Source organism: Rhamphochromis sp. 'chilingali' (assembly GCF_963969265.1).
Source record: "Rhamphochromis sp. 'chilingali' genome assembly, chromosome: 20".
Taxonomy (NCBI): Eukaryota; Metazoa; Chordata; class Actinopteri; order Cichliformes; family Cichlidae; genus Rhamphochromis; species Rhamphochromis sp. 'chilingali'.
Genome location: NC_137947.1, coordinates 7073209 through 7326910, shown reverse-complemented (window position 1 = coordinate 7326910; position 253702 = coordinate 7073209). Strand labels below are relative to the sequence as shown.

The 253702-nt window shown below is 40.2% G+C and overlaps 7 protein-coding genes and 2 long non-coding RNA genes across 13 annotated transcripts; 6 read left to right on the top strand and 3 right to left on the bottom strand.

Moving 5' to 3' along the window:
- Positions 1 to 16055: 16055 nt before the first annotated feature.
- On the top strand, positions 16056 to 26207 carry opn3 (opsin 3). The gene is made up of 4 exons (XM_080868475.1): positions 16056 to 16497; positions 18987 to 19306; positions 24191 to 24442; positions 24976 to 26207. The coding sequence occupies exons 1-4, from the start codon at positions 16179 to 16181 to the stop codon at positions 25249 to 25251; spliced, it is 1167 nt and encodes a 388-aa protein (XP_080724601.1). The 5' UTR covers positions 16056 to 16178; the 3' UTR covers positions 25252 to 26207.
- A 56-nt stretch (positions 26208 to 26263) lies between these two features.
- kmo (kynurenine 3-monooxygenase) lies at positions 26264 to 104815 on the bottom strand. The gene is made up of 15 exons (XM_080868474.1): positions 104688 to 104815; positions 104368 to 104437; positions 104127 to 104224; positions 103481 to 103570; positions 102665 to 102713; positions 101149 to 101236; positions 36262 to 36427; positions 36091 to 36162; positions 31937 to 32058; positions 31302 to 31449; positions 31171 to 31228; positions 30996 to 31078; positions 28912 to 29013; positions 28755 to 28814; positions 26264 to 27400 (listed from the first exon to the last, which is right to left on the bottom strand). The coding sequence occupies exons 1-15, from the start codon at positions 104748 to 104750 to the stop codon at positions 27254 to 27256; spliced, it is 1416 nt and encodes a 471-aa protein (XP_080724600.1). The 5' UTR covers positions 104751 to 104815; the 3' UTR covers positions 26264 to 27253.
- Positions 50068 to 52761, top strand: LOC308388030. The gene is made up of 3 exons (XR_013970027.1): positions 50068 to 50086; positions 51257 to 51283; positions 52529 to 52761. It is a non-coding gene; the product is annotated as an uncharacterized lncRNA (long non-coding RNA).
- On the top strand, positions 62071 to 63508 carry LOC308388029. The gene is made up of 4 exons (XR_013970026.1): positions 62071 to 62461; positions 62643 to 62779; positions 62866 to 63088; positions 63177 to 63508. It is a non-coding gene; the product is annotated as an uncharacterized lncRNA (long non-coding RNA).
- A 651-nt stretch (positions 104816 to 105466) lies between the features above and the next one.
- Positions 105467 to 131366, top strand: LOC308388023 (insulin-degrading enzyme). Of its 4 annotated transcripts, none has more exons than XM_080868470.1 (25): positions 105467 to 105614; positions 109233 to 109417; positions 109995 to 110202; positions 111024 to 111193; positions 111992 to 112114; positions 113404 to 113516; positions 113704 to 113866; positions 114142 to 114234; positions 114374 to 114465; positions 114692 to 114772; positions 115640 to 115743; positions 116587 to 116689; positions 116784 to 116906; positions 117316 to 117398; positions 118215 to 118359; positions 120209 to 120319; positions 120408 to 120528; positions 121622 to 121713; positions 123819 to 123930; positions 125405 to 125572; positions 125797 to 126069; positions 126422 to 126483; positions 128185 to 128257; positions 128354 to 128421; positions 129307 to 131366. In XM_080868470.1, exons 2-25 carry the CDS (start codon positions 109258 to 109260, stop codon positions 129400 to 129402), a joined length of 2937 nt encoding a protein of 978 aa, XP_080724596.1. In that variant the 5' UTR covers positions 105467 to 105614; positions 109233 to 109257; the 3' UTR covers positions 129403 to 131366. The 4 variants fall into 4 exon arrangements, with proteins under 4 accessions (XP_080724596.1, XP_080724594.1, XP_080724593.1 ...); XM_080868468.1 differs by lacking the exons at positions 105467 to 105614; positions 118215 to 118359 and adding exons at positions 107314 to 107464; positions 118990 to 119134; XM_080868467.1 differs by lacking the exon at positions 105467 to 105614 and adding an exon at positions 107314 to 107464.
- Positions 131367 to 133569: 2203 nt separating this feature from the next.
- LOC308388024 (insulin-degrading enzyme-like) lies at positions 133570 to 155955 on the top strand. Of its 2 annotated transcripts, XM_080868471.1 has the most exons (25): positions 133570 to 133746; positions 134547 to 134731; positions 136622 to 136829; positions 137945 to 138114; positions 138949 to 139071; positions 139598 to 139710; positions 139820 to 139982; positions 140283 to 140375; positions 140533 to 140624; positions 140852 to 140932; positions 141071 to 141174; positions 143301 to 143403; positions 143500 to 143622; positions 144010 to 144092; positions 145284 to 145428; positions 147296 to 147406; positions 147495 to 147615; positions 148447 to 148538; positions 149150 to 149261; positions 150774 to 150941; positions 151378 to 151650; positions 152410 to 152471; positions 153836 to 153908; positions 154005 to 154072; positions 154743 to 155955. In XM_080868471.1, the coding sequence occupies exons 2-25, from the start codon at positions 134572 to 134574 to the stop codon at positions 154836 to 154838; spliced, it is 2937 nt and encodes a 978-aa protein (XP_080724597.1). In that variant the 5' UTR covers positions 133570 to 133746; positions 134547 to 134571; the 3' UTR covers positions 154839 to 155955. The 2 variants fall into 2 exon arrangements, with proteins under 2 accessions (XP_080724597.1, XP_080724598.1); XM_080868472.1 differs by lacking the exons at positions 133570 to 133746; positions 134547 to 134731; positions 136622 to 136829; ... (6 more) ...; positions 140852 to 140932; positions 141071 to 141174 and adding an exon at positions 141417 to 142750.
- On the bottom strand, positions 155707 to 180536 carry marchf5 (membrane-associated ring finger (C3HC4) 5). Its single transcript, XM_080868476.1, has 6 exons — positions 180091 to 180536; positions 168648 to 168850; positions 160816 to 160946; positions 160552 to 160735; positions 159904 to 160070; positions 155707 to 158495 (listed from the first exon to the last, which is right to left on the bottom strand). Exons 1-6 carry the CDS (start codon positions 180132 to 180134, stop codon positions 158379 to 158381), a joined length of 846 nt encoding a protein of 281 aa, XP_080724602.1. The 5' UTR covers positions 180135 to 180536; the 3' UTR covers positions 155707 to 158378.
- A 551-nt stretch (positions 180537 to 181087) lies between these two features.
- Positions 181088 to 222604, top strand: cpeb3 (cytoplasmic polyadenylation element binding protein 3). The gene is given in 13 exon segments (XM_080868473.1): positions 181088 to 181156; positions 181159 to 181200; positions 181202 to 181241; positions 182957 to 183858; positions 190598 to 190751; positions 199556 to 199612; positions 202846 to 202869; positions 204243 to 204410; positions 205947 to 206036; positions 213932 to 214050; positions 215125 to 215239; positions 215751 to 215932; positions 218121 to 222604. Coding segments are annotated over 13 exon segments (2175 nt in total). The 5' UTR covers positions 181088 to 181102; the 3' UTR covers positions 218349 to 222604.
- Positions 222605 to 230942: 8338 nt separating this feature from the next.
- On the bottom strand, positions 230943 to 251355 carry btaf1 (BTAF1 RNA polymerase II, B-TFIID transcription factor-associated). The gene is made up of 38 exons (XM_080868907.1): positions 250947 to 251355; positions 249153 to 249276; positions 246782 to 246896; positions 246106 to 246249; positions 245312 to 245511; positions 244078 to 244211; positions 243766 to 243895; positions 243617 to 243685; positions 243427 to 243516; positions 243223 to 243318; positions 242497 to 242673; positions 242123 to 242263; positions 241883 to 242007; positions 241354 to 241474; positions 241088 to 241192; positions 240729 to 240878; positions 239979 to 240121; positions 239666 to 239840; positions 239311 to 239514; positions 238636 to 239056; positions 238298 to 238482; positions 238043 to 238199; positions 237637 to 237746; positions 237314 to 237515; positions 237031 to 237179; positions 236477 to 236629; positions 235850 to 235971; positions 235237 to 235404; positions 235013 to 235090; positions 234780 to 234909; positions 234538 to 234679; positions 234294 to 234424; positions 234020 to 234142; positions 233390 to 233542; positions 232974 to 233185; positions 232711 to 232870; positions 232268 to 232438; positions 230943 to 232125 (listed from the first exon to the last, which is right to left on the bottom strand). Exons 1-38 carry the CDS (start codon positions 250958 to 250960, stop codon positions 231979 to 231981), a joined length of 5571 nt encoding a protein of 1856 aa, XP_080725033.1. The 5' UTR covers positions 250961 to 251355; the 3' UTR covers positions 230943 to 231978.
- Positions 251356 to 253702: the final 2347 nt, after the last annotated feature.

Sequence of the window (253702 nt, the reverse complement as noted above, 5' to 3'; positions counted from 1 at the left end):
TTTCTGGCTGTTGGAGGTAAATGCAATGTATTTGTCAACGGCAAAAGTTGCCTCAGTGTATCCCCCATTCTGTAATTCATTTGTATTTGAGCTGGTGTACATTTTTCTCTTGTGTCAGTGTTTCTCTGCATCAAGATTAACAAAGAAAATCCTTGAGCGTTCAAAGCTGGTTGTCTTTCAGGAGGTTATTTAACTGCAGCAATCAATCTGCAGTGCCAACATAATCAACCACAGGCACTGCACAGGCAAATATTGAATATACCATTCGCAGTAAAACCAGAACATCAATAGAAGTAATGAGATATTCTGCGGATAGCTCCTTTGTCAATACTTGTTGTATTCCAGTTGACGTGTGACATTTACCTGACTTTTAAATACTGAGTGTGTTTCTATCCACTTCCTGTCTGACTTCCTAGTCCTCCAGAACATGAACATGAAATACAGAGTTACTATATTATCTGCCACCAACTCGCACTAATCCAGGATTTTGCAGTCCCGTTGCTCGGATGGTTCTCACCTAGTCTGTTATGACCTTTTGTCTTAGAACTCCTCACTGTTAGTGTACTGTGTTCTTACTTTGTAGCTTTAAACTTCTAATTCTTGTCTCAGACTGTTTCTTTTAAATCTTTTGCTATTATTACTCAGCACACATTGTTACTTAATATTGTCTATTCATCTGAATGCTTCAGTGCATTTCACTCTGCTTGGTCAAAGCTGGTTTACTGACCCTGCAAACTGCTGAGCAGTAGTGCAGGACCACATTGCAGCAGTGTGATGATTTTTCAGACTGAGAGTTGTTTTCCATGTGCCTGTGGGTTTGTTTTTCCTTTCTCCCATAGTCCAAAAACATGCATGTCAATTGGTGATTCTAAAGTAGGTGTAGGTGTTAGTTTTGTGTGCACTATTAAACCAAATTAATTTCGTAGATGATGTAGCAACTTCTCCCTTCTTGGGTTAATGAATCCATTTGTGATTAACTTGAAGTGTTAGCGCCATTAAAGGTATAATTTCACAGTATATCTCCACTTGCCCATTAATGTTGTAGCATCCAAAGAAAAGTTTCTGAAGGTCTTCTAAATATTATATCATATTATAATAAGCTGTTCTGTGTTTCCTACAGTTCAGTTGCTAAGGAAACTTTTATTTATGAGAGGTTGTGTTGATTGCTGCACTGAGGTAGTACAGAGTGTGCAGAATTGTAACAACAACAAGCTCAAGCAGTATCCGGTTGTTCAGTCTGACATCACTAGCCGTGTCTGGACCTAAACTCCGCTGCAGGTCCATATATCAAATGATCACTATGGCATTACTGAGAGTTGAAAAACTGTCTAAAGTCTTTCATCTTTAATAAAATGATCAGTGTTCTGCTCTACCAGGTGTAACAATTGAGTTTAACATCCAGGCATCCATGAAAACGGAATTTATGACATTTAACGGAGTTAGAAGTTAGCAGGGAGTTAGCTCGCTAGCTTCTATCTAAATACAATATAGCATGTCCTGACTGCGGGGTTTTGGAAACAAATTAAAACGTACAGCTCTGTTATCACTTCCAGCATAAATGAAGACAGAAAACTAAACAGCAGTGACGTTTGTAGGGTTACTGAAGTTTGGTTAGCTGGTATGTAATGATGTGCTACGTGACCGCTAGCAACACAGCTATGATAGCATAATATAAACAAGCTAACTTTTTTTCCACTCGATAAAAGTTAACGTGAGTGTTCTCGGTGGTCAGGAACAAATGTAATCGCATGGCAGGATGCTGTAAAAGGACCAAACTTCAGCCAGGAGAACAACTGAGATAATCCATCCACAATACGAGGTTAGTCATTCATATACTGCTGCATGGGCTGAGCTGTAGTTACATCCTAAGGTTTTAAAAACTGAGCTTAAATAAATGATTAGCGGTAATAAAAGCCGAGGGAGGTCAACAGTGATCACTGACTGTTTTAGGAGCTTTTTGAGATTAAATAGAAGAAAATACATAGGGGAGAGTGAGGTAAGATGAGCCACTTTTTACTCATGTTGCCCTGGATGTGAGAAAAAAATGACACAGAAATAGAATGATAACATATTCCTTTATTTCAGGATGTCTCCTTTCAAATGTAATGATCAGAATCTATGTCTGATGACGCTGCCCAAAATAATGACCTATTAAAAAAAAATGCTCCTTTGGCTCAACTTGCCCCAGATTAGGGGTAAATTGAACCTAGTCAGTGGGTAAACTGAGCCATCTTGGGGCAAACTGACCATGTAGTTTTTAAAATGTAAAACTGATCATATTGTGAAAACAAACCATTTTAACAGTTGTAAACCTGTGAGAACAAACCTGGAAACTGGTGGTTTCTAAACAAACCACCAGTTCAAAACCATTTATTCAAAAGAACTATTCAATATTCCAATGATCAAGGTTGCAGGGGAATATGAACTGTTGCTCCCTCCTTGCAGTTCCTCCAGCCTGTTGAGGTTGAGGTAGCTTCTTCAGCACATCCTTGCGTGGGAAAGATGCCTCATCATTTTCCTTGAACACAAACGTGGGTTTCTTACTGCTAGTGATCCCTCGGATTCTTCTGAGAAATCTGGCACTCACTTCGTTGTCTGCAAACCTGTCAACCAGGCCAATGTAATGGTGGCTCCTGGATTCTGTTACCTATCGATCACTTTAGCCAGATTGTCAAAGAACTCCCCAACTGTAGTCTTATTGAAGGCTGTAGCTCTTCCCAAAGATGTTGCCTCAGGCATACGACAAGAGAGATGGTGGCGTGCCAAAAAATTCTTGAACCATTCTTTACCTAAAAAATGTAATGGTAAAGTAGTAAACTACACAAAATACATTAGTCTGTGCCAACCTACTGAAATGTTGTTGCTTGCACTTCCTACCGGCTAAACCTTTCTCTGTCCAGTTGCTGGGAGTAGGAATGTTGTTTCTGCCTGCCAATTCTAATGCCAGTTCACGGCATTTCTTTGGGGAAATGCCATGGAACTGCTCTGCAAGCTTCTTGATATGCTCTGCTAGCTCCTTCTCCACCTCCTCAGAGAAGACTCTCTTTGCTGAAGCTGTTCCACTATAGCCAACCGATTTGACCTCCTGTGTGTCCCTCTTTTTAATATATCTCCTGAGGGTTGACCTGTCAATTTGTCTTTCTTTAGCCACTGATCTTATGGACTTTCCTCCCTTGACTTCACTCGCTGCCCTTTCAATCTCCTCCAGGGGTGTTGAGCCCCAGCTGGTCTTCCGTCTGTAGGTCCTTGGCATGATATCTTTTCTATAATAGTTAACATATGACAAATACAACAAAAGGGTTCAGTATACTGAACTAAAATACTATTTAATAAGTCAGAGCCTTAAATAAATTTCAGTGCCTTATGGTGGGGTAGGTTGAACCATTGGATCAATTTACCCCATAGCCTTTGGCTCACTTTGCCCCATAGCCACCACTTTGAAAAAAACGGGCTAGCTTAGCAATTTAGGCTAATCTTTAGAAAACTTCTTCAGATGATATTATATTTTAGAAACCCACCAACATGTATAATATATCATTTTAGACACAGATACATTTGTTTTAATATTACAGTCAATTTACCTGATATGCAGAAATTTTACTTTGACAAGCAGAAAACATTTTTTTGTGTAATACAGACTTACCCCTTCTCCAATGTGCTCCTCTTTAATATAGCAGGATGGAAATGATGAGTGCTTCCTGGATTTATGGTCACATAACAAAACATGTACACAGTTACCTAGATACAAGGGGTGGTTCAACTTACCCACTGGCTCATCTTACCTCACTCTCCCCTAACATTAAACATGTTAACGACACAAAAGCCATATTAAACGCAGACTACTTTAGGCCCGGAAGTAGGATTCGTCACGTCATCACTTAACAATCGGATAGATCTACCAGTAGGTAATTATCATAAATGTTTCATGCAGCACAAAAGCACATGTATAAATGTATAAGATGTCATTTGAGAAAGTATGCTAACGTTACTTGTGGCAGTAATGGAATGTGTTTTGAATTACAGTACTTTTGTGTCAACAGAAAATGAAAACAAAAAAGTATATATGAAAATGACATTTTTTCAGGATTTTGGAAAGCAGGGCAGCACGGTAGTTAGCACTGTTTCCTTACAGCAACAAGGTCCTGGGTTTGAATCCAACAACTGGCTTTCTGTGTGGAGATTCCATGTTTTTCCCTGTGTCTGTGCTTGTTCTCTCTAGGTACTCAAACTTCTCCTCACAGTCCAAAGACATGCAGTTGGTGGGGTTAGGTTAATTGGTGACTCTAAATTCCCATAGGTGCGAATGATTGTCTGTCTCTCTGTGTTAACCCTCTGACAGACTGAGGTTGTACCCTACCGCTCATCCCATGGCACCTGGTATTCCGGCTTTCTTGGTGTGAGAAGGCAGACAATGGTAAACAGCAAGTATTACCGTGTGTGCTCGTTTGACATGTTTGTACTGGCTTATCTGGAGTTAGTTTGGTAGGGATTGGATCCTATTATTTAAAATATTGTTTTTTATGTATTTGTAATTCTGTGATTTTAATGCTAACATGTGTCTAGCTAACCTGCAGACTAAAAATCCAATCCACAGCACCATGCTGGTCTTGTCAGTGATACCAGATGTGATTGATCGAAAGTAACCAAGTCTAAATATGACACTTATTTCTTATTTTTTTCTTACATTTTGGAGGCTGATTAAAAGCAAAAATGAAAAGAAGCAGCGTTTTATATCAGTATAAATCAATAACCCAACACCAGGATTTCTTTCCTATGCACTCCTTTGTATAATATGTTAAAAGGTTTCAGTCTTTGAACAGAATGAAAAGTTTAAACAAATCTGACAAGGACACCTTACCCTGTCAGAGTAAGGACACTCTGGATATTATGAAAGAGAATCGTGCCCAAAATCATTTGAATATCTTAACTTTTTTATCCAAACTACAAAAAGCATATAAAAAGCAAATAAAATTAACACAATCATTCCAAAACATGCTTTATGTGTTGAAATGAGTCAAAATAAGTAAATTTGGGGTGGAAAAACACCAAATGGGGCATTCTATCGGAGCACTAGGAGGATGTTTTTGCAGGAAAAAGTGAATCCTGATAAATATGATGAAGATATCTCAGAAAGCATCCACTAGCTCAGATGTTGAGCTAAATTCAGTGATATATAATCACCATGTTTTTGCATTTTATCGCAGACACACCAAAGAATGGTGCACACCTCTTCCTCCTCATAGGCCATTGTTTCCTCTGACAACACATTTAACGTATGCCATTATTAATCATGAGCAACTATTAGCTTTTGATAAATTGCCACTCAACCTAGAACAGGCTCGCGGCCAGTAACAAAAGACCGTTGGTGTTTACTATACGTTCGTTTCACTTCGTGTTGTTTATCTGTGAGTGCACTTAACGTTCATTTGTACAAAGAAAATAAGAGTGTGTCAATCAGAAAGAAGAGTGTGTCCTTGGAGACAAGAGCAGCATATCCTCTGGCTAATGTGGCTTGTCACACAGCCAGCTGCACAGGCCAACGCCAGACGAGGAGGTGAAATGAGGAGCACGGTCACTGATAAAGAGAAGAGAAAGCAGCATGAGGAAGTTTGAAAATGTAGAAGCAATTTTCCAAAAAAGAAAACTGAAACTCAAAGTATCTTTGACATGTCTGATTTAGCACAAAGATTAGAGGCAGCTGATTCTGTATGGATTCAACAAATATTTAGCAATGTGCTGCAATTAGGTGATGGTGTGTGGTTTAGAGATTAACATATAATAATTAAAATATTATTTCTATAATTTCTTGCAACACTAGAACTACAATGTGCTTCACAAATTCACAAGAGAGCAGCTTCAAAGCACCAAACAGACAAAAAAAAACCCCAAAACCGAGCAGCATTATTCATAGAGACCATTTTTTAAAATGCATTACACAAATGCCAGTGTGTACAAGTAGGCTTCAAATGCTTTTCAGACTGAGTCACAAGCTGATCTGATAGTGAAGGAACAGTTAGTGCCACAGTATTGAAAAGATAAAAAGCACAGTCCCTCATTAAATCAGCTTCTATCCTGTTATGTTGAATCAAACCTGATTGGCATACCAGTAACTAAATGAAGTTTAACTATCAATAACCAGGTCAGCTCCAGACCCTTTCACTTGTGCACATGACGTTCAGATCACTTCTGATCGTCTGGTGTAGAATCCACAGTGGCTGTGTACAGAGACAAATTTACAAACATACATAACCTTTTGCCTGATAAACTATAACAGGAGCTGCTGACCCGGAGCGGAATTAAAGCAGCAACTCAAACTGAAGGCTTGTCCCGAAGCAATTAATTAAGCAATTACTTTTTATGATGTTTATTCTGGATTCTTGTTCATTTTTCTGCCTCTTCATCTGCAAACAGAGCCACGTGTAGTAAGTCACCTCGAGCGGGATGTGCCGCGCTGCTGGAAGCACTTACATAAATTATCACATCTAACCTACTGACGGGGGTGCCGTGATTTTCTGGCCTGTGAGACAGAGGGTAATTCAGATATTAATTATGCAAATCAAATGTGTGAAATTGCAGAAAATTGTTTTCAAGTAGCCATCATCTTCTCTGCGAAGCATCCTCCGGATTCCCCTGTGTGGAGTTTAGATGAAATTTTTTTTGGATGAGCACCAATCCTAAAGACGCGTTTATGATAATGACATGCACACGCCTGTGTGAGGCTGTGAACATCAATCCAATTAATGCGACGTGGACGAGCATCCTCAGCATTTCTCACATGACAGCGAAGGACATCAAAGATGACACTGAGGGGTTGCTTGCAGTGCATGTTTCAAAGTGAGGTGGTAAGACATTGTTGGCAAATATGATATTTATATAATGATGACCACTGCAGAGAAGTTAGCCGAGCATGAGCACTTATTCTAATGGCAGATTCAGAAAACAGAGTCCAAGTGGCATGAGATCACCCAGGGATGAGGTGAGGACAGAGGCTGATGGAGACAAGCAGAAAATAGACAGCTGACACTGGCAGGTCCCAGTGGGTGACTTTGTGTTTGAATGTATTTAATGTCCACAAGCTTTGAAGACAGCATCTGCAAAAAAAAAGAAAAAAAAACTAATTACAAAGATAAATCTTTGACACTTCTAGCATGCAGTGAGTCAGGCAGCATCTGCATTTGTGCAGGAGTAGGTTTGTGCTGACGTCAAAGCTTTTGCAGGGAAGTTGAAAGAACCGTTGGGGAGTGACGGGGGCTCAGAAGAGAGATCGGCAGAAGAAACAGACGTGCACAAAAGCGAGTGCTGATGCACCGACATTATAGCTTCAAACTGCATCTGTGAAGAGAGATTTAGGTCAAGAGTGTGTGTGCGGGATCAGAAAAATGAAGCAACATCTATTCCAACACCTTGAAACACAAACATATTTAAATATCACTGAAAATACATAAAATTGAGGTGGAGAAAAGAAGCTGAGGATGTGTACACAAACAAGCAGAAATATTTGTGAAAATAAACCAAGAATCTCTGCAAACAAAATGATAAGAGAGGATTTTTCTTCTTCTACTTAAGCAAACAAACATTTTGGAAATAACTGAGAAAAATAAACTCTTCCATTTCCGCTGACTTTGCCTGAGTCGCTTTTATGCAATTAAAATGAAATGAATACTACATTTCACATTATCTCACCCTGTTGCCTGTGGAAGAGTCCAGCTCCTCTGCTGCTAAATTCCCCACTGTTAGCTCCATCCCATTTAGGCACAGCCAATTCTGCCTCGGTGCCTTTTGAAAACCAGCATACGCTTTTACAGGTTAGAGAGTTGGGAGTAATGTGTTGTGATGGACCAAGTTGAAAAAACAGGAGGAGTCACGGGAATTGTTAGAAAAATAGGGTATTCATTTATTTAACCCAAAAATTATATTTACAAAAGTAATAAATGTTGAACTCATAAAAGAGGTCAAAGAAACAAACCTAGACTCAGTCAAACAACTGTGAACTCAACAAACAAAACTGACCTAAACAGGAAACGACACACAGGGGTATATATACTGCAGATCAGACCACTACGACACAACAGGGTAACTAAACAAAACACAATCATAAACAACAAAAGCGATGCAGAAGAGTCCAGTTTGTTAATAAACTAAACATCAAAGAAGAAACTCAAAACCACTAACCCGAAACTCAAATATTTAATTAAGTACAAAAGCGTTTTTTTAATTTTAATTAAAGAAAATACACATTCTCCCCTTCAGCAGGAAGTGGTGGTGCGGTCCAATTATCCTTCTTTGTATTTAAGGACTTTAAACCCTGGCCACCACCTTTTGTCTGGCAACTCCCAGGGATCATGGCAGGTAAGAAACAGGTAAAAGAAACAAAGTAATCAACTGGTATGCTTACATAAGTAAACTAAATGTGCGTGCTTACAAACAGGACAAATGTACTTAAACCAATCAATAAACTTATTAGAAACTAAAGTGTGTTACTGTGTTCAAATGAAGAAATAAAAATACACAAGAGTTACAGACTTCAGAGTGTGGCCATGGTTTTGGCCATCACTGTGTTAAAATGGGTGCAAACAACATTTTTGCCTCCTGATCTTTCTGATAACTACAGAGATTGTACAGGTAGTCCAGCTTCTCCAGGATGGCACATCATTAAAAGTCATCAACACATCAGCAGGACTGGTATTTGCTCCTTTGTGTAAGGAAGACACTGGTGTTGAATATCTCTTCCCAAACAATCAGAAACAGACTTCATGAGGATGGCCTGAGAATCCGATGTCCTACAGTGGGCCTTGTGCTCACTGCCTGCTGTTTGCCATAGAATACCAGAACTGGCAGGTCCACCGATGGCACCCTTTGCTTTTCACAGCAGGTTCTTTCTGAGCACATGTGACAGTCGTGAAAGGGTCAGGAGAAGTCGTGGAGAACATTATGCTGTGTGTAACATCATTCAGCATGACCTGAGTTGGCGGTGGGTCAGTAATGGTCTGGGGAGGCATATTCATGCAGAGATGAGCAATGGCACCCTGACTGCCATTAGGTATCAGCATAAAATCCTTAATAAAATATATATTTTGGTGGCTATTAATAAAATATATTTTATTAATAGCCAGCCAGCAGGTTTGGAAACATTGTGCAATATAACACAGGTGTGGCAGCTAAAACCCTTTTGGATCTGTGACTCAATGAGGACACAGAGCATCCAAGAACACTCTTACTCCTCCTCTGCGGCTCTGGGACTTGCAGACCACGGAATCAACAAAGGTGTTCTATCTCTCACAATGGCATGTTCTAATTTCCATTTCTGACAGCTCTGATGAAATGCTCATTCACACATGCACACATGTCTATCTTATCCAATTACTGTGAGGACAAGCTATGGTTTACTGTAATGAATTATTCATAGCGCAATAAGGATGCACCACAGAGGTTAGTGTGTCAGTCTAAAGTGTGCTCCTCAGAATCCCTTTAAAAGATTATTTCTCGAATTCAGCTGCCACAATTGCCCGCCGTAATTAACTTGCTGTTTGCAGGGGCAGAATCGAGTCCACCAATCTGTGACTCGCTGCGATTAGAGTTTAATTCTGGCTGCCCTTGTAGCTGCACATGGACTTTGACTTGTGAAACGTTAAAATGAGATTTTAAAGGAGGAATACTCATGACGTGTTATCACCGTGTCGCCATGCACACGTGCACATCCCTGTTCTCCAGTGACGCTAACATTTTTATTTATTTCTGACAGAAGAGATTCTTTGGCAAATTTTCAAAGACGCTTAGCCGTGGCAGTGAAGAGGCACTGAACATAAGCGTGTCAATAATAATGACAGCCGCTATCCACAGAGAATTGTTTACGCAATTAAAAAGCTTATATCCAGCAGTGAGCTTGAAAATGAACAATTATTTTAGCTGTAAGAACGAGGCTGGAAACGTGAAAAAGCACACAGACAGCACACTTTTATAAACTTGAGAATGCGCTGCATCTACAGCAATGTATTAAAGCTGCAGTATGCTCTGTCCTCAACTTCCAAGTTCAAATCCTCTCCTCTGTTAATCCCTCGGAGAGGGCAGGGATGATGGGACACACGGCCTTTAGAGAGAACCTGGTTTTGGCCACATGCTTTATTCTGCTATTTAACAAAATGAGCAGACGCCAGCTGTTGCAGCAGTGGATGTGGGCCGAGTGTAAGTCAGGAGCCACGTCATACATGACAGCTGTTTGTGGCATCAGACAATCTGAATTTGTGACTCGTCAAATTGCCCATCTGGGTCAAAGCAATAGTAAATAAATAATCAGTGGGTTTTAGTCATGTGGTGACTTATTATTAAAAAAATGAACATCATTAGTTGCAAAAGTACTGGGCTGTTTTTCTCCTCAATAATTTCACTAGATATTGTGCTCGGAGCTAAGAGCAGCCGAGGTAAATTGCTTGGCCCCACAAAACAATCTGTGTTAACAGGTCTGTAATCCATAAATTAACCTATCATCCTTTTCATAAATTCATGTCATGGTGAATTATTGTACTAAGCATGTCCACAGTTAGATAAAATGAAATAAGTATAGCTACAAGCAATCCCTATCCACCAAGGATTCAGGCTTCAACTTCTTCCAAATGCTCTGTTTAGGACAGTTTTTCTACTCTTAGCTCTGTATGATGTCATTTAGAACACATATCCTTAATATGATCACCTAAGACACACGCACTACTGTTCACTTATTATGTTTGAGTGTTTTAGCTCCGCTCATAAAGAGAGCGGAGCTAAAATGGTTTGTTTCAGGGAGGAACTGAGGGTCTGCACCAAGACCCAGAATAAGCTACACAAAGCTTAATAAAACTCTGAAGTATGCAAGGGAGAAAACAGGGGATTTAAAATGAGCACGTGTCTTCTTTGAATTATCTTTAAACGAGTTAATATTTGTGTGTAGATGCATATTCATCAGGGTTCCAATGTTTGCTTCCCCCTTTAGTGAAATCACATTTGGGAAGCCCAAGTAGGGGTGCAGCGAGTTCATTAAGCCAAGCTGTTTCACATTAATTTTACATTCAGTTGTTTAATAACGTCAAAGAAACCATACTTAATGGCTTTGAAATTAAAATTCTTTGAGGGAAAAAGTTAAAACATAATGAAAAAAAAGTTCTGTGTGAAACATTTCAGATAAGGACTGTAATTTTGAGTGAAGAATAGATTACTTGAATTGCCTTTCAGAAGGCCAAGAAGAAAAAGAAAAAGTCAGCAAGCAATCAGCTTTATTTCTGCCAAAAGCCGTGTGGTCATGCATGAAAGTAGTTGTAATGATTGAACGAGCTCATAGGGTCTGAATATCACCTCTGGAGCCCCACACAGGTTTCTCTAAAAGACACCGGAGGGTAGCCGGGTTCACCGCTGCAGCCTGACTGGAGAGAGTCAGGAAGCGTGTGTTGATGCTTATAGATGTCTGAGTGATGGTAGAACTGCCAGAGATACAGCTCTGTCATGTTTGAAGTGCTAATGTTTGTGACGGAGAGGTGAAAAAAAGCTACTTTAAAGTTCATTATGGAGCTAATTCCCAGCACAGTGAGAGTAGCTTTACAATAATTGCATCTCCAGGGAGAAAAGCAGTGGGTGATTTTGTACATTCAAGCAGATGTGCATTGCTGAAATATGCTCAGAGATCACCTGTAGAGGGATTCCATTTAATTAAACATATGGCCTCTCGCTAAATTATGAGAGAAGGTCTGATCGGATAGAAAAAGAGGAGAAAAAACATTACAGACTTGTCTAAATTTAAATACTTATGGATAGCAGTAAAAGCAATAAGATTAAACATAAAAAGGATGCCTACACAGAACAAAAACTTAACTAGATATCTATATCTGAATGCTGTTGACCTATTTATTGATAATAGTTTAATTTCAAGTGCTGCTGGTCTGAACAATATATTGATGGACCACTGTTTCCCAGCATAACAGCACAATTGCATCACAGATTATTACAGTTAGTAATAATCACAGGCTTACGACTTACCCTCCCTTACAATATCCTTGGCAAGAAAGGAGAACATATTTTATTACAGAGTCGAGCTGTGGCATAAATCCCTGCTGTATGGAGGGGGAACATAAAGCTCCTTCTATGCCTTGAATGAAAAACCTTTAAGTGGTGAATGAACGGCACGTGAGCAAGTGAGTCAGTGGGTGAACTGCACAATTTAAGCACTTCCAGTCTGTGCGACATCCCCACGTCTTAAAGAGAATTCTGCTATTTTAAATCAACCTGTAGGCGCAGAGAAACGAGGTCAGACACAAACAACGTCGCCATGGGAACCCTGCGCTTCAGCAGCACAATGACATTTCTCTGTGGAAAAAAACGAGGTGGAGGAAGACCACCTCAAAATGTCACAGGACCCACAGATACGCATTTGTTAAAAAAAAAAAAGGAAAATCAGAACAGTTAATGAACTGTCACCATTTGGTTTCGAGTGCACGTGAGACTCTGAGTGTGAGAAGTTTCCTACAGAGTATACATGTACATATATATATACAAAAAACTTGAATCTTACAGTGTTTATTTATCGGATAAAATACCGTTATTATTAAACAGGCCGGGGGTGTCCAAATTCAGAGGCTGCGTCCACCTGAGGACCCGGCCTTTGTGGTCTAAGTGGGCCGGGTCCTCCAAAAGCCGGGTAGACCGGAAATGAGCGATTGTGAAATTGGACGGTCTAGCCTTCAGAATTACGTCACCTGCCGTCTGCTCCTTGCTGTCTAAAATATAACCGGACGCTGGCGTAGATGGTCGAATAAAGTGTGAGAACCCGGAGGAATCCTCCCGAGGGATTAATAAATCTAGTTTACAGTTTTTTCTGATTGCTTAAACCCTAACTCTGATTCCTGTAGCACAATCTCTAAAACTATTCAGACTTATAGCAAAACCACTCACTGAGTTTGCAAAACTAAAAGCACAAAAACTGCTTTGCACTCAGTTTGCAATTTTGTAACACACACTTTGCAAAACTGTAGGCACAATTCACTGCACAACACTCAATTACCAAATTTCCAACACACTCCTAGCAAAAGTATACACATGTATGGCTATCATTAACACTAATTTGCCAACTGTCTGGCACACTTTCACATGTGAAAACTTTTTTAGATAATTAGTTCACTTTGCAATCAGCCTAAGCACTATAATACAGGTAAGCTGTGTGTGCGGAGTACAATGGAGGGAGCAGAAAGAGTGAGAAGTAGAGGAGGCCGAGGAAGAGGACGTGGAGGTGAAGAAGTAGGATGAAGAGGACGACAAGGACAAGGAGGAGCGGAGAGGAAGGGTAGGAAGAGTAAGAAATAGAATTGCTGATAACATCAGAGCTACAATAGTGGACCATGTAATCAACCGTGGAATGACCCTGAGGGTCGGTTAGTACAGTCACTTCGCACAAAGATTTGTAGCACTGCCATATGCCAATGAGAAACACACCAATACCATTGATGTAAAAATACTGAAATTGTTACTTTACAGAATTGCTAGATGACCAGATGCTGGGGGCAGAGGAAGCATGTTCACTGCAGACCAAGTAACCCATATAGTCATTATGGTGATTGCAAATAATCCTATACTTGGAAATAAACACTTGTGTTTGTTTTGATGTGTTTGAATAAACACCAGTACTTGAAGTTTGGATCCCTCTATGCTTATGGATCTATGACAGCAGTATGAGCTCAAACTGACATAGCCTACCTTGTGCACAGAGAAAGCAAAAGCCAGATGTGTTTTGTATTCATACCATCAGTGTGCAGTTGGCGCATTGTGTGCTTAGTAGATGATGGCTTGTGTGTACTGTTTGATACGGAAACACCATTTTTACGAAGGTGTGAAGAGTTAATCTAGCTGTGTTTGCTTTTGCAAGAGAGCTACAATGTTTTGATTATTGGGTGACAGGTTTTCTTATTTGTGTGAAGAGTTTTGCAAAATTAGCCAATAGTTACAAAAAATGTGCTTAAGCATACAGAAAAAACTGTAATCGAATAACTTTAATCTCAGCCAAACCGATTTACTCACCAACAAATAAAACACAACTAAAGCACTGAAAAAGGCCAAACAATAACATGTTTAAGTTATTTGACGTTTACACAGATACATTCTCGCCTGAAAATGTGTTAAAAGTTTATTTTGCGACCCAGAAAGAGTAATAAGAGTAAAACTAAGCAGCTGCAGTAATAGTAGCCATTGTTGGAAACTGGAATTGGCTGGGCCAGTCTGGGATATGGTTTTTCAGTTTTGTTGTCCGGGTGGAAAATCGGGAGAAATTGGGGAGAATGGTCGCCCCCAGAGATTTTTGGGAGGGGCACTGAAATTCGGGATTCCCCGGAAAAATCGGGAGTGTTGGCATGTATGGCCTAGCATAGCCTGTAACATTATTGCGACGGACACATTATATGAGTGAACTTGACTTTAAGTGATTTACAGGTTTCTTTGAAAAATACTTTCTTATATCCAGGTTCTTCCTTTTTGCTGCCATCCTCCTCTTCTCCTCGCAGTGCAGGCTTGCCATGCTACTAGGTTTTCTTTCTATCGGGTTGTTTTTCTTTACTCGAAGAGATCAAATTATTGGTGGGGACAATTCAATAATCGCTGGATATTGGTGGGGACACGTCCCTTCCGTCCATGCCAAATCTACGCCCTTGCTCATCAGTGTTTTGACCTTTTACTCACAATACACCCTTAGTTGACGTAGGCCCAACCACAGGATTGTGAAGTCTGGGTGTGTGTTCCTAACAACCCTCCTCATCCACAGCTCAGAAATTAATGCTGGTAGATGCTGGGCAAAGAGAAAATTTTTAAGCTCTGCATTATACTTATTGTGATATAATTAGCCTATGTGCATCACAAGAAATTTGGGGTTTTAATTGGATTACAGCAGTCCTCAATTAAAAGTCATAAATGAATTTCCATTTTAAAACATGCGGAGGCCTTAAACGGAAATAGAAGTAGGGTAAAATAAATGCATGTAAGTAATGCTGATGTTTGCTAAATTGGTTCGTTTCATCTGCCTGTCAGGACCTGGAGATTGAGAGGATATTTTAATTTCAAAATAAAAGCGGTGGATTGAAAGCACAAGTCAAATTAAAGGGTCAGCTGCATTATCTGTTAACAGTTAACAGAGGATCATTGGTGTCTCTCTCCCCTCCCTCCAGGACATTTACAGCACCCGTCTCACTAAAAAAGCCCTTTGCATAGCGGCTGATCCCACGCACCCAATGCAAAGCTTCTTCAAGCTGCTGCCGTCGGGGAGGAGACTGCGGAGTCTCCAGGCCAGGACCAGCAGGCTGAAGGACAGCTTCATCCATCAGGCTGTCAGGAAGCTTAACTCCCTCCCGATTCTGCCCCCTCTCCCCTCTCTCCTCCACGGTCTCACTGAACTCTGTCACACACACACAAACACACACACTCTCTGACTCACTCACTGGCCTGCACCAGTTACCAGTCACTTTGTGGAGCATTGGACTGCCATTACCTCATAAGACTTTGTGTTACACTATCTCATACCGTACATTACCAAATCTCCATTTGCACTATTTGCCTATTTGCACTACTCTGCCTGGTTTGCACTCAATGTCATTTACCCTTATATTGTATATTGTATAGCTTTCTTGTTATATGTAAAATTGTATTATATTATTTAATTTTTTTACTTTAAAATATTTTACTTGCATTTTTAATCACTCTTATATTTAAATGTTCATTTTCTATTTTATCTAGGGATTGAGAGTAACGAAGTTTCTATTCTCTGTATGTCCTGTACATGTGGCAGAATTGACAATAAAGTTGACTTTGACTTTGAGCTATGAGGTAATTCAAGAAAGAAAGAACGCCTTTATTTCAACATGTATGTCTTTGTTTGACTTTTTATTTTATTTTTTGTTTTTTCGAAGTACAGCCAAACTCCTAATCTCAGTAGACCTAAATATAGACCTAAGAATACAAAAAGCCTTACTTTGAAAGTATAAACGGAAGCCTGACGTTCCTGTTGGGTCTGACTAGTCACTGGTATATTGACCTAGTTTCAGCAAACAGCAGTCTCAGGTTGGCTTTTGAATTAGCGGCGCGCGAGGAGCCGGTGTGGGAGCGCCGACGAGCGCACAGCCTCTCGTGCCCAGAGACGCGCGCAGCACAATGCTGGAAACCAAGTTTCCATCCGCGAAATGAATCTCCCTAACGAAACCAGAGCCGGGAGAAGTACAGAACATTACATTTTCGCACTTGGCACCTACAAACTTCTCGCTTTTACCATTGGGACTATCGGAGTATTCGGCTTTTGCAATAACGTCTTTGTCATAATACTCTACTGTAGGTTCAAAAGACTCCGGACGCCTACCAATTTGCTGCTGGTCAACATAAGTTTGAGTGATTTTCTAGTTTCTGTCATCGGAATAAACTTTACCTTCGCTTCGTGCGTTAAAGGCGGATGGATTTGGAGCCAGTCGACGTGCATCTGGGACGGCTTCAGCAACAGCTTATTTGGTGAGAGGAGAAAAAAATAAAGTAATTTAATCGTTTATGCTAGCATGTGTTAACATTTAATAATAGTTTTTATTAAAATAATTTACAAATATAATTCTTTAACCCTGTTACATTTTTGTGTGTCTCGCACTATATGCAAGGAAATAGCGGCTCAGTGTAAATAGGCAGAAGGCGGAGAGAAGCTCATTAATAACAAAGAATGCACTACGAAGGCATGAAGGACGTTATCAGTAACATAAATCTAAATATAATTGGGGTTTTTTTTTTTTAAAAATTTCAAATTACACATTATCTACGAGTTCTTGTGAAAATTTCCTCTCTTCAATTGTATTAAAATACAGAGTAATATCTAGCTGCTATGCTGAGCTTTATATTGTGTATTTTTTTCTTCCTGTATTTATACTTGCATCATACAGTGAGGAATCTTTTGACACCTCCCTGCGCCTGCCCTTCTATGTTAGCAAAAGTGTCCATTTATTTCCAGCATAAGTCTATTCATCTGGGAAGTGTGAATAAACATTGAGGGTCATTGTCTGGGTCCCACCAGCGTAGGAATTAGAGCTCAGAAGGACTCATGTGTGGTAATGAGCTCATTAGTGATAGCCTCCAAGTCTTCTTCTTTTATTTATTTTTTTCTCCCGCTTCAGCAAATGAAACCCAGCAAACCAGCTGGACTTCTGTCATCCTGCTGTCCTTTAAGTGACATTGTCTTCTTTCCACATATTCCAAAGGGCACACTTGCCCGCCTGTGTCCGGTGTGCAGCACTGCAGCAGTGGTTGTGGCTTGCAATGTACATGTCACAGGAGAATTCAGAACCAAAAGGCATACAAAGATAGTGTTGATATAACAGTTTATATAAGATGAAATCTTTCGTGAATAAAGTGGCATTGAAGAGAGAAGATGCTGCGTTCTGTCTCTTTGGCCCTTAGATAACCTCCCGGGGAAAGGATTCTGTGTGATATTTGATATGTGAAAAACTCAAGGTCATACAGGTTGTCATGGCTTGAGTGGGTGTGAGCACTGCAAATCCAGAGAACCTGCTTACACTGAGCATACTGTTACAATTGAGGTATATAAAGATAACCCCCTTGGCTTGACAGTACGTGTGCCCTCCAATAATCCATGCACAAATAAGATGTCTTCTTTGCACATTACTTTAAGTGTGACTCAGTAACTGACACACAAAGGGCCACAGGAGCTGCAGCAGTAAGCCCTGGCTGTTCTGTCCAAGCACATCCTTCCTTCAGCTGGTTTGCTGTGGCTCAAACTTAGCGCATACTATATAACGTCTCCCTTTGTAATCTGTGCATCCACCTATTGATGCTGTATCTGTCTCATTCGTATGTAACAAAAGAATAATAAACCTATCTGAGCTTACATAACTGGCTATACATGTATATAGGTTAGGGGAGGGTGTATGATGAAGTTTGAATAAAAATATTTTCCCTGGCATATTGACCTAATTTCAGCAAAGTTATCGTAGATGCTATACCAGGGCTTTAAGGCTACGTTCACACTGCAGGTGTTAATGCTCAATTCCGATTTTTTGATCAAATCCGATTTTTGTGTCTGCTTGTTCACACTACAAATAAAATGCGACAGCAAACGCGCTCTAGTGTGAACGCTCAAAGCGGCCGGCATGCGCAAAAGAAGACGTCACACACAACACGCTCTGTACACCCAGAGCAAACCATATTGTTTGACTGATGGGCCTTAATATAAAGACTTCGGACTTTAGAATTAAACTAATCAGATTATACAGTACATAAAATATACGTGAAAGTAAAATGTTCACGTTTCCCCAACGTTGTCTTCCCAACAGTTTCACTAACATCTACACTTATTGGCCAGGAAGCGTTCGCGATGTCTTCTCCAGAACTGATAATTGGCGTCTGTCTTGTGTCAGTGACGTAAAAGACGGATTTAATGCGACATGACCGTTCAAACAGCAGTCGCTTTCTAAAACATCGGATATGTATCGGAATCAGTACCACATACGAAAGTGACCCAGATCGGATTTGAAAATATCGAATTTGTGCCGTTCACACTGTCATACCATGATCGGATATGGGTCGCATAGGGTCCAAAAAATCGGATTTGATGCGCTTTCGCCTGCAGTGTGAACGTAGCCTTTGAGGTGCTCTTAAGATTGCATGCTTATAAGTAAAATGATGCACAGGAGGAACAAAAGAGCGACAGCTATGCACACAAGACACTTCAGTACGTGTGGTAAAAGCAGGCTGTGTAATGCAGATGCGGGTCCTAAAGGTGTGTGTGCGTAGGAGTCAAGAGCCTCTTTCTGTGCATCTTCACAGGGTTTTGCACCAAAATGATTGAATGTGATGTCCAGACACAAGATGTTCAGATTTGTGTTTACACTGAGTGCGATGTACACTCAACCCAGACACGCTGAGTAGCCACTGACCCAAATCCTGCAGTGCGCGGTCTGCATTACTCAGCGTGGTTGTCTCTCTCCCTTTGCTGCCAGGCATCGTTTCCATCATGACTCTGGCGGCCCTGGCTTATGAGCGCTATATCCGGGTGGTCCATGCACAGGTGGTGGACTTCCCCTGGGCATGGCGAGCCATCGCCCACATCTGGCTCTACTCCCTGGCCTGGACAGGTGCTCCCCTGCTCGGGTGGAACCGCTACACTCTAGAGATCCACAGGCTGGGCTGCTCTCTGGACTGGACCTCGAAGGACCCAAACGATGCCTCATTCATCCTCTTATTCCTCTTGGCATGTTTCTTTGTGCCTGTTGGTGTCATGATCTACTGCTATGGGAACATCCTGTATACAGTGCAAAGGGTAAGGAATAAAAAGGATTGTTTGGGGTTTTTTTATTGCTTGCTTCTCTTAGAAACAATAAGATTAATAAACTGAATGAACAACATGGGATTGTAAATGAAGGCTAGCCTATCAAAACATTAACCACGACGGTCAAAACTTATGGTACACATCCCCACAAAAATACATCTCTATTCAAATATTAACCCCCATTTCAGATGCTTATCGATTTATTGATGTAGAGTTTTGTACGTTGTTATTTCTCACTTCCAGAATAGTAGACTTCAGTTGTTTTAAGATTTTGCACAAAACACATTTTTAGTTTTGGGTCATACTCCTGAAACATCTTTTTTGTGCTGTAACTTGAATTTTCACTGCTGTTTTCTTCCCTTGTCTTATAACTGACAGCTCAACTGTGCAAGCATGTACAATAAAAGTGAGACATCAGAGAACAATACAAAAACAAAACTCCAGCTCTTATACCCGACAACAAATTCCAGTGTGTAAACACACTCCAGCTGCTTTGAGTGCTAACACCTCAGTTCATGTAACACTTGAAGTGTCGCTGTCTTTCAGCTTACACATGAATTAGCACTGATGTGTCGCAGGACTTCCACTTCAGCTGACTTTGAGGTCAGTTCATCACATGCAGCGAAAGAACATTTTAGCGTTTTATACCAACTTACAAAGGATATTTCAGTGTCATCACTTGATCTCCAAATTGACGAATCAATTGTTTAAAAGAAGAGAAAAAAGTGGAACTAAAAAGAAAAAGCTAGAGGAACAACAGCTTACCTAAGCAGAAACCGCTTAAGTTAACTGGCAACAGGTAAAAAACATGACTGGGTATAAAAACACCATCTTAGGCTATGTCCACACTAGCCCGGATAGATTTGAAAACTGCATTTTCGTCTGAAAACGCTCCGCGTCCAACTATCGTTTTCAGTCGTTTTCACAGAGTTGTGCGTCCAGATTGAAACGGACGAAAACGCTTATGCTCCAGTACTGCGCATGCATGAAACGCAAGACGATTCGACCTGACTGATTTCTGTCTGCCGCTTATTTACTTTCCGGCTCTTTGAAACGTCGCGGCAAAATGTCGAGGAAAAGCGCCGAGTTTTTTAAATGGACTAACAATGAGGTGGAGTTGTTGCTGCGAGTAACACAAAAGTACAAAGTTGCAAAAGCGAATGAGAATTAAAAAATCTGAAGAAAAGCTATCTGAAGCATGTACAGACTGATATTAATCTTTAATAGGGCTGTCAAAATTGAGAGCAAACAAAACAACTGCTGTATAATGGCCCTCCGCTATCTTTGTTTAATTGGTCACATGACTAAAATGTGTCATCGTTTTCAAAAAGGCTCCGGGTTCGTTGTCCACACTGCAACGTGAAAACGGCGTTTTCAAATGCATCTGCTTTGGAGAGCGTTTTCAAAACACTGTTTTCCTTGACCGAAAACACCGTCCCGGTGTGGACGGAAGGCCAAAACAGAGAGAAAAAGATGCATTTTCATTTGAAAACGTTGAAATGTTCTGTCATGTAAATTGTTACATGGGCTCAGGAACAGTTCCAGAAATCATTATCTGTGAACATTTCACCATGCTATCCTCAAGTGCAGATTAAAGCTCTGTCATGCAAAGAAGAAGCCATATGTGAACATGATCCAGAAATGCTGCTGTTTATTCTGCCCTAAATTTAATTTCAAATAGACTAAGGCAAAATGGAAAATTGTTCCGTGGTCAAGCAACCTTAAAATCTGACATTATTTTTGGAAAACATGGAAACTGTTTTCAAAAAAGCATAAAGAGGGGAGCGTCCCTCAGTGCTTAGTTTAAAAGCCTGCCTCTGGTGTTATGGGGGTACATTAGGGAGTATTGAATTAGGAGCTTGCAGATCTGGAAACACACCACGAATGCTGTATCTACAGGTTTCAGAGCAACACCCAGATTACATCTTTTTCAGAGAAGGCCTTGCTTATTTTAGAAAGACAATGCCAAAACACATACTGCAGATATTACAACAGCATAGCTTTGTAGTAGAAGATACTGAACTGAACTCTGCAGACTTTACACCAATAGAACGAATGATACGCCAAACATATTCAATCAGTATCAGCTTCTATAGCAGCTGATAAATAAAAAAAAGTAATAAAGACAGGGGAAAACCATGTTATGAGTCTTGGCATTGCATTGTTTGTCTACCAGAGAGCACTCTGCGACTTCACTGTTGGAAACATAACCAATATTAGGGAAATCTGTTTATGTACTTACTTTGTAAGTATTGGCTGATATATTGGAATATCACTAAATATTTGTGTAGTTTCAGCTGAGGGGTTGCATTGAGTGAAATCTAATTTAAAAGACATCTGACAATTTAAAATTTTTAGTTTGTTTAAAACAGAACATCAGTCATGTGGCTCCACCTCACAGTCCATCACACTTCACAGGTTATTGTAATGTGTGGAATGGATTGTAGATTGACACTTTGCCATGGTATAAGCTCACTGGGCCTTTAGTCGAATGCTCTAAAAATGGTCGGCATTTACAAACTGATTGGCGAATGGAACAGGAAGTCTTAGTCAAGAAGCCACAACAAACAAGTCGTCACTTCCAGACGCTAAGTAAGCATACTAGTCAATAGCTTCTCAAATTGTTAGTAACTCAGTTACTGTTGCAAAAGTTTTGTTTTGTTTTTTTATCTCTTTGCATGATTATTTTATACCTTTAGCCAGAGATTGAAAATGCAGACTCTGCGACATTCATTTCACACCCTTTTCATTAACGGCTGTTTTATCATTACATTCCTCTGTGCCTTTGGGACCTGTCCTGTATGCTAGAACTCATCCAGAAAACTCACTATTGTGCTTCTTAGAAGCATTGCCTTAAATTCTTGTGGCAAAGGACAAGTGACATGAGTTCAGTTTATTTTAATAATGTCACGAAAAAATACTTTGTCTGTGAAGGAATCTGCAGTCATCATTCAAGAGATGACTGCTGAAGTGACACAGCACATTTTGTAATGAAACATGTAAATGAGAAAGGGACTAACTGATTTCCAAGCCTTCCTGCATCAGTTTCCTTTCTTAAATATGCACAATCATGCAGGAAGTGTGAGCTGCTGCGTTCTTGGAGCACCTCAGAGGCCTGGTTGGATTTGTCACATGTCACAGTATTTTGGGAACATCTTCAAAGAGGAATAACTCAGTACCCTGCAGACTATTTCTGGTTTGATACGAGAGCAGCTGGTCGGCTTTGCTACAGAAAGAAAATCTTATTATAGATATGTGAAGGCCTGGAGAAACAATAGAATTTAAGCTTGCAAAAGGTTGTGGATTAATAAGAAAAAGAGCATAAAGAGCACAAATTGTAAAGTCATAAGTATTGTATTCACGTCTACGTTCAGCTGCTGTGTTCTTTTTTGAGCGAGTCTAGAGAATAGCTATATTGTTTATCATCACATCTCTTTAGCTGAAGGGTAGGTTTGATCTGCAGTGTCGTGAACCCAGCCTGTTACCAAGGCATTATCATGTTTTCACAACTTTTACGATGTTACCAACATCTTAAGATACAACTCTCAAGAGGAGAAGAGAGATAAAACTGGAAATTAATGTAATCTATCTTATTGTAACCAGTAAACTAGCCTGACAGCTGTAGAGCTTTGGTGGGTTTAAATATAAAAAGAAATAAAACAAATAGAGAGAACTCCCAATGAAAATGAAAACTAACTTTCTGTTTTTTAACTATCCTTCCATCCATCCATGTGGCTGCTAAACCAATAAATTTACCACAAGAGACACAGAACCGGGATGTTCACTCCAAATAACAGCCGTCCTGACACAGAGCTTAAATTGATTTAATCTGAGTCGAGAGCTGGACTCGACAGCTGTCCAATCACCATCTTAGTGATGGCAGCCAGGAGAGAGAGTGTGTCATGTCTTAGAATCAGAGGCCAATCATAACATGGGGAGCACACACTGTGCTTGCACAAAAGCTAGTGGTTAAACTATAAAGTCACAAGCTAAAGTTGTACAATGATTAACAGGCAAAGAGCTCAAAATGACTACACATTTATTGATTTCTACTTAAATGCTGCCCAAACAGTAAATTACACTAAATATTTCAGTGCAGGGAAACTGGATTGAATGTGCACAGAATCGCAGTGTTAGAAAGAAAGACATTGCAAAGGTTTGATTCTGAGACGAGAATGAAATCCACATTGTCCACGTGCTCTGTGTCTGTCTAAAGGCAGTTGAAGATACTTCTTGGATAGCAAAATAACATCTTACCAATATTTGTTTCCCGAAGAATGTTAACTCCTGCAGATTAATTTGTTCTGGTATATGTTTTGACGTTGACTATATGGATGTACACAAGCAGTTCCTGCAAAGTTAGCAGGAGGGGAGGTTTGTTGTACAAATCCTACCAGCAAGAGGGTTAGGTTCACAAAGTCTGTTGCCATGGTAACTGACCGTCTCTTTGACTAAGCCTGCTTCCTGGAACAGGCCCCAAGATGAAACACAGGCAAAAGCCCTTAGGATGATAAAAAATAAAGCAAAGGAAAACGGAATAAAAACCACTGAAATGTGACTATGGAAGTAGAAGAGCTGCTGAGGGAACAAGACAGACAGGGGAGAATGGGGAGATCAATAATATAGCACAGGTTGATATATATCCCAGAGTTGAGAAATTACTTTGGTGTAGCAGGTAGAAATTAGGATTAATCCCCCCCCAAATAACATAAAATTGTCTTAGATAAGTAGAATAAACTAATGAGGCTAAGCAAAAAAACAAAATCAAAGACTGTGACATAAATTTACTTTATGACAAAGTGTCACTGTAACTTGTTTGCTTGATAAAGAAATATCCCATCATGTCAGCATCCTGCTCTGTCCTGTTTCTTATAGCTGCGCTCTCTCCAAGACCTCCAAACGGTTCAAATCATCAAGATTTTGCGTTATGAGAAGAAAGTCGCCGTGATGTTTCTCCTGATGATAACCTGCTTCCTGGTTTGTTGGACACCCTACGCTGTCGTCTCCATGATGGAGGCCTTCGGCAGGAAGAGCATGGTCTCGCCCACTCTGGCCATCATCCCATCATTCTTTGCCAAGTCGAGCACGGCGTACAACCCCCTCATTTACGTCTTTATGAGCAGAAAGGTTTGTAATCAAATTATTTTTCTTTTCTTTTTTTTAATGTTTGGGGTGAGGCTACCTCTCCAGCACCAATCTCTTTGTGTTGCTGCTCGAAAATCAGCCCAGGTTAGGCTGCTGTCTAGAATACATGATATATTTCACTTGAGAGTTCTGAATAGCCGCTTGCTGTGTAGTTTGTCATCCCTCCCCCGGAGTAACCACAGCTGACCCATAATTAAATATGGACAAACACAACAAATCAATAGCATCTCAATGTGAGGGGACGGTTTCGTCTCCTCTTGTGTAACTGCAGCTTTAAGTAGCAAATTGCAGGAATATCTTCCCACAAAATGTCACTATTTTAAAAATATTTTTCCATTCCTTAATATGGTGAGCATAAAAATTTATTTTATTTTGTATGTCAGAGTGAAATGGTCTGGACCACTAGTCTTGGTTTGCTGGCTAGAGGCTGATCTCTTGTGTGTTTGACATACTAATGAGTGAAGAAAGGAGGCTGTTGTTAAATACCAGCCTTTGCTTCTGTTTCTCTTCCACAGTTCCGCCGCTGTTTGCTGCAGCTGCTCTGCTCTCGGATCTCTTGGCTGCAGCGCAACCTCAAAGAGCGCCCCCTGGCTCCGACCGAGCGTCCCATCCGACCGATCGTTGTGTCCAGTATGTGCAGCAGCACCAAGGCGCGACCCAAGAAGAGGGTGACCTTCAATTCCTCCTCAATCGTCTTCATCATCACCAGCGATGACTTCCAGCACCTGGATGTGACCTCCAAGGCTGGAAACTCCACGCAGTTTAATGTTATCCAAGTGAGGCCACTGTGAGCCAAAAACACCGGACTTCTCACCCCACCACTCCGTATGCCTTAGGACCTAACATGCAACTCCAAGCCAAAACAATCCTGTCTGACCTCCCTGGCTGTTTCTGTGTCCACACGTGGTAACAGCCTGGTTACAGCTTCATGTATAAACCCAACTGTAAGCCCAAGTTCTCAAATAAACCAGTTTGAGTAGTATGAAAGTTTGACATCCTCATCTAACATCGGCTGTTGTGATATAAGTAACTTAATGTAGTAGTGGTGGTATTTTTCTCACACGCATTTGTCAGATATGCCATACAGTATATGTGACAGCTGTAGGACTTTGTTGAGTATATGAAAGGCAGTTGAGGACCTGAGTTTGGCTTAACATGTGGTAGCATTTTCATTTTTTGGTTGGTACCCAACTGTGTATAATGGAATACAAGCCTTAGATTCTTAGCCATAACCCATAATGCACAAACTGACATTACTGTGTATGGATTCAATAAAGAGACCCTATTTTAAGCTATCTAGCCTGTTTACTTAAGCTCATCTTATTTTAATGTAAATATCAAGTGTGACAAGATCAGTCACTGTGAAATTACACTTGGTAGATTTGTATGTATTAGGACGATGGGAGTAGCCCTACTTGAAGACTAAGAGGAAATGAGACTAAGACCTTAGTGACACACTCCTTTCATTTCCTCCTGAGCTGTCAGCTATGAATAGATTTAATGAATGGTTTTCCTTAGCTGATAAAAACCCTTTTAACTGTGGATGTGAGAACGAGTGAGAGGGATTTTGTCTTTTTAGACAGTTGGAAAACTGGGACTTGGTTGATTTCTTACTGTATTTTCACTATGAAGCATATGTTATAATAAAGACTGGAAACAGAAAAAAAACTTGCCTAGCTGTGTCCATAGGTGACAAAACTGGAAATTTAACATTTATGCTTTTTGCCAGAGAGTGAAAATGATCAATGAGTTTCATGAAGGGTAAATAAAAGTCCTTAAAACCAGTCATCTTCACTTGTTTTATATAGATTATAGCCTGGTGAGCATAGCAGCACATTTGAAGTGGACAAACCAGCCAAACTCCAAGCCCAAAGAGAGGAAATACTACATTGCCGGTTGGTCAGAAGTACATATGTAAAATTGTATCTTTGTTACCAGCAGGCTGTTGTAAAAATTTCTTTAGTTAAATCTACAAAAAAGATAAACAGATAAAATCAAAGATAACACAGTCTGACAGGCAGAAAATACCTATCACATCTCAGAGTGGTGTGAAGTGTCTTTAAAAAAGTGGAGGGCTGGCAGATCTAAACCTATACTGCAGGTGAACAGCGTTTGATAGTCATATCCTTAATAAATAGGAAACTTTCACCTTTCTTGAAGCAGTGTGACACGATCTTGACAGACCACAGAACAAAACATCCAAAGAGTTGTACACAATTCTGTCGTCTATATTTGCATTTATGTTTTAGCATGTTTCAATAAATCACTGCACCTATTTCCCTGCACCTATATAAAGAAATAAGGGTTGGCTCAATATATTTGCACAGTAATGTATGTATAAGTGAAACATTGCAAAAACATAATGCAGCTTTAAAAACAAAAACAAATCCCAGATTTTGCGTGAAGTAAATGTCACTGGGCCCAGTGGAGACAAAGAAAAATAGCTGACATCATTCTTGTGTAAAAACAGTAAAAACTTCTACACACACCTAAAACTGACCCTGTGTTCTTGAATTAAACTTGCTTAATAATTAAAACAGCAGTGTTCTGCTCACCGCTGCTGATCATTATCGGTTTAACACTAATGAAACGATGTAAGTCGTTCTGATCAATCACTAAGTCCTTGAAGTGAGGGCAGCCATTATTGGAGTAATTTGCCATTGCTGGAGTTATAGCTGTGAATTAGATAATTTAGTCAAAATCTAATTAATATTTGGGCGCCTCTAAATTCTTTTCTAGTGTTTAACTCTAAGTCTGTACACCTGTCTGTCAGATCAGTCATGATGCCTGTGCTCAGAGCGTCCTGAGAGCCACAAGCCTGTCCCACATTTTCTCAGCAGAGACGATGAGCTTGTTGATATCTGGAGGATTTTTAATGAGCAGGTAGGAACCACCAAGAACAGCCCCCACAGCACTGAGCAGCAGGCCACGGTTTATCACCTGTGAAGAAATGAATAGATAATTAGTTTGAATTCAGTTATTTGCTTCACAAATCACACAAAGGTTGGTAAATTGCTTCCAGTTTCATGAACATCAGTATCCCAAACATAGCTGCAAAGAAAACACCCAGGCTTTGTTTCCCTGGAGATCCATGGCAGTATGTGACAGGGGTGTGGTCTCTGGCTCTGCTGCAGTGGAGGGATGGTGCAGCGGGCTTGAGGGGCAGTGCCAGCGAGGCTGAGGGTGGAAGGGATTTAATTAATGAACGCTCCTCTTTTTATAGTGACGCTGAGGACCAGAGATGAGGTGCAGAGATGTGCGGAGACTGGAGTTATTGAGGTGCCAACCAGCAAACTCTGTGGCTGAGCTGCCCGGAGGAAAGCATCTAGCTTTTGAAACACTGTACAAATAAAACTGTTGCAATATATGCAAAATGCTCAGATTTCAGCCATTCTCACCTGGCCTGTTAGACAAACTGATAACATGACATTACATCTAAACATGGCACCATTGTATATGTACATACATAACTTAATGTCAACATGATCCCTGTTAGGTAGAGACATAACAATGGTTCCTTGAGTTATGTTATAACTGAATGATTTGTAGGTCATTTATTGTCATAGGGTTAATAAACAACATGTGTTTGTTTCAAAAATTTAAAGTAAATTAAATAATTTGACACCTTTTTAAAATCTTTTTTCTATGTAATTACAATATAATAAAACTTTATTGATCCTGAAGGTTGACCGCGAAGGAAATTGGGTAATTGTTGTAGTTCAGTTGCTTACCTAAAGTGAAGTAATCCCTTCACCCAATCAATGACCTTGCTGTTACTGACACTTTTATAATACATCCTTACACTTCACTGCCACCCTGTCTCTGACCCATATTTTTACCTGTCATTCCATATTCAGTATCACGCCATATTATCGTGTTAACTGTAATGCTTCAGAGATAATATTTCTTTTCTTTCTCCCATGAAGGTCATTTCACCCTTTGCCCAAACAGCCCTACGGGTTGAATCAATTTACAGGGGAGGCTGTGAAAATCCCGGCTGTCCAACTGTCTATTAGAGCAGAAGCCGCCAGCACAGGCAAATCAGACAGTTCAACACAGAGCCAAGGACTAACAGCCTTATCTACAGCCCAGCGAGAGAAACCACAAACGCGTACGGCCGTGATGTGTGTTAAATGGAGAACTGTTTACTCAAGAGTCGCAGCCACCTTTAGTGCTGCTTCTGATAACACTGTCACTTTGCTAATTACAGTGCTTAGCTGTTCAAAGGTACGAAAAGTCCCATCAAAATTAAATTGCATTCATGTGTAGTGCACATTTTTTCCAAGTATTTTACTTTGTTTTGCCAGTGCCACCGCTTGACTGCTTCGTGGTATCTGGTCCTAGTGAAAGTGACCTAGAGACAAGAAAACAGAAAGAATAGCAGATTTAGTTTTCAGACAAAATGATGTGGAAACAGTTACTATTCATTAGTGATACTGTATCCAACTTACCATTGTGTAAAGTGGAATTATTGTCTTTGGCATGAAGAAGTAGAGGATGTTGTCAACATATTTTCTGAAAAGGAACCATTTGGAGTTGACGTGTGCTCGCATCTATGAAACAATACAACAAATGTGTTTGTCAGCCATTTGTCCATTTTATGATATCATTAGGTAGATCTTTCAGCCATATGAGAAACTTTAGACTTCCTTCTTCCTGCCTTTCGATATAATTGCAGCAGTGGAAGATCAAGAGTATTGTTAAGCCAACACATAGTCCTGCTATTTTTTAATTGCTTTATCCATTACTTTTGAGAGAGAGACTTTAAATGCACAGAAGGTTAGAGAACTGTTCTGCTTCAGAAGTGATGAAGAGGATTTTCATCACTTATGCCCATCAACACCTTTTTGTTTTTCAGTTTTAAGGTCAGTGGAAATACATTTTATTGAGCAGTTGGTTCTCAAAATGTACTTCAAAATGGCTTTAGGATGGACGTTTCAAAAGTTTAATGGGTCACCCGGTCACCCTCAGATGAGAGGAAATTGGTTAGGATGTTTAGGAACAACCCAAGAACCACCAAGGATCAAGCCTGCCATGAACTGGAAACTGTTGGAACAGCAGTGTCACTGTCCACCCTTCAAGTGAGTTTTACATCACTGTGGTCTGAGACGTTGCTGACCAAGAAATAAGCCCCTGCCCCAACTCTGATACATTCAAGCTCACCTGCAATTCACAGGTTCCCAAATGGACAAGCAAAATGCCTTCTGGAGAAAATTTCTATGGTCAGATGAGACAATGATCAATGATCAAGTGGTATGTTTGAAGGTATAAAGGCGAGGCGTGCAAACCTAACAACACTGTAACAACTCTCATGCATAGTGGTGGTAGTAGGGCTGTTTTGCTGCCAGTGCTACTGGTACATTGCACAAAATGGATGGAGTAATGAAGAACAAGGGTTACTGACAAATTCTTCAACTTCACCTCAAGCAGCTCAACACCTGAAACTTGGACACAAGTGGATATTACAACGGGAGAATGTTTGGAAAAAGCAAACATCAAAACAGGATTTGGAACAGATAAAGCAGGCTTACATTAAGCCTTTTCTTCACAAAAACTGAAACTTCAACCCACTATGCTTAGAAGCTGTGCCGTGGCAAGAAACCAACCAATTTACGTGACATTTCACCAAATATTAGTGGGATCATATGTCACGGTACTGGGCCTGTGACCCAGTGTTTTGGGTTTTTGGATTAAGTTATATTCTTTGATTTGTTGTTTTTCACATTTTTGGTTCTCTTTATCGTTTTCTCCTTGTGCTATATTTTTAGTTTTCTGTCACTGTGCCTTCCATATTCCACGGTTAGTTACTCTTGTCTCTGTGTTTCTGGTTCCCTAGTTAGTCATGCCTCCATGTCACAGTGTCAAGTCACTTTCTTTGTGTAGGTCTCTTGTTTCCTGTTTTACTTTGACAGTCTCAGTGTTTTCAGTTTTGCTTCCTCCCAGTCTCATTTTGTCAGATTAGCCCCAGCTGTGTTTCCCTCCTGTTTCCTTCGTTACACCCTTGTGTATTTAAGTCCTGGGTTCTCCTCTCCCGGTTGTCGTGTCATTCCCATTTGCTGTGTATGTTTCTCCGTGCTCATCATTTCCCTGGTTTTCTTCAGAGTCTGCTCCTAGTTTCTTAGTTTTCTAGCTTTTCTGTTCTTGTTCCTAGTTTCCAGTTTTAGGTTTTGTTTCTTGTATTCTGTATGTTAGTTTTCTTCAGCACAATAAAGCTGCCTCCCTTAATTCATCCCTTTGTGTTTTGCGAGTCCTGCGTTTGGGTCCAATCCTGCCTGCCACACAGCGTGACATGGCAGTATAAGTATATATTTGACCATTTGTGGATTAGAGAAAATCAAAATAAAATAAAAAATCTAACTTGTGCACCCAATACTTTTTTTAAAATTCATTAAATATGTATGCTGTACAATCATCCCACTATGTAAAAAACAAAAACAAAAAACAGCTCAACAAATTCATACACTGTAAATCATACAGTGTATAAAATTTTGACCACAACTTCCTGCTTTCATATTAAAAAAAATATGTGGATTACTTCAATGTAGTTGTACATGGCCAAGTCAGCAATTGCGTGGTCGTCTGGAACCCGAACTCTGGTATACTCAGGCAGAACAGCACCTAGCGGGATACACAAAGGGCCGTATGGAAATTATTCTGTATGCTCAGCTTTTCTCTCTTCGTTAATCTTTGGTCATTTAAAAAGTGCTTACTGAAATCCTCATTGAATTGATCCATTATCTCGTCAAAGACAATGCAGTCCTCAAAGCCCTATAAAACATGAATAGATGAATTAGTCTCTGTCTAATTCTGCCTTTTCCTCCCCTCATTTAGTGCTACTTACAGCATTCATTCCTTGTCCATAGAAAGGCACTACTGCATGGGCTGCATCACCCATAAGGACGCACGCGTCACCAATGTGATATGGGTTGCATTTGACAGACACCATGGCCTGCGCAGGCAATCGGAAATAATCTCTCTGGAGAGTATCCCTGCAACACAAAAATTGAAATTCAAGAATTACAAACTCATTTTGCACAATTTAATCTGACAGTTGCAACAGACTGTTTTGTGTTTGCCAAAAGAGCATTTATCACAAGACACAAACACAGCTATGCTCTGTTTGTCTAACTAAGCAGCTAAACTGAGAAATTAAAGCAGGCACTTAGCCGTTTATGCCAAAGCACTCTGAATGAGTAACTGAATGAAAGCTTCAAGCGTTTCTGTGCCTCACACAGCCCCCCACCTCTGTCACCCGCAACATATGGTTCACCTCAAATTAGAACCTCACCTCACAAAATCCATATAACTGTAAGTCTGCAATTTCACACTTCACAGAACAGAGCTGTGGATGTGGCTGGAGCTGATGGGATGACGGGAAATAAAAGGCCTTTTGAAGACACTTTGGCAGGTCGGATGAAGAGATAAAGGCAGACGGGGGATTCAGGGAAATGGGTGGGGAGGGAGAAAGTCACTTACGCTCCTATTAGTGGTATGGTGTCAGGGAAGTATTTCTGGAAAAACTCGATGACTTCATCTCCTGTGGTGATCTTCTCAAAATCTTCAAAGGGCATGAAAAGGGTACAGGTGAATGTCTTGTCCTAAATCAGAAAGTAAACAGAGTACACAGAGACGTTAGCTCCCAAATCCATCGTGACACTCTTGACCACAGGATGCTTCACATGATTAACCTTTTACTGCCTGTTGTTCCAGCAGAGATACATGAGAACTGAACTGTTAGCATCACGCCAAGTTATACATCCAAATGAAAGATTAGACTGTTGTGTGGTCTCACTCATTTTGGCACATTGAATCTTGTTTTTTTCCCCCAAACTATGCTAACTGCATACTAACAGGCCAAAATAAGTACACCTTTATTACAACATCAGTAAATGTAGGAGATTACCATAAAAACAAAGTACCCAAAGCACTTATTTTGCAGAATGGTCAGTTTCAGAATAATATCTAATTATCTTCTGTATTTATTATTTATGCTAATGCTGCTGTTAATGTGAGTTTAACTGCAGGTTTTACACTGCCAGCTATGTATTGCACTTTTTAATAATATGGCTTTAATCATCTAAATCTGGAAAATAGACCAGCTAAATAAACATAGATAATTATAGTATATTGATAGCAATAATAATGATTAACATTCAATTATCAAAAGATATTAAAGTTTTAAGCATTAGCATAATTTGTCTCCTTATGTAACAGTACAGTTAAGGACGAATGTTATTAGTTTTAGTTTTACTGATATTTGGTCATAAAGCATTAGTTAACATGCTTGTGTTTTAATCTGTGTTGTCCTCTGGAACATAGGAAGAGACGTTTCTATAAAGAAATACCATTAATCCATAAGGATTGTTCTTTCTTTTTTCATTCCCAGTACTCTTTCGTAGATTGCCACTGAATAGTAGTTTCAGGGATATTCTACTTAAAGTGATTGGCCAATGAACCTACAAACTCCCCAACAAGGATAAATTCTGCTACCATTTGGTGTCACCAGTTTGGTGGTGACGATTAAGTCATGCAACTGTGATATAGTTTTCTAATGTTAGCATTTTACTAATGATAATTTCATTTAGGCTTCAATAAAAGTTGAGCTATTTTTGAAGACTTTTCTGAACCAAAAGGTAAAAGTGTTGTTGCTGTTGACCCCTCTGTGACCCTGATAAGGATAAGCGGAAGAGGATGAATGGATGGACGGAATGCCAACTTCCCTGGCATGTACAAAAAAGAAAGAAAATCTTAAGTTAATGCAGGAACTGTGTAATGGGGAAAGGTAACAGCCATTGTGATTTACATGTGATGTACATGTACATATTAGTGGGTCTCGATAAAGTTCCTGTTCCTTTTTGGAAGCAAGTTCAAGTAAAAGTAAGATCAAGAAAAACTGAAGGCCACTGTGTTCATTCCTCCTTCATCATTATCGTTCTGGTTGAAGTAAACAAAATCACTCACACCCTGCATACCACACAGTACACAAATGACAATATAATCAACACAGTTTGATTATTAAAAGCCTTAAAAACATTCACCTTAAATCCATCACAAATGTTTAATGAAATTTTTTTTTTTTTTTTTTTTGCCTGTCCCGTTTGGCTCTTTTGCCATCAGAATTATTGTCTAAAGGCAAAGAAAGATGCCCAACGGATTTACTTTACCAAATTGACCATCCCAGCCTTGCCATAATGGTCCATTTGATTCACCTTTTATTGTTTATTTTATTTTCACTTGCTGAATACGGGACAGACTTGACTGGAGGAAAGAAGGGGAGAAAGAAAGAGGGAAAGAGAAACAGCTGAGAAGAGGGACGGGGGAGAAGGGCAAAAGACAAAAACCAACAGAATGGGCAGAAAAAAAGAAAAAAGAAAAAGAAAATGCATATATCGATCACCTGGATCACCTGTTGAGAAAGAAAAAAGAAAACAAGCAGAAGAGAACAAGAGTAATAGAATAAACAACATCACAATGATATATGGGAATATGACAGTAAATACTAAATATTAAACATTATTGTGCAGCACATAAGATCAACAGAACACAGTGTGCTTTGAGGTAGGAGCCAAAAAGGGTGTAGTTTGTGGGTGTGATCACCCGTGTGTACACCTGTGAGCATGGACGCGCTTGTTTTTTGTTTTTTAAAAGGTTCCTTCATGTAATGATCTGCTAGAGGGTGTGGGGGGGCCACAGCCCCGTCCTCCAGGGCATGAAGCAGGTATGGAGGAGATCAAAACTCCAGACATCCAGAGGCCCCCAGAACACAAGAGACCAAGGAAGACCAACAGAGGGGCAGCCGCGCCACTGTCCCAGTAAGAGCTGAGGAGAGTCCCAGATGAGGGCTCACTCAGCAGCCGCGGAGCAGAAGTCAGGGGGAGTTGCAGTGACGCGCCCGTGAGCTCCGCCGGCAGCCAGCTGTGCCTGAGTGACCGAGCCCCAGGCCGAGAGGCCGGGGGCACCCCACCTCCGAAGTGGCCCGAGCGAGCCCCAGGCTCCAGGCCCCGATAAGCGGCCGCCAAGGAGTGAGCCGGTGTGTACCTGGACGCCCACCCCCAGACACAAAGAACCACCAACGCACCGACACCTGAGGGAGTCCGCCACTGGCAGGGGAAGTGGTGGTGGGGGGAGATAGACCTCCAAACCTTGGAGGGCCTGAGATGTCCCCAGAGAGGTGGCGTCTGATACCCAACCTGACATATAGACACAGACATACAGGCACACACAGATACAAACATCCATTCCCACCCTCATGCTCTCATATGCACTTACTCCACACTCAACCAACGTGGAGACAGACATAAAGAGACGCTGTACACACGATCACACTCCCCAAGCATACTCTACGAACCGGGTCTAGGTACCCTTGCTCCTGGAGGGGGGAACTGCACCCAGACCCAGGTGGTGTTACCCTTTTCCCTGCAGTGGGGAGAGGCAGACCGCCCCGACTCCGCAGCTGCAGGGAGGCCCCACACTCCAGACCGCAGTCGGACAGCCAACTCCTCCTCCTAGCCCCCCCGCTCCAGCAGGTCGCAGAGAACGGGGGTGAGAGAAGACTCCAAACCTCCCTCCGCCCGCTCATTGTAGTGTTGATGCATGTGTGTTCTAAGGTGCATTTAAAACCCAGGAGGGCATGGAGCTACCTGCCAGAGAGCAGCAGGTAAACGCATAGCCCCTCCTAAAAATTAATTAGGCAGATGACATTAAAACGTCAGGCAGTTAAACGGGTACCTCACACACTAAACACTTGAATAAAGTGAATCACATCGCTTTCTAGATTGCAAGTGTCAGCAACTTTGTCTAAATGCTTCAGTGGGTTTCCACAGATGCACGAGAGATGTACCCTGCCGCTCGCCCTAAGACAGCTGGGATAAGCTCCAGCAACCCCCCACCCCCCACGACCCTGAAAAAGGATAAACAGAAGAGAATGGAAGGATGAATTTATATGTTTGAGAAATCTTCCCTGCTGATCATAGTTTAGAATTTTCCATCCTCAATGTAAACGGAATGCCAGACACCACTGGATGGAAGTTCACTGAGGTTGTGTATGTGCCATTATCTGTCCTTCTGAGCAGGTGTCATCTATCAACATCACAAAGTCCTCCCCGTGGACATTTTAGCACTGTTACCATGGTATCCACAGCAAGGAAGACAATTTTTTTCACAGCCGTGTGAAATGTGTTTCTGGGAAATGGGGAGTGAGTGACAGTGTGAAGGCACTCAAAAGTCAGTTGCCTTAACCTAGTCTCCTTTAGGCGAGGAAAAGAGTTGTGCTGATTCAGCCACGCAGACAAATCATTATGGGATTAACCAGATAAAGGAACGACAGAGAGTTGTTGAGTCAGAGAAAAAGATGCAGAGGCACAGGTGGGAAGGAGTGCAACACTGCTGTGTGAAAAGTAGGGTGAACCTCAGGGTGCCAAGATACTTCTGATGAGTAAGCCTCACTTCATAGTTATGAAGTGAGCCTAATTAACTCCATGAGGACATCCCAGAGGTCAGTCAAGCTCTGAAAGGTGCTAGTGTTTGTTTCCTTTAGCTTGCCACATAATATGCAGTAGTAACTTTACAAATAAACAAATCTTGAATTGCTTAATTTCACTGATATAGTTTAGAAATCAGTTCACACTTACCAAGTTGGGCAGGGCGATCATCATAAATGTGTTTCGTGGCCAGATGTGTAGATAATTAGGCTTCATAGCAAACTGGGGATAATGAAGACAGCCAGCAGAAATTAAATGAGCAGAAAGATAACTACCACTGCAGATGAATTTTGCTGAGCCAAATACTAGAAGCGTGCTGACCTCTCCATTAATGGGTAGCATGGTGAGCTCCATGTAGCCATGAGGGATGTAGGTCTGGCTATAGTCGAAGCGGCTACGCCGAAGGAACTGCTTACGTACGGCAGAGAAAGCCCCATCACACCCCACAATCAAGTCTGCCTTGACCTGCTCCTTGGACCCGTCCAACCTGAGAAACACATTAGCAACATGACAAGTTAACTTCATTAAAAACTAAGTAACATGGAGGTTATTTTTAAGAATTAACTGCTTTAATGATTAAGCCACAGAGTTCCTAATTACACAAAAAATACCCATAAGAATTGAATCGTGTAATGAGCAAAGGCTTACTGGAAGCAGTGTCCTATCGCGTACAGAGCTGTCACTGCTTGGCTTTATAGAAAGCCTCTCTTTTCTGATACTTGAGAAAATAAGGTAACTGCTCAGCCTCGAGGCTATTAGCTTAAGGTCTGAATGAGACACAAATGAACTACTGACTCAAAGCCCGAGTTGACTTAAACTGTATCTTCTTGAATGTTCCATTAGATACAGCAGATTTCTATTAAATTTACAATGTCAGAATGTCACTATTATTAGAATCAAAAGCCACATGATGATCATTTAGTGGTCATTAAAACTTTTACTTAGCTACCCATTAACCTTAATCTAGTTAAAGTTTAGCAAGTTCAACTTAATGATAACACTTTATAATATATATAGCCTGGTTTGATTTGAATAGATTCCTTTGTCTGTAACTACATCTTAGAAAATCTTTCTGGCAGAAAGTTCTGAAGACAACATTTCAGTTTTTGTCCATCTATTCAGAAAAAAACAGTTAGCTTATTACTTTATTATTAACAACACACAAATATTTCATTTCATGTTAGATGCGTTTTCTCAAGAATTAAAGTGCTTGACCAATCAAAGCTGAGGTGGAGTACATAAAACCTCAAAACCCAAAAAATCTCGATAATACAAGATGTCACGGTTCTGGGTCCGTTGGACCCAGTATTTTGAGTTTATTATGTTTTGGTTTATTTTTGCATTATGGATTGTTTTCTGATGTTCTGGTGCTCTGTTTATTATTATCATTATGGATCTGTTTCTGTTATTCTTGGTGAGGGATCAGTTCTTAGGTTTTGGGTTCTCATGTGTATTGCAGTTTCTGTTCAGTGTCTAGTCTGTCTCTCAGCGTCATGTCTGCATCTGGTTTAGTACTTCCTGTCTTGTTGTGAAAGTCTTTGTCTTTTGTTAGTGTGTGCAGCTTAGCTCCCCCGTCTCGTTAGCCCTGATCTCCCCCAGCTGTGTCTCCCTTCTGTGGCCCATTTCCTCATTACTACCCTGTGTATATTAGCCCTGTGTTTTCCCATGCTCGGTGTCGCGTCGTACCCTCAGAATTATGCCTGTGTGTTCAGTTCTCGGTGTCATTGTTCTGTTCACGTTTTCGTTTGTCGCCAGCAATAAAGCTAAGGTTCTCAGTCTCAATTCAATTCCAGAGTCTCGCATTTGGATCCTCCTCTCCATCCGCCTGCAGACAGAGCCCTGACACAAATTTCTTTTAGATATTAACAACGCAATTTTTTTGGAAATTCATTCTTGACCATGAATGTCAACACAATATTCAGAGTGTGTGTGTGTGTGTGTGTGTGTGTATCCCTCTACTGCATAGCGTTGCCCTGAGGCAACAAACCACCTTTTCATGCCTCACACTGGCCCTTCAAAAAAAAAACACCTTTTTTTTTTTTTTTTTTTAAATAATGCTACCAGGCACATCTCTTTCCAATAAAATGATGAGTTGAAGGTGGTGTGACTTTCATTTGGGGGGGAGGACTACGGTCAGAGGTGTGGACTCGAGTCACATGACTTGGACTCGAGTCAGACTCGAGTCATTAATTTTATGACTTTAGACTTGACTTGAAAAAATGTTCTAAGACTTGTGACTTGACTTGGACTTTTACACCAATGACTTGGGACTTGAATTGGACTTGAACCGGTTTACTTGAAAAGACTTGATATTTTACCCCAAATATAAAATTTAACATGCATATTATATAGAGATTGAAAATGTGACGTCATTCACGGGTAGAACCGCAAAGGATTCTGGGAACTCGTGGCAAGCGGTGCTAGCGCACGCAGGCTTTCAATTGAAATCAGTTATACAGCGATAAAAAGAAACACAAAAATGTCAAGAAGCTGTTGTATTATTAACTGCAATAGCCGGTCGCATGACAGCCACGGGAAGCCGACGGGTAAAGAGATCGGTTGTTATCGGATTACGTCGTTGAAGAGAAATTGTTCAAGCCATGTTTCCGAAGTAACAAAGACGCGACGGATGGCCTGGATCGCAGCCATTCAAAGATCAAATATAACGTCCCAGAACACTCCAGCTCACAGGTTAGTCTGCTCCAAGCATTTACACGAAGGTCAGTATTTTTTAATAGTTAATACGTCATTTTCATAACATAACTGGTGATATAGGTTACAAGCAAGTCTGGCGCTGAACAGAAATTGTCGCGCTATGCTCCTGTGTTTATTGTGCATAAATAGTGAATTGTCCTGACACAATATTGCGTTTCGCTTCTGTTATTATGGTACATTGACAAAAACATATACTTTTATTCACAGGATAAAACAGTTGTTTTGTATCACTAATTGCCCAGTACGATTACAGCATACAATATTATTGTCACTGCTACATTTCTGTGATGGGTACCAGAAATTATTTCCACTACTAATTAATTACCGTTGAGCTCAAAGGTCCTATTAATAAACGGTTAAGGAATGTGTATTTATGACGACAATTTGTGAGACTGGTAAACTTATGATACGTACGATGGTCTTTACTTTCTACACGGTGCATTTCAAGGTCCTGCACCCATCCGTCGGTAAACTGTACCTGGGCTTGTTGCAGTGACCTGAAGTTACTAAACTTCATGAGTGTATGCACTCACTCCAAGAACCGTATGATTATAAATATGCATATAAATATGCTAAGATGAGATAGCTGACTTCATCTAACTAGCAAATGTTGTCCAGGCTACGTTGGTGATACAGTTTTTTTTAATGTGTATGATATTTTTGTCATGCGATTTTAAAGCTGGTCCTACAACCGCATCCAAGAATAACATGCAGCTTATCTCAGAACTGTCGGTGAAAATTATTCTTGGAGCTAGGTTTAATTGAGCTGCATTTTAAAGAGGTGCAATTTCACAATTTGTGTATATTTTCTAAGTTCACTATTTTGTCATGTGTTGAGAAAAACACAGATTTTAAAATTACATGGTCTAATATTTACATTTAGCATAACTGCAACATTATTTTTTCTTTTTTTTTTTTAAAGACTCGAAAGGACTTGAAATTCAAAGTTTCAGACTTGTGACTTGACTCGGACTTTTACACCAGTGACTTGAGACTCGACTCTGACTTGCCTGACATTACTTGAGACTTGACTTGAGACTTGAGGATAAAGACTTGAGACTTACTTGAGACTTGCAAAACAATGACTTGGTCCCACCTCTGACTACGGTGGCCCTGAAGTGCAAATCACACCAACAAATTGCTAAACACAACAACAAAATTGAGAAGCACAAAAACAAAATTGAGAAGCACAAAAACAAAACTGAGAATCACAAAATCAAATTAAGAAGCACAAAAACAAAAGAAGAATCACAAAAACAAATTGAGAAGCACAATTACATTAAGAAAACCGGAAAGGGTAGGTACCAGTCGGCAACAGGAGACATCACTGATTGGACGTCCGCGCTGTTCATCTTTGGAACCGGAAGTTACTCTGCCTGTAGCGCATTTTTTCAAACATGAACATTAGCGGTGACCCAAACATAGCTGTTGCTATTCGAGAATATTTTGATTCAGGACATACATATGAGGTGATACTGGATATGCTCAAGTGTAATCGTGACATTTCAATTAGTATGCGTACACTGAAAACGCATTTAAAAGAATCTGGACTGTACAGACGAGGCAACTATTCTCCACTTCCTGAGGTGAGGCGTGCCATTTTGGCCGAGCTTCGAGGACCAGGACAATTGTTTGGATATCGGACCATGTGGCAAGTTCTCAAACAAAAACACAAGCTGCGTGTCAAGCGTGATGTAGTTATGAGGCTGTTGAGACAACTAAATCCTCAAGGAATCGCTTTGAGAACTCGAAGGAGGTTCACAAGACGCATGTATCACTCCATGGGGCCCAATTACATATGGCATGTAGATGGCTATGATAAACTGAAACCCTTTGGCTTGGCCCTGTCAGGATGTATAGATGGCTTTTCAAGAAGACTTGTTGAGTATTGCAGCACCGACAGCGATCAACTCGAAGGAAAATGACGACGGAGGCAAAAATGTCCTTAATATTTTGGGAACTTTATTCCTCATCAACATGCGGCAAAACTTTTCTCATGGGTGCCATTTTCGTTGTGGTATACTTTTTTTTTCTTAGGGGCGTGATGACGCAGCATCCGTGCTCTTACAATGAAACAGTGCCTCCTTGTGGTGGCAACTAAAATACTGTCTCTGTTAAACCACAGTAACCATAATGCAGTTAAACACTGTACAACATGAGTACACACAATGAATATCTTAACAAGACTGATGTGGCTTGTGTGTGGAGCAACAAACAACAACCCGGCTGTTATAGCTCACAATTATATAAACTGTGTAAAGAGTCTTGGTGTGATACCAATGAGATTACGAACATACTTCGGGACTGAGAATGGGACTATGGCAGCAATACAGTGTACCCTCCGTCACGCGCACACGGACTATTATGCTGGATCGTCAAGCCACAGTTACGGATCATCTACTGGGAATCAGCGCATAGAGTCATGGTGGTCTTACTTCAGAAGAGGAAGGTGGGTACATTTGTGTCTGGTAGGTGTAAGCTACAGTGAAAGCTGATCAGATCGTTTTTGTTTTTTTTTACATGCATTTAAGAAAATAGAGTAGCGTCCTGCTGGACGTGTTGAAAAGTTGGATGAGATAGACATTAACAGCCATCACTTTATTGCAGGAACTCAAAATGGTCACTGTCAGCTGTTGTGCCGAAATGAGCATGCTTGCCTAGATTTAACGACGCCAATACAAATTGAAAAACTCAGACCAAACTCTCCACTCCTCACAATCAACACACAGAACAGAGTGAAAAGAACACAGCATTTTTAACAAGAACATTACTGCAGGGTCGCTTCAATATTTATGGAAAACTAATATGCATTACTTTGTTTGACATCCATTTGTGGCATGTTTTAAATGGGACCAAAATGTAACAAACCCTATAAAATGACCAAGAACAAAGCTAAATTGATTCTTAAATATTAATTATATACCCAGGTCTCAGTTTTGGATGGACTTGTTTGGAGACCTAAGAGACTCTGGAAACTTAAATGGAAGCCACGAACACCAATGCTTGCTGAGATTCTGCTTCAGAGGGGTTCTACAGAAAGGCCTGGATGAATGCATAGACCTCTGGAACAAACACAGGATCCGGCCAAGCAGACTTGCATCGTGTCCAGGGGGGATTCCAAACGAACTCTCTCTTGCCTGAATTAACCTTGAAAATGAATTAACCTTTTGCATCAAACTAAATGCAAGGTGTTGTTATTGCTTAAGTTGGTTAATATATATTCATAATTTTACACATAAGTATGATAGAGCAGTTTATAACATGTCACTGCATGCGTTGATTTATATAGTTCCATATTGTCAGCAAAAATCCTTCACTGTTCTATTTTCATTTTGCAGATATGGTTCAAGAGACTGTGGATTTGCTGTTGAGGAGAGGGAACTGGATGTGTTTCCCGAGGAGGGGCTACTGGTTGGATTGTGTGGTGATCCAAACATTTAGGAATATTTACAACAGGCTGTACAACAAAACACACTGCAGCAGCCACAAGACTGGGAATCAGCCACAGAACTGTATTTGGCCCTGAAGGACATAGCTGGGTTTTAGATACCAACTGAACTTCAGTTTGTAATGACATTTGTCAGAGTTACTCTGACGAAGACACACACTGTGTCGAAACGTTAGTTTCTTTCCTTTTTTTTGCACCTAATAAAACCTTTGGACTTACTTGAGTGCTCCAGCCCTTCTGTTTTTCCTTCATTTTTTAATGTTAGTAGTGTTTCCTTTCCCTCTTGCTAAATTGAATATAATATTGTTCATAATATACAGCAACTGGCATGGATTTAAATATTAACATTTAACCAAAAGGAAACATTAAAAATTTTCTTTAATAAAACCATTTACAAATAGTGTCCAGCATTTCTGTCACTTTTCCAACATACACAATATTCAGTGATTCAAAAATCAGTGATGTCTCCTGTTGCCGACTGGTACCTACCCTTTCCGGTTTTCTTAATGTAATTGTGCTTCTCAATTTGTTTTTGTGATTCTTCTTTTGTTTTTGTGCTTCTTGATTTGATTTTGTGATTCTCAATTTTGTTTTTGTGCTTCTCAATTTTGTTTTTGTGATTCTCAATTTTGTTTTTGTGATTTTTAATTTGTATTTGTGCTTCTCAATTTGTTTTTGTGATTCTTCTTTTGTTTTTGTGCTTCTTGATTTGATTTTGTGATTCTCAATTTTGTTTTTGTGCTTCTCAATTTTGTTTTTGTGATTCTCAATTTTGTTTTTGTGATTTTTAATTTGTATTTGTGCTTCTCAATTTTGTTTTTGTGATTCTCAATTTTGTTTTTGTGCTTCTCAATTATGTTTTTCCATCCATCCATCCATCCATCCATTCGCTTCCGCTTATCCTTTTCAGGGTCGCGGGGGGCGCTGGAGCCTATCCCAGCTGTCATAGGGCGAGAGGCGGGGTACACCCTGGACAGGTCGCCAGTCTGTCGCAGGGCCAACACACAGGGACAGACAACCATTCACTCGCACATTCACACAATGGCAATTTGGATTTTCCAATTAACCTATCCCCTCAAGCTGCATGTCTTTGGACAATTTTGTTTTTGTGCTTCTTAATTAGTGTGAATGCTTGAAAAGCATTCACAGTATTGTTCTTCTAATCTTTATTATTATTGTGTGGATGCTTTAAGCATCCACACTATTGAGTTCCTGTTTCTCTTTATTCTTTATTATTGTGTGGATGCTTTAAGCATCCACACTATTGAGTTCCTGTTTCTCTTTATTCTTTATACTTTATTGTGTGGATGCTTTAAGCATCCACACTATTGAGTTCCTGTTTCTCTTTATTCTTTATACTTTATTATTCCAGTTGCTTCCGTACACTTTTTGGCACTTAACTACTTCCACAATTTTCAGCCGATTTTCACCGTTCAAATTTTAAACTATTCTGCTATTTCTGCTAATGATCGCTATGATTTTTGCTATTTTTTGCTATTATACTTTTTAAAATATTCCACTTTTTTCCTTTAATTTGTCCCATTGAAATGAATGGGAAACTTCCAAAATTCTGCTAAATTTTGCTTGTTTTTGAAACTTAACTACTTCCTCATACTTTCACCTAGAACAACCATTCAAACTTTAAAATGTTCACAAATTATTGGGCTATTGATGTATGATTCAGCTTTTTCAAATCTTTTACCATTTTACTTTTATGCCTCTTAAAGTTTTCAGTTGCACAATTGTGATTTTTCACAAAATACATGCGTTGTTATGGTTGCTATGCTCTTGGCTTCCAGTGTGTCACTGAAGGTTTTGCAATTTTCACTTCATGTCCGAACAACTTCTTGCTACTTGCTCAATTTTCACTCAACTTCCACAAATTATACATCAAAACGTAGGTATTTTTGCTGGCTTTCAGAAAATGTCACTATCATTGTTGTGGGATTTATAGAATTTTGGCAAATCTCCTCAGACCAACACAAGGTCAGAAAACTCTCCATACAAAGTCAATGGAGAGTTTGTTCAAAATCATCGCTGGATTTCTGTAATGAGAGGCATATTCGAATCGTCATATCTCCTTAACGAAGCAAAGTTAAGACATGAGGCTTGTCCTGGTATATCTTCAGACACTCCTGACGCTCACAATTCAAGAATTGTTTTCTCACCTATTACCATTTGGCCATGAATTATGTTTGTTTGAGGGTAGGAAATTTGTCCCTCGCTCAGATTTCTTCAGATTTCAAACTCTGGAAATGAACCACTTTTTTCTCTCGTCATAACTTTTTGTTGGATTTCCACAGAGACCTGAAAATTTCCATGATTGTTCACCAAAGCCTGCTGTCTCTTACGGTGAAAGAATGATATCGATACTCCAAATAGATTTAGAGTTAGAAAGCGTTGTTTGAGGGCAAGTCAAGGCAGTTTTTGCTTCGCTCTACTCAGTTATGGTGCATTACAAGTCAAATATCTTTAATAATTCATATTTTAATGATAAATTGTTAACACTGGAAGATTCCCCCATCTCTTCTGAACAAAACGGTGTAAGAATGACCGCTCTAGCCCCTACGGTTAGGAAATTATGGTCATTTGTTTGAGGGGAGTCGTCACTATGAGAAATAGGCTGCAATAATCCTGTGTCTCTCTGTGTGCTGCAGGCACCAGTTTTGGCGGGAAAAAGTACACAGCCTCTCTGATTGGTGGATTCAAATTCAGCAGCTCCCAGGCTGACCTAGAAACTTACTTCTCTCTCCCTGTTTGTCTGTGTGTGTGTGTGTGTGTGTGTGTGTGTGTGTGTGTGTCAGAGAGAGAGAGAGAGAGAGAGAGAGAGAGAGAGCCTTTTAATGTGATTATCTCATTCTAAGATTCAAATTCAATATATTTAGACTGGTTGACTGAATTGGATCTTGGTAAACATTTACCAAGATCCTCTTCTTTACCTGCCACTGCTACTCTACACTGTGAGTACAGGCTGGACCCCACAGAGTGTGTGCATGTCTGCAGTGAGGATGAAAGCACAGACGACATGGCAAATAAGATTGAGACAGCAACAGGTGAACAGGCAGCCGACCAGGAGTGGCATCAGTTCCAGAGGCCAAGATTACATCTTCATGTTTAAGAGGTTTGTTATATGAGGGGTGAAACTGTGCAGAGAGAATCCTCAAAGGAACGAGACAGACTGCAGACGTGAGCACAGGGACAGACATGGAGTTTAACGCAGCTGGAGAAAACTGCAAATTGAAAAACTTTAACTATAGGCCTCATGGCCTCGTTGTCCACCCTGACGCTCCCTGGTACCCTCAACAGGGTACCTAATTATGCAACCAGGTACCCTGTTGATTTACCATTAAGATTGCATTAGATGAGAAGAAGAAACTGGAGAGTGCATGTGTTTGGTGTGACCAACATACTGAACATTTAACTTGGCATCTTTAAATCACCCGTACTTTTTTAAGACCACAGAATAGAAATCAAATTATTTTTAAGAGAGAAGTGCATAGTTAACAGTTAAAGGTAACAGCAGCATCAGAGAGAGCGTGGACTGGTATTACTTTCATGTTCACACGCTGATGCACTTCTCTCTTAAAAATAATTAATTATTAAGAATATGTGTAATGGTTCAATAGATTCTGATTTAAATGTCCATAATAATTAAATGATCATTATTGTGCATCCTACAATTCAAGATTTAGAGCTGTGTGTTTGTATGAATTCAGCTTGCTGTACTTATAGAGTAAAATTATACAAATCCACTATTTAACCAAACAAATTATGTTGTTTGGCTAAACAGATTGAGTTTGTTCTATAACATAATTATTCAACAATTGAAAATACAAAACAATATAATTGCACATTTATCCAAAAATGGTGCAATTACTTATTTCATAGGTCTGATATTGTTTGTTAAATCTGGTGACACAAACACAGTCAAAAATTCATTGTTGGTGTAACATGTGGCTCTTTTTAACTTTGACTAATGATGTGCTGGTAAAACAAATAAAAAAATATGTTAATTAAAAAATGTTTTTGTTTAGAAAAAGGACTGAAATTACATGGAAACTGTCACCTTAAAGTGTAATTTTAAATACCATCACAAACAGATGTTTTCCAAACAGTTAACAAAGCTGCAGCACATCCGGTCACTGCATCTAAATCTAAAAGAAGACAAAAACATATCAAATATAATTTACACAATGGAAGACTTTTGATTTAATAAATAAGCTCAAAATAAGGGTTACCTTTAAATATTTGTGGGAAAAATCTGATGCTACCCCAAGAATACAAAGCCACACTGGAAACGATGACAGGCTTGCAGCCCTCTGTCTTCCTGGAGTGAGGTGCCTGATCAGTAGTACAAGAATTATGCTTCTAGTCCACCTAGGTTTTGAGTTACACAACGTTTTGTAACTCCAAAAAACGGCGTTTTTCGCCTCTCGCCGCGATCTAATTCTGACTCCTCATTACCCTGTTTTTCAAAACGGCTCCTCTCTTTCCCAGTGGCGCAGTTGGTAATGACATGGGTCTGCAAGCCAAAGATCGTGGGTTCGATTCCACCTTGGTCAACATGTTTTTTTCCCTACAAATTAATACACTGTCACAGACCAGTAATTCATATTCATCATTTATTACAATTCTGCAAACTTTTATGATTTTACCAGCTTTTCTAATATGGACCTCACATTCTTGTTAAGACTCCATGGCACAAATACTCTTCCCTTTAGGCTCTGTGTATGTGTGTGTGTGTATCAATATTTCTCCCATTTTAAAGTATTACTCCTCCATAATTGTATTTCTGTTAAATCAAAGTACTTTTACTACATCTTAGTACTTCTGCTCAATCATAGTATTTCTGCTAAATCATTGTTATTATGCTATATTGTAGTATTTCTGCTCAATCATACTATTTCTACTATATTATATTTTTCTTTCTAAATATAGCATTTCTGCTATATAATTTGTGCTGTATCATAGTATTTCTGCCAAATTATAATATTTGTGCTAAAACATAGTCTTAATTTAAAATTACAATATTCATAGTTCATCACAGTGTCTCTGGTAAATCACAGTATTTCTGCTATGTTGTACTATTTTTCTAAATCATAGTGTTTCTGTAATGCTTAAGTATTTTTGTCTAAATATATTCTTTCTGTTATCTTATACTATTTCTCCTAAATTCTTGTATTTTTGAGAAGTTATGTTTCTGGTAAGTTACAATATTTCTGCTAAGTTCTGCTATGCTATTGTATTTCTGCCAAGTATTATGTTTCCTCTAAGATATTGCAGTTCTGCTAAGTTATTCCATTTTAGCAAAGTTCCTTTGCTTCTGCAAAGTTTTTACAATTTCTGCAACTTTTCAGCTTTTTCAGCTAGTTTTAGCAGACAGCTTCAGCTTTAAAGCAATTCAGAATTCATGATTACAACCAATATGTAGTAGAATAAAAGAAACAAATGTGCAATGAACATATCAGGAGTCGCTGTTAAAAAGTCTCATAGCAGTGGGGTTAAGGGACCTCCTGAACCTCTTGAGTCCTGCAGTGGAGTGAGATGAACCTCTGCAGCTCCTACTGTGAGGATGCTTAGGCGATCACCAACACCAGCTCCTTGGTGTTGGTGTTCAGCAGAAGACTCTTCTTACTACTGCAGTCAGTTAAATAAATCTATCATAATAAAGTACATTTTAACATAATGACCTTATGTTTATTTATGTCTTTTAACCATTATTTCAAATTCAAAGAATCCTGTTTGAAACATTTATTAAACTTATAGAATTAAATTTCTGCTAGTTGCTTTTTGTTGCAAAAAAATCTAGTATAATAATATTTAAATTTACATATATTTTTCACGTTTTCCATGCCAATTTTGTGTAATTGCGGAGTTTCCCACTACCCGTGAATGCCTCTTTTTTTAACGTCTCTGCCTGACTCCTGAATCTCCGTCCACTCTCAGCTCGATCCCCACCGGTAAGCGCTGCTTCTCTGTCTCTCTTTTCTGAAATGAAATGTCTATAAGCTGTATGAGGGATTTACCCAGTTGTTGTTAGTGACTTATGAAGCCAGTCGAAGTATAAGTCATGTTAAAGTAACACAATGGCTGCTTTTTTAGTGAAACGTTGTAATTTTACTATTTAAAAGGAGTGTTTGGTATGCTAGCACTAAGTGCTAACGCCTAGCCTAGCTGCTATAGGCCCAGTGTGAAATTAATATGGTTCATTTGATTGTTTATTACAGTTATTGTGTTGTATTTGGTTCATTCGGTGTGTTAGTGTTTCTGAGTCTGTTAGGGAAGCTGAAGTTAATTCTCTTCACAAATCAGTCAGTTAAAAACGGCCTCATTCTTTCGGTTGTAAGGTAATGAGCCGTCATTTTAGAACCACTGATTAGCTGCTGAAGCAGCAGGGTCGGCAACTTCAAAGGAGCCATTTTACCGCCATTAGCTGTGTCCCAAAACGTCGGCTGCATCTTTCGGAGGACCCAGCCTTCGCGGTCTACGTGGACCGAGAAGGCTGTGAAACTGGACGGTCTAGCCTTCAGATTTGCGTCACCGCTGTCTCGCGGGAGTTTAATAAACTCGGCCGTCTGCTCCTTGCTATTTAAAATATAACAGGACACTGGCGTAAATTCTCGACCGTTTAACGTTTATTGAGCTATGTGAAAATCCCGGAGGACCCACCGGATGGATTAATAAAGCTTTATTTAATCTAATAATCTAATAACTTTGATCTCAGCCAAACCGATTTACTCCAGAACAAATAAAACACAGAAAAAGGCAAACAATTACATTTTTAAGTTATCAGAGTGACTTGTATATCATGTTTAACCTGAGTAGCGAAAGAGCGGGGGTCTGAACCCCCCTCCCAGCTTGCCATCGAGCTGGTGGGTGACAGACGTCTCTGAAAACGTCGGCACACTTTTGCAAATATGCGATGTCTTGATAAACCAAGCAGATATTTACACCGCTACTTTCTCGCCTAAAAATATGTTAAAAGTTTATTCGGGGAAATGAAGGACTCATTTGTCGGCCGCATTTGAGACAGCCTTCGTCGACTGGCTGTGACATAATCGGCCTTCAAATGCGGCCTCCAGAGGATGCAGCCGACATTTTGGGACACAGCTTCTGACTGAAAGCCGGGAGAAAAAGAGTCACGTGCCTGTACCGGTGTGTTTTTGTGCTGTGGGTTAATTAACAGAAGGGAGAGAGAGAGTGAGGATGAAACACATAATATAAGAATAATAACATCTCTTAACAAGAAGTTTTTTTTAATTAGGTAATTTTAGTTTTTTAGTTAAATTTTAAGAACTGTTTAACAAACACTTGTTTGTGCAGGTTGTTTTTTTTTTTTTTTAAATGAAACCTACACCTGCAGCTCTGTTTAACTTCTCACTTTGTGAAAAACTAACGAAATATAAAAAAGTCCACCTTCAAATAAATAAAATGCAGCAGTGCACCATTAATATTATAAATATGATATGTAGATATTTAAAACAACAGCATATTAAATGATACTGTGTGCAGGTGATAATATTTTTAGGAAGCAGAATTTGAATGCAGACGAACTCAAACGTTGAAGCCTACAAAAATATCATCCAAGCTTTCATTTATGATTGTTCATGCTTTGAAATTGTGATGTCAGAATTTGATAAAGTGTGCAGAGCTAGGTGTAGCAAATCATTGCTTATTAAATCTACTGTGTTATCTAATAGCACCAAACTAATAGAGCTATCACATAACTGAGAAACGTGTGTGGCTTATTACAAATGGATGAAACCACATTTTACCTTAATGAAGACAGTAATCTTTAATAAGGTGTAGAAAAAGGTGAGTTGTTTGTTGCTGTGATAAACAAAGAAGTGTACTGAATCTTTTGGACTACACAGAGTGATGCAGTATTGACTGTGATGCTGATTTGAGTTGTCTCATTCTGTATTTTTGTGCTTTGTCTTTTGTTACACAGAGTGAAAGAGATCTTTGGTTTTGCCTTTGCTGGTAAGTAAACAGTGATTGTAACTGAGGGAGTATGAACCTGGCATTGCGTAGCACATTTGGCAACTTACATACAGTAGTTTGACTTTTTGTGATATGTTTCCATTTACTGATGGGCAAAAACACAAAGTCAGGATTTATTACCTGTAGCAGCAAAGCCCTCACACAGGACCTCTGACTGTCCCTGAAAATGTCCCTGAAGTTTAATAGCCCATTTATGTATGATTTAAATTTCTTATGGCTTATTGAATCCAAACATAGGTAAATGTCAGTTGTTCATTTTCTCCTTATGTTTGTGGATTTAAGTAGCAGACAAAACAATGAAAGTGTTTTAGGGGAGTCAGTATAAGTGGTTGCTCAAACACTTAAGAGCTGCACAGGTATTGATTCATATTGTCTCTCAAATTCTGCTGATGTGTTACATTAAAGTCAGAACACTGTAGAAGTATTTTGTACAGTTAAGCAATAATGAAAAACTAAGAGAACCAGAGGTGTGAGTGGACATTGTTAGGTACATTACAGCCAGTGTGTCTAATTAGTTTATCACTTATTTGGTGAATATAATGTGTTTTAAAATTTAATAGAAAAGTTGCCAAAAAGGTACACTGCAAAATACATAAATATTCCTAGCAACAGGTATAATGAAAGGACTTTTTAGTGTAAAAATTTAAGACATTTAATTTTAATTACAAAACATGGTGCACCTCTGCTATTGTAACATGTCAATATTTAAAACTATTTTAAGATTTACATATTCATATCAGACATGACGAGGTTTTCTGTTGCTTCTGATTTATATAATTATTTTGTATCTAACATTTTTAAAAGTTTTGGCTTTCACACTTTAGTAGTACTGACCTGTTGTAGAAAATGTTGGAGCCACAAAGCTTCTGTGTAGGAAATATTTGGTATATCCTGCACTTGTGCCAACAAATATTGGTGGCTATTCTTTATATTTCTGTAGTAATGAATGCTTTTATTACACTTGCTACAGCCATGTGAGACGCTGCAGTTCATTTATCGCCTCTTTAGACTACAGTAAGCTCATAAAGCCTTAAATAAATTAAGAATTTTACTAGTTAATTTATGTCACAGTAAATTGGATTGTGTGTGAAGAGGCTCAACAGTCTGAATCATCAAACAGTGATCTGATGAATTGTTTCCTTTCTCTAGACTGCTGATCTGATCGTCTCCAGTCTGGTAAGTAAAGGTTTGTCTGAGGTACAGTGCTGGGAAATGTTTCTCATTATAGGACATTCAGTTTAGTGGAGTGAGTCAGCACAGCTCTTGGGAATAATCAGATCGTAGAAAAGTCTGTGTAAACATTTCCAGACTTACAGATCTCTCTTATCATCATAGTACATTTTTAATTAGGCCCTAATATCGGCCATGCTAAGTTTATTGTAGATTTAGTGGAGTGTGTATTAAACATGCCCCATATTTGACTGAAAAATGTAGAAACTGCTGTTTAGGAGTCATCTGTCTCCAAATTTTTCATTTTGCCAAAAGTCATACTGAGTAAATTATTTTTTACTTTTATGTTAACGGCTCCCCAGACATTATGATATACTGTTGAACCAGGTAAGTACACACAGAAACGGGAATTTGAGACCTTTGGGCATTTAGGATCATGTGAGTTGAGTGCTGTGAAGTGTTTAAAGCAGGTGGTCTGAAACTGTCTGCTCTGACTTCATTGTGTGGGTTTAGCTTGACCATATAATGTTTATAGTAAGTTACTGTAGCACCACATCTTGGTTTACAGACTGTGTTTGTTTTTATTGTGTTAATAGAATGCAAAAATGTCCTTAGAAATGTTCCACCACCATATGATAAACATTTTCATTCAGTTGAATCTAATAATGTACTGTACGACTCTTCAGTGTGTAATGATATATGTGTTCTGTATTTTTCGGACTGTAAGGCGCACTAAATTCTAAGGCACATTAAGCCAAACAAAACAGATAAGTGAAACTTTATTCAACTCATTTACAATAACTCTCAAAATTGTTCAGTTGTAAGACATAAAATACAGAACAATACACTCACTTTTCAGGATTTATGGACTGATGAATGTGGATTGATCAGTTTGAAATCTGCTTCATAAGCATGGCTCTCAACAGGTGCCAGGCCCTTATACACACACACCATATTATGTTGAAGCACAGTACGAATTACTCTACGAGGGTGCTGACTATGGTATCCATGCTCCGACAATACATCAAGTGGTGCTGCTTTGTAGCTTACCAAAGTCATACTAAAACATTTGACAGAGTGCCGTGTACCACATAGAATTGGTTTAAAATCAGTAAGCACAACCATACATAAGGTGCACTGTCTATTTTTGAGAAAATTAAAGGCTTTTAAATGTGCCTTATAGTCTGAAAAATACGGTAAAGCCAGGTTTATTGGAAGTGTGTCTAATTCCACTTTCTTTCTGTCTTACAGGTGACCTGCTGCAGAAAACCCTCTCCCTCTATCATTAACAAGCAATTCAGTCTGTCCTATCACTCTCCCTCTCCCTGCTCAATCTTTTTTGACAAGCCATTCTATCTTCTATCCATTCTCCGCCATGTGCTCTATCTAATTTGACAAACTTGAACCTGAGTTGAAACGCAATCCTGTGACTTGAAATCCAGTTTTACCAGAATCTAAGTTTTTGGAATTGAAGTTACCTGAACTTTGTCAGTCTGTATTCAGAATTCTGAGAGATCTCTGCTCTCACTGCTCCATCTTTCCTGTCGTTAAACTCTCTCACATCCAGTCATTTTTCTGGAAATCACAAGTAGAAAGTTAAAATTACAGTAGTAGAATTACAGTACAGTAGAACTCACAGTAGAAACTACTTACACAGCCCTACATTTGTCATTTTAATTTTGCATTACACTTTGGAATAAACATTGATTGGCTTACAGGTGCAATTGCTTTGATAAATTATATAAAATATACACCTCTTAAAGGTTTATTTGTAATAAGACAATCTGGTTATTTTGTAATATATACATTCAGACTGCTCTATTTACATAAATATTAAATTAGATTCAAATACATTTTTCAAGTCTGTTTCATTGACTATAACATTTGACTACAGTAAGTTTATACTAATATTATTTAAGGACAAACCCATTTCTATTACTCAGTGTAAGTATTGAGTTACAATTGTCATTGAGAAGCTGCCCTGAGGACCCAGACTTCCTGTTTCCTGACTGCTGCAGAACATCCAGCTGAAGAATCCTCATCGCCTGTCATCTGATCACCACACCACCACAGCTCCTTATATTTGCTTTAGATTTTAGATATCTCAAAGATTTACACAAAGTCTACTTCAAAGCTAAGAGTTTTATTATAGCCTGTTGATTGTTGAGATTTATTCTGCATATTACTTCACAGAAGTATAGACCTATTCATTAACCAGTCTGGTTAAAAAAAAAGAAGTAATAATATACAGTTGTTGAAAAAGCTACAATAAAACGTTTTTAAGGATCTTTCAATAACTTTTATATTGAGTTTGTATTTAAGCCAGCCTTTTACATCAATTAAACGGTCATAAGAACACTTTACCATTTGTATAGTTGATCCATTTAATAGAAACTTGAGGAGTTTTTCAGTGTTTACAGGTTGAGTTTTGTATACATTTGTGTATAAATACATATAAGGTCCAGTTTGTACTTGCACAAAATGCCAAGGAAAGGTCAAAGGTCACAGTCCCAGAAGCTTAGATGGCAAAAGCAGAAGGAACAGGTAAATCTTTCTCAGACCGGTGAGCAGGTAAAGGTGTCTGTTACAAGTATTCCCAGTCCAGAAGTGCAGCTCAGCGTTCAGACGGCCGCAGTGTCTTATGCAGATGTGGTAAAGAGAGGTGTTTGCTCATCATCTGTGCCAGATGCTAAAGTACAACAGGTAATCCAGACTGAACCCCAGCTAACTGTGCAAACGCAGCATGATGGAGAAGCTCCAGGACTGTCTCATGTACAGGTTACAAACAGTGAAAGTCGTCCACGAGTGAGTAGCATCTGTGCGTCTCGAAGCCAGGCCAATGCTAAGTATGGAAAGTACCGGAATCAGCAATGCATGGCGAACAGTTTGGTTTTCCTGTCATTCTTACACGAGGATGAATTCATTACCAGAGCAGATCTCAACCGTGTGTTGGACAAAGGCCATGCCGTGTATTCAGATGCCAGAAAGAGGTTTGTGAACAGCGTGTTTCTAGCCTGTGATGAACTTCCCACTGTGATCATCAGCCGCAGACACGAGTATCAAGTCGACATGTCTCAGTTTGCTCTTTATGGCACATTTGACGGTACAGATCATCTTCCGAGCCTTGAACAGGGACTACAGTGTTTGGCTTCAGACATTTGCTATGCTTTGCTAGTCATGGGAGGAACAGCCATTGCAGTTTCCAGGCTGACTTCAGGTGAATACGCATATTTTGATCCTCACCCACGTAAGTCTACAGGAATGCCATTGTCGCTAAGTGTAAGTGGTGGAACTGCAGTTATGTTAAAATTCACACGTCTTAACGACATGATTGACAGGATCAAACGTTTGTACCGAATGTTTTGCATCGCACCAACCTGCACTTATGAGCTACAGCCTGTTGAGTTCCACAGTGAAAACGTTGCTGACCAAAGAAATGCTGATGAAAACAGACAAACAGCTACAACTGTTCCAGCACCAGCTTTAAATGAACCTAAATTTGAAACCCCCAAATCCACTGAGAAAACACAGAAAACTGTGGCCGACACTTTAGCTACTGAAGTGATGTCATCCAGAGTGGATTATTCAAATGAGCCAGCTGCTGAGCTGAACAATTCTGATTATTTAGAAATAGAAACCTCTGCATCTTCTGTAAGAGACACTCAGGTAATAAAAGATTCTGTTCCTCTGAATGATTTAAACACTGCCTCCTGTTTAACTATGACAACAGATGAACTCTCACATAAACTGTTGAAGCATAATAAACAGCAAAGGAGAAAGATTAGGAGACGACTGTTGGTCCAAGAAAAACTACCACAGAGAAGGGAAAATCAGAAAAAGAAAGAAAGACAGATGTACGCTTTTGATGAAAGCTTTAAGGCAAAGAAAAAAGATTCTAGCAGAAAGTCTCATGATCCTGATCACAGACAGAAGAAGAGTGTGTACAAAAATAATCTGTGTAAACTCAATGCTACATATAGAGAGAAACAGAGAGAACATTTTAGAAAAATCTATAGAGATAGTGCTAAAATTAGAGAGAGAAAAAGAGAACGTGTCATAAGGATGTATAAAGAAGATTCTTCATTCAGAGAAAAGCAGAAGGAACGTATAACAAGAACATATAGAGAATCTCCCATTTTTCGAGAAAAGCAGAAGGAACGTATGAGAAAAACATATAAAGAATCTTATAGACAATCTCCTATATTCAAAGAACAGCAGAAGGAACGTATAAGAAGAAATTACAGAACTTGTGCTGGATTCAGAGAGAAACATAAAGCTTACATGAGGTCATATGTTTCTAACCTATATAAAGAAAGTGTAGAATTTAGACAGAAAAAAAAATGTTACATCACTAAACGTTATGGAGAAGAGAGACAATTTCAGCAGCAACACAAGGACAATATGAGAGAACGAATGAGAGTAAAATATTGGAACAGTATTTCTTTTAGACAGATGCATAATATCAGATGTGCAATGAAAATAAAAAGAAAATATCGTCAGATGCATCGACCAGCTGACAGTTTACAGTGTCATCCAGAGAACACTTTAATGAATGAGGCCATATCTCGTTTCAGATCCAACATTAAGTCAGCACCATCTTATGTTTGTACTGTTTGTCTAAAAGCTTCTTTTCCTAATCAGGTGAAAATCTGCAAAAGAGAAAATTACTCAAAACACCAAATTGTAGCTCAGCAGTGTCTAACTGGTAAATTTGTTCATGTGTGTGATGAAGCATGTCATGATCACTGCAGCTTTCCTGTTGAGAGAAAAAAGGAGTATATCTGTCACACGTGTCACAGTTCCCTCAAAAGTGGACGCATGCCAAGACTTGCTGCTGTCAACGGTTTAGAACTGCAGGATATTCCAGCTGAACTGTGCGATCTCAACATTCTGGAGAGACATCTGATTGCCAAATGCATACCATTTGCTAAGATTATTCCACTTCCAAAGGGCAGACAGAGACTCATACGTGGTAATGTGGTGTGTGTACCATCTGAAGTCCAACAAACAGTTGACAGTTTACCGAGGATCAGAAGCCAATCACAGATCATGAGGATAAAGCTGAAAAGACGACTGTGCTACAAAGGCCATCAGCTGTTCCAGACTGTCACCTGGTCTAAACTCATTCAAGCCCTGCGTAAACTCAAACAAATTCATCCACAGTACACAGATATTATTATCAGAGATGATGCATTGCTTTGTGATCCAACGTTACCTGATGATGACAGCAGTGATGAAGCCAGCATGGGAAGTGATGATTATGATGAAGCAGATTTAATGGAAATTGACAACTATGAAAAAGATGCCCTTTTGTGCGAAAGTGAGTCTGAAAGTGAACAAGCTATTAATATGCAATCCTGTGATGAACAACCAGAGGAACAAAATCCTGATGAACCAGAAAGTGATTTGAACAATGGAGGTTTTGCTCTAGAAAGTTGTCTGCAGCCTGTTGACATTTCAGAAGAGATTCTCTGTTTCACTGATAACACATATTGTGTGGCTCCTGCAGAAAGAAACAATCCTGTTAGCTTCTTCAGAACTCCTCATTTGGAAGCCATGGCATTTCCTGTGCAGTTTCCTACCGGTCAGAATACACTGGATGAAAAGAGACTTCTTAAACTCACACCAAGTGCTTACTTCAAGTCAAGGCTTTTCAACATTGATGCAAGATTTGCTAAAGACACAAATTACCTGTTTTTCTCACAGTTTGTCACTGAAATACATTTGGCTAATTCCAGCATGACAATACAGCTAAGGAAAGGTAAAACTATGACCAAAGATGGACGCAAAATCACATCGGGAATGTTACAAAGTAAGACAGAAGTAGAGAAGCTGGTAAGAAATAAAGATGCAATCAGATTTATGCAGCCACTCAGAGGAACTCCAGCTTACTGGCAGAAAACTACCAAAGATTTATTCAGTATGATTCGTCAAATAGGAACACCTCAGTTCTTTGTCACTTTCTCTGCTGCTGAGATGAGATGGCCTGAAGTGATTCAAGCAATAAAGAGACAGCAAGGTGAAGAGGTTGATTTTGAAGCCCTGGACTGGTCAGAAAAGTGTGAAATTCTAAGATCAAATCCAGTAACCACCATGCGAATGTTTGATAAACGTGTTGAGGCTTTGTTCAGAGATTTGCTTTTTTCTCCTGCACAGCCCCTTGGTGAGATCATTGATTACTTTTACAGAGTTGAGTTCCAGCACAGAGGTAGTCCGCATATACACATGTTGCTGTGGATTCGAGAAAAGGTAGAAGCAGATGTGGATGATGACCAAACTGTCTGTGACTTTGTGGACAGATACATCTCAGCTCAACTCCCTGATCCAGAAAAACAACCTGAACTGCACAAAAAAGTCTCTGAACTACAAAAGCACAGCAAGAACCACACAAAGACATGCTTTAAGAGTGTGAACTCTGGTTGTAGATTTGGGTTTCCAAAACCACCATCCACAAGAACAATGATTGTGAGACAGGATGAGGATTCAGACACTGAAGCTGCAAAAGCCAAACTCAGACCTTTGTTGAACCTGCTGAAGGAACCTGAAGCTGCTTCCCTCACCATAGAGCAGATTCTGTCACGATGCAACTTGACAATGAATGAGTATGAACAATGCCTCCAGAACATAAACAAGAAAACAGCTCTGATTCTGAAACGTGACCCAAAGGACTGTTGGATCAACAATTACAACCCAGACCTGCTTGAAGCCTGGAACTCTAATTTAGATGTCTCATTCATTTTGAATGCCTATTCATGTGTAGAATACCTCTGTAAATATATAACAAAGAAAGAATCTGGCCTCTCTGAATACCTGAAGACAGTTATTGATAACTCTGGAAACAACATGGTCAATGAATGTGATGAAATGAGAGCTGTGATGCAGGCTTACTCAAAAAAGAGAGAGATCAGCGCACAGGAGTGTGTGACTCGAGTCTGTGGCCTAAAAATGAAAAAATGTTCCCGCAGTGTTGTATTTGTACCAACAGATGATAACCCAGTAAAAATGAGTCGGCCCATGAGCTTCCTGGAAAGCACAACACATGACAGCTGTAATATTTGGATGACAAGTTTGAGTGATAAATACAAATGCAGACCTGAGACCCCAGAATATGAGGAAATGTCGCTGGCTGATTTTGCTGCCCTGTGCCGGTTGGTGAGTGGTCCAAATGAAGGAAAAGATGTGCTTCCTCTTCTAAACCAGCTTGGATTTGTACAAAGGCGAAAGAATGATAAACCAGCTATAATCAGGTATTACCACTGTTCACAGGAAAAAGATCCTGAGCAATATTATCGTCGACTGTTGAGACTTTACCTTCCACACAGATCAGAGCAGGAACTGAAACCACAATGTTTCCAAACCTATCAGTCCTTCTACAACTCGGGTTTTGTGCGACTTCCATGTTCAGACCACAGTGAGTCTGTGAAACGGATTGTGAAAAGAAATAAAGACAAGTATGAGAAGAACTCTGAGGATATTGAGAGTGCACTGGAAGAGTTTGAACAAAATAGGGATGTTGTGATCGATGAATGGTGTAATCTTGCTCCTGAATCTGAAGTTGTGAGGCTGCAATGTGATGAGAATCTTCCTGAGAGACATTCTGATGATGAGAACGAACAGGAGAATGTCCCTGACTACAGTCGTCAGTCTGATGCTGTAACAGAGATCAGAGCCATCAGAGAACAACCTGCAGTAGATCCAGCCGTGGTACGTGTAATGTATCAGAATCTGAACCAGAAGCAGGCCTGCGTGTTCTATACTATAAGAGACTGGTGTATTCAGCGAGTTTGTGGTTTGAACCCAGATCCATTTTTCTTCTATATCAACGGTGGTGCAGGAACTGGAAAGTCACATCTGATTAAATGTATTCACTCTGAAGCATCAAAGATCCTGAGCAGACTGCCTGCTAATGCAGAAGAAGCTGACATATCAAATCCAACTGTTTTACTTACTTCATTTACCGGGACAGCAGCTTTTTCTATCAATGGCTCTACATTACATTCTCTACTGAAACTACCCAGGAGTCTGAAACCACCCATTCAAGGACTTGGTAACCAACTGGATGAAGTCAGATCTGAGCTGATGAATGCAGAAATTATTGTTATTGATGAGATTTCAATGGTTTCAAAACCCCTTTTTGCCTATGTGGATGCAAGACTGAAACAAATCAAAGGCACTCAGAGACCTTTTGGTGGAATGTCAGTTTTAGCTGTTGGAGATTTTTACCAGCTGCCACCAGTGCGACAGTCTAAACCTCTCTGCGTTTACGATCCAGAACAGATTGACCTATGGCAGGAACATTTTCAGATGATCACTCTAACCGAGATCATGCGTCAGAAAGATGATGTGGCCTTTGCAGAGATGCTGAACAGGATTAGAGTGAAAGAAAAGACGGATGAGCTTTCTCAGTGCGACAGAGATTTGTTGTCACAGGCTGTGACTGCACCAGAAGAATGTCCAACTGAGGTCTTACACATTTATGCCACCAACAAGAATGTGGAATCCCACAACACAGATACCCTGAAGAAGCTTCATTCAAACATCATAATCATCACTGCAGACGATTTCCAGAAGGATAAACGTACAGGCAGAATGGAACGAAGAGACAAACCATTTACAGGTGGGAGAAATGATTTACCTGACACTCTGAATGTTGCTGAAGGAGCTCGAGTCATGCTGACCAGAAACTTGGACACACTAAACGGTTTAGTCAACGGTGCTTTTGGTATACTGGTAAAGGTGGTGAGATCTGAAAATGATGGACACATAATCAAACTGGGGCTCAGAATGGACAACCGGCAGCCTATGAGACACAACCGCAGTGCTAATGCAGCATCTGATGATCTGGTTTACATTGAGAGAGCAGAGGAGAGTCTGAAGTTTAAAGGAGCGGTACGCAGACAGTTTCCTGTAAAGCTAGCATTTGCCTGCACAATTCACAAAACTCAGGGTCTTACAACACAGACAGCTGTAGTTTCAATGAAGAACATTTTTGAACCAGGTATGGCTTATGTTGCTCTCAGCAGGGTGACGTCTCTCAGTGGACTCTATTTGCAGGACTTGGATGAGAAAAAGATTTACTCCAATCCCGAGGTAACTGCAGCGCTCCAAACCATGAGACAAGCCAGTGTTGAGGAAATGATGCCTCTTCTTCAGGTCAGAGAAACAGCCAGCAGACTTGACACTCTTACACTGATCCATCACAATACGGAGGGTTTGCCATCTCACATCAGTGACATCAAGAGTCATCATGAAATGTGTTTAGCAGATGTTTTGTGTCTCACAGAGTCTCACCTCCAAGGCTCCTTTGTTGCAGACAGTCTTCATTTGGACGGCTACACCATGTTCAAACGCAACAGACATGTGTCCTACACAAACTTTCCTCACATGGCCAGCAGAAGTGGTGGTGGAGTTGTTGTGTATTTGAGGAATCATTTTCAGGTTCAGGTAAAACAGTATCTGCATAATGTCACTGATCTTGAGTTTTTAGTGTTGAAGGTTCAGGCTCCATTCCCTGCACTCATTGCTGTTGTGTACAGACCCCCTGACTACAGTTTGACACCATTCATGCAAAACCTGGTAAGTCTTTTAGATTCCCTTGAAATAATGGACTGTCACCCAATCATTGTGTGTGGAGATTTTAATGAGAACCAGTTGCAGAGTGGAAGAAAACAGATTCTGGAGCAGTTTCAGTCGAGAGGGTATTCACAGCTGATCACTTCTGCCACTACAGACAAGAACACCCTGCTTGACCTCATTTTTATTTCTCAGCCAGATCAATGTCTCCATTCCGGTGTTCTGAGATCATACTACAGTTACCACAACCCTGTGTTTTGTGTCCTGTCCTCGAGCCAATCATGAAGTCGTCTGGTGAGTTTTGAAACAATTACAGATCATGTTTGTTACAGAGTTTACTGATTGTAGAGTATGAAAAATATTTTTCATTGGAAAAAATTGTCTTCCCTACTCTGTCTGTAAGAAGACCCTTTCTTATTGCAATGTTATTAATCATGTCACCAAATCATGGCTGTACTTCATGCAGAGCCGGGAGATCTGCTTTCTGTTATCATGCACCTCAGATCTGAAATATACTGCATTAAACGGACATAATTTATTTTTTATTCTCATGTTTTAAATGACTAAATCTACTTATACATTTTTTCATGGATGTTAATTGTCATCTCCTTTTTTGATACTTTTTTTACTCTGACGTATGTATCTCAACAAACGAGATCTTCCCCTCCAAGATGCTTTCAAATATGAAATAGTAAATAAATAAATCACAGATAAATGCAGGTATTTATTATGGGTCACATGAATAAATACAGACAATTATATTTTCTTGATTATAGTAAATTTTGTAGAATCAAATGTTTTTTGGATGAATGAGGTTTTGCTTATCATGTTTTACAGGTAAAAAATGTTAAAAGTTTTAAACTATCTTTAGGCTACCAGAGATGTCTATAATTATACATTATGTAGAGAAAAACATTTTTACAGCTTACAGAATTTGTATAAAAACTGATTTAGAAGTACATGGAAAGTTTCTGCATCCATTTTCTGACTTGGCCTTTATCTGGGTGGGTTTGGGTTTGGGTGGATAAAGGCCAAGTCAGAATTCTCTGAGCAGCTGGAAAAAGCTGCTAATAAACAAAGACATCAGAAAGCGGGGGCTTTAGGTGTAGCCCCCGCTTTCTGACGCACTAATTAGATTTAGTAACTGACACCCCATACCAGCATTATATAGACACTTGGGGGCTGAGATGGGTGGGTGGGGAGGGGGGGTGGGTGGTGTTAAAAGCACTTTATGTTTTGTAGATGTATTTTTTTCAGACAGGGCACACACAGTCCTGTTTCCTTTGTGGGAAAACCTTCAAACTTCACCATCCTCAGCTGAAACAACAACATCTTAACACCATCTTCATGAACTGCTGAGCCAAACCTGATCCATCAGTGCTGGACTGCACAGATAACTACATGCCACACAGAGACTGCTGTTTTATGAACTGCCATACCAGTATGTCTTCAATGGAGAAGATGACACACCCATCACCTGACCTCCTGCCTGATCTGGAGACCATCATGATGCTGCCACACTACACACCTCTGAGACCATGAATGATGACTCCTACTGAGGAAACTGTATTTCCTGTCAGAGATGCTCAGTGATCCTCAGAGCAGAGAGAGGTATGATTCTTTATCTTTGATAAAAAATGTCAGTGTTTTTAATTCAATTAATTAATTAAAATCCTGTTTAGTGCATAAATAATTCCACACTCAAATGATTATACTTGTTGACACTTTTTGAGTTTTAATTCACATTATGGATTACAAATCTATGCTTTTTCTACTCTGTCTCTCTGTGCAGGTATTGCTGTCTTCTGAGTTCTTCAGTGTCCCAACTGAGACATTCAAACCTCATTGCAGAGCTCATGTCTTTCCTCACCATCATGTGAGTGTGAGATTGCTCTGGATTCTGGTTATGTGGCCTGCAGCACCTATAAGGTATTTCAACATTGTTCATTGCATAACTTATTTGTAGTTTTTAGGCCTTAACACAAATAAAATGTTCCTTTTTCTGTATTTTTTAGAACAAGCTCGTCCAGTGTGCCTGCATTCCAGCTTCTTAGACTCTACTCAAGTGGACAGAGTATCAGTGTTTGGCCACTCTTACAGACACCGACTTCTGTCAACTCACTGCTACTGATCAGGCACCTGACTCCAGGAAGACAGAGGGCTGCAAGCCTGTCATCGTTTCCAGTGTGGCTTTGTATTCTTGGGGTAGCATCAGATTTTTCCCACAAATATTCAAAGGTAACACTTATTTTAAGCGTAGTTATTAAGTCAAAAGTCTTCCCTTGTGTTAATTTTATTTTTTTTATTTGTTTTTGTTTTCTTTTAGATTTATGTGCAGTGATCGGATGTGGTGGAGCTTTGTTAACTGTGTGGAAAACATCTGTTTGTGATGATATTTACAATGAGGCTTTAAGGTGACAGTTTCCATGTAATTTCAATCCTTTTACTAAGCAAAAACATGTTTGCAATTAACATATTTTTTTCAGTTTTGTCTTTTGGATTTATGGTTAACATTCCTCTGTGACAGCAAATACTAAACTGGTCCAAGTAACCAGCATATCATTGGTCAAAGGCAAAAAGGACCACATGTCACGCTAGCAATGAATTATTGACTGTGTTTGTGTCACCAGATTTAACAAACAATATCAGACATATGAAACTGAACTCTGGATTAATGTGCAGATTTTTTTTGTGTTTTTTTTATTGTTGAATAATTATTTTGTAGAACAAACCCAATCTATTTACCCAAACAATGTAACTTGTTTGGGTAAATAGTGGATTAATATATCTAAGTCTATAAGTATAGCAAGCTGAATTCATACAGACACACAGCTCTAAATCCTGGATTGTAGAATGTACAAAAATGATCATGTGATTATTATGGACATTTAAATAACTATATCTATTGAACCATTACATGTATTCTTTTTAGAAATTACACAATCTCAAAATGTGAAAAAAGAAAGTGTTTAAGAGAAAAAATAATGTGTGTTTGTATGAATCCTGCCTTAGTATGGGGTGTCAGTAACTACATTAGTATAGAGTAGGTCTAACAGTGGTTTTCCACATCTGCTCTAATACAGCGGTCCCCAAACTTTTTTGCGCCATGGACCGGTTTATGCCCGACAATATTTTCATGGACCGGCCTTTAAGGTGTCGCGGATAAATATAACAAAATAAAACTAGTACCGGTACCGAAAAAAAGAAAATTTATTCATAACACACGTCAAAAGATCCAGGAAAACCGAGTAAACGATAAAAACGATAACAAAATAACGCTGAAAACCGATAAAAACCCTGAAAACGATACATTTCACACCTGAGCCTCATCTCTCGCGGCCCGGTACCAAACGACTCACGGACCGGTACCGGTCCGAGGCCCGGGGGTTGGGGACCGCTGCTGTAATATATATAGATAATGGGTCAGACATATAAAGTCATTTTGAAAAGTTCATAAAGGTCACATCCATTTATATGTGTTCCTCTTTATCATTTTATATCTGGTCACACAGCTGACTTGAGTTTTGATCAGAGTAGAACCATAACATTCATGCTAATGGTTCTGCTGTTTACAGTTACTTTATGATGGATTTCAGCCTGGTCACAGCACTATGTGAAAAGATGTTAGAGGTAAAGTTAGGAAAATTAATACCTCATCATAAGTCACTCTCTAACGCAAAGCAGTGATTATTTTTCACTGTAATTTATTGCACAACAATGTTCTTTATTTGATCCTTGTTTCTTTAAATATGCACATCGATTGTTCAGCTGTGTGACTCTCCACACCTCAAATATATCACAATGTGGACTTCATTTTGACAGTATTTTGTAGATTGATGCCATATTTATCATCAAATCAGGAAACTGTAAACTAATTGAAAAAATGAAGCTTATGAAAATTTTAATGTGGCATAGGAACATGTTGTTTATCCTTGCCGAATGGTATTTAGACAAAACTCCAGCAAATCAGAGGATATATTTTTGTCTCTCACTTGCTATATATGTGTATATTTTTGCAGTTAATAGCCTATCATGTGTCTGCGCATCTTAGGGCCATAAACATAAACATGGCAAACAAGGATATGTTCACAATTCCAACAAATGCTTCAATTGTTTGTATAGATGTTAGATTAATTTCATTTGCATTTTCTATTAATATTTTTCTGTTTGTCCCAAATGGTATTTTTATTTCTTTATGCCATTATTGTAATCATTGGAAACAACTGAGTAAATATTTTGTATCATATGTTTCTAAAAATATTTGAATGTTCTACTTTTCTACTACTGGTTTTCTACTTTCTAAACTTTCTGCCACTTTTTGGCATTTCAATAACATTATTTTTGGGTGTTTTTATCTCTGACCGCAGCATCTTGTGCATTTATTACCTAAATGTTGTTTGTGTGGGTTTTGCTTTTGTTTTGTTTTTTTGCCATTTTTAGATTTCACCAGCTGTGCAAACTCCGCAATTTTACCTTGGTTTTGTTCCACATTAGTTTATCTGCCGGCATGTTTTCTTCCTTTTCTAATGTTTTTGGTAATTTTTCACAGTTAAACAAGTAACTTTGAGGTTACTTCAGCATTTTCAGCTGTTATCTGTTGACAGTTTTGCCTAATTATTACATTTCTGCAAATTTCTAGCAGTTCTGATAAGTTGTAATATTTCTGCCAAGTTTTTAATTTTCTACTAAATTATTTCTGCTAGGTTACACTACTTTTGTTTGTTATGTTATGTTATGTTAAGGTATGTTATTTTAAATTATTGCATTTCTGCTAAGTTATTACATTTTTCTTAACTTGATATTGTTCTGCAAAGTTATTAAAATTTCAGCAACTTTTTAAACACTGACTTTGATTTCTTCAGCTTCTTCAACTATTTTCAGCAGACAGCTTCAGCTTTACAGTTTCCTCTAAGTTATTGCAGTTCTGCTAAGTTATTACATTTTCGCAAAGTTCTTTTGCTTCTGCAAAGTTTTTACAATTTCTGCAACGTTTCAGCTTTTTCAGCTATTTCTTGCATACAGCTTCAGCTTTTAAGCATCCACACTGCATTTTCGCAGGAAATGCAAATTTTTCTAGTTCTAGTTGCTTCCGTACACTTTTCGCCGTTTAACTACTTCCACAATTTTTGTGCTATTTTCACCGTTCAAACTTTAAACTATTCAGCTATTTTTGCTAATTCCTGCTACGATTTTTGCTATTTTTAACTATTATACTTTTTAAAATATTAAGCTTTTTTCCTTTAATTTGTCCCATTGAAATGAATGGGAAACTTCTGCAATTCTGCTAAATTTTGCCTGTTTTTGAAACTTAACTACTTCCTCATATTTTCACCTAGAACAACCATTCAAATTTTAAAATGTTCACAAATTATTTGGCTATTCAGGTATGATTCAGCTTTTTCAAATCTTTTACTGTTTTACTTTTATGCCTCTTAAAGTTTTGAGTTGCAAAATTGTGATTTTTCACAAAATACATGTGTTGTTATGGTTGCTATGCTCTTGGCTTCCAGTGTGCCACTGAAGGTTTTGCAATTTTCACTTCATGTCCGAACAACTTCCTGCTACTTGCTCAATTTTCACTCAACTTCCACAAATTATACATCAAAACGTAGGTATTTTTGCTGGCTTTCAGAAAATGTCACCATCATTGTTGTGGGATTTATAGAATTTTTGCAAATCTCCTCAGACTAACACAAGGTCAGAAAACTCTCCATATAAAGTGAATGGAGAGCTTGTTCAAAATCACCGCTGGATTTCTGTAATGAGAGGCATATTCGAATCGTCATATCTCCTTAACGAAGCAAAGTTAAGACATGAGGCTTGTCCCCGAATATCTTCAGACACCCCTGACGCTCACAATTCAAGAATTTCTTTCTCACCTATTACCGTTCTGAAATGAGTTGGACTTGTTTGAGGGTAGGAAATTCGTCCTTCGCTCAGATTTCTTCAGATTTCAAACTGTGGAAATGAACCACTTTTTTCTCTCGTCATAACTTTTTGTTGGATTTCCACAGAGACCTGAAAATTTCCATGATTGTTCACCAAAGCCTGCTGTCTCTTACGGTGAAAGAATGATATCGATACTCCAAATAGATTTCAAGTCACAAAGCGTTGTTTGAGGGCAAGTCAAGGCAGTTTTTGCTTCGCTCTACTCAGTTATGGTGCATTAGAAGTCAAATATCCTTAATAATTCATATTTTAATGATAAATTGTAAACACTGGAAGATTCCCCCATCTCTTCTGAACAAAACGGTGTAAGAATGACCGCTCTAGCCCCTACGGTTTGGAAATTATGGTCATTTGTTTGAGGGGAGTCCTCACTATGAGAAATAGGCTGCAATAATCCTGTGCCTCTCTGTGCTGCGTGTGTAAAAAGAGGCACCTGTTTTGGCGGGAAAAAGTACACAGGCTCTCTGATTGGTGGATTCAAATTCAGCAGCTCCCAGGCTGACCTAGAAACTTACTTCTCTCTCCCTGTGCAATTTTTTGCTGATTTTTTTCATTTAACAAGTATATTTGAGGGACCCTCAGCATGTTCAGCATTTTTTCAGCTGTCCATTTTGCTTTTCCAATTTTTCTGTTTAACTTATTACTATTGTGCTAAATCATACTATTTCTGCTATTTTATAAGATTTGTGCCTAATATAGTATTTCTGCTAAATTACAGTATTTCTGCTTTTTATACTATTTGTGCTAAAACATAGTATTTCTACTAAATGTAGTATTTATGCTTAATCATACCATTTCTGCTTTTTATGGGATTTGTGCCTAATATAGTATTTCTGCTTTTTATAGGATTTTTGCTCAAACATAGTATTTCTACTAAATGTAGTGTTTATGCTTAATCATCCTATTTCTGCTTTTTATAGGATTTGTGCTTAATATAGTATTTCTGCTAAATTATAGTATTTCTGCTTTTTATAGTATTTGTGCTAAAACATAGTATTTCTACTAAATGTAGTATTTATGCTTAATCATAGTATTTCTATATATTTCTGCCAGGTCCCCAGGCAGCCAATCCTCTGTGAGGACTTAGACATTCAAATTTTCAAATCAGGGCCTGCACGGTTTCCCAGCCAATCATATATGTGTCCTGAGGCATTCAAATTTGCATATTGGGGCCTTCATGGCTTCTAAGCCAGCCAATCATATCTGAGGGCTGAGGAATTCAAATCCACAAATCAGGGCCTGCACGGCTTCCCAGGCAGCCAATCATATATGTGGTCTCAGGCATTCAAATTTGCATATTGGGGAATTCGTGGCTTCTAAGTCAACAAGTCATCCATGTCGTATATCTCTAAAAATTCACATTTTAATGATAAATTGTTAACACTGGAAGATTCCCCCATCTCTTCTGAACAAAACGGTGTAAGAATGACCGTTCTAGCCCCTACGGTTAGGAAATTATGGTCATTTGTTTGTGGGGAGTCCTCACTATGAGAAATAGGCTGCAATAATCCTGTGCCTCTCTGTGCTGCGTGTGTAAAAAGATGCACCTGTTTTGGCGGGAAAACGTAAACAGCCACTCTGATTGGTGGATTTAAATTCGGCAGCTCTCTCCCTCTGTGTCTGTCTGTGTGTGTGTGTGTGTGTGTGTGTGTGTGTGTGTGTGCGTGTGTGTGTGTGTGTGTGTGTTTAGTGGGAGAGAGAGGACCCTGCCCTTATTTGGCAGCATGTCATTGTAGGATTTAAATTGAATATAGTTAGACTGGTTGACTGGATTAGAGCCTGTGTTTGTGTGTCCCTCTGTGCATTTCTGTTTCAATATGCCTCCATATTTGTAATTTTGTAAGTTATTACTATTCTGCTAAATCATAGTATTTCTGGTACTTTTCGGTACTTGTGCTAAATACAGTATTTCTGCTAAATCATACTATTTCTGCTTTTCATAAGATTTGTGCCTAATATAGTATTTCTGCTAAATTATAGTATTTGTTCTTTTTATAGGATTTGTGCCTAACATAGTATTTCTGCTAAATTATAGTATTTCTGCTTTTTATACTATTTGTGCCTAATATAGTATTTCTGCTTTTTATACTATTTGTGCCTAATATAGTATTTCTGCTTTTTATAGGATTTGTACCTAATATAGTATTTCTGCTTTTTATACTATTTGTGCCTAATATAGTATTTCTGCTAAATTATAGTATTTCTGCTTTTTATAGTATTTGTGCTAAAACATAGTATTTCTACTAAATGTAGTATTTATGCTTAATCATAGTATTTCTATATATATATCTGCCAGGTCCCCAGGCAGCCAATCCTCTGTGAGGACTGAGACATTCAAATTTTCAAATCAGGGCCTGCACGGCTTCCCAGCCAATCATATAAGTGTCCTGAGGCATTCAAATTTGCATATTGGGGCCATCATGGCTTCTAAGCCAGCCAATCATATCTGAGGGCTGAGGAATTCAAATCCACAAATCAGGGCCTGCATGGCTTCCCAGCCAGCCAATCATATATGTGGCCTCAGCCATTCAAATTTGCATATTGGGGAATTCGTGGCTTCTAAGTCAATAAGTCATCCATGTCATATATCTCTAAAAATTCATATTTGAATGATAAATTGTCAACACTGGAAGATTCCCCAATCACTTCTGAACAAAACGGTGTAAGAATGACCGCTCTAGCCCCTACAGTTAGGAAATTATGGTCATTTGTTTGAGGGGAGTCCTCACTATGAGAAATAGACTGCAATAATCCTGTGCCTCTCTGTGCTGCGTGTGTAAAAAGATGCACCTGTTTTGGCGGGAAAACGTAAACAGCCACTCTGATTGGTGGATTTAAATTCGGCAGCTCTCTCCCTCTGTGTGTGTGTGTGTGTGTGTGTGTGTGTGTGTGTGTGTGTGTGTGTGTGTGTGTGTGTGTGTGTGTGTGTGTGTGTGTGTTTAGTGGGAGAGAGAGTACCCTGCCCTTATTTGGCAGCATGTCATTGTAGGATTTAAATTGAATATAGTTAGACTGGTTGACTGAATTGGATCTTGTGTGTGTGTCTCTCTGTGCATGTGTGTTTCCTCATGTGTACATATTTGTAATTGTGTGGCTGTCATAAATTTTTTTTCAGATTTTTGTCATTTAATAAGTATATTTGAGGGACCCTCAGCATGTTCAGCATTTTTTCAGCTGTCCATTTTGCTTTTCCAATTTTTCTGTTTAACTTATTACTATTGTGCTAAATCATACTATTTCTGCTATTTTATAAGATTTGTGCTTAATATACTATTTCTGCTTTTATAGGATTTGTGCTTAATATAGTATTTCTGCTTTTTATAAGATTTGTGCTTAATATAGTATTTCTGCTAAATGTAGTATTTATGCTTAATCATATTATTTCTGCTTTTCATAGGATTTGTGCTTAATATAGTATTTCTGCTAAATTTAGTATTTCTGATTAATTATAGTTTTTCTACTAAATCATAGTACAGTATTTCTGCTTTTTATGGGATTTGTGCTAAAACAAAGTATTCCTACTAAATGTAGTATTTATGCTTAATCATACCATTTCTGCTTTTTATAGGATTTGTGCTTAATATAGTATTTCTGCTAAATTATAGTATTTCTGCCAAATTATAATATTTGTGCTAAAACATAGTCTTAATTTAAAATTACAATATTCATAGTTCATCACAGTGTCTCTGGTAAATCACAATATTTCTGCTCTGTTGTACTATTTTTCTAAATCATAGTGTTTCTGTAATGTTTAAGTATTTTTGGCTAAATATATTCTTTCTGTTATCTTATACTATTTCTCCTAAATTCTTGTATTTTTGAGAAGTTATCATGTTTCTGGTAAGTTACAATATTTCTGCTAAATTCTGCTATGCTATTGTATCTCTGCCAAGTATTATGTTTCCTCTAAGATATTGCAGTTCTGCTAAGTTATTCCATTTTTGCAAACTTCTTTTGCTTCTGCAAAGTTTTTACAATTTCTGCAACTTTTCAGCTTTTTCAGCTACTTTTTGCATACAGCTTCAGCTTTAAAGCATCCACACTGCATTTTCGCAGGAAATGCAAATTTTTCTAGTTGTGTGGATGCTTTAAGCATCCACACTATTGAGTTCCTGTTTCTCTTTATTCTTTATTATTATTATTATTATTATTCTAGTTGCTTCCGTACACTTTTCGCCGTTAAACTACTTCCACAATTTTCAGCCGATTTTCACCGTTCAAATTTTAAACTATTCTGCTATTTTTGCTCTTTCCTGCTACGATTTTTGCTATTTTTAACTATTATACTTTTTAAAATATTAAGCTTTTTTCCTTTAATTTGTCCCATTGAAATGAATGGGAAACTTCAGCAATTCTGCTAAAATTTGCTTGTTTTTGAAACTTAACTAGTTCCTCATATTTTCACCTAGAACAACCATTCAAATTTTAAAATGTTCACAAATTATTGGGCTATTCAGGTATGATTCAGCTTTTTCAAATCTTCTACTGTTTTACTTTTATGCCTCTTAAAGTTTTGAGTTGCAAAATTGTGATTTTTCACAAAATACATGCGTTGTTATGGTTGCTATGCTCTTGGCTTCCAGTGTGTCACTGAAGGTTTTGCAATTTTCACTTCATGTCCGAACAACTTCTTGCTACTTGCTCAATTTTCACTCAACTTCCACAAATTATACATCAAAACGTAGGTATTTTTGCTGGCTTTCAGAAAATGTCACTATCATTGTTGTGGGATTTATAGAATTTTTGCAAATCTCCTCAGACCAACACAAGGTCTCAAAACTCTCCATATAAAGTCAATGGAGAGCTTGTTCAAAATCATCGCTGGATTTCTGTAATGAGAGGCATATTCGAATCGTCATATCTCCTTAACGAAGCGACTTTAAGACATGAGGCTTGTCCCCGAATATCTTCAGACACCCCTGACGCTCACAATTCAAGAATTTCTTTCTCACCTATTACCGTTCTGAAATGAGTTGGACTTGTTTGAGGGTAGGAAATTCGTCCTTCGCTCAGATTTCTTCAGATTTCAAACTGTGGAAATGAACCACTTTTTTCTCTCGTCATAACTTTTTGTTGGATTTCCACAGAGACCTGAAAATTTCCATGATTGTTCACCAAAGCCTGCTGTCTCTTACGGTGAAAGAATGATATCGATACTCCAAATAGATTTCAAGTCACAAAGCGTTGTTTGAGGGCAAGTCAAGGCAGTTTTTGCTTCGCTCTACTCAGTTATGGTGCATTAGAAGTCAAATATCTTTAATAATTCATATTTTAATGATAAATTGTAAACACTGGAAGATTCCCCCATCTCTTCTGAACAAAACGGTGTAAGAATGACCGCTCTAGCCCCTACGGTTTGGAAATTATGGTCATTTGTTTGAGGGGAGTCCTCACTATGAGAAATAGGCTGCAATAATCCTGTGCCTCTCTGTGCTGCGTGTGTAAAAAGAGGCACATGTTTTGGCGGGAAAAAGTACACAGGCTCTCTGATTGGTGGATTCAAATTCAGCATCTCCCAGGCTGACCTAGAAACTTACTTCTCTCTCCCTGTGCATTTTTTTGCTGATTTTTTCATTTAACAAGTATATTTGAGGGACCCTCAGCATGTTCAGCATTTTTTCAGCTGTCCATTTTGCTTTTCCAATTTTTCTGTTTAACTTATTACTATTGTGCTAAATCATACTGTTTCTGCTATTTTATAAGATTTGTGCTTAATATAGTATTTCTGCTTTTAATAGGATTTGTGCTTAATATAGTATTTCTGCTTTTTATAGAATTTGTGCTTAATATAGTATTTCTGCTTTTTATAGAATTTGTGCTTAATATAGTATTTCTGCTTTTTATAGGATTTGTGCTTAATATAGTATTTCTGCTAAATTATAGTATTTCTGCTTTTTATAGTATTTGTGCTAAAACATAGTATTTCTACTAAATGTAGTATTTATGCTTAATCATAGTATTTCTATATATTTCTGCCAGGTCCCCAGGCAGCCAATCCTCTGTGAGGACTTAGACATTCAAATTTTCAAATCAGGGCCTGCACGGTTTCCCAGCCAATCATATATGTGTCCTGAGGCATTCAAATTTGCATATTGGGGCCTTCATGGCTTCTAAGCCAGCCAATCATATCTGAGGGCTGAGGAATTCAAATCCACAAATCAGGGCCTGCACGGCTTCCCAGGCAGCCAATCATATATGTGGCCTCAGGCATTCAAATTTGCATATTGGGGGAATTCGTGGCTTCTAAGTCAACAAGTCATCCATGTCGTATATCTCTAATAATTCACATTTTAATGATAAATTGTTAACACTGGAAGATTCCCCCATCTCTTCTGAACAAAACGGTGTAAGAATGACCGCTCTAGCCCCTACGGTTAGGAAATTATGGTCATTTGTTTGAGGGGAGTCCTCACTATGAGAAATAGGCTGCAATAATCCTGTGCCTCTCTGTGCTGCGTGTGTAAAAAGATGCACCTGTTTTGGCGGGAAAAAGTACACAGGCTCTCTGATTGGTGGATTCAAATTCAGCAGCTCCCAGGCTGACCTAGAAACTTACTTCTCTCTCCCTGTGCATTTTTTTGCTGATTTTTTCATTTAACAAGTATATTTGACGGACCCTCAGCATGTTCAGCATTTTTTCAGCTGTCCATTTTGCTTTTCCAATTTTTCTGTTTAACTTATTACTATTGTGCTAAATCATACTGTTTCTGCTATTTCATAAGATTTGTGCTTAATATAGTATTTCTGCTAAATTATAGTATTTCTGCTTTTTATAGGATTTGTGCTAAAACATAGTATTTCTACTAAATGTAGTATTTATGCTTAATCTTAGTATTTCTATATATTTCTGCCTGGTCCCCAGGCAGCCAATCCTCTGTGAGGACTTAGACATTCAAATTTTCAAATCAGGTCCTGCACGGTTTCCCAGCCAATCATATATGTGTCCTGAGGCATTCAAATTTGCATATTGGGGACTTCATGGCTTCTAAGCCTGCCAATCATATCTGAGGGCTGAGGAATTCAAATCCACAAATCAGGGCCTGCACAGCTTCCCAGCCAGCCAATCATGTATGTGGGCTCCAGGTATTCAAATTTGCATATTGGGGAATTCGTGGCTTCTAAGTCAACAAGTCATCCGTGTCATATATCTCTAAAAATTCATATTTTAATGATAAATTGTCAACACTTGAAGATTCCCCCATCTCTTCTGAACAAAACGGTGTAAGAATGACCGTTCTAGCTCCTACGGTTAGGAAATTATGGTCATTTGTTTGAGGGGAGTCGTCATTATGAGAAATAGACTGCAATGATCCTGTGTCTCTCTGTGCTGCGTGTGTAAAAAGGATGCACCTGTTTTGGAGGGAAAGAGTGCACAGGCTCTCTGATTGGTGGATTCAAATTCAGCAGCTCCCAGGCTGACCTAGAAACTCACTTTTCTCTCCCTGTGTGTGTGTGTGTGTGTGTGTGTGTGTGTGTGTGTGTGTGTGTGTGTGTGTGTGTGTGTGTGTGTGTGTGTGTGTGTGTGACAGAGAGAGAGAGAGAGAGAGAGAGAGAAAGGCTTTTAATGGGATGATCTCATTCTAAGATTCAAATTCAATATATTTAGACTGGTTGACTGAATTGGATCTTGTGTGTGTGTCTCTCTGTGCATGTGTGTTTTCTTATGTGTACATATTTGTGATTGTGTGGCTGTTATAGATTTTTTTGCTGATTTTTTTCATTTAACAAGTATAGTTGAGGGACCTTCAGCATGTTCATCATTTTTTTCAGCTGTCCATTTTTGCTTTTCCAATTTTTCTGTTTAAGTTATTACTATTGTGCTAAATCATACTATTTCTGCTATTTTATAAGATTTGTGCCAAATACCGTATTTCTGCCAAATATAGTATTTCTGATTAATTATAGTTTTTTCTACCAAATCATAGTACAGTATTTCTGCTTTTTATAGGGTTTGTGCTTAATATAGTATTTCTGCTAAATTATAGTATTTCTGCTTTTTATAGTATTTGTGCTAAATTATAGTATTTCTGCCAAATTATAATATTTGTGCTAAAACATAGTCTTAATTTAAAATTACAATATTCATAGTTCATCACAGTGTCTCTGGTAAATCACAATATTTCTGCTCTGTTGTACTATTTTTCTAAATCATAGTGTTTCTGTAATGTTTAAGTATTTTTGGCTAAATATATTCTTTCTGTTATCTTATACTATTTCTCCTAAATTCTTGTATTTTTGAGAAGTTATCATGTTTCTGGTAAGTTACAATATTTCTGCTAAATTCTGCTATGCTATTGTATTTCTGCCAAGTATTATGTTTCCTCTAAGATATTGCAGTTCTGCTAAGTTATTCCATTTTAGCAAACTTCTTTTGCTTCTGCAAAGTTTTTACAATTTCTGCAACTTTTCAGCTTTTTCAGCTACTTTTTGCATACAGCTTCAGCTTTAAGCATCCACACTGCATTTTCGCAGGAAATGCAAATTTTTCTAGTTATTATTCTAGTTGCTTCCGTACACTTTTCGCCGTTAAACTACTTCCACAATTTTCAGCCGATTTTCACCGTTCAAATTTTAAACTATTCTGCTATTTTTGCTAATTCCTGCTACGATTTTTGCTATTTTTAACTATTATACTTTTTAAAATATTAAACTTTTTTCCTTTAATTTGTCCCATTGAAATGAATGGGAAACTTCTGCAATTCTGCTAAATTTTGCTTGTTTTTGAAACTTAACTACTTCCTCATATTTTCACCTAGAACAACCATTCAAATTTTAAAATGTTCACAAATTATTGGGCTATTCAGGTATGATTCAGCTTTTTCAAATCTTCTACTGTTTTACTTTTATGCCTCTTAAAGTTTTGAGTTGCAAAATTGTGATTTTTCACAAAATACATGCGTTGTTATGGTTGCTATGCTCTTGGCTTCCAGTGTGTCACTGAAGGTTTTGCAGTCTTCTCTTCATGTCGGAACAACTGTTTGCTACTTGCTCAATTTTCACTCAACTTCCACAAATTATACATCAAAACGTAGGTATTTTTGCTGGCTTTCAGGAAATGTCACTATCATTGTTGTGGGATTTATAGAATTTTCGCAAATCTCCTCAGACCAACACAATGTCAGAAAACTCTCCATATAAAGTGAATGGAGAGCTTGTTCAAAATCACCGCTGGATTTCTGTAATGAGAGGCATATTCGAATCGTCATATCTCCTTAACGAAGCAAAGTTAAGACATGAGGCTTGTCCCCGAATATCTTCAGACACCCCTGACGCTCACAATTCAAGAATTTCTTTCTCACCTATTACCGTTCTGAAATGAGTTGGACTTGTTTGAGGGTAGGAAATTCGTCCTTCGCTCAGATTTCTTCAGATTTCAAACTGTGGAAATGAACCACTTTTTTCTCTCGTCATAACTTTTTGTTGGATTTCCACAGAGACCTGAAAATTTCCATGATTGTTCACCAAAGCCTGCTGTCTCTTACGGTGAAAGAATGATATCGATACTCCAAATAGATTTCAAGTCACAAAGCGTTGTTTGAGGGCAAGTCAAGGCAGTTTTTGCTTCGCTCTACTCAGTTATGGTGCATTAGAAGTCAAATATCTTTAATAATTCATATTTTAATGATAAATTGTAAACACTGGAAGATTCCCCCATCTCTTCTGAACAAAACGGTGTAAGAATGACTGCTCTAGCCCCTACGGTTTGGAAATTATGGTCATTTGTTTGAGGGGAGTCCTCACTATGAGAAATAGGCTGCAATAATCCTGTGCCTCTCTGTGCTGCGTGTGTAAAAAGAGGCACATGTTTTGGCGGGAAAAAGTACACAGGCTCTCTGATTGGTGGATTCAAATTCAGCAGCTCCCAGGCTGACCTAGAAACTTACTTCTCTCTCCCTGTGCATTTTTTTGCTGATTTTTTCATTTAACAAGTATATTTGAGGGACCCTCAGCATGTTCAGCATTTTTTCAGCTGTCCATTTTGCTTTTCCAATTTTTCTGTTTAACTTATTACTATTGTGCTAAATCATACTATTTCTGCTATTTTATAAGATTTGTGCCTAATATAGTATTTCTGCTTTTTATAGGATTTTTGCTCAAACATAGTATTTCTACTAAATGTAGTGTTTATGCTTAATCATCCTATTTCTGCTTTTTATAGGATTTGTGCTTAATATAGTATTTCTGCTAAATTATAGTATTTCTGCTTTTTATAGTATTTGTGCTAAAACATAGTATTTCTACTAAATGTAGTATTTATGCTTAATCATAGTATTTCTATATATTTCTGCCAGGTCCCCAGGTAGCCAATCCTCTGTGAGGACTTAGACATTCAAATTTTCAAATCAGGGCCTGCACGGTTTCCCAGCCAATCATATATGTGTCCTGAGGCATTCAAATTTGCATATTGGGGCCTTCATGGCTTCTAAGCCAGCCAATCATATCTGAGGGCTGAGGAATTCAAATCCACAAATCAGGGCCTGCACGGCTTCCCAGGCAGCCAATCATATATGTGGCCTCAGGCATTCAAATTTGCATATTGGGGAATTCGTGGCTTCTAAGTCAACAAGTCATCCATGTCGTATATCTCTAAAAATTCACATTTTAATGATAAATTGTTAACACTGGAAGATTCCCCCATCTCTTCTGAACAAAACGGTTTAAGAATGACCGTTCTAGCCCCTACGGTTAGGAAATTATGGTCATTTGTTTGTGGGGAGTCCTCACTATGAGAAATAGGCTGCAATAATCCTGTGCCTCTCTGTGCTGCGTGTGTAAAAAGATGCACCTGTTTTGGCGGGAAAACGTAAACAGCCACTCTGATTGGTGGATTTAAATTCGGCAGCTCTCTCCGTCTGTGTGTGTGTGTGTGTGTGTGTGTGTGTGTGTGTGTGTGTGTGTGTGTGTGTGTGTGTGTGTGTGTGTGTGTGTGTGTGTGTTTAGTGGGAGAGAGAGGACCCTGCCCTTATTTGGCAGCATGTCATTGTAGGATTTAAATTGAATATAGTTAGACTGGTTGACTGGATTAGAGCCTGTGTTTGTGTGTCCCTCTGTGCATTTCTGTTTCAATATGCCTCCATATTTGTAATTTTGTAAGTTATTACTATTCTGCTAAATCATAGTATTTCTGGTACTTTTCGGTACTTGTGCTAAATACAGTATTTCTGCTAAATCATACTATTTCTGCTTTTCATAAGATTTGTGCCTAATATAGTATTTCTGCTAAATTATAGTATTTGTTCTTTTTATAGGATTTGTGCCTAACATAGTATTTCTGCTAAATTATAGTATTTCTGCTTTTTATACTATTTGTGCCTAATATAGTATTTCTGCTTTTTATAGGATTTGTGCCTAATATAGTATTTCTGCTTTTTATAGGATTTGTGCCTAATATAGTATTTCTGCTTTTTATAGGATTTGTGCTTAATATAGTATTTCTGCTAAATTATAGTATTTCTGCTTTTTATAGTATTTGTGCTAAAACATAGTATTTCTACTAAATGTAGTATTTATGCTTAATCATAGTATTTCTATATATTTCTGCCTGGTCCCCAGGCAGCCAATCCTCTGTGAGGACTTAGACATTCAAATTTTCAAATCAGGTCCTGCACGGTTTCCCAGCCAATCATATATGTGTCCTGAGGCATTCAAATTTGCATATTGGGGCCTTCATGGCTTCTAAGCCAGCCAATCATATCTGAGGGCTGAGGAATTCAAATCCACAAATCAGGGCCTGCACAGCTTCCCAGCCAGCCAATCATGTATGTGGGCTCCAGGTATTCAAATTTGCATATTGGGGAATTCGTGGCTTCTAAGTCAACAAGTCATCCGTGTCATATCTCTAAAAATTCATATTTTAATGATAAATTGTCAACACTTGAAGATTCCCCCATCTCTTCTGAACAAAACGGTGTAAGAATGACCGTTCTAGCTCCTACGGTTAGGAAATTATGGTCATTTGTTTGAGGGGAGTCGTCATTATGAGAAATAGACTGCAATGATCCTGTGTCTCTCTGTGCTGCGTGTGTAAAAAGGATGCACCTGTTTTGGAGGGAAAGAGTGCACAGGCTCTCTGATTGGTGGATTCAAATTCAGCAGCTCCCAGGCTGACCTAGAAACTCACTTTTCTCTCCCTGTGTGTGTGTGTGTGTGTGTGTGTGTGTGTGTGTGTGTGTGTGTGTGTGTGTGTGTGTGTGTGTGTGTGTGTGTGTGTGTGTGTGTGTGACAGAGAGAGAGAGAGAGAGAGAGAGAAAGGCTTTTAATGGGATGATCTCATTCTAAGATTTAAATTCAATATATTTAGACTGGTTGACTGAATTGGATCTTGTGTGTGGGTCTCTCTGTGCATGTGTGTTTCCTCATGTGTACATATTTGCGATTGTGTGGCTGTAATAAATTTTTTTGCAGATTTTTGTCATTTAACAAGTATATTTGAGGGACCCTCAGCATGTTCAGCATTTTTTCAGCTGTCCATTTTGCTTTTCCAATTTTTCTGTTTAACTTATTACTATTGTGCTAAATCATACTATTTCTGCTATTTTATAAGATTTGTGCTTAATATACTATTTCTGCTTTTATAGGATTTGTGCTTAATATAGTATTTCTGCTAAATGTAGTATTTATGCTTAATCATACTATTTCTGCTTTTCATAGTATTTGTGCTTAATATAGTATTTCTGCTAAATTTAGTATTTCTGATTAATTATAGTTTTTCTACTAAATCATAGTACAGTATTTCTGCTTTTTATGGGATTTGTGCTAAAACAAAGTATTTCTACTAAATGTAGTATTTGTGCTTAATCATACCATTTCTGCTTTTTATAGGATTTGTGCTTAATATAGTATTTCTGCTAAATTATAGTATTTCTGCCAAATTATAATATTTGTGCTAAAACATAGTCTCAATTTAAAATTACAATATTCATAGTTCATCACAGTGTCTCTGGTAAATCACAATATTTCTGCTCTGTTGTACTATTTTTCTAAATCATAGTGTTTCTGTAATGTTTAAGTATTTTTGGCTAAATATATTCTTTCTGTTATCTTATACTATTTCTCCTAAATTCTTGTATTTTTGAGAAGTTATCATGTTTCTGGTAAGTTACAATATTTCTGCTAAATTCTGCTATGCTATTGTATTTCTGCCAAGTATTATGTTTCCTCTAAGATATTGCAGTTCTGCTAAGTTATTCCATTTTAGCAAACTTCTTTTGCTTCTGCAAAGTTTTTACAATTTCTGCAACTTTTCAGCTTTTTCAGCTAGTTTTTGCATACAGCTTCAGCTTTAAGCATCCACACTGCATTTTCGCAGGAAATGCAAATTTTTCTAGTTATATTTTATCTATTCCGTACGTTTTTTGTAATCCTACTCCTTCAAAACCGTTCAACTTAGAAAAACCATTCAAACACCGTTAGATTCCTATTCTTTTGGACAACACTGCTTCTATTTTTCTCATTTTTAACATTTATATTTTTAATTTTATTCAACTTTATTCAACAAAAATTTCCCATGTATTTCAATGGGGAGACCCTTCAAATTCTCATTCAATTTACTCATTTTTAAACTCTTACTACTTCCACATACATTGACATAGAGCCACCATTCAAACTTTAAAACGAAGACAAGACATTCAACTATTCAACTTGTATTTATCTTTTCAATATCTATTATACTTTTTCTTCAGTTCCAGTTTAAGTTTCATGATGTTTTTTCACCCGTTTCAGAGTTTATAATGGGTGTGTATGGGACGGAATGTTGGGGCTAGAGTGAGACAGCTCAACTGCTAGAGTGAGAGGAGCAAAAAAATTAATCTTAAAATCTTTTTTAAAACTGCTGCTGTGTCCACAGCGTTTGCTCTACAGGTATGATTTTACCCTCAAAACATAGCCATCGCTGTCCTCTTTCATCCAATGTGTTTACTATTGTACTAGGTGTTATGGTTCTTTCATAAATGTCACCAATGCGCAGCCTCCTCCCTCCAACTCTTCCATAGACTCTAATGTTAAAATGGCTCAGAAGGTTCGTTTGAAAATCAGAAGAGTATGGTGTCTTTCCACTGTCACCACGTCCATATAATAAACTCCACAGGCATGAAAACTGAGAATTCAGTAGACTAGAAGCTGCTGTCGCTCACGGTGAAAGAATTTTGTCAATACGACTTTTACTTTTCATTTGGGAACGATTTGTTTCGGCCTGACTTTTCTGTTCATTTTAAGCAGCAAAAGTGAGGTGCATGTCTGTGTCGTGTGTATGGAGCCATTGTCACTATAGCAACCAGGCTCACACCTGCCTGCTTAACGAGCTCTCTCTCACTCTGCCAAGGTTAAACCTAAAAATGTTAGATTGTAGTAAGATTAACTTTTTCAAAAGTACAATAAGACAGATTTGACAGGGTTTTGCCACAGATTAATAGTTTGTCACTAGTTAGTATATGCCAACTAAGTAGAGCATTGTGATTGGCACAAAGGTTTTTCAGATCTGGGCAGTTGGAGTCAGTTGATGACTTCAAAATCATCCTTTCTGACTGGATAATTAAAGCTCTCAGCATCTATCGGTCTGTAGTTAATTTTCCCACCTTTTAACTAACGTTTAACTAACCTAATCTCATTTAATGTCTCTGTTTATAGTCTGTATAGTTTATCTCCCCACGAATACACTCAAAGTAGTCTTAAAATAAAACCCACAAAACAGTTCAAGATTTAATACTTTTTATTTGCTCATTTAATGCCAGTTGCCCTGTTTTTCTGTATGTCACTCATTCGCTTATACTTGGGCAAAAAGGACCAATTTGTACACTAGTATAGTGTATTTTTTCCCTCTATCTCTCTATGTCTGTCACACACAGAGACCAACACACAGACATGTATATGCTCATTATTGCTGTTCAAACTGATGGTCAAATTTCCAAGCACCACCTGAACGCCTCATCTGTTTTTAACCTATCACTGGACCAACTGTCGTCATTCCGCTTTGCTCTCTGCTGTGGTAAGTACAGTACACTCAGTACTGCAGTGTTTTATTTTTATGATGGAAAAAATACATGTTTGACATTTAAACTCACATATCAAGTCCAACAGAGTTAAAAACAATTCAAAGAAGAAAGAAAGAAAAAAGAATAACCTTCGCTATCATTTATATACGTTTATTACGTTTTGCTGTTAGCAGCAGTGCTAACGCTAGCTTCAATGCTAATGCTAGCAACAATGCTAACGCTAGCTATAGTGCTAACACTAGCCTTAGCAGTTGTTAACTGACAAAAATAATATTCCTGTGATATTTCTTGCCGGTCAGTGAGACAAAAGTAAGAAATTAGCTTTATTATTGCCATTGTGGCTCAGTTTTAACAGTAAGAGTGCTAGCGCTAGCAGCATTGCTAACGCTAGCTGCAATGCTAACGCTAGCTGCAATGCTAACGCTAGCTGCAATGCTAACGCTAGCTGCATTGCTAACACTAACTGAAGTGCTAATGCTAGCCGGAATGCTAGCGCTAGCAGCAATGCTAAGGCTAGTAACAGTCTAACAGTAGCCTTACATAAGTGGCAATACTTCAGTTAATTAGTTTGAATTGTAAAATGACTGCTGTATCAGTTGGTGTGCTATATTACTCTATAATTACCCTGCTGACTAGAAGTTCAGTGTATCATGTCGTGTGGGCTTTGTATTTCTGTTAGTCTGATAACACTGTACAGACAACTAACGTATTATTTCTCGTTTCTTTCAGGAACCTGACTGACACTGTGCTTTGCCTGGTAGGTGTGCACATACTGTAAGAGAAGTAGACCAAAATAAAAAAATAATATGACTAATATAAGCTGTAAAGTGATGGGTTCAAACTTTGTGCTAGACCTTTTAAACACAATTTTATAATAAATACACATAAGTGCAGCTTAACAATTGGGCTAAAATATTTTTTTCGTACATTTTTGTAGTCACACTACATGTGATTAATTAATGATTCACTCAATCATATTTGTATTTAAAAATATTATTGCTGAATTTAATTAAATATTTATTCTTTTAAAAAGTGCCCAATTATGCAACTTTTTGCACATGGCAGCCGACAACAGTTTAGCTTGAATATTTGTTTTGTCCTTTTGCAGTAGTCACATTTAGTTCATACAATTACCATGTGATATAATTTTAATAAAATTATTTTTTTTTCTTGTTTTTTGTTCAGAGTGTGTAGAAGAAGAAGAACAAGGACCAGATCTCCAGTCTTCTCTCTCACATCCCAACCCCCCAACCCCTCTATCCTCTGTCCTGCTCCACCTATTGTCTCTGCCTTCTTTCCATCTGTATTTCACTCTGTGGTTTGTGAGAAATTTTGCCAAACCAACAATCCTTTTGCGGTTTGATTTAAAGCCGTGTCTCTCCTGCTCTGTCTGTTCTCTCTGCTAAATTTTCTCTCTACCTGTTTTTCACTCTTGGCTTGCTGCTGAAAAACGCCAAGCCAACAAAGCAATAAAGAGTGCATATTTTGCCTCAACCTATGAACAAACTGAACAAACAAAGAAAAATCTGCGGTTTGATTTAAAGCCGTGTCTCTCCTGCTCTGTCTGTTCTCACTGCTAAATTTTCTCTCTACCTGTTTTTCACTCTTGGCTTGCTGCTGAAAAACGCCAAGCCATTAAAGCAATAAAGAGTGCATATATTGCCTCTACCTGAGAACAAACTGAACAAACAAAGAAAACTAATTCACGGTTTGATTGTGATTTCCCAGCCGTGTCTCTCCTGCTCTGCCTGTTCTCTCTTCTAAATTTTCTCTCTACCTGTTTTTCACTCTTGGCTTGCTGCTGAAAAATGCCAAGCCAATAAAGAGAGTGCATAATATTCTCTCAACTGAAGAACAAACTGTCAAACGAAAGACAACTGTTTAAGACAAATAAAAACTGAAATATAAAAACAAAGACAACATCTCCTGGTGTGTGCCACTCTTATCTTGTGAACATATTTTCTAAAGACTAAGAAACACTTGCAGGTGTGTGAAAATGCCAAGGAAGCAGAAAAAGTCACAAGCTGCAAAACAACGCTGGAAAAAGTTTCATGAGTTTCACAAAGTACCAACATGTGAACAAGCTGAGTTTGATTTTCCTCAGAGCTCTGCAGAAGACAGTGTGTCTACAAAGACCAATTCTGACAGTGTCAAACAGGCAGGTCAACATGTTCCTGCACATGTACAACAGGTATCTTATGCTGATGCTGTAAAGAGTGGACTGCAGCATGAATTTAATGAACAACATGAGGTGTCATGTAACCCACAGGTGGGTTATGCTGATTTTTTGAAAAGAGGCTGTCACAGTGATGTGGCAGGACCATCTCATGCAGAAAGAGTGAACCTTGAAAACCAGCCCTCTGTTATACATGTCTGTGCATCTCGCAGCCAGGCTCATCCTAAATATGGAGACTCTAGAAACAAGCAGTGCACATGTAACTCACTCACATTTCTTGCTTTCCTTCATGAGAATGAAAACATGACTACAGCTGACCTTAATCTGGTCTTGGATAAAGGTAATGTGATGTACAAAGAGGCCAAGAAAAGATTTCCTAAAAATATTCATTTGGCTACCGATGAGCTGCCAGACAAAGTTGATGCTCGCAGGTCTATGTATCATGTCAACATGACACAGCCTTCCCGGTATGGGACATTTGAAGAACCTCCAGAGGAGGCAGTAGATACCTTTCTCAGCTTAGAAGCAGGACTGAGCTGCCTGTTGTCAGATGTGCAGTATGCCTTACTGATTATGAGTGGATTGTGTATCGCAGTGTTCAGATCCACATCAGGCAAATATGGTTTCTTTGACCCACACTCCAGAACACCCAGTGGTCTTCCTCTACTACTACAGTCACGTAATCGTGGTACAGCTGTGATGCTGAAATTCACACTCCTCAGTGACATGATTAAGAGGCTACAAGATTCTTATGAAATGATGGAGATATCACCCTCTTGTAACTATGAACTGAAGCCTGTGCAGTTCTACAGTATGAGCACAGTCAACCTGAGTGATACTATCACAGACACAGTCTGCAGACCAACAGCTGCCACTGCTGTGGCACCTACTCACTCTGATACAACTGTTGATGAAGCAAACTCCTCTACTCCAAGGAGAAACACAACCACTGATCCGACTGAAAATATCTTTTGTCAAATGTCCATTTGTACGCCACTGGTGAAACAAAAAGAAGTCCACGTGACTCAGTTCACATCATATGAAGATCAGAATGAACCTCCTAATATACCAACTGAAGAACTATGCAGTGAATTAAGTTTCCTTCCATCAAGTGATGCTTTTTCATGTCAATCAAATGCTGCCATAACAAATGTTGCTGCCTGTGACCTTTCTGATATAGTTTTACAAAAACTGAAAAAAGTTAATAAAGAACAAAGGCACAAAATGAAAAGAAGATTAATGGCATCAGAGAAACCCAGAAATCAGAGAAAAGAAAACCAAAAAAGGAAAGAACAACAAAAGTACGCTTCAAATAAAGATTACAAAGAAAAGAAAAAATCTTGCACAAGCGAGACATATAAAAACAATCCTGAAGTTAGACAAAAACAACAACAGTATATGAAAAGACGTTACTGTGAAAATGATGAATTCAGAAAGAAACAAAAACAATATGTTAAAAAACGTTTTTCTGAGAATGCTACAGTTAGAAAGAAACAACAACAATATATTAAAAGACGCTACTGTGAGAACAATGAATTTAGAAAGAAACAACAACAATATATTAAAAGACGCTACTGTGACAATGCTGAATTTAGACAAAAACAAAAAAACTATATAACTAAAAGGTATCAAGAAAACCCTGAATTCAGAGAGAGACAGAGATCTCGAGTGACTCAGCGTTATGCACATGACAATGCATTCAGAGTAAGACACAGACAACTAATGAAACAACTAATGCGAGACAGGTATCAAAGTAATCTTGCATTCAGGATTATGCACAACATGAGATGTGCCATGAAAATAAAAAGGAAATACAGATGGGTGAACAGACAAACCCAAGAGAGTGACAACAGTGTGATCAACGAGGCCATATCTGTGTTCAAATCACAAATCAAAGCTGGACCATCATACCCATGTACTGTCTGTTTCAAGGCTTCATTTCCAAACCAAGTGCGACCCTGCACAAGGTCAAAGTATGTCAAAAACCCACATGTGGTTGCAACATGTTTGACTGGAAGATTTGTTCATGTTTGTGATGAAAACTGCAGAAATGAGCAGTGCAATGTTCCCGATGAGAGAAAGAGAGAGTGGATTTGTCACACCTGCCACGATCATCTTAAAAATGGATCCATGCCAGCACTTGCTGTTGCCAATAAACTGGATCTTGCTGATACTCCACCTGAACTGTCTGATCTCAACATACTGGAGAGACATCTCATAGCCAAGTGCATACCATTTGCCAAGATCATTCCTCTTCCCAAAGGCAGACAAAGAGCAATTAGAGGAAATGTGGTCTGTGTCCCATCCGAGGTACAGGAAACTGTTGAAGCATTGCCTCGATTGAGAATTAATTCTCAGGTCATGAGAATAAAACTGAAGAGACGCTTGTCTTACAAAGGTCATCAGCTGTTTCAGACTGTAAGCTGGTCTAAACTTGTGCAAGCACTGCATAAACTCAAGCAGATTCACCCACAGTATAAGGATGTGAGCATCAGAGATGATGCTGAGCTGTGTGATCCAACACTTCCTGATGATGATGATGATGATGAAAACATGAATGAGGACGATTATGATGAGGCTGATTTAATGGAAATTGACAGCTGTGAGAAAAATGCACTGAGTGAAGCACAAAATAAAAATGAACAGGACATTGACACGTTACCCTGTGATGGTGAACAATCGCATGAACAGATGAGAGATGATTCAGAGCAAGCAGATGGACTGACTAATGGTGGTTTTGCACTCGAGTCCTGTTTGCAGCCCCCTGATGTGGCTGAGGAGATATTATGTTTCAGTGAAGGAATCTACTCTGTTGCTCCTGCAGAGAGAAACAATCCAATAAGTTTTTTCAAAACACCTAAACTGGAGGCCATGGCCTTCCCTGTGCAGTTTCCTACAGGCCAAAACACACTTGATGAAAGAAGGCTGATCAAAGTATCCCCCAGTGGGTATTTCAAATCAAGACTTTTCTGCATTGATGATCGTTTTGCCAAAGACACAAACTATTTGTTCTTTGCACAGTTTGTGACTGAAATACACTTGGCTACATCCAGCATGACAGTACAGTTAAGGAAGGCAAAGCCTCTGACCAGAGATGGTAGAAAAATAACCTCAGGCATGTTACAAGATAAACATGAGGTGGAGAAACTGGTGCGAAATAAAGATGCAGTGAGATTCATGCAGCCTCTGAGAGGAACCCCAGCCTATTGGGAGAAAACAACAAGAGATCTTTTTGCCATGATCAGACAGTTGGGAACTCCCACGTTCTTTTGCACATTTTCAGCTGCTGAAATGCGCTGGCCTGAAGTGATCGAGGCAATAACAAGGCAGCAAGGTGAACAAGTGAATTTTGAAGGACTCGACTGGTCAGCAAAGTGTGACATCCTGAGAAGCAATCCTGTCACAACAATGCGCATGTTTGACAAGAGAGTTGAAGCATTATTCAGAGATTTACTCTTATCTCCCGCAGAGCCACTTGGCAAAGTCATTGACTACTTTTACAGAGTTGAGTTTCAGCACAGAGGAAGCCCACACATACACTGCCTCCTGTGGGTAGAAGGTGCTCCTGTGTTTGAGGAGGATGATGAGCAAACTGTTCTTGATTTTATAAACAAATACATCACAGCTCAGCTGCCTGATCCACATAAACAACCTGAACTGTACAAAAAAGTAACAGAAGTGCAAAAACACAGTAAGAACCACACAAAGACGTGCTTTAGGAGTTTAAGCTCCGGGTGCCGTTTTGGTTTTCCCAAACCACCCTGCAATGAGACAATGATCACAAGACCCAGTGAGGATGATGCACTGGAAGTAGAAACGGCAAAGAACAAGCTCAGACCACTGAACCAGCTGCTAAATGAACCTGAAACTGCTTCCATGAGTTTAGAGCAGCTCTTGGAAAGATGCAAGTTGACACATGCAGAATATGAGAGATACCTGAATAAAATGAACATGAGGAGTACGATCATACTAAAGCGTGATCCAAAAGACTCTTGGATAAACGGCTATAATCCACATCTGCTTGAAGCCTGGAACAGTAATATCGACATAAGCTTTGTTTTAGATGCTTTTGGTGCTGCAAATTATTTAATGAAATATATATCAAAAAAAGAGGGCGGGCTATCTGAGTACCTGAAAACTGTCATTGAGAACTCCCATAAGGACAGTGTAAATGAGTGCGATGAAATGAGAGCCGTCATGCAGGCATATTCAAAGAAGCGAGAGATCAGTGCACAGGAGTGTGTTGCTCGTGCATGTGGTCTTCACATGAAGCAATGCTCACGTGCTGTAATATTCATTCCAACTGATGATAATCCTGTGAAAATGAGTCGTCCCCTGTCAGTTCTGGACAACACAACACCTGAGTCTTCCAATGTTTGGATGACATCTTTGAATGACAAATACAAAGCCAGACCTGAAACACCAGAGTATGAGGAGATGTGCATGGCAGACTTTGCTGCTACTTGCAGGATTGTCTATGGCCAACAGAAAAAAGGTAAAGATGTTTTGCCCCTTCTCAATGAGATGGGGTTTGTGCAAAGGCGCAAAAACAATAAGCCTGCTATCATCAGATTTCACCGCTGCTCACAAGAAAAACATCCAGAGCAATATTACGGAAGACTGCTTAAACTGTACCTTCCTCATCGTTCAGACCACGAACTGAAAACACCATCGTTGCCAACCTATCAGGCTTTCTATGGTGCTGGCTGTGTACAGCTACCAGGTACTGACCATCTTGAGTACGTGCAACACATTGTCAAAAGAAACAGAGAAAAATATGAGAAAAACAGTGAGGAGATCGAGAGCGCTGTTGAGGAATATGAGCAGAACAGAGGTGTGACTGACGAATGGTGTAATCTGGCACCTGAATCAGATCTCGTAAGGTTGCCACTTGTCGAACAAGAAAGAGAGCGAGACAATGAAAATGAACAGGAAGATGTGCCCGACTACAGCCGTCAGGCTGATGCTTCAACAGAAGTCAGAGCCATCAGGGAACCCCCTGCTATTGATCCCACATTGTTACGTCAGATGTTTCAGAATCTGAACAAGAAGCAAGCCTGCATATTTTATGCAGTTAGAGACTGGTGCATTAAAAGAGTCTGTGCTCTAAATCCAGAGCAGTTTTTCTTTTATATTAATGGTGGTGCTGGAACAGGAAAATCACATCTTATCAAATGCATCTACTCAGAAGCATCTAAGATACTGAGCAAAGTGCCCAGATATGCAGACGACGTTGACATATCAAAACCCACTGTCCTGTTAACTGCTTTCACTGGGACTGCAGCTTTTAACATTTCTGGAACAACACTGCATTCTCTTCTCAAGCTGCCTAGAAGCTTAAAACCTCCCATTCAGGGACTTGGCAATCAGCTGGATGAAGTCAGATCAGAACTTTTGAATGCTGAAATAATCGTCATTGACGAAGTGTCTATGGTGTCAAGACATCTGTTTGCATATGTAGATGCAAGACTCAAACAGATCAAAGGGACTCGGAGACCCTTTGGAGGCATGTCAGTCATTGCTGTCGGAGACTTCTATCAGCTACCCCCAGTGCGACAGTCTAAACCTCTCTGTGTGCACGACCCGTCTGAGATCGACCTGTGGCGGGAGCATTTTCAGATGATCACTCTGACTGAGATTATGCGTCAGAAAGATGATGTTGTCTTTGCAGAGATGCTGAACAGAATTCGTGTGAAAGGAAAGTTGGATGAGCTTTGCGAAGCAGATAGAAATTTGTTGTCACAGGCCATAACTGAACCAGCCCTTTGTCCAACTGATGCGTTGCACATTTTTGCAACTAATAAAGAAGTGGATGCACACAACTCTGCAACACTGGCTCTGCTCCACACTCATATCATTGACATCCATGCAGATGATTATAGAAAAGATCCTAGAACTGGCAGAATGGCACTTCAAGACAGACCATTGAAAGGAGGTAAAAACGAGTTACCAGACACACTGAAAGTTGCAGAAGGAGCTCGTGTCATGCTCACCAGAAACATTGACATACAAAATGGTTTGGTTAATGGAGCTTTTGGAATACTACTTAGAGTAGTTCACTCTGAAAACGACCAACACATCATCAAGCTTGGACTTAAAATGGATAATGAGACATCTGGAAAGAATAACCGCACACCAGCAGACGACATGGTGTACATTGAGAGAGCAGAGGAGAATCTGAAGCAGAAAGGAGTGGTACGAAGACAGTTCCCAGTGAAGCTGGCCTTTGCATGTACAATACATAAGGTACAGGGTATGACAACTACATCAGCTGTTGTCTCTCTTAAGAGCATTTTTGAGCCCGGCATGGCCTACGTAGCTGTCAGTAGAGTGACGTCTCTCAGTGGACTGTATCTTCTTGATATGGAGGAGAAAAAAATATTCACCAACCCAGAAATCACTGCAGCGCTTGAGAACATGAGACAAGCCAACCTTGATGACATGATGCCTCTTCTACACGTGAGGCAAACACTGAGCAGGTCAGAGGTTTTCACCATTGTTCATCATAATACAGAGGGACTGCCAGCTCACATTAATGACATCAAAAGTCACCATGAATTGTGTCTAGCAGATGTTTTGTGCCTAACAGAAACACACCTGCGGGGCTCTTTTGTCGCAGAGAGTCTCCACTTGGAAAATTACAATTTGTTCAAACGCAACAGACACCTGTCCTACACAAACTTTCCCCAGATGGCAAACAGAAGTGGTGGTGGAGTTGCTGTTTATGTGAAAAGTGACATTCAAGTGCATGAAAAACAGTACATTCATAATGTAACTGACCTTGAATTTCTGGCTTTAAAGGTTGAAGCACCAGTCAGTGCTCTGATTGCAGTTGTATACAGACCTCCAGACTACACTCTGAGGCCATTCCTGAAAAACCTGGTAAGCCTATTAGACTCATTGGAGATCATGGACTGTCATCCCATCATAGTTTGTGGTGATTTTAATGAGAATGTTTTATCCAGTGCAAACAAACCAATCCTGGAGCTGTTTGAGTCTAGGGGATACGCACAGGTCATCACTGCCCCTACCACAGAGAAGAACACACTGCTTGACCTAATTTTCATTTCTCAGTCAGATCGATGTCTCCATTCTGGAGTCATGAAGACCTACCATAGTTACCATGACCCAGTATACTGTGTATTGTCCTGTGATGATTCATGATCTAGATCTTTGAATACAGTAAGTAATATCTATATTTTTGAATGACTTAAGAAAGTAGAGCGATATTTAAAAGTTGACGCTCTGCATTGCAGTATAATGGTTGAATTGTTTACATAAAATACAATTACATGAATTAAGTAATGATATCAGTAAAAGATGACAATTTTATTTATTACAGAAAATCTAAAGTTCACTAACAGTAACCTATAAATGTCAGAAAAATCAAATATAGCAGTTTAAAATGAATAGTGTAGGCATATCCTCTCTGCAGCCAGGCTTCAACATCCTGCCAGGCTGCCCCAGTCTCACTGTGGCTGGGAGGGAGGGAGGGTGGACCAGAGGATTGCCTACACAACACATAAATGTTCAACAGCTTCTTCATTGTTTCTGAGAGAACAATAATGACTAAAGGTTGCTTTTTAAACAAACAAACAAACAAACAAACCTAATTACAGCAATAATGACAGTTAAGCCACTTTATGTGTGCCTCTATTTTGAAATACTATTTACAAAAATGTTATTATTTTGGTTTGTTATAAACTTTAAACTTTTTCAAAAGTATACGATTATATTTTTGGACAAATCTTTCGATGAAACATACATTTTTATGAGCTTTTATCATGTTTCGGCCAGTGCAATCATCAGGGTGGGTCTGGGTTGATAACTGCACATTTCTGGCCAGAAATGTTTCAGCAGTGTTACATAAGTAGTACATATGTAACACTTGCTTTCTGTTACCAGCTGATACCCTACATTTGTATAGACATTGGATGGTGTGAGGTTGGGGAGTTGAGGGGGGGGGGGGGGGGGGGGGGTTTACGGTGGGAGCTGAGGGGGGGGGGTGTTAGGTTTCCTTTTTTCTTTTTCTTTTTTAAGAGAGACACAGTCCTCCTGTGTCTTCTCCAAGCTTCACATGTAAGATCCAACAGTGTGAAGCACATAGCAGCTAGAAACTGTAATGCCACAGATCAGAGAGGCTTCATCATCACCATCTTCATCGCCGTACGATCAGAGCGTGAGACTTCACATCTGGAGCACAGGAGACATTCTGTGATAAGTCCTCCTTCTAGCTTGTCCCACAAGCAGTCGGTGAGATTTACTCACAACAAAAAGGGTTAATGACATAATTTCCATGAAAACATGTATTTATTCTTTGTAAAGTGTTTAAATTGTGTTTTCACTTGACCTTAGGAGTGTTAGAGTGTATTGTAATGTCTGTACTCAGGTGTTTCCCTCTGTGATCCATCCCCATCAGAGCTGAGACACTCAGGACTGAACAGACTGCACAGTTTCTGTGACCGAGCCTCCAAAACACCTTCTTTGAAACCACTCATGATAGAAGGGCTTCATATTTGCAGCAGCACTACTACAGGTATTCAGTTTATTACAGGATGTGTTTGTTTCTTAGGACCAGCTCTGAGTGCACACTACCTAACATATACACCTTTCTGTTCATTACAAACCCACTACTCTGGATCATATGGCCAGTTGGCAGGAATGTTGCTGCAGGAAAACATCCCTGGAGATCACCATCATTGTCAGACTGACTGTGCCTCCTCTGTGCAGTGTCAAGATCCTCTCTAAATGAGTGTGTAAGTTAACATTTTCATTATTTTATTCCCTTTGACAAGACAAGTATCACTGATATTTACATTTACAACTACATATGTTCCCGTTTTCTGCTCTTCTTTTAAAGTCCTCAGCTATCCTGCTTCTGTGCTGCTTGCCACACATCAAACACTGGCCGGATGACAGGGAGGATCCACTCTGAAGTCACTGGACGTGATGAGGATCATATGGGACTTCATAGTTTCACAGAAACATTGTGCTCTGTGATTACAGGTTTTAAATGGACATAATGACTGCCTCTCTCTGATCAACAGGCTAAAGGATTGTTTTCATTGTTAGTGCTCTGTACAATGTATGCTTATTTAGTATTTCATCACAGAGCAAACCTTTATTTATTTAACATTTTTTTATTTTGTTCTAATGTTGAATTAACTGTGGGGATTTTTTTAAGTGGGCACTCGGGATGTCATATGACCAGAAATGTGGTAACTGGAATTCAACAGTATGGAAGAAAAAATCTGCTGAGAACGAAACACATACAAAAACCCCCAAGAAAATTCAAATTCATTCCATGTAATCCAATCTAAAACATTTTAAACTGCTGAACAGCAACACAAACAGTGTTAAAAAACAGTGTTAACAGAATGATTATGATGATTTTGTACCAAAGTTTCAGGTCACATGGCACACCTAGTGTGTAGTGTGGGGTATCAGCTGGTAAGTATAGGTTTTTTCATATTTGTGTCCTTAGAGTTTAGATAGATAAAGCCTTGTGTATAATAATTAGTCATAACCACAACTCAAAGTCAGGGACTAACTAAATTTGGGACTTTGTGTCTGAGCCCAGGTTAAAACAATGTGTAAAAAAGCATTTAGTGGCATGGCTGAACAATGCTGTATTGATACTTATTTATCCATGTTCACAAAAAGGACTAATGTGTTTATTTGATTATTTGCATGTGTTAAACTGTGTCACCACCTTAGGCTTTCATTTGAGTTTACTCACAAATCTCTATACAGTTCTCTTTTACCACTGTGTGGACTCTGTTTACATTAAAACATAAAAAAGAATGAGTAATAAAAAGATGTGTAGACAGATCAGAAGATTAAGTAGACCGATAGAAACAGCTGTTCAGCCATGTTCTAAGAAACCAACACAATTTAAAGGTTCAGGATTGTGGTTTTAAAAGTTGAATTTTCATGTATTTCATATGTTGCTCATTATTTTTTATTTAGTTATTTAATTTAGTTATTTTTCTTTATTCTACCAGTCCTTTTCAGAAAGAAGCTGTATATGACTTAAGATTTTTATGTTATTTTCTATGACATACAAAACAAATTGATGTATGTAATACTATTAAACATGATATACACATGTGTATATGTCTGAAAAACATCATGCTGTATATTAAAGTTTGTATTTTCTGCAGAATGTTTGTTCATCTTTTAAGTTCATTTCAATTAGAAGAATATGAACTTTTAATATTCATTCAGAGGTTTTCTGACTCTAAATGTTCTTTTCTCATTTCTTAGGGTTTTCTAATTTACATTTAAAACATTTTCAGCTTTTTTCCAACTTCTGCTTCTGTGTAACCTTCAGCTTTTAGCAGTTCAGCACCTTTGTTTTCAGGTTAAATTCGTTTTTTTTTATTTTTTTTATCTCATTCAATATTTGTAACTCAAAATTCAGCAATTAATTCATTTCAGTGCATACATTCAGATTCAAGCATTCACACTGCAGTTTCTTCAGAAAATGCACTTTCTAGTTTGATTTTGTGATTCTCAATTTTGTTTTGTGATTCTCCATTTGTTTTTGTGTTTCTCAATTTTGTTGTTGTGTTTAGCAATTTGTTGGTGTGATTTGCACTTCAGGGCCACCGTAGTGGACCCCTTTCCACAAGCTACACTACATGAGAGACATTTCCATTAGGAGGCAAGATAAAGATCACTCTTTTACATGTTTATAGTAAAATAAATGTATATTAAAAATACTTGTATGTGCATGAATACGTTAAGAAGCATATTAGCAGCAAATTTATTTATGCAGTAAAACTGTTAATTTTCATTTTCATTCATTGCCTCAAGGCAACACTGCGTAGTTAGCCCAGTTTCTTTCAGGCAATATAATGCATTAGCATGTGTGTAGAGATGTGTTTGTGTGCATTTATATGATCATAGTCAATGTTTTTTACTTTACAATCTGCTCATAATTACAGGACATGGATGTAAATACCTTTTATGGAAGGAAACCAAGGGAATGTGCACTTTCTGTCCTCAGAAAGTGAGCTTTCAGGAAGTGACAGTGAAGTAGAGGAGTGGATCCTTGAATGAGGTTTGAAGGACACTTAGGAGCTCAGGGGTCAGTTGGTAAAGTAACTGTGTCTGTGTTAGTGCCCACATAGCAAGCAGGTCTGGCCAGGATCTGGTATCAAGTCGGCACTGCTGGCTGACTTCTGGCATGATAAGACGCATGTCATCCAGATATGGGCCAGGCCTGGCATAGATGGCACTGTCTATGTGATGGCTTGCCATAAATGGCTTGATTGTGGCTTGGTTTATGTGGCCCAGGCCTACAGAAAACAGGTCTGGCCCAGATCTGGCATCAAGCTGGCACTTCTGACTGACTGGTGTTTTGGCAGAGTGTATGTCAACCAGATGTGTGCTAGGTCTGGCAATGACGCCACCGTTTATGCGATGGCATGCCATATCTCAGGTGGTAGAGCAGGTTACAAACTGATCGGAAGGTTAGTGGTTTGATCCCTGGCTCCTCCAGTCTGCATGTCAAGAATGTGAATGTGTATGAATGTAGTTAGGAAGCACTCAGTTAAGCTAAAGTGGGTGAATGTGGCATGTTACACATTAGGCTGACATCTGGGGCCAGAGCTGAAACTGTTCTGGGCCAGCACATGGCCAGCAGTTTGTCTAGAACTGGCCCGTGGCTGCACATCCCCTACAGATGGCCCACATACCGCAATGAATGACGGCCCTTTGGTGTCCCAGATCAGGTTTGCCAGAGTTAATCCAAACATGGGCCAGCACAGGGCCACCAGTGTGTCTGAAACTGGTCTTGTGCTGGCCCATGTGTGGGCCACCTCTGGCAAACCAGGTCTGGGCCACCAAAGGGCCGTCATTCTTTGTGGTATGTGGGCCATGTGTAAGCACATTGTGTGAGCCTGATCCGGGCCATACCAATTTTGCTGTGTGTGCGTGTGTGTGTGTGTGTGTGCGTGTATTACTTATTGTTGTGGGGACACAAATTTGTGTACACACTCACATTGTGAGGTCTCGCCTACTTTATGGGGACAAATTGCAGGTTAAATCGTTCAATTTTAGGCTAGGGTTAGGGTAAGGTTCAGGCAGGGACTTGGGTAAGTCTCCAGGAAATGTATGTAAGTTAATGTAATGTCCCCAAAAGTGATGGAAACACAAGGTGTGCATGTGCGTGTGCGTGGTTAGGGTCAAATGTTGGATGCATTTTGGTGTTTTATTGTTCTGTGAAATGTTTACATTGTTTATTTGTTGTTTATTTATTTGTTCATTCTTGTTGTACTAATACAACTTATTATAGAATAACTTGGCATTTTACTACCGTTATCGCACAGTGTTGCCTTGAAGCAACAAACCAATATCTGTTTGGGGGGGGTCAAATTTTATGATTGATATATTATTAGGAACCCTAAAGCTCCCCCAAAATAGGGAGAAATATTTTTTCCCCAAAAAATTAAAAAGTCATGCAGTAGAGGGATATGGTAGTATTACTTCCATTAGCCAACATCCTAAGTCAAGAAGAGTGAGGAGTCAGGGCTCCACTTTAGTCCTGATGCAGATGGAGTTAAAATGCTAACACTCCTGATAAAAGATCATTAAATCTTTCATTTGGTTGCCATACATACTTTGAATGCAGTTTCCAGTCTACACAGTAATGAGAGTTTAGGTCACAGGAACATCTGAATACAGATAGTTGCTTAAATACCATTACAACAATATTAGCTAAGTGGATTTATTATTGTTAATGACCAGCTATAAAGCCGTGCATACCGTATTTTCAAGACGCACTGTGCTAAAAGGCGCAGTCTCAGTTATGTGTGCCATTACTGTATTTAACACACACATAAGGCGCACTGGATCATAGGGCGCATACAAGTACCGTATGCGTATTTAAAAATAAAGTGGGAGCAAACCTGAGTTTGGTACTCACATTTTTATTACCAGTAATCGTCATCATCAACAACACACAAGCATACAAGTGTGCGTATTTAAAAATAAAGCAGGAGCAAAACAAAGTTTGGTACTCACATTTTTATCATCAATCAAACCCATCGAAGTCCTCATCCTCTGTGTCTGAATTGAACAGCTGCGCTAAATCTCCATCAAACATTCCAGGTTCACTTTCTTCACTGTCAGAGTCACTTTCCGTGCCGTGCGGCTCCTCGGAAATGATGCCGGCTTTTGCGAAAGCTCGAACAACAGTGCCAGCAGACATGTTAGCCCAAGCATCTACAATCCATTGGCAAATTGTGGCGTAACTCGCCGGGCGCTGCCTTCCACTCTTGGTGAAACTGTGGTCTCCATCGATCATCCATCGCTGGATGTGTTTGTCGCCGATGTGTTTGCTGCAGTAGGAGCGGAAGATGGCCAGCTTTTCCTTATAATCCGCTGGAAGTTGCTGCACTACCGTAGTCCTGGTCCGGATGGAAAAATGGCACCGTTTCATAAAAAGTGAAAGTGAAACTGCTTTTAGCCGAATGGTGACCGTCGAAACGCTTCTCCCGCTCGTTCTTTGCTCGATGATCCACCGCTCGAGTCTTTCCTCCAACTCGGGCCACCTCGCCTTATGTCCGCGGAAACTCAGCTACGTTTTCTTGACCTGCCGGAGCTTGTTTTCTAGCTTCCTCCATTTGCGAACCATCGATTCGTTAATCTTAAATTCTCTCGCCGCTGCTCGATTTCCATGTTCCTCCGCGTAGCTGATGGCCTTCAGTTTAAACTGTGCTTCGTAAGCGTGTCTCTTTGCCATTTTCAGGGTTGTTAAAACAACGATGTCCTGCATAACGCACATACCTGTTCTTTTATACAGGTATGTGCGATAAAGTCAACGCACACACTTCACCCTTTAGCGTTCTCGTGGTGTTCTCTACTACGTCCTCATTACAACACACAGGGCGCACTGCGCTATAGGGCGCGCCGTACTTTTTGAAGAAAATCTAAGACTTTTAAATGCGCCTTATGGTTGTGAAAATACGGTAATTACCCAGTGCATAGTAAATCTAACAGCATCTGGTTTTGTAATGATGAGAGTCTGGCTTCAGATTGTTTTTAATTTACATTTGCAGCACTGCATGGATTTAAGGGAGTCACACTCTGTGACTAGAGGTCATCTGCATTTACGCATTTCATGCCGATGGCTTTCTGTTGTACATTTCCCACCTAGTATGGGATGATGCAACTACAGACAGGACCAGCAGATTATTCGTGTGCTTTAAATTATATACACTTGAGAGAGCAAATACATCCTGCTGCAGTTCAGCCACAGCAGAACAGGAGAGACGTGCCCTGGATGCATAAGGTGTGTGAGACTGGGTGGCATTTGAAGCCTACAAAAGACTTCTTTTAATCAAAGTGGGGTTTTTTAAGTGCAGTAACTTCACAGTGACTCATTCAAGCAGATAGGGCAGCATACACATCAAATGTTTGTTGTTGTTGTTGTTAAACACATTATAGATAAGGCTCCTTTCAATTTAGGACCCTCTGATCAGACTGAGCGGAGTTTGTGCTCGTGCATCCTGTGTTAATATTTTACGGCATGGATATGTTGATCATGTCTAAAAAGATTCTGTGTCAGAGGCCAATAGGCAGATATGTGGAAGTGGACCCAAAAGCAGACTGAAGAGACAACTGACTAGCAGTTAACAGTGCTTTATCGAACACAGGGAAACTGCTGCAGGTGAGTTGAGGAAAATGTAGCATGAGTCTCTGACGTGAAATGCAGGTGAAGTGAAATGAGCTCCGTGGAGGGAGGGAGTGTCCCAGCTGAGAAGCGGGATGAGAGAGGTGGTTGATCCAATCCTTTATTTCCAGTAATTCACAAGGACAGGCAGGTGACGTGGATGCTGCCGTAGCGTGTAGACTGAGTGATGGCAGATAGCCAGCAATGATTGTGCAGCCACAGTAGTGGCAGAGGATGTGCAAAGCGAGCTGCAGGTGAGTTGAGTATTGTTCCAGGAACGGCAAAACTAAACATAGGAGTAGCTGACAGACAGGCAATGAGTGGAAGGCTGAGCTGGTCTTAAATTAGCCAGTCTGCTGATTGCCACTGATGGACCACAGGTGTAGAAATGAACCTCCACCCCAATGTGTGGATGCTGGAACCAGCATGGCAAAACAAAACAGCAGAAACTCACTTGGATCATGAAACTGAGGGAGTGGGGGTCAATGGCACAATCACAGGGCCTGTGGGGAGGAGGAGACACAGCTTTATCTTTACTTCCTGTAGGTTATGGTACTCCTTCAGAGCAGAGGATAGCACCGATGGTTGGTTGGCAGGTGGCAATGAGTCAAAGGAACCGGTAGGTAGGGCCGATTGTAAGCAATCTGCCAAACAGAAGAGACTCCAAAAAGCTACTTTATTGCCGGCCCAATCAATGATAAATTTTCTTTTCCAACCATGAATAGCCGAGGATCAAAGAGGTGTCGGGTGAAGCGAATTTGAATAATGAAATGGATTCCCAATGATTTCCGGAGGAGAATAAACAAATGGGCTTGGTTTGGTGTGAATGTGAGCAAAAACTTGGCTGTTTAGTCCAGTGGCCGGTAGGGGGGGATGAGTGGGAGGTCCAACTGCTTGACTAACTCAAGATCGATGAGGTTTTGTTCAGCACCAAAATCTATAAGAGTATGGAGGGAACTGGAGACCTGGTTGAAGCGAAGGGTGACTGGTAGCGGGAGACAGGGTTTGGAAGTAATCGACGAGCCTTCCACCTGTATCCCTGAAATTACGGGGGTGGGTAATTTTTTGGCCGAAGAAGGAATGCAGCAAGAAAATGATCTGGATTCCCATAATAGAAACATTCACGGGCATAAAAGCACCTCTCTCTTTCCTCCTAAGTGAGCCAAGATCGCCCGATCTGCATAGGTTCGGGTGGAGGATAAGGAGGAGAGAGAGAGGTGGATGGTGGAGCTTATGGTGGATGTTTTTTCCAGAGATGGCAAAATGGACACAGGGAAGGATTGGAACATTGTTTTATGAGATTAATGGTCTTGTTCAGCCTCTCTCCCTCAGATGATTATCAATCGAGAGAGAGAAAGAGAGACTAAATCCTCAAACGAACCAGGCTTGTCCCGTGATGCCAGTTGATGATTCATTTGATCGTATAAGGCGTGCAAAGGGCTCCTGTGCAAAAATCGACAACAAATTCGGCCACACTACGCTTAGCTCGACACAGATTTATTAATTTCTTCCCTCAGAGGCTGAATGAGCAAAAGTTTTCTTTAGCTCTTGAAGGCTGGAGGCTGGTGAGCAGCAGGTGTGACCTCAGAACAGAGCCCCTGAACTGCAGAAAGAATCTCCCCCTCCTTGTCATGGGTTTACATCACAGAAACTGGAGGCCCACTCAGGCCAACCGATAATGGCAACTTGTTTGGATATTGTGGTCAGAATTAGATCTGCTGGGTTGATTCTTTTAGGCCATTCTGTACTGTCAGTGGACAGAAGGCCGATACGTCAGAGTGGACCCAAAAACAGACCCTAGAGACAACTGACGAGCAGTTGACAGTGCTTTATTGAACACAGGGAAACAAAACTGGAAACAAGGAAAATGTAATGCGAGTCTCTGACATGTGGACCACTGGCTAAAAGTGAGTTAGGAGCAATGGCTTACTTTTCAGCTGAAGGGAAATTAACTCTTTGAAGGGAGTGTCCTGGCTGCGAAGCGGGATGAGAGAGGTGGTTGATCCAATCCTTATTCCCAGTGATTGACAATGGCAGGCAGGTGACGTGGATGCGGCTGTAGCGTGTAGCCTGAGTGGATGAGTGATGGCAGATAGCCAACGATGATTGTGCAGCCACAGTAGTGGCAGAGGACGTGCAAAGCGAGCTGCAGGTGAGTTGAGTATTGTTTCACGAACGGCAAAACTAAACTTAGGAGTAGCTGACAGGCAGCCAACACACACCAAAACAGCAGACACTCACTCGGATTATGACACCCAGAGGTCTTTCAGTGTTAATTGAGTTGTCACATTTACTTCAAGCAGAACCAGTTACAGAGCAACTAGAAAGTCCCACCACAAGGTTTCAAGTACAGCTTGTTTTTCACCAACTCCAGCCTTAGGCGTTTAACATGTACAGGCCCATAGTCAATAAATCCAGAGTTAAAACAAAGAATCCCAAAGTGCAGACCCTCTCCTTAGGTGACTGTCTGCATGTGGCATGTATAAGATTAGTGACTGTTTACCTGGCAAAGGTCATCAGGCCCGTTTCTGCATTCCAGTCCTGCAGTTTGTGGTCAAAGTTCATCTTTGTGTTTGGATATGTCTCTGCCGCTGTGAGGGGAAAAATGTTACAAAAACTGTTTTTTTAGCACTGATGCAAGCATGACACAACAGCATCAGTTTAATATGACCACTCTATACTTCATTAAAACAATCAGGAAATGTTCAGCCACTGAGGGAATACGGCCTCATGGCAATTAGGACGAATCTCATGAACAACACAGCACAGCTGACAGTGGTTTTATGAAAACCTATGTTTAGGCTGTCACACTTTCCAAAATCTCTTTATCTCGGCGTTCGCTCCAGAAGCCTGGATGGACCCTGATAAGAGTGACGGCTTTGTAATCAGCCTCTCTTTCAGCACGAGCAGGCAATCTAATTAAATGTAGACCCATGCTGTCGCACATTATCTCCAAACGTACACTGAGGCTCTTCATTAAATATTAGGCAAAATCCTTTTTAGCTGAAACACTAACATATCCTCTGACGTCACGTGACGCACTCAGCCGGTTCGAAGGCGTGCATAAAGCTACTGCACAGCGGGCATCTGCGGTGGTCGAGGCTCAGCTCAATAACAATCAAACAAAATTAGGACAACTGCTGAAAGAGAGTATCCTTTAACATGAACGAATCCACTTGTTTATTTCTGCATCACTTTTCATCATCAAAGCTCATTAGCCAGCACAAAGCACTTAATGACAAGACATATAGTTGGGACTCTTGTTAAATGCTGATTAATTCATGTGCTCTACTTTAAGTTTGATCTGAAATTTTTGTGTCTTTTGGGATTTGCAGGTCAGGTGTGGCAAACATGTCATTGTAACATTTATGTCTTATTTCAGTGCCTCATTTTACATCGTAGGTTGCATGCAGCCCACTTTGATCTTAAGTGGGGTGGACCGGTGAAACACGCCTTTCTGTCATTGTAGAAAAGATTAAGTACACATTAAATCCCTGAGATGCATAAATACATGATGAAAAAGTGCTGCTGTAATAACTGAAAAATGTGTCAGTATGACTGGGCTTAAATTCAGAAAGAATGTCCCTTTTTTTCCTCCAGTAATTTATTTTCATTTAATTATTTATCAATTAATCACTTTGACGTTGTGTTAATAGCTACAAGGGAGCAATTGATCATGAGGAACGGCTGTAAAACTTATGAAAATGCTATTAAAAGTCCAAAGTTTGTCCCATCCAAGTCATCCAGTCGACTGGATTGGAGTCTTTTGTGGTGTCGATTCTGGCCCTCGGGCCTTATGTTTGACACCCCTGTATTATTTGAACCCCAACAAGTTAAACTGCCCATATAGGCTGTATGTCGGAAAGAAGGAAAACCTATGCCAAAAAAAAAAACAAAAAACATTTTGACTCATTTCCTTGTAACAAAGACTCAGCGTTTGGCTGATAAAAATTCCATTTTGGTGTGACAGTTGCTTGGTAATGTCATCTCACTTCCAGAGACACTATTTATGTTCTTACCTGTTAGCAGCTCTTTGTTCAAATTGGCTCGGTCTACCGACAGGATGTACTGAAAGGAGAACAATCTGTAATGTAGTGCAATTGTACAGGTACAGCTTATCAACTCTGCTCATTTTCATATGGAAACAGGAAGTCTCTAGGGTTTAGAATGCCTGCCTCTGCTTTCACTATCTTCACTGTATAATTTTGTTTTTTTTCCCCAACCACGAGGTGAAGAATCCTCGCCATACTGTCAGCACTCTAATCGAACAACAGCTTCCAAACACCCTAAAAGTCTGCAGTCTGTAAAGGCAAACAAACTCTATACTGTCGTGTGACAAAAACTCAAGTCTCACTGCACAGCCTGTCACTTGTAGTTGTCATCCTTTGGTGAATTCTTGTGTTACTTCACCAAACAACTACCAGTGTGTGTGTGTGTGTGTGTGTGTGTGTGGGGGGGGGGGGGGGGGGGGGGGGGGGGGTACGCGTTTTAACACAGGGGAGATTTAGCAAGCAAAGTAAATTATTCATCTGCAGGCTGTATCTGTACACATGAGGCAATTCTTACAGTATGTTTAGCAAAAAACAGACTATTATGTAACATTATTTTTCAGCAAACTAATGATAGAAAATGGATGTGCAGTCAGTTAAACAGCCCTCAAAAAGAAACAGTAATGAGCAGCATATCATATAAGTAACATATTTTCTGCTCATTAATCAGTCTTCACAGTGTAATCTGGTTCATTTAGACTTTTTGGTTTTGTGTAAGTGTGAGACATCACAGAATTAGAAAATTCTGTACTATCTGACAGCAGTCATGCACTTGGTAAGGCTTACCTGGCCTTTCCTGCCATAAGGGATTGGGGACTGTTTCCCATTCAGCGAATGGATCATTCTTGCATGCATCGGGATTCCTTTGGCAACAATCTAAGAAAGAAAAAAATTGCAGAACATCTTAAATGTTAAAACTGGACCATTGGGGATAAATAACGGCAGACATTTCTGCACAAAAGTTAAACAAGGGCAATCTATGGACAGCCAGCTTGTGACTCAGTGTCTGCCCTTTATAGTATATGTGAAAATGTGGCGGAGCGGGCCTTATTCTGTCAACCTGAAAAGTCATGCATGTGTAAAAATAAGGGACTGATGCAGAGTTCGCTCATGACGTGATCAGCGCAGCAAATTTGGAGCACCAAAAAAAGGGCCAGTGACCTTAGATGCTATTATAAAGCATCCTGAGTGGACTCAAGCAAAAAAAAAGAAAGAAAAATAGGAGAGTGGGAGATTTCCCGGGGAATGGCTTCATGCTATTTTGTTGCTAGAAATCAAAAGGAGGTTTGCCTCCATGCACTTTGGTCTTTCATTTGGTCCAATAAACAAGTGGGAGGGGTGGGGAGTTGTGGCAGGGGGTCACCAAGCCCCCCTCCTGTAAACTTTGCCTTACCTCTGCTTTACTACTTAAACAGTGAATAAATCGGCATACCTTCTCCTCCAGTCCAACATGTTTCAGTGCTTGCCGGCCTCGATGAGACAAGGCCAGGTTGATGCTTCTCCCCTTCACAATCTTAGCACGTCGGATATCTGACCAGAGACCACATGCACAGGTTTTACACGTTAGTGTAATGTTCTTTAGTGTGTGGGTATATTTGTCAGAGAGTAGTGTGTGATGATAGCAATTACAGAGAAAACCAAAGTTTAAAGGAAAAAAATGCTTTGACTGCTACCTTCCCGACTTTCAAAGAGTTCCACATCAAAGCCTCTTTTTGCAAAGAAGCAGGCATTCAGTGCCCCAACCTAAAGGATAGATTGTAGAAACTTTGTGCAATCCCATTCTGCATGGTCTTGTATACATAATTATCTTATGGTCAAACAAGTAACAATATTAATATGTAAGCTGCATATACCCACTGCTAAACAATCTTTCCCCTTAAATGAAGCCTTTAAAATGCAAATACACTTTCTAAAGTGTGAAAGTCAAAGGCCACACGGCGTGGAAAAAAAAAAAGCACATTAATAATACTTCACTTTGAGTTTCTTGTCTTACCAAACCACCTCCCACCACTGCTACAACTTTTTTCCTGCTCTGTCTGCTTGTTGATTTCTCCATTGTGCTCAGGGTGCTCCAGCTCTCTGACCCACACGGTGTCCAGTCCAAAGGGACTGGCGGGATAGCTGAGTTAAGATTTAAAAGAGGAGGAGCGTTTTACTTTCATAATCAGTTCCCCTTTTGAAAGCAAATACGTGCAACGGATAACAGGATTGTCCAAACAGTGTTGGGCATCTCTGCTGACACAAAGCATCTGATGTCCCTCGGTTAAACTTATGCATGAGTTGCATAAGTTTAACTTTATGACAACTTCTACCTTATTGCACAATATTAATCCTGAAAGTGAAAACATTCACCTTCCTCACGTCCAAAACCCCCTTAGACTAGACTTTGCAGATTTTCCTGAGTTCAGAGAGTTCATTCGTAATAGGAGTGACCACAAATTCACAACAGACATATGTTTTTGGGGAGGACGTTACCTGAATCTTTAACGGAAAAGGTGCCTAGTGTGATTAGAGCTCCCGATCAGAACAGATGATGTCAATTATAGATATATGAGGAAAGAAATCTGCTGCCATCTAGTGGCTACAGGTTCCTATATCGCTTTGGCGAAATTACCACACCAACCAGCAGGGGGCCCCGAGCGCACGGAAATGTCAAAATCAGACCGGCGAGAGAGAGAGATAGATAGATAGATAGATAGATAGATAGATAGATAGATAGATAGATAGATAGATAGATAGATAGATAGATAGATAGAGATATATAGATAGAGATATATATATATATAAGCAAGCTGAAAAGAAAAAACGGAGTAGAAACAGAAGCGTCATATCAGTCGTGGCCAACTTATGGGATAAGTAAGGTGTGGTATGGAAACAACAAGCATTTTGGATTGGTAACCTACTGCTAGCTGTATAGCCGGTTAGTTTCTTTTTCATACATTTAATGCTGCCTGTTTTATATATATATGCATTTGCCTTGTGATGTAAAAACTAATATTTTAGGCCTGTCTTGAATTCTTTGTGACTGCTCTGATCTTCTTTTTAAAATGTGAATTGTCTCCTTGTTTGTTTTCTTGCAAGCAGGTTAGTAAGTCATGATAATGCACAACTGATCAACTATGGGCAATACAGAGTTAATATTGGCAGTGCTGAGATGGGTGGTTGCAATGCCTTGCATGTGGCAGAACATCATTGGTTAGCACTGCTGCTTCACAGTAAGAAGCACATGCATAGGGTCAGGTTCCCTGGTGATTCTAAGTTGGCCATATGTGTGGATGGACATCTGTTTCTCTGTATTTACACTGCAGTAGACTGTAAACCTGTCTAGGGTATTCACTGCCTTTCCCCCTGTGACATGGTATATGTCATATAAAAACATGGCAAATTTTTAAACTGAGTAAAAAAAAAAACTGCAATAACAAGCTTGAAAAGCAAGTCATACTAAAAAGAAATAGCTGGAAGAACACTGTGCAACTAATTAGGTAACCGGCAATAAGTCAGTAACATGACTGGATATGAAATGAGATTCTTAGAGAGGCAGAGTTTATCAGTAAAGACGGGCAAAAGCTCAACCACCGTAAAAACCTGTGTTACCAACTGTGTAACAATTTCATATTAATATTCCTTAATGTAAAATGTGTTGTGCATTCAGACATGCTCTTCTACATACCTTAATGATGTCTTCCTATCAGAAGGTATCAGCAAAGCATTTTCAACCAAAGAACTGCTACTCAGTGGATGTTTTCTCTTTTTGGACCATTCTCTATAAACCCTACAGATTGTTTTGTGGACAAAATCAGTAATTTTAGAAATACTCAGACAGCGTGCCACATTCAAAGTCACTTAATTTCACCTTTCTTTCAAATTCTGATGCTCAGTTTGAAATTTCGCAGGTTGTCTTGATCATGTCTACATGCCTAAATGTACTGAATTGTTTCCATGTTGTTGGCTGATTAGATATATATTTATCTGAACGGGTGGACCTAAAGAAGTGGCCAGTGAGTGTAGAAAGGATAATGCAGAGAGCGACCCAAAGCACAGTACAGAGCAGCAATTTTTGGTTATTTAAATTCATTCTTAACGACTGAGTCATATTTTCTTACACACAACAACCATAATATTATGCACACTTATAGTCATACACAGTTTTCAAATGTAGATAGGCTAATATAGTAATTTCTTTTGAGACTTTAAAATAAAATATTAACTACCGATTGCTTGTATTATACATTTAGAGGAGATGGAGGACCACGGACAAGCCTTGTGATTTTAAAAAAAATTATTATTAATAATAATATTTTTTTAGGAAAACCAAATTATAAAATTTCCTGTTTTTCCATAGCAGCTTTATTCATTTTTCACTCTGACAAAGGGCTGGAAACTTGATCTGTCATGCTTAACGTAAAAGGAAATCTACACGCAGACTGTCTAATCGGTTTCCGAATCAATGACAGTGCTCAATATTCTGAACTACTCTAGCCAGTTTGGCGCTTCGTTGCCATTATAATCTTGAGTATTTGGCTTTACGACGGACGCTGTCGTGGTCTAAGGCGTCAGTGGCAGAATCTATTAAATATTTGACAACCTGCCTCTATGAGGTGCGCTCTGCTCTTCTATCGATTGTTTGTGTCTAGTCAAAGATGGCGCCGTAACAGCCCAGGTTTGTTTTTCATGGGTGCAAAGTATGTTTAAGTGCATTAACCGAACGGCCCAGTTTACGAGATATCTTCAGTCAGCAGGCTACGTTTTCTGTCTTAACCGACCTTTTAGGTGAGCTCTTTTAGGTAAGTGTTGTAACTGAAAAATAGGAGAGTTATTTTTACACCGAGCAGCGAGGTGGCTAAACACCAAACTAATCTTAGCGGCTCGAGCCGGTTTTTTGACCCAGCTAACCTCACTAGCTAAAGCGAAATGTTAGCTGATCCTACATTGTGTATTTGTGTCCTGCGCTTCCGTGATCGCTTACAATACACTTTTTAGCTTTGCGGAACCAAATGTTTGCCAGCGAGTTAGACAAGACATCCCGTTTCTCACATGGTTGCTTGGTAACTTTTCTGAAGCTTTTATCCCTCATTAAATAAGCTAGCGCGACTTTGCTTTCTGCGTAATGGATTAATTTGTGTCCTCTACTGAGTCACTGTAGCACACTGTAATCCCCGTTGTGCTCAGTACCAGAGAGATGTAATGTTTCCACACATCTACGTCGTGGCTGTCTTTTAACTGTCATTGCTGTTTAGCTTACTGTACGTAAGTAGCAATTACACCAAGGCAGTAATAATAGTTGGTTATCTAAACTGTGTTGCTGGTTTCGTTTGATTTTTTTGTTGTTCAAAAACGGTGTTCCCGAAAATCATTAAAGATTTCATGTAATATTTCAGTAAAACTGCAGTAAACGAGCCATGTGTTGCTTAACAGCTCTTACAGTGATGTGTGGAAACTACGTGAGTCACGGCACCTGTTAAAACACAGCTAAATCCTTATGGGTGTTTTTTTTTCCTTCTTATTCATTCAGACAGATAATTTCTATATACACAACTATCTAGAAACGCTTTACTTCTTTATGCTTCCAAGGACCCAGACTTTCTTTCATTTATTTATTTATTTATTTTTATTGGTCTTGAGCAGTAGTTCTCCAGGCTTTCTTACATTTTTCTGACACAAGTTTTTATTTGGACTCTGGCAGCTTTTTGAGTCGGTTTTAGCCATTGTACATGATCATTTTCACAATAATCTTTTTGATGTTGGTTTTTAAATTTTGTTAAGACACTTAACACTAACCAGGTGATTCCCATAGAGCTATTAGCTGAAAATGTATGACATATGTTAACATCTTGTGCAGTGTATCCTGCAATTTGAGGAAATTGGTTAAAAGAAGTTTTAGACCTGTCACTTTTATCTGCAACAGACGAACTGTATCTTAAAGTCATGTCTTTAAGGAATAGAGGAAAAAGACATCCTGTCAATACTTGAAAGATGCATCTGGGACCTTCAGATGATCCATCTGCTCATCGCTGCACTCTCATTAGAAACGTTCTCAGTTGAAGAATGGATGTCACCATGTTTCACTTCTTAAAGAATGCAAAATTACACAAGAACAGGACTTAAAACCAGTGGAAGAACAAAATATTCTTACACAGTGATGAATCCAAATTTGAACATTTCAGTTCAAGTCGTCAGCAGTATATATGGAGGTGGTTGGGAGAGGTCCAACTGTGAGTTTCTACAGTCATCTGTGAAACATGTTGGAGGCTATGTCATGGTTTGGGACTGATGTTGGCAATCATGTAAAAACTGATGAATTATTACTAACCTATTTAACAAACTATGCAGTACTATCTGGAAGGTGTCTGATTGGTTCATTTTTAGCATGACAGTGTGTTTAAGAATAAAGGTGGTCATACCAAATATAGACTTCTAAGCTCACTTGCATTTAGAGGCATCTATTGTCCTAAAATCTCCTTTGGCCATTATGTCACGTTAAATCAAAACATATTACAATTTTAATTGTAAGTGTCCATTTGGTTTTCTTTGCTTGCAGACTGGTGTCATCCTTGTCAGTCAGAATGACCGACCCGGCTGTGAGGAGGGTGGTTAGTGATGTTATTCGCTCACCTGAGGATAAGCGGGAGTACAGGGGCCTGGAGTTTATCAATGGCCTGAAGGCAGTGCTCATCAGTGACCCGACCACAGACAAATCTTCAGCTGCTTTGGATGTCCACATAGGTAAATAGGTTTTAATTTTCTTTGTCCTGGCCAGGTGACCATGATTTTTTTCCGTGTTCTATCACACCATTTGGAAAAGCAGAGCAATTTTCCCACATCATAATATAACTGTGCCTTGCTGACCAATATACTTTCATGCATAGAGTTGCCTCATTAGTTGCCAGACGTCTTTTAAGCTTTGGATGGGTATTTCTGATGTCTATTATCTAGTATTTCTGTTTGCAAACTAGATATGACATTATGTACTTATCGGGTTTCTCTATTATAGCTTTTCACCAGCAAATAACATGTAACTGTTGGGACTCACAGCTTAAAGTTCTCACTGACTAAGCATTAGATAGTTGTTTTGAATGTCTGAGGAAGTTGTGAAATTCCTGTGACATTCTTTTTATATGTTGAATAAAAATGATAAAGAATTTAGTCATGTACATCTCATTGTTTATAAATCTACCTGTTGTGGTGCCGTTACAGATCTGTTTTTCTCACCTGGCAAACATTAAGTCACAACTGTTGCATGGATGAAAGAGAAGCAGCACCATTAACTACATTTCTCTGGGAATTTCTTTTCAATTTGCAGGTTCTCTGTCTGACCCACCAAACATCTCAGGGCTGGCACACTTTTGTGAACACATGCTGTTCCTGGGAACAGAGAAGTACCCCAAGGAGAACGAGTACAGCCAGTTCCTCAGTGAGCACGCAGGCAGCTCCAATGCCTTCACCAGCGGAGAACATACCAACTATTATTTTGATGTTTCCCATGAGCACTTGCAAGGAGCATTAGATAGGTATGTTGGTGTTCATTTGATGGTATTAATTTTGGCAGAAACATCAAAGTGATACATGATACACATTTAAAAGCTCAGTGGTCTTACATTTCTAGTAGATAGATTAAAAAAAAATTATATATATATTTTTGGTGACATTGTCTAATTGTTCCCTTGTGCTGTTCAAGCCACCTGGACTTCAGTGGTAGGAAAGAACTGTGAGGAGTGATCTGAATTATTGATGATGATTCCTTTGTGGAAAATGAAAGGATCGTATAATTCAGTTAGTCAGCCTAATTTTCCTATTCTTATTAAAAATATATACAAACTAGATATCTGAATATTATGGTTTTTCTTTTAAAATTATAGTTACTTAATTAAACCAACATTTCTAGGTTTTAGGAGGTAAACAGTGAAAGATTATTAGTATTTTGGAGTTTGTATGTTAAGAATACAACATCTGTTAAAAGAAGTTCATGGTCCATTTCCTTTGCAATAATGTTGATTTTTTTTTTTTAAGCAGTCTTATGATGTGACAGAACTACAGTGATTACTTTTTACAGTATAATGTTTGCTGTGTACATCTTTAGATGCACACTATGAATTTTAGTGTGCTTAGCATTTCCTCATTTGCATGGCAGTTGCTCTGACTTTGTACTCTTGCAAAGCTTTTGTTCATTTTCCAAACAGTCATAACGTATAATCTGTATTTAATATAAACAAGATTGTACACACCAGAAAATGCTGAAAATCTGAAATCTAGTAGTATTATCACACACCTCTGTTGTTATTCTACATGCTGAAATGTACTCCTTGATAACAGCAACTTCTGACCTTTGTAGGTTTGCCCAGTTCTTTCTGTGCCCATTGTTTGACGAGAGCTGCAAGGACCGCGAGGTGAACGCTGTGGACTCTGAGCATGAGAAAAACCTGATGAATGATGCCTGGAGGCTGTTTCAGTTGGAAAAGGCCACTGGCAACCCAAAACACCCTTTCAGTAAATTTGGAACAGGTAGAAACTGTTCTTGCCAGACTTCACTTTGAAACTATATCATTACATCATTCATTCTGACTGCTTAGTGCATCACATTTCAGTTGTTATAGCAGAATATTTTGACTGGAGAGCAAAACCGCCCTGCACAGAATATTTAAGCAAGAATTCCCTTCATACGGTCGATATGATGTGTTTTAGATTTTGTATTAGACTACTAATCTAGAGCAGAATCCAGTCACATATGTTAATGTTAAGGGGTCAGAGAAATTACTGGAGCAGGCTAATATTTGATTAAATGAGGTTTACATTCATGCAGCCTACTTATTATAAGAGACGGCTGTTTTAGCCCAGAAATACTTCTCAATGGCTTTGGTTTTTTATTTTAAACATGAACTAATTTCAGTTTGTTTTTTGAGAAAGCAGTTTAGGAGTTTTCTGATGGTCATTCCAGATCAGAGTGACGTATACTCAGAGCAGCTCTGAGCTCAAAATAGCCACCTGATGGCAGTCTTGAATTATACCGTCTGTATTCCCATTAAGAACAGGAGAGGATCAGACGTATCTGAAAGCAGTGCACTCAGCAGACTAACATAGCTTCTCCTGTCTGCTGCTTTGATGGTGTCTCTTTTAAAAAACAAAAAAAACCCCACTTAATTTGCCTTAGAAGTGCTTCATGTAGACTGTAGCACTTGTTTTAGGGGGTTGATTTTATAATATAGAAATTGATTATGGAATGTAATTTCACTGAATTTCACTACGGGAGTGTGTTGCCTTTTCTTAATTACATTAAAATGTACATTGCTGATCTTTTTATAGGAAATAAATTGACACTAGAGACCAGACCATCTAAAGAGGGGGTTGATGTCCGTCAGGAGCTTCTGAAATTCCACTCTACATATTACTCTTCTAACCTCATGGGACTGTGTGTGTTAGGAAGAGGTAAGATGACATTGCTCACGCATGTGATGTTTAAATGTTGCAAAATAATCATCTGACCTGAACAATGTGCAAGTCATGCATGAATGTCGCCTGAATTCTAGTATTTCACATTTCATTGTAGAGCAAAACGATGTGTTGTTCTCAAATCAGCTGTGATAATGTGCCTTGGTGTCACTGCCAAAAACGAGAGACTTTCAAGATAACATATCTGTTTCGTTCCATCGAATAACGTGAAAGTGATGAGAGACTTGAGTTACTGGCTTTTAGGGACATTAAACCTGTTGTCGAACATTTTTGACTTAGTGGTACCATGGACAAGTGCTGCTGCCATGCCTTAAAAAAAGAGCTAATTTTGTATAAAGTAAGCTATATTAATGTATTTTCATTTATTAATAGATTTATATAAGTAATCTAAAGTTGCAAAATAACTTGAAATTAAAGCTTTACAATGAATAAATGAATGCTGGACTTTTAGACTCACCATCCTTCCAGTCCATACAGGACACATGATCCTGCATACCACAGTTCACCCACGCATGTAGTTAGTAATTAGAAGTAAAGATGTGTTATAAGTCATGTGGGTGTGGTGTCATACAGATTTATTTTTCTTTTCTTGTCCTCCTGTACTAAGCTGTATTAATCAGTGAGCGTTCTTAATATTTAAAACTTCAAGACTCAGTTTGAAATCAAAGTTGTTAGCTTCACTTTGTGGAGAAATATTTTGTAGCATTAAATCCTACTAAAAAATTGTGTTGGTTTGATAGAGTTTATATTACCTAGGAACACCTTGGGTTAATTATAAATATGACTCAAACACTACTAAAATGTATTACCTATCCAAATTAATACATTTTAGTAAGCTGAACTATTACTTCAAATACTCTTAGACAAAGAGCACGTAGATTTAAAAAAACAAAACAAAATACAAATGTTAAGTGCCAAATGTTCAGCAATGTACTTTTAAATTAAAACTTAACAGTGTCTAATTTCAAACCAGGATACACACAGTTCTTTGTGGCATTTGTTTTCCATTCCATTATAGGCCTTTAAGAATGGCCTATAATCTGCTTTAGTGTTAAAATACAGACTGCAAGCAAGGTTTACTTGAGCCAGTTTGTTTGACAGCTAAAAGTTACAGGCTTGAAATGCTAATAGCTAGCCAATCAACTGTTTTGGGGTTTTGTTTTATTTTTTTAAGGGGGGGAACTTTATTGTAAATTCAGTATCTGTGATTTTTTTTTTTTTTTTTTTTTTTTTTTTTTTTTTTTTTTTTAACCCTTTGTTGGCAGAATCACTGGATGAGTTGACGGCCATGGTGGTTAAATTATTTGGAGAAGTGGAAAACAAAAACGTGCCTGTTCCAGAATTTCCCGAACACCCCTTCCAGGAACAACACCTTAAAGTGAGCTGTTTACTTCTCACTCCTTTACATTTTTACTGCATTGCAAAATGTCTGTAAACATTTTTTCCCCTAACATGTTACTTTGGGATTCATAAATTCTTCTGTTTACTACAGTCATTGAAGTGTCAGATGAAAGAGCCCTTAGTAACACATTTCTGGTTGGTGTTCTTCTTTTTTCCTGTTACAGCAATTCTACAAAGTGGTTCCCATCAAAGACATTAGAAATCTTTATGTGACTTTCCCCATCCCAGACCTACAGAAGTACTACAAATCTAACCCAGGACATTATCTGGGACATCTGATTGGTCACGAAGGACCTGGAAGTTTGTTATCTGAGCTGAAATCTAAAGGTAGCAGACTGCAAGCTGGTGTCAAATATTATTAGAGCAAGTGATACACTTAGTAAAACCATATCCTAAAATATATGATTGGCTCCGAGGTTACTTATGTGTTAAAATGTATAAAAACATAAAATGTAACACCAGGAGACCTGTGTTCGTCTTATTTAGTGATTGGAATAGAAGTCAGTTTTCTTTTAGGACAGAAACATTCACAGTAACAGTTTCTTTTATCATAAAAATGAAAGAAACACCTTACTAAATTTTCACAATAATTACTTTCTAAGGCTGGGTGAACACACTTGTTGGAGGTCAGAAAGAGGGAGCCAGAGGATTCATGTTCTTCATCATCAATGTGGACTTGACTGAGGAGGGCCTCTGTAAGTCATGCATCTCACTACTTTACATGAATTGTACCTAGTTTGTGTGTTTTGCATGTGATTATGATCAATCACAGTATGTGTAGGGAAAAGAAATGTAAATATTAAATCTTGGGGCATGATCTGTGTGTCACTGCAGTGCACGTTGAGGACATAATCTTCCACATGTTCCAGTACATCCAGAAACTACGTACTGAAGGGCCTCAAGAGTGGGTGTTTGAGGAGTGCAAGGTGATTTATGTTGTTAGTTCAGTGATACTTTCTAAGAGTCAGTATAAGCGGATTTCCTATTCCTCACTGTAAAAGCTAGTTTTAAAAAAGAAATTAGAATAGCATATGGATTCCATTATGTGCATCACAGTTAATAGATCTGGATCAATAAGCTAAATGAATGTAGTCATTGTATGTTTGGTGATTTCAGCTGTTATACCTTCAACCTTTTTGTCTCTCTCTATAGGATTTAAACAATGTTGCCTTCAGGTTCAAAGACAAGGAGCGTCCCCGTGGCTACACTTCCAAAATTGCAGGTTTACTACATGTAGGTCCTTCTTTTATCTGCAGTCATTGTTTCCAGGCAGCCTTGTCAGAATCAAGCTAGTTTTTATTTGTATCAAAATGCACAGTATGTGATTGTTGCAGCAGGTGGAGTAAGGTAAATGTTTAATTTACTTTTTGGGTTCTGGGGACAGCAGTCTAAGGAGGAAACCCAAGACTTATCTCACATTAGACAGTTTTTCCTGTGAATCCAGGGAGATAAAGAGTCCTTCTCTTGTCAGACAGGAGATCTCCAGTGAGTCTTGGGTAAGGGCATGCGGTCAAATGCATGCAAAATACCCACCCCTGCCGCTGTTTCTCACCTAGTGCAGCTCCAAAGTGGAACAGAGTCCAGCCCTTCCCCAGGAGCTTTGTTCCAGAGCCCAAGCTATGTGTTGAGGCGAGCCCACTATATCCAGTTCATGTACCACAAGCAAGTACATGGAAGCCGGGGATTGTGTTGGGACCTTCACCTTTGAAGGTCCCACTCAACATGGGCCCCTACAGCCCTTTTAGACCCATGTAGGCTTCTTTGGGCAAAGGCCAGCTGGATCCCATGGGCTAAAGCACATGGCTCCAAAGTGGGGCCTTGGTCCTTTATTTTATTTTTAATACAAAGGGTTGTGTTTGCATATTTAAGATGGAATACATGCACATCTCCATACATTTGAGAGCTTGCAGTCATTGTAAGATATTATGTAACAACTTTGTATAGCTACTGTGCTTCCAAAAACACAGCGAGGTTTTAATAGTAAATGAGATTCATCGTCGGTCCTTTTAAGTAGAAGTTTAGAATTTACTTTATGGAGGCCTTTTACACATTTGTGTTTTCAAACGGTGCAATGCCAACAGCTTTCTTTGTGTGTCGTAGTACTACCCTCTCGAAGAAGTTCTAGCAGCAGAGTACCTCTTGGAAGAGTTCAGGCCAGATCTGATCGAGATGGTGCTGGATAAGCTGAGACCAGAACACGTCAGGTCAGTGTGACTTTGCAATGTGTAGTGAGGCTCACTTTACCTTTTCTGTTACCAAGTAATAAACTGCACAAAACTAGAAGTAGATTAAGGCAATAACAACAGTTGTAAAAGAAGACTGAGTTTTGTGTTTATCAAGCAAAAAATAACCTGCTGATTAGATCATTTCTGCAGCAGTGAACTTGTTGGGCAAATTTCTGTTTGCTTCTTTTACTTTAATCTGAGTGTATAACCTCTCAGAGGAAGATGTGGGCACATGGTGAGATAAACTTTAAGCTAAACTTTACAGCTGCAGTCCCACTTGGATAACTGGACTGAAATAAAAGTGGGCCTGGTGTAGCTTTAATTCATTTACTGGGTTGCAGCTGCTGTGCCAAGCAAAGTCCAGACTTGTAACCGGTCCATTTCTTAATGTGTATTAAGGAGACGACAGCATGCAGTCATTGGTTGACCCTGACAGTTTGCATGCCAGTCTCTTCCTTTACTGAAGTGGCCATTTAATTCTGGGCTTTTGCCAAAACTGCTTTAAATTCATGAACGAATGCTTCTTTATTTATCCATCTCATTCCAGCTACAAGAGAACTTACAGAGAAACACCATTTCCTTTTACACTGAGTCCTTGAACTTTGTTTAACTAAAACATACTGATGGGATAAATGTTCAAACTTAGGAAAAACCTGCACTCTGACAGCTCCAGCCAAACGATGTGTCAATGGCTGTGCACCACCTGAAACATGATCGAAATGGAAAAGCACTCACATCTTGTGCAGCTAACAGGCACTAAGTAGCACAGAGGGCTTTTTGTATAGATCTATAATGTGACCTGTTGTCTTCTTACTTTTCCAGAGTTGCAGTGGTATCAAAATCATTTGAAGGACAAACAGACATAACAGAAGAGTGGTACGGCACGCAGTACAAACAGGAGGCCATCTCTGAGGAGACCATCAAGGTGAATGATTGTCCAGTTTTTCTGCTGTGTAATCAGCGTATAACCACTACATCAGTTATATAAGGCTCTGATTGTTTATCTTTTTCTGTTGTAGAAATGGGCAAATGCAGACCTCAACGGCAAATTCAAATTGCCAATGAAAAATGAGTTCATCCCTACCAACTTCGAGATCTACCCTCTTGAGAAAGACTCTCCGTCAGTTCCCACTTTAATCAAGGCAAGTGTTTTCTCTGCACAGCTCCATCAAAGTGTTGTCACTTTTCATTGTCTGACTGCGTTGGACGGTCCCTGCTTACCTGCTTCTTCTTAAGTCTCTTATGCTTTCATATGGAAATGTGGTATTGTGATTTAGACATCAAGCATTAGTTGTTGTTATGTCAGGATCAGAGGAACTAAGCAGCTAATAAAAGCTTACATTTCCCATCTCTGTTGGAACAACTGAATAAAAGTTAGTATGGCTTTTGTTGTTTGTTGCTAAGAGACCTATCAAAGTAACACTGTTAGATTTCTGTGATTAAATGAGCGTCGTCTGCTTGTACAGTTTACCTTCTGCTTGCATTTCAATGCTTTACTTTGTTAAGACTTCCCATGAATATGAAATTAAGTTTGGTTTTCATTTCTTCCAGGACACTGCTATGAGCAAGGTGTGGTTCAAGCAGGATGACAAATTCTTCCTCCCCAAGGCTTGCCTGAACTTTGAGTTCTTCAGGTGAGTAGTAAATATAGAGGATTTGTTCTGCAGCTGGAGTGTGGACACAAATTCTTACCAAGTAAATTGTGACTCTTAAGATTAACTCAATAATAAGAAATCATAAATGTACTGCTGCTACAACAGTGCATAATAAGTTTTAAAGTAATCAGATAACAAAGTGCAAAAATAATTATCAAAATATTCATTTATTAGTGTCATCAGGTTTCCCAATGTGATATGGAGACACACATTTTCTTTGAAGTTGTGTAAGATGTAAAATTGCCAAAGTTACCTACTTTGGTGACCCATTGTGACAAGGGAGCAACTAAAAGTAGCTTTTACGACTGTACCGGAGAGTAAATCTCATATTGGTTACACTTAAAATGCAGATCTTCTGGAAAATAAGTCCAGGTTTGACTGTGGATGGTCACAGGTCAGCATGTTAAAAGCAACAAAGTTAAATAAGTGCCATGTGTAACTCCACATAAATGGACACACCATTCTACTGGTTGTCTTCTTTATTCAAGGTAGGTGGCTGTTCCCTTGTTCAGTGTTGATTTAATTTAGTAGGATTAAATGCTTCTGGAATTAGCTACTGTGTAATATAGGATCGTTTGGATTAACTTGGATCAGCTTCTTGACAAACACTGCCAAACCCTTCTAGGTGGGACTACAATTAGACAGTATTAGTCTGTAAGTAATTCCACTGTTACACTGCTGATAGCTACAGTTAATTATATGTTCATAAATTGTGAAACATGCTACACAGTAGTTGCAGTTTGCATCAGCTCGTGCAGCTTTATTTGTATGCTTTGTGTGACATTTTCTCTACAGCCCGTTTGCGTACGTGGACCCATTGCATTGTAACATGGCATATTTATACCTGGAGCTCCTCAAGGACTCCCTCAACGAGTATGCATATGCAGCCGAGCTAGCTGGCTTGAACTATGACCTCCAAAATACCGTCTATGGGATGTATGTAAGTATTCACAATCCCTCCCATCGCCGACCTCATGCCGCCTTCCCTTTATTATCCTCAAACTGGGCTACAGTGGCTCAGGCAGGCCTGGGTCAATAGCTGACGTTAACCTTCCAATCTGACCGCGTCTGTGGCCAGACTGCAAGTTACAATAACAGGAAACTGTCGTATATTGAACGTTTTTTATTGTTTGACATGCTTGATCATTTGAGACGGTTTTGTAGAGATTTTGAACCTGCGTGTGTTTTACATCACCTTCTAACCTGTACCCGGCTGGCATAGTATCTGTTTTATTTACAACTCCCTCTTTTATAACTGCTCATCAACCTCCTGTTAAAACACCATGCCTACCTGCGAGGGCTTTTATTCTCTCCATATCAAATCATCCTTTAGGTGTGCTGGGGTTAAACACACACCTGTAATTAAGGCATCAGGTTTGAAAGTCAGCCACTATTCTTCCATCAAAAAGTTTTTGTCAGTCAGTGCAGAACAGAAAGCCGGTCATGTGGCTGCATATACATACTCTTCATTATCATTCTTCTCATATGTGTTTTTATTTAGTGTTGGGCAACACTTGATTCCCAACAAACATTTATTTGTTTCATTTCTTTCTTTTTTTCCTTCCATTAGTCGCTACCTTTACGCAGACCCCCTGCACTGCAACATGACCTACTTGTTGCTCAGGTTACTGAAGGATGATTTAAAAGAGTATACATATGCAGCCCGCCTGGCTGGGCTGGTGTATGGTGTAGCCTCAGGGATGAATGCCATCCTCGTAAGTAAGCCGTTTGAAGTCTGGAGGGAAGATGGGGTGCCAGTGAAGGCTGCACTTTGAGGCTTTAACAGAGTGAAAATAACTTGGCGGTTGTGGTTTCTACACTCTTGATTGTGTGAAATCCTGCTTGTTCAATCTGAGAGAGAAGTCTAATATGCATTTTCTTGCAAATAACAAAACTGGGAGTGACATCACTCCTTTGTTCTTAGGTATGTAGAATGCGGCATTAAATTTAAAGATCTGTGCAGGTTTATCTAGGAGGTTTAACATCATTAGGAGTGTATCACTAAATCAGGTGTTTTTCTGTTTCCTTGATTTATGAATGAGCAATTTGCTTGTGTGCGTATGTGTGAGATTTAATGTTGTACATCAAAGTAATGGCCTGAATCAATCTGGTTTGCTGTGGTGTTGTCTGTCCACTGTTCTTTAAAACCTGCTGACTTCTAACAACTCTTCAGCTGTCATAATGACCAACTAACCTGCATTCATTAGCTCCCTTCTCACCTGTGAATTCATGACTGTGGTGTGTCCTTACAGAGGGCTGTATAGCTGTGTGATGGGCTGCAAGTAATTGATCTGAGTCAGCAGTGTTAGTGTGGATGCTGGCCGTTTGTCAAGGTTAACGATGTTTGGAGAGATTACTTTTAACAAGTGTCACTGCAGGGGCTTGGCCACAAGGTGAGGTGAGCTGTGGGATGAAAGTGACAGCGAAGCCCTGGGAGGTTATGCTGAATCCTGAAGGGCCATTAGGTGTGCGTGATGCAGGAAAATTCATTTATGCCCAAGCACGTGCAGTGAACTCAGGCAGAACATTGACATTCTTTTTGTTTTTGAGTCTCTAGAGATTCAGATTATTCTTCACCATGAGGAGTCGGTCTAATCTGGAAAGATTTTCTTCACAATAGTTTGGCCAGCCCACGATTGAATTAAATGGAGAACACATTCATGTATTCATGGTAGCAAATGAATGCAAAACCTTCATAACAACAAATGTTAACTGTTATGCTAATAAGCTTAATGTATCCTTTTGTTTGTGATGATGTGCCGCCTGTCTCCTGTCACTGTGTGCTGCAGCTGTCTGTTAAAGGCTACAGTGACAAACAGCACATCCTGCTGAAGAAGATCATCGAGAAGATGGCCACTTTTGAGATAGACGAGAAGCGCTTTGACATCATCAAGGAAGCTGTAAGTTCAGACTCACTGACTCAGTAATAGTTTAGCTTCCAGTCTCAGTTTTAATGGTGATCTGATTCTGCCTTCTTTCTTTCTGCAGTACATGAGGTCTTTGAATAACTTCAGAGCTGAGCAGCCTCACCAGCATGCCATGTACTACCTCCGTCTTCTAATGACCGAGGTCGCTTGGACCAAAGATGAGCTCAGAGAGGCTCTAGATGGTGAGACTCTTAATGTTTCTCTTCTGTCTCAGCAGGAATGCTTACTGGCTGCTTTTTCATCTGTGAACTAAACAGAGTTAATTAAAACACATAATACAGAGCATTTCTTACATTAAAAAAAACAACTTGTTTTTGGAGTGGTAGAAAACCAAGCATGTGTGGAACGTCCACAGGCATTTTCCACACTCACTGAAAGGTCAGTTCAGGTCCCAGGATGGTGCAGTAGTTGGCGCCACCCCCTCGCAGGGAGGTTCCTGGGAAGAAGGTTCCAACTCCTTTCTGTGTGGAGTTAGCATGTTTTCCCTGTGCTCCCTGACTTCTTCTCACAGTCCAAAGACATGCATTTTTGGTAAAGTGGTGACTCTAAATTGGCCATGAATGTGAAGTACTTGAAGCGTGTGGACTAAACCCAGTAAAGCAATCAAATTGACCTGAATTATTGTAGTCAAGTCTCAGAACAGGTCAAATTTAACCCAGACACTGTAAAGGTTAAATCACATAGCTGCAGTGAAAAATGTAAAACTATCACTGAAGTTTTCAGGTTTCTGCACACAGTAGAGGCCTCTCCTCTCGCCTTGGGTCTTTTCTTTTCAGTTTTTCTCCTTTAAATGCTGTAGCTGTCCTCTAGCAGTTGCTTCCCTAGCTGCAGTCTTTCCCGTGCACAGTGCCAGTCTGGAGCCTGCAGGGCAGCTTGTTATATTTTTAACCACAGAGCTTACACAGAGTATCCTCAGATTCACACGAGACTCAATTAACCTGCTGGGTAGGGACCTGGAGCTCAGTCACCTGGGCTTCCAATTAGCACAGCTCGGTTTTGTTATCAGTCTCTTTAGCCCGCCGTCCTCCTCTGTCTGTGGTCTCTGAGACGCTGTGAGTGTCATGACTTAAATTTAAACTTTTATGCACATCTAACTCAGTCTTTAGGTATTATTTTTACTACTGCAATATGACGTGCTGCTTTGCTGCTTTGTTCATGGCAGGAAGACTGCCCGATGAAATCACCACACTCAACAGTTATTCTTTGAATCAGTCTGTTACCAGCCTTGGAAATTACTCTTTGATTGATTGCTTTTGCCTGTGATCTGTATTGCAGATGTAACTCTCCCACGCCTTAAGGCCTTCATACCTCAGCTGTTGTCACGGTTACATATTGAAGCACTTCTTCATGGCAACATCACCAAGGAGGTTTGTTTGGAGTCACTACTTATTATTACTTATTTATCCATATCTCAGAGGTTTATTGTCTCATCAGATCCTGCACTTCAACCTGCTCGTCGGAGAATAACACTCTTAAAATGGAGGAATGATCCCTTTTGTGATCATCAAATTATAATAATGACCAGCTTCTCTAACAGCAGAAGATGAACTAACTGAGGGGTTTATGTGAGAGAACAAAACTGATTTAGTTATATCAGTGGAAAAATTTATAGATAAACATAAACTACTCACCGAGAGTCAGTACGGATTCAGATCAAGCAGATCAACATCATCGGCACTATTAGATTCAATAGAATACATCACAAATTCCATAGACAAAAAGCAATATGTGGCTGGGTTATTCATAGACTTGACAAAGGCATTTGACACTATAGATCATGATATATTAATAAGAAAACTGGAACATTATGGTGTCAGAGGGGTAGCTTTAGATTGGGTCCGGAGTTATTTAGGTGACAGGAAGCAGTTTGTGAAATTAAATGGTGGTTGCTCCTAATGTATGGACATTGCTTGTGGTGCACCCCAAGGGTCAGTTTTGGGTCCAAAATTCTTCAACTTGTACATTAACGACATCTGTAAAGTGTCCAAAGTATTAAAAATGGTTCTCTTTGCTGACGATACAAACATTTTTTGCTCTGGTGATGATCTGCAGAATTTATTGGAGGATATGACTAATGAAATAAGTAAAGTGAAGTTCTGGCTTGATAAAAACAAATTATCACTAAATTTGAATAAATCTTAACTTATGTTATTTGGAAATAGTAGTTTAAATACAAATGCAAAGATTCAAATAAATGGTGTTGATATTGAAAGAGTCAGTGAAAATAAATTTCTGGGGGTAATAATAGATGAAAAACTTAACTGGAGAGCTCACGTAAGATATATTCATTCCAAAGTATCACGTAGCATTGCAATACTAAGCAAGGCAAAGCAAATATTCGACAGAACATCACTTCATATTCTATACTGATCACTGGTTTCACCATACTTAAGCTATTGTGCAGAGGTCTGGGGCAACAACTATAAAACCACATTACATTCACTTTTTACTCTTTAAAAAAAAGCAATTCGAATCATCCACAATGCAGGTTATAGGGAACATACAAACTCACTATTTTTGCAGTCTGAAATATTGAAAGTTGACGATCTAGTGAAATTCCAAACAGCACAAATTCTATTCAAAGCAAAAAATAAAGAACTGCCAGGTAATATTCAGAGTATGTGTTTTTTTTGAACGAAGGAAGTTATAATTTAAGGGGTTTTTGTAACTTCAAAACAGGGACGTACTACAAGAAAAGGCTTTTGTGTTTCTGTTCATGGAGTGAAACTATGGAACAAACTGAATATGGAATTAAAGCAATGTCCGAACATAAAACGGTTCAAAAAGAGTTATAAAAATATGATCTTCTCGAACTATAAAGAAAAGGAAAATATTGAAATTAAGTGAATGTCTCCATTTAAAAACAAACAAACAAACAAACAAAAAACTCATGATGTGATATTATAGTATATAGTATATCAGAAATCTGTTCACTATTTTTATTACAAGTTATATCAGTAAGGAAGCTGACTAAATATTAACTGATAATTTATGGCAAAGGGGTGGGATTAAATAAGTGTTTACTTCTTCCCACTCCCTTTCAACATGTAAATTAGAACATTTTGTATGTATTTTGTATAGTATTTTTTCTTTTCTTTTCTAAATGTACCTGTATATTGTTCACATGTTGAAATAAATTACCAATCATATCACAATTAATGTTATAAAATATACAATGTTTAATTTTTTATGGAAATTAAAAATGCCTTTGGCAAAATGTCTACACTGTATATCAGTGAAGTCAAGATGCTTACCACGCATATTGAGAATAACTTCTATCACAGTTCACTATACAAGTGCTCTTAAAAAGCACCTGCTGGTTATTTTGAGTAATGTAGTAAATGTTGGTAGGTACAATAAATGTAAAATTCTTGAATCTCTACAAAATGTTTTTCTGAGAGTTCAGCCGGTGTTACTCAAGAGTTTGTGGACTGAAATGTTTGAATTTCATTTCCATCTGTCACTCCTCTAGTCTGCTCTTGGCATGATGCAAATGGTGGAGGACACGCTCATTGAGCATGCTCACACAAAGCCTCTCCTCCCGAGCCAGCTGATTCGCTACAGAGAGGTGCAGGTTCCAGACGGTAGGTCCTCTACTCCTCCAAACCACAAACACAGACGCACACACACATGCACACACATACAGATTAAGCACTGTAAATCTTCATCTGCCAGTCATGACTGTCTCCACGGCGACCACGCAGATGGGTTCTTGTCCAACACTCTCGCCCTCGTCATCAGTGACGCCATCGTGTGTTTGTTGAAAAAAGACCTGATTGAATTCAGCATCCCACATTTACCTCAAAGGAACATAATGGTCACTGAGTGGAAATGGACGTCATTGGCTACAATACATACACACCTTACTGTCAGCAGCTCAGACAATGAACACACACAGGCAAACCTGCACTGCCTTTCAGATCACATTAGGAAAGCTGAATGATGTGGAGGCGAAAAGCAGAGCTATAAATTATACAGAAAATTATCAACGGTTTCCCTGTGACTCAAAGTCTACAATGAGAAACTCACATTTTCACACATCACATCAGTATTTTGAGTATTCAAAGGATGCGTCCGACAGCAATGTTGAGCTATTGCTTGCTTCAGTGTGTGTGGAACTTTTGACATGTTAAGAACAATGTGAGAGGAGCTGTGGCTCGGTGCTCAGGGAGTGTCAGGTCCAGAGTGCTCAGTCAGCATGTGCATAAAGACACCTGCATTACTCAGCCTGCACTCGTCCTGCATTCAGAGCAGACTTGATCACAGTGGATTTAAAAAAACTAGAGTTATTGCTGTTGGCATTCAACGGGCTGTTTCTGTCTTATTGAAGTGTCCCCTGTCCTCTATCTGAACTGTGCTGGTTTTACTGTACAGTACTTATCTATGGCTCAAGCAATGTACTGAAGTTCAGCTGTAAAACTACAATGAAACAGCTCATGTGCTTTTTGTAGGAATTGCTTGTGCAAGTTTCTAATGCAGCACTGAAAGACCTGATTAAGTGTGCAGGGATGGATTGTATTAAGTTGTACAGCACAGCTGGTGAAATTCATTTCTAAGCTTATCAGAGTTCATGAGTCAGTGGATTTTGGGTTAATGAAAAGGATTGTGCTTTAAATGACTTCAGATGGTTTTGCTCACTCACATGCCAAGTTTAGTTCTCAGCGTATCTCAGTGAGGTCCTGTTGAACCTTCACAGACCAAAAAGCAAAGCCAGAAGAATTACAGGTGCTCATATTTTTACATCTAGTCTTTCTCTTTCCTGTTTTTAGTCTTTTTAATATTACATATAACTGCACAAGTACAAAAACAAGGTGAGTACATGGGGTTAAAGTTGAAAAAAATATATATTAAAAAAAAAAACTAATAAAATACATTGATGTGAAGTGTCATTCAGTTTTCCCCATAAAATGAAATGGTTTTATCGCCACATGAATGAAGGCGGTCCAGTTATTTTGCTTTGCGGGGATTATTTTGGTGATGTTTGTTTGTGGTCATCTTTTCATAGCGATTTGTCTTCCATGATTACAGCATAAATGTATGTTCTTATGTTCCTCTCAGGTGGCTGGTATGTTTACCAGCAAAGGAATGAGGTACACAACAATTGTGGCATCGAAATCTACTACCAAACAGACATGCAGACCACCCACGACAACATGCTGCTAGAGCTGTTCTGTCAGATCATCTCTGAGCCCTGCTTCAACACACTGAGAACCAAAGAACAGCTGGGTGAGGTTGCAAAACACACATGATAGGGCATGACACAGAACGTGGGTACCTTTTTCCAGACCATTTCAAGTTTATACAAACAGTGTCAGCTTTATCAAGTTTATTATTTATATTATTCATGCATCTAGTTGGTCCATAGTGGAATGGTTTACAAAAACCTTTCTGGAACAGTGTTTACAGCAGTCTGGAGCTCTTACCTACTTCCTCTCTTAATCCCCCAAAAGGCTACATTGTCTTTAGCGGGCCACGGCGGGCTAATGGAGTGCAAGGGCTGCGTTTCATCATCCAGTCAGAGAAGGCGCCCCACTACCTGGAGAGCCGAGTGGAAGCTTTCCTGTGTACTATGGAGAAAGCTGTGGAGGAGATGAGCGAGGAAGCCTTCCAGAAACACATCCAAGCCCTGGCCATCCGCCGCCTGGACAAACCGAAGAAGCTGTCTGCTGAGTGTGCTAAATACTGGGGAGAGATCATCTCTCAGCAGTACAATTTTGATAGAGGTGAGGCTTCCCAGCAGTCCTCTTCACCTCTCTGATAACTCTTAATTATGTTTAGTTTAGTTTGCAGGCCAAATGGGTTTTTCCTGATCTACCAGCTTGTGTAACACAAAAAGACAGCAATCCGCCCAGTTGTGGCAAATGGCTGCCCCTCCCTGGGCCTGGTTCAGCCAGAGGTTTCTTCCTTTAATCATATATAAAAGGATAATTAAAATAGCCTACCTTATTTAATCATGGATTCACTCTTGAGTCCATCTCTTAAGCATTGCAAACGGGAACTATTGTCTTTTTCTTTTTTTCTATTTTTTTTTTTTAATTTAATTAATTTACTTCTGTTTTTCCTGCTGTTTTGCAGACAACATTGAAGTGGCGTATCTGAAGACGTTGACAAAAGAAAACGTAATGGAGTTTTACAGAGTAAGTAGTATAGCTTTATGTCTCATGATGCCTCTTCCTTGGAAGACTTTTAACAGCATGAGACATGTCCTTGTGTCATGCTGGATTGCTCAGTCTGACACCTGTTTGAGACAAAACTGTTTGTAGCTATTTTTATTTTTTTTATTTATTTTTTTTTTAGGGTAACTGTAGCAACTCCTAATCATAGTTTAGACACTGGCAGGTTCGTTAAGCAGGATCAATTTGTGCACTAGATGAGGTTCAGTTCATTTACTCAGCTGCTACCTGCAGGTCCCTGGTCAGCATACCTGTCAAAGTGGCCACGCCCCTCACTGTAAGCCTGATGAAGTTTCAAAGGATACATTATGAAAAGACTTCACTGAACTTACAGATGTTCTCAACATGCTTTTTAATGCTGTGAAGTTGAGGCTGTTAGTATGGGACTCTGTGGGAGTTTGGCCACTCAAAGAACTACAGTTTTTCATCAGCATCTTTATTTTCAAAGGTCACATATCCTCGCCCCCACGTTTTGCACTGCTGAAAGAATATATGTCAGACAAAACTCAATTAGTATCTACTCAGGTTGACTCGGCTCGACATGTTTTGAGGGTATTCCATCAGGTGGTAGTACCTGGTACTAGGTACTTTTTTTTAGTACCTTTTCAACCGGAGTTCATAGCGATCAGAGGCGATCTGAAAATGTGGCGTCAATAGACTGCATGTCATCGATTGGGCAGTCAGTGGCATCACTCGATGAGTCACGAGAGTGTCTCCTGTACGAAAACCATATTTACCATTTCTGAAACCCGGCATAAGAGAAATGGCTACACAGAAACAACACTGTGGTCCCCATGTCTGACAGAAAGCCACAGACCTAGCAGCAGGTATAACATCGCCTCCAGGTCCACCTCTGTTGTAGCGTTCGTGTCACATACGTGACGTCACGGGATGTTCGATTGCGTTGCTAATAATGACCCCACACACATTAGGTGGTACTCGATTGTAATGGAAAACGAGTCGAGCTGAGTTGCGAGAAGGTACTAATGGGAAAAAAGGACTTTATTCAGCACCACCTACTCTGTTTGTGTGTCCACACATACACAGATCCGCTGCATTCATTCTGCCCTCCTAGCTTTCATCTCATCCAGCCTCCTGCTTCTATTCATAGCTGTGGAGGTGACACTGACACAGGACGCTCACAGCATATCAGCGGCAATAATGACAGCCAGCCGGCTTGTTTCGGGGGGATAAAGAGCCCAAGGACACCTGGCCCCAGAAAGAATTGGCATTATCGGAGCCCTGCAGAAACCATTACAGCCCCCATGCAGAATAAACCTAATGCATTTCTAATGTCATATCAGCAGCAATCGCACAAGCTGCGTCTTTTCTTTTTCTTTTTTTATTATTTAATTTCTGGTTGCCACAGTTGACGCCGTCTGACTGCAGATGAGCCAAATGTTCAGTCTAATATAATCCTCCATCCAGAGTCGGAGATGAAGCCCGACTGTGTCGCTAAATCTCCACAGGGCTGTCACAACTGATCACACACTCAGTGGGGAAACACACACAGCCGTCCTGTCTGTGCTGGGTTTCTTTTCTGTGGTAGCAAAGTTCTTTCCCAAAAGTGATGAGTCATTCCATTAATGGAGGGAATAGTTTCTGGTGATGATGTTCCCTGACAACCTCCATGTATCATCCTCACCTGTCTGTCTGTCTATCCAGGAGCGACTGACGGTCGAAGCCCCAAAGAGACACAAAGTGTCGGTGCACGTGCTGTCCAGGGAGATGGACACCTGTGAGTATCTGTAGACACAAGATGATAACATGGGCTTCATTTAGACACCCACTGAGGTCGCTCACTGACAGTCTGACCTGTCTGTGTGTACATCAGGTCCAGTAGTGGGAGAGTTCCCCGCTCAGAATGATGTCAACCTGGCTCCTGCTCCTTCCCTGCCACAGGTAAGGATCAAACTTTTTTATTTTTATTTGTAAACCTGACAGATTCCCCAGCTGCTGATATTCAGTCAGATTTTAACATTACTATAAATGCGCAGCTTAAATGTGAAACGGTGAACAGTGATCAAACTTTTTATTTTTTCTTGATATGCACTGACGAGGACATTATACTACCACTGTTCTATTGAAATATAAAACAAATGTCCTCATATGTGGATCTCATTTTTCTCAGAAACAAAAATTGGGTTAAAAAAAAAATCTGGTAATTCTTTGTTTCCAAGCAAAGAGAAATTAAAAATGCATGCCATGAAAGAGTTCGGGTCTTAGGAGGTTAAATGTGAAAAGGTGACAATAACCAGGACATCCCAATACATCTCGTTAACCAATAACTGAAGGGTAGAACTGCCACACCATTAACCTGGGTGGATTTGTAGCTTGTCACTGTCTCACACACCGAATTGCTCAAATAGATGTTATTATCTCTTTTTTTTTTTTCTTTTTTTTAATATAAATTAAAATTCTTCACGCTGACATTTTTTTTTTTTTTTGTTAATCATCAGCTTGTGTCAAATGAGGTGGACATACCTTTCAATTGCATCTTCTTCTTGCTATTCTAGCCATGCTCAGTGAAGACATTCAGGCAGCTCCTTTAATGTCCTGGAGGCCTCTTGGCAGCCTCTTTTGATCAGTTTTTCCTTTTCTCCATTTGTTGATGACAGTGTTCATTGTGTTCTGTAGTGTCTAACACTTTGTCAAAGCCTGCTTTTAGGCTCCAAATTATAACATGTCATTTAGAAAGAGAATAGCATTTGTTTGTTTCTGGACTATTTCTGGAGTTTATGGAGGGGGTCGTTTTTCAGCCGCCCTTTGATCTGATCTTTCTTGCAGCCCACAGTGATTCAGGACATGACGGAGTTCAAGAGGAGTCTGCCTCTGTTCCCCCTGGTCAAACCTCACATCAACTTCATGGCAGCCAAACTGTGAGCAAGGCCGGCAGGTCGACACAGCAGGGAGGCACGGAGGGCGGCCCTGCTCTGTTTCACATCTAACCACTTCACCTCCTCCTGCCACTAGGAAGACCTTCATCTGACGGAGCCTGCATGAGTGTGTGTTTGTTTGCGTGGATGCATGTTGAATGCAGGTGTGTGCATGTGTAGCAGGGAGGAGCCACTCAAAGAGGAAACAAAAGAATCACAAAGTTGTTGACGTAGCTGTGATAATTATAGAGGTAACACCAGAATCACCTCATGTAACGTCTCTAATAGGAGACGTAAGCTCACGCTTCACAGCACTGTGTAGGCTGCTGTAGACGAAAAAGAAGTAAAACGACAAAAAAAAGAAAAAAGCTGAGGGCCAGGACCCTTTAATGAGTTCAAGTGTACTGCAGAAGCTTCACAGTAGGAGGCTTTTTATTTGGATTATTCAGAGACATCCTGCTTTGAGGATGGATTGTGGGTTTATTGTGATGAGCTGTTGAGGTTAAAGACAGTAGCTCCATGAAGGTCTTTGCTTTTATTTGTTTGGACTGGTGTGTTTGTAACTCTCTGAGAGGAACCACAGCTCTCCTGGGGGGGAGAAATCCCAGAAGATGCACTCGGGAAAATGAAATCTTTTAAGTCAAATTTCTGAATTTTAACGTGTTTGCCTGTAAACTGCTAAAATATTGGGATCCTATGAGGAGCTGTTTTTAAATTGCTAACCACTAAACCATGCCCGTACATTTCTTCTTTTTTAATGCGTTTCACAGTAGTATGTCACTCAGACATCTCAGGGGTATGTCCATGCTGTTTTGCCTTTTATTATTATTCAATTTTATTAGTAATTAAAATAAAAACATTTAGTCTGTCATCTACATCAGTATGTTATTCAATTTACAGTGTGATCGGTTTCTGAAAACTGAAAAGTAACGGCTGTAGAGACATTTTTGTTTCTCTCCCAAAGCTTTGGGGAGGTCGTCAGGATCCGTTCACTCTGCATGAGAGACTTTCTGCAGCTGCTACCTTTCAGATTAGTTTGTAACCTGGTCTGATTTGAGGCACAATCCTGGAGGATCCATTCTGTCCCCAGCATAATTCTGGGTGAGCATTAGCTCTTAAAGCATAGATGTCAAACAAAGCAGCTCGAACTTTTTCTCTAAAAACAAGAAAACATTTCATATTGATGTCTGAAGGCCAGAGTTTGGTAAAACGCTCCAGTCTGGATCCTTTTACCGAAATATATGCACTTCTCTCACTAAGCAATAAACTCAGTGCTGTGCAGAGGAAACAGCGTGGGCCTAAACCCCAGAGAGGACCGCCTCCAGCCTGATTGCTTTGTTGGCCCTGCTTGGTGCAGTGCTAACGTGACCTGCTCTCTTGGTGCTAACCAGTTTCACAGTGTAAAAACTACTGCTGGTGGAGCCGCAAATCTTAATTTATGTTTTCCCATTCCCCTAACATATCTGCTCTCAGGTAGAGTTCATGAATAGTCCTGCTTTTTCAAAAGTTTTTTAAATATGTCCCGGCATTTTACTGTCTCAATTAGATCCAAACTATTTCGTTTTTTTAATTTCAAACAAGTCCATTATCAACTTCTACTGCTTTAAAAGGCACTATATTACCTTGTGGTGAAAACCCAAAGAACCAGCAGCAGAAGCATGCCTTAGTCTATTATTTACACAGCATGTAGCTCCACAGCGTCTCAGGAGAGCCGGTGATAAAGCAGTTTTCACACAGCGTTCTAGATGAAACCAATGTTACATATCAGGCTTGGGCGGGCCGTGCACTGTTTGACGTGAATTACCTAGTGAGTGGTTTTCATTTAGAAAATCAAATTTTTAATTTCTGGATGTATTTAGCAACTCAGAATGACTGTGATTGGCTGGTGGGGGTCATGGGCAGGTGAAGAGTGCTGAGTTTGGTCTTTTTATGTTTCTTGTGTGTTTCTAATTAATAAACAGCTGAATGGAAGCTCGTCTGTCCCACTTTTCCAGTCTCAACACGTGCACGTCAACATTTGGAAAATACATTTATTTACAGAGCTCATACTGTAGAAGTCTAACGTTAGAAGCATCGTGTGCACAACAGTTCAGCCTCTCGGCAGAGAGGAGATCTGATGGGAAAGGTTTAGTCTGCAGATCTCAGAACACCTGTACAGAAGTTGACATGTGCAGGTTAAATATTCCAGGTGGTTGGTTATACAGTGTGTTAAACAGGCTCTCTCACTCAGATTCTCATCTCAGCAATAACTTGTTAATTCAAAGCCACGTTATTTACACATGAACAAAGGAGTTTGATACATTAGGCTTCACGTCTTATAAACCAAACTGTTTTGGTCGGTTCACTCAAATCAGAGCTCTATATTCATCCGTCCTAATATCTCAACATTTCAATACATTTGCCAGAAATTGTGGCTAAACTTGAGCATTACCTCACAGTATTTAACTGAAACAGGAGCACTGTGATGGATTTTGAAAATTGGAGATGACTTAGGTACCAGGGTTTTATCCTGCTCATCAAAGCCATGTGCAAAACAATTTTGATCATGCTTGTTGACAGTGTAAGTGTATTTGGACCCACCAGGTCCTCTGCAGGTTTGAGTTGACGCCGCTGAACATGAGTTTTCCCTACGATGGTGGTGATGGTGGGGAAGACCAGGGCGCCACACAGGATCCGTGTGGCCCACATATGGTCTTCCAATATCCTCTGCAGGGATCCGAGGAACTGGACAGCCGATCCCTGCAGACACACGAGTATTAGTTTTATTCCTGCATAAACCTGAGGGCGCAGCTGCTGACACAGTTGAGTTTCAGAGGCTGAGGATTGATTTATTTATCTGTTTGTGGCTGTGATGAAGTGAACACCGACCAGCTGCAGTGAGGATTTCTGTGATGGATGAGGAGACGGTGTTTGAGGTGTTAGTAACTCTCCATATTATTTGTTTTTGTCTGAAACTTGTCTGCTATCATCAGGTTATGATAATCAAGTTTCTGACTAAGCTCCTTACATGGATTTATATTATTGTCTGTTTATTATTTATTATTGGCTGTTCTTTAGCAGCAGCAGACATTAGAGCATCATCGTTTCACACTGACAGTTACACCTGAGTACGGTTAGACTCACACAGTGCAGTATACAGCTAATGAACAAAAGTATGAAGATATAAATGTAGATACACATTTTCAGGATCAAATGTAAAGAGTGTGTCCTGAGGAGATGGAAAACAGCTGCACACAAGTCCAACTAGTTGAACTGTGAATTCAACATCACTACATCTAAAAATAGAAACAGAAAGCAGGCCTGATGCATGAAACTGCTTTGTGCACTGTGAATTCAGTTGCCTTTACTCAACTTAAGTAGACACTTATGTGACAGCGGTCCAGTAGATGGAGCCCACCATGATCCCTTTATCAATGCTGAAGTTCACGGATTTTACTCAGAAGACGGAGTTGTGTTTTTGTCCATCAGTGAGTCATTCTGCATGGTTTGCTGAGCTACGATTTGGGGGAAAGGATAGCTATTATTATCGCTATTGTGGTATTTCAGGAACTCGTGCACCGGGATTCCTGGACTGCTGTAGTATCTGATGAACTTGGATATGATGTTAGAGGGACCAGCCAGCTGCAAAGCGATTGCGTGATCACAGATAAGAATGATTCCAAAATCCCGGAACATTAAACATAATTATTATTATTATTATTATTATGTTTAAAAAACAAAGTAACAGTGCTCATTATGTATTAACCTTAACGGGTTACAGAAAATGGGCCACCTGAGTTGTGTTCTCGGCTATTTGTTTGTGCCTGCTGGTGTGCCTTTCTGTATGTGCACAAGCATGCATATAAACACAAACAAAGTTGTGCGCACATGAGCTCACAATCACTGAAAAGAGAGTGGTTGTTTGTTTGTTTGTTTTCCCGTTATTTTTCCGCAACTTTTCATTTTCACCCATACAAAACGCTGAACTCCTCACCCCGGCAGTGTAATCGATGTCAGATTCACTGACAGTGCGCAATATTATGAACTACTACTCTGTAGGATCTGATGCTTCCCGTCTGTTTCACCTTCAACTATACCAGGATGTAAGTGTCAGAATTTACTGAAGACACATTTACAGAAATGTGACATCCTGCCCTAGTGAGGCGCTCGCTCTTCTGCTATCGATTGCTTGCGTCTGTTAAACGATGACGCTACAGACATTAAGGTTTCGTTTTCTATATGCATAAATCCAAACAGTTCAAAACTGTTTTCATACTGTCTCAGGCTTCAAAGTGTGTATAGGTGCATTTACCAAAAGCGCCAGTCAACAAGAGTCAGCAGGCTACCTCTTCTGTTTTAACCGAACTGTTAGGTAAGCCCTATCAGATAATAATTGTTACTTTTATTTAAAAATAAGCGGGTTGGGTTTTTTTTTTTTTTTACACCAAACTAATCCTAGCAGCTCGTGCCGTTAGCCAGCTAACCTCGCTAAAGCGATACTGTTAGCCGTGCCTACCTTATGTGGAGGCTAGAAGCTCACATTAACAATTACACTTTTCAACATTGCGAACCTTTCTGAAGCTTTTGTCTTTAATACGATAAAATAAAGTTTCTTTGTTGAATTAATTAATGTCCCCTAGTCAGTTACTGTAGCTAATCGCTGGCAGGTGTGTTGTTTTTCTTGTTCAGCCGGACAGTTGTCTTCATCTTGGATTTTTTTCATCTTGGATTTTTTTCCCCTCGTCTTGACTGCCTTTACCTGTTTTTGCTGTTTCAATTACTGTACTTAGATTTTTTTTTAAGTAGCATCTACACCCGGGGAGCCATGATAATATAATAACTGCTTTTTAAATTACTTTGTAGGCTGTATAGAAAGACTGTGCTTCAGTTCACGTTTTATAAAGCACTACAGGTGTTAGACCTTGATCATATTATTGCGGTTAGCTGGACGGCAAAGTAAATAATTTCTATTCAATAAACTGAGAGGCACACGGAAGTCCGCGAGGACTACTACTTGAAAAAATAATAGGAAAGAGTCGGCTGATAATGTGCTTCCACAGTGTAGTATGCCAGCATTTCGAGGCATGTTTAGTACTAAAATCCCCTTTGGCCATTATGTCACGTTAAATCAGAATATAATAAACTCCAAGAGTTGGTTTTCTTTGATTGCAGGCTGGTGTCATCCTTGTCACTCAGAATGACCGGCCAGGTTGTGAGGAGGGTAGTTAGTGATGTCATTCGCTCACCTGAGGACAAGCGGGAGTACAGGGGCCTGGAGTTTACCAATGGCCTGAAGGCAATGCTCATCAGTGACCCGACCACAGACAAATCTTCAGCTGCTTTGGATGTCCATATAGGTAATTAGGCATTCATTGCTGTTGTCCTGCCAGGTGATCATGACTTCCTTTTTTTATGTTGCTTTCTACACAAAGAACATCTGGAAAACAAATGGAAAAGGAAGAAATTTTCCCCATCATACTCTAACTGTGCTTTGCCGAACAGGATAATTCCATTCATAGAGATGCTCAGTTGCCAAACTTCCTTTAAGCTTTGGATGGGTATTTTTTGTATTATCTGGTATTTCTGTTTATAATAGCAAGTATATTATTATATGCTCATACTTAAATCTGCAAACTGCACTTCTCAAACAGTGAGTCCCTACCAGTTTGGAAACCTTATTTCATTACAGTGTGTAAATGTAACATAGTTCAGTTCTAGTTTCAGATACTAGTAAACAGCAGGTACAAACAACACCACATGTAATGCAGTAACTTTAATAATAACAGATGAGGAGCATTATGGAAAAGTTACCAGTGAATACCTGTGGTATTTGCCTAAAGTAAAGAAGGTATAAAAAGCACTGTGAAGCAGATTGAATCAGTCATTGGCTACATTTTAAAACTGCCCTCACACTTTGCTAAAGCAAATAAGAAACACATTTTAAGAAGTTTATAATTGAGGCGACTTTTGTTGTGATTTGGCGCTATATAAATAAAATTGAATTGAATTGAATACATCATCATCTCCTCCATTTCACCAAACCTTCAGCCTCACAGCTCTGCCTCAGTCTGCAGGGCCTCTCCTCAGATCTGAGACTGTCTGAATCACTTGTTCTCCTCCAGTTTTCATTCGTTATTTGCTTGAAATAGGACACTACACTCTTCAGTTCAGCCGCTCAGCACAGCCAGAAACCTGTCCAATTCACTCGTCTGGTCTCATAGTCTGCCCCGAGGGCAAAGCTCAACACAGTCAGGCTTTCTTTGGCTTAGCTGGTTTAACTCCAGGTTTAACTTCCCTAAAACTCCAGTTCAAGATAACTGGTTTCTTGACTGATTATCATCTTTCTCTGTTGAGCAGGGCTTTGTGCTTCGGGCTTCAGGTTTTATGACTCTTCTTTTGCACAAAATGATCCGTATGCCTGCAAAAAAGAAATTTGGAACATAACCTGCCACTGACCAGATTATGTTCAGCAGGTTCAGCATAAGTTATTGTGGTGAAAAGAGAGCAAGTTTGGTGAATGCAGAAAACTGCCTGACATAGCTTACTAAGCCATTGATCTCATTTTGCAATAAAACTGTCTGATCATCTCTGATCTGCTGTGGCTCAACATACCATCTCTGAGCCATTCAGCTCTGCAGTACTTATTCTTTTATCAAACCACAGTCTCCTATATATTTATCAGTTGATCACATCTAGCTAGCGCTTGGTCGTGTTATAGCAGTCTTCATATCAAAATGTTTGTAAACAATACATGCTGCGAAGCAACCAGCTATGCTAGAAATGTTTTACATTGATTTCTATGGGATTGAAATGACTCCCTCAGCAGTTCTGTGGTACAAGTCTTGTTTTGTTTATTTTTTTTATTTTTTTTTATTCCTCGTGCTGCAAAATTCACTGTCTAATGAATAAACCAGATTTAGGAAAATTCATCAATATTAGATGGCGGGATGGGATTAGGGGTCAAAAATAACCTCCTTGGCAGTTCTAGTGCATTAGACAGATACTTTGAGTGCGTGAAGAATGTGAATTCGTGTGAAATAGTTTCTGTGTTTAATTGAAAATGATGAACAGCTTACCAGCGTGCATCTCATTGCTTATAAATCCTCCTGTTCTGGTGCCGTTACAGATCTGTTTTTCTCACCTGGCAAACTTTAAAAGTCACAACTGTTGCATTGAACAAATTTCTCTGATCAAAGAGAAGCAGCACCATTAACTACATTTCTCTGGGAATTTCTCTTAATTTGCAGGTTCTCTGTCTGACCCACCAAACATCTCAGGGCTGGCACACTTTTGTGAACACATGCTGTTCCTGGGAACAGAGAAGTACCCCAAGGAGAACGAGTACAGCCAGTTCCTCAGTGAGCACGCAGGCAGCTCCAATGCCTTCACCAGCAGAGAACATACCAACTATTACTTTGATGTTTCCCATGAGCACTTGAAAGGAGCATTAGATAGGTACTTTGATGTTCATTTGATAGTATTAATTTTGGCAGAAACTTCAAAGTGATAGAGAATGCACTATTAAAAGCTCAGGGTTGTTTGTGTTTAGGTTGCCTTTTCACCCCTTAGCTGTAAAAAGCTGATGGGGTATTATGTTGTTGCAATGCCGGACAGGGGGGTGAGTGCCGTGGACATCTACATTTGTGAATGTGATAACTTGAGAACGAGGCGATGTAGGTGTTTTAAATTGATACTGTAGGTATCAATCTCAGATGAATCTACTAAAAATCTCAGAGTAATTTGAATCTGAGTTACCTCAGCCTCAATGTCAAGGTCAAGTTTTCTAAAAAATCTTGTGAATGCGATAACTCAAGAAGAAAGTCACTTAGGATTTTCAAATTGGTACCATAGCTGCATCTACTAAAAATCTCAGATGAGTTTGAATCTCAGTGACAAAATAATTTTTCTGAAAATCATCTGAATGTGATAACTTGAGAATAAGGCAACACAGGATTTGTAAAGTGATACCACAGGTGTGTCTACTTAAAGGCTGAGGGATAGCACTGATAGTTACCTGTGTTTTTCAAATTATGGGAGGTGTCTAAATATCTAGTTATCAGTATAAAGTGTAGCCCTTGGGACTCAAGGTTTGGAAAGGACGTTCTGGTGGTCGGAAATTAACCTACAGTGTAGGCTTACCTAATTAGAAATGAATGATGGTTCTAGCAAGCATCTGTTTCTGTCGCATAGGCTAATTGTTCCCTTCCACCACTGAATCGTGAAGGCCACCTGGGCTTCAGTGGTAGGAAAGAACTGTGAGGAGTGATCTGAATTATTGATGATGATTCCTTTCTGGAAAATGAAAGGATCATATGTGTCGATTAGTTAGCCTTATTCTCTTATCTCTTTTCATAATATCTGTGTGCCTAATTTTTTGTAATCATGGCAGACTGCTTTTTATTTGAATTTCTCCCTCTATGTTTGTAGTGTATAATCTTTATTTAAAATAAACAAGATTATGCATTTTACAATACTGAGCCACCGGCTAGGTCATAACTATTATCACACCCTGTGGTTTTTCTACATGCTGAAATGTACTCCTTGATAACAGCAACTTCTGACCTTTGTAGGTTTGCCCAGTTCTTTCTGTGCCCATTGTTTGACGAGAGCTGCAAGGACCGCGAGGTGAACGCTGTGGACTCTGAGTACGAGAAGAACCTGAAGAATGATACCTGGAGGCTGTTTCAGTTGGAAAAGGCCACTGGCAACCCAAAACACCCTTTCAGTAAATTTGGAACAGGTAGAAACTGTTCTTGCCAGACTTCACTTTGAAACTATATCATTACATCATTCATTCTGACTGCTTAGTGCATCACATTTCAGTTGTTATAGCAGAATATTTTGACTGGAGAGCAAAACCGCCCTGCACAGAATATTTAAGCAAGGATTCCCTTCATAGGGTCGATATGATGTGTTTTAGATTTTGTATTAGACTACTAATCTAGAGCAGAATCCAGTCACATATGTTAATGTTAAGGGGTCAGAGAAATTACTGGAGCAGGCTAATATTTGATTAAATGAGGTTTACATTCATGCAGCCTACTTATTATTAGACAGCTGTTTTAGCCCAGAAAGACTTCTTAATGGCTTTGGTTTTAAAAACATGAACATGCCATTAGTCAAGTTTTTTTGAGAAAAGAGTTTATTCTGTTAAAGTCATCCCAGATTAAAGTGACGTATATTCAGAGCAGCTGTGAGCTCAAAATAGCCACCTGATGGCAGTCTTGAATTATACCGTCTGTATTCCCATTAAGAACAGGAGAGGATCAAACAGACCTGAAAGCAGTGCACTCAGCAGACTAACATAAGCTTCTTCTGACTGCTGCTTTGATGGTGTCTGTGTTAACAAATACAGTGCTACATGTAGACTGTAATCAAGTTTATTTACATACGCTTTAGCTTGTAGTTAATAAGCAATTTTTACTACAACTTTGAAGAATTTAACACAAATATTTGTTTGCTGGCAATTTCATTTAGACTCTTTGAAAAACTATAACAACAGAAAATGATCATTAGTTAACTGTACAATTGGAAAATGTGTGTGCTTAATAAAAGGGATAACTTTTTCTTATAGGTAATAAAATGACACTAGAGACAAGACCATTTAAAGAGGGGATTGATATCCGTCAGGAGCTCCTGAAGTTCCACTCCACGTATTACTCATCCAACCTCATGGGACTGTGTGTGTTAGGAAGAGGTAAGATGTCATTGTTCACATGGGTGATGGTTACACCCAACCTATGCAGCGAGTAACTGGATACTATTAAAGAGGATGTTGTTATGGGTGAGGTCCTGGCTTCTTAATGCCTACCATACTAACCAATGAATTGATAAATGGTAAATGAGTTAAAAATGTTGTTGCCTCCACTCGGTAGAGTAACGGTGATTAGTATTAAAACCTACTAAGAAATGGCATAATGTAATTTACTGCCAGAAACAACTCTTTTAAAAATTCTTAAAACACTTTAAACGAATAGTAAATATGACTCAAAATTGCTTTTGGACAATATAATAAATAAAAATAATACATTTTAAGTTTTAATTTTATTTTAAATAAGATTTTACAGATTCTTAGTAGCATCACAACATGTTTTATATATTTACTAGCTTGCTTACCAGCCAAGGACCAGGGCACTGTGGGTAATTATGATGAGTACTGACATCCTTAAAGCTTTTCTTTGAACAGCACATCCTTACTGCTTTTTTTAACCCTTTGCTGACAGAGTCGTTGGATGAGTTGACGGCCATGGTGGTTAAGTTATTTGGAGAAGTGGAAAACAAGAATGTGCCTATTCCAGAATTCCCTGAACACCCTTTACAAGAAGAACACCTTAAAGTGAGCTGCTTACCTATCACTCCTTTACATTTTTTTGCATTGCAAAATGACTGTCAACGTTTTTTTATCATGTTACTGTGGGAATCACACACGCTTCTGTTTATTACAGAAATTCTACAAAGTGGTTCCTGTCAAAGACATTAGGAAACTTTATGTGACTTTCCCCATCCCAGATCTACAGAAGTACTACAAATCGAAGCCAGGACGTTATCTGGGACATCTGATTGGTCATGAAGGACCTGGAAGTTTGTTTTCTGAGCTAAAATCTAAAGGTAGCAGACTGCAAGCTGGTGACAAATATTATAAGGAGAAAGAGATACACATAGTAAAACCATATCCTAAAATATATAATTGACTCAGTGTTGTTTATTGCCTCAGAGGTTACTTAATTATGTGTTTTGCGACCATAAAATGTAACACAACATTACCCAGCAGAGCGGTGTGCCTCTAATTTAGTGATTGGGATAGAAGTTAATTTTCTTTTAGTACAGAAACATTCACAGTAATGGTTTCTGTCATCATAAAAATAAAAGAAACACATTACTAAATTGTAACGGTAATTACTTTCTAAGGCTGGGTGGACACAATCCTTGGAGGACACAAAGAGGGAGCCAGAGGATTCATGTTCTTCAACATCAAGATGGACTTGACTGAGGAGGGCCTCTGTAAGTCATGCATCCCACTACTTTACATGTATTGTATCTAGTTTGTGTGTTTTGCATGTGATTATGATCATTCCTCACTATGCACAAGTAAAAGAAATAAAGCAACAAGAAATACGTGAATATTAAATCTTGGGGCATGATCTGTGTGTCATTGCAGTGAACATTGAGGACATAATCTTCCACATGTTCCAGTACATCCAGAAACTCCGTTCTGAAGGGCCTCAAGAGTGGGTGTTTAACGAGTACAAGGTGATTTATGTCGTCAGTTCAGTAATACTGTTTCTGGAGGGCAGTATAAACTTGTTTTCTATTCCTCACTGTAAAAACTAGTTTAAAAAGTCATAAAAATTAGAATAGAATATAGATGGATTATTGATTGAGTTCTATTAAGGGTACATAGTTCAAACTGAATGTAACAATTGTATGTTTTGTTACTTCAGCTGTTATACCATCAACCGTTCTGCCTCGCTCTGCAGGATTTAAAAAAAGTTGCTTTCAGGTTTAAAGACAAGGAGCGCCCTCGTGACTACACTTCCAAAATAGCAGGTTTACTACAGGTAGGTCCAACAGCCAATTTATCAGGTGTCCAGTTGAAACTGAAGATTCGATTTATGGAGGTCTTTAGAAAAATTTCAGAATTGAAGATTTGTGTTTTCAAGCAGTACAGTGCTAACAAGTTTCTTTGGGTGTTGCAGCACTACCCTCTTGAAGAAGTTCTATCAGCAGAGTACTTCTTGGAAGACTTCAAGCCAGATCTAATCGAGATGGTGCTGGATAAGCTGAGACCAGAACACGTCAGGTCAGTGTGACTTGGTGATGTGTAGTCAGGCTCACCTTGCTTTTTCTGTTACCAAGTATGAAGTACCTCTCAGAGGAAGATGTGGGCACATAGTGTGATAAACTTTAAGCTAAACTTTACAGCTGCAGTCCCACTTGGATAACTGGACTGAAATAAAAGTGGGCCTGGTGTAGCTTTAATTCATTTACTGGGTTGCAGCTGCTGTGCCAAGCAAAGTCCAGACTTGTAACCGGTCCATTTCTTAATGTGTATTAAGGAGACGACAGCATGCAGTCATTGGTTGACCCTGACAGTTTGCATGCCAGTCTCTTCCTTTACTGAAGTGGCCATTTAATTCTGGGCTTTTGCCAAAACTGCTTTAAATTCATGAACGAATGCTTCTTTATTTATCCATCTCATTCCAGCTGCAAGAGAACTTACAGAGAAACACCATTTCCTTTTACACTGAGTCCTTGAACTTTGTTTAACTAAAACATACTGATGGGATAAATGTTCAAACTTAGGAAAAACCTGCACTCTGACAGCTCCAGCCAAACGATGTGTCAATGGCTGTGCACCACCTGAAACATGATCGAAATGGAAAAGCACTCGCATCTTGTGCAGCTAACAGGCACTAAGTAGCACAGAGGGCTTTTTGTATAGATCTATAATGTGACCTGTTGTCTTCTTACTAGGGCTGGGCCATATTATACCGTTCACGGTAATACCGGTATAATGTTAGGCAACGATAGGAAAATGAAATATCGCGATAGAATGGGAGTAAAACGCGCATGCGCGGTGCCTTTGTTTTCATACGCACATGGCCGATTGTTGAGTGAAACAAATGAACCAGAATTGGTTTGTAAAAATGGTGCAACTTCAGTGATGTGGAACTGGTTTGGCGTTTGTCCGTCAGATACACGACAAAGCACATTTTTTTGCAGAACATGCAAGCGGCCGTCGTTATTGTCGTATTTGTCGGACTAAGATGCTCTTAAATCTGGGAGTAATCTGGGTCCTAAACTCCGTAAACTTTCAGGTCAAACGAACACTGCAGCATCACTGAGAGTTAAAAACTGTCTAAATTCTGTCATCTTTAATAAAACGATCAGCATTGCTGCTTTACCAGGTGTAACTATGAAGTTTAACTTCCAGGCATCCATGAAAACAAAATTTATTACATTTAACGGAGTTAGAAGTTAGCAGGAAGCTAGCGGAAGTTAGCTCGCTAGTTTCGCTAGTTACCCAAGCATGATATAGCATGTTCTGACTGAGAGATTTCTGAATAAATTCAAACGTACAGCTCTGCTATCACTTCCAACATAAATGAAGACGGGAAACTAAACAGCAGTGACGTTTGTGGGGTTACTGAAGTTGGGCTAGCTGCTATATAATGATGTGCTACGTGATCGCTAGCAACACAGCTATGTTAGCATGACATAAACAGTGAAGCTGGAGGACGAACACTAACACTTTTCCACTTATAAAAGTTAACGTGCCTGATAGTTAGAGACAAATGCAATCGCATGGCAGGATGCTGTAAACGGACCAAACTTCAGTCAGGAGAACAACTGAGATAATCCATCCACAATACGAGGTTAGTCATTAATATACTGCAACAACATGGGAATAGAGCAGCTGCCAGAGAATTCAACATTAATGAATCAATGATACAGAAGTGGAGGAAGCAAGAAGAATGAGTTTAATAAAGTTTGATTTATCTGACTGCCTTGTTTCGCTTAATGTGCCTTATAATCCCGTGCACCTTATGGTCCGAAAAATACGTACTGCACACTGCAGTTTAATGTTGCAAAGCACCTCTTTTTAACTTCAGTGGATATTATACATGGTTATGCTCAGGATATGTCAGCCCATTTCTACTGGAAATGCCTTTTGGTTAAACTTTCAGCAAGGAATTTGTATTCGCACTGTTAAATTTTTATATAGCTTTAATGTACATAAAAACCAGCTTCTTGTTTAAGTGAAAATAAAAGGAAGGTTGTCTTTTTGCACTAGTAATGTTGTGGAGTTGTATTTTGTCTTGCATCAATTATATCGTCAGTTATATCGTTATCGCAAATTTTCAAATATATATCGTGATAAATATTTTTGGCCATATCGCCCTGCTCTACTTCTTACTTTTCCAGAGTTATAGTTGTGTCAAAATCATTTGAAGGACAAACAGACATAACAGAAGAGTGGTACGGCACGCAGTACAAACAGGAGGCCATCTCTGAGGAGACCATCAAGGTGAATGATTGTGTCCAGTTTTTCTGCTGTGTAATCAGCGTATAACCACTACATCAGTTATATAAGGCTCTGATTGTTTATCTTTTTCTGTTGTAGAAATGGGCAAATGCAGACCTCAACGGCAAATTCAAATTGCCAATGAAAAATGAGTTCATCCCTACCAACTTCGAGATCTACCCTCTTGAGAAAGACTCTCCGTCAGTTCCCACTTTAATCAAGGCAAGTGTTTTCTCTGCACAGCTCCATCATCAAAGTGTTGTCACTTTTCATTGTCTGACTGCACTGGACGGTCCCTGCTTACCTGCTTCTTCTTAAGTCTCTTATGCTTTCATATGGAAATGTGGTATTGTGATTTAGACATCAAGCATTAGTTGTTGTTGTGTCAGGATCAGAGGAACTAAGCAGCTAATAAAAGCTTACATTTCCCATCTCTGTTGGAACAACTGAATAAAAGTTAGTATGGCTTATCAAAGTAACACTGTTAGATTTCTGTGATTAAATGAGCGTCGTCTGCATGTACAGTTTACCTTCTGCTTGCATTTCAATGCTTACTTTGTTAAGACTTCCCATGAATATGAAATAAAGTTTGGTTTTCATTTCTTCCAGGACACTGCTATGAGCAAGGTGTGGTTCAAGCAGGATGACAAATTCTTCCTCCCCAAGGCTTGCCTGAACTTTGAGTTCTTCAGGTGAGTAGTAAATATAGAGGATTTGTTCTGCAGCTGGAGTGTGGACACAAATTCTTACCAAGTAAATTGTGACTCTTAAGATTAACTCAATAATGAGAAATAGTAAATGTACTGCTGCTACAACAGTGCATAATAAGTTTTAAAGTAATCAGATAACAAAGTGCAAAAATAAATATCGAATTATGCATGAGTGTTATCGGGTTTGTAAGTCAGCAACCCCTGTAGCTGATATGAATCCAATTCAAACCTAAATGGAATAATAACCAGTGCCAGTGCTTGTTACACATGAAGAGATGAAATATGCAAAAAGCCTCTAATAATTGTGCATGTACAGCTGTTCTATTTCCCAGAGAGAGAAAATACTGATAGATAACTTTAGATGTGGAGAAAGGCATAGGAAGTAAAGAAGAAAGCGAGGAAGAAGAGAGATTTCGTTTTGTTTTGTTTTACAGATGTTTAATCTATACATGAAGTGTTGAAGTTATATTTTTTTCGTATTGTGAAATATGTCGCAAAACATACTGGTTACTGGTTTGATGAAAATACTCAACAACTAGGTGCAGGCTACACTGGTCAGTTTGCGGTGCTGTGGTGACGATTACAGTAATGCACTGTGTTGGACTGGTCCAGAGTGGCTGTGGTGTTAATAGTGAATGTTAGTTTACATCAGGGGTAGCAGACATCAAAGTAATTCAAGGTGATAATGCTAATTAGACATTTGAAACCTAGTGGTGGGAAATCTGGCATGATTGCTTGTTTGATATCCGCTTATATTTGGTGCAAGCATTTCTTTTCCCCACACTGCCCCACTACAGCCAATTTTAGGGTTACCCCAAGAGCTGAATCCCACTTTAGCCCTTGGCTATACTCATTTATCTGTTTGGTGTAGAGGCAAAGCCCCCTATCTAAAATTTAGGCAACAGCAAATAGAGTTGTACTGTTGTACTTTTGCCACCTCAGAGGATAGGTTGGATTAGCTTAGATCAGCTTTTAGCCATATTTTCCAACATTTTACAGCCAATCCCTGCTGAAATTAGACAGTATTAGTCTATAAGTAATTCCACTGTTACACTCCTGATAGCTACAATTAATTATATGTTCATAAATTGTGAAACATGCTATACAGTAGTTGCAGTTTGCATCAGCTCATGCAGCTTTATTTGTATGCTTTGTGTGGCATTTTCTCTACAGCCCGTTTGCGTACGTGGACCCATTGCATTGTAACATGGCATATTTATACCTGGAGCTCCTCAAGGACTCCCTCAACGAGTATGCATATGCAGCTGAGCTAGCTGGCTTGAACTATGAACTCCAAAATACCGCCTATGGAATGCATGTAAGTATTCATAACCCCTTCCCGTCTCCGACCTCATGCTCTCTTCCCTTTATTATCCTCAGACGGGGCTACAATGGCTCAGGCAGGCCTGGGTTGATGGGCGACTTTAACCTTCCAATCTGACCGCGTCTGTGGCCAGACTGCAAGTTACAATAACAGGAAACTGCCGTATATTGAACGTCTTTTATTGTTTGACATACTTGATCATTAGAGACTGTTCTGTAGAGATTTTGAACCTGCGTGTGTTTTATATCACTTCAGAAAACCTTTTAACCCAGCGGTCCCCAACCCCTGGGCCACGGACCGGTATCGGTCAGTGAGTCGTTTGGTACCGGGCCGCAAGAGTTGAGGCTCCGCTGTGAAATTTATGGTTTTCTGGGATTTTATTGTTAACTCGGTTTCCCTGGGTCTTTTCCCGTGTTGTAGTTGTGTGTCTTATATTTATGCGTTACCATAGCAACCAGAGAGCATTAAGGGGCAGAGAGGAGGATGTTACTCTAATTGTTGTTGGGGCATTTCAGGAGGACGCTGCTAATAAAGTTACACAATTACACAGTGAATTCTCGTTTATTATTATATTTACAAAAGTACCACAGTTTTTGTCTTGGCCGTATCATTTTATTTTGTTGTATTTATCTGCGATACCTTAAAGGCCGGTCCGTGAAAATATTGTCTGACATTAAACCGATCCGTGGTGCAAAAAAGGTTGGGGGCCGCTGCTGTAAAGCCCCGTACTGGCATATTATCTTCATATTATCATCTAAGGATAAATCTTTGACTTCTTTCTTTTCATTTTTTAACATTTCTATGGCGTGCCAACATCTTTATTTTAAAAAAGTATACTGATAATAAAATGTCAAGTTTTGTGCAGACTTTAATAGTACGCAAAACTCTGCCTATGTAATTCTGTTTAGTGTCTTTTGCTGCCATTATTACGGTTATCTACACGTTTGCCTAACAAGCAAAAGTTCCCTAAATGAAACGGAGGTACCCAGAGGGAGGCCCCTTGTGAATAACAGAGCAGGCAAAAGTAGCCATCTATTTTTATTTCTTATTTTTTGGCACTTTTATTGTAAATGTAATACCAGACAGTGAATGAGAAGGCATCTGTGCCACAGGATATAAGGGATAAGGTCAGTTGATGCAGATACCCTGTTTGTTTGTTTGTTTGTTGTTGTTTTTTCAAGTGATATTTGCTGGTTTGTTGTGGTGTTGTCTCTCCACTGTTCTTTAAAACCTGCTGACTTCTAACAACTCTTCAGCTGTCATAATGACCAACTAACCTGCATTCATTAGCTCCCTTCTCACCTGTGAATTCATGACTGTGGTGTGTCCTTACAGAGGGCTGTATAGCTGTGTGATGGGCTGCAAGTAATTGATCTGAGTCAGCAGTGTTAGTGTGGATGCTGGCCGTTTGTCAAGGTTAACGATGTTTGGAGAGATTACTTTTAACAGGTGTCACTGCAGGGGCTTGGCCACAAGGTGAGGTGAGCTGTGACAGCGAAGCCCTGGGAGGTTATGCTGAATCCTGAAGGGCCATTAGGTGTGCGTGATGCAGGAAAATTCATTTATGCCCAAGCACGTGCAGTGAACTCAGGCAGAACATTGACATTCTTTTTGTTTTTGAGTCTCTAGAGATTCAGATTATTCTTCACCATGAGGAGTCGGTCTAATCTGGAAAGATTTTCTTCACAATAGTTTGGCCAGCCCACGATTGAATTAAATGGAGAACACATTCATGTATTCATGGTAGCAAATGAATGCAAAACCTTCATAACAACAAATGTTAACTGTTATGCTAATAAGCTTAATGTATCCTTTTGTTTGTGATGATGTGCCGCCTGTCTCCTGTCACTGTGTGCTGCAGCTGTCTGTTAAAGGCTACAGTGACAAACAGCACATCCTGCTGAAGAAGATCATCGAGAAGATGGCCACTTTTGAGATAGACGAGAAGCGCTTTGACATCATCAAGGAAGCTGTAAGTTCAGACTCACTGACTCAGTAATAGTTTAGCTTCCAGTCTCAGTTTTAATGGTGATCTGATTCTGCCTTCTTTCTTTCTGCAGTACATGAGGTCTTTGAATAACTTCAGAGCTGAGAGGCCTAACTATCATGCTATGTACTACCTCCATCTTCTAATGACCGAGGTTGTTTGGACCAAAGATGAGCTCAGAGAGGCTCTAGATGGTGAGACTCTTAATGTTTCTCTTCTGTCTCAGCAGGAATGCTTACTGGCTGCTTTTTCATCTGTGGACCAAACAGAGTTAATTAAAACACAGAATAAACACATAGCTAAGCTTTACTTCAGGCCAGAGCTGAGGAAATGAAAAGTGAGGCTTGAATTAATTGCATGAGGTTAACATAATAGCTGCAGTGAAAAATGTAAAACTATCACTGAAGTTTTCAGGTTTCTGCACACAGTAGAGGCCTCTCCTCTCACCTTGGGTCTTTTCTTTTCAGTTTTTCTCCTTTAAATGCTGAAGCTGTCCTCTAGCAGTTGCTTCCCTAGCTGCAGTCTTTCCCGTGCACAGTGCCAGTCTGAAGCCTGCAGGGCAGCTTGTTATATTTTTAACCACAGAGCTTACACAGAGTATCCTCAGATTCACACGAGACTCAATTACCCTGCTGGGTAGGGACCTGGAGCTCAGTCACCTGGGCCTCCAATTAGCACAGCTCGTTTTTGTTATCAGTCTCTTTAGCCCGCCGTCCTCCTCTGTCTGGAATCTCTGAGACGCTGCGAGTCTCCTGCTTCCTGCTGTGTTGGTGCTGCTACAGGCAAATAATCAGTGTTTGTGTGCTGATTTAGCCCATCCACCAGTTGCTTAAACTTTTATGCACATGTAACTGAATCTTTAAGTATGATTTTTACCACCATGAAATGTGATGTGCTGATTTCTTAGTGGCAGGAAGACTGTCCAACTGTCACCACACTCAGCAGTTATTCTTTTAATCAGTCTGTTACCAGCTTTGGAAAATTACTCTTTGATTGATTGCTTTTGCCTGTGATCTGTATTGCAGATGTAACTCTCCCACGCCTTAACATCTTCATACCTCAGCTGTTGTCGCGGTTACATATCAAAGTCCTTCTTCATGGCAACATCACCAAGGAGGTTAGTTGGTGTTTGGAGTCACTACTTTATTATTTTACTACCAGTTTAAAGTTAAAAGTTTCCTAAATCTGTGGCGTCTACGTTTGTAATAATGCAGCTTTCCTTTCATGCCTGCTTTAGTGATGTGTAAGAATTTGTCTCTGTGGGACAAACTACACTTTTTATGCCTTCGCAACATTTATTTGGTCCTCTGTTCATATCTCAGAGGATTTTTGTCTCATATAAGATCCCGTGATCCAGTTGCACTTTTTGTTATACAGCTCCAACATTATCATGTAATGACAGTGTCACAGTCTGCTGGAGGGAGAATTAGACTCATAAAATAGACCAATGATCCCTTCGACTAATGATCATCATCGAACTACAGTACTGACTGGTTCGGGGGTGGTCATGGAAAAATCAATGTTATATACATCTGCCATCACTGGAAATTGGTTGTATAAATGGGTCCAGTTTGGACAGAGCCAGTTGGGTTATTCTAAGTAATGTACATAGAAAATTTTTAAATTCTTAGATCTCTACAAAATGTTTTTCTGAGAGTTCAGCCGGTGTTACTCAAGAGTTTGTGGACTGAAATGTTTGAATTTCATTTCCATCTGTCACTCCTCTAGTCTGCTCTTGGCATGATGCAAATGGTGGAGGACACGCTCATTGAGCATGCTCACACAAAGCCTCTCCTCCCGAGCCAGCTGATTCGCTACAGACAGGTGCAGGTTCCAGACGGTAGGTCCTCTCTACTCCTCCAAACCACACACACGAACACAGACACACACACACACACACACAGGTTAAGCTCTCTAAATCTTCATCTGCCAGTCATGACTGTCTCCACGGCGACCGTGCAGATGGGTTTTTGTCCAACACTCTCGCCCTCGTCATCAGTGGCACCATCATGCGTTTGTTGAGAAAAGACCTGATTGAATTCAGCATCCCACATTTACCTCAAAGGAACATAATGGTCACTGAGTGGAAATGGACGTCATTGGCTACAATACATACACACCTCACTGTCAGCAGCTCAGACAATGAACACACACAGGCAAACCTGCACTGCCTTTCAGATCACATTAGGAAAGCTGAATGATGTGGAGGCGAAAAGCAGAGCTGTGCGAGGCCACCTGGAGAAATCCTGTGTCTCTCTGAGGGACTTTCCAGGCTGGGCTCCAGACTGCCATTAAGACGCAGAGCAAGAGGACATACAGGCTTCAAACAAAGCTTCAAACAGAAAGTTATCATAAATGTGGCCAGTCAGACATCCATCACTGGTAGTGGTACTGTGTAATTTAAATGCAGATAAGCAAAGATAGCACATTGTTTAAAATTCAGACAGCTGTCACTTTTACACTGATGGACTAAGACTAGAAAACAGCTAAATATACACATATTCTGTTTGGAGTTTTCACATTCCCTCTGGGGGGCACTCTTAACCTTGCGCATATGGGTTGCCTGCTCAACTCAGTGAGTTACACTAGCGCTGCTGAGTAGAACTTTTGACAGGGAGTGTCAGGTCCAGAGTGCTCAGTCAGCATGTGCATAAAGACACCTGCATTACTCAGCCTGCACTCGTCCTGCATTCAGAGCAGACTTGATCACAGTGGATTTAAACAAACTAGAGTTATTGCTGTTGGCATTCAACGGGCTGTTTCTGTCTTATTGAAGTGTCCCCTGTCCTCTATCTGAACTGTGCTGGTTTTACTGTACAGTACTTATCTATGGCTCAAGCAATGTACTGAAGTTCAGCTGTAAAACTACAATGAAACAGCTCATGTGCTTTTTGTAGGAATTGCTTGTGCAAGTTTCTAATGCAGCACTGAAAGACCTGATTAAGTGTGCAGGGATGGATTGTATTAAGTTGTACAGCACAGCTGGTGAAATTCATTTCTAAGCTTATCAGAGTTCATGAGTCAGTGGATTTTGGGTTAATGAAAAGGGTTGTGCTTTAAATGACTTCAGATGGTTTTGCTCACTCACATGCCAAGTTTAGTTCTCAGCGTATCTCAGTGAGGTCCTGTTGAACCTTCACAGACCAAAAAGCAAAGCCAGAAGAATTACAGGTGCTCATATTTTTACATCTAGTCTTTCTCTTTCCTGTTTTTAGTCTTTTTAATATTACATATAACTGCACAAGTACAAAAACAAGGTGAGTACATGGGGTTAAAGGCCACATGAAGCAACCCGGCCCTTTTCTTTCTTCCTCTCTCACTGTGGATGTGCTTCTGTTTTTCATGATTGCAGGTGGCTGGTATGTTTACCAGCAAAAGAACGAGGTGCACAATGATTGTGGCATCGATATCTACTACCAAATAGACATGCAGAGTACACACGACAACATGCTGCTGGAGCTGTTCGCTCAGATCATCTCTGAGCCCTGCTATAGTACACTGAGAACCAAAGAACAGCTGGGTGAGGCTGCAAAACACAGACAATAAGGCAATATTGCCATTATATAACATGGGTACCATTTTCCAGAGATGGAGTGTTTATACAGACAGAAAAAATGTGGCAGCTGTATTAAGTTTGCTAAATTAGATGTTTTATTCCCTTTAATATTTATGCATTTTATTGAGAATTACAGTGCAATGAAATTTGCAAAGTGCTGTCAGCTGTGGGAATGTTTATTAACTTTGAGAATGAATGGGTTGCACCTCTTAACCACATCTTAAGTATCACTGTAATGAGAGTTATAAAAAGCAATAAAAAAGTAGACCTATTGTACGTACCTTATTCGTGTTTTTGTGTGCATGCGTATTATTATTAATGATAATATAAATGTAGTTTTTCTGCACTGTGACTCCATTTCCTAAGCTCTTACATACTTTTTCTCTTAATCCCCTAAAAGGCTACAGCGTGCATAGTGGGCCACGTCGGGCTAACGGAGTGCAAGGTCTCTACTTCCTCATCCAGTCGGAGAAGGCGCCCCACTACCTGGAGAGCCGAGTGGAAGCCTTCCTGTGTACTATGGAGAAAGCTGTGGAGGAGATGAGCGAGGAAGCCTTCCAGAAACACATCCAAGCCCTGGCCATCCGCCGCCTGGACAAACCGAAGAAGCTGTCTGCTGAGTGTGCTAAATACTGGGGAGAGATCATCTCTCAGCAGTACAATTTTGATAGAGGTGAGGCTTCCCAGCAGTCCTCTTCACCTCCTGAATAACTCTTAATTATGTTTAGTTTGCAGGCCAAATGGGTTTTTCCTGATTGCTTGCCTAAGTGTTTAAGTACAAGTTCTTATATTTCAGTATATTTCAGACACTCCCCGAGGTGAGTGGGATGTTACTTCGACAAGCACAACCTGAGATCGATTAAAGCCTGAAATAATCTGCAGCCACAGCACACCTCTCCCATCCAGCACTCTGCTGAGTGTAATGGATTGTAATGGGCCTGATTCACTAGTAATCTGCCTAAAGCCCCGAGTGACGGCAACACTGTAGTGCTGCCAAGGGAGTGGTGACACTAGCTGTGTTAGAGGAGACGGGGGTGTCGGGAGAACATGCTAACAGGCTTAATACCAAGAGCTCAGAGAAACATGCAACACAATTTATGAATAAGAGCTTACACAAGGTCTGCTTCATGGAAGCGCAGAAGAGTGGCTGTTAGTTTCATGTTTCCAGTGAAATGTAATCATGAACATTTGGGCCAAAAGTTGCTCATTTGAGTTTCATTATGTTTGATATCAATATGTTGCACAGGCAAAAGACTGAACTCAATTTTAAACATCCAAGTGCTGTAGTAATAACTGACACAAGTAGCTGACTTTCACCGTGATGGGTCACTCTTGAATTTTTGGTTTGGTGCTGCAGTATTTAGGATGCTGGCTGCACTCTTTAAAAAGTTTCTAAATAATTTACTAAATAATTTTTCCTGCTGTTTTGCAGACAACATTGAAGTGGCGTATCTGAAGACTCTGACAAAAGAAAACATAATGGAGTTTTACAGAGTAAGTAGTACAGCTTTATGTCTCATGATGCCTCTTCACTGGAATACGTTTCGTAGACGTTTAACAGCACAAGACAATGGTAACTATGGAAACTCATAATCAAAGACTATATGTAAAAGATAGACTTGAACATTTTGAACTTTAGCAATTTGGCTGCTGACATTTTTTGGGGGGGGGGAGCCATAAGTGACCACTTTCGTAGGAGCCTATGTTATGGCTAATTCTAGCAGGCTTGTTTAGCTGGAAGCATTTGTGCACTGTATGAGTGCATCACGCAGACTTGGATCTCTAAATTGCAACATGCTAATAAAATATTAGACCTCGACTTCTTGGATGGGCCGTACCTCACTGCAGACCAAAAGCTCAAAAGCACAAACACAGATGAGGATCACTTCAGATCAAGGAGCTTCTATCTGCAGTTCCTCGATCAGCATACCTGTCACTCACTGTAAGCCTTGATCAAGAAAGTGTCATGAAAAAATTCACCCTACCCATCCTGTTCTCAACGGGCTTTTTTAACATGGGACTGTATGGGGGATTGAGATGCCTCAAGTGGCAGGAACTTGCAGTGTTTCTAGTAAAACTGGATATACTCGACCCCGCATGTTGCAGCGCTGAAATGATAAATGTCAGACAAATCTGAATTTGTGAGGTTATCTTATCTAACAAGAAAATTATGGTGTAAAATAAGGATAAAAATTGCTCTCAGCACCACCTACTCTGTTTGTGTGTCCACACATACACAGATCCGCTGCATTCATTCTGCCCTCCTAGCTTTCATCTCATCCAGCCTCCTGCTTCTATTCATAGCTGTGGAGGTGACACTGACACAGGACGCTCACAGCATATCAGCGGCAATAATGACAGCCAGCCGGCTTGTTTCGGGGGGATAAAGAGCCCAAGGACACCTGGCCCCAGAAAGAATTGGCATTATCGGAGCCCTGCAGAAACCATTACAGCCCCCATGCAGAATAAACCTAATGCATTTCTAATGTCATATCAGCAGCAATCGCACAAGCTGCGTCTTTTCTTTTTCTTTTTTTATTATTTAATTTCTGGTTGCCACAGTTGACGCCGTCTGACTGCAGATGAGCCAAATGTTCAGTCTAATATAATCCTCCATCCAGAGTCGGAGATGAAGCCCGACTGTGTCGCTAAATCTCCACAGGGCTGTCACAACTGATCACACACTCAGTGGGGAAACACACACAGCCATCCTGTCTGTGCTGGGTTTCTTTTCTGTGGTAGCAAAGCTCTTTCCCAAAAGTGATGAGTCATTCCATTAATGGAGGGAATAGTTTCTGGTGATGATGTTCCCTGACAACCTCCATGTATCATCCTCACCTGTCTGTCTGTCTATCCAGGAGCGACTGACGGTCGAAGCCCCAAAGAGACACAAAGTGTCGGTGCACGTGCTGTCCAGGGAGATGGACACCTGTGAGTATCTGTAGACACAAGATGATAACATGGGCTTCATTTAGACACCCACTGAGGTCGCTCACTGACAGTCTGACCTGTCTGTGTGTACATCAGGTCCAGTAGTGGGAGAGTTCCCCGCTCAGAATGATGTCAACCTGGCTCCTGCTCCTTCCCTGCCACAGGTAAGGATCAAACTTTTTTATTTTTATTTGTAAACCTGACAGATTCCCCAGCTGCTGATATTCAGTCAGATTTTAACATTACTATAAATGCGCAGCTTAAATGTGAAACGGTGAAGGTGAAAACCCAAAGGACCTGAAACGGTGACAATAACCAGGATATCCCAATACGTCTAACCAATAACTGACTGGAATGGCAGGCCTGTTTCTCATACAAACAAAACAACAAATAATGAACCTGTCACTCAACTCAAAAACCTTAAAAATATGTTTGTGAATCAAACCTTTAAAGTGAGTTTATGTGTAATTTCTTCAGTGTCACACACACCATCCTGCTTTTTTGGCTCATGTGCAGTGTGTGTGTGTTACATTTGACTTTCATAATTCTATGCTCTTATAATTTTCTATGATCTGTTCATGTGACCAAAGTAGGCAGCTCCTAATTGGTTCATTTTGTTTTGAAAACGATGTGTTAAAAGCCCCAGTTATGTGAAGGCATACAGAAGAAGCCTGGGTTAAATAAGAACGTTCAACCCACTCTCAGACGTTCATATCCATTACGCTGTGATAGGTTGAGCCAGCTAACTTATACAAAGTCCAGCTATGTTGAACTTGATTTGTAGAGGGGTCTTTACATTTGTCAGCCTCCCTCTGATCTTTTTCTTCTTTGCAGCCCACAGTGATTCAGGACATGACTGAGTTCAAGAGGAGTCTGCCTCTGTTCCCTCTGGTCAAACCTCACATCAACCTCAGGGCAGCCAAACTGTGAGCGAAGCCGGCAGGTCGACACAGCAGGGAGGCACGGAGGGTGGCTCCTGCCATCAGGAAGACCTGCATGAGTGTGTTTGTTTGCGTGGATGCATGTTGACTGCGGGTGTGTGCATGTGTAGCAGGGAGGAGCCACTCAAAGAGGAAACAAAAGAATCACAAAGTTGTTGACGTAGCTGTGATAATTATAGAGGTAACACCAGAATCACCTCATGTAACGTCTCTAATAGGAGACGTAAGCTCACGCTTCACAGCACTGTGTAGGCTGCTGTAGACGAAAAAGAAGTAAAACGACAAAAAAAAAGAAAAAAGCTGAGGGCCAGGACCCTTTAATGAGTTCAAGTGTACTGCAGAAGCTTCACAGTAGGAGGCTTTTTATTTGGATTATTCAGAGACATCCTGCTTTGAGGATGGATTGTGGGTTTATTGTGATGAGCTGTTGAGGTTAAAGACAGTAGCTCCATGAAGGTCTTTGCTTTTATTTGTTTGGACTGGTGTGTTTGTAACTCTCTGAGAGGAACCACAGCTCTCCTGGGGGGGAGAAATCCCAGAAGATGCACTCGGGAAAATGAAATCTTTTAAGTCAAATTTCTGAATTTTAACGTGTTTGCCTGTAAACTGCTAAAATATTGGGATCCTATGAGGAGCTGTTTTTAAATTGCTAACCACTAAACCATGCCCGTACATTTCTTCTTTTTTAATGCGTTTTACAGTAGTATGTCACTCAGACATCTCAGGGGTATGTCCATGCTGTTTTGCCTTTTATTATTATTCAATTTTATTAGTAATTAAAATAAAAACATTTAGTCTGTCATCTACATCAGTATGTTATTCAATTTACAGTGTGATCGGTTTCTGAAAACTGAAAAGTAACGGCTGTAGAGACATTTTTGTTTCTCTCCCAAAGCTTTGGGGAGGTCGTCAGGATCCGTTCACTCTGCATGAGAGACTTTCTGCAGCTGCTACCTTTCAGATTAGTTTGTAACCTGGTCTGATTTGAGGCACAATCCTGGAGGATCCATTCTGTCCCCAGCATAATTCTGGGTGAGCATTAGCTCTTAAAGCATAGATGTCAAACAAAGCAGCTCGAACTTTTTCTCTAAAAACAAGAAAACATTTCATATTGATGTCTGAAGGCGAGAGTTTGGTAAAACGCTCCAGTCTGGATCCTTTTACCGAAATATATGCACTTCTCTCACTAAGCAATAAACTCAGTGCTGTGCAGAGGAAACAGCGTGGGCCTAAACCCCAGAGAGGACCGCCTCCAGCCTGATTGCTTTGTTGGCCCTGCTTGGTGCAGTGCTAACGTGACCTGCTCTCTTGGTGCTAACCAGTTTCACAGTGTAAAAACTACTGCTGGTGGAGCCGCAAATCTTAATTTATGTTTTCCCATTCCCCTAACATATCTGCTCTCAGGTAGAGTTCATGAATAGTCCTGCTTTTTCAAAAGTTTCTTAAATATGTCCCGGCATTTTACTGTCTCAATTAGATCCAAACTATTTCGTTTTTTTAATTTCAAACAAGTCCATTATCAACTTCTACTGCTTTAAAAGGCACTATATTACCTTGTGGTGAAAACCCAAAGAACCAGCAGCAGAAGCATGCCTTAGTCTATTATTTACACAGCATGTAGCTCCACAGCGTCTCAGGAGAGCCGGTGATAAAGCAGTTTTCACACAGCGTTCTAGATGAAACCAATGTTACATATCAGGCTTGGGCGGGCCGTGCACTGTTTGACGTGAATTACCTAGTGAGTGGTTTTCATTTAGAAAATCAAATTTTTAATTTCTGGATGTATTTAGCAACTCAGAATGACTGTGATTGGCTGGTGGGGGTCATGGGCAGGTGAAGAGTGCTGAGTTTGGTCTTTTTATGTTTCTTGTGTGTTTCTAATTAATAAACAGCTGAATGGAAGCTCGTCTGTCCCACTTTTCCAGTCTCAACACGTGCACGTCAACATTTGGAAAATACATTTATTTACAGAGCTCATACTGTAGAAGTCTAACGTTAGAAGCATCGTGTGCACAACAGTTCAGCCTCTTGAGGAGATCTGATGGGAAAGGTTTAGTCTGCAGATCTCAGAACACCTGTACAGAAGTTGACATGTGCAGGTTAAATATTCCAGGTGGTTGGTTATACAGTGTGTTAAACAGGCTCTCTCACTCAGATTCTCATCTCAGCAATAACTTGTTAATTCAAAGCCACGTTATTTACACATGAACAAAGGAGTTTGATACATTAGGCTTCACGTCTTATAAACCAAACTGTTTTGGTCGGTTCACTCAAATCAGAGCTCTATATTCATCCGTCCTAATATCTCAACATTTCAATACATTTGCCAGAAATTGTGGCTAAACTTGAACATCTCCCTATATTTTTTCCACCGTTTCAAACCAATAAAATCCTACTTGAAGACTAAAAATCAAAGTGTCTGTACACCACTTGGGCAGGACAATACGGCTCGGTATTTGAGTGAACTGACCCTTTAATTTCCATTCAGAAGTGCTGGCTGCTGCAGTGAGTCATCTTTAGTTACCAGTGTCCGAGGTCATTCAGAGAGAAGTACCTGAGTCTGACCTGAGCTGGTCCAAGCTCAGGCAACTGAAGTCCCATCATGGCAGGCCGAGGGGGTGGAGGGTATGAACTGCCTCTAAAATCTGGAGGCAACGGCTTTAACTCAAGTGTCCGTCTCCTGTAAGCGCTGCACTGAATGTTGAGTCAGGCACCCCAAGGTTTTCTAATATATGTATTATCCACACATCACGGCACAGTGCTCACCTGCACTGTGACGGGTGACAAGGCTTCAAGACACATCACATGACAGCGTTTTGAAAAGTAGAGATGAGGAATACTGGACGAAGCACGTGAACAAAGTAAACAGCTGTGTATCAGCTTCTGATCTGCGCTCGGCGTGTTCGCCGTTAGATAATCAGCTGCAGTGGCACAATGACGTGGCGAGGCTAGTTTTCTGTTCTGCGTCAGGATTCACATCATTTTACTGTTTGCTCACGAGTACATTCCTTATGCTCAACATTAGTCTTCTTTGAACATAAGCCACTATCATCAGCCAATGGGGTGCTGCGAAATAAACAATATAAAACAATTTGCATTTTTATAAAACGAATTACACATGCCCCACGTTTTAATTGTTTAAAATATAGTAGGTTTACAATAGTTAACGTGATTGCTGAAGCTCATCCACCCTGCAGTCGTACTCAGGAAACAGGTGTGTGTAGGTGTGTGTGTGTGTGTGTGTGTGTGAGACTGTGTGACTGTAACTGCACATCAACTGCTAACATGCTCCAGTCCGCACGTCTCCATCTTCACTTTAAGCCAGCGTCACAAAATGTCAGTGAAGAGTCACACCGGGGCGGTGAGAGGGGCGAGGTGTGGGGAGGAGGAAGAGGTGGTAATGAGGATGACACGATCAAAAGTCTGTTTCACCAGCACTTCCTGCTCACTGAGCTTTCATCCCACCCACCCCCTCAAGCGGAGGCGTGTAGTTCCTCCATCCATCTGTCCTCCCTTCTGACAGCCTCCTTTAGGCCTCTTCCTGCTCGGGGAAGTTGAGGATCTTGCGGTGAGCTTGCCTCAGGTACTGCTGCTGTTTGAAGTACACCTTAAACGCCCCCTTGATGGCCACAAAGGCGATACCTCCCTGTAGGTGGAGGAAAGCAAAATGGTGTTGAAAGTGGACTTAAAGACAGATTCAGCTCAACACATCAAAGCTCTCCCCCCACAGCGGACTCTAGGAGGATTTACTTTAATTTCACACCGACTATCACACACACGACTGCATCTCATAAACAAACATGCAGATGATTCCTGTCTGTTTCCTGCTCAGCTGTGACCAGGAATGCTAGAGCACTTACAGATATTTTGGTTAAAAAGGATCATTCAAGAGTAAAGGTGGAGGTTTCTGGAGAGTGAAGCCTTCCAACCCAAACAGGAAACTGGCTCATTTATGGCAGTCTGTCTGAACAAAGGTGTGTGGATGTCTGAACGGCCAACCTGAATGAATATTACAGTGTATCTAAATAATATTCAAGCCGGGGCTGTTCTTCCAGTATGTGGCTTTGAGCGCAAACAAAAAATGAATCCATTCAATCAGCAAATGTGATGACTCATTAATCGTCACAGGAAGCCTGAAAATCTTCCTTCACTTTGTTTTATATTAGTTGTGATCTTATGGCTGGACTGCTAGGGGCACTTTCACAATTTCTCGAGTACACGGTTAATAACAGACTAAAAAGCAATAAAAATGAATGCTTATAGTGATCGTTTACTCTAAATAAACAGTATTTACTGTTGAAAATTTAAAAGCTAAGACTGAATTTAAACTACAAAAATCTATTTAGAAGAAGAAAAGTGGAAACAATTTTTTGAATCCTGACCTCAATACTAACCATCCAAACCCGCCGAGCTGAGAGCCTTTAGATTAGGCAGGAGTGTCCAAGCTGTCAGTGGTTGTGATTGTGTAAAACTAAACAAACATGGGCTAACTTACTAACTCAAGTGTGTCGGAAAAGTAAACAGAGGCGTCCACACTGGCACTTTGACTAATACAGCATGTGATAAATACTGATGTGAAGTTTCAGTCGTCGCCACTCTGGCTCAACACAAAAGGAACGAAGCACCATCTTGTGGGAATATTCATTAATTGCGCTTTAAAAGTTAATTATTTACAGTGGTGTGTTTTTCTTTTTTGTCTCACAGTGATCGATCACGCCGAGAACAAATAAAGGTTTGACTGATGATGCAGCTCATCTGTTCGCTCTCCTTCCTGCAGGTTTGCTAGGTGAGGACAGAGTGTTCAGCAGTATCAGTGCAGCCCAGATCGCATGAGCCGCTCTGGTTACCTTTCTGTCCTCCCATTTAAGGTTTCTCTTATGTCTAAATGGCTCATACGATGCACAATTAGGCCAAATTAGAGGAGGTCGTTTACTCAATAGTAGGGCTAAAACAAGGGGGTGGATATACTAGTTGTTTGTACTCTGCTCATCGAATCCCCTGCAGAACTATTGCTACCGTCAGGTGAGTCATACGGCGAGTCTGGTTGGACCCACCAGGATGGTCCTCTGCAGGTTCGAGTTGACGCTGCTGAACATGAGCTTCCCCACGATGGTGGCAATGGTGGGGAAGACCAGGGCGCCGCACAGGATCCGTGTGGCTGACACATGGTCTGCCAAGGGGCTGGCCTCTGCGGGGATCCGAGGAACTGGACAGCCGATCCCTGCACACACACAAGTATTAGTTTTATTCCTGCATAAACCTGAGGGCGCAGCTGCTGACACAGTTGAGTTTCAGAGGCTGAGGATTGATTTATTTATCTGTTTTGTGGCTGTGATGAAGTGAACACCGACCAGCTGCAGTGAGGATTTCTGTGATGGATGAGGAGACGGTGTTTGAGGTGTTAGTAACTCTCCATATTATTTGTTTTTGTCTGAAACTTTTCTGCTATCATCAGGTTATGATAATCAAGTTTCTGACTCAGCTCCTTACATGGTTTTATATTATTGTCCTTGAAAAGACATCCTGTCTGTCCAGCAGTGATGGCTGTTCTTTAGCAGCAGCAGACATTAGAGCATCATCGTTTCATACTGACAGTTACACCTGAGTAAGGTTAGACTCACACAGTGCAGCATACACGTAACAAACACAATATAAACACAGATACACATTCTCAGGATCAAACGTAAGGAGTGTGTCCTGACCGGGGAAGATGCTGTTGAGGATCTGCAGTTTGTTAGAGTACTTCCTCCACAGGCGCAGGACGTAGTCTTCCCAGCGGATCATCTTGCCGAGGATCAGCATGACAGGAATGGTGGGCAGCCCGATGAGAAGGAACAGAGGATCAGCCCGCTCCATAACATCCAGGCCCTCCTTATGGCCGACGACCTGGAGGAGGCACAGGAGATGGTCAGAGTGGCAAACAGCTGCACACAAGTATATACTAGATTTATCTAGTATATCTTTACCTGCATGACAGTGACTGCTCCATATGTGACAGCGGTCCAGTAGATGGAGCCCACCATGATGCCAGCTGCAGCAAAGGGGCCAGCCTTGGAGATGAGGCGGTCAGCCAGGTCCAGCACATAAACCACAGGACCTGATGGAGGCATCACCAGACTTAAGTCACAACTAAGAGAAATATATTTACCTATAACACGTAAAACTGTTGGCTAACATAAATATAACTGTTATCCGTAGTTTTAGAGAGCTACTTCAACCATTACTGCGTACTTCTGACTGAGAATCTGAACTTCAGGGATTATTATCCACTGATCTGATAATCCTCCTAATGTAATGATCATTTTGTGCATCAAAGGTCAGGAAAATGTCCCTCATTATTTTCCCTGACAGCTCAAGTTGTCAAAATATCCTCATTTCCAACCAATTAGATGCATCTCTCTCCCCTCTACAGAAACAGGGTTACTGGGTGTGCTATGCTTGGAGGCACATTACGACAGTGCAGTGACATCAAAAGCAAACTTTCTTCCTCAGACTTTTCCTAAGTTTAAAGCAGGCTGTGTAAGGTGCACGCCTTGTTTTGCAGGTTTATTGACACTTAAGGAGGAGCTTCAAGGGCAGGGCCCACTGAGATTAAAAAGAACTGGGATGCCTCTCGACCAGCATGTAATAAGAAATTAATCTGAAGTTCAAACTTGCCTTTGGAGTAGTGACATCCCTGTCTGACACCAGGAGCAGGACCTTAAAAAACATCTCTGCTGCATTCCCGTCTCTTGCATTCTGGGCCCACTCGAGGGAAATCATGAAATATTTACAGGAAGGCAACCTGATTTCCTCACCCAGACAGAGCCATCCACATCCTATTAATAACTAGCCCAGGAGTCAGTGGGAGGGGAGCGGGGAGGCTGCCAGAGGGACTGAGCGCAAGACAGTGCTGGGCCTCTGTGTGCGTGCTGCTTTGGCACTTGGTAAACTGCAAAATTAGATCCACAGAGCACAGCAGTTTGGGCTTCCAGGCTCTGAAAAACCTACACTCTCAAACACCTTACTATAATATCAGTGTTACACATGCACGGTTCTCATTTCCAGCAGACGGTGACTGAAATCCTACTTCAGACAGAGATACCACTGCATCTCTTCTCTAGTTTAGAAATGAAGCAGTCAAGTTGTTTCAGAAACAGTGCTGAGTCACTGCTCATTATGAAAGCAGGACTTTGTTCAAGAACACCTTTCCTCAGGCCATGTCAGCAGCTCACTGATAAATATATTGCACAGCAAGTAAAAAGAGCCTGATTGACCTTATAGCAGAGGTGGGACCAAGTCATTGTTTTGCAAGTCTCAAGTAAGTCTCAAGTCTTTATCCTCAAGTCAAGTCTCAAGTAATGTCAGGCAAGTCAGAGTCGAGTCTCAAGTCACTGGTGTAAAAGTCCGAGTCAAGTCACAAGTCTGAAACTTTGAATTTCAAGTCCTTTCGAGTCTTTAAAAAAAAAAAACAACGAAAAAATAATGTTGCAGTTATGCTAAATATAAATGTTAGACCATGTAATTTTAAAATCTGTGTTTTTCTCAACACATGACAAAATAGTGAACTTAGAAAATATACACAAATTGTGAAATTGCACCTCTTTAAAATGCAGCTCAATTAAACCTAGCTCCAAGAATAATTTTCACCGACAGTTCTGAGATAAGCTGCATGTTATTCTTGGATGCGGTTGTAGGACCAGCTTTAAAATCGCATGACAAAAATATCATACACATTAAAAAAAACTGTATCACCAACGTAGCCTGGACAACATTTGCTAGTTAGATGAAGTCAGCTATCTCATCGTAGCATATTTATATGCATATTTATAATCATACGGCTCTTGGAGTGAGTGCATACACTCATGAAGTTTAGTAACTTCAGGTCACTGCAACAAGCCCAGGTACAGTTTACCGACGGATGGGTGCAGGACCTTGAAATGCACCGTGTAGAAAGTAAAGACCATCGTACGTATCATAAGTTTACCAGTCTCACAAATCGTCGTCATAAATACACAATCGTTAACCGTTTATTAATAGGACCTTTGAGCTCAACGGTAATTAATTAGTAGTGGAAATAATTTCTGGTACCCATCACAGAAATGTAGCAGTGACAATAATATTGTATGCTGTAATCGTACTGGGCAATTAGTGATACAAAAAACCTGTTTTATCCTGTGAATAAAAGTATATGTTTTTGTCAATGTACCATAATAACAGAAGCGAAACACAATATTGTGTCAGGACAATTCACTATTTATGCACAATAAATAAAGGAGCATAGCGCGACAATTTCTGTTCAGCGCCAGACTTGCTTGTAACCTATATCACCAATTATGTTAACTACAACAGCAGACTGACCTTTGTGTAAATGCTTGGAGCAGACTAACCTGTGAGCTGGAGGGTTCTGGGACGTTATAATTGGTCTTTGAATGGCTGCAATCCAGACCATCCGTCGCGTCTTTGTTACTTCGGAAACATGGCTCGAACAATTTCTCTTCAACGACGTAATCCGATAACAACCGATCTCTTTACCCGTCGGCTTCCCGTGGCTGTCATGCGACCGGCTATTGCAGTTAATAATACAACAGCTTCTTGACATTTTTGTGTTTCTTTTTATCGCTGTATAACTGATTTTAATTGAAAGCCTGCGTGCGCTAGTACCGCTTGCCACGAGTTCCCAGAATCCTTTGCGGTTCTACCCGTGAATGACGTCACATTTTCAATCTCTATATAATATGCATGTTAAATTTTATATTTGGGGTAAAATATCAAGTCTTTTCAAGTAAACCGGTTCAAGTCCAATTCAAGTCCCAAGTCATTGGTGTAAAAGTCCAAGTCAAGTCACAAGTCTTAGAACATTTTTTCAAGTCAAGTCTAAAGTCATAAAATTAATGACTCGAGTCTGACTCGAGTCCAAGTCATGTGACTCGAGTCCACACCTCTGCCTTATAGCACAGAAAGCTGCCATCACTTAGAGTTAAGGACAGCTGGGGCGGTGGGTTACAGGCCGTTACTGGGAAAAGGATTACTGCCAGGGCCCAGTCAGGCACAAGGACAGATTTCAAACAAACACCTGAGCAGATACATTTTTGAAGGAAGGGAAAGTGGTGACACATCTCTAACTACAACCTTAACAACATGAGCTTAGAGTAAAAGGACTCGGCTTCCTGAAATAACTCCAGGGGTGCCGTGAGGAGTTTTACAGTTTCTGGACTGGCTTCATTAAATTGTTTGTGCAGCCTGGCCACTATGAGGCTGGTGCCCGTAAGTACCTGCCACACGCGGCATACAATCCATCCACTGTTAGCAGTGCACGTATTTCTACAGCTGAGTGCATTCACTGTGCTGGTCTGTGCTAAATGTCTTTACTGCAGCGCTGCAGTCCACTTGTTGAGGAAAGAGCTCAAAGTGAGCGAGGTGCATTTATCACTTCTAAAGAGTATCTGAGTCTGAGACAGTTTTTAATGCAGCAGCTGTCTCTTATCTGCCAGCAGCCATTTGATGCTTTCAGGCCTCCTGTTACTGCACCCGTGTTTGCCTTTGGGACTGACCTCACAATGCTCGAGAGCATTAATATGCCATATTTTGATGACAGCACTGGGATCTCTTCCGCTTTCTCCGTGCCTAAGCATTACGCCATCCCGGGCAAAGGGGACTAGACTGCCCTTAATGGCTGCTGGTAGCAGATTCCATAATTAAGATTATTAAAAAAGGAGGGAGGGAGAGGAAAGTTAGGAGGGGGCCCCGTGCAACTGCAATACCTCGGTAGTGGGCACGCACATTGGCACGCTGTTCCAGCTCACTTGTTTACTCTCTGGGCTGAGTGTCAGAAAAGGAGCAGCAAGGACACGTCGTCCTCAGGAGTTATATAGCGAGCCAAATTAGCATGATGGGCTAGCTTTGGCTCTGCAGCAGCTGCTGGTGGGAGTGCAGCCAGAACAGCATATAGCTGCCCTGCTCTTTGAAGGCTGAAAAATGACTCTGCCCCCCCCCTCCGGGGCTGTAAGCAAGTGAAAAACAATCAAGACCTGAGTTAAGAGAAAAAAATGATGTGTATCTCAGAATCCACCCACTCATTTGCTCCAAGAGCAGGCAGGGGTCCCCGCGCAGAGAGCAATACTGTGACCAAACCCTATCCAGCCTCTAGAAATGAGCTGGCCTCAGTGACCGGTCAGTGCTCCCCATCTCTACCCGTCCACAGATTTAACTCCATCCGCCCAGACTGAATGCTGTTATTGCTGGGCTGGAAAACTGATAGTATTCATTGGGTTCATTAAAACCAGAGCAAACACCGCAAAAAAGGAGTGCATCTAAGCTTTAACAGTTTTTGTGCATTAGGTGACCAAAGATACTGGGTCTCTGTACTAGACATGGCGTTGTATAATAAAGAGAACGAGGCTAGAATAAAAATTATGTGAGAGGAACACTGCAGCAATGATGCAGCAAAACCAAAAGCGCTGTACTCCTCCGCCTTGCTTTGAAGTGGACTAATGCCCAGCGTATCCTGCAGCCAGCGTCTCAAGTCCTCAGTCAGAACAAAGAAAAATCTCATGGAAATTCAAACCCTGACAAAGCAGTCGTGTCAGTAAAAACCCTGCGTAACAAATCCAAATGCTTTGCAAATTCAGTCTGACCCAAGTCTGACGTCACGCGGTGCCACGAATGCAAATCCGTGAATCGCCACTTAATGTTTGCATGTGCTGCCCTGCTGGAAAGGACAACACGGAGGTACATCCTCTCCTCATCACCTAGAAACGCTGTGATTTCATGAATCCATCAGCAGCTCTGCTCATCTCCTCTGTCGCTGTGGGCCTTTGATGAGCTGCTCTGTTTGCTCTTTCTGTGACCCAATTTCACTCCCACTCCTCTCATCCAGACACATCCAACATCCCCGCACACCACCTCCGTCTGACCCTCACTAAAGGGATTTGGGGGTCGGTGGGTGGGTGGGGGTGAGGTAAACTCAACAAACACTGTGCACATAACCAACCACTACTCTACTATCCATTTCCTATTCAAACACTTTCAGCATTTAAAAAAAAAATGCAAAAGTGAAAAAACAAAACCCCTAAAAACACATTTGCCTGCTGCTATAGTACATTGCAGGAAAAAAAGGTCTTATGACACACACACACACACACACACACACACACACACACACACACACACACACACACACACACACACACACACACAAGCTGTGGTGGACAGTGTGCTAACTGCAGCCTATTAATTCACTTCCAACTCTCAACCAGAAATTGGAATAAGTGGCAAAACAAAGTTTAGGCTACTTCGTCTGCAGAAATCTTCCCAAAACATCCTGAGGCTAAAACTCCACCACACATCCTCACAGTCTGTCATCTAAACTGAAGGGAAACCAAAGAAAGTTACATCAAAGGCAACACCAACCTCAGCAAATGAAGAGTGATGGTGGCACGCTGTTTCTGTGTCATTCTCCGAGGGCAACGTCACCCAGATCAGAAACGAGGAAGCTCTTTCAAAATAAACCGCTGGCCTATCCATCACCATGCTCTAAACCACTTCAGTATTTGAACACATGACTAAAAAACAAACTGTGGAGTGGGCATCAGGAGACTGAGGGTAAACATTTAGCCACAAGTCACTTCTATGACTGACTTTTTTATAAAGAGCTGTCCAAAAATAACAAGCCGCAAAGCCATCATAATAATACGGCAGTGTGAGAAACACTGATGCAGTCAGTCTAAAGTGTAAATTCCACTGGCGCACTGTACAACAGAGGCTCAATTCATAAAGTGCCTCAAAGCCAGAACATGTGAGACACTAACATTAGATAACAAACATACTTATATATACAAAATTTCAATAAACAGCAAATTCAGATCAAACAGATCCATTAGGACAATTCTGATTTCACAAACAGAACGAGCAGGGCCTGTTACAGCCAACAATCCTAAAGATTGTTTAAAGAGAACTGAAACACTATGAGAAGTTGACTTTATAACTTACTGTATGGATATTTTGTTTCACTTTAACTCAGCTGCTACACATGCTGCACATGGACAAGACGTTACCACGTCAGAGCCCCAGTGAAAGCTAAACTATGATATCCATTTCTATCTGTATTCTTTTTATGCTTTGGGGCAGGGGTCTCAAACCTGTGGCAATTTCCTCCTCTGTCTAATGTGGCTCCCCATAAATCTAGTAACAGGAAAATGAACAATTTCCAACTGAACCTCAACAGCAGTGGCCAAGAAGCTGCAAAAAGGATTGAGAATTTAACTGGTTTAACAATGGTTTTGCAAAGATGCCATTCTTGGCCATTCTTTCCCCGTTCACATATTTTACAAAAATAAATATTCCTGAGGGAAGGGGATCAAACTTGTTTGTTATCCACTGATTATTTTGTCACAATTTCTACCAATTTCACAACCAACCTTGGTAGAAATTGCCCCATATTGGCTGCATGCTTTTGTTGTCTGCAGAAATGTTTCAAATTTGTGAATAAATAAAACTTGGTCCATAAAACTTTGCGCTACTGAATGTTTTTGGGGTTTTTTTTTTACTTCCAAGTACTGATTAACTGTGCTTCTAGGAATTGAGTCAATACAAATACAAAAGGGCTGTAGACACATTCACATATACCCAGCAACCACATTCCAATAATGAGCTCGTAGATAGAGGTCAGACAAACACTTGAGGTTGGAGAAGCATGCACAGAAGCTCAGCTTAAAGCACCAAAGTGAGTGACAGCACAGCATTGGTCACTATAAATATACATGAACCTGTTTACCAGTTGGGCCCAACCTGTTGCAGGCTAACACTATGTTTGCTTCTGTCTCAAATTTCAACGTGTCTCTCTCTATGAAATGGCAATGGGCCAGGGGCTGATGGGTAACCAAGTGACAAGTATACAACTTCAAATATGCCCAAGTCTTCACATCCAGCAGCAAAACATCTAACAGATAAAACCAACTTTCCTGTGATGCAACTGCAGTGTGTTCTGTGAGAGTCATTCACTGTCTTAGAAAGTTATGAAGAGATCTGAGAAAGTGAGCTGTGAGCAGCTTGTGTCCAAATAAGCACAGCTCTGCGTGCTGTATCTTCACTGGTTGAGTCATAGCTTTTGAGAACAATCGAAGCCCTCGCCACTCTGACGTGTGGAGCTAATTGAGGCAGCAGCTGCTGGTCAGTCAGCGAGCACGCCCCTGTTCGTTGTCACAATGAAATGAAACATTTACCCAGATCGCCACAGAACTTATGCTGGATCTCGAGTAAATAAACTGAGGCAAGACAAACTCAACAGTTCCCAAAGTTTGGATACAGTTGCAGGCAGTGACTCAAACAGGAGTTTATTTACATGGAAATTTTCTCTGTAATTCTGCTTTGATGTTGACAACTGCCAGAAAGGCTGTATGAGAGCTCAGCAATACACTATATTAAATTTAGATTTGTGAACAAGAAATTTATCTCAGCTTCTCAGCATGGCGTGGGGCTATAAGTTAACGATCCTTATATTTTAACCATGCTGTACATCACACACTACTCTATAGGATCTAAAGCCTTTCAATTTTAAATGATCCTGAATATACCTGATCCTCATTTTGAAAATCTATGCCACAGACATAAATCACACATAGCTTCAAAGACTGGAGTACTGCAATCACTCAAAGTTTTGCAGTAGACCTTGAAAAACATAGCTGAAGGAATAATTATCCTCTTAATTTCCTCAAGCACAGAATCCTCTCAGCCCAACAAGACAACAAAAGCTAGTGACATTTCGAGGCCATCTCATCACGCTTCCACAAGGTTTTATTTTCAGAGAAATGCAACCCACCCAGTTTGGGAAAGACAATGAGGTATTCTGCATTGCACTGTGGGCAGGCTACGCGTGCTGTGCTGTTGCCTCGCTGTTTCTCGTCCACCCAGCGTTGCAGGCAGGTCTGGTGAACCCACTTGGTGGAGCCGCGGCAGCGACACGGGCGAACCCACTCTGCCGTGCGGTCATCTTCGTCCGTGGCAAAGCACACCCAGCAGCTCCTAAAACAAACACACATGCCCAAATTCAGGATGAGACACTGAAACAAACATGGCTGCAAAAAATAAATAAAAATACTAGCAGCCACCAGCTGTACCCCTCAGTCTCCTAGTAGACACACTTATGCCATTAATTTCAAAATCGTACGTCACCTTGTTCTGAAGTTATCGCATACACAAGATTTTCAGAAAACTTACTCTGACCTTGAGGTGAAGGTCACTGAGGTTTGAACTCGTGTGAGATTTTTAGTAGATACACCTATGGTATCAATTTGAATCTCCTACATCACCTCATTCTCTGCGCCCCATCAGCCTTGTACAGCTGAAGGGTAAAAGAAAGACATGGTTGTAAATAGAGCTGCAAATATTGATTATTTTAGTAATCGAGTAATCTTATAATCTAATAATTCAGTGTCCAATCTAACAACCCTCAGGTCAGTGGCTCAGAGTTTAATGGCTAATGGTTTGGGGGGGTTTTGGCTTGTGAAAAAAACGTTGGTGTTTTTATATTTTTAAATATTAATGCAATTTAATGAATATAATGTTTTATAATATTTCATTTTTAATCTGAAAAATGTTACAAAAGTCTTGAAATTAATATAGTCTAGTACACCCTGTGCCCCCCTTTAGACTCACCCCTGTTTGCTGCAGGTATCTCATGTAAAATAGGATGGCTGCTGTCAGCCTTCATTAAGCTGTATCATTTAAACATGCTATCAGACCAAGTTATCAGTTCATCTGCATATTTTAATACAGCTTCTGGAGACTTGGTGCAGATTTTTCTCTGTGTAAAACAAACGGCAGATGATGGAGCAGCTACAAAGTGCTTTGATGAAGGACTCCTGCTAGCTCTTTACCAGTAATCAGAAATCAGCCGATCAATACATAAACCCTATAGGCAAACAAGCTGCAATGCTGACTGAATCAAGCATATCTGACAAGAAGTGTTCAATGGACACACAGCAGCTCAAACAAACAGGCCCTTCACCCTGCCATTAGAATACAAGACAATTTCCAAAGGATTGCATTTCAGATCACATCAGTGTCAGCTCCCTTTTCTAACAAGCATTGGTAAAAGAAGCAACCTATGCTCCACATATACCGATTCTCTACTTCCGTTGATCCTAGCCATAGCTACACATTTCTGACTTTGACGCCAGTATTATTCACAATGCTACTCATACACTGAATCAACAGGTCAGTGTTCATTTTGACAGCTGATTTTATTTGAATTCTTTTTAGTTTTACTCAAACTATAGTATTATTATCCTAAATCTAAAGTGATTCAGTTGACTAAAATATAAAGTGTGAAAGCTTGTTGTGTTTTTACTGGTGAGAGTGAATCCACACAGTTTACAAAGCATCTTATTTTCCTTGACTTCAAATGTGAAATGTGGGTATATCTCCACTCTTCTCTTCCTCCCCAAGCTTGTCTTGTTGTTGTTGTGAGAAAAAAAAAGTAATTGATGAAAACTATGACAACGTAATTCAAGCCAAACCACATTTTATACCGTGACATCTTCCTTCTCTGTTCCCTTACATACAGAGATGGGAGTAAACCTTCTCTTTACCTCTTAGGAAGGTTCTGCCGGTCTTTTACAACCTTACCCTCCTCCACTGCAAAGCAACGCAACATGTGCAAGACAATTTGATATCGAACTTCCCTGACCTTAACAAAGCACATCACCTAGTGTGACATATTGCATTTCCATAATTAATCAGCAACGTGCGACTGGCTGGATGGGTCACCACCAGGGTGTCTCACTGCATATAGCTCAGTTTGAGAATCCGCAGAACCTTACTTCAGCTGCCATCAACTCATGAAAACCTTCACAGGTTAGATCTGAATAATTGATGTAAGTAAATCAACAGCATGTCTAGAGTCTCGACTCCGCCAAGTTCAAGGGAGTTCTACTGGTTCTCCGGTTGCAACAGTATACTGGTTTTCAAGTATTAACATGATATGAAACTTGATGGCTATCATACCATGAACATTTGCCTATGAACAGTATCTTGCTGTGCGCATCTCCTTTCCTCATTGACAACCTGTCAAACAACTTGCGCCACACATGCACATCCGGAGGAGAAATGTCAGCAAGAAACAAGGCTGATGCCACCGATCTGCGCTGTCCGCCTGAAAAGAACCTAAAAGCAGAGTGCAATTACTTTAGATATCCCAAAATAATCAGCTCTCGTGGATTTGTTTATCGGAGAGAGGGGGGGGGTCCTTCCAAATTATTCCTCTGTGTAATACTGTGATACTGTCTGGGGTACATATCATATCATCAAAATATACCGATTATGGTTTTCTAATCATCCATCCATCCACTTCCGCTTATCCTTTTCAGGGTCGCAGGAGGCCTGAGTCTATTCCAGCTGTCTTAGGGCGAGAGGCAGGGTACATCCAGGACAGGTTGCCAGTCTGTCGCAGAGCTAACAGATAGACAAAGACTTCTATTTGGCAGTTTGCAGAAATGAATGAAAACCACTTAAAATGTGGTTTTAAAAACTGGAAAATGTTTAGGTTTTTTTTAAACTAGCCTGTTGCCAGGCGATCCATTGGTTTGGTAGCTGACTGCTGCCTGTGACCCATTTGTGTGTGAGATTTATGATCTCATTTTCATAATTACTCTGAACCTTGAACAGCTGGCATTTCACTGGATGAATGAAAAAATGATTAGTCTACACACACCTCCCATAAATCTCTGGCATACAAAACACTGATTAAGAACGCCCCCTTCCCACCCATAGTTTGTGATGATCTAATTTTGGTATCATTCACATTATGAATTATTTGTGCTCAGAATTCTAGCAGATTACTTTCCAAAGGTCAACCCAACAGTAAGACACCTAACCAAAGCACACTGCAAAAGAAGGTGCCTGTGTCTGACCTGATAAGCTGTAGCTGCAGTTTACTCTTCCATTTCCTGTTTTTAAACCACAGGTATAACAGGAACAGGGAAAACCTGTTTACTCTCACAAGGAAGTAAAAAATGTTTCTTACACCAGGAATTTTAGAAACACCCCCCCCACCTCAGCTCCATTTGTTGAATCCCTTCATGGCACGCAGAAGTACTATTTTTTTTTAAAATGTCAAAGACAGCATGACCAACATTTGAATTATTTGCTCAGGTAGCTACCTCCAATGAATTATTTGTCAATACCCCCCTGGTGTTGAATAAAATATGACAACGCAGGAGAGGACAGTCCAGGTCGAGGTGATCAGATGACATGTCAGTGAGAATGTGTGGTGTGATGGAAACATCACCCCCCATTCAAGATCATATCTACAGTCTTTACTGCGGTTCACCCTATAGCTGACCCCTCCCTATGTATGTGTACTGGCATCACACTACTCAATTTAATTCAAATAGGGTTCTCGCATTGATCTGCAATGCAAAACTGAAAAAAACAAATATAAAAAATGCATCATAGGAATTTATGTGCGACACCACGGGATCTTCAAAGACACTGCAGACTGAAAATGAGGCTGCCGTTTAAAAAAAAAAAAAAAAAAAAAAAAAAAAAAAAAAGCGATGATGAGACGCCGAGTAGAACGGTGGACAGACGTCTCCACAGAAACACGACAGCGGAGAACAAAACCCATCTCTACCTTAGATTCACTGGCTCTTGTTCCTGTAACCCAGCCCCAGAGCATGACAGAACCTATTACAACAGCAGTGAAACACTATCTTCTGTGCGAAACCTTAATCTCTGGCTTGCCGTCGCCTCAGCCCTGTTTAACAGAACAGTCAGCCAGATAAGCCAAAATGACGACTGCATACTGAGAAATCCTGTGCAGTCTGATATATTAAAAAAAACAAAACAAAAAAAAACAAAACAGGCTTGTATATCAGAATGCAACAATTTTCTAAATATGTTAACCCGATATGCAATGAAAAGATCAATTTTAAATGTTGAAACGATGATGTAAAATCTGCAGATTGACATGCTGAATTATTGCTAATAAAGTTGCTGAAGGACTTTCAAGAACATAGAGACTTGATGATGGCGACGTGCCTGAAATCCACTGAAGGAAGGTGACCTCCTGTATCACCAAGTTATTTACATGTTAAACAGGCAAACTCATGTGGGTCTCTGCTGTTTTTACAATAAAGCTTTAATCCACCTAATGCACAGAGACTGCTTTGAAACTTCAAGGGCAGGCAAGCAGCAATGCATATTATCATTTTTATTTCGGCAGTTATTTTGAAAACCCTTCAAGCTCGTGGGATCAAAAGAATGTGCAGCACAGAGGCACTGTGGACACTGTCACGCGTTTCACCTCAGCTGTGGATTTTATTCTGATAATAGAAGAAAGCTCCAAGATGACACAGACATGGCCATGATGTGATTGACACTGAGATATTAAGGCCACTCTTAATATTAGTATTAAGTGTGACTTTCTCATCGTCTCACAAGCCAGGCTCCTGTCCTCAAGAAGAGCATAAGCCACCCCACAAAGGCTCCTTTAACTCAGCAATGATCATGTGGCTGTGGGAAATCACAATGTTGTCTTGTCCAAGCTGGTCAAATAACAGCTCAAAGTGTTAGTATTGCATTAAACTTTGTGTGTCAGTATCAAGTTAACCCTCTGGGGTCAATAGACGAGCCAGTATGTCCAAATCACATACCCAATTTAAAATTCCATAGCAACAAGATGCACGCCAAGTCTCCATTTCAACTTGTGTTGAAAGTGCAGACTTCAAACTACATGCTAGTTTTTAAATTCTGTATGTATAAAATGCTTTTTTCTGAATACTATCGCAACGGTAAATACGGCATTTTGTAAGGACAGCGAGTTCTTGCGAGAAAAACAAAACAAAAACACACATGACGCCTCTTTTCCATTTGTGGAAAAATTTACAATGTCAACCAATCAAAAAAATAATAAGGTGACACGTGACATTTGGTTGTTTAGGAAGAGTGATGGCAGTGAGAGAGCGAGTGAGAGAGTGAGGGATTTGGATAGCGATTTTTAAGACGAGAGAGATTTGTGACGTTTGGTGTGTTTGGAATATTGCTTGTGTGTTTTGTTGTCTTGTGTATTCAGTGTATTGCGGTTGTTTGAGTGTCAAAACAATGAGGGCACTACTTTCCAGCCAAAAAGCCACCAAAGGCAGATCGCAATGTAAACGCTGTTTCCAGGAGAAAAAACACGAGGTGTGTTGTCAGGTCTTCAGGTTTTAGGCCTTTCATGTGCTCTTAAATTTATCTTTTAAATTTATCTTTGCATTCCAAGTTATGAAAACGATATGTTAAACATGTTTGTGGTTGAGTTCTTTGCGATTTTAGACCAACTGTGTTAATGCAGTATACCAAAACGAAAAAAACATAAGGGTAACTTCACACATGTAAGGTTGTGCTGAAAAGAATAATATCAAACAAGGCCGCGTAAATACTTTTAAAGGTGAAATATAAATGTACTATCAAAAGTAGTGAAAAATAGCCAATTAAACCCTGGACGCCAGAGGGTTAAACAAGTCATTAGCTGGAATAATGACTCTAAAAGTCTCCATGGTTTTAGAGTGATGGGTCTTTAATAAACAAGTCTGATAACATAACACAGTGTCCTCCTTTCAATATTGTGCAACTGAATGTAGCAACTTCAGCTTATAAAAATACCAATACCAATCAACACTTCAATGACAGTCTCTGGAAAAACATTTCAATCATTACAGATATTTTATTAGTCTGGGGCTTATTTATATTAATGTCCAGTGTGTAAGAGTCTGACCTGAAACACAGCAGAATCTCAAATTTAAGCAAAGTTCACTTCAATGAAATATCAAACAAAGAAACTATTACAAACTGAGGGCACTACCTAAGAAAAAAATGCATGTGCTTTTAGTATCGCCACAAAGCACTGTGATCTGTGGTGTACGACAAAGCAAAAGGACTTCATGCTTTAAATAGCCTTTGAGTGGCTTAAAGTTAACACACACAAAAAAAAAAAAAGCCAAGTGGTGAATTACTCCACTTTATTAATAAAAACCTTTTGCAGTGACGTGCCACAGATTCAATGTTTAAATGTAATTTTTGATGGTACATAAAAAGCTATGAAGGCTCAAACAGCACTGAGAAAGCATTGCTTTGGGGCAAACAACATATACAGGATATTCTCGTTAGTTTGTGATAGAGCTGGGCGATAGAACGATAACGATATGTATTGCGAAATAAATTTTTCTCGATAGAAAAATTAAACTATTGCGATAGACCTCGCCGCTCTTGTCCTCTTAAAAAAAAAAAAAAAAAAAAAAAAGAACAGCCAATCCAAATTAAGTAGTGCAAAGCCGAACCAATCACAGCCGCAGTGTCACGTCACGTAACTTGTTACGTACAGCACAAGTGCCATGCCGCACATGTGTATTTGTTTTGGGAAGCAGCCAGCTGCCGTGCCGCCCGGGTAATGGAGGAAATGAGTGTGCCGACTAGAGAAAAATCAACCGAGCGTGACCGAAGGTTACCGAAGAGAAAAATCAACCGAGCGTGACCGAAGGTTACCGAAGAGAAAACAGATGATGGTTCCAATGCTGGAGAGATTGTCGAACGGGAGAGCCATAGAAGTTCTGTAGTGTGAAGGTATTTCGGCTATTTCAAGTCTGACAAAAACAGAGTAGCGTTCACTGTAAATTGTGCTGAAAGCAAGTCTGGAAATACAATAAACCGGTGCATGCTCAATCTCTGACTGGAAGCGCTAATTCGTCATTCGGCTTTTGTCAGACTAAAGTAACTGTTAAAACTGTTTGAAAAGCTCAGCTATACAACAAGGAGAGATTGAGAATTTCCTTTTAGTTCTCAGTTTATTTGATATTGACAAAAGTTAGTCAATTCTGTCTGTTCTTCTGTAAAACAAACTAATATTTATTTCTAGAATTAATATTTTGTTTCTAAGTGGAACTGACAATTTAGTACCGGTAGTCTGTTTTGTTTGTTCTATTTTGAAACTTAAACGCTTTAGCGGCTGCCTTTTGTGTAGTTTGCAATATTTGCCTTTATTTATCTGAAAAAGTCTCATGTTCCTTAAGTACATCTACCCTGTTGAACTTATTATGGGAAATAAATATTTAAATCAAAACAAGCTGCTGATTATTTCACATTTTACTTGTGAGCAACGGCACATTTAAATCTTACAAATATAGTTATTTGGCTTATATCGTGATATATATCGTTATCGCCTGAAATGAAAAAAACATATCGTGATATGAAAAAAATCTCATATCGCCCAGCTCTAGTTTGTGATTTAAATAACTCTGCCTGTTATCTAAACCAGCTATCTTAAAATGTGGCATGAGCTTCCACTGGCATTAATGCTGGCTAATACAGCTTATTTATGCAAACTGTGGGTTACCAAGGAAAGACATGCTGACCAGCCACTGATTTGTTTCTTGGAACATGTCATTAATCTACTCCATGCAAACAAAATAACAAAGTCTCTGCAGTTGTTTTCCATTAAAAGGAAAAAAAAATCAAATCATCACTCAACCGTTTGAAAAGGTCGAAAAAGAGCCTGCAGAAGCTGACAATGTTCCATATTAAAACTGCAAAATCATGACTGTAAGGTCAGTTGTTCTTAGCGCACGCACAGCACATATTTATCGACCCATTCACGCAGAGATCAATGGGGTCAGCAAGAAAAGAATAAAACATGTAGGTTCTGTATAAATAAATAAATGTGGATTAAAATGTGCTTCCTACTTCCATTTGTGAAACACTGCATTGCAGAGGCAGCTGGCTGTTTGTGGCAGGTCCAGATAAGAGCCTCTGGAGCCTCATGTTTGTCAGTGATAGAGGCTGGGTACACAACTGTCTAGGAGTAAGCAGACATGACATACATCTTCCTGCCTTTGGCTACTCAAACATTGCACGGGTTATTGCCTCTGCTACGCACCAGCAGCACACAGCTAAAGCACGTTTCACAATGATCATGGGCCCTTCCTTTCTTTCTGCCACTGTACTATGTTCCTGGGAAATGATTTCAAAGTCCAATGTTCAATATTGACTCAATATTGCTGCGTTACTTGTGTGCCAAGTCTTTTACAGACAGCATACGCTATTTTAAAGGAAATGGCACGCATCACCTCACCCCCAACAAACAAAGATTCAGGTCACACATGCCGCATGAGAAGACTTGGAAAGCGTGTCATGTCACTGTGACATAAAGAAGTTAATCATACCCATGAACGCCTGTTGTGTTTTTACATACTGAAGAAAAAAAAACAAAAAAAACACAGGCAGTCTGATTAGTAATAAAAAACATTTAAGATTCACCAACATCCAATTTAAAAACATAACTCCCTCCTTTCTTGAACGATAAGATTTTATCACAACTAACAATATATAGCACTCAAGGATTTGTCTGTGTCCTTTACTTTTGTGTATTGCCAATATAAGCAGAGGTAAGATGATAACTTGCATGACTTGGCCTTTTTCACAGACATTTTGTAACCCTAACAAAACACTCCTACAAATCTCTGACTTGGATTACTTTGTATTTCAAAACATATCACAAAGCAAGTGCTGTTGTTGACCGATCTTTCTGGGCAGATGAGATCCCAACTCTGAAAAGGTGATTTAACTGATGGCCGCGAGACGCCAACTACCCACTCAGGTTTGTTCAGCTGATTAAATTTTTACTAGAATTGTTGAATTGAGTACAGTACGAATAAAGGCCACCAAGTCAGTAAACTAAAATAGAGTTTTCCCTATTGTACATATGCAGGGGTTTTTAACTAAAAACTTGGTGATGTAAGAAATCACTGCAAATGAGAAAGTTTATCTGGCAGCAGGAGCCAAACCTACACGACATCACATCAACCCACGGCCACCAACACAATGCTCCAAACACATGCAAAATTTATACTTCTTTTGTGTCTCATTAAATGTCTCTTAGGCTACGTTCACACTGCAGGTGAAAACGCATCAAATCCGACTTTTTTGACCCTATGCGATCCATATCCGATCATCAGCACAAATCCGATATTTTCAAATCCGACCTGGGTCACTTTTGTATGTGGTACTGAATCCGATACATAGCTGGTGTTTTAGAAAGCGACTGCTGTTTGAATGGTCATGTCGCATGAAATCCGTCTTTTACGTCACTGACACAAGACAGACGCCAATTATCAGCGCCCAAGAAGACATCGTGAACGCTTCCTGGCCATCCAGTGTAGATGTCAGTGAAACTGTTGGGAAGACAATGTTGGAGAAACGTGAACATTTTATTTGTACTGTATAATCTGCAGATTCTGACAGAAATCTGCAACTATCCTTTGAAGCACTACTCCTCTCTAAAACAGCAATAACGATAATTATTAGGCCATATGTAAATACCAAAATAACTTTATAACTTAAAGCAAAATTGGGAAACGTAAAGTCCGAAACAAGTCTTTATATTAAGGGCCATCAGTCAATACTGTTTGCTCTGGGTCTAAACAGAGTGTGACGTCTTCTTTTGCGCATGCGGGCCGCTTTGAGGGTTCACACTAGAGCGTGTTTGCTGTTACATTTTATTTGTAGTGTGAACAAGCAGACAAAAAAAATAAATAAAAAAATCGGATTTGATCAAAAAATCGGAACTGAGCATTAAGACCTGCAGTGTGAAGGTAGTCTTACAGTATATAAACCTGTTAGGCGAGTTAAGCTTTAACCTCATTACTTAAACTACAATATGGTAGGTATTTGCAAAGCAAAAGTATAGCTGCTTTGACAGGGAAATTGTTTAACTTCTGTTTTAAGAATTGCATCATGAATTACACTTTGCCACGTAAAGTTATCTTTTCTCTTAATCCTTTATAAGCAATGACTAAAAGCAATTCGAAATGCTGAAAGTAAGATAAAAAAAACAAAACAAAGTTGAACACAAGCTGATTAATTCTTTCCTGAAAAGGAATTAACTTGTCGTTGCAGGAGTTTGGCAGATCACAAATATTGAAAATGCCTTCAAGGTGAGGATCTGAAGGCAAACTATAGGGAAGCTGTGTCTATACTAGAGAATAAAAGTACCTTTGATAAAGTGTAGACCTCATACAGCTTCAAGTGAACTAAAAGCTTTCTATTCTGTGGCTTTACACTCCATAATGCCACTGAAGTTCGGCCTGTTGATAAACTTCGACTCTGTCATGATGAAAGTGAAAGGAGACCCTTTTTGACCAGAATGCTGCCTGACAGAATCCATGGTTGAACTTCTTCTTTCTGTTGTGAAATATCCCAGCTATGACATGGCGATAAAGCATTGATGAAAATATGTTTAAGCAGACTTGCTTTGCTGCTGGCTACAGAAACAGCTTCTCATCAGTGCCCCCAGGGTGGCTGTGGCTACAATGTAGCTTACCATCACCAGTGTGTGAATGTGTGTGTGAATGGGTGGATGACTGGATATGTAAAGCGCTTTGGGGTCCTTAGGGACTAGTAAAGCGCTATATAAATACAGGCCATTTACCATTTACCATTTATATCTGCTTCCAATTACGTTTGCGTCTGTTGACGCTGATTGTACAACATAAAATGATTCCCCATGATGTAAGTGTTTTGTATTCTTTTCTTTTATATGAGTGTATATAGTATATGAACTTGTGGAATTCTGATCTTGCTCCTCAGTTACATTCACGTGTTCTCCTTTTGTTCTACTTGACCGCAAACATTTTAGAGCACCCTGTATCTGATTTTCGCTTTTGTACAAGTACGTAAAAACAAACTTTGTTCAGACATCTTACTAAAGAAAAGATTCTCCTCGAAATTAATCAACGTTTCAGCTGCCACAGAAATTACATTCAGTGTCTGATGTAACACAGATAAGCAGGTTTGTTCTGAACTATGAACGTGACATTTTCAGGTATTTTACTGGACGCGGGGTCCTGCCTAAGGGTCAATAGTTAATAAGCCAAATATTTGGACATTTCTCCATGGCCTTATGAATTGTATCCAGTTTGAGAACACAAAAGAACTGGCCATAGAAAGTTAGAGTGATTACTTAACACAATATCCACCAATTCATTGGCAGAGCTAGGAGTCCAGGACTTCCTTTGTAAACTAAAAATACCCTGGCCAGGCAAACTTAATGATATCCAGAGCTGAGTTGAAAGTTCGTGTCCTGTTAAAAAAATGATAGTGTCTCACTTAAAGCCTAAATTGGGGGACGGTATTCTGACAATACCATCCCACAATTTTTCTTGACGACTGTTTTGTTTTGAAGTTTAGCTATGTGGCTGCCATTAGCATGCTAGCCCCAAACTTGAACTCACCTGTCCAAATTCTGCTGCATGCCAACTGCGTTCTGTTCCGCCATTGTCGTAGAGGCCAAAAAGGTTCAGATGCTGTCTTCTTGGAGGAAATTAATTGCGTTACAGGTAAAACATTCGAAATTTAGTACTCGTTAATTTGTTGCAGCTAAAGTCGACGTAGAAAACCCCCCACAAAAAAACAAAAAACACCTGCTAGCAAGTTAGCTGTTGAACTAATGCTAACAAGCTACATAGGCCTTCGTCGAGATGCGGCGCAACACCCGCAAACGAACCGGTATTTTTTTTAATCAAAAAGATATTCCTCCTCCGCCGCCGCAGTCTACGTAACACTTATATGCGTTCGATAGGCTATTTCGGGCAAAATTCTTCTTTACATCTGCCACGGCCTCGTTTGGCGTGACCGTTTGACTCCATTGACAAGCTGTCTCTGAGGTAACGCAAAGACACCACGTCGGTGCGCATCTACGTAATCAAAACAAAGCAAGCGCCGCAAAGGCGAGCATGGGAAATGTAGTTTCACAATGTCCCTCTCTCTCTCCTCTCGCTTTCTTTATCTCTTCGCCGAATGCCCAAATAAAAGCTCTGAATCATCTCCAGAGTTGTCAAGAAAGACTATTAGAGGTGTATAGCCATCACTAGTACGCACTGCGAATGTAGTTATTCCCGTACGCACATGCGTGTACGCGAGTGTGAACCACGACAAATGCAATAATGTGACAAATACGGTCCAATAATCTCAGAGAGGAAACCTCATCCATAATGTGATTGCGTGAGAACTGATTATACATATTTAGAAGACAATCTGTGAATGTGAGAACATATTTTTAAAATATAATGTTTTTCTATCCTTTGTGCTCGTTTGTTTTCCTATAATGTGCCTGTTTAAAAAAAGTATACAGTATAAGTTACACTAAATTCAATGGAACTGACAGACAGAAAGACAGACGCCTTTGCTTACCGGCCACTTTATCGTTTGAAACTACAACTCCCAGCAGGCTACTCGCCAGCGTCCATGCGCCGCAGTCAATCAGCTGTTCAAGCAACTGCTGACTACCTCGGCACAAGGGTAGCTCGTTTGTCATATCTAAACCTAGACGAGGCAAACAAGAAATATCTTTATTTACAGAGTCCCCAAAAGGTGAACGATAAAGGTAAATTCAAACTTCATGTTAGGCAAAGAGAAAACCAGGCTGTGTGTGCATGCTGTTTTGTCGTTTTTGTGGAGGGAGGGGGAGCATGTGGATTATACAGAGGGATTTCAAGACAAGACAGCTTGATGAAATGTATATCGGGTGCCTCGATCAGCGCGATAAACAGGCAGCTGAAGGGTCAGGTTTTGCCTTGTGTGTGTGGTAAAGAGCCGGTGAGGTGAGCCACTGTACAGCCTACTGATTGTGCTTCTTTGATGACCTTGGAATCGGGAGATCCTGGAGGAGAAAACACGGATTAACTGGTGGGGTGGGTGAGAGTGTATGTGTAACGAATGCTGTTGCGATTAAATATGAAATTCTTACTTGTGTTGCTGTCATTATAGCACTGAAATGATCTGTTATGTCAGTCTAGAGACTACTATTGAAAGGCCTGTGTGTAGGTTGTATGTTAGCTCTCTGGAGACAGTTTCCGATCAACAGACCAGATGAGTCTGACAATGATTTGACACCAAAGTGTCATATCTCATAGTTGTGCCTTTTGCTCCAGCTGGCAGAATATATACTCAGCTGCTTAATTTCGTTTCCCTGATCAGAGTATCTTGCTGTGTTTGACATTTCTGCTTGCCCTGCCTGCTCATTGTTGAGATTACCAGGCGTGTTTGGCACTTAATGTAATTCTAAATGTAAATTTGCTGACGGGATAATAGTGCAGGTCGTGTATGTTAATTGGGCTTTTCCAAGGCGTTGTCTCCAAATGCAAAGAGGGGATGATTTTGCATGAAAGGTAAAGCCTCTTACTTTAGACAGAGTAGACTTTCAGTTAAATTCCAGCCCTAGTTTAAAAGTTATTGACTGCAAATGCAAGGTACATATTGTACTATGTAAATGCCAACCCGTGGCTGTGTCAATGCGGACCTCGGGCAGAGTCTCTCTTTGCGCTCTATTAAATCCCTTCTAGGAGTCTAAAGCAGAAGCTATTATTTCTTTATGATCGAATTTGCTCAGTAAACTTCGTCGTCTTTATTAAATTATTGTATATCCACTTTGTTTTTTATTCTAGGGACATTTTATTTTTTATGACAACCGATTCAATTGGTTCAGGTGCGTCACCTAATTTCTGATGCGTAAAAAAGACCGTGTGCGTCTTTTTGGATATTATTTAAAAAATAAATTAAAAATAAAAACCCTCTGTGGTCGTGTGTGTGTGTGTGTGTGTGTGTGTGTGTGTGTAGGTCAAGGTAGAAGTGGCTTTAACCTTGCTGAAGGACAGCTGTATTTACTGACGTATGTAAATGAATATAGGGGAGGTCCTTGGGCAAAAACACGCACACAGGCACACACACTGAATCAGTTTCACGTTGCAGCTCCGGAGTTCCTGTGTGGAAGAGAAAAACGAGACGTGGCGAAATCTGGTGAATATCTGCTGCCATACTATGCTCCGTGTATAATTTGCGGGATTTCTGAATCATTCTGGTCTTGGGAAGTGGGGCTTTTTCCTCTTCCTCGTCTTCTTCTCCTTCTTCTCCTTTTCGTCTAAATGGGTGATCACGCATTCGCTTTGCAGCTGGCTGGTCCCTCTAACATCATATCCTTCTCGGAGTTGTCCCAGTTCATCAGATTCTACAGAAGCCCGGCAAGCCCGGTGCATGAGCTCCTGAGTTACAACAATAATAATAATAATAACAACTCCTCGTATCTTTTTCCCCCTGTTGCAGCTCAGCAAACCATGCAGGATGATTTACTGATGGACAAAAACAAAGCCCAGCCTCACCATCAGCAAGATCCGACACAAGCAGACCCTCCTCCCTCCACACCGACCCCGTCATCGGAGCCCGCTTCTTCTTCATCCGAGTCGGAGAGTCCGTCGACCGGGAACAACCAAGCGGCTTCAGCGCTGAGCAGCGGCAGCAAGGACAAAGCGCCGATGGAGTCGCCGATCCTACCCGGCTTGAGCTTCCACCACCAGCCGCAGGAGACCGGCGGCCCCCTTTCCTCCCCTCCGTCATCGTTTGGGAGCACTTGGTCCACTGGAACCACAAATGCCGTGGACGATAGCTTTTTCCAGGGAATACCCTCGGTGAACGGGACGATGCTTTTCCAGAACTTCCCCCACCACGTCAACCCGGTATTCGGGGGTAATTTCTCTCCGCAGATCGGTCTGGCTCCCCAGTCGCAACAGCATCAGCAGCAAGCCCAGCAGCAGCAGCCCCAGCAGAGGAGATCCCCCGTCAGCCCCAACCAAGGGCCGTTCCCACAGAGAAACGCTTATCAGACCATCATGAATAACAGCAAGGGGACCTCGTCGTCGTCTTCTCCTTCGTCGTCCGCTTGGAATAATCACCAAAACGCGGCGTGGAGCACAGCCTCGAACCCCTGGAGCGGGCTGCAGCCAGGCAGGGACCCACGCAGAGCGGTGGGTGTCGGGGTAGGGGTCGGGGTTGGAGTTGGTGTCGGAGTGCCGTCACCCCTGAACCCAATCTCCCCAATGAAAAAGCCCTATAGCAGCAATGTTATAGCACCCCCAAAATTCCCACGACCCGGTCCACTCGGCCCCAAACCCTGGGTGGAGGACGGCGCATTCAGGACTGACAACAGCAACAGCATACTGCCTTTCCAGGTAAACACTTCCCCTGGTGTAAGAGAAGGCCCAGTATAGGCCCAGGCTTTATGTTTCAGTCTGATTGCTCTCCCTGGCACTATAAGTGCCATGTGAGGGTCTATTTATATATATAAATATATGTCTATGTAAATAAGCCACCAGTGCCTGAGATAGAACTACAGAAAAGTTAGATCACCCTGAGCTCAGCAGCACCACGAAGTCCTTACAGGTCTATTTATCAGCGTACGGTGAATGTTTTTTAGTTATTCAAATTACTTCCCCACATGCATCATAAACGTGGTCAAATGTCTGTGGGTTTTGTTGTTGTTGGTTTAAAAAAAACTGACTCCCATATCAATTTCAATGTTTACGTTAAATGCGGACAGTTTCTAAGCAGCGACTTAATGCGGTTTACTTGAAAGTCGGGTTTTGCCGGTAGCTGTCAGCGTTATGTGGCTTGTATGTGCCGGGAGATTGTGTTTGTTTAGGTCAATTCACAGTCAAATACAACAGTGACCTTTAAGTATTAATCACGGATTGTTTATGCAGTCGAAAAGAAACATGCCAAATCAGTGCTAGAAATAGACACGATTCATTGGACTTAATAGTTAATTTTCCTGCGCCAGCTCACGCTCAGTGGGGTTTAAAGGACCCACGATGCATTCAAGTGCTCCTCGTTATCCTCTATATTCTCATATTTACGGCAGCGCTATAGACTTTCAGTGCGGCGGGGTCGTGTCCGCTTGATCACTGAATAAGTGACATGTTGTGTTTAAGTCAGTAAATAATATGTCGTAACTAATGCTGGCAACTGAAGGCTTCATTATGTTTGAGAAAATATGTATCAGTACCGTCTTCGTTATCATGTAAGCTTTCGTCATTATTGCAAACATTTTTCACAGTACTTGAAAGTAACATACAAGGATTTGATTGGCCTGTGATGGAAAAGTAGGCGGTATGAAAATGACTCACAGGTCCAACCCGGAAGATAGCAAGAGTGTTATTCAGGGTCAAAAAATCCGCACGGGCGGGGCGGGTTAAACAAATGAATTAGTTCTTATGTTAAGACAGAAAACTGTCAGTAATTGTTATTTTAAAAAGTCCAAATACAACGTACCACTACTACTTGAGGCTGTAGATTAATACCACCAGCATCAGCCACAGTAACGGTAACAGATAAACGGGTAAAGGTATCAGGGGCATAAACATCCACATAAAGACTGTATATCTGGCTTTAAAGTGAAATGTTCCGCACTGGCATGTTAGCAGTGTTATTTCCCGTCGCTTGGCCCATACTTAAGATTGTATGTGTGAAAACTAGAGAGCAGGGTCTCTTTGAGCCGTCCTTCATTAACTTGTCTGTTGGAAGACGAGACATTGCCAAATACTGCATTACCTTCTCAAATGGGTAATCACGTGTCTGCCTTGTTTGTTCTTTTCCAAGTAAGCCAACTTAAAATGTGATCAGATATTGTCTGTAAGGACCCTACAGCTCCCAGGCCTCTGGTAGAGGACCCGAGCTTGAAGGACCCAAGCTCAATTTGTGTATATATATTACATTGTTTTGGCTTAAGCTGCATCAATATAACTGTAACTGGACTCACTGTACATATTTCCCAGTCATCCAATTTCTATATTACACTTCTACGACTCACATCTTTCATAAAATGTGGGATATTTGGAGATTCTCACAGACCGTACACAAGAGTTAGCTTAACAGGAGGTCTATACATCCTCAATCACGTAACCAATTTGTACTGAAGCTGTTTAAAATAAACAAAAAACACCTACCTGGGTAGGTTTAACATACGATCATGGTTTGGATAGGAGACAGTTTCAGTAATGTTAACCATGTATTATAAAACCTGCAAACTCCTGTATGTAAATACCAGAGCAATTAATACAGTGTGACAACTATGCCGGAGTTTGCACACTTGTATAAATTGTGTGTCTGGTAATGATGCAGATGGTGCACGCTAAGGAGTCGTGAAACATTAATTCATTACACCCTAGTTTTTAAATCCAGGCAAGAATATTAAACACGGGAAAAGACAGATAAACGCCGGAAACTACCGGTACTACAGTCCGGCCTGTGATCAAATAAATGACATGCCTAATTATGAGCAGCAAACATTTATTTGGTCTCTGTTATAGGGTTACAAAAGATTTGAAATTTTACTCAAGTTGCAACTTGGCAATAAGCTCAAAGACACAAAGTCGTGAGTCATGAGTATTTGCACATTATGACCGCTTATTTCAGATAAGTAGCCGCAGATGCATGTGACCTGAGTGGTACATGCAGATGAACAGAGAGGACAGATGAAATGTGACTCGACACGGGGTGAAATTCCAGCCGGCTTGAAATGTATAGGCCTTTCAGGAGATAGTGATTGTGTTTGTCAGTCCGACTCTTTAGGCTTTTTTACTCGGTTCCCTTGACCGAGAGCCTCTGCCTGAGCTTTCTTGACTTGGCTGGATTACAGCTGGACTTATCACCAGGAGACAAGGTCAGGGGGCCACATGTCACGCTGTATGGAGTGGTCTGTTTACTGAAGTGAAACTCAGGCAGACCGCAGAGATGAAGTACAGCAGCCTTGTGCTTTCATGTGGTGCCAGATGAATAATTAGGGTAGTGACTTATATACAGTCAGCTGATTCTAGTTCGTTTTTTGTTATATTATGTATTGTGATATCTGGTCATTATGATCAAGGTTTCTCTTCAGGAAACAAAACAAAAAATGTTTACAACTCACAGCTCCTGTGGCAGTGACTTTTATTGCACCAGTAATGTTGTTTTTAAGCTATTTTAAGAATTTCTTAGTCAGACAGGCTCATTGCTCTTTCGTGTGTTTTGTTCACACTTAGCTGTTTGGCAATAACGTCATAATTGGAGAGGAGTTATCACCAGGATGCAAGGTCAGAATGCCACATGTCGACTGGCCTGTTTACCGAAGTGAAACTCAGGGAAATTGCTGCATGAGCAGCAGGCAGGGTACACACCCTGTGGTAACCACGCGGACAGCTGGTGACAGGTGTGCTTGCTGTCATAGTTTAGCTCTCCCTCGGTATTACTCACATGCTCCCGATGTAGCGCAGGCTGAAGGTTCAGTCACATGTGCGCCTGACACTGGCTGCTGCTCGGAAGGCAGAAGAATGTGTGGAATTCACTTTAATATGTCAGTGTGAACCCTGACACACACATTCACATGATCTTCCAGGGCGATACCCTGGCCTTCTGTGATTGTAATCACATACAGATTCAGAAGGGTGTTAGTAGACAGACGGACAGGTGGACTCTTGTATTCAAATGCATCTAAAAAGGTATAGCTGGCATGGAGTTTTCCTTTTTTTTTTTTTTTTTTCTTTTCCCCATGGCAGCTTGAGCCAGATAAAAGGTTCATGCCATTTGTTAACTGACAACTCCAAGGCCTCCACCCTAGGAACTTTCCTCCGAGATTAAGAACCTTTAAAGCAACTTTGTGCTTCGACCAAAAGGACTAGGGTCTAAATTTCTGGGGGAAATCAAAGTATCTTCTCAAAACTTCATTCTTTTGAGTAATCAAACGTTTTGATAGATCGGTATTTGCTTGATTTTATTTTATTCTGTCTTAAATTCAACAATCAAATCAAAAGAATTGTAGAACAAACCGCACAACAGATTAATTTATGATGGGGTATAGCTGTGCGCACACATGGCATGTAAAAACAAGTGTTCCCTTTTCATATGCCAGACAGACTTGTGAAAGAATGGCTCATCCTAAAAGACTCATCGAATTTTGAGCAGCATGGTGTAACAGGATGCCATGACTGCAACAAGTCAGTTCTTGATATTTCTTCCCTGCTTGACATTCTGTGATCGTCTGTAAGTGGTGTTATTGTAAAGTGGAAGCATTTAGGAACCACAGCAGCTCAGCCACGAAGTGTCTGACCACGTAAAGTTACAGAGTGGGGTCACCGAGTGCTGCGGCGCACAGTGCATTAAAGTCACCAACGCTCTGCTGACTCAATAACTGCAGAGCTCCAAACCACCCCTGTCAATAACATCAGCACAAAAACTGCACTGGGAGCTTCATGGTATTGGTTTCCACAGCCAAGCAGCTCCTACAGGTGTAATGTGTACACTTCACTTTAGTTTTGTCTATTATAGCGCGTGTGTGTGTATACTTGTATACAGTATACTTACAGTGTACCAAGTATATATACACAGTAAAGTTTTGCTGAAAAGGGGAAATATTTGAGTCATTGTTTAACTTTCCAGTAGTGTATTGCATAAACTAGAAAGCTGCTTATCATGATGACATCATGACTCAGCAGATCCACTTGCATAAATGTGATGCTACTCTGCTGCATGTGCTGCAGACATTTAGTTCATGAATTTATTGTGCCTATGTAAAATATGTTGCTCAGTGGAAAGCACATATTGAATTTAATCATTCTTAATTCAGTATTAGGAAGGCTCATTATAATGCTGTTCAAGAGAAACAGGAGCCTGTAATTTAATCATAACGATTATGCTCTCTTGTTACCTTTGGGACTTTTCTCATCGATCGCTTTCTTGCGCTATAGAGAAGACGTTGTGAAGGTCACAATAATGCATAACTTATAAAAAATATATTAATGATAAATCTGCCAGCCCTCTACCTTATGAGCACCCTTCATTTATTACAAACAGATACTCATGTTTGGCTTTTTTCTTATCTTGATCTCCCCGATAAATGCTCTTATGTCTTATGTGTGGATCACAAGGAAAGATGAGCTGCAGCATAGTCAAGCTAGATGAAGTCGACCCTGCATTCCACGCTCTGGGAACTCGCATAAAGAGTTCAAGAATTAGCTCTGTCTGCGATTTATAGTGCATAATATCTCACTGTTGCGAGTTCTCCGACCTGCTACCCATCACCGCGTCCATCCATATGTGTCAGAAAGGAGGGGTGGGAGAGGAAACTAAAAGCTCAGCGTTTTAAGTGTTTACGGTTTGTACCAAGTGGGCAGATTTTTATCTGTGTGGCGCTGTCAGGTCCAGAGTGAGGGGAATAACACTTTTGAATGCTCAGCCGAATGGGCAACAATAGCTGTGGTTTGCAAACAATGTAGGCCCAGCTCAGGCGGCGGACACAGGACACAGCTGCCAAGGCCGCGCCACTCTAGCTCCGGTTGGGCGCTTTCAGGCCTTACCTTTGGCACACATGTTGTTCTCATGAATTCATTCACACCTAACAGGAATACATGCACTTCATCAGCAGGGAGCTGTTTAACCTTGAGGTGTCTGATATAGTACTAATCCGACTGTTTGGGATGTAGTAGAACGACCTGCCTTACAAGATCTGAAAGTTTGAGAGGTTTCGTGAACAGTCAGGCAGAAATGCATACCAAAGGACACACAAACAAAAGTTCTCAGTACCTCATGACAGCTGCAGCATCTAACTTTAACTATTGAGGGAGGTTTCAAAACCAGTTTTCTCAAGTGAAGCTGAGTTCCTGTCTGATTGACTTGACGAGAAGGGACAGCTTTTATAACCTTTACATAATAATCTGGGGTTCAGTTTTAGACTGTTTTAAATCCTTGTATGCTTGATTTATTATTTAGATTTATTGGCTTCATTAGCTTCATAAACAGAGAAACAACTTCACAGTTCTTCAGTATATGGTATCCAAAAAAGTGTCACTCTAGTATGAAAGTGAAAGGTTGAAAGTTGGATCTTATCCCAGCACCAGGTCTGAATCTGTTCACGGATGATCCTGTTTGTTGAATCAAGAGCTGAGTCAAGCGTTGACTGATTTCCTAATTGGTTGTGAAAGTGAAAAAGACTAGAAGATGTGCATGTGTCACCTTGTGCAAACAAGCAATAGACTATTAAAATGAAGGAACATCTCAACAACACAATAGTGACATTTTATTTTTCTACACTGGAAACCATAGGCTGAAAACAGTAAATGTGAAATACTAAAATGCTTTCAGGATAGCCCAGCAACTGACTCATAGATCATTGCTTAGTATCACCTGTTTACTGGCATCTCCAGGGCCTACTTCACCTACTTAAGTTCAAGTCTGGATCCCTTATTTCCATTAGTCCTGTGACTCAGAAGACACGCTGCATTTGAATGGGGAAAGCAAGAATGTTCTTTCTTTTTAACACACAAAAAAGGGAGTTGCCGACAGATGCAAGTCGTTGCTAGCGATGTGCCCTTGAGCAGGGTACCTAACCAGAAATTCAACAGCTAAACATGCCAGTTAAAGTTTGCCACGTTTTGAAGAAGGTAAAGCAGATCACGACTGGAATGCAGGGCTGTTCCCACAATGATGACGAGGCAGAAATAGAAACCTATCGTCCCTCTTCAGAGTGTGTGTGTGTGTGTATATGTGTATATATATATATATATATATATATATATATATATATATATATATATATATATATATATATATATATATATATATATATATATATTTTTTTTTTTTTTTTTTTTTTTTTTTAAATTTTATTTCAAGTTTTATTCTAAATAACTATCTGCAAGATCTAAATCTTCAGTACATTTTTAAAAATTGTCACCTCAAATCATAGTTTTTTGATTTGTCCTTTTTTTTCAGGTTTATAATTTTACTGTCTTATCATTTTCAAATGTGTGTTAAACAGGTAGTACAGTACCGGTTCTGCTCCCATTGTAGCATTACAGGATACTTTCCCATCTTTGTTTTGCGTGCGATCTACTGTGATGACTCTAATGCGAACGCTCTTCCTGTTTTGCTGTGTTGCAGGACCGGAATCGGCCCTTTGATGCTTTTAGCTTGCACTCTTTGGAGAATTCCTTAATGGATATGATAAGGACTGACCATGACAAAGGTAAACCACACCCTGCCGGTGGCCCACCAATGACTATCGCTGATATTATATGGAGGAATCATTTTGCAGGTTAGGAATATTCATACGTCCATGCTTGCAGTTTTTAGGTTGCTTAATTTTTTTTTTTAATTTTAATTTTTGCGCTTGGGCATATGTCATCTCTGGATACATCTGTTTTTCATTTGCTCTATTTGCCGATCTCTTAACCAATCCAGTATGAATCATTACACTCTGTTTAAAATTAAAGTGAATCTGAATCATTATGAACCTTACCTGCAAAACCTCACATATGTTTTGTGTGTCTGTGTCTGTGTGTGCACTCTAAACCAGAGGTGAACCTAGTGGTCCTTTGTACAAATGTTTTGTTGTTTTCTTTTACTTCCTCTTTTTGTCTTTGTTGCCTCCTGTATATGGTGATAACAATCAATGGATAAAGAGATAATGTCACAAGACTCGTATTTTGTTTGGTAAACGTGTTGCGCAATTGAGTGTATTTGTGGTTAATGTTTTATTTGCCTGTAATTTTGGACTTACATGTGTCATAGATGAAATAGAGACATAGCATATCAGATGATTTGAAACACAACACAAAGATGAATTTAGACTAACATGTATTTTTAAAAAAATACAATTGCATTTCTCAAAAGTGTTGTCAGATTGTGAAATCAAGGTTAAAAATTCCTCTTCGTAGAATTCTTGGGCCGTGTGGTGTAGGTCAGGTCTTCTGAGTCAATATTTTTGTAGCACCAGTCACGTGTCAATTGTAAAAACTCCTGTTTCCCAGATGGGGCCCTGTCAGGTTGGGTGTAGGTTTTTTTATACCCTCTCTGTCCTCCTATCTTAACAATGGAAAGGTTGGTGGGAGGGGTACATAATGAGCGGAGAATGTCATTTTCCCATGCATAAAGTCTGTTTTCCTAATCTTGTGCTGAGCGAGCATTGTTGCGCGCTCATCACATCCCCGGCTTAACTTTACTGGAAAGGTGTCGTAATGTCCTGCAGGGCTTCTCTTGGGATTGTTTGTGAAAGCACAACGGACACGTAGGAGATATGAGCAAAGTAGGGCGGGTGGATCATGAAAATGGGTGTGTGTGTGTTCCTGATTCTCTCCTGGCTTGTTTACCCCTCACTTTGTCATGTAGACAGCACGGGGCTGTAGTAAACTGCGGTGCCAACCACAGAGCAGCTCCACCCTGCTAGCGTACCTTCTCACTGTTTGAAAAGGGCCCTGTGCCCCGGCCCTGTCTGCTGAATAATCTGTTGCTGGTGCTTTTTTTTTTTTTTTTTCTGGCTCAGAAGGTATTTTAACTCCAATTATCTGACCCGTGTAATCCTAGATTGAAATCTTCCTGACAATGCTGAATTAGTATTGAAGTAACACTAATACAACCACATTATGTAAAGAAACCTTTTTGCAATATAATGTGTTGATAATTCAGGGCCATTTAGTTGTGTAAATCTTTCAGTTGTGACATTTTCAAAAGTAATTCATTAAGAAATTCTGCGTCTGTGGTCATGTGCAGCATTTGTTGCAAGCAGAAGTGTAAGGTCCAGAGGGAACAGGGTAAGAGGCAGGATTTCCCAAATGGGTTGACGAGCAAAATTCCAGTAATTGAAGAAATGTTGCAAAAATGTAACTTTGGCTCATAAATTTTGAAAGCATCACTTGGTACGCGCTCCAAATATGGGGTCATGTTCAGGTTAGCGTGACAAGTTGACAGATTGCAGTTTTGTTTTTCCTCTGTTTAAAAACCTCATGTTAGCTGATTTTCTGTTTTTGTTCTGTTTTTTGTTTGGTTTTGACTGGTTGGTTGCAAGAAAATGTATCTAGCCCAGAAATATCATTTTTAGTTAACAATGAAGTTGTAACGAAATTTTCTAAATTTTGCTACAACTTTAAGGTTTTGCATATCTTTTCTGGACACCAGCCAACAAAGATGTACTCATGTCAGACATTAGCTAGTTGTTAACTTCCTGGCTCACATGTTAAAATCTGCATGTAATACTTTCTGTTTGGTTAGCTTGCAGAGTTTGGCTAATCTTACCAGTGTTAGCAGCAATAGCCTTGGTTTATTTCGTGTCAGCACAAAATATGTTTACACAGTTGCTTGGTTTTATTCCAATTTATTCTGACAAAGCTAACCTACACAATGTTTGTGCAATGTTTCATTCAGATTGGCCTACCTGTTAAGGAGGAAATGGGGAAATACATTTAACAGACTACTCTTCTGTCACTGACTATTAAGGGCAGCAACATTTAAACATGTAGTAGACTAGTCCCGCAGATCCTTATTGGCAAGTGGGCAAAATGTGGGCTGCCTTCCATGGCTGAAACCATACTGAATATTTTAAATGGCAAACTTGTTTGTTTTCTGCTGAGTGCAATATGTGATCAAGAATAACGTTGAGAAAATACCCCAACTAGACATTACTAGAAATTAAAAGCAGCTTATTCCTTGATTAAGGCTACCTAGAAAATTAGCCATGTAGGTAGAAGATCCTAACCCTGACTGTTCAAATCTGATTGGTTGATCATTTCTGAGTGGAGGAAGAAAATTTCATTTTTATATGTAACTTTCTAAATTTGTGAAAGTTTGTGTGTTTGTGCGCTGTAAACGGTGCAGTTGCTTTTTTTTTTTTTTTTTTTTAAGTTTTATTAGTCTGTGGATTAAGATCATCTTTCACATTTGGGTAGTGCCAGGCTAGCATGAATGGCAATAGGAACAGGAGGTTTTGTTCCAGAGGCACTGAGGCCTGACCTGTCGAACCTGATCAAACTTTCTGACACTCAGAACGAGAGTATCTCTGAAAAACTAGAAAAAAATATCCACGACAACATTGTCATTACTTAAGAATCCACATATCTGATCAGTAAATCTTAACTGAATGTACACTTATTGTTGTTTCACAGGCAAGTTACTGCTGTAGCGACTCCAACATCTTACTTTAGGGAGACTCTTCACCAGCTGAAAGCCACCAGTCAAAACAAATTAACCCAGTAGGCTCAGTTTTGCATTCCCAACCGAGTGGGTACCGCCCACATCAATCCCATCAAAGACATTTCTCACATAGTTCTCATTGTGCCTGGAATAGCTGTTTTTCCTTGAGTGTTTTATGAGTCCCTGCGCCGCCTTCTCTTTCTTAAGAAGAAAAAGTACTCAGTATTGTGATGTGTGAATCAGTGAGGTGACCTCATCCACACACCCTTTAAAGACAGGGGTGGGACCACCTCATTTTGTTTCTTCTGAGCTCTTGTTTTGAGAAGTTTCTGCTTCAAAGACACGCTCCATTACAGTCAATGTTTTAAACTTTCTAAAAGCTCTTTACTCCTGGTTGAGGGGAGCAGGGCCACAGGGACATCTGAACAAACGAACCCTTTTTGCAGACACACACACACACAGGTCAGCTGAGCTCATGTGTGGAGGACTAAAGACTCACACAAACACACACACATGTGCTGGAAAAACACCACCACTCTGACAACAACCACTACCTCTGCTGCCAGTGGTAGCATTTGATGCACACATGCACACACACGTGCATGCACACACGAAGGAAACACACTTTCAAATTCTTGCTGACATGTAAATCAGCTCTGGCATTCCATGCAAAGCACTCTCACCTCATATACTCTTCTGTTGAGCTGTCACTTATTCCTGTCTATGGATCAGACAGCTCAAGAGGTGTGATGGTGTGACTGCAGCCACTCCTTAAAAACACACACAGACACACACTTCTAGATGTTGTCACTAATGAGTTGAGATGCTCGAAAGTCCTTATAACCCTCGTGGAAGCGCTGTGTAGATCCCACCCCACCCACAATGTGTCTCTCCTAATGCACACGCACACACATTGCCTCAGCTGGTCTGAATCACACGATCTTGTATCAGTTACAATTTGCATCAGTTTCAGTGTGTGAGAGCAGCCTTTAGAAGACTGGAAGTAGTTTATTTTCATAACGAGGTACTATTTCAGTTGTGTATTTAAAGGGTTGGTTCAGCATTTGCTAAATGTGCTGGCTTTATTCACCTCTGAGACTTCAATTAGAAGATAGGCTCTGCTATCGAAACAGCTGCTGTAGTTTGCTCTAGTTTAGCATTAGGGTTACAAATCTATCACCTTATGACGGGGGAGAACTGTTCAGAATCCCAAATTTGTGGTGTTTCTATAGTTTTGAAGAGTTTAAAAAAAATACTTATATTTATGAAAACATAAAACCGTGCTTTCTGATTTCTCAAAAACAACCCTCAAAAAAGCCCCTGACCTCTGCCCTGGTACAAAAAACTGAAGAGGGCCATCTCTGAAAGGTCAGTTTCTGAGGTTTGTTGAGTTTTTTTGATTTAATAAATGGTAGCGAACATAACTTAGATGTATCTTTAGGTGCTTGAAGTTAGACTAAACTGCGTTCAAAGGAAAGATCCCTATGGGGGCATGCATTACAAGCAAACACAGACAGTGACTGTGGGGTGGGTGGGGGTAAAAGTATCACATTGTTGGTTTAGCATTATTTCCACAGAGTTTAAGATAAGCTAGCTCTGGGATTATGCTACATTACAGCTACGATTTTTGCCAATAACTATAAGGTCCTGGGTGAATGTGATTTCACTGCTTAAGGTTAACTCTGATGCCCCTAATAGTTTGGTTTTCTTCATCCTCGGAAGGCTAATGCTATCGATACCACAATTAATTTAAAAAAATTGCTTTTGCATTGTTGTAGGCATTTAAAGCATCGTGTCTAAGCCCAGTCTTGCAGTTGCAATAGCTGTAAAGAGCATAGACCATAAGGTTGTTCATGCATACCGATAAAATGATAAGATTAGTCAGTTTTTGTGTTTGTGTTCTTGTTTTGTTTGAACTCTATTGAATAGCCGATACAATGTACGTTCTGGGTCCATTTCGGCACTCTTTGTTGCCATATCCTGAACAGATCCCCCTTATTATACATGTGTAGTGTGGCTTGGAATAGAAGAGACAGGAGATCAATCACTACCCCTGTAGTTAGTCGCTTACATTAGTTATAGGGAGAGGAGGGTGATCCTGGGCTACGTTAGTAAGGTCCAGTCTGTGTCACCATTTTCACCCCTGATGAGTCTGGGCTTTGGAAACGTAAAAACTACCAGCTATATTATCAGGTAATTGTGATTTTGCATAGAGTGGGAGGTGGGGTTACGTGTTGCTACAGTATGTTTGGATGTTCTTAGACTATTTAAATGATCAGCTAATTTGCACATTTGAAATGTTTTCTTGAGCATTTGTCCTAAAGAAAAAACTAGTTTAGACTGCGAGCAGTTTGCCACTGAGGTTTTATAGACAGTTTTGTGTTTTAGTACTGTCTATGTTATGATGGTTGATTGATTATAAACCGGATAGTAAACAATCACTGGAACGATGTTCAGTCAACATCGCTGTGTCAACTTTAACTTCACTGAATCAACGTTGAACCCTTATGCTGGTCCTTCATTATTTTGGCACCATTTCGTTGAAATCTTGACTTAAGACTTAGTCAAGTGGAGAAAGTAATCGAGGGATAGCAAACACTAGTGCTGTTTGACTTTGTGGGCTGTGTAATGGAAAACACAAAGTGGAAACATAATACAAATGAGATGACTAACAATCTAATTGTGCACTTCTTCACTTAACTGAAGAAAAGCAGGAGACCCACCCACCCTTTCTCCTACTTTTCTTGAAAGCCTCTAAAGGTTGAGCCTAAATGTTGGACTTTGTTTCCTATATAAGGGGAAAATTTACTTTGAAGGACCCCAGGAAAGATAAAAGTTTGTTCTTACTTAATATCACACTGGTATGAAACCGTCATGTATGAGAATCTTCCTTTGGTTTGGGTTCGGAGGTAGGGGTTGAACCAAATTAACCCAAGGTTAAAGGACTTTGCTTTGTTGGGCAACTGTTTGTTCTGACCCCTTAAACTTTCAACCCTTCGTAACACACCAGATGATTTCAACTTAAAAGGCACAACCCTGTACTTTAAACAGACAGTGGTGACTCTATAGAGATAAGATGATGTATTTATTGGTTGTGTTAAAGGTTAGATCACACCTTGCTTCCAATAAATTGCACTGTCAGTGTTATGTTTTGTTGTGGTGGAAAATTCATGACTCCAGCAAGCATGACTGAGCTAATCCTGCCTAGGCAACAAAACAAGCCTGGGCTTGTTTAGTTTATTAAAATCATGGTTTGCCCAGATCTCACAAACTATGAAATGGTGTTGAAAGCTTTAATTCCTCAGACAAGTAGAGCATCATAGTTAACTGGATTCTGGAAATCCTCTGTTATTGCTGGAAAGGTATATCATGGTTTTATGGTTATTAATTTTATGAGACATTAATGACAGTGGGGAGCAGTTTTGACTCACTGGGTTTAACCACTAGAAACACGTTCTCACCATTTTCTTTTTGAACATTATGGCGTGATAGTTAAAGGAACTTTGACCCTGTTGCAATCATCTTGTGGATTGTTAGTGTCAGCTTGAGCTGGTGTGAAGGGGAAGAAGTAGGTTATTCTGACAGAGACACAAAATAACTCTGACTAGGTTTTCTAAGAAAAACATCCACTCCTCTCGTCTTTTGAGTCATCTGTTAAGTCAATGCATTTTTTTCCCCTTTTCCCCCAAAGTGTTTTACTCCCTTTTTAGTACTGGTAATTGTATTTTTTTGGCATTAGTCAGCAAGAAGTGTAGATTTGGGGCACCCTCCTGCTAAGTAAATGTCTTGGCAACTGGGGGAAAAACATATCGCTTACACACAGTTAAAAATGTGCTATAAGGTAGACGAACAAGCAAAACATTAGCAAAGCAGTTGACATGTGAGACATGTGGTGATGAGCCACGTGGACTCTAGTGAAAACTTGCAGAACAGGATTCTTGTAGTTTCAGCAATGATAGCTGTTACTTTACTGTTAACCAAAATTTTCTAGGTTTCTCACCGACTTTAAACACGATGGCTCTGCTTAGACAGAGATGCCATATACTAAATTGATGCCAACTTGCTTTTTGATGATCTATCCACAGCCCACTCTTTATCCATTTCTACCTAAGTGGTCGATGTGAGGTAATTTTCCATTTTGCGGATCAGGTCAGGCGAGGGAATTGGAGGTGCTTTTGGAGCCGTGCCTAATGTAGTGGATCTCTCCCGAGCGGCTGGGAGAGACGGATCGAGAATAGCTCTCTGTGAGGAAATGTCACCAGAACAGCAGTGGCAGCAGCAGCAACTCAGGGGCCCCTCTGGCCCTGCCACTCTTCTCCTAGGGGAAACAGATGGCACCTGCCCAGAGTTATTTTAAGGCTTCAGAAGGGTAACTGTACCCCCATGTCACCCAAAATGACTAATCTCGGCAGAAAGGCAAGAGCCCTCAGGACCTGTTGCAACATTTGCCCTCCAATCAGCAACATTTTATTGTTTCTGTATTCTGTGTGTGTGTGTGCGCGCGCTCTAGTCTCCAGTATCTAGTGTGTATTTTTTGATCTTCTTGGCAGTATTACTAGGTTAAAGTGCACGGCCTGCTAGAAAGTAGAACTGGATCCTCTCAAGCACACTTTAGTCAGCGAGACATTTGGGTTTAAACCCTGTAATTTGGTCGAAGAACTAACAAATAGACCACCCACACGTTTACCGATACATGATTCTGTGCAGCTATCCCTTGGGGCTGTTGAACTTTGATGACAGCCTGACTTGACTGTGGGTAGGGAGATAGAGAACGTAGTGGATGATCAGAGAACTTTGTCAAGAGTTGGAAAACAAAAACACCCCCCACTGTAGGGACACATACTAGTTTTTTTTAGTGTTTACCTCTTCATGATCATTGGTTACTGACACTTGAATGTGAATGCACTGGCTTTGTTTGTCTCCAAGCTCCTAATGTCTGCTGGATTCTGACTGGGTTTGAGGAGTTTGGAAATGCACATCTGTGAAGCTATAGGGTGGCCTCCCCCTTATCCTTCCCTCCAGCCTGCCTCTCTGGTTTTCAACCAGGTCTATCTGCGTCTTCCACTCTTCTTCACGAGCCAGGAAAAGTCCCCCCTCGCTGTCCCCAGTATCTGTCTTTTGTGGGCACATTTTGAAGCGTTTAAGAGACTGGCTATGGTGTAAGCAAGTCAAAGTTCACTTAACCTATAGGGACATAGTTGTTCCCTCCAACCCCAGCACTTTGCAAATTGTCGCTGAAGTGACTGAAATAACACTTTGCATAGGTGAACAATAAAGGACCAAAAGGGTATTCTCTTAATATTAATGTGTGAAATGTAAGTTTGTGAATATGTTGCTTTATTTTTCCCTTTTTCTTTAGTTGTTGCTAAAATATAGAGCTGATATTTTTGAGTTTCTGTGGCTGTCACTGTGAATGACATTGGCTGTAAGGTAACATTTTATTATTTAAAATGGGTAGGTTCTTTAGGTAGTGCATTTTGTCGTTTGTTTTTTGTACAAGAAGGACGATAACCAGGAAGTCTTTCATTTAGACACCTTACTTCCAAGAAAGCAAAGATAGATGGTTCTTGTAACATGCGCACACTGTAACCATAGCAGCTTTGATGAATTCTTAGCCTTGTAGCTGGTTTTGTTTGCTCGAGCATGTGTGCATATGAGATATGTGACAACAAAAGGATGTGTGTCTCAACCTCGTTTTCCCGCATCTGTTGTCTGTGTTTGTCTTTTATGCCATTCTACCAAGTTGTGTAAATGTGTCTGCTGTTTGTGTCATGCTCATCCTGGCTGGCATTTTCCCATTGCACACAGTACAGTGGAAGATCAAAATGAATGTCTGTCGACAGGCTGACTTTTTATCAGAAAATTCCACGTTTTCCCTTCTTTGTAAAAAGCGTGCTTTTTTTTTTTTTTTTTTTTTCTTTTTTTCTTTGGCAGGACGTATGGGCCTCAACTTTCATCATCCTGGGGCGGACCACATAATGTCATTGAACAGTAAGTCACATTTTCATTGTAGGGGCTGATCATTATTGCTCAAGATAAATGTCACCATTGCTTTTTTGTCCTCTGTGTTCAAAAATAACCAACAGTGGGAGGCACGCTGTTTGATACCTCCATGTTAAACATATGACCTCGCCACAGGGGCCACTGACAGTATGAGCTGGGTACACCTGCCCACCCTCTACGAAGCCCTGGATTCCCTGACACCATAAACCTAAGACAAACCTTTTAACACTGTAGGAAGTGCTATTTACTAACCACTCAAAACACATCCAAAAATACCCCAAAAGGCTAGATTCAGTGTCCCAACAGATGGCAGATGACCCAACAGTGACGGGAGATGAGACAGTGAGGAAAATCAACTCTTTATCTCATATGCAGCTACTTGAATACCACAGAATTTTTCAGCCGAGGTCTTTCCTTCTAAATGGTCTTTGTTTGATGGGATCTGGGATGAGATTTCCTGGATTATTAAAGATATATTTCTTTATCATTATCATTAGTATCTATTTTTTTTTTCCATTTTTGGGTACAAACCTCAGTAAAAAAAATAAAAATACAGGATCTCTCTCATGACTGGTAATCAGAACAAATCCGAGAAGCCTTGGTTTCCTCTCTGGATATTTTCAGTCAGCCTACAGGGTGCAGAAATGGGCAAAGGCAGAAGGAAATTTCTCAGCTAAGCAGTTTTTACTGTCGCATCTTGACAACGCCGATGCTCCTTCCCCATTTTCTTCTTTTCATCATCTCTATTCTCGGAGAACATGCCTCGGTTTGATGTTAAACTGTTGTGTCATGGGATAACGCTCAGGCGAGCACAGATCTGTCCATAGCTTCCTCGTCTGTCAGCTGACTCCGCAGCCTGTGATCGGTGTAGACAGGGGAAGCTTTGGTTTCAACTTTGAGAGTTTCACTCTGTGTTTCTCCTTCATTTCATCCCATTAGCTTTGAGGCTTCAGGCTGTAAAAACCTGCAAGGGTTCTGCTTTCTGCAGATGGCGTTGGAACTTGAAGTGAAAAACAAAAGATGGGAAAGTGATGACTGTAGGTCCTCCTTCCGGATTTATTGGTGTTGTTCACTTGACAGCTTAGCAGAAGTGTCTCTGAGGCTTTTGAAGCAGAGTAGAGAAGGACGCATCAAACTCATCATGCCCAGAGGAAACAAAGAGTTTCCTGTCAAGCATTTGCTCTCTCTCTCTCAGATACCACACATTTTGAAGTTTGTACGTATTCTTAACCCCTCACTCTTCTCCTTCCTCCTCTCCCTCCTTGGCTGTATTCTCTCTCAGAGAGGCATCTGACGGTTTCCCAGCACAACGTTTTTTTTCATTTTGCCCTGGTTGCTAGGTGACTTTGTTTCTGCCAAGGCCAGACGGTGAGAGGGCAAAGCTGTAGAGACACTGCCCAGGTTTTTTGGATTGGTGAGCCAGATCTTTTCTTAATGAAAACATAGCGAGGAAGAAGAGGCTCAGAGACAATATATACTCCCTGAGAGGAGCCAGAGGGGCAAGTCGCATAATGGGGCTCTCACAATGCAAAGGCCCATATTGGTTTTTGAGGTCTGCTTTGTGACTGATGAGTTTAGAGGGGCAGGAGGGTGTCCTGCTGTTTGTTGGCATTTGCACCGCATTTTGCCTACTTTGTGCTTTGTGGCTTCAGTTTGGATCACAGCGAGATTGAAAGCTAAATTGTTTGTGGGAACTTTTCAGAGATTAAGTCCTGAAATGATATTTTTTTTCTTGCATTCAAAACTTATGAAGCATATGAAGCATGAAAGTTAATTTTTGGCCTCAGATACAGTATTATAAGTCAGTGGCTCTCCTCCCTTAGATCTACTCGGTAGCTTTATTGTCACTGTGTCTCAGCATCTTTATCTTCAGTATGGCCAGTATGTAAACTACAGACTTGTATGGTGAATGAAAATCAAACACAGCAGGTTGTAGACTTAGAAGCAACACTGTTAAGTGGCATTTGTACCAATGCCAAAATTTTTTCACATTTTCAAATGTCTGACAACATATAATAGAAAATGCTACAAATGTCTACAAACTCAACCACAGAACACACGTAAAGACAACGACTGTTTCATTAAAAGTTAGTTAGTTCCACATTTAATAGGTTTGGTTGATGGAGACATTATCACATGACCTCTGATCAGTAAAGAATTTTAAAATGGTTAGAAGTAGGACAGAAGATGCCAATTTTGTTACAGTCTTGGTGTTTTAAAACTCTATGTGACGAACGACGGGTGGCTGTCAAATCAAAGACTGAAAACACTCACAGGCTGACCATTTGTGATTGACATTAGTGAGTGAACATATCCTGAATACCCCTCCCTTCTGACTCTAATAATGAATTTATTCTTAATTCAGTTTGTTAAAGGCTAAACGTGAGCAAATTCTGTTAATATCCTCCATTATCTATATTTTTACAGCTTATCATTTCATGGCAGTAAAATGAGCAGTAAAATGTAAAAAAACAATAACTGAGGTCAGTTTAAAAGCTGGCGCACGTGTCTAGCTGGGGATCTAGCTGATCACAGTGCTGTACTTTGGCCTCTGTATATTTGGATCAATTGAGCTGTGACATCACAGCCTGCTTTCCACTGCTCCCGTCTGCATGCCATCCTTTTCAGAACCCCAACGCTGCCGACCTCGTCCGTACACTCTTCTTATCCTGTGGGAAGTTTCCACTTGGACCTGGTCTGCAAGCCCAGACCTAAGAACACCTTTTAATATTTTACCAAGGCCATGATAATGACTAACCTGCTTTACCTGCTGTTCTGCATGCACTCCACTTTATGGCCTCATTTGTGAATATTCACAGAAGATTAGGACGGACTCGCGCCACTGCGGGTTTATTAAGCCAAGATTACAATCGCCAGCTCTGGGGCGTTGCATTATGCTGTCGGGTATCTCGGTCATTTCCGTAGCCAAACCTCACCTATCGCCTTCCCTGCCTGCCGTGCAGTATCTGTCTGTTGCAAAGGCAGGTGCAGCAGGTTTACTGAAGGCTGGTGCCAGGCTGTAATAATCACTCCCGTCCCATTGCTGAAGCTTAGGTGTGGCCATCTGTGGTTTCACTGTTGCCTTAGAGATGTTCCTAGTTTTTTTTTCCTTCTTCTTTTACAATACCCATGTCTCTATATCTCTTTCCTATCCTTGTTCCTGCCCCAACCCTCTGTCTCTCCTTGTGTTTCTCCCCTTCCCCCACTGTGCTGACAAGCAGCCCGGAGCTATGGCCGAAGAAGAGGTAACGTGTGGCATTTTCTCTGGGGGTTCTGCTTGCCATGTCGGCCGTGTTCTTTCTCCGAGGCTGAGGGGGGTCTTAGTGTGGTGTCACTATCTGCTTTTCACCTGTGCTGTGATGGAATGAAATCATATTAATTTCAACACAGTGTTTTCCATGTTGTGCATTTAATTAGGAAGGGGTGCAGGGGTCCATCAAATCTCTCTGTATGACTCTTATTTTGCTTGATGGTGAGAGGAAAAAAAAAATCTATCCGACAATTTTCTTTTCTCTCTCTATTCTGAGTCAGATTTCCATCTTTAATATTTACGATATGATCTGTAGTGAAATTATTGGTGTTGTATGCAAATGCATTCAAATCTTAAAAGAAAAGTATCAGCAGTTTTTGCTTTGGTATCATTCAAATCAAACAATCTTCCAGCATGTTTGGCTGAAGTGCTTCCAAAATCGATTTTAAGGGTTTCCTTACAGAGTACGCTGACTCAGAAGTAACCCAATCATCGTGATGGCAAAGATGGGTGCTTTCAGCAGGGTTCATTTCTGATTTGATGTGCATTTTAACCAATTCTGTCTTTCTTCTAGAGTAAAAAGGAAAGCTACTGTGTGACATTTGTAAGGTCACTGCAGCACAGGGCTTGGGGATTATAGGTTATAGCATTAGCATGGTGAAGCCAGTGACATGCAGTGAATCATTCCTGAATAAAATTGCTTTGTAATTGTTCCCTAAGTACAGACATGGACGCAAATAAAGGTCTGATAATGCGCTGCGAACGGTTCTCCTGAATGCCACAATTTAAAACAATACTCTAAAGTAATGCACCAGTTCCAGCTCCACCTATTCTCATTATCAGCCGTGCAGTGTGGTGTCTGAACGCTAGCAAACCTGATTGTAATAATGATTAGCATAACATTGTGACAACATGATTTGGAAACTGTTTCCAAAAGTATGTGGACACACAGACATTATAACCATATGGTGATGTTGAAGACCATTAGCATGGTTGTCCATATATGTCTGCCTAAATTCTCCAAAAAGCTACAATTAGCCTTTTAGGTAACACTACAGTAGAATCTGAGACTTTTGCAGAATTTCTGATAGTTCAGATATAAATCTGCATGTTTATATAACGTCTTTATCACATAAGAGTCAGAGTGGACGTAATAAGAGGTGGAAGAAAACTGCCCGGCAGACAGAGCTTATAGTCAGAATTATGGTGGTAATCTCCAATATTAAAATTGCTGCTGCTACTACAAACCACATCTCTCACATCCTCCCTCTGTTTTTTCATATTTAACACTCTCTCTTACGTTTCCATCTTCCTGTGTTTTCCCCCGTCCGTCTTCCTGGTGTCCTTCTTCTCTTCCTCTTCTCCCAGGTCGTTCCTGTCTTTTTCCCTATGAAGATGGCTTTCTTGACGACGGCCATGGTGACCCCTCCTTAACTCCAGGCCTGAACTCGCCAACCCGTGGTCAGAACGGAGAGAGGATGGAGCGCTACTCCAGGAAGGTCTTTGTTGGAGGCCTCCCTCCTGACATAGACGAAGGTAGAGGAAGAATTATTTTTCATTTATACATTTGGAGAAACACAATCCTTTAATGACAGGTTCTTTTTTTTTTCTTTTTTTTCTTTGTGTGTCAGCACCACTCTGTGATATATTAAAACTTCCAAGTTTCACAAACTGCAGACTGTGTTTTTGGCTGTTTGCCACTGAAAGTTAAACTGGCATATGCGAGTCGTACTTGAGGGCAATTTGACACTCCTTGTTGAGGATTATAATTTACACACCGCCAGTTTGAACTTCTACTATTAAAACTTTTACAATTTCTACAATTTGACACTGTCACACTTAACCATTCCCTAATCATAGCACATACCGAGAAATGCTCTTATTGTTTTGGTTTTTTATAAAAACATATAAAGTGCTCAGAAAATATTAAGCGAATGCCAGCAGTTTGTAAAACTAGTTTAGCAAAGAGACTAGAAAGACAATGAATTCAGCAAGGCTAACATTTGTCATTTGTTTTTAGTCTTTGTGCTAAGCTAAGCTAACTAGCTTCCAGTCATATCATCATATTTATTGTACACACACTCTTTCTATCAAGCTCCCTGTGAGAAAATGAATGAATGCATTTCCCGCAATGTATTATTTTATGGACCCGTAGAAAGTACCTGCTAAGTGTATGAATTTTAGCCCCTGTTCAGTAAAAATGCAGAATTAAATTTGCCGTATATTTAGACCCAATAAATCACTTTTTTTTTTTTTTTTTTAGAAAAAAGGAAAAAAAAAAGAAAAGGAATCTTACCAATTTATCAAAGTCGAAGTGAAAATATTGTTTCATGATCAAATGCTAAACATTAGTGAAGCTAGTTTAGCCTCTAGCATTTAACAGGTTTAGCATGAGTCTCACCACTTGGCAGCCATCTTGGTTAAAGGCTTTGGGCTTTTACCAAGAAAAACAGCAGGTGCACTTACCTTTATGTTTACCATAATAAAACCTAGATACCCTTGTCACCATCAGCCTCGGTTGTGCACATGCATCACTGCAACAAAACGACTAGTTATGTTTTGCAGTTCGGCTACAGATTGGCTCTATAGGGAAGAGGTGGGGGACACTGCAATCCTTATCATATTTGAGCTAATCTACTTTTGATTTTGATTTCATTTTTTTAGTCTCTTAGTCCCAAGTTTCTCTTTTAATGATGGTGATTTCTATGTTTTAACATCTATGACCTAACAACAACCTGTCATTAATTTGGGATATTTACTTATATGTATCCATTTTGTGTCTTTTTTTTTTTTTCTTTCGTCTGTGTCCATATAGTGAACAAGCATATGTGCTACTGAGTTGTTGCACAATACTTTGCCCTAACCAGAATGAAAAATGCATGAGTTTCCAGTGCACACTGGATGTGCTCGGCTTCTGTTCCCGTTTAATGCAGTAGCGACTACTGCAGAAGGAATAGCGCAAAAAATAGAAAGCAGCTCTGCATACACTCCTTTACATACATTTTACATGAACAACCATGAGAGAATCTTTCAATTTCATGTTTCCTTCTTGTCTTTTCTTTATTTTCGCAGATGAAATCACCAACAGTTTCCGTCGCTATGGGCACCTGGTGGTAGACTGGCCCCACAAAGCTGAGAGCAAATCCTACTTCCCCCCTAAAGGTAATAGTAGGTTCTCATGCCATAATCTCTATTTTCCCATCAGACATCAAAGTGTAGACCAATAAATATCACCTCAGGTGCATCGCCATTTTGGAGTTTTGCAAAGATTCGTATTACGCAGAATCCACAGATCATGCTGGGCAACCTCAGAGGTGTTTGTTTATGTTAGCAACCACCTTTAGGCATCGCACAGAGAGACACATACAGCGTGTAATGACTCTATAACTGGCCACCAAGAGTTTTAACCCCAGAAGTGTTTGCTCGAGTGAGCACCTGAGGAGTGTGAAAGTTTTTCGCCTTTCTGCACAGGCTCTCGGGTGTCATTTTCTGGCAGCGGATCAGAGTCGCGCCTCCCTCCTCAAAGCCTCTACATCACTCCCTCTGGCCTGGGAGCTACAGTGTGTCATATTAGGGAAGCTATTAAAGACGCTCTGGAAATAACTGACATTCCATAGGCAGATGGTAATACACTGCATCTGGAGGACCTGCAAAAATCTCTGCCAATTTATCCCCCACTCCCATTTTTCAACATCCCCCTCTCTTTTTTAGCTTGGGAGGATTATTTTGAATAGGCTTGGGTCTACTAATATCCAAAACCACGGGGGGAAAAAATGCAGCATCCTTTTAGGGGAATGAATGAGCTTAGGATGCCGCCATGTAAGGGGAGGAGACATGTAGGACTGGGGATCTGTGTAGAATTCATCAGTAAGTAGAGGGAATTCATCTCTTGCTCTAATTTTAAACCACACTCCCAAAACTCAGAGAGAAACCGCTAAAATATTCTGTTTATATCACACTCTCTGTATTAACTGGCAGAGGGAGCTTGGACACATGCCTGGTGACAGAGATTTTAGCACTAATAGCTCCGGGCGTGAGAGTAAGAACACACACTTGTGTATGTGTGTGTGTGTGCATCTCGCTGTGCGACGAATGATTTACAAATGTGGGATTGGCGTCAAGAGGTCATCTGCCTTTTTCCCCGTGTTAAACGTCCTTCCAAGCTTGACCGAATGGAAGATGGCTGTCACTTTCCGCCTTGATTCACATTTAACTGCCGGGAGTATGTGACTACAGTTATGAAAGCGTTTTGGTTCAGGGATGACTCATATTGTGGCCGAGACTGAATTTAGGGGCTGGGTAATACTCTCTTGGTGCAAGGAGAGGGTTGGAGTAAGGACAAACATGAACTAGCTGTGCTCTTTGTTCCTATGCTGTAACGGGTCTATTATTGGCCTCTCTGTTTTTGATTTTAGAGTTTAATTTAATTTTTAGTTTCTTTGGTCACCAGAGAAAAAAAAACAAACGAACTGCATGTATAGAATCAAATCTGATCCAAAATGCTTAAAGAGTTTGAAATTACTTTGACTGCCATGTTATTCTCATGGCACTTTTATGGAGAAGGAATATTGTTGTAGTTACAGTGGATTCAAAGACTCACCGTATTTTTTGGACGATAAGGCGCACCGGATTATAAGGTGCATTAAGGGAAACAAAACTTGCTTCCTCCACTTCCGTACCATTGATTCATTAACGTTGAATTCTCTTGCAGCTGCTCTATTGCCATGTTGTTGCAGTATATTAATGACTAACCTCGTATTGTGGATGGATTATCTCAGTTGTTCTCGTAACTGAAGCTTGGTCCGTTTACAGCATCCTGCCATGCGATTGCATTTGTCCCTAACCATCGGGAACCCTCACGCTAACTTTTATCGCATCGAAAAACGTTAGCATTCATCCTCTAGCTTCACTGTTTATGTTATGTCGCTAGCGATCACGTAGCACATCACTCTATACCAGCTAGCCCAACTTCAGTAACCCTACAAACGTCACTGCTGTTTAATTTTCTGTCTTTATTTATTTTGGGAGTGATAGCAGAGCCGTATGTTTTAATTTTTTCAGAAATCTCTCAGTCAGAACATGCTATATCATGTTTAGGTGGAAACTAGCGAGCTAACTTCCTGCTAACTTCTAACTCCGTTAAATTTAATAAATTCTGTTTTCATGGATGCCTGGATGTTAAACGTAATTATTACACATGGTAAAGCAGCAACGCTGATCATAAAGGATTTTAAGTGCGCCTTACAGTGCAGAAAATACGGTATGTTAAAGAGGCCTTTTTAGTTTGTTCAATTATCACCTTATTCTGGAGATCATTTATACACTGATCTCTAGGATGCTATCCTCAGTACCAGAGGACACATTTACCTACTGGTTACTATAGTGCAGTATCTGGTTCTTTAAAGACAGACATACCTTCCTTAACAGTTACACTTGCATTTATCAGGTGGCCAGACACAAGACCCCAAACCATCGCAAATGGTGCACTGAGTTAGCTGCATGCCTGATGTTCCACATAACAGTTTTAAATAGATAAAAGGTAGATGTTTGTGTTTCTGATGCCCTTAAGCGTGCAAGCTCTTACAGCTTTATATGATACTGGTATTTTGCTTTTATGAACTAAATGGAACATCCCTATTTGATGTTTGTGGGAGGGGGTGTGAACAGTAAGCTCTGGTCAGTGCGGGGCTGCCGCTCACACCCTCTCCTGTCGCCTAAACACTGTCATCACTATTGTTGGCAATGAGCGTCAAATGTTAGGGAGCTATTTCTGTCTGTGACCAGGGAGGAGGAGGAGGAGGAAGGTGGTTGTTGTTTGCATGGCATAGCCTGAGCACTGCAAACATACTGCTCTGCATCCTGTAGTTACCTTGTGCCAGACTTGTTTGAATGTCATCTACATCCCCCTCTTTATCTAAATGCTGAAAGGCTGAAATAATGGCAGCAGAGAAGTGCTGCAGAGGCACGCCAATACTCAGGGCTTGATTTATCTTCTCGCACTCGTGTGGGGATTATATCCAGTGAGTGACTTCCTCAAATTGAGATGATTAGTGACGCTTCACTTCGCCGCTCCTCTGCTCTACCGCCGACTACTCTGCAATTGCTTCAGAGCCTCAGGGGCCTGTATTTGTTTTTAGGAGAGCAGATGTTTGTGTCCCCCTTCATCCATCCAGCCAAGCCCTCCTCCTCCTCCTCTCCCTACTTATTCTTCTCCTCCTCCTCCTGCTGTCAGCGGCCTGTCTCGTTACATTTTGTGTCAGAGTCGCAGCCTTTCCTCTCTCACAGCACATATAGCATACATGGAGGTTTAGTATCTTCTATCCTTTGCATCTCATCCAGGTCTTTGAAGTATGTGCACAAGAGCACTGTTTGTGAGAGTATTAATGATAAGCTCTGGATTTAAATGTCCCCATTAAAGCCAGAGAGGTGCACACTGTGACCACGCTCGCTCAGCTTATCTAGCCATTGCGGATTGGATTTCAGCAAAGTCAACATAACTTTGAATTGATGAGATAATGGGCAGAATAGGATTGCACTGTATGACTTTGATGTAGCAGTGGAAAGATGTTGGCGCACTGCTTAAAGTCCAAGCTCACGCTATCAAATTCAAAGATACGAAAGCAGATCGAGTAGAAACTAGTTCAGAGAGCAGTCATTATGGAGCCGTTCTTTTAAAAATAAGAGAGATGTCGGCATTCGTTTTCTATCGACGGCTGAAAACAACGACTGTTGTGACTTTACTAAAGGTTCCAACTACTTCTCAGCACTTTAGTGTATTCATATTAGCTGTGCAGACATGAAATTGTTATCAGTCTTCCCACCTGATCTCCCAAAAAGGTCAAACTAGCAGCTCACGTCTTTTGTTTTACTCCACAAAATGTCATCCTGTTGCCACTGACGTGACACTTTCTCTCCACATGAGTCAATCAGCTGGCCTCCTTTGCTGGAAAGACTCGGTCCTGCGTGAAGTCATCGGTTTGTCCAAGAGGGGGCCTTTTGTTTGTCTGTTAACTGCGCTCTATAGGAGGAAAGAAATACTGCTGGTGTACATATTCTCACCCCCCACCCACCCCCAGCCCGCTCGCTAGACAGTGCTCGGAGCTCAGCAGCAAAGCCCTATAAATCTCAGGCACGAGCCAATGCAGATCTGTGCTCTCCTCCCGCGGCATAAGCCTCTGCACTGCGCAAGGATGATGGAAAAAGAGAAATCCTCAGCACCATTCAGATGTTTGAGCGTTGGAGGGGGACAGAGTGGCCAGAGGAATCTGCGCAGGCCACTTTAACAAGCAGCCTTGGCTGAAGTATTATTTTGATCGTGACATGTAGAATTATGAGGCTCTTATTCTGGTGAAGCTGTCCAACCACGGAAGTCTAGTTTAGGACTGTATAAAGTTTTTTTTTGTTTGTATTAACGGGATGTTTGCTGAGAGATTTTCCCCTCCGACAGGTGTAATGCTGTGACAGGAGTTCACGTATTGGTTGCAGTGCAAAGTGGGGTGTAGCAAATAGAAATGACTGCATCACTTTTAGGTCTTTTGCATCAACTCTACAACTTCCTAACCGGGCACATTAAAGCAGGAGCTTCCCATTCGCCTCAGCCGCCTCTGCTATTTTAAAACTCCGTTTGTAAGGCAGCCATTCATGCACCCTCTCTCCCTTCTCTTCCTACCTTTTCTCACTTTAAAAAAAAAAAAACCTCTCTCTTGCTCCTCTCCCCCTCCTCCTTCTCCCTCTCCGCCTCTCTCTTCTGTCCTGGGTCATGGAACACGTTGTTCCCTCCTTCAGACTGTATGAGCTGCTGGCTAGCTCTGCCTTTTCATGCCTCCCCCCCTCTTGTGCACGACTGCAGTTGCCTTTTTTTTCTCTCTCTTCCGAGGGGGAATGTCAGCATTAAACCACATGATTTCTCCCAATGACAAACCCTCTTTATGTAAGCCTGCAACCCAGAGACAGGGGGTCTTATGTCGGGTGATGATGAGGCACGTGCAGGAAGATGGTGATGCACAAAAATCCTCTTTATGTCATGTCTGATTGTGCATTTCCTGTGTGTGGTGCGGACGGGGGTTAGCTCTGTAAGGACCAGTTACAAAAAAGACAGAGATTAGTTGGTCGCTTCAAGCAGCTGATTTTAATTAGTTTTGCATTGTGGATATTATTGTTTTGCTCACAGTGGTACAGTTTGTTGTTGGGGAACACATCATAGCCCCGCTGAGCTTATTAGCCTGCAAAACCAACAGCTAAAACCCTTTAATTAGTGAGGTCCCCTGGGGTTATTTGCATAAAGCTTAGATGCATACAGAGACTTAATGTTGTGTACTGCTGCTGTGCTAGCAAAATCTGATATTTATCTAATTGACATACTGTTAATACATATCTCATTTTTAAGAATTTGTCAGAAGACGAAATGAAAAAAAAATCATCTGGGGTGTCTTGGAAAACTCTCCCCCCCACCTACCATCATTTAGTGATGAATTTCAAAGTGAAATGAACCTGGAATTGAACAAATAAATCTTAATGGATTCATCTGATTTACTTTGTAAATCCCTAAATAAGATGCAATGCCAACAAGTTAACTTCAGAGGTCACGTGGATTAGTAGTATAAACCGGAGCCAAATGACTCTTTTATTAAAAGAACATGGAAAGAATATCTCACCCATATCTCAGAGATTTAACGTGGATACGAAAGGTAATACTGATATAGTGGCAAAGTTCCACAGTGGAGATGGGAGTATCGGTCCATAGATCAGCATTAAACTGTCCATTTCATGGAGTGGATCTATATGGAAAGGTTGCCAGTATGTAAAAAACATTTGGAGTTGGAAAGGGTAAGTGGCAGATTTTCCAAAAAAGTTTGCTGATCAGACAAAACTAAGAGCTGATTTAGACTCGTGTGGGGAGGTGCACATCAAATAGCTGTAGATCATAGCGTAGGGTTTCAGGTGGGTCTGACGTTACGTTGTAGCCACTGATTCATAAATCCCCAATAAAGCATAACTTTTCAGTTTCAGTCTGCCAGAAAGGCCAAGAGTGTCTGTTATCAGCAGGACAATGGCCTTAAACACAACTCTAATCCCACATTGGAGTGGTTTAAAGGTAAAGCTCAAACTTTAGTGCAATTGAGAATCTGTGGCATTACTTGAAGATGCTGCTTTACACCAGTACGACTCATCTGACTTGAAAGAGCCGGAGCAGTTTCACCTTGGAGAACCGGCGAAAATCCCAGTTGCCAGATGTTTTAAACTGAAAGAGACGTGCCCGGAGAACCTTGCAAGTCTAACTGCTTCAAAAGGTAGCTCTACAAAGTATGAGGTGAATTCTTAAACACACTCAGGTTTTCACCACGAAAGTGGTAGACATGCTGTATTGCAGATCCTGAGTGTGGCGTTCAGGGAAGGACTACTTTTCTTCCCAGCTACTGACCAGTTTAAGTTCCAACACAGTTTTGTGTTTGGTGGCTTCTGCAAAAATGCTGCTTTTGGGTTCTTTTCAGTATTTTCTGCGCAGTCGCAGTTTTCTCGCTCTTCAGAGTCATCAGATCACAATCCTGAAGCTTCATACACTGCATGGAAATCTGCTGCAGTGTTTTCTGCTGCTGTAGATGCCGATGTCAGGAAGATGCAGTAGTCATCACTGCTAGAGGGAGAGCAGTGCCACATCACTGCGATGGCGAGACGCGTCACATGCATCAGGGCACATGCCTCACGTTCAGTCGCAGTCGGACAAAAACCCTTTCTCCTAAGGACAAACCCGCATCTGCTTACGCACCTGCTTTTTTTTTCAGCTTACCTTTGAGACTGGCGGCAGTTTTCTTTCTTGCATTGCTTTTATCTCCCCTTCCCTAATACATGCACGCAGATGCATCTACACACCACGGGGTCTGCTGAGTCAGACCTTTTTTTTTTTTTTTTGCTCCTCCAGTTTCTGCTTATCTAAACTGTAGCAACTCTACTCAGAAATGTTAAAACATCAAAGTCGCATTGCCACTCGTGCATTTGTCCATGTCAGTGTGTGTCACTGGGTTTTGCATTTGTTAGGGTGATACGATGTCAAAGATAATTGGGTTCTCACTGGAACAAATGGCCTTTAGAGATACGCAATAGGTGAAGTGACTGGAGTCGGAGTGTCCTCCGGTAGAAACCCACTCAAACTCCTCAGACAGCAGCTCGTAATCCTCTGACTCATGGGTGCCACAGGTGTTGCCGGGTCCTTTCTGGCATAAATAGAGCAATAAATAATAGGTTAGTGTTATTCAGAGGTGACTGTGTGGCATCATCTCCTGCCTTTTTTTGGCTGATGTGCTGCACTGGATATTTACCTTTATCAGTTTCAGACATGCATCCTGTATTTATTATCCATCTGTCAAAAAAGTTTTCTTTTTTTGTCTTTTCTCAATATATGGCGCTCATGATGCTCAGCCTATAAATCAGATCTTTGTTGCTCGTTATCCCCGTAGCACCGCGTGATGGATGTACCCTATTGAATTGGGTGCCTGAAGTGGCTTAATAGCTCTGACCTTGGATGAGGTCTCTGCTCTCCGTGCTAAATAATTCAGTAGTACAGAGTGACTGTCTGAATTGCTCATTCTTTCTTTCTGCCTCTCAAAGACATCACCAAACTCTCTCTACCTGACTCTGGAAGATCTGCAGTGCGTTAGGCTGATCAATTTTGCATGGTTCCTTTAGGAGTGAAGCACTCCGTGCCATTTAATCTGAGGCTGTGCAGGCGGCAAGGTGCCTGGAACATCTGAATGTCTCGTATATGAATGCAAGGCTGATGAGTATGGAAGAACAGGCTGCAAGGTCATCTGTGCACTTGGAGCCCTGCTTGTCTGAATCTATGAATAGTTCAAAGGAAAACAGTGTGGGGCTTAGTCATGGGATTGTGACACTGTATTTAAAAAATAAAGTCTGATATCCATGAATTCTTGCCTTGAAGACAGACTTTAAAGTGTCATGGTCACAAGGTTGTGACTATTAAACACAGGAAATGTAGTTTCTGTGGAAACTCTTTTTTTCTCTCTTCCTGTAAAATCCCTGTTTTTGTTTTTCCTTTTTAGGCTATGCCTTCCTGCTTTTCCAGGAAGAATCTTCTGTTCAGGCCCTGATTGATGCCTGCATTGAGGAAGATGGAAAACTCTACCTGTGTGTATCCAGTCCCACAATCAAAGACAAACCAGTAAGTTTAAGACAAAGTTCTTGAAATGGTGCAACATACTTTGACATGGCTACCACATTTCCCTCCATATTTTCTTGGGGTACATGTGTTTTCTTGAATTAATGAGAGTTCACTTATTTAAATTGCCCAGACAGTATGCCCACGGTTCTTAAAAAAAAAAGTTGATTCTGTTTTATTCATATAGTGCCAAATCACAAGAACAAGTGTGTAACGGTGCTTTATATTGTAAGGTAAAGACTCTAAAATATACAAAAAGCCTGAACAATCAAATGATGCCTTAGACCCTGTTAGAAAGCTCTTGGTGACAGTGGCAAGGAAAAACTCCCTTTACAGAATAAAAGACACACTGTCTTTTATTCAAATTCAGAGAGTGAAAAGAATAAATAACTAAGGGAATGTTCAGGGTCACCTGATGCAGCCCTCTTTTTTCTTTTTTTTTCTTTTTTTTTAATATTTATAAAATTTCAGCACAACCTTAAAAGTAGAGAGGGTGTTTGTCTCCTGAATCCAAATTTGGTGCTGGGTCCAGTTGATCACCAAAAAAAATTCAAGTGCCATGCTAGTGGCCTGTGAGGTTAACAGTAGTGCTTTGAGCCAACTGCTAAAATTAGCATGCTGTCTGGCTCTCAGTGCCAATTCCAGCATGTTTATGTGTTTAAGTTTAGCTGGTTAACCTTCTTATTTTAGCACAGACTCTAAGGCTTCTAACATTAAGTTGTGTACATTCTATATGGAAATCATATAAGTTGTGTAACATTAAGATAGAGATATATATCTATCCATCTATACATCTACATCTACATATATATGAGAGAGAGAGATGGAGCTATATGTAGATATAGTTTACTTGTATTGAGATAAACTGTGTGGTGTGTTGTTCAGACAATGTCTGTGGACCATTGATTTGTAGAAGATTGTGGGCTACTATCTTTCTAATTTACTCTGGATTAAACTAATGTATAGTTAACATAATTGATTGATACCACACTGCTATCTAGTTAAAACCAAATGCACAACCAGCTTACCACACAATGACTTCTAAGTGGGAACATTTCATTTTTCTTTTACACAAAGGTCCAGATCCGTCCCTGGAACCTGAGCGACAGTGACTTTGTCATGGATGGCTCCCAGCCTCTGGATCCCCGCAAGACCATCTTTGTTGGGGGGGTGCCACGGCCCCTGCGTGCAGGTAAGTCAGAAATATGAATGAGAGGACATCTTTTTTTTTTCTTTTTTTTCCCCCAGCAAGCTCCCAGAGCCTCTAAATTGCCTTTATAACATTGGCTGGCATGGAGCTCAGAGGCTGGAGGCTATAATGAAAGTTCTTCCTGTGAGAAAACAATCCTCTACTTGGGTTTCCAGGACGGAGGCCAAGTGGTCATCACGTTAAGAATTCATGGTGTAATGGAAGGCTCAGTCTTTCTTTTCTTGGGCTAAACATTGCTGGCTTGTCTGCAATGTGACCCCCTGCTAATTACACCAGCAGTTTGAGTTGAGACTGCTGCTCTGATGCGTAGTGTAGCAGGGCAGATTTTTATGTCGGACACTTCTTTTGCTTTTTCAAGCGTAACTGAAGGCTTTCAATTTGAAGAACAAACTAAACTCAGAACTTGCAAACTCACAGAAACTCCCGAGAGGAGTTTGTGGCACTAATCATCTCTCTCCCCACCCCCACCTCTCTTCCCTTCCTTTCTCCGCAGTGGAGCTGGCTATGATCATGGACAGGCTGTACGGAGGTGTTTGCTATGCTGGCATCGACACGGACCCAGAGCTCAAATACCCAAAGGGAGCCGGCCGTGTGGCCTTCTCCAATCAGCAGAGCTACATCGCTGCCATCAGCGCTCGCTTCGTTCAGCTGCAGCACAATGACATCGACAAAAGGGTGAGTGAGTTTGTGAGCTTCGTGAGCTTCGTTCACAGCGATCCCTCTTCTGAAAGAGAGCAGCGTCTCGACCACAAGTGAGGTTTTCACAGTCATTCCTATGGCGAGCTGTGGAGCTGAACTCTGCTTGAGTCCTCCATGTATCAGAGTTTTCATTATAGCAGGGATTTCAGCCAGCTACCCAACATAGCCTACAATAACGAAAGGCCATGCCTGGATGTGTAATGACTATGGCCTTTGGCTGAGTCCCGACACATAGGGATGGTTTAATTATAGTAGTTCCCTATACATGTATATTCACTGGAGCTGTGCTGCTGGGTGGTTATTTTAGGCACGCCGGCCAATTGCAGCGGGACATATCGTGACCGAGGGAGACTGGTTGTCAGCCAGGAAGCTGAGCCTCTGCAGGGCGGGGCTGTCCAACCCACCTCAGCTATCACCATCTATCTTCAGTCGGGGGTTTATGGTGTCTTTATTATGACTTGGACTGTTTGCCGAAAACACCACTTTACAGCATCAAAAACATTCACACAACAAAATATTTATTTTCATGTCTTTGAACCAGATACCTAGCAAAATTTCTTCCTTTTATGCGGTAAATAGATGTCCATCTTACATTTGTTTTGTTGTTTTAGGCATTAGGCTGCAACAAAAGGATTCAAGTTGAAAGAATTAAGAGTTTTGAAAGGATTTATATTCACTGCAGACCACAGACAGTGGAGCGCATTCTTGAAATTCATGTTCAGTTGTGGTGAGAAACTAGGATGCCAGCTGGTGCCATTTTCTCTTCGTCCTTCTTCTCGCCTTCATTGTCTGTGACTCCCTTAACTGTAAATGGCTCTTGATGATAGCACATGTGAGCTAATTACCTCTGGTCAGCTCTGTGTCCACCGAGATGAAATTGGTGTTTAATGGCCTGGCAGCTTGGCCGTTTCTTTCTGGCTTTCTTGCTTTTGTGTCTTCCGTGAGCTCGTTGCTCTCAGCAGTGGATATTCCACTGTAGCTGCTGCAGAGTTTGGCTAAGCACAGTCTCCCACTGCTGAAGGATTTGATAACCTTTCATTTTGTGGCCACACTATAACAAGGTTAACATCCACCTCTGCCTGCTTGTATGCTGAGGCGTCTCCATGGTGACTGAGCTCTCATTTCTTGTCTCCTGGCTTCATTATATTGGTGGATGGGTGGATACCTGTCCTGTTTTATTTTAGAAATTGTCAAACGGATCACAATGAACGGGGGTTCTGGACTATGACTTAAATGGGCAACACATCTGGAGAAAACCAGCTGTTATTCTAGCACAGTTACTGTGCAAATCACATATATACACAACAACAACAAAAAACTGGAGGAAATGGAAAAAAAACCTGCAGCTCGCATACTTTATTTTTAATGGCCAGTAGAGGGCGCCTTCTTTGGTTGCAAAAAGACCTGATAGTACAGCAGTCCATGCTAAAATGGCCCTTGAATCTTTGCTCTGTTACCTTGGTAAACATTTTCCTGACTTTATGGGCTCAATCACTACTTTTACTGAATCACTGAATAAAACACGACATTAATTAACTGATCCAGCTTTCATTAGTCTCATGTGGTTTCATGAACCAGTGGGAGATGCCATGATGGATACACCCATCTTTTATACTGGGAATCGATGCAGACTGTTTAATAGCAACGGTAGATCTGTACCAATTGTTTGACCCCACACCTGTGGAAAGGATCGTGGATGTAGCCTGGAGTTATTTATTGATTGCTTAAAATCCATCAGTGACTCATAGCAGCCCTATTTTTTGATTATCATGCAATGACACCCAGAGGACATGGTAGTTTCACTGAACCGGGCTTCCGTTTCTCGTTGCTCGTTGACGGGGAGGCAGCTGCAGCTGATCTGTTTTATCAGGTTTCCTTGATTTGTCTGTCATTTCATATCTAAAAATATCTGTTCTCATTCACAGTGAACACGATTGCATTAGCTGGTTTCTTTTTCTTTAAAACATTGTTGAGGCTGACAGATTATGGCAGCAGTCGCCGTGAATACAGTATTACTGAGCCCTTTGTTTCAAAGACTGTTTACTTGAACAGGAAGTGAATTTTTTATGAATCTGAGCGTACGCCACTTCAATCTGTGTTTTTTTGGATATGATAACCTAAAATGCGGTTTTGTTTAGATTTTTTTTTTTTTTTTTTTTGCCAGGTGGAGGTCAAGCCGTACGTCTTGGACGACCAGATGTGCGACGAGTGCCAGGGGGCACGCTGTGGGGGCAAGTTCGCCCCCTTCTTCTGTGCCAACGTCACCTGCCTGCAGTACTACTGCGAGTACTGCTGGGCCAGCATCCACTCACGAGCCGGCCGAGAGTTTCACAAGCCACTGGTGAAGGAAGGGGGCGACCGCCCTCGACACGTGTCCTTCCGCTGGAGCTGAGGGAGTTGGTTGAGTCCAAGAGCCAGCCCTGCCTAACCCCCCGCCCCTCCTCCCCAGTGAACCCACGCCAACCTGCCCCCAAAAAATCCTCCTGCAGCCTGGGACAGCGCTGGAACCCTCCTCCCCAAAGCCCCATCCATCCACCCTGCACCCCACAAACACCTCATGATAAAAAAAAGGCAGAAGTGATACCATCAAACACATGGGACTTTCTTCACAGCACACAGCTCTGAACTCATCGTCTAGTGTTCCCCCCGACGATGAAGCTTTGTGGGGGAATTGAAATGCGAAAATCCATGAGCTTAGAATTTGCACTTTGGCACAAAATCTTACTAAACACACACACAAACACACACGCACACAGGATGGTATGTTAGGCCCCTGGCTACTTTTAGTTCCCTGTTCTGTTGACTAGGTGGTGCGGTACGTCCTGTTGGACCTCCCTCCCCTTTACTAAGACAGAGGTGGGACCATGCAAATATTTAAAATATACATATATAAATATATATAAATATATATATTTTGTTTTGTACCTATCTATACATCTATAGATAATTTAAATTTTACGTAAAAGGAGCATGCACTTATTTTCAAAACCTGTAGTTATATTGCCCCTGATTTAAGAAGAAAAAAGAACTACCAAAGGCAAATGAAATTAATGCATACTGAGGAGCAAAATAGGTGACATAAGATGTAGCAAGATTCAACAGCTATCCAGTAGTGTGGAGTTAAAAAGAGAAAAAATAACACGGCTATATTCGCTCTCCATTTTGACTCTGAAAATATTAATACCTCATATGCGCAATCAGATCAGTTTGCTTTCTAGGTCTTTATTTTTGATAATAACATTATTTTTTAGTGTTATGTAAATGTAATGCTGCAATAGCTTTGCTGCTAAATCCATGGTATAAACAGATACCATAACTTTATTCAGGCTAGGGTGTAAAATAACAGCAGATGTAGAGAGAAGCACCTCGTGGGTTTTTTTACGTTTTCTTTTTTTTTCCTCCTAAATTAAATGAGAGCCGCGGCAGGGGGAGGGGGCGCCCCCAGGCAGAGACGGCTAACTTTTGTGTGTGTGTGTGTGTGCTTGTGTGTGCGTGTGTGGGGACCGGGCGGGGGGGGGGGATGGGGAGGGTCGCCCCCTAACTGCATGTTTATTTCAATCAGGTTGCTGCATGCAATAGACTTTTTCAATATCACGTCTATTCGATTCTGCCCATGTTTGCACAGCACACTACAGACGTAGGTTTGACTCACACCAAACTGGACAGATACAGGGAAAAGCTGGTCAGAGGAACCAGAGGGTTCCTGCACAAACAGGCATCCAGATAATATGATAAAGACAAAACCTTAATAATCACAAATCCCAAAAAAAAAAAATGTAGGATTACCATTAAAACAAAAAAACTGTCTGATAGGTGAAGTACTTTTTTCCCTTTTTTGCAGTGATTGTTGATAGAATTGTGCAATTTTTTATACAGTACGTAGTTAGGTCTGAGTATGCCTAGAACTGTGATTCGCTTTAACTGTCGTCAGTGTCCGACATAGAAGTCCTGTGAAATGTCATAACTAGTGTATGCACACGTATATATGTTCTCTTGTACACACACCTACTTGCACACACGTACACACACACACACACTCTTGCACCAGTACACACAGAAGTCTCTCACATGTGTACTCGGACGGCTGTCGATCTTTTTTTTTTTTTTTTTAAATGCACATTAACTGGGTCCGAGGAGACGCAACCAATGTGAGCTTAGACTGAGAACTGAGTTGAAATTATCCTTTTATTTTTCCACCATTGAGAAAAAGCGCACGTTTACGTCCCAGAGTGCAACCAAAGAGCTCACGTGTTCGACTTTGTTTAACAGAGACCACCTGACACACGGGATGAGGAAACTGGACGGTACGTGGGCGCAGCAGATCGGATGAGGAAAAAAAAAAAAAGAGAGAGGCGTTTAGGGGCGAGGAGTCAAACTTAACACTGAAGCTACTGGACACTTGATAAACTGAGCCCTGCACATGCTCTCGCTAAATGGGAAGGGGTAGGGATGGGTGGGAAGGAGGAGCGTTGCCGGAACATGCAGATGTGCAAACTGGGATTACCACATTTATCCAGATTTTTATTTTCCTGCAAAGCTTGAAGTAATGGACCTGCTTAAAAAAAGAAAAAAAAGGTGGACATATAGATATATATTTTTGTTTTTATCAAAAGGTTATGGTGCAGTTTAAACAGGAATGGGCGGGTAGGTGGATGCAATGCATAGAAACTTTAAGTATTGACTGCTGAAGACGGGGAGGGTATGCTTTTTTTTTTTTTTTTTTTTTTTTTTTTTTTGGGAGGCTGGGCCACATTACACTGGTTTTAGCAGTTTTGTGGACAATCTGAATGGGATCCTGCATCATTGCGAGTTATCGCGTGTTACCCCTTCCCCTTTTCCTTAATTCCGTGAGTTGTGATTGGCGCCCCTGCAGTCCCTCTCCTCTCTTTCCATTTTACTCAGTTAAACTGTGTTTGTGTTTGTTTTTTCACCAAGAAATCGAAACTAAGCAACAATACGTTTTTTCTTCTTAACTGAGGCTAACCATGAGTAATAATAAGCATCCCTATGAAAGTGAATTCTGGGTATTTTTTGTGACATTTCTTTCCCCACCCAGAAAAAAAAAGGTTTTCTATGTTTGTTCCTTCTCTATAATAGCTATTTGTTATGCACTACTCTTTGTATCTGACCAGTTTTCAACAGTCAGCTGTTCTTTTTGTTAAAAGACAAAAAAAAAGAGAGATAAAGTGTGCTTTCTGACTGACAAGATCTTTTGCAATACCTCAATTTTGAAATATATTAGGAGAGAAAAAGATATTTTCTAAGTAAGTTTATTCAGATGAGAAATATATATTAATTTAATTCTTCAAGAGAAATGATTTAACAGATGGTTGATTTTTCTTTTTTAAATCTTATCATGCTTTTTTTAAAGTTTGCTTTTATTTTAAGAATTAATTATTTTATTTTTTTGGAAAAAGACAACAACTGAAGGAGCTAGAGCTTTATACTAATAATATGTAGTTAGTGAGAGTCTACTTTATTACAGTGGCAGCGAGGGTGAGCGCCCCACTGGTCGAAACATCGGAGGGAGGAGAGCTCTTTAAGGAAATCGAATATAAGGTGCTCAAAGAGGAAAACGACACATATTTCCCACCTTTTTGTATATTTATAATCAATCATTTACTATGCTGACCAGAGTTGTGAAAGAGATCTTCTGTTCGTTATTTTTTTAAGAGAAGTTTTTTATGTTTCCTAAACGTTTGTGCTCCCTTTTTTGTTTTTGTAAGAAAAAAAGAGGGAAAAAAGAGCAACCCCGATTCGTTAGCCTGACGAGAAAGACTTGTGAGAGTCACGGCTGGAGGTAGAGTGAAAAGAATGTTATTTTTACCACAAAACAGACACAAGTGTTTTCACCTGTAACTTGATCTGAAGCCCCCAAGGTGCATCAATAGACTGGTGGCCTTCTATTCTAGCAAGACTTGAATTAGTCCCTTTTTTTTAAAGGCTAACAACCTTGATTCTTTGTCGTAATGTGCAATACTGTTTGTACTGTTTGTAGAAAAGAAGAAAACGAGAAAAAAGAGGCATAAATCTTTACTGCAGAATTATTTTCATTGCAAGCATTGTGATTCACTAAAAATCATTTTCTACTGTGTATTTACCTACTCTACCTGCTAGTACCTTCCAGTAGTAATGTAGCCTTTGTACTGAGAAATTTTCATTATTTTTAGAAAGTTTTGCTAAAAAACAAAAGAAGAATTTAAACATATTTGCATATTTTCATTTTTATTTCATGTTTTTTCTTTACAGACTTATTTCTCAACCATTAATAGTTATTTCTGGGGGAGACTTTCATATCTGGTCAATGTCATTAATATTATTTTGTATTTTTACTTGGAATAAATTAATTTTTATTATGCTAATTCTTTAAAAGTTTATTTTTTTTCCCATTTGTTCACTTTTTCATTTTTTTGGAAGCTATGAAAAAACCCCTTTGTAATATTGTTACTAAAGTGTCTCGTTTCTTGAAATGCTAAGCTTTATGTGTTATAACTTGCTGATGTTGCTTACATTAGTGTGAAAATGATCTAAAGATGAAAAAAAAAAAACCCTACTCACAAAGAAACAGATTGGTGGTTGGTGATGTTTAAGTGATTCGCAATGTAAACAGATGAATGGGCAATAAAATAAAAATGGCAGAATGGAGCATACATGTAGTATGTTGTGATGTAATTGTGGAAGATGGGTGACACCACTGACCGTTTACTGCTGTTGCTACTCAGTGCTATGTTCCAGTAATTGCTACTCATTAGCTCACATACTTTATTCTACTCAGCAGATCCTTCTAAAAACACCAGTGACACATGCTGTACGTGGTTCAGTCCCCACAGAGCACACCGGTGTGACTGTATTTAAGTATGAATGTAAACGTAGCTGCACTGTATGATACATATAGAAATTGGAAGGAGCATGTGTGACCTGTACAATATTAATCATTTATAGCAGGCATGGGCCTAATGTGGCTGCTCTATATATATCTGTACTTTCACCCTTTTTCCTGCCTTCAAGGAAAGAACGGTTTGACGTTTGAATATTTTATTTGAGAAAAACTGACTCCTGTCTCTCCTGCTGTATTCATCAATAAACATGGAGGCTGTTAGCTGAACCAAGCATTGAACATAGCTGCAGAAATGAATTTGTAAAACTGCATCTCGTTCGATTTTGTTCTTTACAGATTTGTTAAGGAGATAGTATTGTAGCTTGGTGAGCTTTAGTGGTCTGAGGTGAGAGGTTTTTTGGGGGGCCAGTTTGCTTTAAGCTGTAGTCATTATGTAGGGCGAATCAAAAAGTTGCTTTTTTTCCAGAATACAAAGAGGAAAAAGTAAGAAGTAAGAATTTTGAGATTTAAAAAAAAAAAGATTTTTCAGAATTTTGCATTCTGAGAATTCAGAATTTTTCCGCCAAGGATGTGGATTCATGAAATCTAAAAAAACAAAACAAAAACATAATTCTCAAAATGCAGAATTCTAAGAAAAGTCAGAATTCTCCCCTTTCTTTTTTTTCTTCAAAAATTCTGAATTCTCAGACTTCATATTAAACATTCTCACTAAATTCTCAGGATTCTGAGATTTCAAAGATTCACAATTATGAGAAAACTCTGAACTGTATAAATGTTCTTTATTTCCTTCACTGGCCCTAATCTTCCTCCTTACAGTTACGATAAGTTAACTTTAGCTCAAAAAAAGACTGGAAGCTCAGAAATGGCAACCTTTATGTTGTCCAGAGCTAGCAGAGGCTGCATGTCTAAAGCTCACCAACATCGAGATTACGTTTTATCTCAATAAACGGCAGAAATTAAACATTACAGTGCCACGAGTACTTTCATGAACTGCTTTCTTGGCCTGAGGTATTGAGTTCCTGCAGTTGTGTGCAGGAAGTAGTCCTCCAACACGATAACAGCTCATCACTGTGTCGGTTTAAGCATTGTAGCTTTTTAAGAGTCAAACAGGTATGGTAGCTTTCCTTAATAAGGCTCAATGTCATTGATGTAGAAATTTCTAAAAGTGATAACTCCAAAAATGATGGACTGTTATGTATGACGCCCATTTTTATGAACACAATGATGCTTAAAAGGTTGTTTTAGGTCTGCCTACTGTACAGAAAGTGGATTACAGTCAGAAACACCTAAATTTGTATCAGTATTGAGCAATCAAGCATGATTAACTATCATCAGAATCACATTTCAGTTATGTTTGTGTACAACATAATTAAAACCGTTATTTAGAATCATGTGTAATGATGGGTTGGTCACATGTTTCTTATCTTTCCACATTCCTGCAGCCTACACCCAATGTCCATACTGCATTTAATTATCTTTTCTAAAATGTTTACAAAAGTATAGTCCATACACAAAGTATACACATAAAAGAACACCAACAATCAAATAATGAGCAAGCATGTGGACACAGTGGGGTGGAAAAAGTCCCTCTTAACAGGATAAACCAGACCCAGTGAGGGTCAGCCACATGCCACATCGTTGGGGACACACTGGGGTGAGGGAAAAGAGAAAGTAAGAACAAAACAACCAAAGAAAGTATGGTGAATTTACAGGAAATCAAATGTGATCTTTTTAAAAAAATTAAAAACAAGGACCGCTCAACCTGACCCAAACACTTGAGCAGTGGTGTATATTGTATGTTGTATGTAGTTGTATCCAGTGTTGGTCAAGTTACTTGAAAAAAGTAATCAGTAACTAATTACTGATTACTTCCCTAAAAAAGTAATCCCGTTACTTTACTGATTACTTATTTTCAAAAGTAATTAATTACTTAGTTACTTAGTTACTTTTTAAAAACACGATTTACAACCTGAATAGGTGATAAAGCGATAGATCTTTCAGCCCAATTCTACTTTTTCTGCATAATCCATCATACAAAATGTAATCAAATGGAAAAGTCTCTTTTTAAAACTTGTTTTATAACCTTTTAACGTTACAAGTAACGCGTTACTGCCCATCTCTGGTTGTATCTGATCAGAATTTTGTCACCAGTTTTAAACAAAGTCGCAACATTTTAGCTCTGTCTGCAAACAAAATTGAGTTGAACAGTTCCGAGACTGATAGCAAACTCTCCCTAACTCATTCATTTTCTCATATTAGTGGCTCCTATGTGTTTACCAAATCTACATTATGCATGTTTATTAGTTTGTCACACAGTGGCTCATGGTTGCTTACAGCCTGTATCTGTACTTCACCAAAGAGGCGTCATTCAATCCTGCCAGCTGCCTATCGTAGGAGCATTTTAAGGATGACAGACTCCACCTTTGCTCATATCTATTTAACAGTCTCTTCAGTGTCCTGATACTCCTATATGATCTGCTGTAATCAATAACCATGCACTATCATTAAAAACAGCTCAAACGTTTGAAGTCAGTTAGGAAAATCTTGCTCATAGATCTGTAGATTCAGGCCTTTCTTCTTCTTGAAGACGTGCAGACTGCAACGCTGTCTCCAGGTGGAAAACAGGAGTGATACACCTGCTGTCAGGCCTGCAGCTATCAGGCTTGTGATGTTCTCGTCTGTCTTAAAGTGGACAAAAATTATTTTTTAAACTGGCACAAATAATTTGCGTGGCATCTTATTTGATGCAGAACACCTGATTGTTCTGTAAATAGCTGGAAATGGTTATTTAAAAAAAACAAAAAAAAAACAAAACTTGGCTGCATTTTTACAGTGGGGCAAAAAAGTATTTAGTCAGCCACCGATTGTGCAAGTTCCCCCACCTAAAATGATGACAGAGGTCAGTAATTTGCACCAGAGGTACACTTCAACTGTGAGAGACAGAATGTGAAAGAAAAATCCATGAATCCACATGGTAGGATTTGTAAAGAATTTATTCGTAAATCAGGGTGGAAAATAAGTATTTGGTCAATAACAAAAATACAACTCAATACTTTGTAACATAACCTTTGTTGGCAATAACAGAGGTCAAACGTTTACTATAGGTCTTTACCAGGTTTGCACACACAGTAGCTGGTATTTTGGCCCATTCCTCCATGCAGATCTTCTCGAGAGCAGTGATGTTTTGGGGCTGTCGCCGAGCAACACGGACTTTCAACTCCCGCCACAGATTTTCTATGGGGTTGAGGTCTGGAGACTGGCTAGGCCACTCCAGGACTTTCAAATGCTTCTTACGGAGCCACTCCTTTGTTGCCCGGGCGGTGTGTTTTGGATCATTGTCATGTTGGAAGACCCAGCCTCGTTTCATCTTCAAAGTTCTCACTGATGGAAGGAGGTTTTGGCTCAAAATCTCACGATACATGGCCCCATTCATTCTGTCCTTAACACGGATCAGTCGTCCTGTCCCCTTGGCAGAAAAACAGCCCCATAGCATGATGTTTCCACCCCCATGCTTCACAGTAGGTATGGTGTTCTTGGGATGCAACTCAGTATTCTTCTTCCTCCAAACACGACGAGTTGAGTTTATACCAAAAAGTTCTACTTTGGTTTCATCTGACCACATGACATTCTCCCAATCCTCTGCTGTATCATCCATGTGTTCTCTGGCAAACTTCAGACGGGCCTGGACATGCACTGGCTTCAGCAGCGGAACACGTCTGGCACTGCGGGATTTGATTCCCTGCCGTTGTAGTGTGTTACTGATGGTGACCTTTGTTACTTTGGTCCCAGCTCTCTGCAGGTCATTCACCAGGTCCCCCCGTGTGGTTCTGGGATCTTTGCTCACCATTCTCATGATCATTTTGATCCCACGGGATGAGATCTTGCGTGGAGCCCCAGATCGAGGGAGATTATCAGTGGTCTTGTATGTCTTCCATTTTCTGATGATTGCTCCCACAGTTGGTTTTTTCACACCAAGCTGCTTGCCTATTGTAGATTCACTCTTCCCAGTCTGGTGCAGGTCTACAATACTTTTCCTGGTGTCCTTCGAAAGCTCTTTGGTCTTGGCCATGGCGGAGTTTGGAGTCTGACTGTTTGAGGCTGTGGACAGGTGTCTTTTATACAGATGATGAGTTCAAACAGGTGCCATTCATACAGGTAACGAGTGGGGGACAGAAAAGCTTCTTACAGAAGACGTTACAGGTCTGTGAGAGCCAGAGATTTTCCTTGTTTGAGGTGACCAAATACTTATTTTCCACCCTGATTTACGAATAAATTCTTTACAAATCCTACCATGTGGATTCATGGATTTTTTTTTCACATTCTGTCTCTCACAGTTGAAGTGTACCTCTGGTGCAAATTACTGACCTCTGTCATCATTTTAAGTGGGGGAACTTGCACAATCGGTGGCTGACTAAATACTTTTTTGCCCCACTGTAGATAAATAGCTGCAAATAACTTTCTTGTTTACAAAACTTGTGCATAGGTTTTTAAAATTTACAATTTATAGTTGCATTTCAAGTTAATGATTCATGAAACATGTTTGTGGTTGTTACTTTTTTTTTGTCTGATTTTAGATCATTTGTGTTAATACAATATGACATGTGAGGTTGTGCTACTTTTTTTTTTTTTTTTAAAAAGTAACAAGTAACTATAACTAATTGCTTTTCCAAAGTAACTTGCCCAACACTGTCCATCACATCATGACATTTCCATAAATTGGCAAAAATATTACATTACAAAATGCATAGAAAGAAAATAAAGTGGATTCTTTATTTAATACTTCTTGAGGTCAGCTCAAGTTATATTATGAAAAAGAAAAAAATGGAGAAGAAAAGAAAAGAAAAAAGAAAAATAAAAGGAAAAAAAGAGACGTTATATTGTGAATTATTGGAAGGTTATTCAGATTAACACAATAATAATCTAGAACAATGTGCTTGAGTGTTCACTGTGTTTGTTTGGCTCATAATGAACTTTTAAAAGATGAAAAGTAAGTAAACACCCAACAGCTTTCAGTCATCAATTTGCTTTACAGTCAGTTTATCTTGTGACAGCTTCATGTGATGTTTAACAGGTGATTGAGTGAAGTGTAAATGTGCAAAACTAACCTATAGGCGGCAGCAAATGGCTTGCCTTGTGCCTTCTTGCTGGGATGACTGTCAGTTATCCCATTAAAACAGAATAATCCAGGACAGAGAAACTGACACTTTTTACACTTACTCACGACATTTTTAAACAAATGTTATCTCTAATTTCTGCTTCTTACATTTTCACAACAGACTCATTACTTCAGGTTCAGCAGTACAATTTATAGCAGTTATACAAAGTTGTAGTCACTGTACGTGAGAATCGAGCTAGCGCTAAAGAGGAGGAATCAAGAAGGGTAAGTATCAGATAATTTCACATATCTGTCAGTTCAGAGAAAGAGAGGGAGACAGAGGGAAGGTGGTGCACTAACATAACAAGACAAGAACTATAACCAAACTAAGTACACGAAAATAACATACACAGCAAATGACAGAAATGTAACTAAAAACAAGGCACTGACAAAATCAGACTGGAAGTGCACACTACAGAGATGTGCTGGAAAATATTATACTGAAAGGATGAAACACTGAAGAGCAAGAACATAAATAACTTCATAAACCCAAGGTAAATCATGAACTCACAAAACTCAAAATACTGGGTCAGTGAACCAGGAATCACGACAAGGGTGTGTTAAAGCTAAATGGACTAAAACTGAGCACTCAAAGTGCTTTTTATACAACTTGCCTCATTCACCCAGGCACTTTTTTCTATGTAAGTGCTTTCTATCTATCATTCACACACATTCATAGTCCTACGGATCCATCCATCAAAGAGCAACTTGGAGTTAGTATCTTGCTCAAGGATCTTTGGCATGCAGACTGAAGCAGACGGGGACTGAACCACCAACCGTCTAATTAGCAGGTGGCCTGCTCTACCTTTTGTTCCATCTCTCTGAGTTTTGTGAGTCAAGTGTAGAACACAAACAGTTTCCTGTTGTGGAAAAATAAATTGAGCATCAAAACCAAACTGATTTTCTGAGATATACTGTATTGAAAGAAAGTTATTGAGATTTATTGAAAGGGATCAATCCAGCCAGAGCAGGGTTCATACCAGCAATGACAAACAGGCAAAATAATAACGGCTCCTTTATAGTGTAGGTACAATCTTTGTGTTTATCATTATAAACACAGTTTATAATTAGTTTATTACAGCTAAATAACAACAGTACACTGAGGTTTAATAAGGTGAAACACACATTTTTCTACTATATTTCCACCCTTTTAATTATTTCTAATCACTCTTGTAGTATAAAATTTGTATGCAAAATATATAAGAAACAAGAAATCCTCTTGTTGGAGGAGGGCGCTCTTTCACCCCTCACTCTTTCGTTCCAGCATAGCTGTAGGTTGAAAGGGGAGAGCACATTGTACACCCTTGTTGTCTTCTTCATCGTCAATATGGAATTTTTTTTTTAACCCTTTGGGTTATTACTGTGGTTCTGTAATCCTCTTGCAATGGCTGACAGGGACCCAAGTGGCACAGCCTTCAACTTTGACTCCTGTCTGGATTGTCAGCAGTACCTGAAATGGGCCATTCCACCATTTCTCATTCCAGCTGGTTCTCTGGAGATCTCCGATAAGCACCCAGTCTCCTGGTCTGAAAAGGTGTAACTTTGTTTTAGGTGGAAGGGCTGCTTGAACCATATGAATATGTATATGAATGGCTCACAGGCCCATGTGATGCTAGAATGCCTTTTCAGCTGCTGCTACTGCTTGCAGTTAAAGGAAGGCCTGCTGGTCTTTGTCCTTCCCCACGTTCCTGCAACAAAACATCCACCCTTTTCATCCGCTGTCTGGGTGAATAGGTTTATCAGGATAGGGTGATCCCAAAGTAGGTGCAGTCTGCAGTGTCAGTCAAAGCTTTGTCTTCACAGCATGCTTAGGTGTCCACTGGCAGCAATATGAGCCAAAGCAGAATCAAATAATAGTAACAATAATAATCAAACAATCAGGTCACTATGATTAATGAACCTACTCTGAGCTAATGCTGAGTTTGTTTGGATGTTTTGGGAGGAGAAAGGTTGGAGAAATGTCTGTATTGGTCTGGTTGGCCTTTTTTTTTAAACCAGTTTATACTAATGCTTTTCACAACCCCTCTAAGTTAACTGCCCCCCCTGCCAGTTTCTTTGGCACAAAAAAAAAAAACCCTAATGACAACATTTTATATCTGTTTAATCAAGTGTGCCTACAAATGAAAAAGATCATGATTCTGATGATGCCAACCATTTTATATCTATACATCTACCATCTACATTCCTGTCTACGGATACGCGTTTCATGTCGATCTGGATAGCGTACCGCATTGTCCCTGCTGTTTCATGGGCGCTCCCTGGGTAGACGAACACTGGAGGTCTCATGTTGTGATCTTATCACATGAAGGAATATGCTCCTTTCCCCCACAAAAAACATCCCACTGCTTTTAATGACTTTTAGTTTTAAAGTTTTTATTACCCGACTGGAGCACTGGTTCCACCTCTGTGAGGATTTGATGATTATTGACTTGGACCTCTGTTGTCTTGATTATTTGCAGTATGACTGTGACTCAAAAACATGGAGCTCTAATGCTGCTACTGCTTACTACCGCTTCTGAGTTTGTTGCTGCAACCCCCCCAAACATGAAAAATAAAAATCTGTCAATACTAACTTTCATTACGCTCTTTGGCCCCCGCAGTAACATTTAAAGGTCTGTGCTCTTGGGCCACTTACAAATTACACTGGAAAATGTAAAGGTCAAGCTGTGAGAATGAAAAACACACTGTAACGTTAGCTTAAAAGAAACAAAACATAGCACAATCTCCTTCCTCTGATAAAATTCCCACTTTTCTGAGCACTTTTTGTACAAGATGTCTTTAGAAAGTTACAAATTAGCATCAGACAAATTAAATTTACCCACCGATCCATTTGAACCATGCTTTCCTGTGGAGTGGTAAATTTTGCATTTACCTAGGTTCAAATTAGACCAATGTGGAAATGTGTTACATGTATTCACTTCTAGTTTTTATTTTCCCTGGATGTACAACCACACCATCTACTGGCCATTGATGTCCAAAGAAAAATACATGACTCAAAGGTTTGTAGAATTTATTACAATCCCAAGATCATAAACAAAAAGCAGCAATTAGACAATTATGTACAAGTCTATTCATTTTTTAAAAATACTTATGACAAGTTTCAGGTACCAGCCACAGCTTGGCCTCCTCAGTTCCATCTCTGTAAACTTGCTTTGACGCGCAGTGCTTTCCCGGGTCAGTCTCTTTACAGTACATGTGGAGAAGGTGGACACAGAATATAGTTTCTCAAACAGGGCCTCCTGATGACCACATTTTTTGTGAACCGACTCTTCCAGGGCATGGTCTGAAGAACGGGAGTCGTCTTGACATAGCACAACCCGCTCCTGAGCTCAGCGTTGTGCTATAAAAAGCCAGCACTGTGTGACGGCATCCTGTGGCTTCTTGTTACTCTGTCCCTGTTTCCTTTTCTCATACAAAAACATGTTTGGATCCATCAGGCAGAGAGGTGGGTATAACGGTGTTTTAAGACTTTGTGAGAGGTGGCGGCGGTAGTAGAAGAGGGCGCACATGAGGAAGGTGCATCTAGGTAGTAACATCTGAAGCAGTTAACACTGTTTACTCTGGCAATGTGATATGAGCAGAGGGTAGAAGGCTGTAAAAGTAGCGCCTGCTGCTGTAACTATAAATGATAACTTTACTTATGAAACACTGTGCACTTGAAAGAGTGGAAAACGTTCCGCTACTGTAGACGACGTCTTTCACAGTTGTTACATCATCACATGGTTTTATTCTCTCAGGTTTGCAAAGGACCTGGGTAACTTACCTCATGAGAATAAGTTTGAGTGATGTTGCAGCATACCTATCGACTGTAGAACGACAACGATTCAGGTCTTTGGCTGTGGGTAAGTAATCGCAGTGGGAAATGTACTGAGAGTATTATCCTTCAGGGACTCCTTAACGTTACTCTATTTAAGGTGGCGGTGTTAGGCATGTGGCTGCAGCAATAGGGGTCTCCTCGCGCTCTGACCGGGTCCTGCTCGGCCAGAGGGCGAGACGCCTGATGGATGCTGGGTGGACTTGCACACAGTGCTACTGCAGAGAGTGCATGAAGCTGTCCAGGTTGTACTCTGAATCATACTGCTGCTGGTCCCACAGCTCTCCCAAGCTGTCCAGCACTGACTTCATGGAAGTCTTTCCTGAGGTTGATGACTGCTCGCCCTTCTCACCTTTATCCTCCTGAAACACATTTACAGACAAGGGAGTTCAGCCAAACACAGGGGAAAGATGCGTGCATGTGTTAGTGGAGAACATAAAAATTTGACTGTTATTAGAAATCAGTAACAATAGTACAAACACTAGAGGACAGAGCTGCTCTCACCTTGTCGAGTGTGAAGAGGTTGAGGAGCTGGTCTGTGCCCATGCTCTGCAGGCTGGCGTTCTCTTGGCTTATAACAGTGTTAGCGATGCTCATCTTGAACTTCTGCAGTCCCATGATCTTCTCCTCCAGCGTACCTCGTGTGATCAGCCTGTACACGTTCACCACCCGTTTCTGCAAAAGACAAATGGAACGTACTAAATGCTTTCATGCCAATCTAATTTCAACTGCTTCTCTTTGCATCACTAGCTTTAGACAGCAGCAGCCTCTTGATACAATCCAAGGCTGATCCAATGTGAAACTAAAAGAAAGTCAATTCTTTACGCGGGATTTGATTGTGCAATTTCAGTGTCAGAGGAAGGTTAAGAGTCATCAAAACAACCTGGACTGCCTAAATCTGTCTACACACTGATATTCTGCTGAGCAAGTGTGTTCAACAACAGTACCTGTCCTATCCTATGGGCACGGTCCATGGCCTGCAGGTCCCTCATTGGGTTCCAGTCATGCTCCACAAACACCACGGTATCTGCACCAGTCAGGTTCAAACCCAGACCACCAACATGGGTGGTCAGCAACAGCACATCTATTGATGGGTCATTGTTAAACCTGAGGCACAGAAAGAAGAAATCCTAGTCTTGCATTCATTTAGCAAACTCGCATTGAGCAGACTTCTGTGTTTGACAGCGAGCAACTGTACAGATGAGCTAACCTGGAAACTATAGAGTGACGTTGGCCGGCCTGCACGCTGCCATCCAGCCTCAGGTATGTGACGGTGGGCAGTCTGGGTTTCAGCAGGTCATGTTCAACGATATCCAGCATACTCTTCAGCTGACAGAAGATTAGCACACGATGTTGGGCCACCACTGCCTCAGTGGCCCCCTCTGATCCTCCACCACCACCAAGTCCGCAGTCCAACAGCAGCTGAGAGCAGAAACGTGTTAGACTGAAGGCATGGGGCATCTTTGAAATCAGATACAAGTGAACGGTTGGATAACTGAATACAACAAACATCCTTATAGAATCTCTTCTTCCTACATATCTTTGTGTAAAATCAAAAAGTTATCAGGATCAAACACTTGGTCCACGGAAGATGTGAGAAAGATGACCTGAAGAGTGATATCTCACCTGTTTGAGAGCAGATAGTTTTGGCGCGTGCTGAATGTCTCGCAAGCTTGAGTTCTGTCCTGCCAGCTGCTCAGTGATGCGTTTGTACTCTGGATGCTGAGGGGTCAAGACCAAGCTGGGGTGGTTACACAGCTTCCGCAGGTACTGCAGCGCCTTAAAGAATGAAGACATAAACCCAACTATTAACACGGCGAACCATCAGCAAAGGAAAGACTGTTAAAAACTCACGTAAGGTTTTATAAGATGCAAATAATAAAAAACATTGATACAGATTTTAAGATGTCAGTCATCAGGAGGACAAATGAGGAAACCGTGTGACACTGACAAGCAAGAATTTCCTCACTGACGAGTCAAATCTCCAAATGTCAAATTTTAAGGGTAAAAGGCAAAAGAGAGATTATAAGCCTACAGTTTTCATGAGCAGGCCACTGTTTTGTCTGTCTTATATTCTGCCATGGTGTGGAAAATATGTGGGGGGTATGCAGGCACCATATTCTACTGCATAAATATTTAAGAAACATTTGCTTTTCCATTTACCAGAAAGGAACAATTCAAAGCTACACATTATGGTCAGGACAAACTTTCTTCACATATGAACCGCAAAGACCACATTTATCAAACCACACATACCTGGAAGACATGGCCTGTGGCCTTCAGCTTGGGCTTTTCCTCCTCCTCTGTAGAAGCTACAGAGATGCTGTCATCCACACTGGCCTTGGCTCTAGACTTTGCAAAGTCTTCATACAGCTGAACCTGCAGGCAGTGACGAAGCCAAAATCAATAAAACTGTGCCACTAACAAGTTTTACCAGCATGGATTCCAACCAAGACTTTGCAAACACACATTCCAACTACTGTTCATCATACTAATGTGGAATGTCTCCAAGGTCATTATGGGTCAATACCTGTAGAGGGCTCAGGTTGCAGTAATAGTCCTGAATTATTTTAGGAGGAAGATCCTGGAGGACATCCTCCTTCATCCTCCTCAGAAGGAAGGGTAGTACCTGTCGATGCAGGGCCTCCATTGCCAGGACTCCTACATGGAGAAGGCAACATTAATGGTAGGCCACATTCAGTAAGAGTAACCAGATAGAATGAGAGAAAATCTAATATCTGAAAAAACAAACAAAAACTAGGGGGTTCACATACCTGCCTCCTGCTCCCTCGATGAGCTTTTGGCGTCTCGGCTGGCTAGGATTGGTTTACCGTAGCGTGCAGCAAACTGCCTTTCTGTTCCGAGGAAGCCCGGCATTAGGAAGTCGAACAACGACCAGAGCTCCAAGACATTATTCTGAAGTTAGAGCATTAAACATTATTCCACTCTGAGCTGCAGAAAACATGGAAAGAATGGAAATCTCCATTTCCTTTTCAGATCACAAAGGAAGCCTCACCTGAATGGGCGTTCCTGACAAAATGACTCGGAAGTTGGCAGCCAATTGTTTTATGGCTTTGGACAGTTTGGTTTTCCCATTCTTGATCACATGACCCTCATCGAGGATACAGTAATTAAATTTTATATTTCTAGAAAAGTAAAAAGAAATAAAATCACTTTAAAATGCAGAACAGAAAACACAAAAACAAACAGAAAAACAAACAAACAAAAAACCTTTGGAGTAGCACTCACCTAAAAAAATCTATGTCATTTCGGACAACATCGTAAGAGGCTACAACAAGATTGTGTTTTTTCACTTGGTGTTGCAGCCTGAAAAGAAGTACATGTTTACTTAGCTTCAAATAAATGCATTTATCTCTACCCACACACAAACTGTTCTTCCTCACTTATTCAATTTTACAAAAAAAATGAGAGCATGAATCATTCTCCTGCAGTCAACTCTGACTAATCCTTACCGCATCCGCTCTGTAGGAGGCCCAGTGTAGTGCAGCGGGTTGAGGTACTCTTTGGCGCAGAACTTGCCCACTTCGTCCACCCAGTGGCCAGTCAGCGTGGGAGGACACACCACCAGAGAGGGCAGGGGGCTGCAGTCTGCTGCTTTAGTCTTGGCATATTCCTGTGCCCTGAAGCGCGCGCGCGCGCGCACACACACACACACACACACACACACACACACACACACACACACACACACACACACACACACACAGTCACAATTTCTAACACAGCGCTTCAAACATGAGACTGGATCAGAGTTTTAAAGGTCAAAGATCAAAGGCAGCTTTAAGAATGCACCGAGCCTGGACAGACCACCGCTGGTATTCAAGCTGTCAAACCATATTCTGTCTTTTATAGGGCAATAAGGCATGTGGACGAGTAATACCTATAAAAATTATTCTCGTGGAGGTTACTCGTGTTTTGTCTGCATTTAAACCACATTAAAAATGGGCGTAAAACAACTCACACTTATTAAGCCTCTGACAATGACTGCATAGAGTAGCATAGCACTGTTTAAACAGATAATATATTTGAGCACGTACTCCATCTCTGTAACAGTGCTGTTAGTACCTGAGGTAGTGATCGCCTGCCAGAATGCAGATGGACTGCAGCGTCTTGCCGAGACCCATGTCGTCACATAGGATCCCATGCAGCTTGTATTTGTTCAGGAATGCTAACCAGTTCACTCCATCCTGCAAGATTAAACACACCAACGCTCAAATACCACAACACTGAATATCAATGTTTCACTGGTTAATCATACTAATGATTAGACAAAAGTCATCAAAACAATCTCTTCAATGACACCCATCAGTTTCAGTGCCTATGAGTCAGTTACATTAGTGATGCTGAGGATATGGCAGCGATTTCAGCAACATTTCAAACAGGATGTCTTCACTTCTGTATTACAGAGATAGATTCGTTCTCAGTAGAGCTGCTAGAAGCCAGTTCAAAGAAGAGCCAGCACATTTACTTAACCTCCATTTGACTGCTTTAAAATTTACTGTAAAGTAAACCATTTGTTGTCAGCATCTCTATCTATGTTGCCAGCCTTCCGCATTTAAGGGAACCTCAGTCTTTAATGTGGCAGAAATACGGTCACACTGGAGGTGATGAGACTAAAGCACTAAACTGTTCCAGAAGTTGTTCGTGTGTCAAAATATCCACAGGGTGGGCATCCTTAAACGTGACACAAACCTGCTGGTACTTCCGGAGCTCTGCTTTAATGGGCACCGGGATTTTGTAGTTCTCCAACTTTCTGCCATCTAGCAGCTGCTCCAGGAAGTGACGTTCTCTAGCTTTCTGCCGGATCAGGTCAGCAGACATGGCAGGAGGGTCTGGTATACCCGCCTGGTAGAAAAGAGGAAAATACATTACTCAGAGTCCAAACCAGAGGTGTCAAACATAAGGCTCGGGGGCCAAAATTTGCCCAGCAAAGACTCCAATCCTGTCCACTGTACAGCTGTGGAAAATGTAAAGGTAGGTATAAATTCTGGACTTTCACAAGTTTTACAGCTTTCTTACTGATCAGGATTCATGGCGACAGATTTACTAAAGTACTATTTCTCAGCAGAAATTTTGAGGCAATTGTACTTCTTTTTCTAATATACAGCTACCCCAGGGATCAAGTTTGTACTTAAACTTCTATACCCTGTATGTAGGTCACAGTGTAAAAGGAGTTTGACATCCCTGATGTAAACATTAAATAATTATTAAAACTGCACTTTAGCCTGCTGTCTGGGTGCTCGTACCTCTAGTGGCAGCAGGCGGATGAGTGTAGCAAAGCACTGTGTGGCCATGAAACGAATGCTGTCGCTGGGGTCGCTCATGCGGCCTAGCACTGGTACTACCAGCAGCACGATGTAGGGCACAATGTCCACATCCAGCTGCTCCATGACACCTGCAGGAGTCTTGGTCAAGGACAGTAAAATACAGCACAGGAATACACTAAATAAAGGCACAAATAAATCAGTTCTGGAGTGCTCTTATATCAGAAAGGTAAAAAAACTGAAAGGTAATGTCACTGAAGGATACAGGCTAAAGCCTCGATGGCGCCTTCTTGTTTGGTGCAGTCATCAATAGCAGCTAACCAGGGTAATACACACTCAAGGAAACTGTTCATGGTCTCCAGTGTGGCTATCTTGCTAAGCACACCAACACAGCGTGCTGCCATGTGACGTACTGCTGTGTATGGGTGCTGGAGGCAGGTGAACAAATGGGGCAGGTGTTCCAATAACTGCAGGAAAAGGAAAAAAAAAAAAAAAGTCCAACAATCTCCATAAAATGTCACGGATTCCAAATCCATGATAATCATAAAAAATGATCAAAGTAAATCAGTCAAAATGGATCAAACTTACCAAAGGCTTGAGTTCGGCAGCCATGGCTCCTGCCATGACTTCCAGTACTTGTAGAGAGTTGACCAATTCCTGAGCTGCAGCGTCGCCCCTCTCCAGCTGGGCCTGCCTATCTACAACACATGAAACACAATGATTCAGAGTAACAACTCTGTACATCTTAACGATGTGAAAACACGGAAGGATATAGAGAATCTGTTCGGTGAAAGGAGGCCTTTCATTCCACTGATCACTGAATCGTGAGACTCTATACAGCTTTTCGTTTCTAAGATATCTACAATTAAATCTAAAATAGCACAGTTTATGTTCCTAAGTGACAGTTACAGGTCTATATTGGTGAAAATCAAGGTGACGATATTTTCACCAGTGTCTATCAAAGATCAAAACCTGATCAACATAATCAACATACCAATGCACTGATTTTCTGTTGCCACTGACGTCAGTGGTCCCACCGTATTCTCCCAAAGGTATGGCAGAGACTTTGTGAGGTCTGCACCAAAGTGCCGTGCAATAGTTGTTAGGGCGAACTCTGCACCTCGTCTCTGAATAAGAAATGGCTTCCTGCTCTGAAATGAAAGAAAAAAAGACCAAGAACAGTAAAGACAACATGGCGTTGTTGGTTTTAAGCTCAATGTGTTGAAAATGTACTTTAGTTCTTCTGTACCTCATCATTCTCTGAGCTGATGGTGCTGCCAGGAGGAAGCTCTGTGGTTGGGTTTTTTGGCGCTTTAGGAGCTGGACCCCTCTTACTGGTGATGGCAAACGCAGCTCTTTGGTGGCGATACAGAGTGATGATACCTCGAGATTTATTGACCATGTGATGCATGCCGTCTTTCTCCAAGCCACCCCCTGAAAGCATGACAATTAAGAAAACCATCAGTGTTAACACATGATTTTTATATTCACGAGTCAAACCTTTTAAAACATCACTGAAACCCCAAATTTAAAATCCTGTTTGTAGCTGACAGACTGAAAATAGAGCCAAGCTTCAAAAGGTCTCACCTTTGGCATTTTCCTGTGTCGGAGGTACGGGGCAAGCAGATGAGGGCGTGGTTGCAGAGTCCACACAGGCTGAGGCACAGAGGTTTTTGATGATCTTAGGGTTGGGGCACGGCGAGCGTCCGGCACACTGTTGAAGCAGCTTGGCTATAAAAGAGGCAGCATAACCTTGGATCAGGGTGTTCTCCTCCCTCTTGATGGCCTCCATCAGAGGCCTGACGAGTGGGTTCAGTTTGTCGGGGAGCACCTGCAGGTTAATCACGGCACAGGCTGCGATCATGTGCACACGCAGATGCAGCTGCTGCCATTCTGTGCTGGTCTCCATCACAGTCGCTTGAGCCTGCTGCCGTTTGCTGTCCAGGGCTGGCCACTGTTTGGACTTTACATTAAACCCGGCTGTTGACTCTGCAAAGATGGTGGTTACCTAGGGAACAAGCAGGAGGGGGATAAAGGGTGTGATTGAAAAAGAGTCTGATGTGTTACAGAGTGCAATATCCATTAACCTTCGAAGCCAAGAATTGTTACAGTTTTTGATCAAAAATCATTCATGGTTTTGTTGAGACACCATACCTAGATGACAAACATGCTGCAAAATCCTAATAAAGATCACGGTGCTTCACCAATCTGATAATCGTGTGTCAAAGGTTTATCAGTGCACATGTGTGTGTATTGACTTACCAGCTCACTGGCTTGATCAATGGTGAAAACGTTACAATTGAGGCGGTCCTTGAGGTCTATGTTGGCATCAGCAAGCAGTGCAATCAGCTGCTTGCACTCATTCTGCATGCGTGTGAAGGGGATGGCGATCTCATCATAATACAGCTGCTCAGACAGAATGGCCAGAAGACGAGGCAGCACGGTGGATGACACCGACTGACAATCCTGAAAAGATACGAGAGAAAACCTTTCAGCTTCTGAAAGCCCGATTCTGCTTTGCTGCCAAGTCAATAAATCTTAATCTTATTTAACAAAAAAAAAAAAAAAAAAAAAAAAAAAAAAAAAAAAAAAAAAAATCTCAACAACTGAATTTTACCTTCTGCAGTGCAGCCCAGTCACAAAGCACTAATGCCACTGCGATTCGCTGCAGGGCAGACTTGGAGTTGAGATGGAAGAGCAATAGCTGAGCCAAAGATTCTGCTGGTCTGATCTCCTGGGATGCAGCATTGAGTTGAGGGTCACAAATACACCGACACAAAGCCCCCAGCAATCTGGATTACACAGGTACAAAGAGAGCAGTCAGTGCAAACGCAACCTCGATCATTTAGTCAGCAATTCCAGTTATTTCTTGAGAGTTAAAGATCATTAAGTTAAAGAGTTTTCTTCCCACTATAACTATGAAAACTTACTTGGCAGCCATAAGTCGAGCACGAACTACTACATAGTCCCTCGTAACTGGGTCATCTGTCACCGTCTCTGCACCCGCTATATATTCCTGAACAGTTTCCTTCACCTGACTGCTTGCTTGACGTCCCTTTGTGCCACATTTATCCTGTTTGAACAACATGATATTAGTTAAAGTTTGTTTTATTTCAGAAGATGCCAAATCTACATGTTTGACGTGGTTTTAAGAGTGGAAAGACACCTTCTGTAGACATTTGTCCGCTTCCCTTCTTTTAACACTATTAGTTCATTACATGCAAAGCAAACCTGTCCATCCCAAGTTCTTTTTATTGTTCCTCAGTTCCGCCACACCTTGTTAAACCGGCATTTAAGCCACTTGGTGGGTGGGTGCACGCTTCTGTGTGCCAGTGCATCCCCTGTCTCTTATTTCCTCCTCCAGACGGTTAAGGTTTAAGCTCCACTGGCTCAAAAATGCAGAACATGGCTGTAAGACTCTTATTGTCTGCCAGTCTGTAACCTAGCAACCACAGCAAGGTGCACTGACTTGTGTGATAGGGAATCTGCATTATTTGCATGAACCCATTGATAAAAATAGAAGTGGAAACACTGAATCATTCCAAATTATGTCATGCTGACCTTTTGTTTAAATGTATCATATTAATTCCTGTCACTGTAAAATTGCTCCTTCCTACTTCTAAAACAAAAGATACGCTGAAAATAAAAGTTTTTATGTGTATAAAGATAAAGTATACAACCTTGGAGCGGGCTTTTACTTCCAGCAGCATGTTCAGGTCTATTGGAATGTGGGAAGCTTGCATCATGAGACAGAGCCAGGCACCCATCCATGGACAGCTGGCTGCTACCACATACTGTTGGGGGGCCTGAGACAGCAGCTCCATCCACACCTGCACATAAAAGACGCAGATTAACAATGCAAAAAAATCAAAGTCTCCCATATGTGCTATCCAAGTATAAAAAAAAATAAAAAATTTAACATTTACATTAAAAATCAACAATACAGCATCGTCAATATCGTTCCAGCTGTGTTTTATAACCAAAGTTGGACAGAGTTTGTCATTTAACCCAAAGTAGTTAGGTGAGTCATGTAACAAACCTTTAGGATCAGTTCAAGGATTTCCTCATTGCTCTCTAGTATGCAAGACTGGAAGATATGCCGCAGCATGTCTTGTAGGATGGGATTTATCCACGCTGCACAGCTCTGGAACAGCAAAACCACAAAAACGCCACCTTATTATTAGGGATGCAATTCAGTTTAAAGCTGGATTAAGAGCTAAAAAAACAAAACAAAAGAAATATTTTGCTCATATTTTTGTAAATACATGTAGATGTACTATCCGATTATTATTGTTAGATCTTTACCTGGTCAGCTTTAGACAGTAGTGTGTAAAGCGTTTCCAGTGCTGCTCGTCTTACTGATGATATAGTGTGTCTCAAGAATGGCCATACCCGAGGAACCAGAACAGTTAGTGACTGCTGCATGCTGGGATGAGAAAAAAAAAAAAAAAAAAAGGGTCATAGCTAAATTGTTGGCGCTCGCCTAATTTTGTGCTTGTGGTTCTGTGGGGTGTATTGTCTGTTTGTGCCCTTTTATGGAAAATTAGGTCATTTAAAAAGTGTTTAACACAAAGTACTGTTGTGAGTTGGCTTTCACCCCAAGTTACTAATAATGTCAGTTAATGTCAGGTCACTGACAAAATTCTATGACAGCACTTAATGCTCTTATGAAGACACCCTGCAAAAGCTGTGTATGGTTTGGAGTCAAGGTTTGAAATATGGAATCGCTGGAACCAATTTCTGGTATTGTGAGTCTCCTATTATTCAATAAATCAACAGTATTTTTTGATATATTACTTTATTAGTCTCTTTTTTGCATAAGCTTGAAACTGACCTGCATTGTCGAACCTGTGGATAGGTTAGCAGCGAGGACAGCAAAGTCATAATACTATTGGTGGAAGCAGTCAGATCGTCCAGGTCTAAAAGTGCATCCCATAGTGTGTTCACTATGAAGGGTACCTGAGAGACATTAAGTTTTCAGACTAAATTAATAAGCAACAAGGACAGCAGAAAGTTTAACTACTAACAGAATGCACATTTCACCACAGAAATTGAAACTGGTTTTGTTTCACACCTTATTGGGCAGTAGCTGCACCAAGCCCCTGACCACAGGGATGAGGGCTGCAGCTGCCACGGCCCTGACATCGTCATCCAAGTCCTGTAGGCCGTCTGTGATTGCAGGGAGCACACGGGGAAGTAAAACAGCAATCAAGTCCTTTGACACAAAAGAGAAGATGAAAATCAGCATGTGTGTATACAGCATCAGAAAGCGAGATAACAACGAGAACATATGTGTCCAGTCTGAAAAAAGCTTTTTGTCCAAGTATAACACCTCCTGTTCCCCACAATTCACATTCATGGCCACACGCTACTCGAATCAAATACAATGTCGAATCTTGCTATTCTTATTCAAAACTCATCATATGCACAGTGATAGAGATGGTGTACCTGACGAACAGCCAAGGTATACTTGATTCCCAGCAGGCCTCCATGACGCACCTCCCACTGGTCCTCTTTCAGCAGCTTCAGTAGGACATCTACCGTCCTCGAAACACCAGATTCATTCATGTGGCGAAGGGCCACACCCAGTGTCTGAGCACACGTCTCCCTAACAGGAGCCACTACCTGTCAAAAGGAAGAGAGCAAGATTGTGATAGAAAGAGTTAAATCAAAGCCAAAGACACAGATTGAGCTGAGTGACACACATCTGACAAACATAAGTAAAAAGTTTGGCTTCCTCCTACAGGCTAAACATGGTAACACACTGTCACAATCAGACCTCAATTCCCTGCATCTGTGAAGTCCTAGTTTATCTAGTTTATGCTAAATTAATAATTTACTGAGAATTTACTTTAATTTCTTTGAAAACAGTGATTTTGGAAGGAATTTTATAAAGAAATGTAGCACCCAATCAAAAAAAAAAAATGTTTATTATATACATGTGTCACACTTAAAAAAAAAAACAAAACAAAAAACAAAACAACCCCCCCCCCCAAAAAAAAAACAAAAAAACAAAACAGTAACCTTTAGCATTGTCCCTACACAGCCTGCAAATTCCTGGAATGGAGAGTGCTGAACCTTTCAGTAAGGCGCGTAAGGGAATGTACAAAGGAGTGGAAAAACTCTAGGACAAATATGTTCAAAAAACATTTGTTGATAAACAAACAAACCTACCTCATCAGATACAAAATCGCCAAAGCGGTCCAAAGCAAAGACACACAGCAGCCGGATGACCACGTCTTCTATCCATTCCTGATGCTGCCGTAACATCTGCATCAAAATATCAGTACAGTCTGGGTCATGTCCGATTCTCACTCAGCTGTTTAAAAAAAAAAAGCAAAAAAAAAAAAAAAGCCTGAAGATGTGGTTGAGACCTACCTGTTCTGCAGTGCTTCCCACCACCTTCCCTCCCTCAGCACCATGGGACTTGAGGATTTCTCTAAGACCGGTGCCTGCACCATGACGAACCTGAGAAACAAAAACAACACATGTGGTTATTCTTTGAGCCCACTCTACCCCCTCTCATTCAGCTTACATTATCAAGTGAAAATAAGTATTGTGTTTTTACCTCCCACGAGGGATTGAAGAGGTCATTGCAAAGCTCCTCACAGAAGCTCTCCAGAGGCCACTCGTTTGTCTAAGGAGAAAACAATAACGCATCAGCTATTTGACACTGTCATCTATACCAGCTTCACCGACTTGTTTCTGATTGCTTACCTCCTCGAATAGACTGGAGTTATCCGGAACGTTGTCGACTAGGATCTTATGCTCTGTTGCTGGTTGCTCAGTGACTACGTTGGTGGTTTTTCTTCGTTTCTCCTCAGGTTCACCTTCAAAACTGTCGTTACTAAAGGTTAAAGACAAATGAAAGTCACAGGATATGATAACTCTCGAATCTTAAAAAACTAAGTACGCTGACAAAAAAAAAAAAAAAAAAAAAAAAAAAAAAAAAACCATGTAAAATACAACACATGCACTCTTCCAAACATACAGTTTTGATTAGAATCCAGAATATATAGATAGTCCTACCTCTTTTCATTAGGATCCATGTCTCTGGATCTTTGCTTTGCTACCAACTTGGCCATCCTCTTAGCCTTATTTTTCTGACGACTGCTCATGCCTGGTCGGAACTCTGAGTCGATCAATTCAGCTGCCTGAATGGTCTAAAAAACAAAAGAGTGGTGTTAATTAAGAAATTCCTCCTCTAGTGAATCTCAAAGTGGGGATACTGTTTCAAGAAAACTTTCCAATTATAATAAACAGCAACTCTAAGCTGACAGCTGTTGAGTCTGTTTCCACAGGCCCCGCTAGTTTAGAGACTTATTCCTCATGAAGAACGAAAAACAAGACAGAACATCTTCAACCGGTCTTTAACTCGCTAACGAGGGAGAGCTTTGGTCAGAACCAGGTGGTGGAGCATAATGCTCATCACCTGTCTCTAGCCCAAATCCTTCAAAGAGCAGCTCTCTATTGACAAACTGTTACAATACACATCACAGCACAAGCACCTCCCACTGTAAAACCCCCCCAATGGTGCTAAGACAAGGCACTGTGTATGTGTGTGTGTTCCTGCTCACCAAAAGGATCATAAAAGCAGGAAGTGTACAACACAAGAAACAGATCTTTCAGATACAATGTATCTACAATAAAACCCACGTCAGCCTCACCCAGCACCAAATTGGCTGGACAGGTGGTCAGAGACAAAGGAATGTCTTTGATTCTATAGTTTGAACTAAGACTTTACAAATTTAAGAAACACAATGACAACATTCAACAATTTGACTTAACAACAGCATTCCCTCTGCCTATTCACACACAAACCATTTTAATTTCCTCATCCTGTGCTTGACTTTCTGCAAACAAGTGTTCCAGCAAATGAAGAACCATAGTGACAGTTTCAACAACTGGAAGCTGCCACAAATATTGATGAGGCAGAAATAAAAAAAGATGATGAATCTACCCTATTGCTATGCCGTGCATACTCACAGGAAGCGTGCAGAACTTCACAAAAAGGGCCCACGACATGAAAATCAAACTACATGACCCATTTACAAACAAAACAAAAACAAATCTGGCACAGACAAGTTTTTAATACTGCAGTGCAACAGGTATAGGTATAAACTGCAATAGCATCTTTTAAGCCTAAAAAGTTCTGGCTACACTGAGAGGTATGTTTAAGACTTCCCTTTGACAATTCATTAAACTCAAAGAGACAAAATGTGTGCTAACATATGGTGACTCGAGAGGTCCGAGTGAGACTCACCAAGTGGTTTCCGGAGCTGGATCCAGCTGTGGCTTTGCTTCCGTGTGCTCTGAGGGCATTGGGTTGACAGGTATAGTCCAGGTCCTCGTCGTTGAACAGCTCATCTGTGTTCATCCCAATAGCAGCACCCATATCTAGACCCAACTTCTTCTGAAGAAGCTTTCTCTGGCATGCAAGACGTTCTTTGGGGTCCATCTCACCTGAGAACAAATGACAGGAAGTTGGCTGGAAACTTTAGAAACTTTGGCTCAAAGTGCATGTAGCTGACAAAAAACCCCCCAAACAAACAAAAGATTTACGTTAAACAACAGACAGCATTATGAATGGTCTTGAATGTCACACTGAACTTGTTAAATTTAGTAAACAGTAATATTGGGACCAAGAATGAGAAGTCAAATGAGGCCAAAGGGAAACGACATTACGTGCGTTACGACATACACAGGAACTACAAATTCAAATGACCACCAAAAGATAAGAACGAACAACTTTCTCCTTTCAAACTGTATTCAAATTTGTAACAAAGCAGTCTTAATGGTCAGGTTTGACTGGCATTTGTCCAAACACATTTCAACCTGTTACAATGGTCTTCATTTTAAATCAAAAACTTATTAGATAATGTCTTTCCTCAATGGAAAAAAACAAGCAGGAAAATGCAGATTTAAAATCTTCCACTTTGGTAAACGCCACATACAATCAGACAAGAGGCCGTGCAGGTTCAGACGTGTGCATGGGAGAGGGTGTAAGAGCATAGATGTTATTGCAGCTGAAATAATATTTGAAGAGTCACTACAAACCAGTTTTGTCATCCTGCAGCTCAAATTCGGCCCCAGCAGATCCCAGCAGAGATGCCCCGTGTTTCAGCAGGCGGGAGATGTCAAAGTGGTAGAAACTCAACCGGTCGCAAGATGTTTCTTCTGGAGACAGGTCTTCACAGGACTCTTTACAGAACAAACACAAAGTTTCATAATATTAAATTGTCATTTCAAATGGTGTAGCCAAGTGAAAATGAAAGGGAAGGTGCAATATTCAAATTGTAGGTAAATTAGCACAGAGCATATAACACAGAGAAGGTTATAACTCGCAAAAACAAAAAGACAATGATGCAACATTTCACTATTTTACAAAAAATATTAATTAGTGTGAAACTAAACAGACAAAAAGACATCAATTTGGGGCATGGACACCTACTTTAGGCATCTTTTCCAGTTCACAACAGAGGGCATCATGTGTTAAACCAGTATGTATTCAATTACACCCTTAAGCACCTAATAATTAGTACGCAAGTTTTCACACAAAACAGTCACTTTATGAACTGATATGAAACCTAAGTCAAACCTATGTGGTCTGAATTTTTTCATAAGCATGTTTGACCAAAAGAATAGATCACTTCACAAAAACAAATGATTATTGTGATGCATATACCTCCAACTCATCACTTAAATATTTTAATGAGAAGGCACAAATGCTCACCTTCTTTAGGCTTTGGAGCTGGTTTCCATTCAGGAATATTCTTCACAATGGCCTCTACAGCTTGGCCTGCTGCTATACGGGTGTCCCAATTGGGACTCCTTAGATAGGTCAAGACCTTATAAATGACAGAAAAGAGATTGCATTGACTCTTTGTACAATTGGCTGCAAACAGAAAGTTTTAACAGATACAGCCAAAGAGGTGTACCCAAGATAGCCATATTTTAAGACAGCTGCTGACAAAAACAAAAACATATAGAGTCTGATCTTGTGATGCACAGGAATTACTTGTACATAATCTGACATTGTTATTTGAAAATTTGCCCATGTTTAAATTGAGCATTCATCACTGCAACTTAATATACACCTGATTGTAAACTGTGATAAGAGAAAAGCGCCCCAGTTAAACCCCATACAATCTCACAAAGCTCAAGACTAGGGCTGAACGATATATCGCATTTGCGATAATATCGCGACATGATCAAGTGCAATTTTCTAACCGCAAAGGCTGCGATTATACTGCGATTATAAGGCTGTCCAAATTACTACCATATCCCAGAATTCATAGCGCGGCCCAGCCAAACTCCAGTTTCCAGCAATGGCGGCCGCTACTAAGTTTTAAAATTACTCATACTAATCTTTCTGGGTCACAAAATAAACTTTTAACATATTTTCAGGCGAGAAAGTAGTTGTGTAAACATCAAATATCTGCTCGGTTTATCAAGATATCCCATATTTGCAAAAGTGCTTCGACGTTTTCAGAGGCGTCTGCTACCCACCAGCTCGACAGCTAGCCGGGAGCTCGAGGATTACTGATGCGGCCGAGAACGGCACAACTCCCGGCACATCATTTTCAGATCACCGCGGAGTTTCGCTGCTCGGGTTAAACGTAATATATAAGTCACTTAGACAACCTAAAAATGTTATTGTTGGGCTTTTTTCAGTGTTTTGTTTGTTCGTGAGTAAATCGGTTTGGCTGAGATTAAAGTTATTAGATTAGATAAAATAAAACTTTATTAATCCCCCGGGTGGGTTCCTCCTTGGTTTTCACACAGCTGACTAAACGTCAAACAGAAAACTTATTAAACAGAAGTATGAGACAGTCGAGAATTTACACCAGTGTCTGGTTATATTTTAGATAGCAAGAAGCAGACGGCCGAGTTTATTAAACTCCACCGAGACAGCGGTGACGCTATTCAGAACTAGCCTTCTGATTCAGAAGGCTAGACCGTCCAATTTCACGCCTTTAAACTTTAAAGGCGTGTTTGTGTGTGTGTTTATACAATTGCTATTATGTTTGCACTTTATGTGTAATGTTACTGACTGCAGAGATCAGTAAGATGTGTGTATTTTTTATTTATTAGTTTTATTTATTTAATATTATTTTTTAATTGAATGACTGTCTAGTAGTTCACAGATGTCGAAAAACTGAGTGTGGTAAAGCCACTGATTTTTTTTATGTATATTTCTGCAATCTGCACATTGTACTGACTTTCATTTTAATGTTTACACCAGGGTTCCTTGTCAGCACTTTATGCTCAGATGTTTGTAAGCTAAAAATAAACTATTGTGTATGTTCAAATATACTGTTGTGATTGAAGAAGTTAAATAAAAATGTCAGTCATCAATTCATGCATCACCTCATGTCATCATAACAGAGGTCTGTCTTCCAGGAAAGAACAGTTTAAAATTAATGTAATATAGTATTGGCCATACTATATGATGTATTGCTTGTCTTTGTTTAATAATACAGAAGACAAAGACCTTAAAAAATAATCGCATATCGCATCGCAATCGCAATATTGGGGCAAAAAATCGCAATTAGATTATTTTCCATAATCGTTCAGCCCTACTCAAGACTATAGGATTGTTCTGTATACAATAATGAAGCTCAGCTCATTAATCTGGTTGGAAACACAGATGCCTTAAGACATTATTAATATTCCACACATCTGAGTGTGAGAGCACTTATGGATACTCAGGCTGGTATAGCCAACAGGGTTGTTTAGAAAAAACAAACAAAGACGACATTCTGATACTGCTGGGTTTTCTTTCCCTTTAAGTCCCAACTTGAAGCTGAGAAAAAGTTCACCAGCAACTACACAAAAACAGTTGCAGTCTGCATAACCAACTCTATTTGGACAGCAAACATGCAAAGCAAATATGGCGTCAAGTCACCAGAAGCATTGCACTACTACAGACAACTTAAAAATATTGTTCTTCTTTTGCAAGAAATTCTCAAAATATTTGTCACATATGTACACCTTACAGCTATGAAGGTGTGTACACATGAATATACACAGAAAAATATTTTTTCTGCTCGATAGCCTGTGACAACCCTCACAGCTAATCACAATTATATGAAAATACACACCTTTGATAAGAGGTTATTAAGCTCATGTGGGTGGAGTTTAACCACTTCTCCAAGCTGCTGGGCTGCTGCTTTCCTGGTTACTGGTGTGGTTCCAGTGTCGAGCAGGATAAATAATCGGTCAAGTCTAAAGACAGGTTACAAGAAGCACACAAAAGAAAACAAATCAAGGTTGAAAGTAGTCAGTAGAACATCAGCGTGGACCTTCTTGACAGCCACTGTCCAGTCAGCAAATTACACAATGTTTAACAGTGGCAGCAGAACATTAACCTGTTGGATCACTTAATGTTCAAACATGATGTAATGAAGATTTAAGATACTGAAAGCATTTTTTTCCTAAGAATGAAGCTCTCAATGTTACCCATTAATATAATTGGAGTTAATTTAAAATTAATTAATTAATTAAATCGGCATCATCCTGGAATTTTACGATCAGTCCATCTGTTTTTGATGCTCTACGGTGCAAATAATTAAAGATGTAAACTAATTAAAAGAGTCACTACTTTATTTTCTTGGCTTTGCACCCAAGCAACCTGCCTAATGATTCCAGTCTTTCACCAAGGTCATTAGCAGTCTATTAATAAAGTGAAGTGGATTAGGGATGTGCAGATATCCCTTCAGGTTCTACAAACACTTAATCTGGACAAGAGATGAACGCACACTAATATACACACAACACGTGGACTCGACACAAATTTTAGAAATTCTGTTTACAACAAGAATATTTGGAAGAAATCAAACGTCTCTAAAAATCAGTTTTAAAATTTGGACTTAAAAAAAAAAAAAAAAAAACTATCATCGAAGTGTGACTGTTTAGGTTTCTAATATTAACATAACTGGTTAAATATTAGAGAAGTATACTTCTCTAATATTTAACCATTGTTGGAGTCATTTACTTTCAGAACTTTTCCAATGCAGCATTTGCTTTGGAATGCAATGGGCTTTTCTTTTGTGTTTTTTAAAATCTTTCAGATGTGGGTGTGTGATTTTCATGATTCACTCTGTGTAATGAACTCTGAAGGCAGAGGAGGTAAGAAGGATGCCCCCCCCCCCCCCCCCCTTCTGTGTGCAGTGTTCCTATGTGACCCCTGTTTAGTGTGCTGTTATGAAAACTAAACTAGCCCCTGAAACACACTTAAGTCAAAATTATCCCTGCCATCTCTGTGTTTTGTTACAATGCAAAGGCATGAACTGGAGCACTTAAGAAGTTTCATAAAGGATCTTCTTGATCTATAAGGAAAACCTGCTGGGCTGGAATCAGAAAACTGGACTTACATGCCATCAGCTACACAAGAGCCGTGAAGTCTTCAGTACCAGAGAAACAACATAACAACAATCCCCCAACAAACTATAGGTGGACTACACCTGAGTGTATTTACGGTTGACTTACAGGTGCAACTGTTCCGGACACTGACATTAACTGGTTGTGCATGCAGAGGCGGCTAGCCAGTGGTGGCATCTCTTGTTTGCAAAGCAGCTTTACTGACATAACTCCACAGCAACGTTAATTAACCTGTACTTAACGCCGGCATCAGCAGAGTGTTACAGAGTACTGGGATATATTTTAATGTCGCACCTGAAAGTGAACACGAGCCCAAACTTACGTTAACACTTCGAGGGATATCACAAGAGGCGACCAATTCACACTGTAACATTACACTTGCTAACGTTTGTCAGGCGTCGCCATGCCATTCTCTTCCTAATCAAAAGCTAGCAGGTATTAGCAAGCCCGCTAGCTAATAGCAAAAAAAAAAAACCCTGGGATAGATAAACAGAGCTACTACAGACGTATCTTACCTCGATACAGCCATGGTCAGTTATTGTGGGCACTTCAGCGTCCTACATCCAACAGGCACCCGACAACTTGAAACTTTTCTTGCTACGCTGTTTCCAGTACGACAGATAACAGCAGACAGTCATTAGCTAGCTAGCAGCTACCGCTAGCTAGCCGAGGCCCCAACAGTGTGCTTCTGTCTACCAAAGAGAGAGAGTTCACAACCAATTCATGTCTTCAAAGTTGCCCCGGTCGTCTCTCTGCTGTCTTCTTCCACAAAATATCGCCAAGTACCATTAACATAAAGCCCAGTTCACCCCTCAGAACTCTTCGCAGATAAATATTTTAACCTGATAAGATTTAAAGAGTTATTTTGTTGCACGTTGAGGACGACCCAGAAGACTGTTTTTATATGAGGAGCCATCTTGCATTTATTCCTTCCTCCATAGCAGGCGGAGGCTGATTGGTTACAAGGGTCGGAGAGAGCCAATCAAAACACGCGTTAAAAGAGGAAACGAATCGAAAGGGAAAAAACACCCGAAAAGAATACTTTTTTCTTCAGATGTGTCTATACATTGTTGCACCTTATATTGCTATAGTTATTTTTTATTCTATATGTTAGCAGCTTATATCATATTAACATATTAACAGCAGAATATGTGTCATAGTTATATCATTGATTGAATTTGCATCTAGTATAAAATTATTTAAGATGGATTTTTTTTTTTTTTAAATGTTTCAGTGTATTTCCACAGAAATTGCAGACATTTCTCTCAGTCGTGATGATTCAACGTCTCAACTGAGCTTGAGCTGACCATGGTCCTGAAAGGTTCATCTTCTCAGTTTCTTGCTTTTCTTGTGTCTTCTTCCTTATAGAAGCATGAAGAAACACTAAAGGGGGCTAAAACACAAACACTTTACTTCCAAGGTAGCTGTTCTCATGAATACAAGCAAAAAAGTGGCGACTATCATTTCTCAGTATGTCTTTAAATGACACCTTTCATAGCCTTTAATTCTGTCAAAAGTGTGATTATTCAGTGTTCATGTGTGGTGTAGCCACTTTCATCCCAATATGTGGCCTTTGTTTTTCTTTGCAATGAGACATAAAGGATGAATTTAAAAAACCTCAATTGCCTTGTCACAGACCACAGGATTCGTGAAGTGCTGTCATACAAATCAAGCTTCTTTGTTTATTTTAAGTGTAGTTTTCTAGTCTATCAAGCATCTACAACAATATTTTTTGTATGAGAAAAAAAACACCAGATTGCAGATACACAAGCTGTCACGTAGACTAAGCACAGCATGCACAGCGCACAAAGAGTTTTAAGTGTCATGGATAGTATTATAGATAGTACTGTAAAGAACTCAGGCCTTTGGAATTATTTCAATTCAGTGATTTGAACCTGAAATGATTTTTTATCACATAATGAATATCCTGTCTTTTTTCAGATTTTTGTTTTGTTATGAAACATTGTTATGCAATATCTAAAATAAGCACAGGGCAGTGCGATTTGGAATGCAATCTGTGCTCACATTTAGATTACACCAAATCCCACTTATATAGGTTTAGAGAGGATTATAAAAGTCATTTTAATTCAAATACGTTTAATCTTGTATTTTTTCTCCACAACATAATTAAATTAGTGAACATATTCTCTTGATTTAGTTTACTGAAACCTGAACATTTACTGTCACCATCCTCCCGTCTGTTCTGTGCTGGATATCAAGTGCAGTTGATTTCACTGATTGCACAACAACACATCTATAGTTAGGCTTTTTTTAACAGGTTTAAAAAAGAATAGGAACACTTTTTAGACAAAGAATTGGAAAACTAATGTAAAAATGTGTGAAACAATATTTGTCTGAAAAAATAATATCACAAGAGAGTTACTTCATCCATGCCTGAAGTGGATTTTCTGCAGAAATACCTGCAGTTATTTGAAATGAAGCGATCATAAATATAGGGCTGACAGTTCTCAGATCACAGCTACAAACATTCTACAGCCACAGTCACAGTGCAACATATCAGGAGCCCACATCTCTTTTCAATTGACTGCTAAGATCTCGATGATATTTATGTATTTGTACTATCTGTACTGTCTTTTGAACGCAGTTGTGGCAAATACATAAACTAAACATGCAATATGATAGAGAATATATTTCTTAGAGCTTCACTTTTTTATCCCTCAGTGTGTGTAAAGTGTATGAGCTCATAAATCTTGAGGAGGATCAGTTGCTGTTGAGCATTAAAATGTAACTGTTTTTTTATTTTTCCTCTTTGTTTGTGTGTAATGTCCCAATGTGATCCCTGTTTAATCTGTAAGTGGACTCTCATTAAAACTAAACCACGCTTTTAACAATATTACATCAAATTTACTGAATACGTGTTAGCTCAGTACAGTGTGAGCGTTTGTAATGCTTAGCTAGCTAGGTGACACTGGATTATAGAAACAGCAGAGCCATTTGAAGGCTTAACACTCTGTCTCACACTGAGCTTTAAAACTCTAACAGAATTATTTTACCCAACTAAAAAACTTTTTTACTGTGTCATAGAACTAATTTAGCACGCTGCATCTCATCAACAATTAGAAAGCTAATGTTAGCATGCTAATGTTAGCACCTTGTCACTTGACAACCATCTTGAAACCCCTCGGGGTTATTGGCATTTTTTTGAAGCAATATCTTAAAGATCGATTATAAATATATTGATCAATCATAGAATATATGTATATATGCACCACATCTCCTCCTTAACAGTTTGGCCTATCTGAACAGAAGT

Coding starts and splice junctions, on each gene's coding strand:
- opn3 (XM_080868475.1), top strand. CDS start 16,179: ATGAATCTCCCTAACGAAACCAGAGCCGGGAGAAGTACAGAACATTAC. Junction 16,498..18,986: donor CTTCAGCAACAGCTTATTTG/GTGAGAGGAGAA, acceptor CTTTGCTGCCAG/GCATCGTTTCCATCATGACT. Junction 19,307..24,190: donor TCCTGTATACAGTGCAAAGG/GTAAGGAATAAA, acceptor TGTTTCTTATAG/CTGCGCTCTCTCCAAGACCT.
- LOC308388024 (XM_080868471.1), top strand. CDS start 134,572: ATGACCGGCCAGGTTGTGAGGAGGGTAGTTAGTGATGTCATTCGCTCA. Junction 139,711..139,819: donor TACAAGAAGAACACCTTAAA/GTGAGCTGCTTA, acceptor TGTTTATTACAG/AAATTCTACAAAGTGGTTCC. Junction 150,942..151,377: donor GAGAACCAAAGAACAGCTGG/GTGAGGCTGCAA, acceptor ATCCCCTAAAAG/GCTACAGCGTGCATAGTGGG.
- marchf5 (XM_080868476.1), bottom strand. CDS start 180,134: ATGGCGGAACAGAACGCAGTTGGCATGCAGCAGAATTTGGACAG. Junction 160,736..160,815: donor GAGCAGTCACTGTCATGCAG/GTAAAGATATAC, acceptor TGCCTCCTCCAG/GTCGTCGGCCATAAGGAGGG. Junction 158,496..159,903: donor ACCTGCAGAGGACCATCCTG/GTGGGTCCAACC, acceptor CTCCACCTACAG/GGAGGTATCGCCTTTGTGGC.
- LOC308388023 (XM_080868468.1), top strand. CDS start 107,379: ATGTTTAAGTGCATTAACCGAACGGCCCAGTTTACGAGATATCTTCAG. Junction 110,203..111,023: donor TTGCAAGGAGCATTAGATAG/GTATGTTGGTGT, acceptor TGACCTTTGTAG/GTTTGCCCAGTTCTTTCTGT. Junction 114,773..115,639: donor AAATTGCAGGTTTACTACAT/GTAGGTCCTTCT, acceptor TGTGTGTCGTAG/TACTACCCTCTCGAAGAAGT.
- kmo (XM_080868474.1), bottom strand. CDS start 104,750: ATGGAGAAATCAACAAGCAGACAGAGCAGGAAAAAAGTTGTAGCAGTG. Junction 104,438..104,687: donor CAGTGGTGGGAGGTGGTTTG/GTAAGACAAGAA, acceptor TCTATCCTTTAG/GTTGGGGCACTGAATGCCTG. Junction 104,225..104,367: donor ACTCTTTGAAAGTCGGGAAG/GTAGCAGTCAAA, acceptor GTCTCTGGTCAG/ATATCCGACGTGCTAAGATT.
- btaf1 (XM_080868907.1), bottom strand. Junction 239,515..239,665: donor ACTGGGCTGCACTGCAGAAG/GTAAAATTCAGT, acceptor GTATCTTTTCAG/GATTGTCAGTCGGTGTCATC. Junction 235,405..235,849: donor GCAGGCGATCACTACCTCAG/GTACTAACAGCA, acceptor CGCGCGCTTCAG/GGCACAGGAATATGCCAAGA.